The sequence below is a fragment of the Chaetodon trifascialis genome, chromosome 22 (genome assembly GCF_039877785.1).
Source record: "Chaetodon trifascialis isolate fChaTrf1 chromosome 22, fChaTrf1.hap1, whole genome shotgun sequence".
Taxonomy (NCBI): domain Eukaryota; kingdom Metazoa; phylum Chordata; class Actinopteri; order Chaetodontiformes; family Chaetodontidae; genus Chaetodon; species Chaetodon trifascialis.
The window spans coordinates 6,344,290-6,603,568 of record NC_092077.1 but is presented as its reverse complement, the minus strand read 5'-3'; the positions used below and the strand labels follow the sequence as shown (position 1 = coordinate 6,603,568).

General features: G+C 42.6%; 8 protein-coding genes across 12 annotated transcripts; 3 read left to right on the top strand and 5 right to left on the bottom strand.

Annotated features, from left to right (window-relative positions):
• Positions 1 to 28,108: 28,108 nt before the first annotated feature.
• On the bottom strand, positions 28,109 to 83,064 carry ano2b (anoctamin 2b). Its single transcript, XM_070992117.1, has 24 exons — positions 82,740 to 83,064; positions 79,631 to 80,002; positions 71,712 to 71,810; positions 71,169 to 71,320; positions 70,638 to 70,692; positions 70,497 to 70,548; positions 68,460 to 68,515; positions 67,985 to 68,032; positions 67,181 to 67,245; positions 66,066 to 66,200; positions 65,423 to 65,583; positions 65,037 to 65,119; positions 64,841 to 64,927; positions 56,189 to 56,263; positions 55,737 to 55,938; positions 53,776 to 53,887; positions 53,440 to 53,497; positions 53,234 to 53,334; positions 48,852 to 48,994; positions 43,520 to 43,672; positions 42,695 to 42,747; positions 41,405 to 41,583; positions 32,643 to 32,748; positions 28,109 to 32,191 (listed from the first exon to the last, which is right to left on the bottom strand). Exons 1-24 carry the CDS (start codon positions 82,770 to 82,772, stop codon positions 31,799 to 31,801), a joined length of 2,973 nt encoding a protein of 990 aa, XP_070848218.1. The 5' UTR covers positions 82,773 to 83,064; the 3' UTR covers positions 28,109 to 31,798.
• Positions 83,065 to 93,802: 10,738 nt separating this feature from the next.
• pik3cg (phosphatidylinositol-4,5-bisphosphate 3-kinase, catalytic subunit gamma) lies at positions 93,803 to 104,805 on the bottom strand. Of its 2 annotated transcripts, none has more exons than XM_070992548.1 (24): positions 104,671 to 104,805; positions 103,767 to 103,986; positions 103,472 to 103,643; positions 103,129 to 103,391; positions 102,773 to 102,859; positions 102,596 to 102,696; positions 102,309 to 102,478; positions 101,998 to 102,185; positions 101,253 to 101,360; positions 101,062 to 101,149; positions 100,547 to 100,976; positions 100,371 to 100,469; positions 100,146 to 100,281; positions 98,160 to 98,225; positions 97,838 to 97,981; positions 97,547 to 97,628; positions 97,244 to 97,347; positions 96,998 to 97,144; positions 96,824 to 96,914; positions 96,611 to 96,741; positions 96,157 to 96,268; positions 95,900 to 96,057; positions 95,642 to 95,723; positions 93,803 to 95,489 (listed from the first exon to the last, which is right to left on the bottom strand). In XM_070992548.1, the coding sequence occupies exons 2-24, from the start codon at positions 103,977 to 103,979 to the stop codon at positions 95,290 to 95,292; spliced, it is 3,372 nt and encodes a 1,123-aa protein (XP_070848649.1). In that variant the 5' UTR covers positions 103,980 to 103,986; positions 104,671 to 104,805; the 3' UTR covers positions 93,803 to 95,289. The 2 variants fall into 2 exon arrangements, with proteins under 2 accessions (XP_070848649.1, XP_070848650.1); XM_070992549.1 differs by having other exon boundaries at positions 103,767 to 103,982.
• A 1,326-nt stretch (positions 104,806 to 106,131) lies between these two features.
• Positions 106,132 to 112,410, top strand: LOC139350938 (HMG box-containing protein 1-like). Its single transcript, XM_070992614.1, has 13 exons — positions 106,132 to 106,174; positions 107,247 to 107,351; positions 107,597 to 107,704; positions 107,824 to 108,019; positions 108,308 to 108,434; positions 108,592 to 108,703; positions 108,939 to 109,048; positions 109,207 to 109,363; positions 109,448 to 109,592; positions 109,742 to 109,860; positions 110,025 to 110,208; positions 110,310 to 110,451; positions 110,629 to 112,410. The coding sequence occupies exons 2-13, from the start codon at positions 107,261 to 107,263 to the stop codon at positions 110,644 to 110,646; spliced, it is 1,509 nt and encodes a 502-aa protein (XP_070848715.1). The 5' UTR covers positions 106,132 to 106,174; positions 107,247 to 107,260; the 3' UTR covers positions 110,647 to 112,410.
• A 416-nt stretch (positions 112,411 to 112,826) lies between these two features.
• ptprz1b (protein tyrosine phosphatase receptor type Z1b) lies at positions 112,827 to 164,515 on the bottom strand. Of its 2 annotated transcripts, XM_070991873.1 has the most exons (32): positions 164,226 to 164,515; positions 144,793 to 144,861; positions 132,583 to 132,762; positions 130,745 to 130,896; positions 130,550 to 130,645; positions 130,405 to 130,471; positions 130,157 to 130,314; positions 128,969 to 129,116; positions 126,976 to 127,160; positions 126,424 to 126,550; positions 126,290 to 126,336; positions 125,328 to 125,813; positions 125,035 to 125,215; positions 124,316 to 124,543; positions 121,417 to 121,561; positions 121,203 to 121,294; positions 121,001 to 121,086; positions 120,001 to 120,021; positions 119,102 to 119,198; positions 118,942 to 119,024; positions 118,705 to 118,839; positions 117,975 to 118,106; positions 117,685 to 117,842; positions 117,472 to 117,607; positions 117,240 to 117,386; positions 117,018 to 117,111; positions 116,589 to 116,662; positions 116,344 to 116,472; positions 116,092 to 116,238; positions 115,845 to 115,987; positions 115,583 to 115,718; positions 112,827 to 115,360 (listed from the first exon to the last, which is right to left on the bottom strand). In XM_070991873.1, the coding sequence occupies exons 1-32, from the start codon at positions 164,287 to 164,289 to the stop codon at positions 115,217 to 115,219; spliced, it is 4,287 nt and encodes a 1,428-aa protein (XP_070847974.1). In that variant the 5' UTR covers positions 164,290 to 164,515; the 3' UTR covers positions 112,827 to 115,216. The 2 variants fall into 2 exon arrangements, with proteins under 2 accessions (XP_070847974.1, XP_070847975.1); XM_070991874.1 differs by lacking the exon at positions 120,001 to 120,021.
• An 8,639-nt stretch (positions 164,516 to 173,154) lies between these two features.
• coa6 (cytochrome c oxidase assembly factor 6) lies at positions 173,155 to 174,883 on the top strand. Of its 2 annotated transcripts, XR_011603544.1 has the most exons (4): positions 173,155 to 173,333; positions 173,819 to 173,974; positions 174,217 to 174,505; positions 174,542 to 174,561. XR_011603544.1 is itself a non-coding variant. In XM_070992432.1 (3 exons), exons 2-3 carry the CDS (start codon positions 173,831 to 173,833, stop codon positions 174,313 to 174,315), a joined length of 243 nt encoding a protein of 80 aa, XP_070848533.1. In that variant the 5' UTR covers positions 173,155 to 173,333; positions 173,819 to 173,830; the 3' UTR covers positions 174,316 to 174,883. The 2 variants fall into 2 exon arrangements, 1 of the variants encoding a protein (XP_070848533.1); XM_070992432.1 differs by having other exon boundaries at positions 174,217 to 174,883.
• Positions 174,884 to 174,910: 27 nt separating this feature from the next.
• On the bottom strand, positions 174,911 to 198,528 carry slc13a4 (solute carrier family 13 member 4). The gene is made up of 16 exons (XM_070992427.1): positions 198,092 to 198,528; positions 187,694 to 187,822; positions 185,265 to 185,401; positions 184,919 to 185,094; positions 184,770 to 184,833; positions 184,426 to 184,465; positions 184,229 to 184,315; positions 183,953 to 184,137; positions 181,106 to 181,225; positions 180,753 to 180,854; positions 180,188 to 180,289; positions 179,662 to 179,774; positions 178,629 to 178,741; positions 178,115 to 178,276; positions 177,605 to 177,742; positions 174,911 to 177,384 (listed from the first exon to the last, which is right to left on the bottom strand). Exons 1-16 carry the CDS (start codon positions 198,212 to 198,214, stop codon positions 177,247 to 177,249), a joined length of 1,929 nt encoding a protein of 642 aa, XP_070848528.1. The 5' UTR covers positions 198,215 to 198,528; the 3' UTR covers positions 174,911 to 177,246.
• LOC139350820 (sushi domain-containing protein 3) lies at positions 197,560 to 228,666 on the top strand. The gene is made up of 8 exons (XM_070992431.1): positions 197,560 to 197,629; positions 198,173 to 198,408; positions 209,940 to 210,065; positions 211,011 to 211,581; positions 224,948 to 225,139; positions 226,091 to 226,244; positions 226,350 to 226,535; positions 226,673 to 228,666. The coding sequence occupies exons 4-8, from the start codon at positions 211,317 to 211,319 to the stop codon at positions 227,007 to 227,009; spliced, it is 1,134 nt and encodes a 377-aa protein (XP_070848532.1). The 5' UTR covers positions 197,560 to 197,629; positions 198,173 to 198,408; positions 209,940 to 210,065; positions 211,011 to 211,316; the 3' UTR covers positions 227,010 to 228,666.
• A 4,482-nt stretch (positions 228,667 to 233,148) lies between these two features.
• Positions 233,149 to 254,893, bottom strand: LOC139350818 (basic helix-loop-helix ARNT-like protein 2). Of its 2 annotated transcripts, none has more exons than XM_070992428.1 (17): positions 254,783 to 254,893; positions 245,159 to 245,252; positions 244,947 to 244,985; positions 244,818 to 244,859; positions 244,520 to 244,677; positions 244,353 to 244,435; positions 244,093 to 244,185; positions 241,831 to 241,948; positions 241,564 to 241,713; positions 239,112 to 239,346; positions 238,539 to 238,645; positions 238,249 to 238,399; positions 238,043 to 238,098; positions 237,838 to 237,949; positions 237,476 to 237,566; positions 236,254 to 236,350; positions 233,149 to 236,025 (listed from the first exon to the last, which is right to left on the bottom strand). In XM_070992428.1, exons 1-17 carry the CDS (start codon positions 254,829 to 254,831, stop codon positions 235,868 to 235,870), a joined length of 1,833 nt encoding a protein of 610 aa, XP_070848529.1. In that variant the 5' UTR covers positions 254,832 to 254,893; the 3' UTR covers positions 233,149 to 235,867. The 2 variants fall into 2 exon arrangements, with proteins under 2 accessions (XP_070848529.1, XP_070848530.1); XM_070992429.1 differs by having other exon boundaries at positions 238,043 to 238,095.
• Positions 254,894 to 259,279: the final 4,386 nt, after the last annotated feature.

Genomic DNA, 259,279 nt, shown 5'->3' with positions numbered 1-259,279 from the left:
AACACTGACTTGACAGACATAGCCGTAAAGAGGACTTGAGGAACTTCCAAGAGGTTTTTCCTCTCAATCCTGCATTGATACCTGTAGGGGGGATTTGCAGAGAAGGGTATTCTGTATCCTGGACTGGGCTGTTCGTGCTGACTGGTGCGTGAGATCCTTGTCTTGAACTAAGACACTGAAAGCTATTTGGGGGTTTTGGTACAGTCCAAGAGGCTGCTGAAAGCCTGAAGGTCACAGGTCATGAGTGTTTACAGATAGCAGGATCACAACAGGGATAAGAGGAGTCGACAAGGTTTGGCACCTGTCACGCTGATTGCTGTTACAGTATTTCTGACCAGAGTTCTACCATCAGATCTGAATAAGGGCAAACTGCTTCTTCTTCAAACTTTGAAGACCTCTGCCATCAAAGTTCAAGAGAAGGTTTGTTTGCGCTCACATGTATCTGTTCTCAACATTTTTCAAACATTTCTGAAGTGACTGAGCTGGAGTTTGGTGTATCACCTGTGGCCTGAAGATTAGGGGATAATGAGTTTGTTGGCATTTTCCACCATAAAAACACATTTTTCTGCTTGGCTTGAGTATGGCATGAGTTGGTCCATTGATGACTGCCACAAAGCTGAGATGATATCTTGATCTGGAACTGCTTTGGTTAAAGTTGGGTTAGTTTTAGACACAAACAAGATTGAGAGACAATCGTAATCATGGTTACAAGAATTCTATCGGCTGGGTAGGAAAGAGAGTACAACGATCTCCATCATCGCTCCTGGTCTGCCGTGGAGGAAGGACTGACCACGGATGGGTCAAAAAGTGGGAAAGAATTTCACAATTGCATGGCATGTACAGTTTCCCTCCTCAACTTTGCATGTTGCATGTTTAATCTTAATCTAAGTCCAACATTCGGATAGTAGTTTGGAGTTTGGAGTCAAAATTCTTGCAGCCATTAGAAAGATTTTTCAGATGAATGTAAACATACAGTATGTCATTTTTGGGTTTTTGCTGATATGTTGGACATGGTAGTTTCTTGCCATGTTAGTGATAAGAGATGTCATCCAGAGATGGCAATGTTGTGATGCTGGGAGAGTCAGTCCTGTACTTTGGTCCAGATGAAAATAGCTAAACAACTATTGGATGGAATTTCCATATGTACATATATTTATGTTCCCCTCAGGGTGAATCCTTTTGACGTTGGTGATCCCCTGACTTTTTCTATAACAGCACCATAATGTTGGTACTCTGGTTTAGAGTAAAAAGTCTCTCATCTACATGAATGGCATGGTAGAGACATTTATTTTCTCCCTCAGAATGAATCCTACTGATTGTGGTGATCTCAGCCTTTATTGTGACTGCTGACTCTGCGCATTTTTCTTGGGATGACAGATTTGAAGCTTAGTATTATGTTTTGTGTGCCAAATTCACCCATGCTGAATATTCATAAATGGAGTGCTACATCATAATGGTACTGTGTGGACCTTATGGTGGGTCCTGCATTATTGCCTATCTTGTAGACTGTTCCTATGTCAACAATTACATATATATACTAGTGCTGTCAGTCGATTAAAATATTTAATTGCGATTAATCTCATGAATGTCATAGTTAACTCGCGATTAATTGCAAATTAATCGCACATTTTTATCTATTCTAAATGTCCCATTAATTATCATTTTAATACTCTTATTAATATGGAAAAGTGGATAGACTTGCTTTATGCAAATGTTTTTTTATTGAAAACAACAACATGTAGTGTTATATTTCACACTAACATTCTCACTTTGAGCAGAAATTCACATTTGAATGAATAAAATCTCACAATTTAACACTGTCAATAAACAGATGACAAAAAAAATTAATACTTGGTTACAAAAAAGCTCCTTCAACAACCCTTTCTAAGGGATCAAAACAGGTTGATCCAAAATAAAGTTACAAAGTCCACATCATTGTAAACTAGGACTCAGCCTATAGTGCAGTTAAACCATGGCTTAAACTTTCATTTCTTAAGTTTCCTTTGAACATAATAGCATCCATATGTCTCTGTGGAAAGCCATCCATTGTCACCTGGTTTTGACAAGGAGGCCGCAGAGAATTCGCATTACCCGTGCATTTGGGCATCAAGCGGTATTTCAGACTGGATGTGCTACGGTGATAATTAGGTTCACACCAACAATACACACAGATAACTTTGGTCTTGTCAGTCGACCCATCGGGCAACTTTATCAAACTAAACTTTCTATTCAGAATCTTGTTCGCATCCATTTCGTCATTTTGCACTTGACATCCACACAAACCGCTCGCCTACTCCTTTACAGGCAAAAAGGGGGCCAAAAGCCAAACCTTTCTCAAACCATACCCTCATTCCAAGGGGGGGCCACATTGAAGATATGACAGCTTATGTGATTAATGAATTTGTGTTATAAAATAACAAAAAAGAGGCCATTTGTTAATGTTCAAACACTTGTGACATCTTACGGTTCTCAAGCCTACAAACACTCAAGGGTTTTCATTGCGTGTGGGAGCCTTGTCAAACATATATTTCGCCCTGCACACATGCCAAAAGCTCTGACTTTCTGAGGATTAAACTGTGCTTTAGAGGGCCAGGTCGTACCCAGAGCAAGTGCTTCATTCACCACCAGACATTCCACAAAACGGCTTTGAGGGATCCACTAATACCATGTATTTAAACTCCCAGTATTTCAAGACATGAGTCCTAATATGGCTGTTGGGAAAGCCAACTCACGTTGTTGCCCAAAATAGGCATGTTCTGCAATAAATTTTAAATCTATGTATGCTGAGCCGTTCTTCGTGCTTATTAATGGTGAGATAAGTCACCCATTATGCTGCAAAATAGAAACAAGCTTATTAAATTTGGTTTAAGGTAATTTCAAAGCTGCAGACATTATATTTAGCCAGGGATACTATTAAATTTGCGAATTAAGCTTACAAAGCTATACAGAAAGATTTACAGAAATTTTATGCAGGATTTTATTCATTCCTGCTGATTTGCTTCCTCCCATATCTGGAAAAGATCATTTTTGAACTACTGTAGCAAGAACTTGCTAGTGTTCAATATCTGATGACGTCCCAGAACCAGAAAACTAAAGCTACCATATACCAGCATTTATTGTGTCAATCCAAACTTGAACGACGTTTTCATACGCTGAGTTGCCTGTAATGCGTTTTCCTCTCTATCGGCATGTCGCACAGCTTTAGTGCTGACAGAGGTCCTCGACACTGGAAGGCAAAAGAAAAACTGAAGAATGGCCAAATGCTTGAATTAAAAGAAATAAGACCACTCTCAAGGAATGTTTAAGCAACAGTACAGTCAGTATTGACACTGGCAGCAATTGAGAGAAGCCCACATGGAGACATTCAATTGGGTGACAATGGGAGGCCTGTGTACACAGCACACACACACATACATCAGAGGGTAAGAAAAGAGGAAATGGAGGAAATGAGGTGATTTTCACTGAGATGATTGACAGTTGAAATTTTTAGAGATGTGAGGCCGTCCCTGAGCTGTTCTGCACATCTGGAGTTAAACGCAGCATTGACCACCCACTGGGTTTATGTATGTATGTGCAAGTTTGCTTGTATGTGTGTGTGTGTGTGTGTGTGTGTGTGTGTGTGTGTGTGTGTGTGTGTGTGTGTGTGTGTGTGTGTGTGTGTGTGTGTGTGTGTGTGTGTGTGTGTGTGTGTGTGTGTGTGTGTGTGAGAGAGTGAAAGAGAGAGAGAGAGAGAGACCACTGGGGCGAAAAGTTTTTCTCTGTATGGGGATTTTTAGAGCACACGGAGTCTATACGAAGTGTTGTTTCCTCTATAATGGATAATAATATCTCTTCTATTGGAGAAGAGGTGAACACACACACGCATGCACGCACACACAGAAGTTTGTGCAGCTATCCTTCTGAGGCTCCTTCACAAAATCAGCCTTAATATTTCAATTTTCAACTGTCAAGTTCAAGTGGAGAAACTGGCAATCAACAGCTTGACACTAAAACAACAGAACTGAACAATGTACTTGATCCCCCCCCCCCAACTCATCTACACCAACACACCCAACACTGAACGGTGCTGCTTAAAAATCACATTGCACAAAATTGATGATGTGACATTCAGAATAAACCAAGTACGACCCTTGAATGATCATATACCTAAAGCCAAAAAGATTAAGACCCAACACAAAACTCATTTTCATCCAAGCATTGCTCATGCAGATTTGATGGCTGATTTACAGACCATACATAGCAGCTAACTGTGCGTAGCAAGGGTGAGTGTGTGTCTGTGGCTGATCTCAGAGCTCACCAGGAACTTCCTTCTGTTATCTTACTCCAGTTTTGCAGTCGTACTGCTTTTAAAAATTACTTTGTGCTCAGTCTGAACTCAACTTCAGGGAGTGTGTCCGGTGGAATTTAATCAACCAGCTGCAGCCAGTTCTCAGTCAAATGGATGTCAGTTTAATGCAGCAGTTCACCAGGATCATCACAATTTGTTATTTCCCCTGTTCTCCATCTTGAATTTGTAATGAACATTTCGCTACACTCTGAAGCTTAGCGGTTACTGTTTTGCTCCAAACCAGTGATTAGTCATGCTACCAGATCTGATTCCCGTCCAATGAATAGATGTCTACTGCTCCATCCAGCCAAACGTGTTTCCAAGGCCATCAAAATTGGAGGAATGTGCCAAAAGTAAAATACTAATCAAAGGAGTCTTTGTGTGTTCCCCTCTTCACCCCTCTCTTACCTCCCCTGAGCCATTTAGATTTTCCTGAGAATCAAATTAATGTGACAGGTTTCTATTTCAGTAAAGGATGTTCAAGCTGACCCTTGTCTGTGTGTGTAGTCTGCTGGCTGGTGACTCACACCCGTCCAAATCCTTGTATGCGTTGAATGTCCTGGGTCACATTGTGGTTTGAAATCCTTGGAGCATACAAATTGTAAACTTTTGTTTTTTCCTCTGGCAGAGAGTTCAAGGCAGGCACAGTTTACACAGCTGGGCCTGAACGGGATAAAAAGTGGTTGAATCCATGTTTCAAAATGACTGTATGCATGGCAGAGCGTTTGAAAATGACTGATTATATCCGATATCATAAACTTCAAAGAAAGGATAATATTAGTAGAGAACGAATACCAGAAAAATATATATTCTTACTGAAAACATGCAGCAGCAAACTGTGCTCTCAGACAAGCATGAGCACTCTTTCCCACGCAACATTCAGTTTCTGTCAAACATGTTACCTAAATATGTCACTGAGTTTTCTACAAATAGGTTCCAAAATGCTTGATTTTAATTGTGTATGACTCAACCTAATTGCTCTTCATTGTGAGCTTTTATGATGTGGTTATAGGTTTTTATTGCATGCAACTATCTAGCTGAAAATTGTTTCTTTTCTGGATATACATACTTTCATTCAATGATAAACAGTTCAGGCACAAGCCAGGGTACTTAAAACATAATGAAGATCATTTCATTAGCTGTGGAAATTATAAGCAGAATTTAATTTCCGGACATCAGACAATTGACTTTTTATGGCAAAAAATACCGTTTTCCAATATTTTTAGAATTTGGAGTTGATTAACTCCATTGTCCCAAAGTGATTCAGCCAACACATGACACATCCAATAGTGGTGACAGCTCACATGATACCAAACCATGCGCCCAGTAGAAAACAACACAGTAATTCTATGCTGCACCAATCTGCAGGGCTTCTACAAGTCCAAGATAGAATAAGTCATTTTAGCAGGAAACAATAATGCAGCAATAAAAAATGAGTACAAAGGGATGATGTGGGAGTAGTCATTATTTTTCAAGAGCAAGTCATGAGTACCACTGTGGCTCCAAAGACAGCAACATCTGATATGTCTCAACAACTATTGGATGGATTGCCATGAAATGTTATACAGACTGCCCCTGAGGAAAAACTCAGTTCAAATTTGAATTTGTCCAAACACAAAATACCACTAATGCTGACATTCCCATCATCCTCAGCTGTGTTTTGTTTTAGTGCTAATTAGCAAATGTTAGCACGCTGATGAAATGCTGAATTACAATGTTGAATATGGTAAACATTGTACCTGCTAAATATCAGCATCTTAGCATAGCCATTGTGAGCATGTACAACAAAAGCCACAGAAACATCGCAATGACAACTTGTAGTTAGTGTAGGTTAGTTAGGTGTAGTCTTTTCTATAAAGTATTGAATGTATTGTAATTGTAATTCATCAGAAAAGTGGACAAAAAGGATGGATGATGTCAAACTAGACAATGTTGATACTTTGCATGAGTGGAAGTGAAGTGGATGAGGCTTCTGGCAGGATGCATGCAGGCAAATGGTATTCACTTTGAGCCAGATGGAGAGAGAAGTAAAAAAAAGTATTTTAAAAAATAATTTTATTTCTGAATGAGAAATGAGCAACACCAAAGAGGATCCTGTCTAACTCACAGCACTAATACAGGATAAATGAAGGCAAATCATCAAGTTTGACCACTGTAATAGCTGCTACTTCATGGTGCAAAGGGAATTCAATGGCTGTGACTCTTGTTTTATAAAAGCCAAAGCAATGACCCCTCTTACATCTCCAATTGCCTTGAAAAATGACATTACATACTGGAAATTGTTTTTACAGGGGTCTTTCCTTCAGTTTCTTAATCGTGTTATTATATTGTCTAACCTCTGTGGAAACAGTCTCTTTTGTATGCTTGTTATTTTAAACTTTTTACAGCTCAAGACTAACATTTGACAAAGAAAAACCTTGAGGTGTTTTTGGAGTTTGTCATGAAAGGTCTGTTTCCCAAGTCTAACAAAGGTGTAAGATGGAAATGTGAGTCCTCAGCTTCAACAGAGACAGAGATCCTCTCCACAGCACTGCTGTTCCCATAACTCTCTGACATAATGTTATTTTAGTTCCTGTTGAAGTGGAGTCATAACCCGGTCACTCTAAATAATACCTTGTCTGTTTGTCTCACAGCTTAAGTGCCCCAGTTTTGGTCATAAAACCTCATGTTTATCTTTCTAAGTAACAAAAAATGGCATCTCCGGTCTCTAAGGTAGATGGATAACCACAAGAAATATCATTAATTTTTGTGCGGTTCACACAGGCATAGTGTCATTAATCACTGAGAAGCCGGCTACCAGGCAAACTTCACTTAAATATATATATGTATTCCCCCTCTAACATGCACCAAGTGAAGATTTAGTATATCTGGCCTTTTCATCGAGAACGTCGTTGTCTGTGTCCTGTGTCAAACCAAAAGTTAACTTTCATCCATTTTAAGTTATGATATGTACTTATGTTAAATCACGTGTGTAGTGTTTTTTTTGTTTTTTTAAACTGCTGATCTTAAACCTAACCAAGTCGTTTTTGTACCTAAACCTAAGAAAACTGCAATCATCAATGTTGAAGAGGTGAGGATGAATGGTACAACAAAGGTCCACCTTTTGTCTCATACACCACCTTAAACTGTAGAGATCATCGTGGAGAGCAAGGACCGTGATCTGACTGTAAGTTAACCACACACACCCCTCAGATGGGAAAGTTTCTATTCACTCACGGAAGTTTAAGCCACAGTTTCACATGTAGTGTCACATGCAGGGAGAGGCTCTCAGTTACAGGCTTGTTAGCCTCAAAATAGTTTAGCAGTGTAATACTACTAAAGACTATACCTGCAAAACACCAGCATGTTTTCCTTGTTACTGTGAGCATGTTAGCATGCTGATGTTAGCGCTCAGGTCCAAGCACTGCCCTGTGTAGGCACAGCCTCACAGAGCAGCCAGCATGTCTCCAGTTTCTTTGCTCTGTTAGAATGTCATTTCTCAATCCTGTGAAGACCACAAACCAAATTCTGTTTAATCAGCAGTTTCATTTTCTGTAATTGTACTGGGGTGGGTAACAGAAGTATTCCTCTGAAAACTGTGCCAAATTACTTTACTGGCAGCTGTATTAGACATGTTCAGGTGGGTATAGTCTTGTGTTCCACCTCATAGCTTAAAGATGAATGTTGGTATTTTTTAGTAACAAGGCACTCTGGGGGCCCAAATAATACTTTCTGAATGTAATGAAACACCTTCAACAGAAAATAAGCCCACATACACTCACACAGACACACGCAGTGTGTGAAACCCACTGTTTCTGCAGGGATTTGGATGATACTCAACACAGCTTTATGCATTTAGCATGCGTACAATCACATCCAAACACTAATACACACTCCTGACCTGAGAGAGATTGAGGTCAGGAGACTGTCCAAACTCTCCCTCATTTAACATAACAGGATCTGCACCCACAAACACACACATATACACACATTTATGCACGTGCTTTAAAAAGACAAAGAAGGAAGTTGCACACCCTGCAGTCCTCCTGAGGTTCAGGCTAACACACCCCAACGCAAATGTACACTTGCACTATGATGAGTGTCCCACAGGTGGAGCTGAGGGCCCTGAGGCCAAGAACCCAGCTGGACAATGGGTACTGAAGAGGAGTTAAGCTTCTTGCTGTCCACGACTTAGTGGCAGAGGGATCAGGCATTAAGACACCAAGCGTGTCAGGAGTCCTACATGACAAGAGCTTCCACAGAGTCACTCCAGGTCACCGCGCTGCCCACTCACATCTGATTCCAGGCAACAAATGAAATCTTTGGAATGAGACAGGATATGATGTCACCCAGGCATCGTGCCATAGCAGTGATGCACTTTGCTCCTCAGTTGAAGAGTTGACCTCTGCACTCAGCGAGGCTCTACAGCACTCTTTGTCTGATCTATGACACAGCTGTCAAAGTTGCAGCTGCAGCTGTCTGTATCAGGACATGTCTCACGTTGTTTCAAGGCATTCATAGTGAACAAAATCGTCAATCATGAACTGGATTCAGTGGCTCAAAACTATAATTGCTTCCTTATTGAAGGAGTTCCAAGTAACTCTGGGTCTTGTTCATGAGTAATGACAACTTGTGTAAGATCAGCAGTTCGTCAGGAGTAACACCAGTAGTAGACTGTGTAGTAGTAGACTAGACTGTTGTGATGAAGAGGGAGCTGAGCCTTAAAGCTAAACTCTCAATTTACCAGTCAGTCTTATCTGGAATGCCTTCTAGATGCATCTTTTCAGAGTTTAAAAGACTCACTCCTGCAGGGATTATATATCCTGTCTGGTCTAGGAGTGTCTCAACAAGGCCTCCAAATTAAGTTACAAAACACATAATTTGCAACTGCCTTTTAGAATGACAGGTTTTTCTGATCCCCTTTGCACAACAGACAAGAGTCCTAATTACTATGGCTGCAAGTGGCCTTTGTTGGTTAAACGTAAACATATGTTTCATGACATTTGCTGAAACGACTTGATTCATTTTTCTCCAGAGGCCAGCCTTGAACATCTTGGGGTCCCCCATGAGAAGCTGGGCTACCTCGCTTTGGCTGCTGCCACTGTGACATGGACAGTCAAACAAGGATGGATGGAAACTGGAACTCGAAGCCCAGTGGGACTTTGAGGTTGTGACTTGAACTTAATGTGATTTGTCTTCCAAAATACACAACTAATCTTATGGCTGTGAAGGTAACGATGAGAACTTTTCACACTCTGTTACTCAAACATGTGTCACAAGTCAGTGAATTCAGGAGGTTGTCCAGTGGCAAGGAATTTAACAGTTTGCCAAAACAGAAGTCCCACAGTTCTCTGCATTTTGTCCCATCCAAATAAGACCATGTGAAGAGCAGTTTCATTAAAAATGGATTACAGTGGCAGTCCAAGAGGATGGTAATGACAGTGACTGAATACAAAGGCCATATATGGAGTTCAAAACTACATTTTGTGCAATGTGAAGCTTTTTTGTTTTGTTTTTTGGTGATAGGCTAGGATGAAAATGGTTTGCTAAAGGGTTATTTCATAGAATTTGCTGAAGGAAGAATTTGAAGGCCGGAGCTGTTTCCTGTTATGAGCAGGCTGATGATGATGGCAGGGCGCCGGGGATGTTCGGGTCAAGGGTCACAGCTTGTTAGTCATTCTGAGGGTGCTGGACGTACAGAGGCTGTGTGAAGTGAGGTGGGACAGCAGATCAATGTGTGAGAGTATGTTTTCTGGTGTGTTTTCGAGGACATATGGACGCCATAAGTGCTCTTTGCGGTTTCAGGCTTCAAGTTAGAAGGTAGCTGGAAGTAAAACTCAGATGTACTGCGACATTTATGGTTTCCTGCTTATTGCAACCTCATGTTGTGATCAAACTTAATGCAGTTAGAATGTATGGAGGGACTGTTTGCACATTTCTACTTAATGATCTGTTTGATCTAAGTCAGATAATCAGGCTGTGAATGCTCTACAACATCATTACATCTTTGACTTCCTAACCAAATGTGTTTTCAATGGCATGGCTTTAATTTAGGCATCTTCTGTGTAGGGCTCACATGTATACACATTCGTGGGGTATGCAGGCCTTCCAGAGGTCTGTGACATCTCATTATGAGTAAGTTCAGGGGTTCACAGCCTATAAAAAACAGTTTAAAATTATGGTCACATAAACGTACATAATTCTGCAGTGGGAGGATGCAAATGTTGGCCTCATAAAGAACAAATAACATACATTAAATCAACTTCTTTTAATCCTTTGCATGCACACTTTGATTAATTGACAGTGACGCTTTATACTGTGTTTTCTCATTCACACTCAGCAACGCCAGTCATTAACCTCTCATTGGAACGTTTTGGCTCATAAACTACCTCATTTTAATATTTTGTCTCAGCAGGATGCATAATGCAATATGCCAGTATTTTTTCCATGTTTGGTTTGATGAAAAACATGAGCAGTTTTTTTCACTCCACAGGGAGCGACAGTGGTTTGTTTTTTCCCAAACCACTGTGAGATAATACAGCTTCAGATCTGTGATTGTACTATTGTACTAATTGTCTGAAATAAAGATTTTATTGAACTGTTACAACTTTGCTGCCTTTTTGTCCAGTCATTGTCATTACTTTTTCCATTTTTTTTGTTTTTTGGCCATTAATTATGACATATCAGACTGCATGTAAGATGATATACTGTAAATAACTGTGCAAGAAAAGTGCAATCTATAGTAAGTAACACGATGTCACTGGTGTACACAGCACTATATTTAATATGACCAAAGAAAAGTATTCTATTACTAGTACTATTTTTATTATGGAAATAAATTATGTTGAGGTTTAATCTTGCACCATGATTAATCTAATGCACAGTATGTGTTGTGGTTCAGTTTTTACATGTATTTTGTGTTATCCCACTGTGTCAAATTAAATCTGTATTTTTGTGTATTGTTGAGCAGTATAACTCCTCAAGTATGTATGTGTATGTTGTTTCATGTCCGAATAATTGACTGGGTCTCCCTGTCATCAGGACTGTGCTGTCATTCTGTATGGAATCTGAAACTAAACAAAGTTTTAACAGAACTGCTCCCAGACCTGTTTCCAATGTGTCAACACTATGACAGAGTGAGTTCAGTGGAAACACTCTGAACATCTACTGTCTATCCATCTCACCAGCAGCTGCCGTGGCTGCTGAGGCTTCTTACTGGCAGCCTGCTGAAAGAGCTATTAATTAAGATAAGAGGACCTGATGAACTTTATTGACTCCAGAGGGGAAATGCAGCAGCAGAAAGTGGGCTGTCAATAATACTGAGGCTGCATGTTTACAAAGCTAACAAGGATGGGTGCAACTCTGCACGTGCAGCGGTGCTGACATGCCTTTAAAACAGGAAAACCAATAAAATAACCAAAATGAGGGTTTTAAAACAAAACCCAAATATAGTATATCAGTCTCATTACCTGAGCATTAGATGCGAAGATTGACACCACACACGTCTTTGCACTATATGCAGTATGAAGCTAGCAGTTGGCTAACTTAGATTACCATACAGTCAGGACACATGTGGAAACAGCTGGCATCGCTTTGTCAAAAGCTGACAAAATCTGCCAATCAGCACCTTTAAAGTTCACTAATAAACATGTGCATTTAATATATATATATTAATATATATATATATAATATTTACTCTTTTCTAAAAAGTTTTTTTTTTTTTCTGGATGAAAAACAGCTTCTAGAATTTAACATTAAACAACCAAACTAATACTGATCACCAGAATTATTTTAGGCTCAGCTTAGCTGCTCAGTATCGATGTGACACACAACAGCTATGTGGCCTTTTGGTATTGGTAAACACTGAGATAAAGTATCCAGAGGCCTCAGGCTGATCTCATCAAATTAAAAAAGCTTCAGATCTATCCATTATGCTCTTCTGGCTTCTCGACTGTTTATTAGTGGGATGGTGGCACTTCTGTCACCGTGCTGTGGAAATAACTAGCATGTAGGCTGCGTGCCGTCACTGTATAAGAGCCTGTATAGTTCTGATCTGAAACTTTGTGCTGGGACTCTCAGTCAAAGACAGAGGCAGGACGCATCGTGGTTATAAAAAATTAAACAGAGAGGAAACTATTAGAGTGAAGCAGCAGGTGCTGATCAACATCTGGCAGACCCTGAGCAGCGTGTGATACAGTCAGTTTGACCTACCGGTGAGTAAATAACTGACTTTTTGATCAGTTTGACTGAGCTTATTTTGCTCCAAATACAGATTTGATTGCACTTTCAACTGTTACAAAGCAAATAATTTCCTCTTAATGTAGTTGTAGAACATGTAACAGAAAGGGCGCAAAATCGGTGAGACTTTCTGAATAAAACTGGATATCTCTGTGTTATGAGCAGCAGACACGTCCTGGATTAAGATGACTCACGTGAAAAGGTTTCAAGGGATTCCCATGTCAAAGGTACGTTTTGAGCCGCTGGAATCAAGGTAGAAACGTGACTTTAAAGACAACAACATGGAGAGAAATGAATGACGTTATTATAACTGCTAAAGCACACTGTTGCAGAGAGTTCCTTCATGTATTCATTTGTTATCGATCGCACACGAACCCAGCAGACGATTCTTCCTCGAACATTGTTTAGTGGAACCAAAGTGTTTTCCCAGATCAGCCAAAAGAAGAACAGTAAAAAAACAAGAAAACCTCTATTTTCCACAGTGGATTTGTTCCACATCTGTAGTTTGTTGTTTGGGTGGAGATTTGGTGACTGCAAAAACATTTGCAGCATGATTTGTACCATTTTCAAACTATTCAGTGCCCCCCTTGTGCAGGGCAACAAAACAGACAACAGACAACCCCCATCAGGTTTTTTTTTCTTTCCCCCTAATTTGTCACCCCTCATCAGTCATAAAGACTGATTGAACTGTACTCTGTGGGGTGTTCAGTGATCTCGTAATGTTGGTGTATCCATCCCTTGACTTCTACTTTTTAGTCACCTTCTCACTAAGTAGCTTGGAGAGTTCACCTGTCTTCATGTTGGAGGTTTTGCCGCAAAAGACTCACCCAAAGTTGGACCATCCCGATGCTGGTGTATTTACTCCATGATCACTTGAAGCCCCACACAGCTGAACTCCATGTAACTCACCATGTGACTTCTAAAACCACTATATGACAGAGGTGTGTCTGAGAGGTGTATGCTTATGCAAACATGTGTTTGTATTTTAGAGTTTATAGAGATCTGAGATCACTTGTTTTGTTGATCAGAGTGAAAGAAACCACATTAAATCTAATTTACTTCAATGCTGTAAAAGACTGAAATATAATAACTTCTAAGGGGGGTGAATACTTTTTATTAGGCACTGCAGCTTCATTAACATCAGAATAGTCACGATGGAGATGGTTGATACATGCAGTGGAGACAAAGGCTCAAGGCAGTTTCAATTAAGGAAGAGTAAACATGTTTCATGAATGTCATCGTTTGATGAATGGCTGTTTTTCTGGTTCTAGTCAATGAGAGGTTTGTGTAAAGAGGAGGACTATGAGTTCCTGGGAATGTCAGAAACGATGACAAAAGAAATGACAGAAGGAGCTACAGCTTTGCAGGACGACTGGAGAGCCAAGAAGGAGGAGAGGGTAAGAAACGAGGAGGAGCCAAAGGCATTACGCTCCGCTGAGCCGAAAAAATACACATGATGTGTGTAAGTATGAGCATGTGTGTGTGTTTCAGGTCCGCTGGCGACTTGAGCGAGAGAAGCAGGAAAAAGAGAGACTCCGAGAATTAGAGGAGTGCAAGAAGGTGAACACACATACGCAGATGCACGCACCTGGATGATACACACTATACAAGTCTGTGCATCTGTCAAACCAAACAGCCTCTTAACTCAGCTTTTGGCACAGCATGAAGGCTTCCGCTAAATGACACCAGCTCAGCCTCAACGGCTCTCATTCGATTTTCCTGAGGACACGCTCTTGCCAATGCATGCACGCCTTTTTTTTCCTCTCACCCAAACACAAGCACAGACACACAGGTTGCACCCCACAACCAAGCGGTAGTTATCGGAGCCGACTGGTGTAACTGATTTTCCTGGCTGTCAGCACCATTTATTGGAAGCCAAAGTCTGGAGGGAATTGAAGGAGTTCAGCCTTCAATTTCTCATTGTCATATTTTTGTTTTTCACCGTGAGGCAGATTTGAATGAAGCATCCATAATTGTTAATTATCAGCAATTTTTCCCTATGGTTAATCCTTTATGTGAATGGAGCTCCTCATTCACATTTTAAGACATTGTGCTTAACGTTTCATGAGAGCGGGCGGTTATAATCAGCCTAATGGAAACAGTGGGCTGAACAATCAGGCAGCAGACTGACGCCGATCGATGAGTGTTAATTTACCGGCGAGGTTCACTTCATCGCTCATGGCAAAATCAGATTCACTTCCATGGAAACGATAGACTGGGAAACACAACGATGGCATTCTGACAAAGCTGCCAAGCTTATCAGAACATCACTCGCACTTCACGCTGCTTAACATAGCCAAACACACACACACGTCGGAGCACACTTAATAGCTATGGAAACACATTTGGCATTTGAAAAGGTGTGTTCCTACTGTAGATTTAGTCAAACACACACACACTCTGAGCAGTCGCCCTGCTCCTGACAAGAGCGTGCGAGGTCAACAGGGGACGTGGGCTGTTGCTGTCAGTGTTTCCGATGCAGCACACACACATACACAAGGGCAGGAAGCTGACGACAACATTTTCCCTGATAGAGAGGACATTCACTCTCACCTCAGGATGGAATGTACTTTCCACTGAACCCTAACTAAACACACAGGACTCGTGAATCTGACCCTTGATATATGTACTCACAGGCCCAAATACACATATACATACAGAGTAGATCGCACACAAGCAGCCTAACCTTCACACACAGAGTCCATTACACAAACAACGTTTCTAACTTAACATTCAGGTTTAATTAGAACTAGAACAAGTTAAACCAAACAACCCAGAAAAATACAGTACATTTCCAATGTAGTTATCTGGAAGAAAGTCAGTATGATATCCTCCAAGCCAATTATTATTTTTTTTCCATAATGTGCAGGGTGTGTGTTTGTGTGTGTATTTATTTGGTTTCCACTCAACCAGAGTTTTGGCAGTTTTATACCACAACTTCCAACAGACATCATTGAGCTGACCTGCAAAGAATGCTCAGAACCATTTGGGCATCCTGACTTCTACACCAGTCTCCATGCACGTTTAAAGCATCCCTTGTCGTTACTTTGAGTGACTTGAGTTACATGCAATTCCATTGTTAGACGAGTAAGGACAACTTACCAGCTATCGAAGATCCCAATTTAAAGCTGCGGACTGAAACCTGCTGGCAGCTTCAAACTTCGCACCGCAAAGTTAGAGTTTTGATTTGTCAGGACTCATGCTGTATAAACACATGGCGATATGGCTAAAATGAAAGAAATGCAGTGCTACTAGAATTTGCATGTTTGGGCTCATGCTGTATGTATTGTAAAGTTTTCATATTTTGCACTGCGCCTGACTCTTTGCATTATTTTATTAGTTTCTCAAGCCTCCTGCTTGAGAATGTCTTTTTCCTGACGTTCATCTGCCTCACTGCATGTCATGAAGAGTGCAATGTGATTGAAGCGGCCAATTAAATGCTTACAGTAAACTGACCTGGAAGATTTTTAGCCATGCAAGCAGTGTGTCTCTGGGGATTGAAATGTTGGTCAGTCAATATGTCCACCACTTTGGTCCAGACTGAAATATTCAAGCAACTTTTGGATTGCCATTAAATTTGAGACAGAGATCCATGCCGGCCAGGGAATGAACTGCAGTGACTTTGCAGATCTCCAATCTCTTCATTTAGCTCCATCAATAAAACTAAGTTTTCATTTATTCGATGAACTCTCTCAAAATCGCTCGGATTGGTTTGGCACAAACTTTTCTACAGACGTTCATGGTTCCGAGATGATAAACCCTAATTACTTTGGCCATCAAATCTTAGAGCTATAATCTCAATAAATTATCTACTGTATCAAACTAGAAACCGCTTCATGGTTGTATTCCTTCACTCATCCAGTGTGTGTAGTGAAGACATTGAAGGAATTTACTTAAAAGGTATTAAGTGTATTTTTGGCACAGTGACCTTTGGCCACCAAAATCTAATCAGTTCATGCTTGAGTCGAAATTGATGTTTGTGCCAAATTTGAAAAAATTCCCAGAGGGCGTTCTGGAGACTTTGCGTTCATTAGAAAGGGACACATAGATGTCCATGCCTATTAATGCCAGCATATTCACCAGCATGGAGGCGTGAAAATTGCAGTAGGCTAGTAAACATCCCCCAAAGCGTTAGTCTAAAAGTTTATTGCAGCATAGCACTCCACACACCACTGACCAGGTGGCAAATTGCCACCATGATGTTGCAATTGGATCAGAGACAGAAAACAAGTGTTAAAGTAATTTGCCAATTGGTCAGTGATCGCCAGTCTAAGGCAATTTGTTCAACGTGTGCTACTCCTCCTTCACACACATGAAGACACACATGAAGTGTGTACAGAACGCAAATGAAGTAATCATTCAAACACTCATTTTCAACTCAAGGCCTTTTAGGAAAGAATGTCCTGATTGTTCAGATGAAAGTGTGTGTGTGTGTGTGTGTGTGTGTGTGTGTGTGTGTGTGTGTGTGTGTGTGTGTGTGTGTGTGTGTGTGTGTGTGTGTGTGTGTGTAATTGGGGGAAGTAATGGTCTAACTGCTTTCACCTTCACTCCATATGTGTCAGCTTTGTTTCCTCTTTAAACCGACTGCCCCCTTTGCTCACATCAACCTCCTCCACATGTTACTGCTCCCCTAACACACACACACACACACACACGCACACACGCGCACACACGCACACACACTCGGCATGACAGCAGTGTTAATTGATGACAGGCACTGTCTGTTGAAAGCAACTTGCTGTAGCCATCTCACATGGATCCCATCTGAAGTGCTGAAAGCCTTTCATGCACACACCTATTGCAGCTTTTCTCTGACACACACATGGAAATTATACATAGAGACACACACAAACACACAGCAGGAAACTGGATCCAACAGAGTGATACAGAGACTAATTTGAGGTCAGGGATAAACATCCAGCAGGCCCAGCACTTTTCATCACACACACACACACACACACACACACACACACACACACACACACACACACACACACACACACACACACACACACACACACACACACACACACACACACACACACACACACACACACACACACACACACACACACACACACACACACACACACACACACACAGGCTCAGAGGTGCAGCTCCAGCAGAACACATGTAGTCAATGATACACAGTGATAAGATATTAGGGAGGATTTAGAGTGATGGATTGTGGGTGTCTGCAGCAGGAGTTTTAAAACTGCATTTTGATCTTTGATCTTGTAGTGGACAATTGAGTTGCCCTTAATTGTGCATATCTGCTATGTGTCAGGAGAAAGAGCAGCAGTGGCGAACTCATGTTGCAAAGCTGACGTCCAGCCAGGAGAAACCTCTGCAAGACCGGCTGGCAAGACTCAGGCAATTCAGGGTGAGAATGCCATAATGTGAAATATGGCTTCAGACCAAATACACAGATGACAAACCAACCAGCTGCTGGTGTTTGACATGTGTGACGTGTTTACAGTAACAGTCTGAGTCAACCCCCACAGTGTGATGGCTTCTGCAGCCATGAGGGCTCGAATGTTTCAAAGCTTCTGCAGAATACAAAAGGCAGAAGATCAAAAGATCAAAAGATCAGAGACGAGCAATTTATCAGATACTGAGAGTTCCCCTCAATCCTCAATTTATTGAGTGGCCGCAGTTTAATATCAGTGATCTGGCACTGTTAGAGATGCTTGTCACTAGCTCATCACATAAATAAAGGCTTGGTAAAGGGAATAGTTCAAGGCTTCATTAATCATTGCTTTGTGTTTTGTTTGGAACTGGACTCAACTGAAACCAACTGCCAATCAAATGCTGTGGGAGAGACAAAAGATGACTGATGAGTTTTTTCTGTTGATCAATGTTTGCATTTCAATAAGAGCCTTTCAATCAGTCGTCCTGTTTTCCTAATAATGTTTTAGGCTCTGGTGAAAATATTGATACACACTGAGAGCTTGTTAATGGAGGTTCGTTAGGAGGTAAACGGCTCAGTCTCTCAATTTTTCTATTCTTTTCTTGTCCTGCAGGAATTCCAGAGGAAGGTGCTGGTAGAGGAGTCAGGGATGGAGGGTGGAGCGGCAAGCCTCACAGTCAACCAGCTTCTCACCAGGATGTAGGTGCACTATATGAGAGACTGACCTATGATAAAAATGTGCTTTCTGTTGCACTTTCATATCAATAAATGTGTGTCAACTGAGACATTAGTGTGATCACTGGAAATGAGGTGATCTTGGAATACAGGATTATCTGACGAGCCAGCAGCAATACGATTAACTCTGCTGCTGAGGCTGCTGCTTGCTTTGGAGTTATCAAAACTGAAAATGCCACAGATGTGGACCAGCTAATAGCGCTAGTAATTGTGCTTTCAGGGACGGCATTGCTTTTCCATTTAAGCAGCAGATAAATTTACCCAGACCTGAAATAACCGAAATAGCTTCCCCATGACATGGTACCATACTTCCACTGAAGCACCATCGCTCTTGGAAAACTGGGAACAATCTTCCATTTTTGTTCTTAAGCACCAAAAAACATGTAAATTCCTTAAGAGCAGCTAAACCTTTTTAATACTTCTTGCCAAGAGTCCAACTATATCTGTGCAGTAACTATATGCAAGTGGAGCTGGGAGCTGATAAGCTTAGCAAAAGGTTGAGGAAGTCATTGAGGCCAAATAGATACAGATCCAGCACATAATCAATGTGCTGTGCAAAAAGTTGGAACCTATGATATAACGGAGATGTGCTCAATTTCCCAGATCTAAAGCACGGCTTCCAAAGGTGGGGCCCCTTAGTCAATTTGCCCGGCTTAATTATTTCAAGTGGATAAAAAAGTTGTTTGTGGAGTAAAAATGTTCTTTAAATAAGCAGGATCCCTAAGTATTAGCTGTTTTTCATAATCTGGAAGTCAGTCAGTGAAGGCGATTTGGGATTCCAGAATCATTTTGCATCTTAACAATACAATACATGTATTTGTTTGCTTTTGACCCGTGGCCCACCCTTAGGTTTCAGTTTTTGCCCTTCATGGGAAAAAGTCTGAGCACCCGTGAGCTGAAAGTAAAAAAAAAACAAAAAAAAACAACTCAGGTTATGATATCTCCTCATTCCCTTTTTATGATCATCTCAGCTTGGTGGATGAAAAATCACCTATGATTCAGATGGTAAACTGATGCCATAATAATTCTTTCTCTGTTGTAAAGTTTCCGTTGTGTGTGTGTTCTGCTTTCATGCAGTGTCCAATGAGGAAAGGATGAGGGCTGCAAGGCATTTTTGAGCCATAAAACATCATTTAAACAACATTTTCTGTGGAATGAATTTTTCTCTAAATGTTTCATGCCTAAAGAGTGGATAATTAGTTATGATGCATGGGCTAAGGCTCTGAGTGATTTATCTCACCAACGTGCGAGTGTGAACTGTGGTGCATCACACGCTCAGATGTGGTCCAGCGGTAAAGACTTGCGTCTTTGGACCGACATTTATCCTCACTGGTCAAACATCAGATCCAATCAGAGAATTATATTACCTCTCTAGCGTAATGAATCTTTAACTATTTGGAAAAATCTGAGTAAATAACTGTTTAATCCTGTTTCCTGTAAGCAAGTTTAGACACGACAATGGCAAAGGTGTTTTGGAGAAAATGAATTGCTGCTTTGAAGACATTCTTATATCAGAGCTAAGACATATGTAGGTCAGGTTGAGCAAACAAAACCTAACTGACACCCGAGACAGGCCTGCGTCCCATGTCTCAGGTGTAGCTTAGGTTACGAAAACTCATGGATAACAGTTTAAGAGTTTGAAAATATACTTATTTGCTTACTTTGCCGAGGGCTGGATGAGAAGATCGATGCTCATGCCTTTACCGTAAATTAGAAGTTACATCCAGCAAACAGGTAGCTTAACTATAATGTGACATTTTTACACTTTCTTGTTTTCGTTTAAACAAAAGGGATATTCATGAGTGAGTTTTAGAAGCACTGGTAGACATGTTTTGTTACCTTTGAGCAGAGCCATGCTGTTTCCAGTCTTTGTCCTAAGCTTGTTCTCCCTTCAGGAGAAAATAAAGCTGTGAAGAATGTGAATATTGGACCCAATGCAGGTGAGATACATCACTTCAAATTAATGGTAATGTTGCTCCATGTGAACAGTTTGTGTAAGCTGGCAGCTGTTCGCGAACATGTTAGCCGTAAACACTCAAAAGGTGGCTTCACTGCTTGTTTTGGAATTCCTCCTCTGTACAGCGGCCAGAGTCTACTCTTGCAGCTTGAACTAAGTGCTTTTACTGGCCTTAATGTAGTAAATATCTCAATCATGTTTTAGTTGTCAGAAATGGATATGTTAAAGAACATATGGTGGCTGTGAACATTTCTGAACAAAGTGAACATAATCCATGACGACACCACGTTTCCTCCAAAATGTGCCAGTGCAAATATAATATATGAGAACGGCACTTTAAGGAGACGGGGCTGAAATAAGTGTTTAAGAGTGAAGTGAGAGCTCTGGAAAGACTTGCAGTAACACACAAGCATGCACACGCACACCTGTCTCGCACTTCAAAGTTAATGTATTTACACAGATGGACAGAGAACAGGGTGCGTCCTGGCTGACATCTCTATGTATGTGAGTATGTGTGCATGTGCGTGGGTGTTGAAGTTCCTGCATGTCTCTATGTGCACACCTGTTCACATGCGAGTGTGTGTGTGCAAATATGCACTTGCAGTTCAATGTTTTGCACATGTATAATTACACTCTTTTATGTTTTAGTTGTGTGGGTCTGCGCGGGCTGCCACGCTATTCTACATGCAGTGTGTGAATGAGGCTGGTTTTTGTGTGTGTGTGTGTGTGTGTGTGTGTGTGTGTGTGTGTGTGTGTGTGTGTGTGTGTGTGTGTGTGTGTGTGTGTGTGTGTGTGTGTGTGTGTGTGTGCATATAAGGTGTGGCCTGCGGCAGTTTTCAGGGTGACATTTGAAAGAATTCACATCATCATTCTATAGAACCTTTTCATCCGTATATTAAAGGGGCAAAAAGACAAAAGCTGTTGACAGAGATGGAGAGAGAGGAGGAGAGGAAGGTGAGATGACGAGGAACTGGAGTTTCCAGTGTGTCAGATGGAGAAAAATGGGAAGAAAAAAGAGGAGTATATGACTTACAATGCAAAGTATAGTATTGCCTGAGGACACAGACATACAGGAACATGAACTCCCTCCTCGCTTGTCATCCACCCTCCCTCCTGCTGTCGCTCTTTGATAGTACTTTTCCGATGGTCTTTTCAGCGTTTACATCCACAAGAGCCTCATTCTGAGCAGGTTCCAACAAAGCATGCCGACTATTATTTTACCACTGTTCATTTTCCACGCACGGAATTTCTTTTAAAAAAATACCACCTGCACAGCAAATGGTCTCTGGTTAATTAGTGTTTTTTTAGTATTGTTTTTTTTGCTCTTCTCCAACTAAAAGGACCATATTCTACTGTATGTCCAGTGGCTGCTGGCATGTGCAATCAGGTCAGAAAAGGTTTGTACTAGTTCTCTGGCTTCTGCATGTTTGGTTTTTTGTTTCTAATTGGTCATTAATCAGTTCAAGCTCCCACAGCTCCCCGTAGTTCATCCACACAGATGTTTTCACTTTGCCTGATTCGACTTCCCCTCAGACCTTGTGTGTGTCGATTAACTGCTTGACTGACATTTCACATAAGAAGCATTAATGTACAGACCAACCCGGGTCCTGAACATGAGCTGATGATGCAGGAATACAGTCACCAAAACAAACACCAAATCAAGGAGTCACCCGTCAGTCTGTGCAACATCATGTTTGTTTGTAAAAAGTCATTGTGAACACAAACTGGACAAATGCTAAATTGCAACAATACATCATTTTTCACGAATTAACCTAATGAGCATGTTTTTGGTCTGTGGGAGTAAGCCGGAGAGAACCCACGCATGAACGGGAAGAACATGCAAACTTCACACAGAAAGGTCCTGCCCGACCCAGGGATCGAACCAGTGACCTTCTTGCTATGAGGCACACGCATTACCTGCTGCGTCCCCGTGCCGCTCGGCACTTCTTGCATACCATATGTATATTGTGAGTTATTCAACACCTTCCTGGCACATGGGGTTGCAGTTATACGGGTAATGTGTTGTTATTGTACCATGTAGTGTTAATATTTATGCACATACAATAGAAAGTGTACTGATTTCATTAGAGTTACTTAAATATCTTGGTGCCCATGTGTCCTTAATACTGAAAATTGCTAACTGTAGCCACCTAAAGCTGAATAGAGCTTTAAATTGAGTGAACATTGTTTACAGTGATAACGCCGTCTTGCAGAAAGACAGCTTAAATCTAATAAGCAGTTCTTGCACAGTTTATCACACAGTGAGTGTTTTTATGTCTGCATCTTTTCTGAAAGTTGGAAATAATCATGTTTATAATAGATGGATGTAGACTATACCAAAGCATATTTTGTAAAACTGGTATTTGTTGTTTTACCTGATATGGCATTTCTGATATGCTAATAATCATGTCAAAATGTCTGTGCACCAACCTGGAAGAGTGGAATAAGCAGAAGGAGGTACGTAAATGAAGACTTCAGACAAATCAGGACAGGCCAGGAATTAGCCAGAGGCAGGAAACTCACACAAAGACATGTAAATGATAGAAATGCACCACATGACGCCATGTGAAACAGCGCTATCTACAGTGTATCTGCTTTAGCCAAAGGCAACTACAGTTTCAGTTTATTTGATTTAAGTCGCCCTTAAAACAGCAAACTGATTTGCCTCACTAACGCATACACATACAAGCATTAAGATATACTGTATATTTGCATAGCAGATGCAGACACAAATCAAGATTAAAATAGAAACAAGTTCAACAAACTTAAATACCAAGGAATCAGATAAACATAAAAAAAAAACAGCTCAAACACAATTAAAGAGAATAAAAGCAGAAGGATTTTGTCAGTGATCAGCTGCAACAGTGGCAGTGAGCAAAAATCTTAGGTATGAGTCTGCCTCTTTTGTGTGTGTGTGTGTGTGTGTGTGTGTGTGTGTGTGTGTGTGTGTGTGTGTGTGTGTGTGTGTGTGTGTGTGTGTTTGTGTGCATAAGCGTGTACTGTAGTCAGTAATGACTTCAGCTCAGCACCGTGTTGCATGAATTAAACATCCATCGACTGATGAGTCGAGCACTGACATCATCTGTGAAGTCACTCTGCTGCTGGATGATTCAGCTGTAAGACTACAGACTACTTGTTTTTTTAACCCTACATCCTATTTTGCATGTAATTTTTTTCTTTTCTTTTTTTTGTTACAGTTGTCTTCATCATATCACAACAAATGTTACATCCTGCTGTTGGCACCTCTGCTCTCCTTTCCTCCTCAGCTCTTCACTCCTTTCATTTCAACACATTTTCATCACTTGGCCTTCTTTCTCTTCCTTTCTGCTTTTCACATCTCATTTCCTCAATTCTCTCCTTCATTCTTTTCCTGCCTTTCTTCTCTCTTCTTCTCTCCAGACTTCCATGTCTCTCCTCCTTTCACCAGTTCTCCACTCCCCTCCTCCTCTCTCCTCCTCTTAACCTCTGCGTTTCATTCCTTTCTCACTCCCCTCATCAGCTGTCTTCCTCGAGTCCTGCATCTTCTTCTGGAAGCTGCATGTCGCCAAGTTTTATGTGGTTTTACTGTGCATTTTGTAGGTTAGCCTGTTGAACTTGGTGTTTTATTTTGCACACCTAATGCAGCTAACGGTTGTTTTCCCACGGGCTGAGCTGATGTTGAGCTAATGCAATACTGAGTGACAGTCAAGAGAATCTGTGCGAGAGTTAAGCGTCATTTGAGGCAAACTGAATAATGAGAGTAGTGCTGAGGATGCTTTTTATACTTCATACTGCAGCGCTGGGCTGTTCTGCTTCTCTCCAGTATGTATCCATGACCTTTGGGATCCAGTCAAAGCTCTGCTAGCTGAAGACAGTCTACACAGTGGTAATGTTTTCCAAACTTCTGCATACCTGAAGAACAACACCAGTAACTGCAGTCGGAAAGTTTGGACTTGGGAAAAGCAGTTCAGTACAAGATGGCAGCCCCTCAAACTCAAAGATTTGATGATTTCATAGTGGAATCAGCCTGTCGGTCAACCTCCAATCTGACTCCCTCAGATGATCTCAGACATCAGCAGCTTTACCTGCGCATGGACAGGATGGTAGAGGAGCTCACCCATTGTTTTCAGGTGTGGGAGAAGAGTTTATGACATGTATTCAAATCAACAGCCCAACCATAGAGACCCTTCCCTCTGAAGAAGCCCCCAAAAGCCTTGCTTTAGAGAATTCAATTAACATGCAGGAAGAGACCATCTCTGACACAGCCACTATGTTCCAAATGCTTGATGAAGACTTATTTCCCACCCTGACTGTCTTCCAAGTGGCCCTCACATTTCCAGTCAGCAGCTGTGAAAGCTCCTTCACACATTATTGAGGAGCACCGTGGCTCAATGACCTCGCCACCACGTTGCCTGAAAAGTACAATCTGGATGCCATAAACCCCCGACAATGATACAGACAGATTTGCTCAACTGAAACCATGTCGGTACAGCCGCATGTTGCCACCACAAAAATGGAAAAGGAGAAAAAACTCAGACAACAATAGGAAGGCAAAAACAATGAGGGGATGGGAGAGAAGAAAAGGAGAGTTGGCAGCAGGAAAGGAGTGATGAGTGAGGAAAGAAGAATGGGCTGGAGGTTACTTGAGAGGTTAGAACAGATTTTGCAGCAGGAGGATTCTCGCATCAGTGTCACACACCGATGAATTTATTGCCTCAGTTGACTCCATTTACCATCAAGAACTTCATTTAATCTCTGCTTAGTTCATATTGAGCTAGTGCAGTTCAGTTTGCTGTATATTTATCACTCCTTTTTCAAAGCAGACGTAGTGAGCTTTCAAAGCCGGAAAAGCACAGGTGGCGTTAATCACATGAACGATGCCATCGTTAGTTTTATTTACACCTGTACTGGTCCTGTTTTGTTGAGCCAAAATGTCTGCGTGAGTGTTCACGTATGCTTTCCATCTTTGCAAACCATCTTATCTTCAAAGCTCATGGTTAGAATAAAATGTGAAATGAAAAAGCATGCAAGGGCGTTTCAGTGTCTTCTCACGGGCCATCCTCTCTCTATAAAAACATGTCAGACTGTACTTGTTCTCTCCATCTCTCCAGCCTTTCTCCCTCTTTTCCCAGCTTTTGTCCAGGTCTACCCTAGTTAGGAGAAAACCAGTGGGACTCCACAAAACAGGCTTCACCCCATCCTCCTCAGCTGCTTCATCCTTAAAATATCCATTCTATCACCTCTGCGTCTGTACTCAATTTTATCATCTGTTTCTACTTGCATGTACTATACATATTTTTTTTCCCTCAATCTGACAGGTCTGTGTGATTCCAAACAATCATTTTATGTTCGGATTGTGAAAACAGAAGAATTTATGTGCATCTGGTCCCTGACAGCAGGGTTTGTCATACGATCAGACAATATAGACAACAGTGAAGCATGCAACTTACGTAATCCTCTCTGGAAATGCACACAGATATATGCACACACTCAGGTCAGACAGACAGATCAGATTGATGACTATAGGATATCTGATGCACGTCTGGATTTGGCTAAGCTGTGGCTTATTACATCATCATCAGAGCACAGCTTGGAGAACAGCTCACTGAATTAAGGCCTGTTCTCAGTGTGCATTCAGCTCAAAAGGTCCAGCAGAAGGCTGCTTTGTGGTTCCACATTGAGGCTAACACATTTCAACAAAAGCTGTTGTAAGACTAATGAGACGGGCAGATCAGTCAGCTCAATCCCAGTTAAATGCCAGGAATGTGAATCCCATTGCTGACTGGCATGACCCCCACCCACAACAGAACAGCTGATGTCAATCCGCATCTTAATGCTGCTATCATGCCCGGATAGCTCAGTGTTTCTCAATTCCGGTTGTCGGGCCCCCCTGCCCTGCATGTTTTAGATGTCTCCTGCTCCAACACACCTGATTCAAATAAGCAGCTCGTTATCCGGACACTGCAGAGCTTGATGACAAGCTGATCATTTGAATCAGGTCTGTTGGAGGAGGGAAACATCTAAAACATGCAGGGCCGTAGGGCCCGACAACCGGAATTGAGAAACACTGGGATAGCTTGAGATTGGAAACAGTTTTTCCTGATTACATAGGTTGTATTTTTGCAGCGCTATTATTAAATGAAACACTTAAAGAAGTACATGCACCGATGCCATTTTACCTGTCTGACAGGGCGTGAAAGATGGAAACAGAGACAGAGACAGTCTCCAACCCTCACTGGGTGTGTGCAAACAACAGCTCATTTTTCTGCAGTGAGGTTTGAACCCACTTATGCTGTGGTTGCATGCCAATTTGGCCTGGTACTGCAAAAAGGAAAACTACCTGACGTTCCATTAGAACATATAAAACACACACCTAAAGGCAGAAGGTCACAAACACTGGTGCACATTGATTGGTGTGGATCAGTGATTTCCAACCTGGGGTATCTGTAACCCAGAGGGTACATCTTTGATTTAAAGGACAAAAAACACTGCATGTTGCAATAGAGAGCATGTGGAAGCCAGTTTAGGAGGTGAGCAGAGAATTTCAAACATCTAAAAGTGATGGTTAATGACTGCTTTGTCAAATTAGTTTTGTTGGAAAATCTTGCCTCAGGCGCTCCGTTGTTGAGAGTTGGCCTTGCTAAAAGTAATTGCTAAACAGTTGAAGCAGTAAGCTGAAAGCAATGGACGAATGGGTCAAACATCTCCATCTGCCCTAAGAATGCAAAGTGACCACAACAACCAAACCACTGACACTTTGATTATTAAAAAATATTAGCAAGAATATCATTTTTTATGTAATTAGTGTAAGATATCATTCAGTTTAAAATCAATTCAAATGAACACATTTGGAATATGACTGTGGTGTTGATGAAGGTGTACTACCCTAAAAGCTGCTTGCATTAGATGCCAGATGCCAGCAGTAGGCCTTATTTGAATTTCTGAAAGCTTGAACACCATGCATGAAAGTCAAAAGTAGGCCCTCTTTCCTCTGCTCCCTGCCACCTTTTCAAAAACTGTCCCATATATGGGGCCTTTCTTCTTTTTCTAATAGTATAAAACATGAAAACATGGTTCACCTGCTGGGTACGATCTGTACTACTGAAAATGAATCAAAATCATTCTAACATTTTCTGTTCAAAGCATGAGGAAACAAGCCAGAATTCACTAAAACCAGCGTTGCTTACCAACAAACATTCACCACATACCTGTACAAAATGATGCAAATGGTGTGTTGGATGAATTGTTTCACTGTTGTCCGATGAACAAACATTTCCTACAAACACATCGATCCCAAGACAAAACATGACACAGCTCCAAAATTTGAATCCACAAACAGGAAATGATGTCAGTGTTGCATTCAGGGACATTAGCAAACTTCCAAGAGCTCCTGCATGGCCAGGCCGCAGAAAACTCTGCACAAATTCATGCAATGACATAATTTAAAAACTTAAAAGGAAAAAATACACTGCTCCATAGTATACAATGTGACATACACTCATTTACTTTAAGAGATTAGGGATTTTCACAGTACATCATATGACAAATAAACATATCCAGTGTGTTACATATTGCTTTTTCTATAGCTTCTACCTTCACTAAAGCACTGCTATTTTACCAGTTACTCTAAATCTGTAAGTAGTGCCTTCAAACTCTTGATTCAAGAAATCTGGGAGACACCTGAAGGGGTTCTGTCCAGAACAATGAATATAAATGCTTTCAGCATCTGTCAGCTACTCACTCATTAAGGTACTCATTAAGGTTCTTATTCATATTCTCCATCAGGCTAAAACTCCCAGCTGACTGTATGGCTGTTCAGAGATCACAGTGCATAAAAATGACAACTTTGATTGTGATATCACTCATTTCATGGTGTATTAAAGACTTTTGTGGACACAGAAAATGGGACCAAACTTTGCTGCTATATGTTTTGTAGCAGAGAGCAAGGAGTGGAAATTAAAAACTACAAAAAAGAAAGAAAGAAAGAAAGAAAGAAAGAAAGAAAGAAAGAAAGAAAGAAAGAAAGAAAGAAAGAAAGAAAGAAAGAAAGAAAGAAAGAATTGCAAAACTGATTACGGGTTTAAAGCTGTAAATGCTGGTGAGAGGTAGATGTTTTAAAACTGTGTGCTCATGAAGTCCTGATTCATCATTTCATGGGAGAAAAGGTACCTCAACCCACTTGAAGTTGAATTCTGACCTACCGTGAACAGACCTGGTATAGTGACAGATATGTATGAGGGAATGGCTTTTGCAGAGTATCATCATAAACCCATTGTCATAAATGTTGAAACTCTTTGTGTGACGGAGTGGTCGGAGGACAGAAAGGCAAGGGGAACAAGATTTTGGCAGGATTCATGTCTTGACCAGCTGCCATTTTTATGCACCTGATCTACTGGTTGCCAAAAACTTCTAGGCAAAACGTACCAAGCTCAGACATAGTTTCCCTTTATCCACATCTGGTGCCAAAAGATGAAGTGGGTGAAGCCTGCAAGAAGAGGTGGGCACCTGAGATAATGCCGAATAAGATGTTCATTATCAAAAGCATTTCAGTGTCCGTACATGTGGGGTTATCCTAATAGTCAAACTGGTTGCAATGCCACATTCTAGCAAGTGCAGAAACCTGCTTCAGCCTTGGATGTTTATTGTTTTCTGAGGATTTTTCTTTCGGCCAGGTAATCTCACAAGGTCTACTTGGTCAAAACAAAACAAAGAAAAGAACAGACCAATGAGATAAAAGCAAACAGATCACACAGCATGTAAAATAATTTCATAATCCATCTAACAATCATGTATTGAGAACTTCTACACCAAGTACACATTGTGTACTTATCTGTTCAAAATTGTAAATACCAAAAAGAAGAAATGTACGTTTTCAGTTGTTGCACCCTCGACATCAGAGAAGAGACGGGGGCATGGATTTTCAGTTCTGACTAACAATGTCATCATTGGTAATTTGAGCAGACCAGCATCTACTGTAGGCACAAAACATGGTTTGTAATACCACTTAAGTTCCATCGGATACACAAGCAGTTAAGTTGGTAAGCTGAAGTTGGTTAGCCATGGTTCAGTCCCATCTGTGATTATGCTCCGATGCTCCATTGTTCCGTATGCTAGTTATTCCAGGTTGTGATATGAATCATGGACTAACATATAAAGGTATGCTGAGGTTTACAGACCATCTGTTTCTGTAAGTCTGACAGTCTAGTTATTTACCATAACCTAATCTGGACCCATGAGAGCAAGACAGCTAACAGCTAGCTCGACCTGCTGCCTTTTAAAGCCTAATGCAGGACAAATAACAGCACAGCGTGCAGTGAACTACAGGCGTGAAAACCCCCGAACGGCAAAATGGGTCCTCTAACATTGTAAAGCACAGCTGCCCACCAGATGTTCCTGGTGAAAAAAATGTTTTAATTAATTCATTATTTTAATAATCTGAGCAAACCAGGCCAGTCAGTTAAGGGAACTTGGGATCCCAGTACCATTCTTCATCTTGGCAACACAAGAGGTGTTTGCTTTTGGCCCACAATTAAGGGTCAGACCACAAATCACTAAATCTGATCACTAATAGTAGTTGATCAACACGATATGGGGATGTTGAAAAAGTGGGGAAAAGCATCTTGATTAATGTTCATAGGCTACTGGGCTGTGATGTATAACGCATCATGAAAGTTGACCTGTCTCCAAGCAACACTGGCCCCCAAGTATCGGTGAACCTAGTGTCCACTAACATGTCCAAAAAACTATTTTGTCAGTATCAGTACAGCTATATTTCCTTCCACAAAAAGTGAGGAGAATTCAAAGTTCGGTTTGACTGTAACATTACAAAAGCTAATTTAATTCATATGCTAATTTGTTGTTAACAACTACAGTATACAATGATAGCTAGACCAAATAGTATGTTAGCGAGCTAACAAGCTGAAATTAGCTAAACACGAAATCAATCATATAGCAGTGATGAACTGACTGGCTCACAGTAAACAAACATATGGCCCAGTTGTACAAAATAAAATCTGTTGACAGTCAATAGCTGAAGATTTCCAACATGGCTGGCAGAGGTTGTGTGACACCAGTAAATTCTTTTATGCGAGATACAGCTCTTCTATTTGGGAAGTAGGAATTCAGATTTATTACGTACCTCCAGGGATGTCAGAGTTACATTCTGGTATTTCATAATGAATGAAGGCTGATCAGGTTTATTCCTTTGACCCTTAAAGGTGTGAGATCATTTCTAGCTCACTCCCATTCACAGTTTGCAAAAGAGTTGACTTTCTCTTTGCTCTGAGAAGATATTAAGTGTGGTTTGCTGCAGCTGTAGAAGTCCATATGGCTAACAGGAAAGACATTTGGTTCACAGATGATCTATATCTAATGATAGTGTGGAGTGGGCTCTACGAGTGGCATGCAGCAGTGTGCCACATTGGCATGGAGTACATAGCGCAGGCCATAGGGGAACACCAGCAGCCGCGTGCTGACTGACGCATCAGTTGTAGTAAAGTCCGACAACGAGTCAACATGATTCCTGAATTCTACGGAGACAAACGAGCTGGAACACAGTAAATGGTGTAAAGAAAATGAGTCGCTCCTCTGGCAGGCTCATGTGTGCTTTCAGTACCATGTATTGAAAAGTAAAGAAAACGTGGAATGTTGTGTCTGCTACAAATTCTGTTAAAAAAAAATACATAAAGAGCATAAGCGCATAAAGCCGAATATTCTGTCAGTGCCCTGCCTGAGCAATGAGCCACGATGTCCATCAGTCTGTTTGTGTTGAATCTGCCCATTTGTTAAAAGTCCTTCTCCTTCTTTAATATTCATTTGTTCAGCCTAATACAGTAATTATTGCTTGTCTACGCTATGAAGCAAGTGTGCCTCGCTAAATAATTCCTTTTTACCAAAAAGTAAAAATTATAACACTTTATCATGTGAACAGTCAGTGCAAGGAGGAACGACACACAGACAGCCATTCAACCAGTGTGGACAGCGCACAATCCACCACACCGAGACCGATGAATTCAAATTTGTTTAAAATCACGCTGTGGTTTTTTCTTCATCACAGCATTACTGCATCACACACACCAGGACACAAAAGACACAGGCAGAGATATTTATGGACCAAATCACCCGAGCAACATGTTCTCCAGTCCCGAGGCGCGGCTGGTGTGTGTTGTACATGTCACACCGCCGTGTGTCTCGAGTTCTCATTTTCGTTTCTGGGTGACGGGGGAATCTTCCTGGTGAACTGGCTGAAACTGGCGGCCCTACACCTCGCCCTCGGCCCTTCTCCTCCTCCTCCTCTGTCACTCGTCATGGCTTGCATTGGACATGGGGGTAGAGTGCTGTAGCGGCCTGGGATGGGGGGCGCCTGGCTGGGGTGGAGCATGTGGCTGCCCGGGTGGAGGGTGGCGTCCTTGGAGAAGAGGCTCTGGATGAGCTGGAATTTTTCCTTCTCCTCCCGTAAGAAGACGTCGACCAGGAGCTTCTTCTCCCGTTTGAGCTGCTCCACGATGGTTTTGGGAACATCGGGGATCACCCAGGCGACCACGAGGCTGAGGAACATCACCAGATTCTGGAGGATGGAGACAAAAGGAGAAGTTTTATTCATTTATTTCTGCAGAACGCCGGCACACACCTGTCCCTTTCACCTCACGAAGTATCTTTGCCTCACATCTCAACACCATGCCTCCCTGTGCCTCTCTGTGGAGACCTGCCACAGTTGCAAAGACTCTGATCTAGAAACTTGAGAGACACTGACTATGTTTATATGAACTCTAATATTCCATTATTATTCCAAATATGACAAAGTACGAATTTTATTCCCATTAGCCATGTAAACATAGTTACTATAAGAAATTTCTTGAATTGTGAAGGACATTTTGTAGACATATGTCAGTGGACATGCAGGCAGACAGAAAGAGCTGTTTATCAAATGAGCTGGTCGTTAACTGGTTGCGGCATCTGGTAATGTTCTTGATCATGATGAGAGTACATGACCAATTGAAATTAGCATCAGCTCATACCTGGAACAGAATGACGAAGGCCAGTCTTGCAGCCAGGACACACCAGTACTGTTTGGAGAAAGTGTACGCATCTGGAGACCAGGGGGGTTCCCTGTAGTCTTTATACCTAGAACAAAACGCACATGAATGTAGTGTGGATGTCAAAAATTTGCATGCTTGATTTTGTTAACTTGGACAGATTTTGCTCATTTTTTTTCTTAATATTTGAGCTTCTACCATCAGGTTACACAGTTTTTGTCTGTTTTAATTGTGTTTATTGTTGATATACAATCAGGAGTCTGCACAGGATGCTTTATTTTGAAAATTTACTGGATTCTGTATGCTGTTCCTGTGTCTGACTTCCTGCCTGGCTCGATCTGCTCTGTGTAGATGATGTTGTGTCTGTCGATATTAGACCCGGCGAGTATTCTCTGTGGAGCTGAGTGGAGAGCTGCTTCTGGGCTGCTTCTGAAATTTAGGGGTAAGAATCCATCAACCACCAACTTTCCACCTCCACTATCATTTATCATCTTGTGACCCACCCTGATTTATCCTTACCTGGCTGAGACCAAGTGTTATTAAAACACACACTCAGCTTGCACTCTGACTCGAAGTGCAAAAAACTTTATTAGGATTCCTTTCTTTTGTTTCCTTTGTAGTAAACAGTTTTAATTGTCCTTGCAAAACAAACGGCAAAAAATTCAAACCACATGTTGAGCTAACAGAGGACGGTTTAAAATGAGAGCAAGGAATCGACGAGAGGGACGAGAGGACAATCAGAGAGTAAGAAAGAGGAAAAGGACAGAGGCAGATGCATGAAAGGAAAAATTAGAGGTAACGGGAAAAGAAATGGAGGAGAGAAAGACTGGAATGTCTTCTATTTCTAGCAAATTTAACACAACCACAATAGAAGTTATGTGACTGGACATGTTGAGGATGTGGCCTCATCCAGTACAACACACACACACACACACACACACACACACACACACACACACAGATGGCATGAAACGGTCACCAACTGGTGTTTTGGTCACCAGATCTAATGCATATAAATAAAAATATTCTTGAGCCAGTGTTTGATTTGTAAAATTAGCTCATTGTATAGATTCAGTCATATTTAGCTTTTGCTCTCTTTAAAAAAATTGTTCACTTCAAAAGATTTCCCTTATTTGTCGCTGATTCTTGTGTTGATGTATTAAGTGTTTCACAGACCGGCGCAGATCTGGCGCAAGTGCTGCATTAGCAGACTGTAACAGGCCATAAAAAGAAAACAAGGCGCAGTAATGTAACCTGTGGCAGTCGGACAATTCAGACACCATGGCTGCTGCTGCCGCTGAATGTGCTGGCTGCAGCACAACAAGAAAAGATCAGACAGCAAAGTAAAATGATGCCAAGTAGGAGCAGGGCTGCTTGAGATGCAGACACATCGAGGAGGCGAAGGAGTTTCTCGGTTTGAAGGAGAAACCCTTCGATGTTTTGTCATTTTCTGTCACTGACCACTCTCTCATTAAGCTATTGTGGACGTCTGACAATGCGGTTTCCTGTCGGATGCAATCCCTCCTAAACAACATAACGAATCCCTCATAAAGTGTAAAACATAAGGAAGGTTTCACCGTTTTTATGCTCAACTTCATGTATTTTGTAACTATTTGGCCGCACTAACTCATTCAAAATCAAAATCAGCCCTTCAGCAAAACAGTTTGGATATTACAGTCAGTGCTGGTCAAGTGACTGTGAATTATGTATGTGTTTTAACCAAAATGGGATTTGAGTAGGGGTATTCAAATTATGAAATGCTATTTTTAATCAACCGTACACATTTGCAAACTGTCAGGGACCACAGTACAGACATTTCAGGACCAACCCCTGGCAGATATTTTATAGTTCGGAAAATACTTTCATCTGCATTCATGTCTTTAAGCTGAAGAGAGGAGAGGAATGAAGGATAGCTTTATGTGACTGTACTGTTGGGCCCCATCTTCACAAACACTCAGCCATTTCCTGTGGGATGCAAAGTACAACATATAGCATTCCTTTCAAGGCAAAAGCTGGGAGACAATCCATCTCTTTGTTATTCCAGAGAACATCTTGAGGCAGAAGAATGCATTCTCCCAAACCACTGAAAGTACAGATATAGATACGGATAAAAGCCAATGAGATTTATAGTAAAAGATCAACATTATGTGGAGCTATGGCTAAAGATAGGAGTTTTATTACCTTAAATCTGGGCATTAAGATAGACATCAGACAGAGTCAAGTAAAATAATAAGAGGAAACTGCATGGTCCAACAAAAAGACAGAAGATCAACAGGATCAAGATGAAACATTCTGTGGAAGAAGAGGTAATTAAGCGATGACATATTGATGAGCCACTGAATGCACGGATCATAGGAACATGAGCAACATCAGCAAACACAGCATGCATAAATCTATTTCCTCTGTAGCTGCCTGCTTATTGTCTTTACTGCACGTCTTTACATAAAGAAAAACCATGAAGGGATGTAACCCAGTGCCAGAGTACTACTGATCCCAACAAAGCACTTGTCTGGGAGCATGGAAGCAGGATGGCAACCATCTATGTCAAATGGTTTAGATCTCTCAACCTGCTGCCTTAAAGGACACTTTCAGAGTGAGCTGACTTTTGCTTCTCATTCCTTCCCGCTCAATCAAAATAAGCTGATCAACATAATCTATTACTATCAGAGTCTGACAATCATAATCAAAACTGTTATATTGTGATTTTCATGTCTCAACCAATAGCTAAGATCCGCCTCCTATCAATCAAAATCCTGTCAAGCGATAGGCTCTGTCACTAAAGACATTGTGACATGTCACAGCAGGAAAAGCACAGGTGTAAAAGAAAATAGTTATGGCTGAATTCCATTTAGCTTCAGTTTCAGGGTGCTGGCTCGCTGTCACGCTGTCATGGCTGACTGGGACACTTGAACAGAGCAGAGCCATTGTTAAAGGTGTACTATGCAGGATTTCCCCCCCAAAAAAGACAACCTCAGTGTCTCTAAATCATCACTCATGACCCGGTAGAAGTGTGAGGTGGTCTATTTGCCCTCTGCCTTTTCTTTTTTCTTCTTATTTTTCTGTGTTTGGGACGTTGCAACCTTTGGGCAGTGAGTTTGTAGCCCCCGGCCAATAACGCGCAGGTGAGGTTGCTAAAGATAGCAAATTTGTACCAGACCGTAAGCAGCACACATCCAAGAGGAAGCTGTGAAAATGGCGGCCACAGCGGCGAATGACTCTTAGTTTACGAACAGTAACCGACAATTCCTGCATAGTATGCTCCTTTTCCTGCTACAATGAGGAAAAAAGTCTGCTGTGAAAAAGACCTGCCAGACAAACCAAAGCAGGACTCTTCCACCTGTTTGTGCAGCTAAAATTACAGTTGTATATTCAAGAGTTTTAGATATTTCTTAACGCCCTATAAGAGAAAAGGAATGCAGGACACTGTCTTTACCATGAACACACAGTGGTTTAACATGTGATGCCTCAGATCAAAGCCTTCTATTGAGACAGCTGACACCTACACACACTCGTGAAAAAACTTCCTCTGACACCAAAATAGATAAAATGGCTTAATTGAGCTGTCTCACCGACTACTTGACTAGCAGTATAGAAATAACAGAGGAGGGCGAGGTGTGTGTGTGTGTGTGTGTGTGTGTGTGTGTGTGTGTGTGTGTGTGTGTGCGCGTTAGCAGGGTCTTATGGTGTCTGATTCCTTCTCCTTATACAGTCATGAGTGAGGAATGCTGCCGGTGAGAGTCCACTCTTCTCTCCCTCTCTTTTTTCTTTCATCTATTCATCTTTCTCTCACTCGCTCGCCAGCGTTTTACCGTATTTTGTTGTGGAACAATTTCAAATGTGTGAAACAAGACCTCCCGTCACACCACGCTCAATTCAACTTAACTTGCCTTAAAATATCATTCTCAAAGAACATTTTTTCCCACTCTTTCTCTCTTCCTGTGTGTGTGTGAGTGTGTATTTTCTAGACGCTCCATGTTTGGTTATAATAGTGCAGCTCGGCAGCAACTGGAGCATCTAACTCAATATTAGGTCCGTAAGACCTCTCAATGAGATTATGGCGAGTACGTGAGAGAGTGTGTGTGTGTGTGTGTGTGTGTGTGTGTGTGTGTGTGTGTGTGTGTGTGTGTGTGTGTGTGTGTGTGTGTGTGTGTGTGTATTCCTGAGAGTTCCTGCTGCCAATACAGTGCCTCCTGGGATCCAGGAATAAATTTACAGACAAACAAGGGTCAGCCCATTCCCATCCTTAAAACACACACACCACACACACTAACCCCTCATTGTAGAGCGTGGCTGCAGTCAGGTAATGCCATAGTGGAGACCAGTGACCTAAAACAAGAGTATCTGTCATGTGGAGGAACATGTGTGCTGCATGCTGTATGTTTGAGCATGTGTCTTTCAGTTTTCTGTTATTATTCCAGACACTCTGTTTGTTCTTTCCCACTGTTTTGTTCCTCTTTTCCCAGAATCGTTAAGAGCAGAGAACGGACAACAGGTCCGGCACCCTTCTTACTCTGATCCAAAAACACTTCCATGCCTCTGCAGTTTATGACTCCCCCCTGGCTGGGTACAGAGAGAGGAACAAGATCAGAAAAACACTGAGCTCCAAAATTCCCGCTCAGTGTGTGAAAGATTAGCTTCTGACAGATAAAGGCTCACTGACCACGCAGCTCCAGCTGTCACTTCATAGTTGCAGTTTGGGAGAAATTAAATTAAAGATCCCTTAGATTGGGCCTCCTCCTCAGCACGTATCAATACAGTAATCTTCATGCTCCACATTTAAGACAGTTCTGGTGCTCATGTGCAGCCAAAGACCACAGCTGTCCCACAGATGCTTGTGTTTTTAGACCTTGTCAGCTCAATTGTGGCATTTGGGAATGAGATGTTTTCTGACTATGATGTCTCACAGCTGACCATGAAAACACCCGCACAGTTAGTCATGAACAATGTATTGTACACCACTGATGCCACTGTCACTAAACTCTGAGTGTTGTTGTGTCTCAATGCTCCCTTCTGGCAAGTGAGTGTTAATCTGCAGTGACCAGATGTCCCAGTTTGTCCAGAAGTGTCCCGGTTTAAAGCTGGGTGTCCTTGGTCCTGACAAATATCTGTTAAACACTAAAATGAATGTCTTCATTCACCACCAAATTGTCCTGGTTTTCACCACAGTTAAAATAAGAATTCAAATAACTGTTTTCTGCTCTTTCACAGACTTTTATTACGTTCTGTGCCACTCATTAATACCTAATCCAACACAAAAATATCATCAATGTACCACGAGTCTGAATTCAACACTGCTTTGTCTGCATGTGTATCAATCAATCAATGTGTCGTTGTAGCTAGCCTATGAGTCTCAGGCTCATGCTTTCTTACAGAACCTGTCAGCACACTAATGATCAGCTGCCATGCTGAAGAGATGATTTCCATTGTGTTGAAAGGTGTGCTTGGTAGATGTGCTGAAATAATAGCGCCCCATCCTGATGAAAACACCTGTGTTATGTGCATAAGCACATACACCCCACGTCAACCTGCTTTTTTCTGATTTTTAGCCACGATTGCAGCAGGAAAGCAGGCAAAATCAGTCGAGAGTGAAACATCTCAACAATTGTGAAATGGATTGTTATGAAATGTAGTAGAGATATTCTCATGTCGACCGCCATCATGGGGTTGACATTTTTGGTTTTAAATTAAATTTCTTGACATATACTCAGTGGATTTCCTTTAATCAGAAGCAGATATGGCACCCAGACAATCTATCCCAGTGCGGGATAATGTAACTCCTTGGCCCTCACTTGACTTCCTGGTGATAAGAGCATAACTACAGCCAACTTCCCATCAGCCCAGGGAACAAGCTCTGTCTTGACATAAAGCAGTAGGAATTCTTTTCAAAGTCTTGTCACAATCATTTGTGACATATAAAGCTGACAAAGCTGAGAGCTCATGGTTAACTTGTTCTGTCTCTTGTTTTTATTATCCTTCATTTATCTGTTCATGTTGTAAAAAGTGTTCTTGTTTCTTTTATTTTTAAATAACTGTAAAACCTACCAGCTGAATATGTGATTTAAATGTAACAGTCAGGAATGCTAAAAAAAGGCCAACTAAATGACAGTCGGGGCTGGTAAGGGTTTAATATGTATTCAATGCCTGCAGTTCATTTGGAAAGTATTGTATTCTGTCCTAGCTTTTTTGTAATTGAAGTTGTGCATATAACAATTCTGACCACAAAAATCATTAAAATCGTTGCTTAGAACTGGTTCGTGCGACAAAAGCAGGGTGAAGTCCTTCCAGCTGTCTACTGGAGCAACGATTTAAACCTGAATGCATTTGTTCTTAAATTCAGGACCAAATTTTCCACAATCTCTTAATAATGTGCTCCTTGTCTGCTGATTACACGCATCATTAAAGATGTTTTTTTGCAACAGCGGGATTAAGATAGTGGATAACAGACCATGTGTTGGATATTTGGTGCAACTGGTCTTCAGGGCATTCTGACACGTAAATTAATGTGAAGCTGATATAAAGTTTTTTTCATCACATCATAGTTTCCTGTGCTTTCTATTTGCAATTTCCAGATTCACAATATGTTTATATACCCAACATCTTCATCGCTGTCAATCAAACTCTGAAGAAATGGTTAATTTTTGGCTGAAATGAATCAAGTGTAAAACTGTTTTATTTGCAGATCATTCTTCTCTGGAGGAAGCCTGAAAGTTTTCCTGACAGTGGCAACTCTTAGAAATCTTAACCATCAGGAGAATTCATACTTGACCCACGTTTTATTTAGCACTCATTTAGCACTGGGAATACAGTAGAGAAAGCATGACTGCAGAGATGTACAGTGATGCTCTGCCCACTGATGCAGAAACTGTCTTCAAGTTCCTCACATTGCTGTTTTTAAATGTCATTAAATATTTAATCCCTCAGTGGTTGGCTTCTATCACACCATCCATCTATTTATCCATTCATCCATCCATCATCAACTACAGTGCCTCTCCCCTTCCTTCCTCTCCTCTGTTATTTCTACATTGTTCCATGCTTCCCTGTCTCCGGCTTTATCTTATCATCTGTTCAATGACATTGTCCTTCCTCTCGCCACTCACTCTTTGACTCCCTCATCCGTCCATTTATTCATTCTTGACCGATTTTTCCTCCCTCCTGCATACAGTACATTCACACATACAACAAGAGGCCCCAAATTAACTGGGTCAAAAAGACAGAAAGAAAGAAATGAACTGTCTGGAGCATCTGACATGCTCTGAATTACAGAGTTGAATCATTTGCCGAGAGCCCAGAGGCGCTGCCCACAACATAGGCGGCTAACACACTGCCTAGACACAGTCTGTGCATAGACGATACAGCACTTCACACATTTTTAGACACACACCCCCTTCTTGGAACATCTTCCCGCCTAATTCATGCCTATAAGCATTCAAAGCCTACAATATCTCGACGTGTTTGAGACGTGACGTACCACACCACATTGGCACAAAGACTGTATTCTTGCACTGTCATTCTTTGCTGTCTTATGTAACAGCAGGTTGGCCTCTGTGGGCGCCGGCCTGTGACCTTTTCATCTACAGTGCTTTATATTGATATTATGAAAGAGACGCTTGCCACTGGCATGCGTGAAAATGCATAATAGATACAATAGTGCACTGTCTTTTGAGGCTTCTAACATCAAGCTTAATTTGTGTCATGACAATATCCCATTCGTCCTTGTTGTCTCAGGACCTAAACTGCCTTAATACTGTTTGCATTAACTGCATCTGCATCTCCAACCCAAAACTGTTACTTCCTCGCCATTTGCCACATTGGTGACTAAGAGAAAAAGTTCACTTTGTATCATTTGGTGGTTGTGGTGGGGACCAAGATGGTGGCAGAAAATGCCTGCAAAACTTAATGACAGCAGAGTGCTCAACAATCATTATTGAAGAAAAAAAATAAATTTCTAAGAACTAACTGATCTTTGGAGACTCAAGCAATGTAACATCACTTATGTAATGCTTTATGCAGATGATATATTATTATATGTATCAAATGCTGATATCTCAATTCTAACTACAGTCACTTTAATTGAACATTCTGGATACAGGGCCAGCTATGCCTTTAATTCTGCAGCCTTGCCTGATTTTCTGCTTTTTCTGCTATCACAAACGCAGATGCTTGTTTTGTTGCACAAAACAGAAAGATTGTGCTTCATGTGCAAAAGTTTTCTGAGTTTCTGATGACTGCAAACGGTAAACAGTAAAGGGCTGTGTTCTTCCGGTGTGAATGTAAGAAAATGCAGATGTTATTCAAAAGGTTTCTCGATATGGATGAATGTTTGAAAGGAAAAAGTTGAGCTGGAGATGGACATCAGCTCCATGAACCTCAGATCAAAGAAAGGCATCCTTCTCTCAAATTACACAAATACTAGCAATGAAATAAGCATATCATTGGTAGTTACTTGTCATTGATGCAGAGACTGAAGGAGAGTCTTAATGTATTTGGTAAGGTCAAAGCTATAAGCTATGACAAGACAGAAAAATGGGGTGCATGTGCATGTACAAGTATGTATTTTTATTGGTGGCTATTTTTGCTGTATTCTGAATTAAATAAGTATTATTTTCATAAAACTCATTGATTTGTTCTTTCTACGTACAAGTTACAAGTACTGCTTCCAAAATCTCAAACTGTTATGCGTGTGTGTGTGTGTGTGTGTGTGTGTGTGTGTGTGTGTGTGTGTGTGTGTGTGTGTGTGTTTTTACCGGCAGAAGGTGATGTCCCCGAGCTCGGAGTTCTGCGGTGCCGTGCCCGGTTTAAAATTGGACACGTTGAAGTAGGAGAGCGTGTGGTCAATGAAGCCATGCATGGTACCGGTCTGACTGAACATGTATTGGTAGACGAGCCGAGGGATGAAGTCCGACGTGAAGGAGATCACAAAGGCCTCCACAGGGAAAGAGACAGGGTGAAAAAGTGAACCACCTTACTGCCACAACAAAAAATACACCGTGAGACAAGAAGTTTTGTCCAGGAAATCTGGTGATTCATCAAAGTGAAAGAGGTACTGTTTATTTTTGATATGTTTAAAAGCTCCTGCAAACTATGCATTTTAGATATATTTGAGTAATGCATTGACATCTATTCATTTTGTAGCATTAAATAAAGTGTGTAGTACTGATAGATGCATGATTAGGTTCATGCACAAAAAGGGGAACTCTGCTGTCAGTTTCATTGCCTTGTGTGTGTGCGTGTGTGTGTGTGTGTGTGTGTGTGTGTGTGTGTGTGTGTGTGTGTGTGTGTGTGTGTGTGTGTGTGTGTGTGTGTGTGTGTGTGTGTGTGTGTGTGTGTGTGTGTCCAATGCCCCAAAGCTCTAAAATAAATAAAAACTCCTGCTGCTTGGTTTTCTGAATCCTCCTCAAATCTGTTTAGTATTAAAAGTAAACGGAGTAGGATTTTGTTTGCTGGCCAAGGACAAATCCCAAGAAGAACTTTCCTGATTCCACAAACACACACACACCTTGACCTTCACAGATCACCATGTTAAGGTGTTTCAGGCATAATTCTGGGATCTCGCAAGGTCGTGACAGATGACCTCTCAGAGTGAGCGGAGAGGTTAGAGCTCTGTTCAACATCAACTGTTATCATTGTGAGCGATGGATCCATTAAAATATTTGCAGACATTCACACAACAGAACTGATGAAAGCTGGATTACATGTCGAAATGTCCCAGCAGAGAAGTTCAAGGTCAGTGGCAAAGCACTGTTATGCAATCCTTGTTAACCTTTGACATCTATTCCTGTCCATCTATGATGTCTTTGAGGTTAACTATCCAAGTCCTTCCTATTTGTTCACACTAATTACACTGATGCCTAAATGTTAAGTTAGTCCTGACTTATTGAAGTGTTAAAGTGCTTTCTGTGGGACCTTAAAACAGCCACGTTATATAGGGGACACACGGCAGAATACCCGCCTTCATGCATTTATTGTGCACATATCTGCCTTCATCACTAATTCAATGCAGATAGGAAGAAGCAGGACATTACATTAACACTTACATTTATGATGACTGAGAATTTTCCCATTCCACTCAGTATGTTGTACCATATACCTATAGAAAGAAGAGCAAGAGAGAGAGACAAAGAGAGAGGATGGTTCAAGTGATGAGGATGAAGAGAGCGGATGTGTATTAAGCACAGTGACAAAACTTTAAATGGGTTCTGAGAATGAGTCTGTACCAGTTTCCCATAGCTGATGATACATTTCCTTTAAAAGCAGAAATGTCGCCCTAATGGTGGCATAAGAGGAAAAATCAGGGGATTACCAATGTCATTAGGATTTATTCTCTGGGGACCATGAGTATGAAAATTTATGGCAATCCATCCAGCAGTCACTGAGTTATTTCAGTCTGGACCAGTGGTGGACAGGCTGACAGACGGACATCACCATGTTTGACATTACCCAGATGAGTTTTAAACAGATGGTCAGAATCTTTTTTAATTCATACAGGAACATGTTATCCATCATGTTATCCATATGACTTACTGTACAACCTCCGGGCCTAGTATAGCTCTTCAAAAGTCAAAGATGCACAGAGATCAAGCTGACATGAGGGCTGACTCGTTGAAGAAATATGAGCTTTCAGCTGATAGCAACAACATGAATGTACCCCTGCTGCTTGTAGAATCAGCTATGAAACCTGCCTGGCTGCCTGAAAGTGCTGTTAACCCCAAAAGAATTTAATCAGTGTGGCTTCAGTGGCGAGTATTTGTGTCCCATGGTGTTTGTTACAATCCTGGTTGTATGGGAGGGTGCGGTACTTCTGAGTAACTTATGCTCTGTGTGTTTAGCTTTTCCTTTTTCCATGGGTCACATCAGCTTACCAATATCTTTAGCACGTACGGCGACCGGCCTGCGTAGCTCTGTGACAAACTTCTTGGCATCCAGTCTGATCTCGATGACGTTGTTGAGCAGAGCGAAGAGAGGAGCGAGTGGGAATGAAGCCACGAACAGAGAGACGAAACCAAACTGGATGACTGGAGAAGAGAGATGGATCATCAGGCATGCTGCAGGAGGTGTAGTGTGACGAAACATCAATATACTGGAGGAGGTAAATATGCATGATACTGTAGGCCTGTCATAAGGTGGACGTGGTCTATCCTAACATTGTTTCTAATCATGATTACGCCGACATTCAAATGAACGTATCCATATTAAAAGAGTGTGGTCCCATAGCTTCCAGCTATTACTGGACTCCTCACAAAGACGAGGAAAGGTGAGCACATCACTTATGGAAATTCCATTGCTGGACTGTACATAATTGGTTTTACGATGTCTTTAGGACATAAACATAACCCAAGTCACACTTTTCTGCCACGAGCTGCAGTTTAAACAAAGACTTCCTTAAAGAATTTACTGCATTTTGAAGAAAACAAAATCATATGCTTGTGAGATTCGTGTTTACCATCATGTTGGTATCATGGTTGTCAAAACGTGTAAAATGCTACTGTCCCGCTGCAAATATTCTTATTCATTTTCCCTATTTCCATTACTGCCTTGCAGCAGAGTTCACAGACAGTAGCAGCGGGTGGTTATGACTTCAGTCTTTGTCCATCTTAACCTCAAAGCATGTGCCATTTTCTCAACTTAAGCCAACTGAAAAGATTGCTGAGCACTTTTTTTTAAAGAGACAGAGATGCTTTCCAGCCTCGACACAGTCCTGAAAAGCATCTCGGATCCACCTGAAAATGGTGGTCTGAAGTTCAGTTAATCAAACTCCAGATATACCTGAGAGGCATTTACTGGGAGTTGGATAATGCTGCCACATTTATGTTATATCTCATTCTCTCCGGTCTGTTCTGATAATTGTATAATGATGAGAGGACAGTATATTACTCTCCATGTTTACAAAATGGTAGAAAGAAGGAGATCAATGGATGATTTACACAGTGCTACAAGCGAACTTCCTGAGTTTCAAGTGGTGCAACAGTTCAAGTCAGTGGGATTTTGCATGTTGAAGTTGATGTAAACAGAACCACTTAAATGAGTCTTTTCTGCCCTTTGACAGCATAAGAGACATGAGACAGGAATCAAACCAACATCGGAAGCACACATTTCAAACCGCCACTGAGACACCGTCGTCAGATTGACAGTCGTGAATGGTCATTTGTCTGGTCCGGAGTCAGTCTGTCTGTCCAGGCCCTCTCTGTGATTCAGATGATGCCTTTTAAGGTTAAACACTCCACTGCACCGGCTGAACCGGGACTTTTTTTGATTAAGCAGAGTGGGGAACTATGTGTGTGTATCTGTACTGCATGTTTGCGTGCATGCGTGTGTATTGTTATGCAAGTCAGTCTAATTCAATAACCCAGAAACACAACATCCGTGACTAATAATTAAAACTACAGCTGATGGGGGTTTATTGTAGAGCACATCACATCACATTTCTAGTTCTTTGGCTGAAAATGGTTAGCTTCCAGAGGAAGGCTTTAGGTTTGACCACTGATTTTGCAACTGACTGAGACGTCTTTCTTTTGGGTTGCTCAGTAAATGCTCAAAACAACATGCACCTGCTTCCTAAGAATGTGGAGAGGAAACATGAGAAAGACAAGGTGGTTTGCATGACTTTGGCTGATATACGGCTCTGATCGGAGCTGTGGAACTTTAGCAGTGTGGGAACGGGGAATTCCAGCGAGCCGGAGACGGACTGCTTCACCTCGGGACGCCACGCTGAGACAAAGAGCGGGGAGGAAGAAAATACGACGGCGGAGCGGCAAGCGCTAGAGGGCAAGCTTAGAATAACCTCATCATCCACCTGAGCCGAGGTTGACGGGTTCGAGGCTGGCCGCATACACACAAAAAGAGGACACGCACACCTTAAAGACACAGAAATACATAATAACAGAGCTAACGCAAACCCAAAACTACCCGTTCACACACTCACAGCTAGGTGTGAGTGTGTGTTTGCCCATAGAGCTCAGACATTTCTGACATTCCTCCCTGTGCCCTGCAGCGACATCAGCCCAGGCTTCTATCTGTCTTACTCCCCTCCTGCCTCTGTCCTCTGTCCTCTGTCCATATCACATGAAATCTCCACATTATCATATCGCAGCTCCATCAACACTCTAAACAAACCTTGTCTTCAAGACTGTTCTAAACTTATAGGTGTTGATTCCATCAAATGACAGATAACCACTGTGATACATGTAAACCCAATTTCATCATTTCTACATAGAAAGTATCAAAAATCTGCCAGTGTTTCCAGCTGTGAAGAGTTCTTGCGTCTGTCCCTATAGTGCAGATATTTCTAATACGTTCAGTCTGGTCCATCCTCTGGAGGCTTAGTGTTGTTGTTTTAGGTTTTAAATAGTTTAAACCTCAGAGCACAATATTCCTGCTTCACAATCCTTCACATACAGATGTTGGCAGGTTCTAAAGTCAAGCTTGTTGCTGCATGTGTGCTGACTCCATCAAGCAGGAGGAAAATGTTCAGATATATCGAGCTGTGTCTGTATCTGTTTTTCTTTAGAAATGCGTCTCTTTGCGGGCGTGTCCTCCACCATGCCTTCGATGTCTGCTGCCCCTTATCTCGAGGAAAGGGTGGTGGCTTTCTGTGTGGAGTTTGCATGTTCTCCCCGTGTTCACCTAGGGGATCCTCCGTGAAATGAAACCCCCCTCTAAAAACATGCATGAAGATCACCACCTGACCAATGGTAATGGAAAAGAAACTGAGTCCCCGGGCACCAGTCAGATGGCAGCCCACCGCTCCTGGTCTGCTGCGGAGGAAGGACTACCAGGATGGGTCAAACATGGAGAAGAATTTCACTAAGCATGGCATGTGTGTGCATGTACTATGTGGTGTGATGAATAAAGGGATGTCTTTCTTTCTTTCTTTCTTTCTTTCTTTCTTTCTTTCTTTCTTTCTTTCTTTCTTTCTTTTACGTTTGTCTATACGTTTAGTCATTCATTTTCAGTCAGATTCTGTCCTTTCTGGGTGATCTTTGTCATTGACTCTGTCATCGTTAAAATTTTTCCCTTTCTGGGCATCAGTGTGGTTGTGCAAACTGTTTGTGGAAGCACATAGAGGGCAACTTTAAAATCATATCAGAGTGTAGAAACTTAAAGATCTAGAGACGTGCTGATAGCAGTCAAGGCTGGACGTGTGAGTGTGAGCCGTCACATATTCGTACATGTTGTGGGAGCGATCTATGGGTGCAGTATCTGAGGTACTGGGGAATTGGGTAGGCTCCATTCTGCCTTTACATCCACAGTTTTGTCTCCTCGGCAACAAGACAATTAAATCTAATATAATAAATAACAAATTCAATATTTTAGAAGTTGCCCTGCAATCGGCTGGCAACCGGTCCAGGGTGTACCCCGCCTCCCGCCCATTGACAGCCAAGATAGGCTCTGTCCCCCCCCACGACCCCGAAAGGGATAAGCTGCATAGAAAATGGATGGATGGATGGATATTTTAGAAGTTGGACTTATCGCAGCGTCCCACTGTGAAGGAACTGATTGATGAAAGGATGAAGATTTCATCGTGCTTGTGTTGGGAAGGATCACTCAGTGTGGACTGTGGCTCCTAATATGTCTGACTGTCTTTTATTTAATCCAGTGTTTCTCAATTCCGGTCCTCGGGCCCCCCCTGCCCTGCATGTTTTAGATGTTTCCGTCCTCCACCACACCTGATTCAAATGATCAGCTCGTCATCAAGTTCTGCAGTGGCCTGATAATGAGCCATTCATTTGAATCAGGTGTGTTGGAGCATGAAACATCTAGAACATGCAGGGCAGGGGGGGCCCGAGGACTGGAATTGAGAAACACTGATTTAATCCAAGCTGTTGCATCATAAAGTAAATAGAAGAAATTTCATGGGAAAGATGGATTCTCCCATACTTCAAGTGTTTAAATCAGCAAATTGAAAGTCTCTCTCTCCTGAAAAATATTTGTTGTTTATTGTTGCTTTCCTCAGATGTTTGACCTTCACGATGTAGGGTGACACTAGAAAACCATATCAGACACAAATTATTATTATTATTATTATTATTATTATTATTATTATTATTATTATTACATGAAGTTTTTTCATAGGACTTCCATGAACTGCTCACTGTCATCAGCAGTCTGTGACAGAGCACAAAGAGATATACAGTACATATGACAAATCCACTCATGACTGTCACAAAAAAGAAAAATTTCAGTCTTCCACGTTGATTCCTTTAAATAAGTATTCCATCTTTCAGTCCAGTCTATCTCTTCAAAACTTAAGGCTTTATTTTGTCCCTAAAAAAGTTTTGACTGAGCAGGTGTTACTTTGTTATGACTGCATTTGGTTGTAATTGCACAGGAGATGTACCCACAGCTGTGCGTGTGTGTGTGTGTGTGTGTGTGTGTGTGTGTACTCTCAGACATAACAGCCCAACACCTGTAGCTGTTTACCAGCTCCATAAGGTAATTTTCCCCTGACAGACAGTGAAACAGTCCAGTTTACTATTAGAGCTATTTAACCTCTGAATGACCTTAATGATGAAATTTTACAGAATAACGTGCTGTACATTAAAACGTGTGAAAACTAAGAATAATCTTAATTTTATTCAGATTTTGCATGAACACCTCACCTTATCTCTGTTTCCTCTCTACCTGCCAGTCTTTGTCAGGATGAAATGTAATGAGCCTCTGGATTATGTCTGATTTACAGATTTTTTTTTTTACCCCATCGTGTTTTATTTGTGCCAGCCACAGTAAAGACAGACTGGTGGTTCCAAACCATGACACTGCCAAGCTTCCCGCGGAGTCCGAGTTGACTAATGTAAAAATGATGTGGACATTTACTGGTTTCTTGCATTGGACCAGCCATCGAATGCAACAAATGTATTAAAACATGTCAAAATTGAGTACAGTAAAAGTCCACACTGCTCACTTAACTTAGGTTCCATAGGGTCAAGAGTCATGACTAAAGTCTTTGTCAGATCAACGTAACTCAGGTCGTTTAAGGAATTTTAACAACTGGCAAATGCTGTTCATAAAGGACACATCCTACAGGTATGCACTTTTACCTGAGTATGTCATGTCGGTCTTCGCAGACACAGATCACATAACACCTCTCAGTATGTTCAAGGGTGCTCATTTAAACTTACATTGGTGCCTAAATGGCTGCTCTTCATCCCTGAGGCTAGTTTTCTGTGTGTGTGGTGTTTGTGCGTGCAGACTCACTCATCTCCATGTATTCAGGCGTGAGGCCCTCAAAGGGAGCCAGGGCGTAGTCCAGGTTCCACTGCTGCGGAGGCCTCTCCTCGTCCATCTCCTTCTCTGCTGATCCCTTATCCTTTATCGCACGCACAAGCTTCTTCAGCTTCCTGAAATGTACATAAAATATGAACTGCACATATAATCAAATTTTAAAAAAAAAGGTTCATTTGTACTCAGCACTGAATTTGATAATTATTCATCAAAGTTAAAAAGCTGCACTTGGCACCTTCACTGCAGCTGGAAGAATACATTTCAAATCCTGATTCCAATGGAAAAAAGAAGTGCGTCTCCCAAACAAATAAACAATTTACTTTACAAGGCACTGAACCTAAATGCTCTTCATCTGTGAATGTGAAGCAGGGTGGTGCTGGTGTAAGCGAGGTGCGCACAGTAAACCTTCCCTGGAACAACAACACAGTCTCTGCTTGTGAAACATGATACACAAGCATGTATTTATATAAGTTAATTTAGTGATTCTATACATTTCATCGTGGACCGACTGGTCCAACAAGCAGAAGCTGACTGTTTTCAAAGAAAGAAACCAGCAGATTAGCATTCAAGTGAAAAGTGAAATTGTGTGATGCTAACAAACTGCTGGGAACGCAGCGAGGGGGGGAGAGAGAGTTTTATGTGTGTGTTTCTGAGAGTACATGCCTGTAAATAACGACCACTCATGGTGCATGTGTAGGTGTGTGTCTGTGTACAGTGTGTGTCCGTGTGAAGTGATGCATGTATGAACTCTGTGGACAAACATGCTGGACTTTTGTGTAACAGTGTGTGTTCTGTGGACGTATTGTTGTGTATACATGCGGGAGTGCATGTGACTGTGTGTGCTGCTTGTAAAAGAATTCTAATAAAAGCAGCTAAATGCTTGACTGCATTATTTATGTGGTTATCACACACACACACACACACACACACACACAACACAGGAGTTACAGATGGCATGGCGCATTCAAGGAGCCGCTGAACATATAAATGTTTACTGTCCATTAAACACACACAGTTGCATACAGTGTGTCCACACTCATGGACAAACACACACATTTTAAAGTCTGTTTGAGCACACACACACACACACATACACTCCAGTCATGTTACTGGTGCTGGTCTGAAAGGAGATTAGAGGATTCTGATGTAGGTCAAGACTCTCTTACTCTCTGTTCACCTCCTTCACGCCTGGTTCCTTTTGTTTACTATTGATGATTGGTGATTCCATAACTGCTCATACATCTTGTGAAAAATGCGTCAAAAGGCATCGATTATTTTATTCAACCTGCACAAAGTAATATATTTGACATTTTGACATCAGTGATGCAGTCGTCCATAGCTGTGGCCGTAAAGTCGGCGGTGCCTGTCGTGGCGGCAACCCCCGAACCCGGTGGTGGACACCGGAAGTAAGGGATGCCGTCAAGCTGAAGAAGGAGTCCTATCGGGCCTGGTTGGCTCATAGGACTCCTGAGGCAGCTGATGGGTACCGGCAGACCAAGCGTGCGGCAGCTCGGGCGGTTGTAGAAGCAAAAACTCGGGTCTGGGAGGAGTTCGGGGAGGCCATGGAGGAGGACTACCGGTTGGCCTCGAGGAAATTCTGGCAAACCGTTCGGCGCCTCAGGAGGGGGAAGCAGCTTTCTGTCAACACTGTTTACAGTGGAGGTGGGGAGCTGTTGACCTCGACTGGGGATATTGTCGGGCGGTGGAAGGAATACTTCGAGGATCTCCTCAATCCCTCTGTCATGTCTTCCGTAGAGGAAGCAGAGACTGGGGACTTGGAGGTCGATTCATTCATCACCGGGGCTGAAGTCACTGAGGCAGTTCGCAAGCTCCTCGGTGGCAAAGCGCCGGGGGTGGATGAGATCCGCCCTGAGTACCTCAAGTCTCTGGATGTTGTAGGACTGTCTTGGTTGACACGCCTCTGCAGCATCGCGTGGCAGACGGGGACAGTGCCTCTGGACTGGCAGACTGGGGTGGTGGTCCCTCTTTTTAAAAAGGGGGACCGGAGGGTGTGTTCCAACTATCGGGGGATCACACTCCTCAGCCTCCCTGGTAAAGTCTATTCCAGGGTACTGGAGAGGAGAATCCGGCCGATAGTCGAACCCCGGATTCAAGAGGAACAATGCGGTTTTCGTCCTGGCCGTGGAACACTGGACCAGCTCTATACCCTCCGCAGGGTGCTTGAGGGTTCATGGGAGTTTGCCCAAACAGTCCACATGTGCTTCGTGGACTTGGAGAAGGCATTCGACCGTGTCCCTCGCGTCATTCTGTGGGAGGTGCTCCAGGAGTATGGGGTTGGAGGCCCTCTGTTGAGGGCTGTACAGTCCCTGTACAACCGGAGCAGGAGCTTGGTCCGCATTGCCGGCAGTAAGTCGGACCTGTTCCCAGTGCATGTTGGACTCCGGCAGGGCTGCCCTATGTCACCGGTTCTGTTCATCATTTTTATGGACAGGATTTCTAGGCGCAGCCAGGGGCCGGAGGGGGTTCGGTTCGGGGGCCGGCAGATTTCGTCTCTGCTTTTCGCGGATGATGTTGTCTTGTTGGCTTCCTCGAGCCAGGACCTTCAGCATGCGCTGGGGCGGTTCGCAGCCGAGTGTGAAGCAGCTGGGATGAGAGTTAGCACCTCCAAGTCCGAGGCCATGGTTCTCGACCGGAAAAAGGTGGCTTGCTCCCTTCAGGTTGGAGGAGAGTTCCTGCCTCAAGTGGAGGAGTTTAAGTATCTTGGGATCCTGTTCACGAGTGAGGGAAGGATGGAACGTGAGATTGACAGGCGGATCGGTGCAGCGGCTGCAGTAATGCGGTCGCTGTATCGGTCTGTCGTGGTAAAGAAGGAGCTGAGCCGAAAGGCGAAGCTCTCGATTTACCGGTCAATCTACGTTCCTACCCTCACCTATGGTCATGAACTTTGGGTCATGACCGAAAGAACGAGGTCCCGGATACAAGCGGCTGAAATGAGTTTCCTCCGCAGGGTGGCGGAGCGCTCCCTTAGAGATAGGGTGAGGAGCTCTGTCACCCGGGAGGAGCTCAGAGTAGAGTCGCTGCTCCTCCGCATCGAGAGGAGTCAGCTGAGGTGGCTCGGGCATCTCTATCGGATGCCCCCTGGACGCCTCCCTAGGGAGGTGTTCCAGGCATGTCCCACCGGGAGGAGGCCCCGGGGAAGACCCAGGACACGCTGGGGTGACTACGTCGCTCGGCTGGCCTGGGAACGCCTCGGGATCCCCCCGGAAGAGTTGGAGGAAGTGTCCGGGGAGAGGGAAGTCTGGGCGTCCCTGCTCAGACTGCTCCCCCCGCAACCCGGCCCCGGATAAGCGGAAGATAATGGATGGATGGATGGATTTTGACATCAGTGTGAAAAGTGTCACTTGTACAGATAATTATCAACTAACTCTACAACCCTATGCAGCTCTTCACTGCGTGTTAACCTGAGCATCAAGCTAAAGATTCTCCCAGCAGTGTTTTTAAAGGACAGATCAACATTGGACTGACAGCCATCAGTGGTGAGAAACATGAATCTACATGGGGCGATAATGTTGCACCCAGTACCAGCTTGCATGTAAGCAGAAAAAAAACATAATTACTATTAATTGGACAGCATTTCGGGGCTGTTTTTGCTGCCCTCTAGTGGTCCAAATTTAAACTTAAACATACAAATGTCTAAACATTTTAAATACTCAGTTTTGGAAGTGAGTTTTGCTGTGGGCTACAATATAAGACTCGCTATTTTAGTCCACATTTGTTCATATTTTGTCAAATTGTCACCATTAAATTATGCTAAATTAGCGATTAGCATTCCTGTTTGCAGTACTAATCACTGGAGTTCCCCATGAAGCTGCACACTAGCCCACAGCACAAGACTGTGGTTTTACTGGTCAACTCCCAGTCGTGAAAGCTTTTCGAGTGGATGAGTGTGAGGCAGATGAGTAGATGGTATGTAGATGATATGGTGGTATGCGCCATGGCTCGCTGATCCCTCAGGATGTCCTGAAGAAAGCTCAGCGTTTGATGAGACTCACCAACAGGTTAGGAGGTCAAACTGTGCTTACAGCAAAAGGCAGTCAAAAGGCACCTCTGCTGTGTGATGGGTGTTATAAACAGAGCTGACCTCTGATCTGTGGTATTTGCTCGTAAAAGCAGAGCTGTTACACAGGATGAAGCACCATTGCACAGACATGAGAGGAATGTCATCAGAACAACACGGGAGAGGGAATCTCTTAAGCGCTTGTGAGTAAGCATGTGTGAATGTAAGTATGCATGTTAGCTGTCACCAGACTAAATATCCCCCCCCTTGAGCTCATCATTTGACCGCTATGTGACTTGGTCGGCACATGCAGAAAAAAAGAATACATTATACTCACGGGATGCCGATCTCAAAGATGTTGTTCTGGATCAGCTGCTTCCCCAGCATGATGATGCTGAGCTGGATGCACAGCTCAATGAGGCAGCCTCCTGGCGCACACTGAGGGAGACACACACTTCATTTGTACACTGAGTCTTTATCATTTTGGGTTTTGCTGATTCGGCCCAGTGAAAGGAAACACAGATGCGCAGTTGGGTGACAAACCTCTTCCATCCGATAATCATTAAAGACATACACGTAGTTTCCAGGTCGACCAGCAAACCTGCGAAAACACACAAATTCACAGTAAGAGATTTCACCCTGTAGTGATGTGTATTATTGGCATCAGGTGTAATCCAGCTTAAATGCAAGGCTTGTTAATGCACATCATCACTGTCAGAAGAAAACCACGTATCTCCAAACATGGAGATTTTGACGTTTTCACATAAACAGATGGACTGACTATACTCTGATGTGAGCTGAATGCATTGACACAAAGCTGAAGACGTCTTGCAGATACATGTTTTCCACCCCTCCCACACACTCGAGTGCAGGACTTACCGTCCCTTGAAGAAAGCCACGTAAAAGATGGGTGCGTACGCGTTCATAAACTTGAGCAAGAAGGCTTTCAGGATGAGGCGCTCCTCAAAGTTGGTTTCTGTTTTAGGAATCTCTGAAAAACAAGTGACACAGGGGAAAGTGTAAGAAAGACTTGGCAGGGTAGTGTTTCCTGTGGTCAAGGGGGCGAGAGAGAAGCAGGGCAGGTTAAATGACACATGAAGTGGAATGTATGTCCAGTATACTAGGAGTGGTTTTTATCAGGTGATTGCATGAGAACTCTGAGTCTGACAAAAGTGGTGATTCAGTCTGACTCTTGAATTGGAGTTATAATCACTGTGGTGGAAGTAGGTTAAAATACTGGCACTTTTTTTCATGGCCTACACTCCCTCTCTCTCTATCTCTCTCTCTCACACACCCTCTTTCTCACACCCCCTCCAATTCTTTTCCTCTGTTTCAGAGGTTTTGAATATGAATGTGCATGTGGTAGAAACCTCCCGGGATGACTGATGGGATGACTGGAGCATGAAAGCATCAAAGTTTCATCAAACAGTCCACCAAGAGGCAGAAAGCCTCTCCCAGTCTCTCACAGATGCAGAGTGATTACGTGTGAAAATCTTGATTTTGTTCATTGAGTTGCTTCGGCAACATTTGTGAAATATGCCATCATGGATATTGAAAGTGGCCGAGCTAAACTCTGACTCCCATTAGTAATAAGTAAGGAGCAGGGGTGGATTCAGCTGGACACTGAGCACATTTCATTTCTAAAAATATTCTTTGATTGAGGGCACATTCCTAAATTGCTGTTTATTTTAAGGAAGTGAAATGAAAGTGAAGCACAACTGCTCACTTTTCTGTTGGAGAAATATAATAACGACTTAATGCACACAAAACTTGGAAATCTTGCAAAAGCCAAAATTAACACACTTTATTTGGGAAAGATTTGTTTAGATGTTTACATTTGTGATGCTGTGTGCACATACAGTATGTGTTTAACTGTCACTGTTGGATATCTACTGGGACATTATTCTCTATGTAGGCCATGAGGTCAATATATTGTACTACTGTGGGTATAAATACTGGAGTGTTTGCTTTGTTCTGTATTTATTCATTTGAATTATTCCACAAGGGATTGTCCTGTATAAATGACATGCATGAACAATGAAAATGAATTCATTTACTCATTCACAAGTGCTACAACCTTTTTGCCGCATCTGGAAAACAATACGTCGGCTGGATTTGCACAAGCCTTTATGCTGAAAGGAATAGTTTGATATTTTGGGAAGCATACTTGCTTTTTTGTTTAGAGTTAAGATCGATGCCACTTTAGCTTAGTTTAGCCCAGAGACAGAAGCCGGAGAAGGGGATATCCAGTCTCACAGACCATGTGACACATCCACTTTACTCAGCTGGTCCTCACCAGAAAAACTGCCCTGTAGGTCTTTTGAGCAAGTAGGTTATCACAACCTATATTTATGTTTATTGTTAGGCTGCGACCTCTAGTGGTCAGAGTAATTATGACGGGGAAGGAGGAAGTCAGGTGAAGTAGTATTAACGGCAAGAAAGTCCACAGGGTCGATGGATGGCTCAAACAAACACCCAGGAGGCTTCTGTTTGCATCCTGTCTCAAACCGTAAGTTTATATCAACTTTTTTCAATCATGTGACGGCGAAGGTGTGGTACACCTGTTACTGGTACTCTCCAGTGATGATATGTCATTTTGGTAGCCACTGACAATCAACCTATTTAGCCATAAGTATGAGGATGTGGTGACTTTACGCAGCCACTTCACTACACAACCCCTGAGGTCTTTTCCTAAACCTAACCGAGTAGTTTCGGTTTCAGTAGTTTCAGTAGTTTGTTATGTGCTCCATTTTTTTATGCATGTTGCCTCAAAGCTGTACTGCACGGGGTTTCCAAAGCCACCATGCACTTACTAAGAGGAAATGTATGTATTTCTGTACCTAGTTCAGTCAGCCACAATGCCACAGCACCGTAGATTTCATCAAGGATCAGAATAACCACCAGGTTGATGATGACCGCAGTGGCCGTCACCGTTACCCGAACGTTGGACTTGGTCTCCGGGTCGGGGCTCATCGCCATCAGGGCTGACACTGTGATGCGGTAGACGATGACGCCGAAAACTGCTGAAAACGTCAAGCCAAACTGGGAACAGAACGGAAGAAAGAATAAATTATATACAATAAAAATAAATTAGTCATATTTGTCCAATATTCGCAGCGCAGAGGCTGGAATTAATATTTCAAAGAATACATCGATGTAGGTCACTCATATACTCACTTATGTACATTAGCTGTGTCGTATATATGTTTATTTTCCTATTTAAAGTCATTCATACATACTGAGAAAATGCATGAATCTAAGTAAAGCATTAACCTGATTTTTATGTACTGACCATAAAGAGGATAGAGGAAACATTGATGAAGTATCCAGGAAGACGGTCTTTCCAGGTCAGCTTCTCTATGGCAGCCTGACAAGACGGGGGAGGGGGGAGGACAGAGGGGGGAAAGGGAGGAAAAGTTGGCAGTCACTCACACAATGTCCAATGCTTCATCAACTTCTGTTGGGAAATCTGTGATGCAGAACAGAGCCGCCTTCTGCGACACGACAAAAGAAAACAAAGGAAGCAAAAAGCTGCTTCATATGGTTGCATTGATTAAAAAACAAATGTCCTAATGTGAAAAGCATTGTCACAGTTCTCTTTCCGCCTTTCAAATGGTGTCTGAAAGCTGAATGGAGAGTTGAAGCAACAGCAGGATTTGTACTTCACCGCCTCCGCAGGAAGTGCTACTACGTCTCAACAGAGAGACATAAAGGAGCACAATAGCCCATTTTACAGTCTGCATCCTACATTTACAGACCAGCCGGGAACAAATGTTTTCACTCAACTGTCCCTATAATACTCAGACAACTCCCAGTGCATGTGATTCAACCATTTTCCAAGGCAATGGTATGGTATGGGAACATTTTGTGTTGTTTTAGTATTGAAACAAAATTATACAAAAGAAGACGTTTAACAGCCATTTTTGTTAAGGCATGTAGATAAGTAAGTATATGAAGCCAGGGAAGTGACATCAGAAATAAAACTGGGCCTGAAAACGATACATTGGCACTGAAAGACTTGCATTGGGAAAGCGTGAGCCAAACATTCAATAAGAGCCATGAAGGACACAGTTTTAAGCATCCACACAGGACAAAGTCATCAAGAACAGTTGGACTCAATCATGAAAGTGGTAAAAAAAAAAAAAAAAAGAGGTAAAAAATCAGGAAGGGGAAGGATGAAAAAACATTTCAGACTTTGCTAATGCCCTCTAACCTGCTGACTCCACCCTCACAACCACTCAAATTAGTGTGTATGGTGTGATTCCCTGCACTTAAAACCAGCGGGAGAAGCTGACCTACTTGCATGAAAATGGAAAGCCGCTTCACTGGCCTGGCTGTGGTTAAATATGGTTTGATCTCTGCAAAGGCAAATGCTGCCTCTCCATCCCCAAGTATGTGACCCCCTTTACCCACATACACACATACACCAACATGGCCAGACTCAGGAATCTCTCTCTCTCACACACACACACACACACACACACGCACAGATGTCAGAGTGACAGAGTCTGTACATTGAATGCCTTTAATAGGGCAATTAGCAAGACAGCAGCACCATCTAGTGAACACTTTGGCACAGTGCAACCTGCTATGCACACAATTCACACTGACAGAAAACTTGATGCTAAAACTGGTTTTATAAGAGACCGTGGAGCATTAATGTTTATTCTTGAGCTTCAGTTTATGGTGTAAGTCCATTTCAGAGCATTCAACGTGTCCACAGCTCCTCATTTAGGTCATGTGATGACACCTGAGTCAGCTCGCGAAATGAAGACCATGAAATGTGGCTGAAACCTATGACACCAAGTGGACCTTTGAGACTACAATACACCTTATCATCAATAATAAAAATGCTGCAGTGTGTGTTGACTATGGCAGTGATCAGTGAGGTGAATATTACGAAAGATGCCAGAGAGGAGTCTTAAAATTAAAGCGTGTTTCAAAGCCATCGCACTTCTTCTGGGCCGGAGCTGCGTGTGTGTTTGTGCTGCTTGCTTGTGTTCCCTGTTCAGGCCGTTCCATCTTCTTGTTCAGTCTTTGTTCTCCTCTCCTGTCTGGACTGAGGCTATCTGGCGCTCTGCAGACAGACGAGAGGTTGTTTGAATCTCCAGCATGTGAACACCAACAGTTAACCATCAGTACAGTGAAGTGATAGAACAGTTTCCTTCTAATACAAGCTGAAGCTAAACAAGAAATAAAGTGGCATCTTCCTTAATTTAGTTACACTCCTGATCACATTGCTGCATATCAAGCAACTTGAAGCCACTGTACATCATTTATTTTTCATCAGACTGTGAAGCACTAGATTGATACCTTTGATAGCCATGTGGAAATGGCTGATGGGAGGCAACTATCTATCTCTGCATTAGATGTGAGGAAATAAATGAACTCAAGTATTAAAATTGTGTTATATCTACATTGTGAGCAGCAGCAGTTTATAATTACTTTTACCTTTCAGAAAAGACTTAAATGAACACATTGAATCAACTTACCATGAGGTCACGTGGTTTCTGCAAAGTGTCCAAGATTCTTCCAAACATCTGGATTTCTCTCTGCGTCGTGTCATTTAAACTTCAACGTATTATCATTTATATGTTTTACAACTTTGCGAGCTTGTCTGACTCCTGATATTCAGTTGAGAGGAAATACACATCTACATACAGCCTTCAAAGACATTAGGTATTTGTCCTTATATCCTTTATTAGAAATGTTTTGTTGTATGGAAATGTGCTAAAAAACATTGTTTACACACCTCACGGTGGCATCCTGCCATAATCTCCTGCCAATATGACCCATAATTGTACCTCCCAGTCAGGCTGAGAGAAAATGAATCAGCCTCTCAGCAGGATTCTTTTAATAAATGTGTAAAATAAATAAAAAATAAAGTTTATTTTTCCGCCTAGCAGCGAATACGTCGAGCCACTTTTCTGTTTCATCTCTATATTCAGTATTTTTTAAGAAGTGCCTTTTGGGCCCAAGCCTTAATTTCAAGCAAGATGCTTTTCAGGTCATGTTTTAAACCCACACACACACACACACACACACACACACACACACACACACACACACACACACACACACACACACACACACACACACACACAGGCTGTTGAACCTGGGGGATCGACTTATTCAAGGACAAAGACACCTTCAGAGTAGAGGTGTGTGTGTGTGTGTGTGTGTGTGTGTGTGTGTGTGTGTGTGTGTGTGTGTGTGTGTGTGTGTGTGTGTGTGTGTGTGTGTGTGTGATGGTTGGTGGGGACAGCCGTCAGACAGTAGGGTAGTAGGAAATGGGACAGGTGTTAAATTTGGCTCGTAACCTCCGTTGAGGAAAGCCCACCAAAGCCTTGACTTGACAAAGACTCAGTCGTTACTTCGCGGTGTCACTCGCTCCCTCTGTTCACCCTCCTCCCTCTTGCTATCTCTTTCTCTCTTTTCCTCCTTGTGTCCAAATCCCGGATGTCCTGCAGCGTACCCAGTTTTGAGAAAATGACATATCCTAATGTCACATTAGTTTGGCTGGTGCACTGTCAATGACGTGAGGGCTGAATATGTCTGTTCTTGTTAAATATGTATAATAATATAATACATGTGGCCTGATGGCTAACACTGCACGGGGCAGATGTAGCCCAGTCATTGACAGTGTCTAATGTTGGTACCAAATCCACACAAAGCTGCACAGAACAATATGAAAGCATCGCAAAATTCCCACAATTGAATCCAATGCATCACACTGCAGTGATGCAAAGTTGACTTTTGTGTGGCTCTGCAGCTGTCAGTGATGATACAAAATGATTTACAGACATCAGAGGTCACATTTTACTGCTCACTACAGAGTAAACTACTGAGTGTCTATTACACACACGCACTCACAGAGAGAGAGACACACACACACACAGACTTCACTGTTTTTATAATAGTTGCCAGAAGCTTAAACTGAACATACCACAGATGGTGCATTGAAGAAATCCATATCAGTATCAGATTTCATGCCCTCATGTGGTTCCTTCCTATTATGATGGTAATTGTGATTTATTACGATAAAGAACACAAACCTACATCTAACGCTGCCTCTGTAATAACCACTAATGAATGGTGTAAGCCAGATGGAAGACTCTGCAAGTGCCTGTGCTGGTTTTCCAGTGGTAAGATATTTCAAATCATCCCCTACATATCTTTTTTTTAGCCCTCTGGACATGTCTCACATTATTAGCACTGACAGCTCCTCATCTAAGAAATGATTTGAAAGGTCCTGACAGAGGACTGTCTGCCGCTGAGGAACAGACGTGGCTTCAGTTAATAAATATACCAGAAGGTAAGAAAAAAAGAACATGTTGAATGATGTATGTCCATCATATTATGTCAGGACACATTCAAAGTGCCAAATGAATGTTACTTGTTGAGTATGCATGAGTATTTGATTACTGTACATTAGCAGTGCTTGGTACAGATTGGAGAATGTGTTGTAGTAACAGGTACAAAACACACTGATAAATGAATAAAAGGTAGTAACAATAAACATGTAACATCTGGTTAGCAACATCTGGTACACTTTCATGATAAAGCTTGCTGAGAAGGCTGACAAACAGGTGATTAATGTTATCAAACTCTCAAATTTGGGTACTTAGCAAAATTACTTTTTTTGGGTTCGGAAAAGATTATGGTTTGGCTTAAAATATGTGTGTTATTTACGTACATTAAGTTACGTATGAAAATAAATCAACATTAACTTTTGGTTTCACACAGGACAAGGTCCTGTGCTCCACCCATCTTTCCACCCCACCTTCCTCTGAATGCGAACTTTTCTTGCTCTTTATACTGAACCGTTTGTTGCATCAGGAGGAGATATGGCTGTTCTCCCGGTGAACTGGACTACCCTTCACACGGAAAAATGACACTGAAATAGTACCCAGCAGTGTTGGTAATGCTTGCTAACAAAATTGCAGTAATATTATAATTAATTAATTAATATAATTAGTATTATAATTAATTAATACCTAATTGAGCATTACTGACAGCTATTAAACATTTAGCGGCTAACAACAATGTCAGTAACAAAAGACAGTCTGATGATGTCACGACAGAGCGTGGGATCATTGGAGTTGTTGTCTTTGTCATTTTCAAACCACCTCATTGTCAGTGACAATGAATAATCGCACTCCATCACGAGTGAGCAATAGGCTGCAAACAATAGTAAACTTTCTCTTGGCTAGCTAGCTAGTTTGACTAGTTTGCCTCCCTTGCTCTCTGATGGGGTTATAGCAGCTAAAGGCAGTAAAGGGGATATGAGGCCATTGATGGGCGACCAAATGAAACACATTTACCTCAACTAAGATTACGTATTTCTCTTCGTCTGAACATTGTTGGAATTATTTGGGATAAACAGCTCAACCTGTAACATAGGTCTGGTCGATTTCAGACGTTTTAATGCAGAAATATTAGACGTTTCAGTCGTACTTAAGCTTACAGCCTGTTTCACAGTCTCAGGTAAAGAATCAGAGGGTTCAAGTGTGTGTGTGTGTGTGTGTTTGAGAGAGAGGGAGAGAGCGAGAGATTTCTGTGTCGCCATAGTGACGTTCACTAATCTTACCCCTGGCTTCCTGCCCAGCATGCCTCACTCCCACTCAGCCGCCCTCCCTCCGTCTCTCTCCATCCCTCTCCTCTAAGTCTCCCTCCGTTCATTTGAACATCTCATTGCCTTTTTCTCTTTGTCTCTTCTCATGTGTCGAGCTCTTTGTCTTTTTTAATTTAGTTCCACTGACGATTGATTCGAAAGTCGCTGCCAAATGCTGTGCTGCCAGAGCAGCAGGTGCACAAGTACGGCAACATCATTCAGAAGAGCGCTTTGACAGCAGACGCGTCGACCTGTCATTGGAGGAAAAGCACAGGTGTAACTAATGATATTAATTCATGATGCTTCATGATTCGTGATCCGTCCCATTTAGGTGTTCCACTTGAGTTTATCAGCTTTTATTAATGTTATTTGTTACACTAGTGTCTGGCACTACAAATTGTAGTTTTTGGCAGACGTCACTCCAACAGGGCTAAGTAGTGTATGTGTTGGGGACTATGTTCAGTCACAGATTAATACGCGTTTGGTTACTAAAGACTAATTAAGGCTCAAAATAAACTACAGAGTGTGCATGCAAGGTACTGAGGGAACATGCCACCCTGAGCGACTGTGTGGCTCACTGATACGTTTGTGTAATAGTTTCTGCACAGTAATGGAGCTCTGTGGCACAGAGGAAGTGAATATATCAGGCTGTCACCACGCACATAATACCAAAATGCAATGCATTACTGTGATAAGTAACTTCAACTAAAATCTAACATCCTCATTTCAAGCCCAGATGATGACACTCATCACGACACAGCACATTCTCCGTTAATTTAGTGAACACTCTAGAGAAAATGACCACATGGAAAGGCTTATTTCTTCTCACATACTCCACAAAAAAAAGGCATTCACTCATACTTGATTATTTTTCACCTTTTCTTTCTGTGCAAATGTTAAATTATGCATGAAACAAGATATAAAGTATTAATGGGGAAGGATATAAAAAAGTCAGACGGGTTCTTTTCCCCTCTGTTAAATATAACAATTCGACTATCACTATTATACTGTTGTAGTATACTAGGTTGCGTTTGCATGTTTGCATGCATTATTTAATTTGCAAAGTAATTACTTACATTTCTAGTTGTGGCCAAAAACAGTGGAATTACAGCAGCGCCTGTTAGTTGGATCCAGTCATTGTTGTCATTCAAGTGTTTGAGATAAGTCGTAAGTCGTAAGTGTATGTCGTAAGTTTTGTTTGTGTGTATGTACTCTGTGAAACCTCCCACACACACGCTAACACACTGTCCAGAAAAGGGAACTACACAGACTGATAATCCCTGATTAGCATCAGCTGTCTGTCTCAGGTCCTCCTTAAACATGTCATTAACTACAGCCAGGGCTTGAAAACGTTCAGCAGCTAAACTTGACTTTAGTGAAAGTTGTAGTTTTTCTAACTCACTTCTTGACTTTTTCCGGCTGCTTTAGAACAAAAACACTCTCGATCCTGGATTTTCCATCACGCTGCCTCTGTTTTCATTAATACAGGCTATTGTTCCCTCACCGCTAGTAAATATACTGATTATTTTTGCACAAATGGAGCAAAAATGCCTAAACTAAACAACTGCCATCATTATTCAGTCACTGGAAATATTCAATTCAGGAAGCAAAATACTTTGTGACATCCCCGAGACAGAAAATGTGGCTACTGATATTTAAGTCAACTTCAACTAAGCAAGAAACTAAAAAAACAAACAAAAAAAAAAACCTTTAATCCCTCAAAGAGACCTGTTGTGACCATCAGATATGTGGATTAACATAAAGAATGAAAGGCACACAAACAAATACCTGAGGAGTTGAGACTGTAGAAGCCAGAGGATGGGACAGGAAGAGCAGAACAGAGAGACTGCAGCCTGCAGGAGAGGAGAGGAGAGGAGAGGAGAGGAGAGGAGAGGAGAGGAGAGGAGAGGAGAGGAGAGGAGAGGAGAGGAGAGGAGGAAAGGAAGAGAAAAAAAGGGAAGAGGAAAGGAGGAAGAGGAGGCAAAAGAGGAAAAAGAAGGTGAGAGGAAGAGGAGGAGGAGGAGGAGGAGGAAGGCAAGGGGAGAGGAGGGGTTACCGGTATTCCTGCAGCCATGGCAGACAGTAGTTTTTGTCTCCATCTGTCCTTCCCTGTCACTGTCCCGTCCTCCGGCTTCTCTGGCTGCAAGACAGAAGGACAGGTTACACACACACACACACACACACACACACACACACACACACACACACACACACACACACACACACACACACACACACACACACACACACACACACACACACATACATGCATGGAAAAACATCAGAGTGTCTGCCCTGTGTACAGACCACAGCCCATGTTTACCTCTATTATGAATCTAGTCATATAACTATGAGTAAGTATTACACCAGGCGGCTCACTTTTGTCAGCAGCTGAGCCATGAGTAGCTACAATCTACTGTACTAAATATATTAACTATATATTTATCTCTGTATCTATCATTACACTGCAGCAGCTTGTTGAAACAAATAGATTTAAATGTAAAAAACTGTATATGCGGGTGTGAATGTATTGTACTGTAAAATGTATGCGAGGGATAAAAGCCGACAGGTGATACGCTCCATGACTGCAGGCATTAACAAAGAGGCAAAGAACCACTCGACAGATAGAGAGAGAGATTTTTGATGTTGTTCATATCTTTGTCTTGACACACAACAAGCAACTGTTGACACACCCAGCAACTACAAGAAACACAAGTCACATCCGTCAGGCTTCCTACTTTCATCTCCAGGTCGGGTATTTGGGAAGGCATGGCCGTGATCCTGTGTCATGTCAATTAGAGTTCTTTCCTCACTCGGGCAGGAAGCCATCTGTTGCTGCAGCAGAGTGTATGTGGGCCAACGGGACTCAATGTGATTGACCCAATTTAAAGATGGAATCTAGACCGTTCCCAATCACTGGATTATCACACTAATGTCTGCTGGACACTCTGGAAACCATACTATCAGGATCTATCTGGATCATCAGGATCCATGTGATTCCAAATGAAGACTGAGCCACATGGAAGAGCGTCACGACCAGATGATTACGTTGTTATCTCTGCAGACTGCAGCACGTACAGCACGCATCAGTGTTTTTAAGATGACATTGCTTTTATTATATATCCATATGTCATCAAATGAACGTCATCATTTTCTGTACAAATGAATGAATGAGTTTACTGTGTGATATCGTTTCATTAGTACGGCTGGCAGCCGGGTCCAGCTAAAAGAATGGAATTCATATTTCATAATGCGAACACTCATGACGTGGATGGTAAATATACTCTTACGTACTTACTGTAAATGACAGAGGTTTTTTTTCATCCCTACCTCATTCTTTTTCTTCTTTTTCTTAACTTTCTGCTTCCTTTGTCTCTTCTGAAGCAGAATGGTCTCGTATTTTGGCCTGGGATGTTCCTGAGAGAAAAACAGAGATGAGATGTCTTACATTCACACTGATGATGTTTCTATCTGTGTGTTTTCTGTGTGCATTCATGTGTCTACATATTTGAGCGTACGTGTATACCTCGTCTTCCTCGATGCCTGTCAGATCCCAGCTGAAGCTCAAACTGATCTGACGGCGTTTCCAGTGCTCCAGGAACAGCACAGCTACACAAACACAAAAAAAAGCCGAATCATTCTGATGAAACTCTTTTCAATTATCTGCATCCACACTGACAAGCTGATGCAGTTGTAGGCTTTAAGGTTTGGCAATGATCAGCTGATCACTGACCTCACAGCAGGTGAAGCGTTGAACTACATCCAGAGAGGAATTTTCATATATCACCTGTCCAGTTTCACAAACACTGCTTACTACTAGAAGTTACTGGGCTAGCTTTCTGTAACCTATAATCTTACAACAACATGCACATTCAGGCCATCCTGTTCACACACGCACACACGTAACCTCACCCCACAGAGACATGAAGATGGCGAAGAAGACGGTGGCGGGGTTGTCGAAGAGGTGTGAGGCCCTGGCGGTGCCGCAGGCCGTGCTGAGGTGCCAGAAGTCACAGGCTCCGTCACACAGAGGACACATGGTGAAATTGAGACTCTCGTCGCACATCTCCTGACTGAAGGGTGAGAAAAACAAGATTTAGGCCACACAGCACCTAGACGTTGCAACCTTTATACAGGAACCTTAAAAAGGATGAAAAGTGAATGAAGTTCTGCATTGCCGTTATGGCTTCAGTACCATGAGAAATGAATGGAACTTTTAACACACAAGCGCGATACAATCCCTGTTTTCTCTGCTGTGACCCTATTCATAGTCAGTGTAGGCTGAATTATCAACCTTTTACTTCATGACACACTCACGCTCACACACACGCTGCCAGCCGTACCTTCTGTGATCCTCCCACACACCCCTGACTAAAGCCAGATACAGCAGGTATCTGGGCAATCCCTGTCTAGTGTGTGTATGTCAGGGCATGTGTGCATACATTTAAATTGTAAGAGGAGGAAATCCTAATCTTCTGCATATTAATTGAACTGAAATGCAGGATTTTATAATTGTTTTCTTTCACGAATGAAGCTGCGGTGGACTTTGCAGTACCTGGGTATATTAGTATCCACTGTCGCCACCCCGTAGCCAAAAACAATGATCCCCACGATGGAGGCTGGTATCAGCAGCTGGGTGTAAACACCGAGCCATGCGAAGTACAGACCGATCTTTTCCCCGAAGTACTTCCTGTGGGGTAAGAGGTCAGGTATTAGGAGGTGAAAGTGACAGCGGCGTTCAGGGTCATGGCAGAGCAGACAGTGGAGAATTAAGCAGCACGCAACACAGGAGTGAGACTCCTAAAGCTGTGTTAAAAATAAAACACTAGAACAGAGTAAGAGGTGTTAATGTTTATTTATTTCATTCACTATGCTGAGCTTTTACGATGCTCAGATTTGAGCAAACTCTGCCTCCTATGCTACGACTGGCAGACCTAAACCCCAAACATGAACTCAGTTTGAACCTAGAAGCCCTCTGAAGACATGATTTTAAATCTTTAGTGTTTCTCTGTATCATTAAAGTGTGCAACAATCAAGGTTTTAGTGTTGAAAACAGCATTCTAAGGTATTATTTATTATAGTTTAACACCGCTGATCTGCGTCAGGGGTGGTTTGATGAGATTGATTGACAGTGATCGAGCAACATTAAGAAACAACCCCATAAAAGTCATCCCATTTTGATTTGAATGTCTCTTCTTCCTGATTGGTGCACCATCATATTTTTCCAGCTTTAAGTCAGCGGGAACAGCTCACAGATAAACAAGAAATACAGAAAATCTCTCACAAGGGAATCCAAACCGTTCGAACTCTGGCTGAAAGATTTGTGTGCATGACTCATTGTAAGAGGCTGATTGAGAAAATATGATTTCAGGGCCTTTAATAATTCCTACACATGAGCATGTGATTGGTGTCACTCGCTGGGGTAGTACAAAAAGGCGCTCAAACGTCTGTCTTAGTAATTTGTGATTTAAACTTTTGTGCTCTAGTTTTTATTTAGTTAGTGACTGTATTTCAAAGGTAAAATCGGCAAAGTAACAAAGTTAATGAACTTTCCTTTTGCTGATCAGCTGTAAGACGTCTATGATTTCTGTCATGCTGAGTTGATGAAACAAAAACAGTTAGGCCTGAAGAGGAACTGATGTGATTTCCACGTGTCGGTGCTGGGGTCACCTGATGAGATCGACGGGCTGGTACTTGTAAAAGGCTGAGTATCTGGCCCACTCGTCATGCAGGACCTGATGATGGACAGGAGAGAGAGACAGAGATGGAGTCAGAGTGGGTGGATGCCGTCATGTGCGTTTACCAGGTGCGGCAGGTTGAAAATCAACAAACAGTCCTCAGAGGCAGAGCTGATCTCAGTGGATGAAGCCAGACAACTGCAGTTTGAGGAACGTTATCCCAAAGCAAAGAGAGGAAAAGGTAAAGGAGGAGGAAGATAATAAGAATATCATCATCCCGCCACAGCAGACTTTCTGGTTGAACAGTTGAATGAAGAGGTTGCTATTGATATTTCTCACTTACATTCTGACCGGAGTTCACTGCTTTTTTGCCGTTTCATTTTTTTCACGGTGCTAACCTTCACTCCAAAAGCACTTTCTGTTTTGCTCCGTCCTTTGAAATTCAAGTCAGTCAGTGAACGCTGCTTCTCTGCCCCGAGCGCAGCTCTGCCTCTCAGAAATGTTTACTGAACTTAAACTCCAATCTGTGACAGTGTTAGACAGATGGGAAGGAGGAACAAACTCAGAGAAGATGAAACCATTGTTTAGAGAAGTGCAGGTTGCCTGGCTTGTCAGCTGTTGGAAGTTTAAAAGGTCCAGACTTTGAGATGACAGGTGTTTTTGTCTTGTAGCATACTAAACAGCCCCAGCGCTGTAGCACATTAGCAAGGTCACCTTCTGAAGTGCCGGAGCAGTGGTAGTCTACAGTAGTGAACTTTTAGGAATTTTTCATTCATCAGAGAAAGATAATGTCTACCTGTCTGTCGTTCCTCTCCTCAAGCTGTCCGATCACCTTGTAGTCACCCTGAGGAGTAAGAAAAGAGGAAATCCAGCAGCACATTCTCACACGCACAGATTTTAAAACAATGTTCCCTTTTTGGGGTTGTTAAAATCTACTTCAGGGGGAAATGAAGCTGCAGATACTTAAAACTTGCTTCGGACAGGAAATATATCACAGTGGTGTCTCTAGCTCAGTCGCTATTATCAAATTAATGAAGTGCAGATCAGGGATTGTTCTGAGGACCCTCTCCTGTGGATAGCTTCCACATTAGTGTTAGCTGATGAAAATCTGAATTTGTCCTTATTTTCTGGCCACAAAGCCACAACATTAAATGCCACTCTACCTCAGCACCTGTATTCCAGAAGTATAGGTATTCTCTGCTAACTGCATACTGTAGGGAAATAAACTGAAACTAAAGGCCGACAAGTGGGAATTCAAAGCTGACACTTACATCATGGAGAGGGAAGGCAGCGTCGTACACGCCTTTAGCTATCAATGTGCTGATGCCTGGAAGAGAGAGACACAGAGAGCAGAGATATGACACAACTCTGAAGGTGCTTCTCTCCCTCTGCCCCGTCATACAAATCACTCAATCCTTAATGTACATTTTACGTCAATCATGTGCTGTATCCACTGGAGAGACCTCATAATATTTTAACCTTTATATGTCTTGAAACTTCAGGAGCACAAGACTTTTTGTCCTCCAAAACAGTTTGGACTGAAGATAGATTTTTTTTACCAGAAATCCAAGCAGCTGGTGAAGTAATAGTTGAGTCAGCGGCCGTCAGTTTACGCCAAATGGCTCCAAGATGTGGCGTGAAATAAAGTGGTAGACATTGGAAAAGAGCACCTTCTGTTATCTATCTTACATCTAGTACTGCAAGCTGCCCTGTCCTGATATTTTATTGGTTCCTGAGCATGAAATTCCTCTTGTCACTAGTTCAGATTCAGCGCCGTGTTCAAGGACACTTCATTACGCCGTTGAAGTGGTTGTGAATTCAGCCCTTGACATTATGCTCCAAACTTCCTCAATTACATAACTATTTCTTATCATCTCAAGCTAAAAACAGAATTATTTTTCCTGTATTCACACTGGCCACGGAGGCTAATTTAGCCACCATGTGTCTGTATCTGCGGCACTCGGTGGAGACGTCAGGCCTCACCCTGCACTGCTTTAATTCAGTTTTTCAGTGTCAGGCAGACTGGGATTGGGTTACGTAGGTACCACTTTTAGTCTTTGGAAAATTTCATGTGGAAAGTTACAGCCTGACCTGTGGATCTGACATGTCGGATGACCTGGCACACGCAGCTGGCTCTTTCATCAAAGTAATTAATCAATTAAATATCGGTGCCTCAAAGGGAAACTGGGAACTATGCAGTGATTAGCTGTGCTATTAATGAAGCTCACCACCAGCACTCTCCCTCACACACACACACACACACACACACATACAAATGCATAAGTTCTCACTCAACCAGCTAGAAACAACCACAACTCCCAGAGGCCCTTGCTTCAATCTCAGCCTGACCCAGGAAGTCTGACCCACTTGTGGAGGAGATGGAGGAGGGCAGCAGAGACACAGGGAGAGGGCTCTGCCTGTGAGACAAAATTCATACACCAATAATGAAGAGGAAGGAAAAAATAGAGGTTAAAGAGATGCAACTCTATTTTCGCTTCCTTTCTTCCCCTGCAGCTCCATCGGTACCCGCTGGCTGAGACCTTCTGCTGTGATGGGGAAGCCAACCAGACATATGGTTGAGCACTGGAAGTGAAACGGGTGTCAGCGTTCTATATGGGACTGATGGCTCTCATGAATGCCTAGGCAGGCGTTATGTTCACATCATTAAAATCTACAAAGATGTCAACACTAAGGCAAGGCTAACGTTGATCCGAATGCTGAACGTCTGAAGGATTTATATGTCTCAGACAGTGTTCGACCAATACTTTAACTCATATAGTCATCTTTAATGTGTCTTCATATTTAGACTCTTTTGTTGCCACCTTCATAGACTTTGAGCGAAGCCGCTTTCTGGCATCTGCCTGGTGATGGGCAGGGTGTTGCCACAAAGCCCACATGAAACAAATCGCCAACAAATTAGGCTTCCAAAGATGTAGGCCTCATTATCCAATCACTGTACTCCTTCTTTGTGTCAACTGCACCTCACCTCCCCACTGAACTCCCAGCGGGCATATCAGTATCACCTCCCACTTCACCTGCAGTCTATCAAACAGTCTCGTTGGATCTGAGAGCGTCAGCACAACCTCATAATGTAACCGACAGCCAGAGATGTTACATAAGTGTTCTGCTACACCTGCTTTCCCTTTTTAATCTCACCCTTAAAGGGACAATACAAACACTTGGTCTGCTTGGGGCTGATCGAGATGTTGCTCATTTCCTGTGACTCAGCTATTACCTCACCTGTTATTGGCGTTTACTCCAGCTTCATATTAACTGCCATTTGCCCATGAACCGTTTTTTAACCTCACCTATGGTTTGACAGGTTCGTACACACACCGTCCGTCTCAGGATCTCGTACACCTAAGAAAGATGAAGGAATATTAGACTGGCAGTACAAGCTATTCCTGGACAAAGGTACCACATGAAAGACACACAGATTAAGCACTTACTATTCTGCCCCTTGTGGCGTTGTCAAAGAATGTGTCTTTAGATGTGATGTTGTACCTGAAAGCAACACAAGCAATTAATTAAAAAAAAAAAAAAAAAGGCTGCATATGTTAATTATCTATGTGTGCATCTCTAATTACATAGTGTATGCACAGACTTCAGTCAAATACCATATATGATCTTATCAATTTGAAGAGCTGTTATTGGATGTTATTTTCTCAAATAATACAAGGTTAGCATGGCCACCTATGCTAAGGTTTTAGCACTGCACAGTGTGTTTTAAAGAGGGTAATCTGTCAATCATTCAGTCAATAATGTCAGTTACAGAACAATGTCTATCTCAAGTTTGCTAATGTTAGCCATCTATGCTAAAAAAAAAACAAAAAAACACAGCTCTGTGCTTTCTAACAGCAAAGGAAGTCATGATAGCCTCTGTGTGTGTGTGTGTGTGTGTGTGTGTGTGTGTGTGTGTGTGTGTGTGTGTGTGTGTGTGTGTGTGTGTGTGTGTGTGTGTGTGTGTGTGTGTGTCTCACAGGTGGAGTTTGTCCCTGGAGAAGCAGTGCGACAGAAACTTGGTGCGTTCGTGGTCCTGGTGAGGTACTTTGGGCTGGAAAGGCTGGTTCATTTTCCTCCACAATGTGCTCACACTGGACCCGAAACCACTTTCTTCTTTCAGCTCATAACTCTGATGAAACACACGACACAGAATTTTGTTACACTCTCATGTCCAAGTGCCATAAAGTTCTGAAGAAAAAACACTTTTCTACACATTGAGCGGTGTATTATTAGTTTAAATATCAGTATAAGGATGATTAACTGAGCCACGTACAGGAAGACATCACTCAACTCTCTGCTTCTTCTTCACCTTCTGGCTTTCTGGCTTTTTGAGGGACTGACACCAAAATCTCATATTCACTAGTGGCATTTTAGATTGATCAAATGTTTTCTCCAGCAATCTGTTGTTATTGCATTGATACAACGCTCCCTCTCGTCAACCACAGAAACAGCTAGAATGCACCAACAAGCAAGTGCTGGACATGGTCCCCGAAACATCAGAGCTGATTCTGAGATCTCACCGTCTTCGTGGGGACTTTGATCTTGAGAAACTCAGCCTCTCGACACAGCACCGGCCAGGGAGCATGGATTCGAGTGAAGCTGGGGCCGTGGGTCTTTAACTGAAAAACAAACAAAACACCATGTGAACATATGATCTAATGTTTGTCTAAATGACTCAGGAACCTTCAACAGAAAAAAATGTGTCTACCCAGTCAAGTGGTCACACCCAGAGGGTACAATGCTACATGTATATTAAGTGTGTCTATGTCCTTGTATCTTCAGATTGATCTCAGACAAGGTACTCAGTCACATTCTTGTATGTGTTCTTGCACATGCACTTTAAAGTGTCTGAACCAAAGTTTGCCACGATAAAGTACTTTTTTTTTAACCTTAAACTTTCATTTTATTGGGAAATATATTACCAGATTGCTTGGCTGGAACTACCTGTTTACCAGACCATCTGTCAGTACTGTTCTGCAATCCAATATAGCCGACAGACTTTAGCAGGAAAGACCTCAGTATGCGCTGCGCTTCCCTGCAGTCAGTTGCTTCTCAGCTGCTTTTGCCTTCAGACCTCAAAAGTGGCATCTGGAGCTGCAGCTCCACATTTCAGAGTACCCAGCACTCCTCAATCCAAATTATACTTGACATCTAAACCAGGCACAGCCAATGCCTGCCATCAGCCTGACCCACTGAAACACGTTGGCTAACCAGCAGCATTACTGGTGTTTATGAAAGATAAATGTAGCCTCTGTTCCTAAAGCAAAGCCTGGAGCTCTTCTTCCTCACTGCGTTGCTGTTGCAGCCTGTTCCTGACACATTGGATGCCTTTCTGTTCCAACATCATCTCCACCAAACACAAATGATGTATTTGCTGTATGTGAAATGAAATCCTCATCGAGCTTGTTCTGTTAATGAATCATGGTCCAGTGCCCACACTTGAATTATTATATAGCATTAAGATGCATTAGCAAAATGTGATAATTGGCAGCTCCAAATAGCATCAGAAGGTGTGTGACTGAGTTCTCAACATCAGTGAATTGACAAACCTCCTTCTGACCTTCTGTAGTTGAAAATTTAAATTAAAAAAAACTATGCAGCGGCCATGATGGAGCTTGTTTGCAGCTTAAGGGGGAGAAATGAAAGAGAGCAGAGGCAGCAGGGGACGACAGCCAGGTAACCTTACCCTCCTCAGACCCCCATCAGCTTCTGTGAGAGGGGGGAGTGACAAGAGAAAGGTGGCATGGCAAATGACGGAAACCTGAAACGATTCCCTTTCTCCTCTCTCGACTCCTACTCTCCTGAGATCGTTCACTCCCTCGCAGCACCACCACCCCTCCTCACATATATATTACTGTACCTTCTGCTACCCGCTAGACACTGTTTCACTGACTGATTGACTGACTGGCTGACTCACTAACTGTCACTCTTGCTCTTCTTATATTTCATTATCTTCTGCCTCACTCACGTCCACAGTCCTTAATCATACAAAGACATGCAGTGGAGCGTAAAGCCACCTGACCTTGTATGTATTGTAATGTGTAAAGACAACTGTGTGTATGTAACTCATAGGTTTGTTTTAGTGTTTTATCTTGCAATGAGGCCATCCATATAAGATGGAAAACAACTTTCAAAATGAACTCAATTCATGTCTGCCCAAACCAATCAGTGTTAGACCAGAATAATAATATTGGTGCTGAGGATTTTAAGTCGACATGAAGACAAGTGGAAGAAATATGCTGATCAACAATCCATTTTTCTTGTTCTGTGAAGAAACGTGACATCCTAATGTTAAAACTGTCGACATAACTCGAGTTAGCTTGATTGTTTCTCCAAGAAGCTGCTAATGATCAGCACGGCAGATGTTTTTAAACCAGAGTGATTAAGGTTGATCAAAATGCTGCAAGATCTATTAAAAGTGGAAATATTAAAGAGCGTGAGAGCGCGCGCGTGTGTGTGTGTGTGTGTGTGTGTGTGTGTGTGTGTGTGTGTGTGTGTGTGTGTGTGTGTGTGTGTGTGTTATTATATGTTCTGTGTATCTCATTCAAGTGGTGTTGCCAAAGCAAATGTTACACCTCATTAGACTACATTACCCATAAGCCCTGTTGCTTGCCTGTCCTCTTCCCTCTTCCTGAAGAACATAAACATGTTGGGAGTTCTTTTTCCACTGGTCTCTCACACCCACACCCTCTCTCTGACATCTGACTGCCTGTAAATGTGTAGAGTGGAGGTCTGATAGCTCCTCAGTGATGCTCTTGTCTGTTCCTGTTCCTGCTGCTTCTTGCTCCGTCACAACACTCAGAAACTAGCAACGATTCAAGGCGTTAAACTGCTCCAGCTGCCTCATTCTTTACTTTGGCATCTCTACCTCGCTCTCCTCCCTCACTTATCTGTGCCCAACGTCTAACAACATCCATGACATTCACCCGCTTGCTCACACTCATTTTTCAGCACTCTCACCCCTTTTTTCCCTCCTCCTCCTCCCCTTCCCTCCTCTTCTATCTCTCCATCAAAAAGAAGAGGTTATAAATACCTTTCAGCCTAGAGAAGGTTAATTAGTAGAGGGATTTCCAATTAGCTCTTTATCTCTGTAGGGGGGGAAGTAGGACGCAGCTGGGGGCGTCTTTGGATTGGGGGGGGCATCGAATATGAGAGGGTGATCGGTTGGGCGATGGGATGGCTGGGTAGAGAGTGAACCATAAAGTGATGAAGACTGAGAGGGAGGCAAGATGGATCACACAGAGAAAGACAAACGAACACAAAGACGCAAAGACAAACCAGCATGAAAGGTGGTTATTAGCGAGGTCTTTGAACTGAGGTAACAGCTGCAGGGGGGCTGACATTACAGGCTCTCCTTCAGACCTGCAGGTGGGCGGATGCTGGCATCAACCTGCACACACTGGCTGCTGTATTCTACAAGTACACGCGACCTGTTGAATGGCACAAACACGAACGCATCTTAACTGATCATTTCTGCGACAACGATCATGAAAACCTGCTGCTTTTTGTTCATTTTGTTCATTTACAGGATGAAACGCTTCAGGTTTCTGCCGCACAGCTGAAACATCAGAGGCAGAACATGCTGGAAAAAAAGCCAATAAGACTCTTTTAATCTAGCATAAAGTGCGAAATTAAAATTAAAAGGTATTTTCGCTTTGTGCTCATCCCTGATATACAGAGTTTGGAGTTGCCACAGTAACAGTTGTGTTTACGCCTCATGTCCGAGTCTTTATACTCCTAATTGCTGCGCTCAGATAATCACCTCTTTTAAAAGCAGCCTCAAAACCTTTTTTTTCTGCTGCCTTTCAGTGACTGAATAGTTTGCTATGAATGGGTAAAATGTAGAGTACCCCTGTCTCCACGCAAAGCCAAACACATGTGGGTAAGGTGAATTGGTAAATGTGTTAGCCGGTATCCAGCCTCCCTCCCAGTGCATTCTGGGATAGACTCCAGCCATTTGCTCCCTACATGTTTAAGGATCTTTGTTGTTCAAACATTATTTGTGATATTCACCGTCATGGGTACACACTTAAGCTTCAACCCAAACCTTCCCCTCCAAGAGAACAATGTGTACATTCAGTCGTCAATGACTTTAATATTTTGTGTGATTATTGCCATTTCTCTACAACACGGTGGTGCAAACATGGAGGTGTAGTACAGACGAGCGTGCTGGTCTGCTACCTGTTAAGCAATCTGTGTGGAGAGAGTGATTCTCTACCAAAGGGGAGTCTTGCCAAAAACAGTTAATCCTGCTCATTCTGTTTCCCAAGCCCCCACAGACTGAACTCGTCAGAAGTCCCAGCTCCACTTCTTAAATTAACATCGAGCGCTGATTTAATTAAAAGTGTTCTGTAAGAGGATGTCCCTGAGAGATCAAAGGTGAGCTCAATAATCCTCAGACACAGTCAACAAGTTGGACATTTAAGACATTTTTTTTCGAGCGTCCAGTTTATGTGAAGTCACGCAGGTTGGTGATAAACACGAGAATTTGGTTCAGTACAATGCACAGATTAATAAAAAATACTTTTTTTTTTCTTTTTAATCTAAACACAACGTGGAAGCGCTTACAAAGATTAACCTACTTTATGTGTTTAATGGGGCTCCACTTACGTTTTATGAAATTAGTCATGTCATGATGCAGTTGAACCACATTGTGCACTTAATGGAATAACTTAACACTGCACTGGTACTGCTATGCTAAACACTGGTTAAATAATAAGTGCTGGCTCCAGTCATTTCAGACTTGGCCAAACCCCAGTAAAGTCATATTACATCTATTAAACCGCCTGCTGCGACAAGACTGAGTGAGACAGGGCCAACTCTTATAACAATAAAAACAGTGTAACAGCACCTCATTGACATTTTTCAACCTGCAGCAAGAAACAGAGCCAGACTGAGGAGTCCTACTCAAATATGCTAGCAGCCGAAGAATGCTAAACAGCAGATATGGAGTAAAGTGAAATTTGAGGTTAATCATTAAATACCAAACTTTCATATTAACCCTAATCCCTCACAAAGCACTACAATGCAAATTAAAACTTGTTGCCACGCATATATTGCCCCTGTTAGGCAGCAGGTTAGCAGTTTATTCAGTGTTATTCAATGCATGATTCTGGTGCAGATACAGGCCGTTTTGATGCAGGCACAGCATGAACTTCATGAATTATAATGTGTCAAACATGTAAAAAAAACTGATTTGCTGCATTATTTTATCATCTGCACAGACTACAGTGACAAAATGTGTTCCGGATTGTCACTTTTCTGATTGTATCTATATGATGCTCTTATTGCCAGCACCTACTAAAACTCTGATGGAAGAAGTGTAACTGTGTTTGTTGGTCGTTTTGCACCCATCACTACATTCATGTGAGGGATACTGAAGTGCAAGTCTTCCTCTTCATACTGGCTGCTCGCAGCAGCAGATTTGATCTACCCCTCTATCAATGAGATGAGATAAGGAGCTATCACTCAGTCAGATAATCTCATCCCGGCTTAGGCACCATGGCCACACTGTCAACAATCTGATTAATACTAGCCTGCAGACCTCACACGCTGCCAACTGGCAGCCAGCCAGCACACACACACGTCCTCACAGTCACATGTATTTAGTGGAATAGGTATCACACAAACACACACTGAACCTGAACACAAGTCCTACTATGCTGCATTTAAAGAGCAGATAATTCATCCCTGAACGCTGAAGAGCCTGTTGGTAAGCGCATCGTATCACTGTTGTAATGTGACAGTTCACAAAACTGCAGGGCCGTTCCTTGCGGCATCCAACAGCTGAAGCGAGCCACACTTCACTGTCCCAAATAAGTCCTCAAAGTGTCAGAGCCAAAGAGCAGCGGCAGTTCATCTGGTAACAAGTGGAACTTTAACAATAACTACATTTGTACATTTCTGTGGCAGTGGGCCTGCAGCACACAGACTGTGTGTTCTGCCAAGCCACTACACACACACAATCCAAAGGCAAGACTGAACTACACACTCTCACACACGACTACTGGTTGCTACGTAACACACAATCACAGCGAAGCGACATGTACATGAGGAAACAAAATTACCCGTTTCAGGCTAAATTAGTAAATCGATACAAAGAGGTCAGCGCAGCAGCTGTGTTGGCTGCAGCGAGTAGAGTTAAAGTCTGCCGGCTCACATGAAACCATCAGGCCCTCGTGTGGATTCAGACTCCAAAATAAACAGTAATATATCGAGGTGATAGACACAAAACGGCATAAACATCACATGAAAAAGAAAGTGTGGAGTGTAAGTAACTGAATCATAGGTAGAAAACAGTAGTGAATGTGAGCAGCGTGGGTCGAAGACTCAATGAAAATTTTCAGAAAACATGAACAGACCTCAGTGTATCTCTATATGTAACAGGAAGTAGCTACATCTTGTCTGAAGATACAATTAAAATGCTTATCTGAGCTCAGTTCAAATGTTTGGAGATCCACAACGTTGGTCTAATTTGCTTCCATAAAGGGCAAAACAGAGTGTTTGATATAATTTGACGACGTGGAACAATCATCAGTCTTTACAGTTTCCATAGGATCGACACACATCCACACCATTGGCAGTACATATTGTTGGTTCAAGGTTCCTTGTGTCTTCCAGCAAGTGTTTCTTGAAGAAGGAACAAGGCTGAATGACTCATCAGACTTGATTTTTTTTTTCTTTTTTTTCTTCATTTCTCAGGTTTGCAGGTTTGGTGCAGCTTGCATCGAGTTACGCATTTGTGTGTTGCCCTGGATACAAGCTGTTCTGACACAGAACTTCTTTAAATACCACTTTGTCAAGGATTTTCTATCAAGGCTTCTGTGACAGAGGTTTTTGATTGAATTGTTCTTTGGTCCCCCTTTTTATTTCCTTCAAGAAAGAAGGAACCATCGGAAGGTTTCGCCCCTTTAGAGTTTCTATAGGATGCTGGCCATGTAAGATGGGCTAACTCTGCTAAAAGAAGCCAAAAAAGAAGCCAAAAAAGTCTATTTTCTACTCATTTGAATAAACAGTTGTCTTGTGTCATCAAGCAGCAAAGCCCAGAATTTTGAGTGTAGAATGGATCTTTCCATTATTGAACCAGAAATTAGACTTTGATGATGTTGTGGATGCCCAAATTAAAAATTATCAGCAAAGACATATTTTGTATTTTTGAGTGCAAATTACCTGTGTCGCCCTATAGGTACACAAGATACAGGTGGATCTCTCAGCATGCCTTCTATTATTGTGTCTGTGCTTTGTTTGTTCTTAAGTTGACACATATTGATCAGCATAAACGTAACAACTCCTCTGGATCCTCTCTTCTTCATGTAGTGCTTCTGTTATTTGATCCAACAGCAGCTAGATGATTGAGGCAGCACAACATGATGCTTAACACAGAAAATACAAATTTCAAAGGTTTGTCGAAACCTCCTGACACTAGGTTCTTGCTGGTCTAATAGCCGCGTTGCATCCCTCACAACACCTCGAGTCTCACCCACCTCTTTCCTCTACCATCTGAACCAGGCTCCTATGTAGGCGCCCACCTTAAATAGCTCATGAAGGAGTTACATCAGATCCTGTGTTGAGATTTATCTTAAAAAATCCTGTGAAGTCAGCAAAAACGAGCTGGAAATCAAACCACAGCAGCAAACAGCAGGCAGACAGAGTTAGCGAGTAGCTGGTCAACACAGAGAAACATTAACCAGTATAAAGAGTCAAATATTTCCCTCAGGATATGGTGGAGACCAAAACAGAGTTCAAAAGGAAAGTGAATAATAGACTTGCATTTGTCAGATGGTAAGAAACATGACTTCAAATGAATGCTAATGTTGGTTTGTGTCTGCTGGAGTCTTAATTATATCACCATACCATATCAACCAAGGTGATAATTCCTTAATCCTATGTGAACAGCTTGTTATGTTGGCCCCAAAACACCAGAAATGAGCAAAGCGAAGTTGACTGTTGACTATTAACTCATGTCCCTGATACAGTGGCCTGGTGACATTTGGTTTCAGATCAGAAAAGGATAGCATTAAAAACACCTGAAGCACCTATTGTTGCATGCTAATGCAGATGAGAGCAAGGGCTGTGTTTCTTGAAACTTTTCCCAGAATATGTGTCCAAGGGTGATTTAAGAGCTGGCTGACAAACAGCTCTTTAAATTCCAAAATTTGGCTTATGTTGTCTGAAAAACTCTCAGGACGACGAACAATGAGCAAATACGTTGTGATGGTGGCAGTGTGAAGTAGTTTCTTTGTTTCTTGTCTTAAAAGGTTGCTGATCAGGAATTTTCCAAGTCTTTGAATCCACAAGCAAGGAAGAGTTTTCACCAAACTCATTACTCACAACTGCATTACCAAAGGTGTGCAGCAAGTTAAGTGTCAATACAGTGTCTTGGAGAGGAAAGGAGGGAGAGAACACATACATTAGCATACAGCCATTCATGCACACTCACCTCTCTGTCTCTCTCAATCTCCAGGCCGGCCTCCAGCAGGTTGGCTTCAAATTCCTGTCTGATTAGACGCATCTCATGATCAGCCGGCTCCGTTGGCTCGCTTCCTCCTGCACCTCCAAGCTCCACGAACACCTCGCCGACACTCGCGGCCTCTCCTCCTCTTCCTGTCGCCGCGTCAGAACCCACTGAAGGGGGAAAGTTGCCATTGGAAACAATGGATAACCTGTCATGTGAAACTGAGGTGCTGGCAGGAGATCGTATGGAGCTGTGCCGTCGCTGATGGAAGACCAAAACGTAATCGACTTTCCGCCGGCCATCAGAAAAGCAAAGGCCTTCACCGCTGCCTTGAGGGCTTGAAGTTGAACCCACAACCTGTAGGGAGCAAAGAGAAATGATGAGGGAATGTAGAATATACAGCAAGTACTCTATGAAAACAGGAGTGCCAACCATTGAAACTGCTGAGACAGAAGAAATGGACAGGAAATCTCCATCATCCTCTCATTTGTTTAAAATAATCATAACAAGGTATCACAATCTAACAATACAAACTGTTTAAAGACAGCATACACAGACCCTTTAAGCAGCAGTGGAGTTATGTAATAAGTGTTTGAATGAACTTAAACATCTACTGCACTGTCAGCATACGCAAGCAGAAGTGGCTTTTGGCAGGTTCTCAAAAACACTGAAGTGAGAACCTTCAGCAGCAGAGTGGGCAGTCAGCTCACCTTTGGCAGCTTTATTCTTTATTTAGACAAAGGGAAAGTAGAGAGGGAGACTAAACATGGAGGGCACAAGAGGGAACATTCTGTAGGCTCTGGCCATGATGGGATTTTGTTTTGAACTTCCTGAGAGGTTTCTTACTTAGCAGGACAGATTGCTAAAATATGTGCAGTCTATTTATGACAGTCTGTGTGTGTCATAACACACAAACAACAATCACAGTCTGAATGTATTTGTTGGAATTGGACTAATAAATTGGCTATCAATAACTTAAGGGTAACCTGCTTGTGTTTTTGTAACTGTAACCTAATGATCTTGCTCAAACTCTGGCCACCAGACGGCTCATAAAAGTGCAATATTTAACCAGCAAAACAAGTTAGCTTGTTTAGCTATATCGCATGGAAGTCATTATGTTTTTATTTGTTGGAACAATAATTTTCTAAGTATAAAGAGATGGGCACGTGGTACAAATGCACAGTCAAGCTCAAGTTTCTCATGGAGTAGAAAGTATTAGCTCAATTTTTCACATTTTTTTGGTCTCAAACTGCTGTCACTGCAGCTCTGCTGTTAGTTGCATCTTGCTAAAACTAGCGAGATGAACGCTAGCAGAGGTGGCTTAATCTATGCCTGTCTCTTTTTTAACAGGTGTATAAAAAATATCTTCAGCAATTGTCAAGAAATGCTTTAATCCTGCAATAAGGGAACACAGAATTGGTTGTGAAGTTGTGACTGCAGTACTTTAATACCATCTTTTCTACTTTGCGTAAAAAGTTAGCATGTTTTTGTATTCAGCAGTTCCAGAGCAACATTAGCATTCACTTAGAGTTTTGGCCACCTAGTCCAATATTCCCTCTCTTTTAACTATGTTTTTAATCTCTACTGCTTTCTCTCCCAATGTCTGGGGGAATTCTTTAGCTAAATGCTCCACCATGTTGACCAGCTAGCTGTTAGCTACATCTGTCTGCTGTTTGGTGTTTTTTGGCTGCCCCATGAGGCTGAAAATGACACAATGAGAGCAGTGAGACTGAATTAAAACATTCAATTCACAGACCGGAGAGCTAAAAAATGAGCTGAAACTCACTACAGAGCTCCATAAAGCTGAGGGGAGCTGCAGATTCAGGTGATAACTCTTTGTAGGTCTATCACTACAAGTGACCCGCCTCATACCGTAACATTGTTTTCACACGGTCATTTGATACACTGTTAGTGTGAAATATTGGTTATAGGCACTTTAATGATGTGTTTCACCATCCATACATATATACAGAAACACCAGAAAATGCTGCTCAAGGGACTCACTTACTGGTCCTGGCTGTCAGTCAACATGAAGTTTAGCTTGGATCTGGATGGTAATAAAATATGGCCTCGTGCTTTGTTTGTTCCACTGCCAGATTAGGTCAAATGTTTAAAAGCCCCTGACATCTATAGTCCTCTAACACAGGCGCCTTCTATTTATGTTGATTGTACTCTTAATGATGGTGTGGGAATGCACTGTAGTTCATTGATACAGTCCTCCCGGAACAATTTACACCTTCATCATTAATTTACATTGGCTGTGTCCAAAACCACATTGTGTTTGCTATAGTGCATTTTATTTACTGCCTGTCACTTTATTTGCATAATTCTTAGAGTTGAATGCATGCACAAACATGTCCAGAATGGAATGAAAACATATCTAGAGACCTTGGAAACATAGCATCAGTCTGCTGTCGAGTAAAATAATAATACCCATTGGAAGTTTTAGGAAGTTTTCCTGCATACATTCATTCTATACAGAACATACAACGGCTGCTACCTTCAAACTCCTGGAGCGTTCCCTGAGGATTTTTTGTTCGATGATGTTTTATATATATATATATATATATATATATATATATATATATATATATATATATACACACACACACACACACACACACACACACACACATTTATACATATATGTGTGTGTGTGTGTGTGTGTGTGTACATACACTGGGAAGATTCCCATTTGGTTCAGCCTAGTTAGTGCCAAGAAGGTGTAAATGTCAGTAAAAGCTGAAGGAAACCTCTGGAGGACATTCCCTAGAGGTTCCCAGAAGATTGTAAAATCTTTACAGAGCCTCATCAGTTTGGTGATACCATATTTTCACATGGTTAACAGTTTACCTAATAATAGTGTCACACTGAAGAAATAAACAATAATAACAATATTTTGCTCATCATTATTACTGTATATTACGGTGTCTGCATATCAAATAGTCTCTGTACAACAATAATAGTTGCGGGATCACTTCGTGAACAGTGGTTTGCAATGAGGATTCCTCATAATTAAAACTACTACAGTGGGTGGTAAAAAAGACACAGATTGGTCCACAGGTGTGAAGCGGATGGATACTGATGTACTTACTGGGATCTTGTCTTCGTTCGGGGAGATCTGCATGCTGTTGCGCTTTAAAGACACAGAGAGAAGTAGAGGAAGAAGAAGAAAAGAGGGAGTGAAAGTTGGCGGTTTTCGCAGAAAAAAACAGCCGAATTCATCACCACCACCTTCATCCCCATCATCCCCAAATGACACCCGAGGTCACTCCAGTTAGTCCACAGCCCAGGAGGAGCGACGGCTCATCTGCACCGGATCACATTGTTGTGTTAAAGACGGATCTGTCAGATCGAACAGGCTGCGCATCTACACTCAGCAGCCGGATCACATGCTGGTGATACCCATCTATCCAACTGTGTGATCTGGAGGCTTCCTGCGCACCGCCGGCGCTTTTTGGCACAGAGCGTGCCACACTGTAAGAAATGTCCGTCTTCAACGTGTGTTTTTTTTTAATCTTGATGCTGAGCCTCAGAATTCCCTTTAGGCAAAGAAAATCCAAATATTTTTGCCAAATGCATGAAAACTCCAATGATTCTCTGTGTGGTTTCAACGGCTTTTATAAGTCTCTGAAATAGGCGACGTCTCCAATTTCACCTGACAGTAGAAAAATCTCCATTCATAAGTTGATTTGCGATAAAACGTGATCTGTTTCAATATCCCATGATTTTGTTTTCAATCTCTTAAATGTCTTTTGTTCTGATTTCGATGTTAAGTTGTTAAGATGGATATTTTTTGCAGTGTGGAGAGAGAGAGCCGCCTTTGTTGCTTAGACAGCGTGCTGGTGTAAATTGCAGAGACCTGTGTTACTACATAATCACAGAGGCAACAGTATAGAAAATGTGTTTGCTTCTGCCCCAACATTATATTTCTATACATATTAGATGAAATCATTAACACAGCCTGCACAGTAGACACCTCAGTGACACACACACAGAGAGGGAGGGGGTACCTTCTGAGACGCCATTCACCTCAGGCTTTACCATTAACCTATTTCTAATATCAGCCTTAATCCTCAACTGAAGTCTTTTCCTCAAACTAACATTAACCTTGAACTCAGGTGTTCACACTTTTCACTCAGCTTGAAGTCTAATTCCCCCAAATATCTCAGTTGCAACTCTTATTTTGAAAAACTACAAAAATAAACCTCTCGAAAACCAAATTTTAGTGAACAGCTCCCTCCATAATCATCACAGATTGTAATATCCGAAGTCAATTTTAATGAGGTTTTTTTTTTTTTTTTTTAAATTTTATGCTAACTCATAAAATGATGCAATGCTGTGAAATGCACACACTTTACCCACACAGGAAATATTACATGATTAGCTAAGTTTTACAAGTTCCTCCAAGTGTGGATGAGCCAGAACCCCAAGAGGGGGAAGTTTTCTACAGACACACACACTTTCTGAGGGCCTTTAATCACCTGTAATAGACTTTGTGATTCCTCAGTCTCCTGTTCATCTTTATAAGGATCAGGCTCCAGGATGCTGTAGGTCATGGGGTCCAGGCCCATCCCAGACATGTCCTTGGTCAGATGGTAGAGGGCGTCGCTGTGGATGGAGGAAGACTCACTGAGTGCTGTGGCCACTTGGATGAAGCCCGCACCGTTGGTCCATGTGCCTAAAAGACATTTATTTTAGAAATTAAGAGGAATATTAATGATTATAACTCAAGAATGAGCATCGTAATTGAAAATGTGGTCATTTAAGACTGCCCAAGGCAACTTCAGGCTGAGATGTACCTGGAAAATGCTGAAGGAATTTGCTAGCCAGAAGTTATATATTACTATGTCAGTCACTACAAGTCAACATTTTAGACATGGAGGTGGTGAAGAGGTACTTCTACAGGCAGTGGATTCAGTTTACTGTCGGGAAATATTTCACACAAGGGACCAAACACAAAACTGAAACAGGGTGAATCTAGATCTTCTTGGATGATTCAGCTGTATTGATTCAGGTGTATTTTCACATCTTGTCCTGTGCAGCTGTCTGTTATGTATCCAGGCAAAGTCAACCACACTTAAACTTTCAAAGCTCACTTCAAATCTCTGCACTTCAGAACAGTCATAAAATCAACATGACAAGACACGGCTCTTCCACCATAAAATGAGATGAGAGGACAGCAGGACGATAAACTTTATCATCAGACGTTTGTCTGGAAAGATTTGCACTTTCTGAAACAAGGTCACTTTATGAAAATTGTCCCTGGAGAAACTTGAGATTCTGGGGAATAAGCTGTTTTCCAATGTTTCCAGTTTCTATGCTAAGCTAAGCTAATGGCTGCTGCAATGATGCAGTAGAAGGAACAGTGGCGTGTGCAGACTTTTTTGACTGGGGTTGCCCAAGTGGAGCACTGATTTATGCAGGGATGGCATGAAGTACATGTGTATGTACACATTAATTTATCATTTCTCAAAACTACTTGAATTACATTACAGTATCTTAGTTTCTTACATTCCTGAGTTTGGAATGTTTATTCAAAGGATAAATAGCACTACTAATCCTAAAATAGAAATCGAATATAAAGCTTTCATACTATATTCTTTAGATCCTCAAAAAGAAATTGTACCTCAACCAAACATACAACAGAAAACGACGCACATTCAAAAATACTCTCAGTGGGCAGATGAATCAGTCACACGAGGGTGGTACTTGGGGTGGCCAATCAGGTTTCAGGAGAGGCCAGTGCCATGCAGGCCAGCCCTGGTGGAGCACTGAGGGATTTTTTTGTTATCACGGTACGATTTCACCGTTTCAGGCTTTTGAGGAGCAGCATCTTCAATCGCTGCTCATTGTTACCGGAGCCACAAATATGCAAAGTGGCCTCGTGAAGCTTTGTTTCACACTGTGCAAATTGATGCGCGCGTCAGTCAATCACAAACCCTGTCTCAAAGCACTCGACAAGGGACGAGCCTACGTAGAGCCTCAACAATCCATCTCAAAACACAAAGGACACAATGTAACGCGAGGAAACAATGATGTTAAAGTCTGAATTTATTTAACACGCAGCACAGGGAGCCTGGAGGAAACACCAGCAGATTACTTGTTGCTCAGCTACTGGACTGTTGATTTTTCAAACACTTCCTGTGTGGAGTTCAAGTGCAGCGCTGACAGAACAGACATTTCTTCATCTTCATCAGCCTGTGGTCCATCAGGAGCTGCAACAGATTGACTTTTTTATGTGATAAGGTTACTATGTGTGTGTATGGTTATTTTAGGGATACAGACAGCTGTAGTCATAGTAACGCAGCAGGCCACGTGCTGTGCTCTCATTTCAGTACCATGGACAGCTCTCTCTCTCTCTCTCTCTCTCTCTCTCATCCACACATCCAACACTTGAACATACTGAGCGACCTGTCAGCCGGGTCAACGCGGTAAAATAGTTTGAGTGTGTCGACTGAAGCATTTAAGAGCTATAAGCGAAGCTGTTTTATGGCAACAGTCGTGTTCCTGTTTCTCACAGCCCACTTGACAGCAGCACAGTAGCCTGGAGGTTAGAGAGGCAGGCCTGGAACTGGAAGGTCGCCAGTCTGAATCTGGTAGGAGAGCAAAGGGATGAGAAAATCCCGCTTGTATAAATATAAAGCCGAGCATCACAGGGAGATAAATTGAGGCTCTGTTGAACGTTTCTGGATTTTGAGATAAAATACAGTTTGTCCAACTGAAAACCGTCAGTTATCCACTCCAAAGTAGATATTACTAAAGAAGGTTTCTGGGTGTTTCATAGCCTGAATTTGGAAATATTACTCACTGTGTCTTTAGGTGATCTGTCTCATTTTAATGATATCATGGAAGCTGTCATAATGTTTAATTTAGTGTCATTTGTAGGGAAATATGTGAAGATTAATATCTATTTTTGCTCAGGCATCACATTTTGTCACACTTACTTTGTAAGGCTATCATATCAAATAACACATTTCCTCTCACAAGGCGCTAATGGAGACAAATTATTCTAAATTGGGGTTTCACTTTTAACTTTGCGTCCACTGATTCAGCGTGATGCACAGTGAAAAAGCATCCTCATCTTCCTCAGAATGCTGCTTTAAATCAAAACCTTTTGGAGTTTCACACAGCCTCTGTTCCTCAGACTGATTGTGTAAGATAAACACTCTGGATTTTCACAGTAATTTCTAATGACAGAGACAAAGGGCATCTTTCGGGGGAACAGCTAATGGGCAGCAGCAGAGCACAGCACAAAGACTTAATGCTGATGCTTTTATCACATGTTGTCTCAGCTCTGGCTCACTGATTGTATGGAAGCCTCTGCCAGGACGCAGCTGAATGCATTTTTAACCCTGTCTTATTTGCTATCATGTCATTACCGTCTTGATTAAGTACTTGTGTATTACAGCTGCAAAGATTTGCAGCATTTTGAAGTGATGCACAAGCTCTCCAACACCTGTTTTCGAAGCATTAACGGAGCATTTTACTGTGCTGGAATTCACAAGAATTTTGTCTGAATTATTAAGTGCCCCTCCATTCAGAAATGACTTTTACTTATAGTCACTTGGATGTCTGAGCTTCATCATGCAGAATGTTTCTACATTTATCCACTGAAAGTCTCTCTGTGCTCACCTTAAAGGGACAGTTCACCACAAAATTAAAAATCTATTTACTCCCTCTTACTTGTAGTGTTGTTTATCCACCCCCTATCCTCACCTAACCCTGGTCTGACATTGCTATCTTATGGAGATTAGTTTATAGCTAACTAACACTGCTAGCTAACATTACAGCTCAGCTGTCAAGAGCAGGAGTCTCTCATCCATGAGTAGACGCATGATGCAAGAAAACTGCGAGAAAGTCAACAATGCAGGATTTAAAATACTTGATATTAATATTTTATGAGGAAAGAAATGCATTTGACATATTTGTGAAGCATAATAGATCCAAGAATTGCATTTTGTTTGTTTACAACTTTTGTTTGTTTATAAGAAAAGTCCACAGGGCACCTTTAATTTTGAGTTTGGAAGAAGAATCATGGCCCAATATGCAGCTCATACAAGTGTGATGTGGAAACCTGAAGCCCCAAGTGCCTCAAGTGAAAATGGTTTTTTCAGTGAAGTTGGAGACATTTTCTGTCTAGAAGTTAAACTTTGGTATGAAAAATATGTGCATATTCATAAATTCTGGATTTTGTTTTTTACAAGGGAGAAGGAGTAGATGACATTTTAATAATTCTTAACCAGGAAATTAAAGTTTATAGAGGAAAACCCACATCAGATACCAATTGTTATTCCAAGCATAGTATTTTTTTTTTCTTTTTTTTTTTAAACATGTCTGGAGGGGGTCTTTAATTTTCCACATGACAGCACTGATGTAACTTTCCACATGCACTATTCTGGGGAAACTAACTACGTAGAAGCCTGGCTTGGATGCCAAAGTTTGGCTGTGTGTGCAACAGCTGGGGCGTCATTATTGGCTATCAATCAGCCATCCCCAATCAAAGATAGTGTATTATAATGACTTTGGAACATAAAACCTCCAGGAGGCTCGATAGTAAATCCTGACATCCCAGAGCTTCCCAGTAATTCCCCTGCCACAGTCAATAAGGCCTGTCTGCATCATTTCAGAATGTTTCCCCTGGAGCAGCCCAATGAAATGCACTACAATGCACAAGTTGCTTCTGAATTCAGCTTCTCAACCCTCGGGGCAGTTTCTGCACAGCGAGGGAAGTTTTCATCTAGTCTTTGCCTTTCGGGGCTCATAAGAATGTTATCACTGTCCTGCTGTTTCACTTACACCAAAGGATCATTTGAATTCAGCAGTGAGGCACAGCAGCAGTCAGCCATGTAAACTAAACGGGATTACCGCCCTGCTCCAGCTTTAGGGAGCACGTGTCTGAGATGTGTCATCCTTAAAAACTGATTATTTCTGTTCAAATGTAGCCAAATCGTTCCTCCAGGAGACAAGCTGAGAACCGCAAGGACGCATCAGCACAGAGGGGTCTGAATGAATGATCGAATTAAACTACAACAGCCTCACGTGCAACTGTATACCCTGCCTGCCGTAAAGAGCTGTCTGTTGATGGCTGCCCCACACGGCCTGCTGACACACACTAACACACACACACACGGGGGAAATGGGAAGGGACAATAGGAGGGTTACTCTACAGTGGTCCTGTCTAATGTGTCCTTTTTGTTGGGTGAGGATACAGGAGGGACAGGTAGGACAGGCCACACAAAGGAGGGTCCTGCTGGGTTTCCTATACGTTACCGCGGCACTCACCTGCACAGGTAGAGGAGGGGGATCTGCGGAGAGCCATTTCACCTCAACTCTGAGTGACTCCAGCCGAGAGGCGGGCCTTGTTTCCTTTTAGTTCCCAGTCAGTCAGTCAGCCATGCTGGTTTGCTGTCAGCAGCAGGTAAGAGGAACAACAGCAACACTCTGACTCAGTAGTGCAATCCTCGGCTCAGCGGAAGCTTAGCTCTGCTGGGATAATACTCTTCTCCAAATGGCTGGCAGGCTAGCAGAAACTCCACAACTCAGCTTATTGTGTACACTCTCCTAATACACTGCACACCGGGCTTGTGGGTAACAGACCGGCTGGCTGATTGGGTGTTTCGCAAAAAGGAATTACAGCCACACACTGACAAGCAGAGATTATTGGGCCCTCTAATGTGCATTAATTACCGTGCCTTCTGTTGGGGTTTAACTGCAAACCTGTGGGGTCTTAAGGGTCCTCTTCATAGAGCTTAAGACCCAGGGAAGAAGCATCCTTGTGCAAATTAAAGTTATACAATGAGGAAATGGAGATAATGACAATTCACATGAGGCACATGTGACGTTAGACTTTAGGCCTTCAGTGACACGTTCAACAGCCGCATGAAGACAACACCAAAGTCAGGTTAAAGGTACCCTGCGGGGTTTTGACCACTGGTTGCACTGTGGAGCAATTGATAATCAGGTCCATCTTTTATTTGAATCTCATACTCTGCTGGCAGAAGCATGAGGATGCAGATTTACACAGGAAAGCACACAGACGACGCCGTCCACATATCTGCTGTCCCATATTAGTTTACTGATAGACAATGGTGGCAGTAATGAACCAGGAAACATAGCAACTGGAGTTGTAATATTGTCTGCAGTAAAAGAATATTTTTCCCATAGACCGTGGGTACCTACATGGATGTAAACCACCGAGGATTCAAATAAGAAGGGAAATGCATGAAACATGTTTTCAGCTGCAAGGATCCACACAATGCATTCTGGTGCGAAAGACTGGATGTAAACATTGTGATCTTTGTAACTTCACAGAGCACCTTTAAATCCAAGCACAGTGGAGCTGCTCTGCATACGCTGCTGCACAGATCTGGTACAAACAATGACTGAAATAAATGATCAATTTGCGGCATGGTTGTGTGTTGCACTGCGTGTTCTACTTCCTCCCAGCCTAATTGCTTGGCCAACCTCCTCAGTGACTAATTGTTCTACCTGATGGTAACTGATGCTAAATACAGATAGAGTGTGAGAGGCAGTGTCGGGTTGCACATGCACAAGCACGCACACACGCCAACGCGCACTCCCCTGCACCCTCGTGTTCTGTCAGTAAGGGTATCTGATGTGGCACACTGACCAGCGGCGCCCACACACACATGCACACGCACCCAAACACACCTCCGCGTTCGGTCTCCAGTTACAGTGGGCACAGATATGGTCAGGGTGTTAAATATTAAAGGCTGTAATATTAACAGCTAGGTGTTGTAATCGAGGAAACTGCTAAAAGGTCAAGTTCAAAATGCAGGCTGCTCTGGTTGACTATCATATTATGGAGCTTTACCAGCTAGCACTTCTCAAATGTTGACTTGCGGGAGTCACCCAAGTTCAATGTTACTCCTGCTGGATTTAAGTTTTAATGTCTCAACATATAACGACAGGGGCCACGTTTCACTCTTTGATTGATATTTAGCTTAAGGGTTCAGTTAATGTCTTTCAAATTGATCACTGTGTCACCTCGTTCTGCACTGTTTCTGCACAATTTTTCTCATGCATTGCATTGATCGCATTTGTACGTCAGTTGTTTCTCCCCAGAGCTTGATTGAATCCACATGTGACATTGTATAAAAATCAAACGGCGAACTGAGAAGTGACATATCCAGGTTTCATTTAACATTTGCTCTCTTAAAGCAATAGTTCATATTGTAAAATACTACTCCAATAACACGCTAACCACAGTTCACAGCAGATTATCTATGGAAATCATGCTCAAACTGGGCGACAACCAATCTGGGAGAAATGTGGCCAATTGGAAAATTAACCCTAACCCCTAACCTAATTATAGGTGCCTGATTCAGGGTTAAAATTGAGCTTACAGCTGAGGCATCTGTACAGCTGTCAGCCCAGTCTTAAAATAAAAAAAACGGCCAATGACATTTAAGCAATGTCTGATTGAATGCAAAGCAAATTGTAGAGTTGACGATTATATTAGCACATGTAAATTCACTCTGTGCAGCACAAATTCACATCCCAAATTACATTAGCTTAGCTATGCTAGAAACGGACTTCACCCAAATACTCCAGAGGAGAAATTTGAATGAATAAAGTAAGCTGTAAAACATCACCTGGGATCCCCGAGCACGTACATCTTTTACAATACAACGATTTAATTTCACAGCTAACATTAAAACCTCCCCAAAAATAAGACCACAAGTAAATGCACCAATGGAGACAGCTTCAACAGCTATACGGGTCACAGAAACATCCTGTGAATTCAAAGGAAAAGCATTAAATCTGTGTTTATATTCTTCAAGCCACTTAAAGGCAGCTGCCACAAATAGACTGAAGTGCATCACACCCACACATCATAATCACACACATGCACATACAGTATATCAGCATTTAGATTTACATTGAAGTGCATGCACACATCTCACACATACAAGTATTTCAGTACTAGTGAAGACCCTCATTGCCTTCCCTTGCTCTTAACCTTTAGCTCTACACATCACCTGGACCCCCAGCTTAATATGTGCTGATTAACTCTGATGAACCTCAAGTTCTGACCCTAAAATAACCCTTTGCAGAAGGGAGGACGGGCTAAATGTCCTCACCGTGGAGATCTAAAAGTCAGATTGTTCCTCGCTATGAAAGGAAAGGAACATATTAGAGAACATGTGAACACACACACACACACACACGCACAGGCAGAGTGATTTCCCCAGTCGGCTGATCTGGTTCATGTCTTCCTGGAGAGGAACCAGAGATAATAGAGAAAGAGAGCGAATCGATTCTCGATGCTCCAGTTTCTTCCAGTTTCCTCCCACACCAACCTCGCACACCTGTCAGAGCCGAGGACGTTATTCCATAAAAGCTCCAGCGCACCTGAAAAAAAAAAAAAAAAAAACATCAGCCAAAAGCAGAAGCATGTCGTGCAGAAATATTTTTCTCCCAAGGATCGTGGAGTGATTTTCAACCAGTTTCAAACCCATGGCAGCATGTGGATCGGGTTCATGTTACAAACAATTCTGTGCCTCTGCCAAACAGTTCAGATGCATTCACATCCATGTCTGTCAGACTCATGTGACACATAGTGAGGACTTTGCAGGAATTCAGTAAAAGGTATTGTCTTTTTTTTGTTATCACTATTGACATGCATGATTCCAGTAAATAATGTCCAGTGAGACTATTTTTACTGAAGAGTTCAGAGGACTGACAGAGAACTTCATCACATGGTGCAACAACAATCACCTGAAGTTTAATATCAGCACAGCCAATGAGCTTCTGGTGCAATACGATGCTTCAAACATGGATGCTGCTGCAAAGAAACTTGTAAAACGTGGACGTTTCACTCACATTTTGGCCCCGACACCAAGATTAGTGTCGCTAATTCATCTCACCAAACGTGAAATATGATCACAATCTCTTCTTCTGTTCCTGAGTTATGGTGCTGAATAAAGGCCAGAAAAGTGTTTTTCTAGACCATCATGATGTCAAAGTGAAGTTGACCTTTGGCCTTTTGGGTATAAAATGTCATCATTTATTCCTATATACATTTGTGTGAAATTTTGTCATGATAAGCAAATTAATTTTTGAGTTATGGCCAAAAATGTGTTGTCTGTGGTCACAGTAACCTTTGATCACCAAGATCTAATCAGCTCACCCCGCAGCCACAGCTGTTACCGATGCCGAGGCACTGAACACTGAAAACATTGATCCACAGCACTACAAGTGGTCAAAAACAGGGTCGCTTTAAGCTAATTAGATGCGACGCTCCCATCTGATTGTCGTTCACTGAAAATGTGCAGCTTCCAGTAAGATGGAGGCTACAATTCAGGACAGAACTTCATCATGTAAAACACAAAAAACACCGGCCATGGCTGAAAACCAGGTCCAGTCGAAATCTCTCAATGGACTACATCTTATCCATATTTTAATGTTTACCATGGTTCAGTGGAAGCAAATTCAAATCCAGCCATGTAATTTAATCAGTGGACTTGTGCCAGTTTGAAAATAAGGCTGCCTGTCTTCATTTTTCACATAATCTGATTCCTTGAAGTAACATGTTTTTTTATGTTCATTTGGCACTCAGAGCACGATGCCTAAAAAGGTAAAAGAAACGCATCAAGAACGATCGTGAAGCTTAAGAGAAACAGAAAACAAAGGGAAGAAAGGTTCTGCAATCCGTTCACTCTATTCACTGCCATCACGTCCTGGATAAGCCTCCACACGGCTGACATTTAGCAGAGTAACAGCATATAGGAAGAGGCCGTGGGGAATGAGGAGGCTTATCATTTTAATCCATTCAGACCCTCCTGTACATCAACAGATATACGGCACTTTAGGGCCATAAAACAGAGAAAGATTTCATACATTCTCACCCACTCATACCCACTTTCCTGTTACAGTAGTGCTGGAAAAGGAGGAAAATGTGGAAAGAGATAGGCAAGGGAGGGAAGAGGGAGCAGAATGGTCAATGTGGTGTCAGTGGTGAGACTTGTAGTGTTGCTCCATCTTGTGGCCAAAGTCAATTATTACAGTTGATACAGTTTCAATTTTGATCTGACTCAGGGTCAGAATCAGGCCACGCATGTGAAAGATGGAAGATAAGAGAGAGAGGAATGTCAATTACTGCAATATAAAATAAAACACAGTAAAATATTTACAGCACATCATTTTAATCTGATATCAAAAACAGAAAAGCTAAAACATTTCAGTTATTCTGTTTCCACTGAAAGCGTTTACAGCAAAAAAAAAAAAAAAAAAGCTTGAATGTAAAGTATTATCTCTGAAGGGGCAACTGAACGTTTGGATCTTTCCAGCAGTTTCTTAATGACACTTAAAAAAAAATAAAAATACTGATTTTCAACCCGCTGATGCTTCTTGTAGCTTTTAACTCCAGCTGGGAAGTAACTTGTGCTCATGTGACAAAAATCCAGAATTGAATAATCGGATGTTGATTATGAGCGTGTTGCTTTTCAAAGTTGGTTTGTGTGGTTACGTAATATCTACTTTCCATTTCCTTCTCAGTGTTTTGATGGTGTAATAGAAATATTGCAAATCATTCAACTTCAGACAAAACTTACATGCTCCTGGGTGACCACAGCACTGGCCAGCATGTGCAGAATGTCACCCGCAGGCCACCGTAGCATCACAATGCCATACATGTGCAGCTAGTTATAATCTAACCAAATTAACTTTGACTTTTAATCCATATGTTTGGAACTTAAATTTCATGAGCATCAAGTTATTCAAGTCACCTGAGAAGTGTTTGTCAACAATCAGTGCAAATAAACAGATTTATGTTAAAAACATAAATAATAAAACTTCCGCCTTAATATTACATTATTTTCAAACTCTGAGCAGGAGATTCATAAAAAAAACAAAAGTATTTCACAGACTGATCCTTCAATCTTCAGCTCCTCTGGGTCTGGAGGGACAGTGCAGCACTACTTCAACAACCAGTGTGACATGTACCACCTTAAAATGCAAACAGTGTGAGAAACGTGCTTCCTCAGCAGGAAAGGACTCTGAATGAGACGGCTAGAAACAGGAAGCCGTTTGACTTTGTAAAAGGATGAAAACGGAGGGTGTACAGATCCACTTCCTCTCTCAAGTGTGGCTTCTTATTTAACCAGAATCTACCATTAACTTCTTTAGGTAGTGAAGCAGAGAGAGAACCTGGATGTCAGACTTGGTCCAAGCCGTGAAAACAGTTGCTGCAGTGCAACTGATTTTCACTCCTCGCAACAGAATTAAATTTTTACGCATGCCAGTGCAAAGTCTGCACACATGCAGAGTCACAGGTTATAATCCTCATGGTTTTTAATCACTTTTCAGTCACTCTTGCATACTCTTGTGCAGTTTTGCTTGCAAAGTTCCAGCCTTTTTTAATATTTTCTGAAAAGATCGGTGTTTACACTCTTCTGCTCTCATTATTCTTCATAAAAATGTCTTTATATCAAAGCCATACTGTGGTCTAAAATACAAAATCTGCATCTGAGGGTATACTGGGACTTTAAAAAATTATTTTCATCACTTTCAAGACTTTTCTGTCCTCTGCTGGACGCTCTTGTAAGACTCTTATTTACATGAAATAAAAAGCAGAAATGCATTGAGGAAAAATTGTAAGACATTTTCTGTACAGAGCGCTAAGTGGACCGTTTCTCCACACCCTGCTTGATCCCCAGCACCAGATGAACAAACCAGTTGATCTGCACCATCCAGCCTTTTTCCCTGCAGATCTCGATCTGGTCCAGCAGATGGCGCTGTGCCTCTTCCTCGCTGCGGCCGACCGTCAGCGCCTCACGGATGTACTCTATATCCTCCTTGCTCGTCAGCTGGGGCATGCCTGTCGACGGCCGAACGATAAAAGTCTCACTTTTCACACACAACTATTAGTCCTGAGGCAACAAATCGAAATCTAACAACTAAAACCACATTTCAACATGATTTGGAAAAGAAATGATAACACATGGGTTTTGTTGGGGAAGGAAATCGTACCGGTCATCAGCATCATGGAGAAGAGGATGATGAGCAGGTTGGTGTGGTGGCGAAGGGCGAGGTACGCCTTCACACACACGTCCTGAGATGGAGACAAAGGATGCACACACACACAAATGAATGCAGAGGACACAGAACACGTCCTCCTCTCACATCCATGCCCTGTGACGACCTTTCTGACCTATCTGACGTTTGAAAAGATGGTGGATGGATGTTTGTGCTCTGTGTGTAAATTTAGCGCGTTCACACGATCTGCACCTGGAATTTCTGGAAGTGGGCGCTGCTTTTCTTTCCTGATGTTCCCATGACGTACAGGAAGTCTGGCGTGAGCACGAAGGGAACCCACTCCTTGCTGATTCCCATGAAACTCTTGTAATTGCCCAGGATGTGGCCAAAGTCGATGTGGAAGAGGTTCCCTACAGAAACACACCAGAGAGTCATTCCTAATTTTTCCTAATCCTAATTTTCCTTTTTTCTCAACTCCATGCTGCATCGACACACACGGATGTCTTTACCAGATTCGGTGATCATGATGTTGTCGTTGTGACGATCCCCGATACCCAGGACGTAGGTAGCCACGCAGTAGCCACCACAGGAGTACAGAAACCTCACCACAGCCTGCTGGAACTACAAACAGACAGAGAAAATCACACATTAAAACACCTTTCTCGCTCATTTTCCATCACTTCATTGGCTTTGAAGAATCAGATTATTGAATAAGAAACACTGATACATCTTTCACTGTATCAGTAATACAAAGCCTGAAAAAGATACAGAATCTAGAGATGCAAGTGTCATAGCTAAAAGCGTGTGCGTGAGTGAGCGTATGTGTGATGACAGGAAAAACCTCCTTCCCGTCTGTCACGCTGCTACTTCCTGTAACGTCGGATAAAACAGAGCAGCTGCCAGAGACAAAACAATCACATCGTGCATTTTCTGTGCTGACTGTCACGAGGCTGCCATGTGCACCTTGTCCTCGCTGACACACTTGTCCCGGAGCCACTGATAGAGGATTTCATCTTTGAAAGCGCCGGTGCTTCCCACGACGCTCTGCTGGATGTTGGCGATGGTGGTGGCGTCCTTCACAATCTCAATCATACCTGTAACACAGCGGTAGAGACAGAGGGAGGGGGTAACTATCACACGATCGCTGCGATGTTCAACCCGTGACTCACAACCGACCGATTCTGTTCCCGGTGGAGATGCAGCCATACGGTAACAGGCACAGATCCAGTGATTCAGTCTCCCAGATGGACTCCATGATCAGCAGGATCTGCGGGGACACGGCGGGAAACAATGTAATCTTTCTCCAGTCATTTGCCGCCGTCTGTGCTACGAGGCTGTGCCGCCGCTCACCTGCAGGATGAGCATATCCTGTCTGAGGTCATCGCCGTCTTTGAAGATGATGCCGATGGGGTCTTTGGACAGAGTGGTGGGATCGGCCCTTTTGAACTGCAGCCACAGAGGCTTCTTCTTGGATGCCATCACTTTACACTGCTCGATCTGAATGCACGGGCACAGTATTTACCTTCATGTGCTTTATGCTGTACAGGTGTGCACGGTTATTTCCACTGCCTGTGTATGTGTGTATTTGTCTCTCACCAGCAGGGCTCCAGCTCTGAGTCCAGGATCGTAGGGGACTCTGAAACTGTCCGGCAGACCTGACGACTGCAGAGTCTCCAGCTTCTGACGCAGCTGAAACACCACTGATGAGCACACACAAACACACACACACACTCTCAGCTGTAGTTTCTTGACTTGGAGGAATGTCTCATCTTTAAACCGCGGTAAACTGACGCACTGCGACTCCTGAGTGTCAAATCTTTAATCTTAGTGGGTTGCTTTTGGCAAAACAGGCAAAACAGAGCTGCAGGATGGCCTGAAAGTTTGATTTCCCCGCCTCACCTTGTGCGGTAACGTCGTACTTGTCGGCGGACATGGCCTTGATCTCACGGGTGACTTTCTGCAGAGCATCAGTCATCTCCACCTGGAGAGCATCAGTTCACTGTGTGAGTTGCTGGCTAGCAGAGAGACTGCAAGTCTGATCTAAAGGGTCGCCACATGTCACGTGGCTCCCTCTCCACGGGGGCCTGAGGGTAGAGGTTTCCTGTACAGTCCCTTGAGGTACATTTGTGATGTTGGGTATATAAAGATTGGGAACCACTGGTGTACCAGACATGCAGACTTATTGCTCACCTGCTTCCTGAAGTCCTGCAGCATGTCCTCGCCACAGCCTCTCAGGTAGGCCTCCAGCAGGACGGCATACCTCTGCTGGTAATGCATGGACTGGGCGATCTCACTGCGCAGGAACCAGAAGAGAAAATGACCGATACGCTTGCTCTGTGGAAGGAAATCACAGTCTGTCAGCGTCAATCACAATGCACGCAGGAAGCATCAGCTGGAGGCCAGAGACGCTAATACTGTCTGAATATTATTATTATTATTATTATTATTATTATTATTATTATTATTATTATTATTATTATTATTATTATATCCAGATGTTGGTCCTGCTCACCCTCAGAGCTCTCTTCAGCAGGAACCTGACCAGGGCACTGTCATGATAAGGCTCAAACTTGACCGCCTGCAGGACACACATGGACACACATGGACACACACACACACACACACACACACACACACACACACACACACACACACACACAAACCAGGCAATTTAGCTGCTTATTAAAGCATCTAGTCAGACAGGATTTTCAGGTTTCAGTGAACATGCATGCATACACACGAAAACACATTTTTTATATATTTTGTTACTGTTGACATGAGAAACTCTATCAAAACCTGTCTGGATATCATCCAGACCACGTGGTTTTCTTTCAAAAAGGGTAGCCTGGGGAGTTTTTTACACGTGTGCAAAGGGAATAGAGGAAGAGGACTTCAAGCCGTCGTAAAGAAAGCCACATTCAAGACACTGCAAAACAACAGGCTTTGTAAATGTCTCATGAGGTAGGAAGTGCCATAAAGGCTGTGAGGCTCCTCAGGGACACGCACAAAAAAGGTGTAGCATAACCTTCACATGGGATCTTCGGTTCAGAGATTACAGTGTGAGGAGGCAGAAAGTGGACTGCGGCGGTGAAGGAAGTGCAGTGAAAACACAGAGCTCACTGTGCTTACTGAAGGAAGTAGAGAGCGGTTCAGCGGGTCAGAGGCGTGAACAGACGCCAGCCTTGTTTGAGAGGAGTTGCAGCTCGCAGCTGGAAAGAGGACGAGAGCAGCCGATAGTCAGGGGAGGCCTCGGAAGGCGTGCTTGAGGTAGAATGGCGTGGAGTTGAGCTGAGCTGAACACTGACCTGCTGCGTTGTCAGTCGTCAGAACACAATTCTTCAGCAGCCACTTTATTATAAGCTATGCGATGTCTATAACAGGGGTGTTTATGTAATTATGTCCTGCAATTGCAGTGCAAGCACTAGTTACATTTCCCAGGCAGCAGCATTTCTCTGTGTTCACAGTATGCAGCGTATCTTAGAACGCATTCTGAGTTGAAACCCTCCACATGCCACTGATGTTCACAGGACACAAAGACAACAGTATCTGTGACGGGGAGAGTCATTTTCCTATCAGACCAAAGGGCCCTTTGCTGGCCTCGGTCGTTAATTCATAGCGCACATGCAAAGCTGACCACAGGGTCACCATGGAAACACATCAGAAGACAAACACGCAGTGTGTGTCCGCCGAGCTGCCTCCCCTCACGAGCTTGTGAGATCAGGTGGAACAGGAGAGTTAGAGAGAAGTGCTGTGTGAGCCACATGTGCTGTGTTTCAATCATCAGTGTGTTCAAATAAAAATGATCCTGTGCTTTAATGACTGTAACTATTGTGAACAATGACAGTTAGAGGTGCCAGAGCTTACCACAAAGACTGGAAACAGGTGGACACTCCTCTGTGTTTAACTCTCTGACATGTTATATGCCATTTCTTTAATCTGTCCAACAATCAAATCAAAGTCTTTGCGCTATGCTAAGCTAAGCTAAGTTAAGCTAACCAGCTGCTCACGGTAGCCTCAGAGTACAGACAAGCTTTCATATTAACTCTCTGTAGCAAAGCAGATGTGTCTGAATTTTAGACACTTTTTACAGTGTTATATTAATGACTTATTATTAATGCATCAACATATACTCAGTATTTTAACACTACAGTTGGTCTGGGTGAGGCAATTTCAACTCCTATATAGAATAAACTTGCGCAGCACCTTTAATACGAGACATGCAGCTCAAAGTGCTTAACAACAAAGCTGATGCCTTGCAGGTAAAATCTTGATTTGCAAAGTAACTACAGCTTTCAAAGAAATGCAGATGCAGTAAAAAGTGCATTTTCTTCATCTGAAATGTGGTGAAGAAGTGTTAAAAGGCAGAAAATGGAAACACAAGTTCCTCAAAATTGAAGTTTGGTATGGCACTTGAATAAATGTAGTGAGTCACTGATGCTTTCAGCTGTTTCAGCTTAAACAGGTACGCATAAAAAAAAGTCAAAGAGAAAAGACACACCTGCACAAGCTGCAGAAGGTACCTGAGCACATCATCATCTTCCAGAGTCTCCAGCTTCCTGACGGCCATTGAGCGAACCTGAGCGTCCGAGTAGTGACAGTCCAGCAGCTGCATGGCCAGGCCGACGTCCAGACCGCTGAACGGGAATGACATGGCGACAGGTGATGGGACACAGAACCTTATTGAGGACAGTTTCATGTGGTGGCAGTGTGAAAGGCCTTTTACCTGCTGTCCCACGCGCTGCTGCGCTCCAACAGGCGGTGTGCTGCCAAAACATCTTCCTGTTTCCCCCACCTGACTGAACCCAGGAGCTTTGGGTAGGCCCTGGTGACAAGGGGGCGGTGATAAATATGCAGCAATGACAGCAAAAGCAGAAATGAAAAACAATGATCCGTAAGTACCTGGGGTCGCGCATGCACTCATGCCTGAAGTGCCACAGCAGCTCTTTGTCCTCAGGACTGAGCGGATGCAGAGGGTCGGTCGCCACGATGGCCGCAAACTGTTTCTTCAGGTGGTTCGGCATCTCCCTCTGACCCCGCTCCCCGCCCTCGGCCTCCTCGCTCCCCGCCCCAACGTCCCGGCCCACGTCGCGACTCTTGGGCAGCACCACGGGGTAGCAGTACTTGTCCAGTAAAATGGCGATGGCCATGGTGGAGGCCTTGTCCGGGTTGGTGGCCGAGGTGAGCTTGTCCGCGTTGATGCTGCTGCTGCTCTCCTCGCTCTTCTCCGGCATCTTCCACATGTGGAGGATGAACTCACCCTGGCGGAGCAGAGAGCGGTGGTCGATCAGCAGCAGGTTGACGTAGTACAGAAGGCGACTCTTGGTCTTTCCTGAAAGGAGGACAGACAGACAGAATAAAGCCTCGCTCTGACGACTGTCAACACGACGCAGCAGGCAAACGTTAGCGGACTTCACCATCATGGCTGCCTGTTCCCACTGTGCTATCCTGGTAGGCTGAGCTTCCCTTGGAGGTCGGCGTCTGGGGCTGCTTCCCGCACACCACCTGAGTGGAAAAAAATAGTCATAATACATAAAAATATATATCTGGAGATTCACTACAATGATTACTACTAATCAATGAAAAATAGCCCTGTCTGTCTGTTTACCTGGAGGTTGAGGCGCGCTCCTTTCGGCAGGTCCTTGATCTTAATGTTAAACTCCAGCCAGCAGTTCCACAGCACTTCTTCACTGAAGGTTTTAGAGGATGTCCTCTCCTGGGAAAGTAAAGGCAGGGTGAAAGCTCTGCTGTCTCTGTGCTTCCTGAAAACTCACAGCTGAGACAGCGGTCGATCTCAGGTCTGATTTGCTCAATCCAGTTTAAAGCTGCAATCCTTAAGATTTCCATAAAATCAAAACCCTGCATTTGATAGAATTGCTGGTCATCATTTTTCAGGAATGTCTATCAAATATATCTACAAACACCCTTTAAAGTAGTTTTCATTGTCAGTGGCGGAGTCCGCCATTCTCCTGCAGGAAGTCAAACTGTCGTCATGCACAAAAGTTTTCACAGAGTGTAAATCCAGCGTTACTGTTTTTAATTTGATCTCACTGATATCAGCTTCACTCTTACAGTCAAGTCAGAGGCCACATTAAGGCATCCAGCTGGTGAAACACTGGGAGGTTTTTAATGTAATGTCATGGATCTGTCACTGAGGTTAGCGCCGACCGTGACCATTTGTCAAAAATGCGCCTATAAAATAAGACATGCTTATTTTCAGCATTATTTTTGACAGCAGTTTGAAATGCTGCGTCATAGCTAACGATTTTAGCCGCCGTGAAATCCACATAGATCACAGCTGTCAGTCAGCCATCATCAGGTCTTCTTCTCTTGCGTGCCGCGGTCTGAGTTACCTGAGCTAAAAGCTGCTGGCCATGGAAGATACTGGCCTCGATGAAGACAATGAGCTCCGGGATTTTGGGGAGGGACGGGATGTCAATACCCAGCACCTTCACTCTGAACTTCCTGTTGCAGTCCCACATAGAGATGGTGAACACTCGCTCGTGGTCCTTCTCGTCGATGGTCAGCTGCTCATGGGTGCCTAGCAGAGGAAAACAAGGAGGAGAATTAAGACCACCGAAAGACGGACCGGCCAAACCTCAATGAACTGGATTTCATACATCGAATACACCCAAACAAACACAGTACATGTGTCTTAATTTACCTGCGACTCCGGTGCAGTCATCCACCTGCGCCCAATCCTCCTTCTGGACCAGATCCAGGCTGGGATCAGGTGCTGTCTCCAGAACCAGGTGGATTTCCTCCCCGTTCTTCAGACACTGACGGATCCAGTTGAAGTTCTGCAGCGGTTTATCTCCATACAGGTACTCCTCCCTGCGTGAACAGACGCTGTTACTTTGAACTGGAAAACGCAACATGTGAATGACATAGCATATATCCAGTGTATTGCTTTTACTTTGCAGATGTGTTTCAGCATCTGGCACACTGTACCTTCCACACACACGCAGCACAAAGTCAGTCTCACACATGTGGTCAGGAATGCCCAGCAAACCTCTCTTATTGGCTGTCTTGGTGAAGAAACTCGCCAACACCTGAACAACATGGAACACTGTCAGAACACATCACGGCGACAGAAGAAAAAGCCGTCAACATAATGACATCATCTACCTGTGCTGGCGGGTCATCGATGGAGACCTTGATGGTCTGGCTGGCCGTGCTGATGTGGATCACCACCAGGATGTGATTGTTGCTGACCTGAAAGGAGGAAGGAATCCAATTTTCTTGTAAGATTCTAAGAAACTTTCCCACCAGATTCTTGAGTTTCCTCATGACACTTTAGTTTCTTGTTTCAGGAAACTTATATCAGCTTGCATGTGAATTTTGATTAAATGCGTTACTTTCAGACAATATTGCTGATTCATCCTGCTGCTTTGGCACCACCACACTTTTGAGTGTACTAGTACACTCAAAAGGCAATTCATGAGTTCACCGTTTAAATAATAAAATCAAACAACCACACACACCTTGCTGAGCAGGTGCTCAGGCAGCAGCTTGCAGGTCACCCAGGGGTCCATGGAGTAGAGCTTTGGGTCGCGGTCACACAGCTCGATGCGCCTCGGGGTCAGCAGCTTCCTGCGGGTGAACTCCAGCTCGTCGTCATGCACGTTGCTGACATCAGTCACGTCGTAGCCAATCAGGTAGTTGAGATAGCGCTGGTACTGCAGGGACTCGTCTGACGGCTGCGGGCGAGGAACCAGCTGGATCCGCCCGACGTCTTTCTTCAGGGCTTTTGAAACACAACAGACGTGTTTGACAACATCGTTGCGACTGAGTAAAACAGCTCCTCGGCTAGTCGCTGGTTAGTACCTCTCCAGTAACGAATGCAGTCCAGCGTCTGGAAGACCTGGTGCTTGTCGTAGATCTCACACACGTTGCCTTTCTTCTGGTAGAGCAGGATGCAGTGGTCGGGAGAAAAGCGCTGGTAGAAGTCAGGACAAAGGTTTAAAGTCACCGCCTTCAGCCACACCTGAGCTTTCACCTGCGAGACAAGAGATGAGTACACAGCAAATCAATACGAGGCATACTGAAAGCTGCTGAGAGGGCCACTTTACCGTCCATAACAAATAATGCCAAGAGTTGACCATGAATGAGTGCGTCAGACCTGTTCCACCGTCCAGTTTCCAGCCACCTCCAGCAGCAGAGTGTCAGGGCTGTTTCCGCCCCGCGCCGCGGTGGGCAGGACGAACTCCACGGCGATCTGATCCATGGAGGCGCAGGATGACGAGGTGATGGCCTTCTTTCTCCTCCTCCTCCGGTTCTCTTCTCGCAGGACTTTGGGCTCTTCGTCACTCAGCTGGATCTGCTTCCCGTCCATCGCCTAGCTTGAGGGGGACGACAGACGAACAGAAAAATATGCTTAATACTGAAAGATATTCAGTTTAATACAGGATAAAACAAAGAAAAGCGGCATTTACTGGCACTGTCAGCCTCCATACCCAAAGCAGAGCACTGAGGTCTCATCTTTTTCTGTCTAAAACAGCTGTGACAATCAAACAGAACTCATTTGACAGGAAATTTAAACCACTGAAAACTCCTACAAAAAGCAGACCGCCATGATGACAGCCACATTAAAGCATTTAAACAAAAACAAACCAAAAAAAAAACAAAACCCCAAAACATACTCATGATCTTGATGGACTGAAGTGTCCTCAGTCACAGGATGAACTGGCTTCAGTTTCCCTTCTGCTTCTTTCACATCAGCAGAGGAAGTTTTGAAGCAGGAAGCAAAAGCTCGAGCCAGTATGGATGAAAGTATGAGTGAACGGAGAAACACTCTGCCGCTTTCAACGACTGTGTGTCATTTACATTATTATTACTGTTATTATTATCTATGTCTGCAGTGTAAATGGACAGTGACAACCCCGCGAGAAGTGAATCAAACTTTACACAGCAGCCATAGCGGAACTGCGTGAGTCTGTGCTGTATGTAACGGGACAGCTGCCATAATTATCGGAAGGAGAAGCGTCAATTTTGTCAAAAAACACAGAGTCTTTGTTGGGACTCACCAATGAACGCAGACGGCAACGACACCCGGGGCTTCGGCTGAAAGTTTCGGCATTTATGCTACATGAAAAGACCACAAACCAGAGTGAAAACAGAGTTTTTAAGTTTGTACCAATTCTCTACTGAGGAACCGCTGCGCCTCTCCTCGGGAAGAATGTCAAGCTCGAGCGGCTAACTTCTTCTAACCAGGACAGGATTTCCGGCATGTCTCTTCAAAATAAACGTACGACAGCTCTAGAAAAATAGTATTTAGAAGGGTAGCCATGAAACCCTGAAGCCATATTTTAATTGTCTGATTGTTAGCTGATCTTCAGAAATGATGTAAAAGAGGCAAAGGGACTATCAAGCTATGGAAGAAGTGAATATGGTCTCACTTTCAAACAAAAGCAAAGGGTGACCAGTCAAGTTTTTTTCTCACCCAAACATGAGTGTGCACTTGTTAATACACACGAATAAATAATAATAATTATTCCAGATTGCCGGAGTTTGAAATGTAATATTATTTACTTGTTATGATTTATTTCGAAAGTATTGACCGGAAACGTTGATATGTAATCATGTCTAACTGATGTACACTGCCTTGATATGCAGTTCCAGACCGTGAGCACAAGAGGGCAGTGAACAATCACTATATATATATATATATATATATATATATATATATACACACACACACTGTATGTATACACAAATATGTGTGTACATATATCTGGTCTCTTCACCAGAAAACTGTTCTTAAAAAACTAACTGTGCTCTTTTGGCTGCTCCACCTCTGACTGACTGGATGTTGCGCTTTCTGATGATGGCTTCACCATCTCCTCCTTGCAGCAGTGAAACATCTTTGATTACACTAAAGAATGTACTGAGGGATAAAAGGGCTACAAACTCAGCAGTGGGCCACTGTCTTTGACTAGGTCACCTGGCCGAAACTACCTGTTGTTCTGGCTGTACGAGATGTATTACAGTCCAGCTGGAGGCTATTTGTCTACTGCTGAAATGATCAACAACATTCATACGGTTTTAATGTGTTTGTTGTTCATGTTTATAGTCTGGTTTATCGCCACACATCAGCACTCATCAAGTGCTGCATTACTCGTTGCTCAATCTTTGCATTTTCAGGCTCAAGTGTGAATACTGTGCTATAAGCATGTCATCCTTTTGAATTGCTATTATATGCTCTTGCCACATTAGGAGATTGAGAGATAATGCCTCCTATTTATCCTAATTGACTCACAGTCTGCTTCCGGTGTTATGTCACTGTGTTGAACCAAAGTTACATGTTTAGTAACTTGCCACTTGTTGTACCTTCCGTTCAGCCATCTTTCATCATTCTAACCCACCCGATGTTTTATTGTTGTGGCGATGATAATGAAGAGAGCGAGTCCGCTCTGAACTGACCAATGAGGATGAGAGAAGCTGTACAGTGACATCAGGTACGGCCAATAGGATTGCAGGGGGAAATGTGTTTGTACCAGCCCCTTCACCCGTACAAGGCGACTGTTTTTGGTGAGTTAAGGAAAGTTCATTGAAATCATTTATGGGTTTTTAAGCGTTGAATTTGAGACACGTTTAGACCATTTGAATGGTTTCTCCCTGAAGTTGGCACACGAGTAATAATGTCAAACTGTCAACGTGTATTTTTCGTCGTAAATGCAGTTTCGCTGCTCCCCGTAAAGCTTCATTGTTGACGTTAGTTGTTTTGTTGTAACCGTCTTTGCGCAACAGGATGGCTCGTCCATTTTAACTACTTTAATGATATTTTCTCGCTCCGAATCTCATGACGGTCGTTAATTTGCCCGTTAAAACACAGTCGCTGGGGCTTTTTCGCGTTTTCGTCGACGCTCTTTTAACTTCAGTGTTTCTACGGCACTTTTGTTTGGCGACAACAAACAACTCTGCCTCGTCTGAAGTGTTTGGAGGTGTAAACACGTTGACACCAGCATCATTTAACAATACTCGTTAATTTCCCAATACCCAGTTCACACTGTGTGTTTCATTTCGTGCTTTTTACTAAATATGAACTTCTTACTTCAAATGTAACGTTGTTGCCATTCTCAGCACTGAATGAATGGGCCTCTTGTGCGCATGCGCGGACGAGCTGAAAGTTTATAAACAAGAGGGAGTCACATGACGGGAATATTGCGAAATAGAGAAAGCAGCAAACACGCTCTTATCACGTCTGCGCGTCTGAAAATTGGTATTGCAACACGTTGTTCACGTTGTATCCATAATATCCAATTAATTAATGAGGTGGTAAATATACTCTGTCTTTGAGAATGTGTCTAAACGGGTGTGTTATTAGGTAATGGCAGCCAGCCAAGTGTTGCCCTGTTATGTCACCCTGTGTCTCCTTATGTCACCCCAACCATTAATAGCCTATACATTACAGCAGTAAAGGCTTAAGTTTCTCTTTTTGCTACTGAGTTCCTGGAATATGGCTAATGTTGACCCTGATGGCAGTAATATTTAATTTAGCATTATCTTCAAGTTATAATTGCTACCTATATTTGACTGATCACATAAAGTGAGGCTTGTTGGCGATAGCGTATGCAGTTATTCATCTGTCTGCATGTTTCAGTGCCCGTGGACACCATGGTTTGGGAGATGTTGACCCCGGCTGTGCTGTCCAGCGACCCCAAACATCAGAGCGTGCAGGATTCAGAGGCTCAGGGTGAACACACAGGTAGCCTCAGAGCAGCAGACTGCAGAGCTCACCTGCATCTGGACTGAGTGGTTACTGGCACTAAACTCTGAAAGGGGCGCTGCAGTGATTTACTTACACCTCCACTTTGTCAGATTAAGAAAACACATCACTATTTACAAAATACACTGAGACTTACAATAGCTTTTGCTGTTTTGGTGCCGTCCATACTATAATACTTCACAATTCTGCATGACAACCTGTCGTTTGTCTGGTCTTACCTTCAGGAGGGATGATGGATGCCGATGGAGACCCGTCACATGACCTGCTCTGCTGTGAGGAACGCCTCGCCTCCTCACCTGGCTTCCCCACCAGTGACAGCTACATGGAATATGGTACGTGAATCAGCAGCATGCACCAGCTTTATCACATGGATGGATGAAGAGTGAAATGCATCTGAGCTTCAGGTTTTTGTTAAATCCACCATCTCTGCTGCCTTCTCTTCTCCTTCTAGACGACCTCCCAGACCTGCAGGAGGTGCGGGAGGAGGTGGAGACAGCAGCACCACCTGTCTACCAGGTGGACTTGGGCGTGTCACACCAGGAGCGGCACGCACACACACACCCTCCCGACACACACTGGCTGACGCAGCTGGCTCACATCGCCACAGGACCCCAGAGCCCACTGCTCCAGGAGTCTCCTCACAGCAGGTATATTCTCTTCGGACTTCAAAGTATGATCTTTACTTCATGTATATGGTTGTAATATGTCTCCACCATCATGTTACACGTTCTGTAAATGTTATATCTACACAATTCTCTTCCATGGTTTAAATCCTGCCCCTTAGTCAACAACATGGAGTATTAAAAGATGTTCTATAAGCTTCTATATGATAAGAACACTTCTCCTAAACATGCCATATTGCATCAGCCATACAAATGACAGAGTCTCTGTGCTGTTAGCATTGGGTGCCACTCATGAGCCTGTGTCATTTTCAGCTCCTCTTCAGTCTGCCTCTCCAGCACCAGCAGTAATCTACATTCCTACGCCCGGCCTCCTCCGCTGCTCCCCAGCAGCACCATGTCGCCCCCCAGAGGTCACGGCAGGGAGCGTCGTCGCAGCAGGGTACCGCTCATGTTTACCTGCTTCCTCCAAAAGTGTCTTTTGTTATCTTCTACTCACCTCTGACCACGTGCCATCGAAAGCTGTGTGTGAGCAGGTCTACAGCTGTTGGCTCTATCGCAGCGGTGCCTGACAATGCTGCCGCTTCGTGTTTCCACAGAAGAGCAGTGAATGTGGTTCTGCAGTGTCAACCAGATCCTCCCTGTCTGACGATGAAGACATGGGCTGGAGCTTCTCCTGGCCACCCACCGCCTGGCACTGCTTTCTCAAAGGTAGGTGCGCACACACACACACACACACACACACACACACACACACACACAAAAATGTCTTAACTTGGCAGCTAGATGAGACTAGAAGACAGTGTAAGTGTCTCTGTTGAGACTTTATCTTCTCGTGTCTTTTACTTTGCCTTCTTGTTCCGACTCGTCATACATACACATACATGATTGAATGTGGGATTTTATTTGAGGCTGTTATCTCAGAGCAGATTTTTTCTGTCACCAGGCACTCATCTGCGCTTCCACAGCGGCTCTAAGGTGCAGTGGCAGGATGTTGAGGACCTGGACTCTGCTGAGGAAGACTCTGGTGATGAGGAGCAATCCACATCACTGAAGGTACATAATGCAGGAAGCTTGTGGCTGCTCTTAGACTGACAGGCCTCTGGGTTTGCAGTGTACTTTGTCAACAGAAAAGAATGAGAATGAACTGAAAAATATGAATGCAAAAATAAATACTTACATACGGAGTAAAACCACTGCTGGCTCTTTTGCAGGGTTATGGCTCTGAGGGTCTGCAGCTGGTGCAGCATTCAGAGATTGTGTTGTCTGGTCAGGCTGTCCTACAGCTGACCTTTGACCCCGGGGCATTCGGACATGCCCCCATGACCGCCCGCTGCCAACTTGATCACCCCTTTTACGTCAAAAATAAAGGTAGGAGCGATGATGAGGAAACAGCAGAACTGTGCAAATCAACATGATATCGACCTCTTTACACTCTGTCTTGCTTTCTGTTAGGGTGGTCGTCGTTTTACCCGAGCTTGACCGTGGTGCGTCATGGGATACCGTGCTATGAAATGGAGGTGGGAGGTGTGTGCCTTCCTCCAGGACACAGAGACGCCAAACATACCGACGACTCTCCGGTCTTTGACACATTCAGGAGGTAAATGTTTTGAACTGAAAAGCAGCAACAGGCTGATCAGCAGATTAGTTTGTGTGTGTGTGTGTGTGTGTGTGTGTGTGTGTGTGTGTGTGTGTGTGTGTGTGTGTGTGTGTGTGGAACACCTGTGTTTATCTGTGCGTCTTCCTCAGTTATGATTTCACTCCTCTGGACTCCTCTGCGGTTTACGTGCTGAGCAGTATGGCCAGACGGCGGCGCGCCTCCCAGTCCAGCGCCGAGGCCGTTTCTCCCGACAGAGACAAATCACAAGGTACTGCACTCCAAATCTCCCACATCTGACAGTTAACTGTGTGAATGATGAGCAGAAGCATGAAGAACAGGCGTTGCTCAGCTTCCTGAATACAAAAATGCTCAGTTGAGGATGTATTTGATTAAAGAAAGCCTTTCAATGGTGGATGTGCTTAAAACCTGCAGACGACCACAGTCCCGGTCACTCCCACCATCTTCATCAAAAGCCAACCAAAAGCCAGCATGCCAGCACTGCAGGAAGCAACAATGCCCCGCCCGCTAAGTGCAAGCGGCCAATGAATGCCTTCATGCTGTTTGCCAAAAAGTTCAGGGTGGAGTACACACAGATGTACCCAGGCAAGGACAACAGGTGGGTGTGCTCTGTGTCTGCATGTGTGGTGAAGCCAGCAACATGACATGTATTGATGTACTGTAAGGCAGTGTGTGTGTGTGTGTGTGTGTGTGTTTCAGAGCTATCAGCGTCCTCCTTGGTGAGAGGTGGAAGAAGATGCGAAGTGAGGACCGGCGGGCGTTCACCGTACAGGCCAAAGCCCTCGCAGACGAACAGAAAAGACTCAACCCAGACTGCTGGAAACGCAAACGAACCAGCTCGGTAAGGGGACACACACACACACACACACACACACACACACACACACACACACACACACACACACACACACACACACACACACACACACACACACACACACACACACACACACACACACACACAGAGCTTAATCCAGTGCTTTGTACTGCTGTCTAAATCATCGTCTGTGTCCAACAGGGTTGTCAGGGAAATTAAGGCTGCAGACGTGAAGAGAGGACGATCAGCACGGCCTGTAGGCGTACAAACACACACTCACACACATTCAGAAGTGACAAGGAAAAGGATCGATGTGGATTCTGATGCTATGCTTGAAAATTATATTTTGTTAACAGACTTGCCTTGATCTCCCAAAGAGAGAGTTTGATTCAGTCTTTTTAAAGATTCTCACAAATGTTGTCACAGTAAAAAGAGCAGCAGAATCTACTTTATATAGACATTTTAAGCAGCTCTCAAAAAACTTCTGTTTCTATTGGTTTTAAAAGGTGCTAAATGTAACATTTAAAGTGGTAGAAATCATAATCTGATGATAGTGCTTATAACAAGCTATAAAACATCACATTCTAATGCTACCGAGCACCGTAGTATCTCCCTACAGAGGATATTTTTCCCAAACAAAATTAGGAATTAGATCATCTGTATATGACTGGAGTTCATCTCCTCAAGTGATTTTACATCAATGTGACAATAAAAAAAAGAGAGATTCTGATTGTTTTCAGGCTCTCGCCATATGCTTGAAACAGGTGGAAGTTGTGGTGCTATAGCAATTTAAGTAGAGAATGTAGCTATTTTCCCAAAATTGTATATTATATATAAAGATATATACAGTACAAAGTATTTTATTGCCTGTATTACTTGGATTTGCACGCAGTGTATTGCACAAGACTATGTATTTTAACCTTGCTTTCGTATCATTTATCATGTAATATTTAATTCTTAAACAAATGTACGCCATAAATTCTCAAATAGTGGCCCGGGGGATTTAATTACTTTGACTTCAGAGAGAACCAGGCCCTCATTAGAAACAGGCCATTTGGTCTAATTTCTCAGATTTATAGCTGCTTTTTCAATCATGTTTTAGGATGCCTCCCTGTTTTCCAAAATCTGTGCTGTCAAACTGACTTTTCTGTGGCAGCCATTGTCGTACAGAAACAAGATTTTTCCCCTGGCCTTTTATTTATTTTATGGCTCTAATTTAAGATGTTTCAGTAATTAATATGTATTCACACAGGATACAAGACCACATGAGTCCTGTCACAAACAATTTCCATTATTATTTGGGGCAAAGATACCCACAATGTAGGAAGTCACGTGATATGTTATCACTTTTGATTCAAACATCTGTATGTGCCATAATATGTTTGTGTATAATCAAAGAAGCATGACTACAGGCGAGAGCTTCATGTTACTCACAGGTTGCTCACAAAGAGTGAGATGGAGATCATTATTTTCAGTCTTGTTCCCTCATAAAACCTTCAACTGGAAAAAACAAAACAAAAAACACAACATATTTGTTTGGCCCAACCGCTTGAGGTTTGTCTCCCCCACTGAGATCTGATGGGTTTATTTGATGCCATTTCTAGCCTCTGTCAGACAGGTAGTGTGCACACTGAACATTTTGTAACTGGTAGGATGGGAAGAGACAGGTGAATGGCAAAATGACAAACGGTCCGGCTGAGCAAACCACTAGTCAGCAAACAGGACTCCCCCAGGGCTGATGGAGCACAAGATAGAGAAAAAATCTCCATACATCCCAAATAAAAGCCCAGCTTCTGTAACGTGATAGTATCTCATATACTGCGTGCATGTAAACACATCATTTGGAAGTTGACAAGCAGGTGGGAGCCCAGATGTGTGAGGCTTTAGAAACGTCATGTGATCAGATGAAAGTGCTTCATATAGTGCAGAGTGTGAAGGCAGGATTTGGATCTGTTTGAGGTGTAAGTGCTTGAGAAAGTGACATTTTTACAGAAACAGAAAAAACAAAACATTGAAATATTCATATTCTCATTGTGTAACGAGGTTTATTGTTAATGCACTATATACACTTTATCTTATGTGACTGCTGCAGTATAATGTGTAACGGCAAATATTAATATGTTAATATAGAAATATCTGTTTTTGGTTTTGACTTAATCTTTGTTAACCTCTCATGGTTGCGCATCGATTATTTAACTCGTTTGTCTTTACTTTACTGTTGTGTGCACAGGTCGATCAGGGGAGACAATGCAATACAGTGTATTATGATATAAATAAAAACATGAAATCTGTAATCCTATTCGTCCTGGGTGTGTGTGTGTGTGTGTGTGTGTGTGTGTGTGTGTGTGTGTGTGTGTGTGTGTGTGTGTGTGTTCAAGAAAACTAAAGGGATGAGGTTTGGGTCTAAACAAGAACGTTTTATTTTTTTCCCTCCCAGAAAAAGAAACAAGTTTAAATCATGAACGAGGTTTGCTTCAACCTGTTGTTATATACATACTGCACCAGTTCATGGCTGGAGATAAAGCTAGAGACATTAAGCTGCTACTGTAATCATGAAGATAAAAAGAGATAACATTCCATTAAAACTATAAACATGATCAATATTTCAGGCTAAAATTATCAAATAGAATCAACACAGTTATATATATGTGTGAATGACTAGAAAATCACTTTTTATAGTAAAATAGAAAATATATAGAGGTACAGTATAAACATACAGTAATTTGGCCTTTTGATATATTCAGGGATATTTACACAGAAAGAGTTCAGACATATTACAGTTAGTCTGCTTTGAATCACTGTTTGCGCCATTTTGCATCCCCACATGAGCTGAACAAATGACACAAAACAGGGCACAGAGAGAAGCCGCGGTGCTGTTTGAAAGTGATTCAGAGGTCGATTGATCGTGTCTGACGCAACGGAAACATTTGGACTCCTTCAAAATGAAAAGTCACAAAACAGTGGCACAGGGATGCAGAGGAGCTGCGGGGATCCAAAGTGAGTTCAGCTTCTCATCTCAAGTGTTTGCAACAGCACGGCGACTGTGTCTGCTGGCTTTCTTACAGCTGATCGTATTGATTGATTATTGTATTGCAGTGGTGGTGATAGAGGCTTGGATATTTTCCGCCCGTGGTGAAAGCTGGTTATCATTAAAATCTGTTGTTAACTGACACAAATTCAACAGGGACTGTTGGGTTTGAATATCACTTAAAAGTCCCGGTTTACATAAGAAAGGAACGAGCGCAACGAGACTTTAAGAAAATAGAAAACAAATCACAGATCATTATTTTGGCATATTAGTCACATGGTTGTTGTATCAAAACAGGTTTATAGTACAAGAACATGAATTACAAAAAGGCACGGAGTACCAGAGACCATGGAGCCAGACAAGAACAGAGAAGCTCAACAGCAGTGAATACCAGCAGTCTGTCACTAGTGAGGCCTTTAGAGATTTTGGCTCTTCAAACCACGACTCAAAATAAGGGTGTGTGGTAGTTTGAGCCCCGAAATCTGCTGCTTAATGTGCAGTGCATAAAATATGATGAAGGACAACAAGGAGAAAATCCTTTCCTGCATCTTTTTTTTTCTTAATTTTCAGAGATCTTGCTTTTTTTTTTGTTTGTTGAACTTGGGTTTGTTATTGGAGTTAAAAAGCCGCCTCCTTCCATCATTAAGAAAAATCACGTGCGATGAAATTTCAAGAAACTCAGTTGAGAAGTCTGAAGATTCTTGTTCGAAAGGCAGTGAAGCTTCTTTGGTCCCACTTTCTAATAATGAGCCCGTTATAAAGAGCCGCTGAATTTATCAATGATGAATAAATGATTTCCAGATGTTTTATACATCAGTTACTGGGCTGGTGTTTGGCCTTTCTACTCTAAATGTCCAAACATGGTTATAGATCCTTGTAATTGATTGATAAAGGCTCATTTGGTCTTCACTTTCTAAGAAGCCATCACATCTCTAGTTATATATGATAACAGAGCTTTAATGAGCAAGTCTACAGTTTTTAATAAGATACTACTACATGGACTCTGGTCCATATCGTCTGCAGCCCTTTTCCAGAAATACTTGTCTAAGCAGTCAAAAGGAGGATTGTTTATTTATTGACTAACCATTAATAAAGGCATTACTTAACAAAATATAAACCCTGTATAAAGGGTGCCTTATTAGACAGCGGTACCTTGTCAGTCATAGAATGGCTGCTTGGTCACTTTACATCAGAAATGAGCTGTGTGTGTCTGGTGGATTCTGTAGCCTTGTCTGCTGTGCATGCTAACGCTGACAGCATGTAAGTAAAGGTTCTGCCTTTTAATGACCCGTCTGCACCTGCCAGTCTTGTTCAGCGGACAGAAAGCGTCTGTCTGCAGGCACGACGGCAGACAGCTAAAGGAGCCGGAGCTCCTGGTAATGGCTCATCATGAAATATGGGATTTTGTTTAGGTAGGATATGACCAAATTGGAGAAGCCTCGACACCTACGCTGATTTGGATTACTGGTTTATTTTTCTGTTTTGAATAATGATCTCTGATTGTTGAACACAGTGCATGAAAGCGTTAGCATGCTCGGTGGACACAGCTATGAACCACAGACGCAGAAATGATGGTGTTCCTCCTCTCATCACATGTTGGGCTGATCCTCAGTCACCACAGTGGTGTGTGTGTGTGTGTGTGTGTGTGTGTGTGTGTGTGTGTGTGTGTGTGTGTGTGTGTGTGTGTGTGTGTGTGTGTGTGTGTGTGTCCTCATATGCCGCGTTTTCTGTGTCTGCGACATGTTTGCGTGTTACACGTGTCTACATGAGGGACTCCAGGCTCTCAGCCACGTTGGTCTGTCCCAGTGGCACAGATCCGTTGGTTTCAGGACTCTGCAGGGCTCTCTGGTCTTCCTGGCTGCTCACCAGACTCAGCACGGCTCGGTACAGATATTGGTACTGCTCCTGTGGGGGCGAAACACAACTTGAGGGCTGAGCCGTGGTTCATTATGAAAATATCTCTCGCCAGCTACTTTTGTCAACATCGCGATTGTCTGAGGTGAAACTGCTCGGATAACTGTCATTTTAAAGTTGTGGTGACAGAGAGTGTCACTTTGAGAGTATTACGTGTGTGTGTGTGTGTGTGTGTGTGTGTGTGTGTGTGCGCGTGTGTGTGCCAATACTTACTATATCGTTAAAAACCCCAGGCCTCATGAGGTTGGTCATCCGTGCCACCTGGTAGACGTCTACTGCTCCCTCCTCCTCCAGCTGACTGGACAGGGTGGTGAGGGCACAGAACAGCCCTGATGTAGCACCTCCCAAGCTATACACACACACACACACACACACACACACACATACACACACACACACACACACATACATTTACCCTTACAAAGTAAGAACAACATGTGAAATGAAGGAGTGAGGCTGTCTGCGCTGTACTCACGGATCATGTACGACTGTAGGTGCCTCTGAATGTCTGCTGTGCTCTCTGACTGACTTGACCAGATCGAAACTGTTCCTGATGGGGCTGTCTGGGTTGGGCCAGCAGGTGGCGCTGTACTGACGCACCTCCAACACATAATTGTTCTGGACGGAGGCAGAGAAAATGAGGGATTGAGATGTGTGAGTGTGTATGTGCATGTACATTTGCTAAACACAGTGGACTTGATGTGTGTGCGTGTGTGCGTTACCTGTGGAGACTCCACTGTAAAGTCCTGCACCAAAAGTCTCTCGTCACTGGACAAACACACATGCTCCTCCCCCATGTAGGACACAGTGAAACCCTCAAAGCTCATTGGCTGGTCTTTACCGGGCCAGTAAACACACGAGTCTTCACTCTGCCACAAACAGGAAAACGTGGAAGAGTGTGTGTCAGATTGACTGCGTATTAGTACTACACAGTGTACACACAGATTATGTGAGGGTGTGTGAGCATGTTGTACCCGACAGTGTGTGTCAGGCAGACGGACGACAGTGTGTGCGTTGTGCTCCCAGATCATTCTCCAGAAATCTGCCACCGTGCTGCTCAGAGGCGTCTGGCTCACGATGAACTCCTTACTGTGTTGATGTCCCTGCGGAAACACCACCAAAAATTTTGTTCATGTATTCAAAAGGATCCGGGTTGAAAAATACCAGTGTCACCCTTTCATAAGACGGTGACAAATCCAACAATTTCCAGCCGTCTCACCGTGACGTAGGAGGCGTTGATGTACCCTGTGGAGTTTGTTTCTGAAGTGGTCAGACACACTCTTGATCTTTCCACTATAGAGAAACACAAACACAGGAGCCAATGATCCAGCTTCACCACTCTGACGAGCCAGCCAATCACAACAAGGCTCATACTCATACTGTCGTGCACTTTAATCTGCCACTGATTCAAGGTGTGATCATGTGTCATTTTTCAACAGGGTGGAGATAAATTGATAACACATTCTAATATCTCCTAATAGGACATTGGGTTTGATTAAACACAGTTTAGGAATATGTATAATGTAAACTCTGTATCAGCTGCTCTCAAAAGTAGATACTGCTGGCCTCTCTCTCTCATCATGTCAGTATGTGCTTCACATATTCCCAAAATCCCACAGCAGCTGGTTAGTAAACCAGCCCTGCTTACCAGGCATCAGCGCTCTGGCTCGGTTCCTCTCAGCGTTGCCGTCCCTCAGGGCAGTGCTGTAGTCTGCATGCTTTGCCTGACGTTGACTGATCAACTGAAACACAGCAGAAAACATGTTTATAGTGCAGCATTCAGTGTGTGATAATAATATGATCGAAGACCAGAATGTGTAAGTGTAAAGGCCAAGCCAGAGAACAACACAGGTTTCGAGTCATGCTGTACCTTGAACTGTTTGTCCATGCGCGTCCTGCCTGAAGCCCCGGGGGTCAGGAGGTCAGACACATAACTGTGCAGGAGGTCAGAGGTCACTGAGGTGTCACGGCTCAAGATGGCCTCCACCAGAGCATCGTGGATGAACACGTACTGCTCCTACAGGTGAGCAACAGAGGGAGGATGAACATTAAAAGCATCGTGTGCGTGTGTGTGAGTGTGTGTTTTGGATGAGTACACTTACCTCTGTCTGAACCAGGAAGTTCCTCTGCGTGCGGACATGCTTTAGGAAACCAAGAACGTTGACCGTGCCCTGATCCTGGATCTGCTGCAGCATGCTGTCTATCACTATGTAGGTTCCTGTCCTTCCCACACCAGCACTGTGACACACACCACATGTCAAACACACCCCCCCACTACATGGAAAATGTGAAACAGTAACACACGCATGGTGTACCTGCAGTGTACCAGCACAGGTCCCATCTCCTGTGTCCGTGCCCGAGAGGATGCTCTGATGAAGGACAGGACAGGCAGAGTGTATTCTGGGACGCCCATGTCCGGCCACTGGGTGTAGTGGTAATGGAGGACTGTGTGTTCAGCTCTCCTCTGAGAAGCCTGGAGGATCAGAAAGGGACTTCTTATGTGTGTGATTTTGCATTCGTCTGAGGAGCTTTACAAAGCCTGTGTGTTTTAGGTTGAACAGACCTAGTTTGAGTGCCTGTGTGTGCATGTGTGTGTGTGGATTACCTTATTTGTGGTATCTCTGACAGTGAACGTCCGCAGTGTGTAGTAAGCGAGGGTCTTGCTGCTTTTCAGGGTCACTTGGTATGGGCCATATTCCTCCTGGTTCTCCTCCGGCCAGTACTGGTCACATTTTGTCTGGAGAGCGATGACAAAGATAAAACACATTTACCTTAGGAGCTAAAATGAGAAAGACTCTTAGACTTAGATGTGCCAGGTGGCCGGATGCACAACTCTGTCTGATGGATGTCTAAATAAGCTGTCCATGTTGTTTACAGTTTGCTCTGTTGCATCAAGTGGCCAAAGAATCAATTAAGGCTGTTTTAAAACTACTTAGCAATTTAGCAGCTAAATTTTAGGAAATTGAAAGCTAATGCGTATCTAATATCAGCTAAAACCATTTCAAAACCTGTCTAATACTTGACCACGCATGAGAAACATCATGATAAAATATTGTACCTGTGTTGGCTGTCAGTTGATAATCACATTGCCTGTTCTGTGTCACTTTGTTCATACTATCTGAATCGTTTAACAAGACGTGGCAGTGATTCAGAGAACCTGAAACTAGGACTATTAGAATGCATGCTGCTTGCAGGTATTTTACAAAATGTTCTGTTACACATTACTTCAATATTAAGGTACATGTTCTAATGTAGAGTAGATACACAATTGAATCTCATCCCAGATGACATTTTCACCAATCTCTGTGGAGAAGCAGCTGATTGTGACTTCCTACCCGTCCTTTCTCCTTGAGGTTGGTGATCATGACAATAACGGCGACATTCTGCTGCCAGATCATCCTCCAGAAGTCTTCCCTGCCCGCTCTCAGGGGCCCCTGAGCTGCGATGTACGCCCTTGTTCGCTCGTAACCCTGCAGAGGAACCCACTATTCAGCCATGCAAACACTGGATGTGATGTACGGCACATTTTGGAGCTACAATCACTCCAGCAAAGCTCACAAAAGCACTCTTACATCCACAAAGTTAGCGTTGATGTAGTCGCCACATCTCCCATCTCTGTCCAAACTGCTGGAGAGCTTGACTCTGCTGTGGTCGTCTGGGAGAGGGAAAGGATCATCAGTGTCATCGCTTCTGGCTTTTACAAATAAACAGACATGTTGAGCAGTAACGTACAGGCCAGTATGTTGATGTATCGGTTCTTGCTTTTGTTGTCTGGGTGATTGGAGCTGTCGGCGGTGATGCCCATGTCCACTGTGCACGCCTGCACCTCCTGAAAAATAACACAAAACACAAATAAGATTTGGATGAGCCGCTCAGCGCTGGAGCCACTTGAGTGAAAATGAATCATGGCTGTGTTCTTGCCGGACAAGCAGCTTTTATGGGTTTTTTTTTTTAATCTTTTGTTGGTTTGTAGTGGTCTATAATACTAAAACATGATGGAGACATAAGCACATGAAAGATGTTATAACTACAGTTAAGGTTTGTGTATGGAGGAAAAAATAAGGTTTTATGGCAGACAGAGAAACAACAGCCCATTTTAGGGTTATCTTAATGTCCACTCAGTAAAGTGCACACATACTGAGGCCAGCTTCATACACAGGAAATAAAGGTACAATTCATGATCGATGCAGGAGAATGAACCTTTTGTATGTGACTATTACATGATAGAAAACAGAGAACTATGACAAAGACAATTGTACGGCTGTCAGACTTTAATTTGTACTTCATTACAATAAAGTTAGATGCATAAAATATGGAAACTGACACTAAGAAGTGACCATGGTTCAATCTCCATCTGAAAATATGTCTGTACATCAACTTGTAATGCAGACTGAAATCTGAAAGGCAGACGCAGCAGATTAAAGCAGGCCTTCCTCAGATAATTCTTCACTATCACACTAAAAATAAAGCTTTATTAATCACCAGGTTTGCAATCAGTATCACATCTGACCTACAGATGATGCAGCGTACAAGCAGACGACTGGTTTGTCAACAGGGGGGGGTCATACACGAAAGAATTCATTGAAACAAAACTCTGCTACAGGAGAGGGGTGATACTGTAGGTGTCTTACCTCATAGGATTCTCTGACAATCTAATGGAGGGTGGTGAGGATGCAGAAAGCACGACGATGGTGGTGGAGATGGTGAAAGGAGAGTGGGAGGGGGTGGGGGACAAGATGACAGACAGACAGACAGACAGACAGACAGACAGACAGGGAGTCAGTGCAGGTACAGGAATATGGGGTTCAGATACACACAGAGAGGCGGTGCTAAGTGGGAAATACATGGATTCCCGACTGAGCTGTGGACTGAGATTGAAACCATGTTAGCCATGTCCTCTTAGTCTACACTGAAGTATTAATGCGTCATCTGGATGTGCATAAACTTAAAAGACTTGTGTCTATCTACAGGTGGATGCTAACATGCTACTTTAATTTTTAGGTTTGTTATATATAAAAAGCAAAAAAAAGAAAAAACTGCAAGAAAATACACAAAAACACAAATCTACTGGCTTTTACATGGAAGAGGTATGCTAGAATTAATCCTGTCTGTGTGTGTTACTCAGGAGGTTCATGCTCGGAAACAGATGTGACTAATGTCATGCAGATGTACTTATTGTTGAAACTAACCCACAAGAAGCTCTAAAATACATAACGACAGAGAGATATGTCAGTCCTCCACATGCAGCATTTCTGAAACACAGATGGAGATTTTACCACCCTGGAAGCTCCTGACAGGGCGTTTTTCTGGGTCAAACCCCGGCGATCAAATTTTTAGTTCTACCTTTAGTTTGATGTCTTTGCATATTTGAATTCGGAGTCTGGGTTGAGAACCAAGAAGCACTGCCAATGTTTCACAACATGTTGTACATGAACGTTACACATTACCACTGTGCTGAATGATATTCCTAAAGAACATGATGTTAATAGAGATATGGAAGAGCATTAAGGAGCTATGACAAATGAAGTATTTCTTTTCAATATATCTTCTGGCTGTTAACGTTCCCGTGGTGAAAAATGTCCACAGACACTTTGTTCTGTACAACGAGACAATCATGAACATTCCACGCACCTCAAACTCCTTGGAGAAAGTGTTGGTGGTGTGCAGCTCCATGACGTGCTTCACAAACTGCTTCACCGTCAGCGGCTCGTGACCGTCTGCAACCGGAGAGTGAACATTTGTGTGCTTAATGCTGCAGCTTAGTAGTGTTAAGAATAAAGTCCAATGAGCGTGTGTGTGTGTGTGTGTGTGTGTGTGTGTGTGTGTGTGTTACCTGTAGCCAGCAGCATGGGTGTAGATGGAGCAGAGATGACTTTAGGAGATGCACTGTCATCTGGGTAGAAATTAGCAGCCTGGAAACAGTTTCTGTGACACAAAGAAAGCAGAGTCTCACTGAAGTACACAGCTGAAATTGATCCAGGCAGGTATTGACCCTGTGTGTGTGTGTGTGTGTGTGTGTGTGTGTGTGTGTGTGTGTGTGTGTGTACCTCCAGTAGATGAGTATGCCCACCAGCACCAGCAGACAGAGGATGGTCAGAGTAGAAACGACAGCCAGAGGAACGACTGTCCTCTTCTCCCTCTCCACACCTTCGACCAGCCCAACCCGAGACTCGTGGCTGCTGTTGCTGCCCTCTGAGAGAGAGAGAGAGAGAGAGAGAGAGAGAGAGAGAGAGAGAGAGAGAGAGAGAGAGAGAGAGAGAGAGAGAGCAATAATGAGGGGAAAAGTGTGTGAGTGTGAGAAAGCACAGAGGCAGAGGGAGGGGGAAGCAGAGATCATGTCAGGATAATGATCTATCATCAACCCCTCTCACATTACACAGTCACTTTCCTCTGTTATTACTATACAAATATTGATTATTGGAGCCTTATGTGTTTAAGTTTCCACCAGCAATAACCGTGTTGTCATGGCTCAACAGTCAAAACAAAGAGTGCCACCTAAGTCAGACTGTGTGGCTTAGTGTTAGCTTATGTGTATGAAAAGATGTATGTGAGAGGAAAAAAAACCAAACGGCTCTGTTGCATTCTGTCACGGAGCAGCAGAGCTGAGGGAAAGCTGAGCATTGAGGTACATTTACCTTCCGTTTGCTCCTCCGTGGCCCTGCTGCCATCTGTCAGCCTGAGCAGAGGGACGAGGGGCCCGAACACGGGGCTTCTGGCAGCGTCAAACAACAATGCGTCCACACTTGAGAACGGCTGCAAACTCTCTCCAATGAGAGCTGCATCGCTGTCCTCTCTACCACCTGTTTCCACGTGTTCCTCACTCTCCTGATCTCCATATCTCTTACCAACACCAGAGTCCTCCACAGAAGAGTCACCCCAAACAATGTGACTGTCAAGACCTTTGTTTCCACCCCCTTCATCATCGCCATATCCATCCTCTTCACTGCTGTCAAACAGTGGGAACTCTGCTGTAGGCTTAGAGAAGAGACCATCTCTTCTTCCAGATACAGTTTCTTTGTTGCTGTCTTCTCTTTCATCACCTTTGTCACTCCTTGCCTTTCCACCTGCAGGTTTGATACCTTCTTCGTCATCGCTGACTTGATTTCCTCTTCCACTGCCCGCTCCATCTCCACCACCCTCTCCAGAACCAGGGGCGTCCTCATGCCAGCTAAAACCTCTAAAATTGGACTCAATTTCATCCCCGCTGCCAGTCTCAGTGGAAATTGTCTTTCTGAGTTCAGCCTCACCTTCAGCTTCTCTTTCTTTGAGCACATCATAACCTGCTGTGCTATTGAACTGTCTGGCACTCTCATTTGTTTCACCCTCCACTTTCCTCACTCTCTGACTCCCAGTGTCATGTACTCCTTCTCTTGCCATCTCTTCTCCTTCCTCACCACTTAGCTCACTTTCACTCTCCTCCATTTCTTTGACTGCCACTGTTTCACACCCTTTCTTGTCACTCATCCCTGCGTCATCTGTCTCATTAACTGTTTCACTGTCCATCTTTACACCTGTTGATCTACTCTTCTTTCCAGTGTTATCTGCCTTGAAGCTAGTAGCTGAACGTGGAGTAGTCGACTGGTGAGTCTTGATTGTGCTAACTCCATCAAATTCCTGATTGAGCCTGTTGCCATAAAGGCCAGAACCTAGTCCACTTCCCTCTGAAGACATGTCTGTGAAATACGATTTGGGGCCTTTGTTGTGTTTGTCCGTCCTGCCTTGCTCTTCATTGTTGGGACGTGGCAGGATGTTCAGACCATCTTGAATGTGACCATCAGTTTGATTAGGAGAAGCATTTGGGGTACTTCCTTCTGTTTTTGATAAGTTGATGGTGCTCAAGTCATCACCGTGCAGCAGAGAAAGGGAGTATGCAGTGTTTAAGTGCTCCTGTGAACTCAGACTGGTAGAGGTCTGAGGGTGCTCCTCAGAGGACTTGCCATGATGATGAAAGATAACGCCCCTCCTCTTATCTCCAAGGAGGGCAGGAGAAGGACGGAACCTGCTGGTGTATTCATTAAAAGTGCTGAGTGATTGAGGCGTGACACTGAATAAATCTCCTTTGGCAGAGAATCCTCCTTCTGGGACAGAGACAGCAGGGTCGATGATCGCTCCGCGAGGAGTGTTAGCAGAGTTTGTTAAGCCAGAGGACTGAGCAATGGCTGAGTCCTCACCCTTTGATGTGGGTGTATTTGCTGCAAGAAAAGTCACAGTAAAAGTTTGAGAAAAAACTTTTCCGGGACAGCCACACTGAAACAGGTCCTTTCAAGTAGAAGAGGTGAGAACTGAACTTCCCAGATATGGTGCTCATGACAGGTTGACTGAAGCTGATGTCATTAAGCAACTCGGTGAACACACACACCACACCACCAAGATGAAGTGAACGGTGCATTTTCTGAGAAGGACAGAAGACAAAAACCAGCCACCAGAGCGCGCCACCGAGACACAGAAAAGAATGCAGACCCAGGAGAGGAATCCCAAAAGTAGATGCTAGTCACTGAGCCTGAGTTCAGTCAAGTAGATTATACAGAGCTGGGGAAAATATGACCTCACGTGGAGTCGCAACATGCTGCAAGAATTGAGGAAGAGTCGAAGCATAGTTCATTTCTGAAACAGTTCGGAGAGAGAAGCAGCAGCTGATTGTCACGCTAACCATCATCAATGCCAGTTTATTCTTTTCAGCCAGCACCATTACCACTACCACCAGCGTTATCTACATCATGCCACTTTACAAAATGCCACAGAGAAGGCAGAGTACAGCCCAGGGACTGTTACGGAGAGTCAACCCACCATAATTAAGTCAGCTGTCTTCCCACCACAAAAGCATTTATTCACACCATGCTGCTGCTGTGTTAAATCCCTCATATTAGAAATCCATAGCCACTTTCAACAGGAAGTAGAAGTTATATTCTTATATATGATATATGTTTCTTAGGTGTTTCATCTTACCATTAAACATGGGCTGGGTTGTGTGCATCAGCACCCTGAGCAGCGAGGAGGAGGTGAATGATTTATAGACCGACTCAGCCAGCGTGTTGCTGGCGGTTGCCGCCCTTGCCGTGATCCAGAGGGAGGAGGGGCTGGAGGGAACTGAGGTGATGCTTTCTGGTGGAGGTCTGTTCACAGGGGCATCGCTGTCTTTAGAGGACAGCGGGGAAACTTTGTCCACTTCATTACCTGTGAGACAGAATGTACACAGTGACACGACGCAACATGCAACGTGATCTGATGGGACACCTGTTGAGCCACAGCACGACATGGTGTGGTATGATGATCTGACATCATCGTCATGATGTAATGTAGGAAGTCGTGTGATGTAGTGACACATTGCATCATGTGATACATTATATTAATGAAGTCATGAAGTTTTATTATTATATATAAATTTGATTAAATAGGTTTCAACTTAAAATTAAGATATGAAGGGTCAACACATAATCTAATCATATATATAATATAATCTAAACATGTCAGTGCTGGCGTTAATTTAAGCAGAATCCTGGTAAGCGTCCAGTGAAAGAAACATCTTCTGGTACCTATTCAAATATTTATGAGCTTAAATTCCTTCCTGGCACAGCATGAAGAGCAGCAGCAGCAGAACCAGCCCAAGATGTTTTTGGTAAACAAGAGCGCAGACGAAAGAAAAAGCTCCCCCGAACAGATCTGACCTGGCAACACAGTGGCGGCGGCAGGCACCGTCGCGGCAAACGTGGTGGTTTCGAGCGGAGCGTTGCTGCCTGTGTCTTCATAGAAGACGTCTGTGACTTGGATGTCCTCCACGGGAGGGGTGTAGAGGTCTGACCGGGGAGAAGGGAAGCCGCTTTCATCGCTTTGGTCTGGATCCATTGGCTGCAAGTAGAAGAGGCACAGAAAGAGCGGGTTTCCTGAATGAGGAAACTTCCAGTATTACATTTAATCAGCCTTCAGGATGAAGGAAATATTGTTTTGTTTTGTGAACTACCTCGTGTGGCAACACTGACAACGAGGCTTCTTCTGTGATCTGTCGGCGTATCGTCGGCGGGGCGGTTGTCCGAGCAACTGGAAACAGGAAGCCTGGCTGCTCAGTTAAGTCATTTACCCATATTGCACTATTGCTGTCAAAACCTGCTTTGGTGGGTGGCCTTTGTGTCAGGATGCTCCGGTCCTCGTCAATCCAGTTCTGATCCATTTCCTCTGGCTTGGACCTGTCGCGGCTCTCCGGTTTCTTCTTCGCACTCTGGCTGAGTCGTGTTTTCTGTAGAACGGCAGAGTCAGAGGGAGTCTTTGGGGTTGAACGGGTGCTGACCTGGACCGGGGGGTTCTGGTTTGCTTGGGTCTGGCTTCCGGGTTGGTTCTGGTAAACTCTGGTCTGCTCAACTGGGACCTCCTCCACGGGGCTGTGGTCCTCGGAAGACAAATCCACCTGATTCTGGTTCTCTGGTGTCTCCCATCTGGCTTTGGATGAGACCTACCGCAGAGGAAAAAACGCCACTGAGTCACAACATGTTTGGTCATACGCTGCATATGATTACACAACATCACAAACAAAAACATGGAAGGATTTTAATGCTAACACTGCTTCCTGCTACAGTGCGGTTGTTCTGTCTTCTTCAACATGCACATGAACTGATAATGAGACATAATGTAATCTCCATTAATGCAGTGTGGAGGAGCACAGGCTGTGCTGCTTCTCTCAGGGAGAAAAACATGGTAGCATTACAGGCTTATTTCAGTTTTTTTAATCTCTCCTAAACATGCTGGAAAGTCCATTATAACCTTTTGTACGGCTCTCCAAACACTCAACTACAAGCCTCTACTGACATAATTACAATTATTTGCATAATAATTGCATTCACTGACACGACTGAATGCAGGGAAAACTTCCTCACTGCAAAACAATTCAGCAAAATGAATGCCAGCGTGCGGAGTGATGTCAGGTCCTACCTCCCTGTTGCCCTGTTTTGTGACGGCGTCAGAATCTGAATCACTTTCTGCAGAGGGAAGAAAGAAAGGCTGTTAATTGCAGATGAGTTGTAAACTATGAGCTCTTATTTTGTCGAAGTTGTGCGTGTTTGTACCGGGGTCTTCTAACGGCATGTCCACGATAATCTGGTCGCTCCATCGTCCTCTGAGACCGTTGGTGCAAACGGCAACCACCTGAACTACGTAGCTGCTGTTGGCCAGCAGGCTGGGGATGATGGCACCCTGCAAAGTTACATTGTTAACTATATTAAATGCATAAGAAAAACAAATAATGCACTTGCACGTATAATGTAGGTCTGTAAACACGGTGGGGTTTAGGTTTCATTTGTGTTGTACTATGTCAGTCTGAATATTGACCGCTCCTCTACAAACAAGCAAAGGATTGAATACACATACACCAATATTGCTGGTCACAACAAGGCATGCTCAGTGAGCTGTTAAGAGGCCAAGATTGATCGTTACCATCGATCAGCCGATCACTTTGATTAATCCCAACAGCAGTTGTAACGTGACCGTGACAGATAGAGTGAGAGCGGCCGACAGAATTCTTACAACTGATTTTCTAGTGTCTTGAATGACTGTAATTTCAGCGCCTTATCCATTTAGAAGTCAGATGTATGTAATGATGTGAGGAGATTCTTTCGTACCACATCCTGGTCTCCATCAGTCCTGTACTCCTGCTTGCTCTGGTCTTGGCCCTGCAGCCTCTGGTAGGTGACGGTGTACCAGTCAATGGTGGTGTCATAAACCACGCGGGGACGCTCCCATGTCACCACGATGGTCGTGTCGTTCTGGGCGTCAGCCTGAACGTTTTCCGGCTCTGAGCTGCAGGCTACAGACAGCAAAAAGAGATAGAAAGTGAGCAAGATTTGGTAAAAATGGAAGATATTCATGAGTGCGGATGTAGCAGAAAATGCAATAAAAAGCCTGAAAGACAGAGATGAAAAGGCAGGAAAGGTATAACTGGACATCTAAACATGAACCGCACAGTGCAACGTCTCACATCGAGTTCAGTGTTGCTGGAGGTAACTTGATGTTAATCAACTGTGCCGAAAATGGAACAAAATCAGAAATACATTTTAAACAGCTCAGTTCAGGAGGTGAGCGAGGCAATGAGTGGGAGGTGTACGTGCATGTGTGTGCGGCTGCATGAATTTGTTACAGGCAAAAAGACCCTTTTCTGAATTTCTGAATACTTTATTTCAATTTCAAAAAGAGCTGCAAAATAAATTGCCTGCGCTGAGAGCAGCCGAGGCACCCAACTACAAAGTCAAGCTCCCTGGCAACTCAAAAGACCTGCTTCACTTGAGGGTCGACTTTATGAAGATGGAGAGCGCCGTGAATTATATCTTTTGATGATCATGACTCGGCTGACCTTGGAGGACAGAGTTACAGCTGCAGAGGAAGCCGAGGACGGGCGATATTTTCAGTCATGGCAACAAAATAAGACTAATAATCTAATATTTATATTGATCCCTGAGGGGGGATTTGGTCCAAAATTTGGTGAAGATCAGCCAAAGGATTTAAAGCTTTAGAGCAGTGGAGACTCTGGGTTTAAGTCTTTAGAGCCTAATAAGGAAGAATTTTTAATGTACAAAATTATAACATGCTGGATCTGCTGGGAGTCAATAGCACGTTGATCAATACAGCCTCTCCGCCAACACTCTGCCAGTCCAAACTCACTTTCTGGCTTCATTCAGAAGTGATGGCACATGACTTTTCAGCTCCATCAGCTAAAAAGCACAGCGTCAAATTAAGCTCAGTGGGATGGCGATGTAAAAAAAAAAAAAAAAGGGAGCCCAAAACAGTAATCAGGAAAAAAAATGACAGAGGAAAGTTGTAGCCAAAGCTGCAGTCATGTAGCACAGCTCTCTGTTCTCCACCTAGCAAGCTGCTGGATGGCCTACGGGCACTGAGCCCACTCCCATGTCAAAACAAGCTCAGCGCAGAGAGCGAGAAGACTGAAAGAAAAACAGAAATGAGAACTCAGAGCAGAGGTGGAGAAGACGGCGAAAAGGGTCAGAGAATGGAAATCAGTTCTTTCATCTAATCCAAAAGATATTCGGCAGCAAAGTCTCTGATTTGAGCAGCTGGAACCAGAAAAGCATTTTTCAGCTATCTTTGCTTCAAAATATAACTGAGGCACTTGAAAATAAGAGTCATTTTTCTGACATGTATCAACTAACTGCTTCAGCTCTTTATTCTTCATGCTTGTGGTTTTATGTTCATACTTATATTAAATATTCAGCTAATTTCAATGCTTTTTTCCCTTTAAATTTCACTGAACTTCATTTTACTTGATAAAAAAAATCATCATTCTCAAGCCAAAAAAAAACTTTACATGGTGATATATTATTGCTAAAGAGTCTTGCTTGTGTCAAAATGAGCCTGGTTGATGTGGTTGATGAGGACAGATCTTGGGGTTTAGCTGAAAAAGACTTAATGAATAGATTGATGGAAGAACCTAAATATCATTTTAAGACAATTTGTTTTAAAAACTGACTAAACTTGGTGAAATGGAAACACAATAGGAAGTATATAGCTATGTTTGTCAGTTCACAAGATGAACAGAAGAGTAGAAATAAAAGCTACTGAAACAAACAAGCGTCAAGCTTTTGGTTGCGGCGTGCGGTGACGTACTGGGTGTGAGCACGTCCTCCACTCCTGTGTACGACGCAAACACCTGACCCATGAACTGCTGCTGCTCCCTGAAGTTGTTCTGCAGGTAATCCGTCAGCATCACATATCCGGCCTGCTCCATCGTCATCACCTCGCAAAACACCTCCAGCTGAGAGCGGAGACAGGAGACAGAGAGGGTGGGTGAACAGGGAGGAAGTGGCCGCTGGAACAGAGAAACTAAACATGCGTCCGTTGCATCTTCCCCGTTTCTGTGCAGTTGCTAAAATAAAGCCAACGCTGCTTCCTGGGAGTGTGTGTTTGTTTAAGAGGTTTGTGTTGGTGCCAGGCGGAGGCAGAGAGACGGTGCTGCTCTATTTTTGGTTCGCAACAATGTGCCCATGTCATGCCTTGCCACCCCTGTTTCAATCACGCGAACACAGACAAACCCCAGCTCACAAACACACACATATTTATGCACATAGAGCGCGCGTACACAATCGCTTTCATGACCTCATTCTCTCCATTATTCTGTTACATAATTGATAATTATTACACAGATGATTTCATCCAAAGCCTTCGCTCCTCGGAGGTCCTTAAAGGTCGTCAGTCTGGATGGGAGCTGCAGTAACATTACAGTGGCAGCTCGTGTTGTTGTTGCTTGACAGGCTTTTTCTTACCAGATGCCAAGACAAAAACCCTGCTCTGTAAGCTCCCATTTTGACTAAACCTGTCACACTGCATCACTTGAATGTAGCGTTTTTTGGTTGTATTTGTGCACAGATGTCAAAGACGGCTGACCTGAAACCAGCCACTGCAGGCAGCTGATGTTGACTTTACAGAAACTTGAAAAATGTCATCTTTCTAAAATCAAAGTAGGTTGATTTTTCTGACTTTTACTGATCTAAACTTTTCTTTTTTAATTATTCTGACACTACACGACTCTGACTGGATGCATATAATATTAAGAACTGACCTTTTGCATCATTACACTTTCATCTGACACAATGCTGCATCAATTTAGTGATTAAAGCCGCTGGAAGGGATTTGAAAAGAAGCTTTCTTCACAACAGTCAGCTGTGCTGGAGGATGATGCTGATGCTTTCGAGTGCATTCAGGTTAAAATACTGGATGTGGATGCGCATTAAAACATCAGTCTATGTGTTGAGATACTGAAAAAGAAATGAGCATTCGTTATTTGTGTGACCTGACCTGTATTTCTGACATGGCCACTGTTTGCTTAAAGACGATCCATTCCACCGTCTCAGAGCAGGGGGGTGCAGTTAGTGAGCCGTTGTAGATGTAATATTTATCTGTGTTATTGGGCAGCAGGGACCTCAAGGTGAAAGCTTCCATCGACCCGCTCTTACCTGGCAGAGAAAAAAAAAAGTCCCATCAGTAACAAAATGTCACAACAAGTGACAGCGATGGCGCAGAGGCAGTGCGTGGAAGCCACCTACCAAACCTGCTGACAGTGTCGACGGCCTCTACGACAGGAGTGAAGTTCTCGTTTTCTTCTTGGCTGATCTGTGGAAAAGAACTTGAGCTTTCACAGACTGGCAAAAAATATACCCTTTTGGGGCGCAAATCAACAGGTCGACCTACTTCAAAGAGCACGGCCAAGGCGGCGATCCTCCCTCCTTCCTTGATAGCATCATCCAGACTGTGGAAGTCATCTGGATCATAACAGTAGATCTGCATCTGAACGAGAAACGGGTAGGTTAGCTGAGCTCAGGCTTCGCTGGCAGTCAAAATGTGTGATGTGATGGATAGAAGAACCGATGCTGTGTATTTCTGTACCTCCAGAGGATATTTCATCCCATTCAGGCTGTGTTCAGACCCATCTGACGTTGCGTTGCAGCGCCCCCAGTGGAAGGTGATTCGACCAACACGGAACCTGGAGCTCAGCCCTCCTCCGCTCACAAAGAACTCCCCTTCCACACTGATGGCCACTAAAACACACACATGCACTCAAGCTTAACCTTAATGTAAACCACCCTGCTGTTACAGAGCAACAATGAGACCCTAAAACTAATTTACACGTACATTAAGATGCAGTTAGTTCACGTTTTAAGAACTAGACTAACAGAGTCAAACTTTTCCTACAACAAGCTTAATCAGGCGTATGTTTGAGGGCTCTGCTTGACTGACAAGGCTCTCAGTCCCCAATACTCAGCTGTGACAGTTGCTGCTCGGCCACCAGACTAAAGCTTTGTCCAAATTTGGATCTTCTGGCTCTCAGCAACTGCCAACCTGCTGTTTTTTTCCATGGTGAAAAGGACACAACAGTTTCTGGCTGCAACAACTTGAATATTTTAATGTGTATATGCATTAAATGTGGCCACTGTCGTCCCTTAGCAATGTATTCTGGCCTTCGACATTTGTCAGCTCAGTGATAATTAACATAAACAATACTTACCTACATCGACTGATTATTTTGGATACTTGGAAGCAGCTGAACCAAGCTCTAAACATAACATTTGCATATTATTACCATATAAAGGCAATAAGAAGGCTATGTAAGGAAAAAAACAGAATCAGATTCACTGTCTTTTTAGCTCTGTTTTGTCTCCACCAACTCCTCCAATATTTGGCTCTTGAGCTCCCCAATGTATACCAGCTTTACCTCTTTATAGTCACCACTGGGAGACACCTGCAAATTTCAAGTGAGCAACCTTTTATAAGAAATCTCTGAGGCTCTTTGTTGAATATAACATTGTGTTTAGTGAGACTGTGGAGGCCATATGTTTCTCTCATGAAATCATGACAGCTACGCAATATCTGCTTTAATATGCAATTTCCTCTCTGACTTCACGGAGAATAAAATGATTAATTTAGGACCATTAATGTATAGAAAGCACACACACGCAAACACACAGTCCGGGCTGTGTTGCAAAGATGGTGAAGATAGCTCAGACAGCTTTCATTTGTTTATCAGGCCAGACATCTTTCCTCTGACTGTCTCCTCACGTCGTCCTCATTTCTCCCCTCTCCTATATACATCTTCTCCTCTTGCTCTTTTGTCGCCTCTTTTCTGCCACTCAGTTTCATCTCTGCCTCTTGACATCGATCTTCCTTCTTTCTCCACATGATCTCTCGGTACTGCCGTCCCTCCGGTTGCCTCTCTCTCAATTACTCGGTCTGTCCCTCCTTCGCTCTCATTATCTGACTCTCCTTTAAATCCTCGCTGCTTCTGTCTCTCATTAACCTCGGAGTTGTGAATCATTTTCTCTCTGCGTCTGGAAAGTTAAGCTTCTTTCCACATCTAGGGATTCGCATGTCATGTTTTACAGCTCCGGAGTAATGTCGAAATCATTTCCATAGATTGAATCTACTGCATACTGTCTCTTCTTCCTCTGGTTGCTGCTTCAATATGCGCTTGTCTGGGGTTGAAAGGAAACAGAAAAACCCTACATGTCACTCATCTTTCAAAGAAACAGCTTGTGGTTTTGATTTCCTGCACGATGGCATCGCAAACATGGCTTCCACAGTTACACATGTGTAAGAAAGTTACACTTGGGAAAAGCTTTTGATCATTGCCAGATTATGCATGGGATTCCTATGGATTTATTTCTCAAATAAGCAAACCAGGTCTGCAGGAGAGGTAGACAAAGAGGAGTGGAAGTACATCAACATACCAGTCTTCCCATTGTTGTGGACGGTGCTGGACTCTGCCGTCAGTCTGTCCCAGCCGTCCAGCTGCAGATTCTGGTACTGCAGCCTGACTTGGGTAAACGTCTCGTCGATGTCCACAGGAGACTGCCTGGCGCTGTTACAGGATGGGTACTTCTTACCCCAGTTGCGCTGGTTCAGGGTGCCTGCATGTGAGAGCGGCAGATAAATGAAGACACAATGTTCAAGGACTGATCTGAAAATGTCAAACTCCCTGAAAGCTCGTTATGAAATCCCCTCGCTGCTTCGTGACAAAAAGCAATCGAGCAGATTTCCCTCCAAATGTAAAATTCGGCGACGGATATTCAAACACAGAGAGCCAGCCAATTACCCAGGTGCCTCAAAATGGCTTCAGTGCAGCCATGAATTTATGGATGTCGAGACCATTCACATTGAATTTATCTGTACAATACATTTAGAGAAGTGGGTTTCGGTGCACAGACAGTACAGCAAGTGTTAAAAGAGTGCAGCTCTAATGATGGCAGATGGTCAAACTGTAGGTGAAACATTACTGGTTGGCCTCAGGTCACACTTTAGTCCAGCACTATAGTGTGTGTGTGTACTGTTAATGCATTAGTGCATGCCTTGTACATTTCTCCTGTGAATTGTGTGTGTTGCACAGCATGAATTCTGTTTACACTTATTGATATGGTGTGGCTGTGTGTGGGTGCCTATTTGTGTGTTTTGAACAAGGCTTTTCACATGAATAATGTAAGAGAATATGAACAGCATCAGGACAAGGCAGGAAAATTTGCAGTAACACGCAGCACAAAAACCCCCAATCAAAACAGCAGAGAGGGAAGAGCAAAGGGGACGGTCTTCTATTTCAGTGCTCATCAGATTTTTTTTTTTTTTTTTATGAGCACATATGAATTTACAATTTCATCTTGACTGCATGTCACAGTATCTACTGACATCATGTGTGTATGCTAATTTATTCTGAATTTTTGGGAGCACGTCGTGTATGTACAGTACTTTCACGTTTGCTGACATGCGTGTTAAATATTAATTCACGTGTCCGAGTTACCTGCGTACACACTGCTGTGTGTATCTGTTTGCAAGCATGAGCAGCTTCTTGTCTTTGCATGAGTGAATGTGTTAATTTACTGCGCACGCACTCATCCGCTCTTAACATTCAGCCATTTCCTCCGGGCACAGTCAGGGAAATCTCACAGTCCTTACTGCATTTATTATGCTGACTAAAATTTCTGAGTTAAAGACGCAGCGGACAACATTGGAACACTGAAAAAATATGTAACGCAAAAAAAAGCTCATTGCTCAATATTTGAAGAAGCAGTTATTACATATCGTCAAAGAAAATCACAGTTTTTATGAGTTACAGGAGGGCGAGTTTCTTATCTACTCTATCTGTGCAGAGCAAAGACTTACTGGATAATGGAAATGCATCATTGGACACTTCTTATCCAGTGCTTTGTTTGGTGTGTGCGTGTGTGTCTGTGTGTGTGTAACTAAAGTCCCAGTAAAGACAATGGGTATAATGAGGTCAGAGCAGATGGTTTAACTGTAACTGGTCACACATGACTTAACAGGTATTGGCTTTACATTCCTTGTTGCGTGGGTTTTGTGTGTGTGTGTGTGTGTGTGTGTGTGTGTGTGTGTGTGTGTGTGTGTGTGTGTTTGTCAGAGAGAGAGAGAGGGATATTGTTTAACCCAAGTTCAACTAAATCAATTTCATCTTTGCTGTATTTCTGCCTGGTTTGTCAGCCACAGTTGAACCTGTGGAAACAGACTGAGGATAATGGCAAAAATGTCTTCTAAGTTCACCGGTTCAGCAACATCCAGCCGTATTTTATTTACAGCCGTTGTTTACTCGTCAAATACACAGCGTCTCAGAGTAACAGTTGTCTACTATCCTCCTGTAACACTTCGGCTTCTGGACACAACTGGAGTGACTGTTTGTGTGATGAGAAATAAAATGACATAGCAGTCACAGAACAGTGTTAGGGCCATGTTTCCTGCAGCCTCCTCGATAACACTGAGCACACCTGTCAGCCGTCAGTGCTGCATCATTACAAGCATTAGAATGTATTCACACTGCTATTAAAGATGTTTGATTTTGTAGGAACGGCAAAATGAGAAATGTGTTTCTCACATACAGCAGTGCACTTTGTTGCCCAGAGTTAGATAAGAGGATTGATGCCTTTCAACATGTCACACTGAAGGTGGAGGTGCAGGTGCATTGAGTGGTCTGGAACCAGGACTTAGAGGAAACAGCTCGCTGTAACTCAAATCAGCTATTTCCCTGACTTTATGCTAAGATAAGCTAAGTGACTTGTATAACTGAGCATCTCGAGTTCTGTACATGTGTGCATCACTGTGCTGAGGAAAATACAGGGCTTTGTCAGCGTGTCAGTGACCACATATGGCCCCTGCAGCCGCATCCGTCAGCATCTGTCTGTCTCACACACACACAGAGTTACTCTTCTGACATAATGCTACCATGGCAACAAGTAGCTGACAGGTTGGAGAAAGGCATTAAAAAAAAAAATCCCCTGAAGCTAGACTTTCCTGTCTTCATTTAAATCCATAAACACACACATGCACGCACACCCACTCGCGTTCAGTCAAGAAGTAAAATTTAGATGATTAAATATGGAAATTACATTTCATATCTCTGAGTTCCACCTGCTTTTTCTCAGTAGTCCCAGAATAAAGTGGGCTGATCCTGCCAGAGTTCCTATTGTTGTCAAATCCATATGGGAGACTTTTAAAGCAGAAAGTCTGCAATTCTGCAAAGAAATTACAGAAGAATCAGTGTTTTTCCCTTTTCCCGCTCCCTCCATCTCTCTCTTAAAACAATCTTAAATACTATCACAAATGATAAAATGCAGATTTCAGGTTCCATAGAAAGAACTGGAAGACATTTGCTCAGCATCGGCATTCCTATGCTCACTAAATTTATGCTCATTTTTAAAATATTCAAGTATCCAATTTATTTTAACATGTACATATCATTCATTTTGAAAGCTGCAATGTTGCAAAAGATGGGAGAAAAAGAGTAAAGATGTCTGAAAACTCTGCTTCCCAGCAGCTCAAAGTGCAGTCAGCTGTTAAAGTGGTCAAGGCAGAAACCATTTACACCTGATGCGGCTGCTGCTGCTCTTTTTACCCCGACGCCCCAATCATTTCGGCTCACCCCTCACTCTCGAGGGAGGAGAGGTGAGACGAGAGAGGAGAGGACAAAGAGGAGAGGGGAGATATAGCAGCACAGGACACAAAGGTAAGAGTGCAAAGAGGAGCAGAGAGGAGGTTAGACAGGAAAGACTGAGGAGAACAACAACAAAAAGAGGAGGTATAGGGGAGAAGAGGTGGAGGACAGGAAGGAGGAGAGGAAGGACACATGTGCATGTACTGTCTGCCTGCCTATGCTTACACCAATTAAGATCCTCTGGAGAAAAAGACACACATACATACAGATATATATATACACACAGAGCTGATTTCACCCTCTGTGAAAAGGTTCTGCACTGCTGAGCGAGCTAACTGTTCAGACAACATGCAGGATTATCAAATTGAATAATGTAGGGCTTGACTTTTGGGGGGACTGTCGGCTCCTGTTCGCATCACTGCTGGCAAAAATAGCTGAATATGTATCAAATATTGAAAGCAAAAAACGGCTGCTGGTTTAGTCTCACCCACGATGGTGCTTTTGAATCTCCATCATTGTCATGCTGGAAGGATAAAAGCACATGCAGTTGAAGTGTTTAACCTCTTGCGACACACAGTGGGCTCCAATCAAGACCTGAAAGCTTCTGGATGTAGTATGTTGTGGATGTGGGCACATTAGTTTAGGACTACTGATTTTGTCCATTGTTCATTCATCTGTTGATTGTTTTTCAATTAACTGATTAGCATATCACATAAACAAGGCCATAAAACCACATCACCCAACATTTTAGTAGGTAGAACCAATGAATAAATGATCTTTTTCTTAATAAATGACAAATCAATTAATCAACATATCATTACAGCACTGATTAGGTTAATTATTGTAAACACAGAGAAGGAAGCCTCGAGCAGCCTCTATAATAGACAGTTCAGTTCAGAGCAGACATACTGACACACGACAGCAGGAAAAGAACAGGTGTAATTAGTAATCCACTTCATTGTCCCTCTGACAGGGCTCTGGTATTGTGTCGGCCGGCTCAGTGGTACAGCTACTGGTGCACCCAAATGAATGGAGCCATTGTTAATGTTATTAATAACCTGTGTTTTTCCTGCTAAGTCAAACTGTCTGCTGTGAGAAAGGTCTTTTGTGAGTCACCTGGGCACATTTGGACAGACCATTGTGACCTGCAATGCAAGGGTCACGTGACCAAGAGGGCGCTCTCGGCCACTTTTCTGTATCATAGCTTAGCTTGTTACTTGTGCTGTAACTCTATTATCAATTTCCCCTCAGATTCTTTAGTGTGTGGGTCTGTTGCAGAGCAAAAGACTTCCACCAACACTGTATGGAGAAATTTCAGATTTAAAAAAACTGTAAGAAAAAGACAACAAACATCTTTTCCAATAATTACTCTCTACTGAAACGCAGCATTGTTTAGCCCACAGCCAGTTTGGGCAATGAAATTTCCCTGTACAAGAGTAATACTCATAACAGCTCACACAGCCAATAGTGGGTGGTTAGCAGTTAACATGCTAGCAGTTCAGCTTGCTAGAGGCAGTGCTAGCTTCTGGCTCTCGTTTTCCAAACCCGCTTTTGACAAAACCGTGCCCACTTTGGTCTGACGAAGCCTTGAAGGCTATGTTCCCATTAAATCCCTTCAGTTGTTGTCTCGCCAACGCTGCCTAGTAAATTCTTGTCTCATTTGTGGTCTGATAAACAGTAAATTCATAAATTTATAGTCAGAACCTAATCCCATTACTCGGCACTAGGCACCCTCTGAACACACAGTTAGGAAACAGCATGCTAGCTTGCATGCTATTTAGCTAATTCTTGTCTCATTTGTGGTCTGATAAACAGTAAATTAGCCAAATTCAGTGGACCTAAGTGGGTCAGAAAAAAAAAAAAAGATGGGCCCTGAGGCCCATCATATGTCAGATGTCATAGTGGTTCCTGAAGAGCTTCCTGGTCAGATTTGGAAGGAAAGCCTTCAGAGTTTCAGGTGATTGCAGATGATAGAATGAGTACAAGGCTGATTGAAAAATCACTTTCGAGTGAAGGGGGGGGGCGATGGGAAGCTACAAAGCTTATGATGAAAACACCAAAATTACACTGGTATGAGCTACAGCTTGTTTCTTAGCACAAAAAAAATAAATCTCCCTATTCTCTGAAACCAATTCAATGGTGGATTTACTATTAGAGAGCAATTGTTCTGTCATAGCTGGTGTCATGCGTTTCAATCAGTTTCTCAGTGTGCAGTGAAACTCTGATTATAACGCAGCAGACGCCCGAGCAGAGAAATAAGAACTGTTCCTTTGTGTGAAAGGAGACTTCAGTCATTTTTATTCTGCAGAATCAATGTCTATGAATGCATTCATGGGTGCGCGCGCACACAATGAAAAAAAAGGACTCGGCCTGAGGCTGACAAGATCTAAGCTATTAAATGAATCTATTATGAATGGCAGAGAAAGGACTACACACACACACACACACACACACACACACACACACACACACACACACACACACACACACACACACACACACACACACACACACACACACACACACACACACACACACACACACACACACACACACACACACACACACACACACACACACACACACACACACACACATCACTCATCCAGTGAGATCCACTATGTTAATGATGGACTGTCACACACATCAGCAGCCAGCGTATCTGACAATCAGACCTGTCAGCTTATTCGAGAAGAAAAGAAGGCTGTGAATCAGAGTACCCGTATGCTCTTCAAGTGATCTCTGCTCCGTCTAGACGTGTGAGTATGAAAAAGTGTCTGGAGCGAGAGGCGGCCTGGAGAAGGCTCTCTGTGCGGAGTTACTTAGTTAAATATTAAACAATGGCAGACTGGCTCTCTGAACAGATTTACCGTATAGCTGAACGTATACAGTCAAAATAAAGTGGCACAAAAGTTACTTAAAGAAAAGAACTATGCTCCTTCGGCTCCATCCTCTGATGTTTACATTAACCAATGAGGTTGCTCCTGCCTATGAGGAAATGTTTGTATAATTTACAGCCCAATCTGCCCACCTGTGACTGTCAAGGAAAGCAGATTAGACTGGCCAGGTTGGTAAACAGGAGCGTGCTGTGTGACTATTGGTTCTGGAGTCATCCCAGTTCACAGTTAGCTCTCACTGCTGTGTGAACCCATTAACCCAGTTACATAGTGGTGCAAGCGAGGAGCAAGGAAGGAAAATGGGTGACAGAGAGTGTGTGCTTTTCAAATAAAAGAACACACATACATACACAACTCTGCATCATTACCTCATGTCTCCCACAAGGCTCCAGAAGCAGCCACACAGACAACTGAGCAACAACTGGAGCAGAAGAGAAGCCAGCCTGAAGTATTTGGTGACTAAGAGAGCAGTTGAGAACATGGTGGTGGTGACCACACACATGTCTACAGAAAAAGAGACAAGAGACGCACAAGACGGATGGAAGAAAAAACACAACCCAGCGGTTTCCTGGTTGAGAGATATTTAGAAAGCTGGCATCAAAGCTTCAGAGTTCTCCTTTCGTCACACTGGGAGAGCCTCGACAACAGCTTTTAGACCCTCGTGGGATTAAAACCGTCTGATTAAAATTGTACATACAACAATAAACTGAAGAGGCCCCTTGGATTAGAGGCTAAAACGTCTTAAAGTTTTTACAATCAAGTCCAGTTGGCACAGATTCAAGCATCCTTGGATGGCCGTGACCTGGATGACTGAGAGTCTTCACAGAAACAATTAAAAAAAACAACTCCTCAATCCTGAATGGATTCAAATCAGTTTAGGTTAAGGGCTTCCAACAAATAACCAGTGATAAACTCGACAATAATTATGCAATCATACCCACAAATCACACCCAGCAGGTAGCTTTTTTCCTAAAAACAGCTGCCAGCTGTAAAGATGCAGGCAGTGGACCCTAAAACCAAGCAAAACCAAAATGCTCTGTAGAGCTGCATGACTGTCAAATGTGCACAAAGCCTGGCACGTTTAGTCACATCTCTAAAATGAGGTTATTTACTCACTTTATTCTATCGCATTTTAATCACATCTCAAACTGCATGAATGTGTCAGAATATATGTGACAAACCTTGTTACCACATGCAAAGACAGTGTTTGTTGTCAGACCTTTTGTCACAAAGATGACAGACAGACAGCTACAATATCTTGAAATGGTTCTTTTGATGATAACTTTTCATCATTTTTAAAAACACTGCTGACAGTTACACTTAATGTTTACACACCAGTGAAGGAATCAATGTAAGAATGCATAGCGTTCACACCTGTACACTGATCCATTAGCATTTTAGGATTGCCATGATTAGCGTACATTTTACATCAAGAATTCATCTGGGGATTAATTAGATGGATCTATCACACAGCCCCTCATGCTGCCTGTGTAGTCTAGTCCTAATGATTCTGCTGTACTAATGAAGGGTCCACACATGATTTTTTTCTTGGAAACTATTGCACTATTCAACCAAGAGTGTGATCTGACTCTAAACGCCAACATCCAAATCATTTGGTGCCTGCCACAGTCCAGTTCTCCTCCAATCAAATAGCTCAGAACATAAAGAAATGGTTTGAACTGATGTGGACGGGCAGAACATGTATTCATGTTTAAAATCTGTACGTGTGAACGTTCCCCAGACAAAGCACCAGGGGAGGACTTAAGCCTGCTTCGCCCCTGGGTAAAACCTAGCTGGATCAAGAAGAGAGAGGAGACACACAGAAGGAAGAAGAGACATAAATACAGAGGTGCAGAAAAGAGACAACGGACAAAAAGAAGTCAATCAGTAACCAATTTAACACTTTGATTCTGTGACATTCTTTTCATCTCTCTTACATCTGAGTCCTCTTAGCTGCTGCTTCAATGATAAACAATAAAACGTCATCTTATCTAATTGTATGCTAATCTTATACGATATTTCAATGGCTTATAATTCCGTTTCAATGCAATTTAAAAAAGAAGCAGTATCAGTCTCACAACAGTATTCCTGTAAGGACTTGTAGTTTTGTTGTGATATTTTGAACAGTATCCTTTGAAAAATGTATTGCGTCCCATTGCATTTGCCTGGAAGACGAAACTCCGGTTTGTCACAAACACAAACGCATGCACACATACACACACAGCAGATGGGGCCCTGGGGGTGTCTTCCAGGCAGAAACATCCCGGGGACCCCCTGGAGACAAAGCAGAGAGTAACGATGAGGACAACATGGAGGACGAGGAGCAGGGATTCCTTCACACACGAACATGCATGGTGTACCTGCAGGCTTCATGTTAATACTGTTAAATACTGAACACCAAGCTTCTGAGATTTCAATTTAGACAGAGATGAAAACCAAAAGCTGGCGCTGCTGTAAACCATAGAATCACTAACTGATCACATACATGATCTCTGCCTCAACTAGGGCTTATCAGCCGGTGTGAACATTCAGAGTGATGTGATGAATCTAATATGATTTACAATCTGCATGGAAAGCAAACTTTAAGATTTAGATTGTTTAATATCAAGATTTGATGAAACAACTCTGAATAATGTGAAAGGGGTTCCCGATGCCTGGATCAGACTACACGAATCTCGCCTGATTTTGAGACGATTTAGTCGTGGCCGACCAATTCCCAGCATCATGGCCGATCATGAACGACAATGAGGCGTCGACGTTTCCTTGAGGGAGTACCATGAAAAGACATGGCAGACAGCAAAAAAGACAAATGTTGGCGAGAAATAGCAGAAGCTCTTCATCAGCCCGGTGAGTAGCTGCTGTGCTGTCATAATATTATCACCGGTCCTAATTCCAGATCTCATGTTAAAGTAGTCTGATTAATGTGGCTAAGTCTGCTCCTTGTACAATAAATAACTATGGAAATAAAATCACTATATGTGAAACTCGTCCTTGTCCTAATTGTTATCCGGATGCTACCCAGAAGATGTAGAAATAATGACCGAATGGGCTGAAGTTTAAACCGAAGTTTCTGGTACACAAGACTGCGGCATCGCACACAACACTTCTGTCAGCTTGATTGACAGTTGCTTCACTCGCCTCGTTGATGTCTGAACTTGTGTGTGATGGTGAGATAAGACGTGCTGTGATTGGTCGGGGTCATACATGTAGTCTTGCTGGTCACCTGACCAAGACACGGCAAGAGTTTATGGCACTGTGATTGTTAGATCCGACACGGTGACCATCGTCAAAGACAAAAATAATCGTGTAGTCTGACCCAGGCATTAGCTGTACAGAGCAGTTTAGCATCTTTCAGCTCACTGTTTTGGTTTTACAGCGAACAACTTGGCTGATTTGGCTCACTGCCGTTAATTTGAAGAACAGCAGGCAGCCATTTTCAGCAACCTGTCCAGCGCTAAGCAGTAAGCAGACAGTCACTGCAATGCTAACACTTTCACTGAACACTTTTTACATTGTGGAAATAGACTTCATGCACTACCAGACTCACTGCACATGAGAGTAACTGATCTGAGTGGAGGCTGGAAGCTGTGCAACTGAATATGGACATGTGTACATTTGGGAAATGAAACATTAAGAGGAGAGACTGGATAAATATTTAGTGTTTTTTCTTCTCCAGCATTCATAGTATGATTCTTTTAAGACATGCTGAAGGACAGAGCTGCTCATGTTCACCCACATTCATTTGGGATTCATCTTTGCTAGCTCATGCCAATTGTCTCATACAGAGAAAATGGAATTCTACCTCTGTAATCTCGTGCAAGTTCACAAACACAAATGTTTGCCTGTAATAATCTCCAAATTATTTTTTAACCCAGCGTGGATGGGAAAACACAACTGACTGGTTTGTTGTGGAGAAGTCCCAATTAAGAAAAAAAAAAAAAAAAAAAAAACTGTCACTGCATTTTAGTTACTTACAAATCAAAGGTTCTTGATCAAAATCAAACAATCCCGGTTTGTTTGATGCAAAGCTGTGTGATTTTGATGTCGCCTAATTTTAAATCTTCCTTTTCTGCCTCTCTCTTACATTCAGCTGAGTTCTTCTTTTTCAACTCCTATTCTCTCTGTCACTCACACTCCTGCCCCCTTCTTTCATTTATTTCCCTTTGTCCACCCCCCCACTTCTGACCCACCTAAAAAGCTGTGCACAGTGCCTCACAATGAAGTGTGTTTCTTTCACATGTTAATGCTTTTACTCACAGCTCAGTGGGCAGCACAAGGCAAGAAACAGAGCTGCTGGGAAAAACAACATTGTACACACACACACACACAGACAGACACACACACACACACACACACACACACACACACACACACACACACACACACACGAGGCAGGAATGGCTACAGTTACAATGAATCCAAATGAACTGCCACTGAGTTGCCTTCAGTTGTGATGATGAACTTCCAGGGCGGACAGAAAGGGAAATGTAAAGTCTGTAGTATAGAAAGAAAGAAAGAAAGAAAGAAAGAAAGAAAGAAAGAAAGAAAGAAAGAAAGAAAGCTCTAGAGACACAAATGGAAGTGAAGAAGACATGGAGGGAAAGGAAAGGGCGTGTCTGCTTCATTTCTATCGCAGACGGGCTTTTCATCATTCATGACCACTTCGGCGTATCACACTAAAAAAACCCGATTACGCTTTGCCAGGCAGGGTGTGTGTGCCTGGGAATCGATTGTTAAGATTTGACAGAGGGAAAGAAAACAATCTGCAAGATGAAAATAGATGCGCGTCTATTGATATTCATGCTGCTTTGACTAATATGAGAAGGAACAAGTCGAACAAACAACATCTCACAGCTGCACTGTGGCGTGTGAGTGCATCTGGCTTGAGTCACTGCATTAATATGAGCCCATTACAGCGGGGCTCCGAACCAGGTTTCATATTAACGCCGTGGAAATTTAACTGGATGTTCAGACCCATGAAATTGAATGAATAACTTCATGTGGTTACATTTGTTGGAACGGGTTTCGTCATGGTTTTACGGGGATCTTCACACACTCTCTGGTAAATAAAACACAGCGCTCATCATGGAGCTAACGCTGTGCTGCAACAGCATCTACTTTTTTTCCACTCTGGCTCTTGAACGCAACGTCAAGTTTTTGAGTGAAAGAGTGACACTAACTGTGTGTCTTCACAAGGCTTAGCTTCCCTTTAAAGCAGCTGAGTGGCAGGGCTTCAAAGACCAGATCCAAACACTGGACGCAGCACACCGGAGAGCTGCACTGCTAACTCTCATCTTGTTACTGGCTGCTCAAAATGTCCCTTCGAGTCATCAATACTTATTCCTGATGAAAAGTTATGGCAGAAAAATAAAGCAGTTACTTTTATGAGAAACATCAATAGTGTTTTTTTTCCTCACTGTTCCTGTAATTACTATAATTACCTGAGACCTCTATCAGTGAACTCCCATTTGATTTTTTTTAATTGTAAGTTTATTGTGCCTGTTTCAGCACAGCAAACAAATCAACATTAAGCTGCTGGTTTGATTTATAGTCATGAAGAAGATGAAGTTCAATGTGACCTTTACACCTTTTGCCTGCTTCCGATGGTATTATGAGCTTCAAATGACATGTGTCAATTATTGCCAACAATCCACTCAGGGTGCAGGTTAATAAGTTTAATAGCTCTGTATTTAGCCCACCGATGACCTCCGGATCCCCCCGACCATTAAGAGGTTAATCTCTCCCCGCAGGACCATTACGGTTTGTCTGTGTCCACTCTTTGTTTCTGTCGGACTGCAGCTTAGCCCAGCGGAGGCTTTGTGGCGAGTTAGTTGACATCCCGGAGCCATATGGTGCGAGGCAGATCAAGGCTCTCTCACGGGAGATGCTATCCGATAATTCCTTCGATTCGTGTGATATTCAGGGTGTTCGGGCTGACATTTGCCAGTCTGGTGGGACTGTTTCCCAGAACTGTTTGCTTTTACAGGTGTCTGCGTGATCGAGAGGGCAACTTGATCTTTGGGGCTTCCCAGTTGAAACTTGCAGCCACTGACTGATGCTTGAACAATCAAGTCTGAGGCATCTAAGAACAGCAAACGGCTCATACAGACCTGAGTACGACCAGTCGATGTCATCAGGGAGCTTCCTCAGGCCTCGGACCAGCGGCTCCGCTGCCACAACTACAGCAGAGAGAATGACAGAAGGTTTATTAGTATCGTTTTGCATTTCCATAAACGCGCACAAATGCACAGACTGACAGGTGAAACCACGACCACTTGCTGTGTGACTCTGCCACGTGGTGAGGCGCAGGCTTCTCCTGTCATTCAGAGGATACATTTCACAACTTGACAGCCTGCCTGGAAATAGACCGACTGTAGTTTTCTCTGCAGCCAATCTTGAGATAATTTAGGTGACAACAGCAATACTTACAACAGACAAAAAGCAACGACCATCTTATTCCGAATCATCAGTTTGATTTTAATTGGACAGTTTGGGGCATTCTTTCCGCTGCTGCTGCACGTGTGGTGATTAGATTCCCTCTACAGCCGCATAGCACCTAAGCATTTCCTTTGAAGGTAGAAAATGATTTGTGACAGAAGTGTCTGGGTCCGCCCCCGATCCACACACACACACACACACACACACACACACACACACACACACACACACACACACACACACACACACACACACACACACACACAAACAGGGGTACCAGCATAGAGCACTTTAAAGGGTGCAGGAGGGAACTGCATTGCCATTAACATCATTTTTCTCAATACACACACATACGCAGACACAGCGATCTATTTCTTGGTGGTAATTTTCACTCGGGGACAGTTGAAGATAAAATGATGTATGAAGTCACAGCTGGAGGATTCAGTGTGTGTGCTACTAGCCTGACTGATTCTTATGCTAGTTGTACATTTGCTAATAGCTTTGTGTCCCCCTCTTGCCACATGAAACATAAGAACATTGAATAACACACACATACACACAGATTCACTTTCTTTATATTCACGTCTGCCTCTCATCTCATCTTTCTCCTCCTGCTAACAGGAATGAGTTCATTCTCTTTGTGATGCTCAAAATCAATCGCACCCAAAAATCCCAACATTAAGACATGAACTGAGCCAACATTCCATTCCCATTAAGGTGACACATGTAAAACATTTGCACCCTGTGCATGGGTTTTGAGAATGACACCATAAAGCACTTAAGACACAACCAGGTGGCATATTTTACGTGATCAAAACTTGTACAGATGGGCACTTAGAGAGCACATAAAGTCTGACAAAGCCTGCTGCCAAGCTACGGAGGTAGGAGCAGGGGTCACGCGCTAATACAGATTACAATATATGTGGCACACAAACAGCATGAATAAATAAAAGTAAGGGAAATAAAACAATAGAGCCTCTCTGTTTTGATCTTTCTGTGCACAGAAAAACTAAAAACCTCTCCTCCAAGAAGATGAAAGCCATGTGTCGAGTCAGATTTGGGTCACGGGCAGCTACCGCCGCACCCACTGCATAAGGTCTGTCCATGCGGCACAGAGCAACACAGTGCAATCCCATTGTTTACTGTGTACAGCAGACACATCAAAACACTGGGTAAATTCCTGCACGTGTGTGACAACATGCACCCATTCACATAGCAAACTATCTGCCGTCGAACAAAACCCTTCTCTATCATCTGTAAGATCTTCTGCGTCAATGAATATTCAACAAATCCTGATATAGTTGCAGCCACAGCGGGTTTTAATGCTGTACTTCGCACTTGTTTGACTGACTTTTGCTTTTTTCTCAGCTTTTCCCCGCAGAGGCTGATGCTTAAAGGCACTCACACTCTGTAGGCACGAATGAGCATCATCCTGAGCATCAGCCAAAACAGTGACTTGACATACAGGAGACTGAAGCCTGACACGAACACTGGAAAATAAACTGCAATCATAGAGAGAATAGCATTACTATCTGTAACGCGTAAATATTATTGATTGGCTCCATTATATTAACCCGTTTCCCTTTTGCAAATTACTTTGTCAGCTCATGTTTAGGAAGCAATTCACAAGCCAGATCAACTTCGGGAGTCTTTGTGAATTAGCTTATGCACTCAAAACAGTACTTTGCTGCGTTAGCTTTGTTTTGGACCCCATTTTAGTCATTTCTTGAAGTTAGCGGACTCCAATTCTAGCTCATTTTAGTTGTGTTGCACACTGTAGGTCTCATTTTTGAACTTACTTACAACCTGTTCACATTGGCCACACAAAGCACCTGAAAAATCTTTTCTTTCGTTCTGCTTGTGGAGGTTACAAGCAGACTTGCTAGATGAAGAGTGCAAACCAGACTACCTATGAATCAAAAGTCTGAGCACTCTTATTCCATGTAATCACAGCTTTCTTCGTGATATCTCTTCACTGTTAGATGAAGCTCAATCTTGACCTCAGGATTGAGTTGATAGAAAATACATGTGGACATAAGAAATGAATTGGAATATGTAAGTAATAGAGATGTGAAATGAAAAGGTTAAGTGGAGGGCATTTGTGTCCTATAGTGAGCCATACTGTTCTTACAGAAATGACAAATACAAGACCAATACACTACAGAGTTAAGACAACAGTGGGCTGACAAGACTGACCTGACCACGTGAAGCTCGCTATCACCTTTAATGTCTGTGTGATCTACAGTATGTGGATGTTGAAAAGAGAGAAGGGCTTAAGAATGAATAAGAAAGGAGGGAAGAAAAAGCAAAAGAGACAAGAAACTTTTTCCAAAAATAAAAAGTAAAGGGAGAAAAAACAGAAAGATTTCATTGAGCCATAGTTTACAATTACAAAATCATGTCTACATTGACAGTACTTCTCTTAAAATAACACTTAATTCAGTTTCTTTATAGCCTCGTTTCCCAGTGCGATGTGTGTGTGTGTGTGTGTGTGTGTGTGTGTGTGTGTGTGTGTGTGTGTGTGTGTGTGTGAGGCTACGCTGTCATTCTGACTGCCATCTGTAACTTCAGTGTATTTGATGATGACATTCATGTTCGCGCACAGGAGGAAAGACTGATGAGGCGAGTGAATGAAAGCAAGCAAAAGAGGAAAAGAGAGAAGAATGGAGTTGACTGTGGGGTTGTAGCGTTAATAATGGCTTCATTAGCATCACACTGTGAGGGATTTTAATCTAGTTTGCCTTTGGCATACTGCACACCCACACATACACACACAAGCACACAAATAGACCCTAAGGATCACTTGTTGTTTCAGTGTGATTTTTGAGAGCTTATCAGACAGAATTTCCATTTGAAAAGGGAATGTAGTTAGAATATTTTGACCTAAAATAGGAAAACTGTACAACTGAAATAAAATTTACATATGAGAGCTGCATAATCAGATAGTGGCAATGCATTAAAAAAATATTACAATACTACTGTTACTGTAGCCACACTTGACTTGGCCTTAGTCCAGATCCACAAAAGTGAAACCACAAGACCAGATGGACCAACTTTGACATTAGTCGCCCTTTATTCAGGTCAGTCAGCTGATGCTTCCTGATGTCACTGCTGAGTAAAAGTTTCTTTCAAACATCTTAGTGAAGCTGCACTCACACCTCTTAGCTCACCACTGTGTCTGAGAGGCTTGATTCAATAAAGTCATACAAAGGCTGTTGGAGGAAGAGGATATGAAAGCGGGAAAACTCTCTTAAGTGTTCTTAGCATCTATGCGGTGCTCAAATAAAGCTCTAAATTGTAGATAGCATTTAGCTCCTTATAACAGTCACTACGTTTACATGCAGTCAAGTAACCCTTTCATAACCGGAATATCAGCAATAACCCGGTTGCGCACGGCCATGTAAACACCAATAACCCTTTTGAAAAGGGTTTTTAAAAACCCAAACATGACCCCTGGGTTACTCCTTTTCTAACCTGAATTTTTGGTCATGTATATGCCTATCAGAATATCCCCATCAAATGTAACATTAATTTGTGTTCTGCGCATGTTCTATTCGCAAGGAATCTTGGTCTTTTGAGTGCAGGTAGCATGGATATGGACGGCACAGCTCCGGCTCCATTTCCTATTTCTTCACGTTCTCGCCTTCCATTAATGGGTTAGGGTTAGGGTGAGACAGAATAGTGTCAAGTACTGGTGGTGGGTCAGCACCGGCCCCAGGCTGTTCATTATCCACCGTGCTGCTGTTGTTGTTGTTGTTGTTGTTGTTGGATACAGGAAGAAGAAGCTGAAATGACGCGCATTGCTTCATGACGTTCTCTGTGCATCGACACGTTGTCCGTGCGTCGCTGTTTTGATCGGGATATCCCAATTGATTACCCCTGTTTGCTCACGCATGTAAACAGGTTATTCCAAATGTTTCAGAAACCGAAAAATTGACCATAACCCGAATACTGACTGCATGTAAACGTAGTGACTTATAAACAAGAGTCAGAGGTCCCAAAGACATAGTATTAATTCTGCAACTGCAAGACCTTCATGCAACACTGTAAAAAGTAATCAAAAATATAGCTGCCAGGTGTCCCCATGGCTTAGGGCTTAAGACGCCGACCATGAACTGCAACGTCCTGACTTTGAGTCTAGCCGGGGACCTTTTCATTCCTTATCATCCGTATGACTTTATACGTTGGGCCGCAAGACTAGTTGTGAACTGGCTGTACTGTAAGCGGTGAAGAGACACAGAGATGCAGTGGCTGCCAGTCATTGCAGAGGACTGAAGTGATGAGTGCTGTGCAGGTGAACAGCCAGGAGGGAAGAGACACCGGTGCTCGGCTTTAAGAGCACAGCGGATGGTGATGGGACTTCAATGCTGCAGGCTGGCCATGCATGAAGCTCACAGCTGAATCACTGTATTCTTCCGCCCATCTGCACGTCTATCTGCTTTATTGGATTTCCCAAGAGGCTGCAGAGACCTGACATTAAAGGTTTAGGCGAGTGGCAACAAGATACTTCCATGGATGGTGTTTTATTCATACAGGAAAGGTCAGCAGACATGCAGTTTCCAAATGCTCTGTTTCATCGTCACGCATTCATACACCTTGTTTTCAATGCCTGAATCGAGCGAAGTGGAAGCCAAATGAATGAACCAAGAACTGATTTCCACTTAGAAATCTGCAACAAAAATAGAGCCCAATTTGAACTCTGCCCTGTGCGTTGGCATGAGTGAGAGCGACTCCACAGCTGTCAGCGCAAGGCAGAATAATGGAGCGAAATGAAAATGTGTGTCAGCCAGACACCTGATACTCTGACTGCAAGCTCCTCATGCTAAAGTGTCAGTCACTGAGGGTCATTTACTACAAGCAGCACTCATAAACAGGTTATGTGATCAAAGCATGTCGAGGCAACGCACGGGGGAAGATCATTAGCTTTCACTTGTCGACCAGGTGAATGTTAAAATTCCCATCATGACAAAGGACTTTGAGTCTGATCTTATAAGCATGTATATTAGATTGAGAAGTGGGTTGTTTGAGTGCTTGACTGACAAAATACACACAGATGAATTTACATCCTATAATTTCTTCCCTACATGTATACTCTTGTCATGTTCATTGTCAGTGGCAGAGCCCGCCATTCCCACAAAATTGCCTACCACAAGGGAACCACTTGAACTGCTGCATGCTGGTATTCCAGTGTTACTGTTCGTAATGTCTCAGTTATATCAGCCTCATGGTTCGCTGTTGACTCTCTAAACGCTGTATTAAGCTCATTTAAACCTAACCTTTCCTACCGCTGCATTCAACAGGCAAAGCACACGGCGGCTTTCATTGTGAAGCAGTAGGACAATGTGATTGTCACCAAAAAGCTTTCTCTTTTTTTGTCATTTGTAGTCATTTTGTGCATTTTTTGGACGGCAGATCAACAGAGAAAAGATACACCAGTTGTTCTTTTAATGTACTTCAAACAAAATAGCTGCTCAAGGAATGTCTGCTGTGGTATTAAACTACACTGACTGTTATCACGGTAACCCAGTGTTACCAAAGCAATCACAAAGGCAAGGGTCATGAAACTGAACTCTGTCCCAATGGGATAGTGTGTCCCCTCAGATCCTCTTGCATCAATCCATCACGTTCCGCTCATTCCAGGAGTGATTTTGTGATGAAGTGTTGAAATTTACTGGTCTGGCGCACCGGCCTTGACCTGCACACTTCTTCAATTACCGATTTCTTATGTTTCCTGGAACACCTTTCAACGACCCAGAAAAGAGGGGGCGTGAACTTGTTGCTTTCAATCAAACATCCAGTAGATTGATGGGCAGAGAAACAAAGATATCTGGTCTAGAGCAGTTTGTGAACCTTGCAGATTGTATTTGATAATTGCTATCTAACTGCACTGAATTCAAGTCTAACAATGACTTGCTCTAAACCGATTTTTCCATTAAGCACATGCAGCAACAGCCCGAGACTGCAATGTTTTGGGGGGGATGGAGTTGCTGCAGGGAGGATTCACTGAAGCTGGCTTCATGTTGTTAGTGTTGGAATAAGTGAGCCGGTCCCAGCTGAACACTAATGAATATACCGTGTTGGATTACAGGACTCCAGGGGCTGATTTAGCCTGAATCCCTGCGATGAGGGAATCTTTCATCTGCTACATTTACACCGACCTAAACTGATTTTTAACGGCAGATGTGATTACTGTTGTCCCATTAAATGCGGCCCCGTGTTCCTCCAGGGAAAGGAAGTCTGTGTGTTCAACCCACAAGAGTGAAAGTGTCTGTACGGTTCAGTGAATTCATCTATGAAGGGTTTAGTTTGAAGGCTGATAAATGAGACCGTGTGAGCTCTCCTGTTTTGAACAAACTATGCTTTCAGCTGATTCAGTACCAAAGCATGAGCGGAGAAATACTGTGCAGCAGAAAACTATGGTTGTGGAGGTCATAGTGGATGAATGGGGCATACAAAGGACTTGATTTGGACACAAAATACAGCAAACCACTAACAGCTCTGAGGCTGGTGATTAAGTTTGTGCAATTCAAAATAAGTTTTCTTAAAAAGTAACAGCGTGCTTCTTCCTCCTCAGCATCAAGTATGTAACCAAAAATTTACAGAACTACTGCTAAATATCTTTTCCCAAGTGAACGGACGAGGCGACAACTGCCATAACTGATCAGTGATGTGCGCGTAACATCCGCGTCACATAAAACGTGACACCTGTTGACCTCGGCGTCACAAGCGCACACACCCGTCCACGCACATTCACACAGGCCACATACCTCCAGGGCCCAGACTATAACTTATATAGCATTCAGCTGTGTTGAGTGGCAGCTGGTTTAATGAGCACGCTCGACTTTCGTTCGCCGTCTCACTGTTTATGTCTCCTTATCTTCCTTCGTCAGCTTCTGTCTGATCTGCTGCAGCTTATATTGGAAAGCAAGCACGGATCATTAACAATATGGCTACACGAAGACAGGGCAGAGAAAACAGAGAGGATCTATAACCTGGTTTCTAGAAAGTGAACATTTTAACTTAAGTGCTGATAGGACAGTGCGCATAATCATTATTTACTCATCTACTTAAATGGCCATTTAATGGCTGGAACAATATTGGATATTTAATTACCTGTTTAATTAAATCCCAACTATTTAATTAGCTGTGGAGGAGATGCATTTTTGTTTTGTGGATAAGGAATAAAAAGAAATGCATCTTCTCTAATTAGTAACAGAGGTGTACAGTATAATGACATTAGAAATTTTGGCTGGTGCAGCTTTAAAGCCACAAATTTGTCCACATGCTGAATGCATGAGCACAGGTATTTTGGACCCTTTATGGTCCATTTGTGCCCTGCCACTAATAAGCATGGGAGACGTCTCCCGTTCCTCTCCTCTGTCCGGCTGAATGAACGAAGCCTCACAGTAAAGTCCAGCAGCACAGGTTATGACTGAGTGAGATTAAGCTCCTTATTAAATGGAGGATATTGTTTCGGAGTGCGAAACAAACCGCGCATTGTTCCACAGGGACATGACAGCATTAAAGCTGCAATATAAAACCTTATCACACAAGCCTATCACTGCGATCTCTGTGTGTGCGCGTGTGCATGTGAGTGTGTAATAAAGTGTGTGGAGTGTCTTGCACTCCAGTTGTTCTGGTGGGGACAAGTGAGTCAGATTTGAGGTGACCATGGGAATTTGGGGCCCTGTGCTGGAGGTGGTAATACAGTTGAACAGCTGGGGGGGGGGGGGGGGGGGGGGTAAAAAACACACATGCACGCATGCACACACGCACACACACACTTATACAGTGTCAGATAACACCCCACCATGTCCAGCCGGATGGGATATCACACATTCTTTCACAGCCCTTTGGTTCCACAAAAGTCTAATAAAACCAAACTGTTCTGTTATTTAAAACTCTGCGCAGCTTCAACCAACACACACACACACACACACACACACACACACACACACACACACACACACACACACACACACACACACACACACACACACACACACACTGCTGACAACTGAAAAGTGATCGCTGGTTAGATTCTGCTGGTTCTCTACGTGACGAAAGCTTTAGTATATTTCAGAGGAACATTTTTCAGAGGTAGAGCTGCAGACAGCTACTGGATTGGTGTATTAGTGACATTTATTCAGCCTAACCCATTTCTGATTCTTTGTCTATTGTAACTAGGGCTGGGCCGATAAAACAATAACGATATGTCTCGCGATAGACACGTCATCAATATCAATAAAAAATGCGTTCGATAAAACATTTGATAATTTTTTTTTTCTTCGTCAGAAGAAACCTGAAGTTGCGAAGCGAGGTTGGTTGCATGAACAAAGGCACTCGCTCTCAGCTAACCGAGCAACGTAGGGAGCGATCGCTGATCAGTGAGAGAGACACGATAACACGTCAATCATGTAACATTATCAAGTTCAGTTGCGCCATGTCGTTGTCTCGTGTTTGATGCTCCGCGAGGAGTGAGATGAGAAATAGAAAGTGAGCGCTGCAGCGAGAGAAGAAATTGTCGATAAAACAGGGAAAGTCAGCTCGCCAGTACGGAGTTTTTTGGATTTTATAAGTTGGACCGTAGTCAGACCAATGTGGTCTGTAACTTATACAAGACCGGTAACACCACAAATTTATTTAACCACCTCAGCCGCGCTCACTCTTTGGAGCGCAGCCGTATTCGCCAACGTCCGCCAACTGCAGCACCACCGCACAAGCAGCTGACCACCATGGAGAGGTATCTGCTTCAGTGCCTGATGACAAATCATCTAAAAGGCACGAAGACATAACGGAGGCAGCAGCATATTGTATAGCTAAAGACATGCTTCACTGAGCACTGAGGAGAAGCCAGGTTATAAACATCTCTTACATGTACTTTTTTTTTTTCTAAACACACTTGCAATAAAAATATAATTGAATAGTTCATGTATGTTTAGAGTAAGAAGAGTGACTGAAGTTGTTCATATGTCGAGGCTGGTTTTATAGTTCAATCAATCTTATTGTACTGTCTATCATGTTTGTTTGTTTGTATGTTACAGATGTCAAGTCTACCTCAGTTTCTGCTATGTTTCCAAAACACTGCACATATCTGAAAACATTTTATTCAGCAGAAGGTGAATCAGCTTGTGAACTTTCTGCACTAAACCTGCAGAAAAAAAGTTCTCAGGTTTCTCTCCGTTTACATTTTAACACTTTTATTTACATTTATTATTTGAGTGCTTTCCATGGTTGTGTTGACATTTCCTTTCCTTTCTGCCTTGATAGCTGAGGGGATTATAATCAGAGGAAGGTTCAATTTAAAATAAAAATGTTTAAATTGAATGTATTTTTCTCCCGGTCCTTAATTTAAATAGGTAATAAAAAATATCAATAATTATCGATATCGACCAATATAAAACACTTATATCGCAATAGAGTTTTCAGCCATATCGCCCAGCCCTAATTGTAACTAATAACACTACAACGACAGCAGTTACAAAATAAAAAAAAAAAATCCAATGTGCTCCAGCCTCATAGACAGCTGCAATCATACGAATTAAAAACAGCCAGCAATTGAAATGAATAATACCCACACTGACAGCATGAGCCAATGGGTTCAAAATGTGTCTTTCTGCCTCTTCGAGCTTCAGTTTAGAAGCGTAGTACATCTTTAAGTGCTACACTTGAACTTCCGTATTGCGTCCATGCTGAGCCGTTTTTGCTTGATAAGTCTGGTTCTTTGCTTCATTCCAGCTGCATTTTCTTTATTTTGATATCTTGAGCAAACTGTTACGGGGGTGGATGAACATGTTTCTCCCACATTTTATCCTGGAGCGGAGATATTTTTGATGAGCTCTGAGTGGCAGAGACCCTGCAGGGGACTGACCTCAAATCTTTGCTTCGGGCTAAAAATCAAACCAGGAAGGCAGGACTTATCTTATCAAGAGGCTATGAATAAATGACCCGCATACACACACACGACACATGTACTCACATACACACTCAGGGATTCAGACATACACAGATCTCTGAAAATACAAGTATCAAAGAATATAATTTAAAGCATATTACATATGTAAACAGCAAAGGGAGTGTGATGTAAGATGACATTTAGGACACACACACACATACAGTGCAAGAGGGAGAAAGCATGGGGCGGTGTAGGAAGGAAGCCAGTTGGCGGATGTATGTGTGTCTCAGTGTGTGTGTTTAATGTTACAACCCAAATGCTCACCCGCCCCAAGTGTGTTTTCTGTGCATGCAGGCAGCGAATTCTGGTTTATCCAGTGAGCATGTATGATTGCACATGTCTACCTCGGTTGTGAGGGAACTGTGTGTGTGTGTGTGTGTGTGTGTGTGTGTGTGTGTGTGTGTGTGTGGGGCACACTAATCTGCATGCCTAGTTAGCGCAGCGAGATGCACCATTTCCATCTGCTCGGCACAAATTGAGAAATACTGCGTCGTGTGTATGTAAGTGTGGGGAAATTAATCTGTTTCCACGCTGCAGGGGTTCACCTCACTTCTGGGGACAAAATGTAAGTTTTCATAATGTAAATCATTAAATTTTAGGGTGAAGACTTGGGGTAAGGTGAGGTTTAGGCCAAGGTTAGAGTTAGGCAAGTACTGGTCAAGGTTTGAGTAAGTCTCCTGAAAATCAATGTAATGCTCTATGAGGTAATGGAAACAAGCACGACTATGTGTGTGTGTGTGTGTGTGTGTGTGTGTGTGTGTGAGATTAATAATCCTGCAGCTTTTCACAAGTGCAGGGCTGCAAACTACATCAGCTACTGGTAAAATAATAATAAAAAAGACTTAAAGATCGTCTGGTGTCTGAAAGCACTGATCACCATTTCACAAGGAGAGCAGAGCCTGAAGTTTGCTGCTGTTTTAATCATGAGAAGAACATAAAAAATGTGTGGAAGTGCTGCTTGTGCTGACTACACACACCAACACCTCCGTTTAGAAGTAGAACTTTAAAAATCATTCAACTCGCTTATCAACAAGTGCCGAGGCCGTGGACAATGTGCTTTCATTGAGGAATCTAGTCGACATGTGTTTTCATCAGCATTCAGCCTGAATCAGCGGAGTTTCCATGACAACAGTTCACAGCGTCATGACAACGGAAGAGCCCCCGATGGCGCGTGGAACACCCTGACTTCCTGTCGGCTTCCTGCTCCGACTCTCTCTATCTCCATGGATACAAAACCATCCCTTCTCCTCTCTATCTTTCAGTGTGGGGTCGCGCCCCCAATTCCTCACTTGTCTGGCATGCATATGCACACGCACACGCACACACACAGACACACGCACAGACACACACACACACACACACACACACACACACACACACACACACACACACACACGTGTATTCAGAGAAACGTATATGCCCTCACAGACCTGCAAATATAACGCTTGCACAAATAAAAACATGCATGTATATTTATAAACTTATATAGCATTACAGTGCTGTTTTACAGTGTGTGTGTGTGTGTGTGTGTGTGTGTGTGTGTGTGTGTGTGTGTGTGTGTGTGTGTGTGTGTGTGTGTGTGTGTGTGTGTGTGTGTGATTAAGGGGGGTGGTTGGCTGGTGGGGGTGGAGGTTAATCAACTTTCAACCAACAGACCAGCAGCAGCTCCCCAATGAAGATCCCCACAGGGAAAAGAAGTTAACTTTCTTAGTTAACTTCCACTCCATAGACAAGCCTCCGTTAGCTTTCAGCTAACTGATCGGTTTCAGTTTCCACTGCACATCACAGCCAAAAAGAAGAAAACTATCTACAGCTTATCAGATAAGAGCCTTGTGATAAAAGCCTACTGTGAGAAATTACTTTTGAATTTCAACTGTGATTCCTGTCTTTGTGTCTCTCTTTGAACTCTGAGCAACGCTCCGAACAATAAAAGGGAATATTTGTCAGCACTTCAAGAAAAGCAGCTTCTGGTGCCAACTTTGCATCTTCGCTTTCTAACTTTCAATCACAGCCTACTGTTTTTCACGGCGGGTTCTCGCAAGTAACAAAGCTCAAAGGAAAAAGAGAATCTTTAATTTGAGAAGTTCCATAAAACCAAAGGACGCTCCTGTTTTCTGTCTGACTGCCTCACTTGGTGTAATGTAACCTTGTGGATTCAGATTACATGACAAAGTTGAGTTACACAAGGAAAAACAAACCCATTCCCACTAATAAAATGTAAATGTAAGGCGTAAAATAAGTAAAACTTTAGTTACAATTCAAAATGAGTTACAAGGACACAACTATTGAAGAAAAACTATAAAGTTTAAAGAGGAATTAATACAAAAAAACATTAAAGACTAAACAGAAGGCAAGCACACGTTACAGGAGTGTTAGACACAGTACCAACACGACAGAAAGGACAATACTGTTCAACAGAGAAACCCCAGGGCTGTGACTGCAGACTGTACAATCGATAGTGGACGTAGCCACTGTGACGTCACCCGCTGGTTTGGGGACTGCTGTTTGCAAGTCTGAGTTTGGCATCATGGCCGACGCCATCTCCATTTTTTGGAGTCAGATGCAACCATATTTCAACAAGAGAGGAGCTGCCATGGATATACACTGCTGCTCTTCTGTGCTGTTTGGATCAGACTGAGATCTGGCGAACACGCTGTGGTAAAGACTCATCAATCGCAAACAGGACCAGAATTTAGAGCATGAGCATCAGTCTGCACTGAAGAACACTTGAAACTAGCTGCTGAGACCACAAACTTGGGCCATTTTCTCATATATTTACATAAATTCTTTTTGCAACCAGATTTAAGGCATTTCGGCATTGGCTTCACTTTTCACACCCCCAAGCTATGTCCGCTTATTAAACTTCCTGTGGAGGGACACCTTCAATCCTGAATCAAGCTCTGCTCTACAGTAGGGAAACAGGAATATGAATATGAATGCAAAAGTTCTATAGCAGAGCAGGTAACCATATTAGACCAGTTCTTATTTAGATTGAGGTTAATAGTCTGATTACTTTAGCACTTCATCAACTTCACACAAGCATCCAGTGAGGAATTCCCATTAAGTATGTGTGTGTGCTTGCACGCGTTATCATGTTTGTACATGTTAAAGCCATCAGCTGGCCAGGCGAGCAGTAGTGAGGCTCTTTCCCTCTCCTGTAGCCTCAGCTCTTGGTGCCAGCCTTTTAAAAAACAACAGTGGCTTTTGTAAGTGGGTACCGACAGAGACAGACGGCCATTGTCAGCGGCTGTAACTTCAGACAGACCTCCTCAACTGGAGAGACCACAGAGAGAGCATTGGCATTTTGTGGTTTCAGTGACTTAGTTTCACTCTTCTTCTCCTTTCCACCTTTTGTCCTGCGTGTTCCTGCCATCCTCCTTTTCTACCTCACACTCCTCGGCTGATATTCCCTCTCTGCTTGGTTTCCAAGAACACATGCGTTTCTGTAGCAGACAATCTAACATTGATGCCCACCTGGCACAGCGATTGGCCAGCTGTGCCGAGCCACACAACACATCTTATGCACTAGTTCTTGTCTAGTATACTCCCCCGCCCCCTTAACAACATGTCCAGGTCTTATATTGGGATGACAACCTGATCATACAACTCATTTTATACACATATAGTACTGTACTGGACAAAAATAAAAAAAAGTCATCCAGATTTCGGTGGACAGAAGAACTGTAACCTGAGCCTTCTGCTGGAAATATGCCACTAAAAATCTCTCTTTAACAACAAAAACTATCTTGCTGTACAGCCTTGAACAGTGGGTCTGCACAGCTTTTAGCTGGCTCCCTTGTAGAGGACCGCAGCTGTGGTTAGAATGGATTCAGAGCAGTTACAATGGATTACAATGGAGTTCTCAAACACTTCTCAAAACCACTCCTGCAGCATAATCCACTTCTCCGCTGTTAGTCCTCATGTTCCGTATGTTCGTAGCACTCAAAGTCATTCCACATCATAGCTAAATACACTACCCCCTCGCCTCCTTGTAACTCACAAGCTCCACCAGGATGTGTTGATTTACAGCAGCAGTTCAACAGCAGAGGATGGACTGTGCTGCAGGAGCAGGTCGAGAAGCTCCGATGAACGTTTGATACTTTTGCACGTGGCTCTGGGTCACCACTGGTCTGTTGTTGCTTTTACCCGCAAAAGAGCAAGCTCTAAACTTTTCAGAAAGATACTGCAAGTCTACAGGTGGGGTGAGGATTTGATACTGAAATGCTAGATTTAGAGTCAAGCGCTGCTTTAAGGGTCAAATCGGGTGAAAGCGAAGAAGGGAAAGTTTTCTCAAGGTCCTACTTGAATCAGTACCCTTTGAACACAAGTCATCTGTGCAAACAACTCATAGTGCATTAGAACACTTGAGGTGACAAACTCCCTAATGTAATATTTAAAAGTATTAGGTTTACATGTGCGTCTGCTCTGTACAAGAATCCAGTGCAAGAACTTTAAACCACTGAAATTCGCTTTCAGCTTCGAAACTTTGTACTTCTCCCAATCACTGCCGACGAGAGCGACTGCCGCAGAAACTTTTGAGTGACATAAGTGTTTCACTGAGCTGAGGTTCCTGTCCAGGCTGCTCAGCATCAAAGAGATTCAGCTGTCCTTGTGGCACAGACCGGCTTTAAAATAACTGTACGCTGCCACAGTGAGAGCAGACTGCAGCTAAGTGGATTAAAGAATAAGAGCACTTATGAATAAAATGCTTGAGATGGAGAGACCAGATGAAAAAGCAGCAGAGAGAGGGGGAGAGACAGAGGGACGGAAGACAAAATACCACAGTAGAAAGCAGCCAATCAATTATTCAATGTAACATCTGTGGTTTTGAGCGATGCCACCACCGTGATGACTATAACAGTGAAACACACTTCAATTAGCACACTCGGGAAAACCAAAATGAGATTTGTGATAGTACCCAAAGAAGGACAAAGTGCTCAAATCTATGAAATCACACAACATTTCGCTCCATTCTGAGGATTTAATGATGTGTGTTAGGAAATGACATATTTCTGTTCTATTTTATAATTAAACTTTTCTCTACAATATCATAATCTCTGAAATTTCTACGCCAAAAAAAGAAAGAAAATCTGATTATACTTTTTTCTGCTAAAAACCAGACAGTTAAGGCGGCTTTGGAAAATCTTTCTAACAAGATTTATTTCCCTCAGTGAAGATTTCTATTTGGCTGGTTTACAGAGCCTGACTCCATCGGGCTGTGTGTGAGTGTGTGCGAGTGTATGTTTGGAAGTCAGCACGCACATAATCGCATCTTAAGCATTGAGTTAAAGCTAGAAGGAGGAAGACACAATTATACCTCGTGTGCAGCAGCAAAAAGAAGAGCAGAAAGTAGAAAGAATGAAAACATAGTGGCGGCTCATATAGTGTGAGTCAACACTTTGGCACGGACTGTGTTGAGTGTGCGCTTGAGGGTCAACATGAAGTGGAAGTGAGACATGATGCTGGAGCCAATGTCCCTATTTAAGGTAACAGATCTGTCTCCTAAGTGTGAGGAAGTGGAAGATTTCACGATTTGTCAGCCTAAAATGCAGCACGAGATAATCAGCAAGGGCCTAATTACTGTGGTGTTTAACTCACATGTAAAGTTAACCGAAACAACATTTCAGTCTGGGATGCACCAATCGAATCCATCAGACCAACACCGGCCCACCAAATCCTGACCGTATCAACCGGATGACATATCAGCAGCATGAGACTGATCCTCATTAAAGGTACCCTGTGGCGTTTTCTTGTAAACAAACAAAAAACATGTTCAAATTGTTACTCACCAAAACACACACCGTGTGTCCGTAAGGTCTAACACGTTGAATGCATTTCCTTAGGATATTTAAAGTATTTTGAACCCTGCATTGTTTGTATTTTATGGTTACTAGCTTGCCGTCCTCTTTTTCCCTGTCTTTGCTTGCACATTGCTACACCTACAGATCAGTGAAATAGTGTTAAACATTACTGCATCACCCCATACATGTACTTCTGTAAGAGCAGCAGTAAGACAGTTTAAAGATAAGCATCATACCCAGTTTCATCCCTGCTGTAATTCACTATGCATCTGCCTATCCATCATTAGCGCTCTCTACATATTATTTATGAATTCTACACATTCAGTATGCTGTGTGCCAGTATTTTGTAGGCAATTACTATTACACCATCAGGCATCCTATTATGCCACCGGATGCAACCCCCCTGGTTTGCATGCTATGTGTGCACCGGGCGGCCAGATGGTATCTCCCAAGGAGACCATATGATTACTGAACTCACATTAAGCAAAACGCACTGTGACATGCTGTATGGTGGTATGTTGGGGACATTTCTTCAGTGCCAATGTATAGGGGACCTGTGGTATTTGCTGTATTTGATAGTGGAGGATTTTTTTAGTTAGGATTTGCAGGTACCAACTGTTCACACACCCACAGAGAGAGACACACACACAAACACACACACTTATTGAGCCGTTGAATCAATGTCATGCAGGCTGTGGTTGTGTCATTCCATCTAACCAACACCATGCAACAACAATCTATTCGCCCAGCAATGCATTTGTCAACGCTTCCAATTCAAACACAGCGACTAAACAACTGACTAAAAGTATGTCTAAATAGGAATACTGACTGTAACAAGGCAACACACAATTTACCATGAGGTGGTCCTCTCATGGTACCACGCTATTGCACCAAAACTTCTGAAAATGTGAGAGTGAGTCATCCAGCGAGGGAGCTGCCTGTTGGGAGTGATTAAGGGTAGAAGGAGTCAGATGAAGAGCGGAAAACAAAAGAACAAAATGAGGCCTACAGAGAGAGGAGCTATGAGAGAAGAAGGGATGAGCACAGATACAACCATCACGCTGAGCTCAATCAGATTAGTTTTAAATCTCTAACCAGGGGGATCACAGGATACAAAAACTCAAAGCTACAGGGGCTTCCAACACTTGTATCGACATATATTCACTGTCAAAATGATGCATCAAAACAGGAACACAGGCTAAAATCCCTTTCCTGCTGAACTGCACGTATGGAACCAGGAGGTGTGATAACCACTGAGAAGTCAGATGTATAGAGGCGACTGTGCTGTTGAAAAACCATATGGCACCGTGAAGGACTCCAGCTAGAAGATCGTGTTCTCACTGGCAGGTCTGCTTGGACAAACCAGGCCAAAATGAGATCACCCACGACATCACAGTCACTTGTATGTGTGTGTTAGCGCGGGAGAGGCTGAGCAAGAACATGTGTTTGTGTGTGATTTTGAGTGGTGTCCAGGCATATTGTGGGACAGATGGCTGGAGGATGCTCTATTTCCTTTCCCTAAAGGAAATAATCTTCCTCTCTCCACATATCTTTAGCATCTTTAACACTAACATTTTAAAAGAAATGAACCAACTCGCGGCAGATGGTTGCTTACAGCACATGTAAACATGCAGCTACAGCAAGGGGAATCAACAAGCTTAAATTCGCAATCATCTGCTGAAACTGACGTGACTGCTGCAGCTTCAGAGCTTAAACAAACTTTGAATGTGCAGAGACGTTTCTGAAATCCACCAGAAAAAGATTCCAGTCTATCCCAGGATGACTTGATTCTAACGATCTCATGTTAATTCAGGAACTGCTTTCACGTCTGGCGACAGCAGATGGAGCAAGAAGTTAAAGGCCACGAGTATTTCTGGGAGCTTTTATCTACACTTTGTGAAAGAGCAGTCGCAATAAGGCTGCCGTCATTAGAGACAACCAATCAGACGTGAGGGAAGGCTTGAGGAAGGACAGAGCTCACTCATCCCGTGTATCAGCGTTTGTCTCTTTCTGCACCAATTTCCATTAAATAAAAAAATGCCACATGGGCTCATCTGAGTTAATCTGATCATGCAAAATCTCATCAAAAGGGAACATGCAGGTTTGTGTTCAGGACATGAAAACGCTTGGAAGCCTCTGATCTCGGTTTCCTGAATTGAATGTCATGAAATTTATCTCCTGCACTTTCCTAGAACAGATGACGGAATAAGAAGAATTAGACAACCTTGTTAAGGATCAGCGTTGAACATTTCAGCATGCATTTCCATTTCCACTTAGAAAAGGTCAAATCAAAATGTCACGCAAAGCAATGGCGTTCATGGGGTTCAAGTAGCTCCTCAGCAAATCTGGGAACTTTTTCAGCTTCATTATCAACTGTTATCAACTATTGGCCAAAACCAATATCAACACTGAAGTATTAAGAATGTCACTGGCATCACTGTTTCAAAACTGGCTCACACATATCTTTGTTATTTCTATGCTGCAATTTCTGATCACTCATTAATTGACATATCCACTGATACACCTGTAATAAACTAACACTGGCCAATGTATCAGCCCTGCTCTACCCTGCTTCTACTGTATGTCTTATGGTTCATGACGGGGATTAAACTCATGCTGCATCTCTCAAAAGTGAACTTCTCTTACACAAGGAGAGCCATGGAGCTGCTCAGCATCCATACTGGAAAAATCTATTTCTCTAAGTCTAACTTACATATAGATCTACAGTATAGAAAAGATCATTTAAGCTCAATAAGGTCTTAACATTCACAAGAAAGCAACATTTACTCTCGGAATGTCTCTCCCTATGAGAAAAACGTAGATGGACTTTGGAACCACGGTTGAGTTTCTGAAGTCACTCTGAGGGACATTTGGACTGAACGCCTCCATCAAATCAAAGTCCATGTGGGAGCAGTTGGAGCACCTCCGTCAAATCCAGACAACAGAAAACGAGCGTCGTCACACTGCACAATTTCATTCATACTTCAACATGTGTTTGGAGGAGCCGCTCAACCTGTTCAAAGCATGACGAGGAAAAGCCCTGCAAGGACTGCACACCGTTCACTTCAACTAAATCTGAGTGGATTTTGCAGCGGTGGTCCATACTGTGGGAACACATTTGCACGCACGTTGTAACAAATGCCATCTACACGCAACATTCATCTCTCTTTGCCGCCGATTGCAGATTTGGAAACACTGACTCAAGTCTGCAGGGTGTTAAATATCCGAGGGAATAAAAAAAGACGCACCGCTCAATTTTTGACAGCGTTCAAAACGTCCACACATCACGTCAGCCACCACAGTCAGTTAAATCCGGGTGTTCTTTTTTTAATCCTTCCCAGTTTCTTACCTATTTGGCTGAAAAGGAGCAGCTGAGAGATGAGAACATCGGTCCGGGGAACTGCCATCTCCATGGTGAGAAAATGAGCCGTGAAGAGGCAGAGTGTCGGGTTTAAAGGGGGCGGACGGCGGGTCGGGCGCGTAAAGATGCGCTACCAGCTCATCTTTCCTCCTCTGCTGCCTCAGCGGAGCGGCAGGGCTGGATGCTCGGATCGGTCTGGCTCGAGTCGGTGCTGCTCGGCTGTTGGCTTGGAGGAGTGCTGGCTCGCTGGCTGCTTGGTTGGTGACGGACGCGCACTCACGTATATCGCAATAGGAGACAGGCTGTGTGCGCGCCGCCCACTGCCCTTAATGGAAATCACTGTATCACTCCTGTAATATTCTTATGATATTACTCCAGGGACGCGCTGGGCGCCTGCAGCATGCAGCGGCGATTTAAAGGCTTTTATCTGCTCGGGCAGCAGCGTGGGATTCATATGATATTCAGCCTGACGGCATCTGTGAACGAAACAATGTGGTCACAGAGAACTTAACACACTTTGTGGTATTACAACAATATAGAGCAATATTGTATAAAAATGCTGCGGTGATGAAGATAAAGTGTATCCACACTGTATCTCTTACAGTGTCACAGTAATGTCAATACAATATTTCTATACCACACTGTAGTATTAGGTGTTTGCCACTTTGGCTTGTCATTACACACCTTTATGATATTTTTATCCCATATCACTGTTAGGTGCTCCACAGTGAGTGACAGCGATGTCCTCAATGATCATGCAGCAGTTGTAAGGAATGATGGGCAGTTTTGTTGTACTTGCACAGTATACATGTGATTTAATTATTTTAACAAGTGCTTGATCAGAAACAAGGACAACAATTAACATATGGGGCCCCTCCAGGTGATTAAGACATCAGTGGCATCATCAGTCTGGCTACTTTCTATGTCAATACTACTGTTGAGTCTCTGTTTTGGAATATCATGGCAACTTAAGCAAAAAGTTTCATCTGAGTGCCTCACAAAGCTTTGAGGCGACTCGAGGAGACACTTGAAAAGTTTTTTAGGTTTTGTATAAAGCGGTGCAAAGAAGCAAGAATGTGGATCCAACCAGCAGGACTGTCCCACAGCGGAATCAGCGTGTGTGTATTGGCAATGGTGGGGAGATTTGGCATGAAGTATGCAATGTCAAAGCTGTGTGTGTGTGTGAGTGTGTGTGTGAGTGTGTGCACACGTCATGTGAAAAAGAATTTGTGTAGCTTCACAAGCAACAGGCTTCAACGGTGCAACAACATACGGTTGTGGGAGCTCGTAAATGTTTGTGAGAGTGAGTGTTACACACACACTCATTCTCAGGCTTCGGTCACACAATAACATGCTGCTCTCATTACTCTGTGTGCATTAATTAGCATAAATTAAGAGAGATAATCCTCTTTAATTCAGGCGGGAGCCTTGTCTCACTTGTTGGACCAACATTTTTTCGGATGCTTGTTACAATATCCTCTCTGCCTCTGTGCTTCCGGTATATAAGCCTGTGTGTTCGTGTGCGCGTGTGTGCGTCTGCGCATGTTTGTGGGAGAAAGGGAGTGTGGCTTGTGGAATAACAACATGTTGGTTGTATCATCAGCCCGTGTGATTACTGACAAAAATAGACAGAACAGAGCACAGAAAATTAATGGTACTGGTAAAAAATGACCCCTTATCGAGCCTTAAACACAGAGACACATACACACACACACACACACACACACACACACGCACACACGTTTTTTTTTTTTCAGCTGAAGCCAGATGAAAAAATGCCAAACTAAAGCAACATCACCTCAACAAAACACGCACGCACGCGCACACACGCGCGCGCACGCACACGCACACGCACACGCACACGCACACACACACACACACACACACACACACACACACACACACACACACACACACACACACACACACACACAGACTTCCTGTCTGCTCTGACAGGTGTAAAGACACAAGCTGTGTGGCGAATGATCACAGCGCGCTGTCGCCTCCTGCAAAATACCCTGAGCTTTTTCAGATCCTGTTGCTGCGGAAAGCTGATTCGGTGTTCACTGCACACAGGCAGCTATGGATTATGGATTATGTGTTTGCCCTCCCTTTCCTCTCTCCGACTGTGTGTTCATACCATGAGTGGAGCAAGGTCAACAGCTCAACAGGAGTTCATTTAGGTCACCCACTGTCGAGAATCTGGTCCTGCTCTGTTTATCATGCAAGATGTCCACTGATCACATTTTCATGAAGCTTTGGCAAAAGACACAAACTATAGCTTCTTTCCATCATTTCTGATTTCACATTGGTTCCTCTCAGGATGGCATGGGGACTGGTTGAAATAGTCTCTATAAAATATTGACTAAAGTAGGTGTTTCTACTTTGAGTCTGGCAAAGGATCATTAAAAACATAAAGGACACAAGACGACAAGCATAATAAAAACAATATAGATCACCTAATAGTGCTCTGGTTACTACATGATACAGACAAATTAAGTTTCTTGGAAGACACATGAACTGAACATGTCATCAGTAGACATTTACAGAAAGCGACAAAAGGATTTCCATTAAAACGTTCCGCTCCTAAACCGCAACATCCATGTCATGTTTTGATTACGTGTATGCGTGGTGTGAGTGTCCTAACCCCCTGTTGCCATGACAGTGGATGGTGACTTAACAGTGATATTGTCTTCCAGCGGTGGCAAGTGGAGGTCAGCATTGTGGCATTGTGGACAGCAGCGGCCTCACAAGTATTGGTCAATGTGTGTGTGTGTGTTTGTGAGTGAGTGAGAGGGAGGCCACTGGTCGCTGCATGCTACACAGCAACAAAGCTCCATGTGTGTTCCCCTGCAGATTTATCAGTGATGCTTTATTTTTTTTAAAAAAAGGCTTCTACAAATGGTTCTGTGGAGCTTTTTTAACTTGCTGAGCCACACAGATCCGGCATGTACAGTAAGGCAGGACTCTATGAGCAGACTGATAGTGTTAGTACCTGCAGGGAGAAACACAGGTCCTCTGCTGCACACTGACCAGAGCTCAGCATCTTATGAGAGACTTCCTGTGGAAGAGAAAAGAGAGAAGAACCATTGGGTCCATGACTCAAGAGAGTGATGAAGTCACAGACATTCCTTTAACTGTATACGGCAGCTCCACATAGTGACTCCCTCTGACAGCACGGACATGAGCGAAGCAGTGTCAAAATATCAGTCGTAAAACAAACATGAAGTACACAACACGTTCCACAGCAGTCCAGTGAAGATTCCACTCACTTTTTGGCCATCTGCTCAATGTTGTAGCCTGGACTGGGGTCATTGGAAATGTGAGTGGAGAAACAGATCCACACAAGTTTTCACACACATCGATCACATCCAGTGAAAGGCGAACAGTCGCTCTAATGAGGACCATAACGGCACACACCTTTAGAACTCGAGCAAACCTGTCCAAACAGTTGCCGACAGCGATGTCGATGGTCTCCCCAAATATTCTGTACCGCCGCTCTGAGTATGCAATAACCTGCACAGGACGACAAGAGTCCAACTGTTACATTTGTACCACATCAGCTTATAACTCAGTGTATGTTACAGCTCTGTCAACACTGTTTCACAGACAGCTGATGAACAGGAAGTGCTGTCCAGAAGCTCTGTGCCAAAGGAAATACTGAGGCCACCAACCTGTGTGTTCCCTCCACTGACATAAAGCACGGTGGGGTTCGCGGCTTTTGTGATGAGTCGGCCCATCTCAATGTGTCCAATGCAGTGGTTGACACCGAGGAGCGGCTTCCCCCAAAGCTGTGCGACTGTACGAGCCACCAGAGCCACCGTCACCAAGGGAGCACCCATACCAGGACCTGAAAGAGAAGAAGAAGAAAGAGAGAGAAAGAGAGACTGAAATAACAACGCGTACATCAGAATGCTGTTTGATTGTGTGATCATTAGCGAGCTAGCTGTTGCTAGCTTGTTCACTTGTTAGCGAACACTAGTGTTAAATGCCAAATGACTAACTCAAAAAAACACAAACGAAAGCAGTGAAGGTCAGAAATGACAACCAGTGTGTAAATGCAGGTTCAACAGTTCAAATATTTCTGGGAGGTACAACTGTTGGTCATCAGCACAAGAATATAGAGATGCTACAGTGATAAATGTAAATGGACTGTTTCTAGGAGTAAAACTTTTTTGTTTATAAGTGAAATTCCAGTTTAGATGCTTTAAACTATTTGATATTAAGTGAAATCATGTTCAAGTTCAATAAGGGCAAATAACCGGTGTCTGAAGATTGTATGTAATTGGGAGTTTGTGCTTGTGTTTCTTTTCTACTGAATATCAGGAATCAGACAAGTTTACAAAGTTGTAAAACATAAGAATGATAACACATTGAAACCAGCCTTTAGACTCACTTAGTGATTTCAGTGTATTTCACAAATACGGACAGATAACAGATAACGATGGTGTGATCTTTTTGAATCCTCTGTTGTACATACATCCTTGTATGACTGATGAACTTGTAAACTGGCAGCTCTAAAAAAAGAAAACCTCGTTCTCTCACACTTTCCTCACAATATTTACTGTTGATATTTCCAGTTCCATGAGGAGCCAAGGATATACCAGCATTATTTTTATTTCACTCTGTGTCTTCTAATTAGTTAGCAGGCAGGTTGACCTATGAGCCAGCGTTGAAAGACAATGTTCCTTTAGGGAGACTCTGCTCTAATTAGTAATCAATAAACTCTTATTGTAGTAGAATCATTATTTTTAAAGATCATCTCTCTTAAAGGCAAGAAACAAACAAGAAATCAGAGACTTGGACGCATTGTGGGAAGTAATGTCATGGTTGTCATTTATCATCACGTCAGAAAACACTAAGAGCGACCTGCCTGCATCTTTGTGTGTGTGTGTTTCTGAAGCTGAAAGTGTGCAAGAGTGTGTGTATTCAAGTGTGTGTTTTGGGCTTTTTACCGACTGTGTGTGTCTGACTGTGATCTGACATTTACCTCCCTGGCATACCAAAGGTTCCACCACACATCTCTCATCTCACACTTACACACTCTCTACCTGCCATGTGAGAATTGAGGATAACAACCTATTAAGACAGTTTTTATCCACATATAAAACCACAATTTCTGTAATTATTGGACTCTCAGATTTCCCCAAGAAAAAAAAAAAGATGCTGCATCGCACAGCATAAATTTACACATGTAAGTAAGACATAACTGTTAGCACATGGTGAATAAATTTAGGGACTGAGCAGAAATCAAGGCGTCATGCTGTGCTCATTATCATTATCATCTCATTAACCTAAGTCCCATGAATGAGACCAAAGTGTTTTTTAACAGTTTCTATGAGTCCCCAAAAATGAGATAGATAGCTTTGGTAAATGGGTGTCAACAGCCACAGATACTTAAAAAAAAAACAAAAAAAACAAAAACTCTGCATCCCATATGGATAGTAATGCACTTAATGTAGTTTTGTTTTGTCTATGCATCTCACTGAGCAGTGGAGAGGTGTGTGATGGACAGAAAGCAGCTGTACTGACTGGAAACCAAAACCTGCAATGACCAAAAAGCACAATGAGGACTGCAGTTAAAGTGAGGTCAACACAGCCGAGGCAAACTGTGAGGCGCTTTCATTTCTAATAAGAGATAAAGACAATTCACCAGACTGACGGGTGTGGCTTAAAATGAACTAGTTTGGCATCGAGTCTGCAGTAAATAGACCTTCCGATCTCAACCTCCTCTGGGGATTCTGGCTATGCCTCACAACCCCTTGCAACTACTGTAAATCCATCTTGATAAGTGTCCTGTGTCAAGTACTGTCAGCCTTCCTCTGACATCCTGGCTGAGCTGACACTGACTGACAGGTAACAGCTGGCTCATGGCCACCGCAGCTTCTCTTTTGTCGATGAAGTAAGCGGTGCTCAGTTGTCAGATTTCTTTTGTGATGTGTGAATTTAGATGAACAATCCATTCTATGACAAGGCCACAGGATTCATTCATTTTGTTTTATTTCTTCTGAGCCACAACAGGTATGGATTGATAGCTTGTTATCTATTATGGGACAGGTACTCGTACTGGCAATACTCATTAAAAAATTAAGACATACTAATCATGATGACAATGGATAATACATCATACTGCTGCCATCTAATTGCCCTCTTCATGTTTCCAGTCCTCTCCACGTACAGTATAATCCAGTGCCACCTCACGTGGCAGCTGCAGACATTGCTGCTGAGAGAGAAAAAGGAAATGCTTTTGTGCTTTTAATAGTCTGAAAATGGCACTGTGGATCAGCTACCTCACTAGTTTCTTTATAAAAAATTGAGTTTCAAAAAGAATGAGAACGTAATGTCTCTCACACAGCATCTAAAACCACAAACCTGTGACAGCAGGGGAGAGTCTGCAATACCCAACAGAGTGAGCCGCTAAGGGTGCCAGGATTCAAGCTTTTAGCTTCAAACCCCACTGATGGCATCTGTGTTGAACATGTACAAACTTATATAAAATTGATTGCACTGGTACACAACCCTGACTCCCTTAACCACAAAACTGAATATTAACTGGCAAGAACAAATCTTCCCACTATAATCAGCTTTTTTTTAATTTTAATAAGGCATACTCTTACATATTCTAATGCACTCACACCTCTGAAAATTATGAGAGATGTATTTCAGCTGGAGGTACTGGCTCTGCAAAGAAAAGCCATTTCAGGCATCAAAGGTCACTGTGAGTGATGTTCAATTGTTAACAGAACATCCTGAGCATGATCTCAAGACTCAAGAGAACTGTACTGTCAACCCATCCATATAAAAGGACAGAACAGGGATGAAATTCGTTCCTCTTAGGCCAGTGGTACCACATGTAACATTAAGCAAGACAGTCAACAAGTGCGAAACAGTGCAAAAGACAGGACAAAGAATGAGAAAATGTAGAATGCAGTCTATTGTACCACTGAAGCTGTTATGAGAGGTTGTCGTGAAGTGGGTGTGTACACAGAAAATAAAACGTAAATTTGTGTGCCACATACGATGGCATGAGGGAGGTGCCCATTCTTCATTAGAGACTTACAACACAACTTTAAATCTTTGCCACCTGCCTGAGAGCTTCATGTTTTTTTCTTTTATGCTCAGCAACCAATGGCAAGGCAGCTATCTGACAGGCACCTCCTTCTCTCATAATGCACATTTACCTGAAGGTCTTTCAATCACTCGATTGCACAGGGTTGATGTAATGTGAAAAAAAGCTTCTCTCTGAATATTTGTGATTTTCTTTTAGTTTCTAAAACAACATTCTACCTGATACAATGTAAATCTTGACAGATAAAGCTCAAAATGTGTCTTCTACACCCTTCAAGAGAAATTGTGATTTATTAATTCTTCCCACTGGGGCAGTGACATGCAACCACAACTGCAGCTGACAATTTCACAATTGCAGCCACTTCAAAATTGACTGACTTCAAAGTTTCCAAGTTATCTTGTTGTGCTTTTTCTGCAAAAACTAATGACATATGTTAACCTATGCTCATATATGTTAACATCATCTTGCATAATGTTCTTGGACAGGAACTTTTTGGCCTCAAATCTCCATGCTGGAGCAGACTAAAGTAAAAACACTCACTATCAGTAGAGGAAACAAACTTGAAGTGAGGTCAGTAAATGGTGTGTGATATGAATAGTGAATGAAGTTCTGTCTCTGAAGCAGCTAAAGAGACACACTCAAGTCGCAGGCACACAGGGCGACAAACACTTACTTTCCCTAAGAAGAGGGCGAGCACCTCACCACTGCATCGGAGTACTTGTTTTGTCACTCCCTTAAGTCCGCTCAAGCACACAACTGAGATGGATTGCTGCTGGGCACCATGGCAACCAATGGGGCTATTCTCCGTCACTGTGGCTGAGGGAGGGTGAAAAAGAGAGGGAGAGTTCATCAGCAACACACAGTTTCATTCCCCTTTTACTCACTGCCAAGCTGTACACGTACACAAACCAGCGTTATTGTACATTCATGCAGCTCAGTGACAAACTCTCGTGCTGTGGAGGAAACAAGTTTTTCAGGGAAGAAACAAACATTCACAAAGTTTCCCCTGCTTGAGTGGGACATGAATGCACACACATACTGTACGTCCACACATGTAACTCTTGGCATCCCAATACTTGGGGGAAAACATGTGGGAAAAGGTCCATTACAGGTCCTGAGAGGCTTAGCTGATGTCTTCAGATGTCCTGTTCTGCTTGACCAACAGTGCCAAACCACAAAATATTCTGTTTATATGGTATGAAACAGAGACAAGAAGCAAATCCTTACATATGCTGGGACCAGCTTTCTTTTTCAATACAAAATGTTGCTGGTTACTTTTCTGTTAATTAACTAATTGATTAATAGACTTACTGTTTCAGCACTATTCCAGGATATGCAGCTAATTGTAACATTTTTCTGGACCTGATTCTGGTGTTTGTTCAGTACACATTACTATGCTCAACATTTTCTTTAAGAACTAAGGCATTTTAACCACTAAAGATGTTGAGCACAGTAACATAGCTGCATGTTACAGTGTCAAAACGCTGAATAGTGGTCTAAATTGAACAAATGACACCCACAAGTGAAAGCTAGTAAGCTACAGAAGGATGCTAACGTTACCTTAGCTAATGGATGACTTTCTCTCACCTGTGGCATCCTCTCAGCCGGATTTATCATGGCAATAGTTAAAGTTAAATAAGTTACACGAGACGTCATATTGTGTTAAATGACGTCGTCTGGATAAATTGTGGTTAGTTTACCTTTACTCATCTAACGCCGGCTGTTAATATTCACAGGTAATGTGAAAAAACGCTCAAACGCGTCACTTGAGTTTGATTTCTTAACGAACTGCGCCATCACCTGGTACGATTCGCCAATCACGCGTTGACGTCATCACCAAGCGACAAGGAAGTGGTGCTGTGCGCGTCCTTCACTTTACTCTGCCTAAACACGTTACAAAAGTCTTGTGTTTGTTGTTGAGTAATGGTGTTTCTCGTTGGTTTCATGGGGTTTATGCAGTGACAGAAGCAAACAGCAGCGGTGTTTGGGCTAAAGAAATCCTTCTGGAGGTTTTAGCGTTTGATTCGGTGAGTGACAGGTACACACAAGCCAACGTAGTTATTGGCAGCTTACTTTCTTGGGATTTGCTGAGTGATAATTGAAAACAATTGAAAATGAATTAGTGGGTTTAATTACGACGTTGGGTCTTTTGAGGCTCACGTTTGTATGTAAATTCACAGCATAAACGTATGTTACAGCAAAGAGTTCAAACCTGAGGGACATTTATGAGCATCAACAGCTCATAGCATAAAGTTGCAGAAGTACTACACTAATGACTAATGTTTATCAGACCATACGTTAATTTGGTTTTTAGGGTGCCCAATTGTTCATTATTGTGTTTTTCAGCAATTTTACCCCATTTGCTCCCCTTTTTCTACAACAACTGCTGGTTGATTGAGAATTTTATAAACATGTGAACAGAGACAACATTAGCATACAACACTAGCATATCCACAATATAAAGGACACTTTAAAGGAAGGAGGAAACTTAATATTTTACAACGTCTCCCAGGATCACGCGGCGATGACGGCTCCAAACTCTGCAGAAAGGAAGGCCTGCTGGGAAGCCAGAGACCACCTGTGGAAATGCCTTGATGACAACGATGAGAAAGCTGCATCCTGCCAGAAGTTCCAGAGCGAATTTGAGGCAAATTGCCCCGCTCAGTGGGTAAGCTCTCCCATCTTTTTATCCCTGTGGTCAGTGAGGTGTGGGATCTGTATTTAGTGCAGACCATGGTGTCTGAAAGGTTGAACCGTCAGCAGTGTATCAAAATCTCGGAAGGTTTTTGGGAAAGTGAATCAACAATCTTGGAAGGTATTATTTCTTTAAATAAGAATTCAAACAAGCACACTGGACTCAGGTAAGTACTGTATACATCCAAAATCAGTCTTTTGTGTTTTCCCTGACAGGTGAAATATTTCACCAAGAGGAGACACTTCCTGAAATACAAAGACAAAATGAAGAGAGAAAACTTCATACCTGCGGCAGGCCCCGAGCAGCCTTCCTAACCACCGGACAGCAGACCCTCAACATCTCCAAGACTTTTAGCCTTATTCAGACCAGGGTGAGAGATGCAGCACCTGGAGAGGAGTTTTCCTCACTTTATTGTCGGCAGAGTACCTGAACTTCACCTTTATCATCGTTCATTTGGACAGATGTTGAGATTTGTCAAGAAACCATACATATTAGCAGCTTCAAGTGGCAGCATGAGTGACCTGTTCTGAATTACTTGAGCTCCCTTCCTCAGAAATATGTGGCGTCAGTTCGCGTTAGCCTACCCAGCCTGTCTGAGACCAGAGGGAAGAGGGAAAAGATCCAGGGTCAGAGAAGATTGCAGAGTGGTTTTCTACCTCTGCTTGGAGTTGAGTTGAATGACGTTTTTGTATATTAAAAACAGTCACAAGTCTCAATCAATTAAATTGTACTAGTGTGATTTATCTGTGTATCTGTGTTTTACAGATAAATGCTGATCTTGTTTGATTGCTGCTACTTCCCTTTTAATTCCAGGACAGTGCCTCATTAGGCAAAATCTCTCAAGTGTGATTGGCTTGTGGTGTTGTATGTAAATGTAAATGTAAATAAATAAAATAATACATACACTCAGTGGTTTTAGTTGTTTTATTGTTGTGCATGTATAATGTATCATCCTAGCTCTAGTTTTTGTCTGAGTAGGATATGAAGGAAACATCCAAGTATAACACATAATTTAGGAATATTACAGCTCATTTGGAAACAAAAGCACATTATATTACAAATCTGTATGTATTTACAAAGGAGTGTGGCCCCTGGGTCAAAGGTCACTGCTGTAACACCATCATGATGTAAGAGACCTTCAGCGGAACTGAATAAATTACAAAAGAAAAGCATAGGCTTTTGATTCTGCCTACACTTGGACCTAAACTTACAATGCAATGATATAAAAAAGCCACAAATTACACTTCAAATTTGTGTAAAAATATAAGGCATATCTTGTATAGTTTTTGCACAGTACAGTGAATGTTATGTGCAAACCTTCTCACCACCAGACAACAGTTATTTGTGTGTATACTGTGATTTGACAGCTGATTGAACAAACTACTGTACCATACGACCCTGTGCTACCTCACTCTGTCTCTCTTCCTTAAAGGCTTTGGATGCTGCGTTCAACAGTGACTCAGGACTTGGAGGGACTCTGCAGTCTTTCTGCATTCACATGCAAGGAGAGAACAAATAATGACCAAACGTGGTCATCCTGTTGCTTAACACACTGATGTGACAAAATTAATAAAAATAAAATGTCTGCGATAATAACTGTAGCTGTTGATAAAGGCTTGTTTAAGTGTTTTCTAGATGCTGGCTAACACAGACCTTCATTTTCATGGTCAACAATCATAATATTGGCAAAATGAGGGCCTCAGCTGGTACAATTTTCTCAGATTTTTCACCAGGCTGAAGTCAGTGATTAAGGAGAACACAGTTAGGGGTCTTGTTTGTAGAATACAAAGCCCTCGGCTGAATACACAGAGTAATGGCGGGAACGTGTCTAACCTCTCAAGTCTACAAGCCTTCCAAACTGCACAAAACCATCATGAAAAGCTACAACAGAAATGGAGTCAGCATGAATTCCACAATGGTATGACTTTCTATACCTTAAATACAGTACAGGTTACATTCTTAATATTGTAATGAGTTTCTCAGGCTGTGAAAGCACTTAGACTACAGTGCTCCATCATTTAAGGACAGTGGCGGTGAACCGAGATCCTGCACTGCTCTGAGATCACAGCAAGTAACACTGTCAGGATTAGAGGCTGGATTCCCACAAGACACAGTGACGCTCTAAGTGTAATCTGACCGGCAACAATGTGGTGAAGGCACAAGTGGTGCTGGAAGGCGCTTTGGGTAAACGTGGCCAACAAAACACCAAATGTTCACAGTATGATTGGGCACAAAAATCAGCTTCAGAAACTTTGGTAAAGACATCAAACAGATATTAAGAAGCCTAGATTTACAATGCAGATAGCAGCTAAGAACATCTATGGACACTGTATATCAATTTGTTGCTAAATGTACACAAGCTTTAGAAACAGATCATAAAGACTCTTCTGAAAAGATACTGGCCGCATATGAAAGTTGCTCTATGTATACAGTACATTATCAGCCACAGCAGAAGCCTCTTTTCATGCATTTTATCCTGCATCAATACAACAGTCTGCTCTTTCTTTGACACCGGGCAAAGTGATATTAAAGCTAAATTTCAGATTCACTCAGAAAACCTGTCACCAGCCCACCATGTTGCAATGGATGTGATCTGGTTGCAGAGCAATACATTTAAGTGCAGCAGAAGCTTGCAGAAAAAGAGGCTTCCAGCGAGACCATATCTCTTATTTCTATCGCAATGTGAAATAATCCACAGAATGTGGCATGATGTGGCTCTGGAAAGACTTTCCAGGCAGCTTCTAAAAAACCTAACTTATCATTGTTTCTAACAGGAATCAAAAAACAAAATCTGTTCTTGATCACCACAAATAGGTTTGTAGCTTTTTAGTAATATCTTCAGTGATTCGGTGAAAAGATAATCTCCATCAAACTTCGGTCATGGAGGTAAAAAAAATATGTTTTTGCTGGAGTTAGTGCTCCATTCAGAGGCCACTTTGACAGAGGCATTCTGTATTCCACACAGCACCCCTTTATGCCCAAAAAGTATAGGGTTCTTATTATTCTATCGAAGCAACAGGTCATAGTTTGTTGCTCTCCTCCTCTCCTCTTCCCTCCATCCTTCTTCTTGATTCAGGTCCAGTTTAATCAGTCTAAGAAACAGCTTAACTCTGAGCAAGACAGTCCTCTTGGCACGGATTTTTCTTGTTGTCTTTCCTCACAGAAACACTGCCCCATGTCGTTCTCTCTTTCTGTCTTTCAGTGATTCATCCCCTCTTCTTCCCGCTGACCCCACCCTGCGGTGGTTATAAGCTCCCGGTGACGTTCCTGGCCACTGCCCAGGCTGGGAACTCAGTCAGGTTGAAGAGGGGAACCCCCCACGTGGTGATAGCCAACATCACCACCGCCACGCCGATCAGGTTCACCCCAAAGCCTGCTTTCACCTGAAGAGGAGGAGTAGGAAAATGAAAAAAACAATTGGCTACATGTATGCATTCATTCATTTGAAAATTAAATATCAGAACTTGGTGTTTGGGTTCGCCAAGTGTTAAGACAAAAATCTGATTACATAAAACAAATTGGACACGTTGTACTGTTGAGCCTGATGCTGCAGCTGCAGAAAGAACATGTGACTTTGTGTGTGTGAGTGTGTGTGTGTCGTACCATGTCGCTGATCTGCACGTGGCCGTAACTGAAGACAATGGCGTTGGGGGGGTTCCCCACTGGAAGCATGACCCCGAATGACACACACATGGTGGACGGGATCAAAGTGTGGAGGGGGTTGATGTGCAGCGTCTCTGACTGGATGGAGGGAGGTGGGTGAAGAAGAACAAAGGGGGTAAAGAGAAAGAAAGGGAAAAGAAAGGAGGGATAGTGAGAGGGATGGTTTAAAACGGGGAAGGAAAGGAAGGAGACGAGAGAGAAATGACGGGGGATAAGGAAAGGTAGACGAAGGACGAGGGGAGGGAGGAAAATTGTGTGATGTTGCAGCAGACATCAGCATTGTTTTTACAGATTTTGGACTCTATATTTTTCTAAGCACCACCTGCCTTTCCGTTTGCATTGCTGTATGCACTCTTCACATCAAGTCCCTGCTTTATTAATGCTTCATCTCAACATAAAAGTACTTTTTTTCTCCTCTTTGGTGCCTCTGTGTGAGGGAGTATGTCGTACCAGCGCTGACAGGATGGGCAGGAAGACGGTGAGAGTTGCCGGGTTGGAGGCAAACTCTGTGACCGCCGACACCAGCAGGCAGGCCAGCAGGGTGACAGCCCAGGGAGGAAGACCACTCATGGGCTCCAGCTGTCTGCCGATCCACACTGACAGGCCTGACACCTGCACACACACACAAACATATATAAAACACGTGAGCATCCTCAAATAGTCTGTCACCCTCAAGCTGCACTCTGCCATCAACTGAGAAATTAGCTATATCTACAAATATACTGTTGTCTCTACATAGCTTTCATGTTTCATGTTCATGTATAATGTACTTTCTTTACCACTGAAACTACGACTACAGGCTCTTTTAAATACCAAATCCCATCACATTATCACTTTGAATCTGCACTGACCTTCACGAGATGAGCCTGAGGATAAATCTTGAAGATAAAAATGGCGTGTAACCTTTAACTTACAATGGTACGGTACTGTAATACAACAGCACACTCAAACGCATGTGCTGTACCTTGCAACCTGCAGCCAATGCATAGCCTCCTCCCACCAGGATGACGATCTCCCATGGCATCAGTCTCTGGAAGTCCTTCCAGGTGATCATGGGAGCCAGCGGGTCGTCCTCATCTGATGGGTTAAAACCAGAGAAAATATTTTAATGCAGCTAGAATGTTTTATTTAATAAGCATCAAACCGATGAATCATTTTGTCATTTATAAAAACACAGTTTTGTACTGTTTTGTTTGTAAGTTTCTGCTGAAAGGGAACTTACTTCATTGTATTGTAGTGTATATACAGTACATGATAAAGATATTTTTAGTAACGCTTTATGTTACAGGTAATTTCCACTAATGTAATGGTAGGGAAAATAGAAATTTCCTTGAAAGAAGAAGTCCATTTAAACTCAAGTCAATAGTGTTTTATCATTTATATGTGTATATGTTTACCTCTCTGTGTCTTAAAAAACACCATAAATTGTAAAAGGAGATAAATGCCTTGCAGCTGTTTGCATGCCTACATCTGTGTTTCTCATAGGTTACGGTGTTTAGAGGTGACTGGACTGAAGGGTGTCAGCACTATATCATGTGTTGAGCAGCGCAGCAAAATACAATAAATGTCAGACTTTTTCAGTGTTTTTCAAAGTGTTGCTCAACCGTGGAGAACAGCAGTGTCTGAAGGTGAACTATTTTTCTGTTAAAGCAGAGGTTTCTCTGACCTGGTGAACCTGCAGCATACAAGCAATAAATCAACGTGCACAGGCTGGTAACACAGACAGGAGCGTGTTGGAACAACAGCTGTTTGCAGCAGGGCAAGGAGACTGTGCATGTAATATATATGTGTTATTCATATATTAAGTGTTTTTTGTGCCTTACTTTTTAATTAACCCAAATTAACTTCAGTGTTTCCATTCTATATTTCTATTGCAGTGCTGAACAACTTCACTGACCCCCATATGTTAAAAACTCCACAACTGGTCCCGGAAAGATAAAGCAAAGGTAGAAGAGCCATATTAAAAACAGCCAGCTGGACGAGTGCATGGTCCTGACCTGTGCTTCTATAGCTGGAGGAGGGGGTGGAGGAGAAGGGTCTCCTGGCAGGGATGAGGAAGAGCAGGAAACCCAAAAGGACGGACACTGTCGCATCAGTCCTGTAGCCTTTCCTGAGAAGGAAAACGCCCACATAAACATATAACATGCACTGCAAATATAAAAGATGCAGAAGAAGGAGAAAGGAAACCTCCAAGTTCCAGGTAAAGTGTTCTTATGGTGCAGACTCTATGTGCGTGCTTACAGTGTTATGGAGAGGTTCAGCCATTCAGCCAGCTTCTCAGCTCTCTGCTTTCATATGTGAAATCACTTAGAGTGAATTTAAGAGAAGCAGTTCCAGCCATTGCAGAGGTGAGTGTGATCTATGTGTGAATGCTGCAATGGTCGTAAAAAGGTTCCTCACCCCTGTGTGATGGTGAGTCTGTGTGTATTTTTGACTGACAAACTGCACGACCTATCTGAAGCCACTCACACCTGTTTGATCACTAACACTCTTTAGGGTGTGTGCAACATTATGGGTACTCACTTCTCAAAGAGAGAGGTCCAGCCGGGCACAAAACCAGGCTCTCTGGTGAACCATAGCAGAGTCATCAGGATGAAGAAAACGCCAGTCACCACCTCCGGGTAGCTGACACACACACACAAACACACGCACACAGAAACCACAAAAGCATGTGAGCAACAATTACATGAGTGATGGTTTTGTTCCAATGTCATGTCTGGGTGTGTGAGTAAGATACACACACACACATGCAGGTTACTGCCAAAAATCTTGATGTTTATTGGGACTTTGGGAAAAAGTATAATTGTATGCATTTCCAAGCAGATTTTATCAGAGACAAGAAACAAACACCATGACACTGATGTAAAAACACAACATTTTCCTATGAGTTCTGTAGGTGTGTTCATGATGCTTTTCAGTCTGGTTCCCACCACTTTTGGACTGAATACATTTCCATTATATTACCTCAGATTTCTCACAGGAATTAACCATATTTGCATGAACACAACCTCCAAACTTCCCACTATATTTAAACAGGAAAGCTGGGACAAAAACACACACATACACACACAGAAGCATGCATGCACACCTGATAGGTCCCAGTTTTGCGTACTCCTCATGGATCCTCCTCTCTGACAGCATCTCTCGACTGGTTTTGCGTTTCTTACTCAATGAGCATGTTTCCCTGAAGCTGAACACACAACAACAACAACAACAACAACAACAACAACAATAACGTCAACCACACGGTGACCTGACACACACAGGAGGCGCCATGGCTCAACAGTGCACAGACAGAGGGATTATCATTTGAGTCTATAATGATAAGATGCAACACTCCTGTCCTGCAGATAAGAAGTGCCAAGTAGGACACACACACCACCATAATCACACAGTAGGCTATAATCTGTAAAATACACACCAAAGCATGCACACACTCACTTGCAGCCGAGGAAGAGGAAGTGCAGCCAGAGCCAGGTGAGGACCAGCATGATGATGGCGATGGGAAAGCTGAAGATGAACCAGGTGCCGAAGTTTATCACCTTCGCATCTGGATAACGGCTGGAAAGACGAAGAGAGAGACACAGAGAGTTCATTGGGATGCTTGCACATGTGTGTGTGAGAGTGTGTGCAGGTTGTTGTACGTGAGCACTTATTTTAAACAGTAAATCTCTTTAAAGACTGAAACTTGTGACCACTGACAGCAACTGCAGTAAAACCTTATCAGAGTTTGATCCCCCATCAGCTGCCCACCTTGACCCTGCCTTGCTCTCGTGTTTGCTTTGACTGACAGCTGTTGTCATTCTCATCTCCACACTGATAAGAGCTGAGTCAGTGTGAGCTCTGTACTGTGACAGTAAAACCGACAGGAACAACGGCGGTCTGAGCTGGTTTATTACTGTAACTACAGGGCAGCAGGCAGAGCAGAGGGAGAAAAAAATCACATAAGAACAACTTGTTAACCTTTCCATCTTAAAGTCTAAAGGTATACTATGCAGATGGAAGTATTTGACAAAACTGAAGATGACCAATGTGCTGTAGTTGCAGATCTGGATGCTGTCTTTTTAACGGCTTGTTAGGCTGCATGTTTCAGAGCTAATCTTTGAAGTAGCACAACCATGGGTACAAAAGTCAAGACAATATCTGATGGAGGAACATTTCCAAAGAAGGTCCAGACGTGCGTTGTCCTTTGCGTAGGTATGCTGCAGAATGAGTAAAAATGTGACTCTCATCAAGTCATCACTCAAATCCCACTAGAAGTGTGTGGCGGTGTATTTATCTGCAGAAATCTCTATGTGCAGTAACTTCAATCCCTCATTTTCACTGTTAATCTATTTTTCCAGACTACTCTTTTGAGGGATGAAGCAGAAGAGAAGCAGTAGCAGAAGTCGTAATCGTGGCATCCACTAAATCCACTAATTGCACGTTGGCATCTCCCAGCGATTTAATGCGACCGCCACCGACTCCAATTCATGTATTTCCTCGAAAGCTCCGCATCATAGACAGCAGAGGCCACAAGGGTCACTGACTTGTTGACACACACCATGAAAGTCAGTGCCAGTGTGAGGCCCTGTGAGAAACGTTTGCCCAGGTGACAATCAAGCCTGTTATTTTCAGCTGTATAAAGAAAAGAAGCCCATCATAGGGGTCAGTGCCAGACAGACGGCTGTGTAGCGGTGCAGTAGTCATTCGTTTTCAGCGCACTGTACGGGTGATAAAGTGTGTTTGCTCAGACGTGCTTCAATGAGCTCTCTGCTGTACAGACACTGAGTAGGGTACAGGTGACATTCAGAAGATCACGTATGTGCTGCAGAAACAGCTCTGCCATCCCTTCAGTCATCCTCAGTGATCAAGCACCATCAATGACTTGGTTTCAAGTACAAAGTTAAATGAACTCTGATGTATAAGTGACAAAAATAAATTTCTAAAATATTAATTTCTTAATTACTTTGATCACTTTAATCATGATATTCACTGTAAATATTTATCAATGAGCAGGGACACACCCTTGTTTCCCTCCGCCCTACTTAAAATCTTCATTAACAGATTGACAGAGCAGCACAGTGCAAACACTACATTTACATATCATCACCCTATAAAGATGCTATTATGACCGTGCTAACAAGCGGATGTCTGTTTGCTAACATGCAGCAACATTAGCATGAAGTTGAAGTAGCTTTTTTCTGGTCACCTGATGAATGAAAGCCTAATATCCACTCTCTGTTTAGCTCTGGTTTGGTCTCCGCTGAGTCCAATGAAAAATATGTGAGGGTTTGTCATTATGAGCAAGCCCTTTCACATTAAGAGTAGTCATTTCCTCCATTAGAGCATAAATACACTGATAAGACAGCCTTAAATACATCTAATTATTAAGAACTGACAAGCAAACACCTTCACAAAGGTTGCACAATCATCTAAATTTGTTATCTTGATGACATTTTGATGACTGTTTCTCGTCTGCAGTCTTTTTTTTATCATATCCTGTTAACTAAATGAAAACTACCAAAACCACAAAAAACCCATTGCATTTACACACACACGCACACAGAGAGACACACACACACACACCAATCATGCCAACAATTCTGAAATCCTTGGAGCACAAAAACATCAGCTGCAGACTGAAAGACAAGCTGAATGCTTGGCCTTGTTTTACCAGCATGGACTTGTTGCAGACAAGGACTTGGACTGACTGACCTGAACACACACACACACGCACACACAGACACACACTTACAGAAGTCGACCTCGGGCCGTTTGACTGAAATTTGAGTAAAATTCAAAAATTCGAACGGAAAGGTATAATTCGAGGGGATTTTCCTATTCGCTTCTCGGATTGGTTGCTGGTCCTCATAACATCACTTTGGGATTACAACTACAACTGCACACAAATACACACACACACACACACACACACAAAATCAAAACCTGACCTTTGTCCAACAAGCTGCGACATGAAGGAGGCCATTCTGCCGGGCTTAGTGCTGCGGCTGGAGGAAATCGGCTCTGTCAGGGCTGTAGAGGCTGATTAGTTTGATCTCAGACCCTGCCTGCTCTCCAGACACTGAGTTAACATGAACTTCTTCAGCGCGGCAGCCAAGAAATCAATCAAGCTGTAAATGTGTTGAAAGTTGTGATGGTGTGTACAGGCATCCTGAGCTAATACCAAACCAAAATATCTGTCTGATACCAGTTTGTAAAGCTGCTTTAACAGTTTTCTGTCAGCAGATTTTTTTTTTTTTTTTTAAGTCATTACACAAGTTAATGTGTGTGCCAGTGTGTACCTACGTGTTAAACTGCTCAGCAAAGATGAGGTTGGTTGATGTGCCGGTGATGGTTATGAGACCGCCGATTGTGGCGGCGTAGGTGATGCTGAGCGAAAGGCATTTACAGATCATGTGATCCCTCTTGGTGGGATACTGGGAGTCTCTCCTGGCCTTCACCCGCTTCACATTTGGGATTTCAATGGCAACCTGAGAGAGTGAGGGGAATACTGTGTGAATGGAAAACATTACTGACATTAATTGAACTTCCTCTAATAACCTGTGTGTGTGTGTTCCTAACCTGAGGAAGGTGTCCATTGGTGTGTTTCATGAACTCTTGGTTCGAGACTGGCCTTAGACCCAAACCATTTGCCTCCCCGGTCTGAACCTGAGAATAAGAGCAAGAGACGTCACTTGTAGCATGAAGATCTTTCTGTTGCTCTGCTCCTAATGATTTGACTTCTGCCTACTCGGTTAAAAAGCCTTTCCAGCTCTCACCTCACTTAGTGTAGAGAGCTCCTGTTTAGTGCAGTCACTGCTGGAGGAAGAAGAACTGGGGTTACAGCTAATACTGATAATCGAATGCATGAGACGCTATCGCTGAAAAGTTGTGTACAAACATCATTTCTAAAACTTCATATTCAAACTTCATATTGTACGAAGAGGTGAAGTAACTAAAGAAATAATACAAAGCAGAAATAGCCTTCAAAAATAATTTAACCGATGATAATTAAAAGTTGGCAATGACTATGGTACATGCTGGGAGTCACTGGGTATTGCAATTGGGAGGAAGAAAATGAGGTAGAATCCACACAAAAATGTGCTTGCAAAAACAAACATACCTGTCGTTGCGATAGAGCAGCTCTAACTGGTTTTTGTCCAGGTTCTCTTCTTTGTCTGAAACAGCTGCACACAACAACATTCATCAGAAATGGAAAAGGGTTGGATGCACAATCCTTTTGGATTTGCTGAACTACTGCTGCTGACGTACCGCGGTCATCCTCAGGGGCCTCAGCGGTTTCAGAGTCGTTGTGGCTGTCGGCCAGGCCGGTGCAGATTAGCTGCTGCAGGACAGCCTCGGCTATGGGCATCACCATGGCTGTGGTGGACGTGTTGCTGAGCCACATGGACAGAAACACTGTGCAGCACATGAATCCCAGCACCAACCTGAATTAGAAAGAGAGACAGTGACTGATCTGTGTCTGTGCCTATGTGTGTGTGTTTTTGGAGTGGGACATTTTGATCAGACCTCAGTCTCAGTGTTGGATTTAGTGTGTGTGCATTTGTATGTATGAACAGCTTTACTGAATGTTTGATTGTGTGTGTGTGCTGCTCACATGCCAGGCTTGGCCCCAGCAATCATCACCATGCGCAGAGCGATGCGTTTGTGCAGGTTCCACTTCTCTATAGAGGCTGCCAGGCAGATGACTCCCATCAGCAGCAGAGTGGTGTCCTTACAATATTCTGCTGCCACCTGAACACACACAAACACACACACACACCAACCTCACTTACAGAAGCCGACTTCAGGCTATCTGACAAAAATGATTAAATTCAAGAAAGATAAAAAGCACAAGATCTGAGAGGACAGGAAGGGCCTTTTGCTTTTTCCTTCCTTCACCCATTTCCCTACTTCCCCCTCCTTCATTTGGATCAACATTTACAGTTTGCCATTTGTTCTTCTTAATCTGCTCTACTTCACACCCACAGGGTTCATGGCCTTGCAGCATTATATAAACCTGTGTCTCCTCACCTCTCACCTAAAACCTGCTGCACTTCCTCCTGCTGGACATTTTTACACATGGCTCCTTCTCATTCTCTTTCTCTGTCATTTCTATGTATTGAAAGGAGGATGAATGCTTTGAACTCTCCTCTTCCCGCCATAATAATTGTAAAATAGTTAAAGCACTTAAATTAGCAATTTTCTAGACTGGTCTGATGAATGTGAGCTCCACTTGAAAATTGACAACTATAACATGGTAAAAGGACTGCATTTATATGGAGCTTTACAATGCTGCCCCTCACACACACTGATGCAGGTTGCTGCCATCGGGAGCAATTCGGTCCAGTGTCTTAGATACTATGACACATGGAGAGGATGAGCCAGGGATTGAACCACCAACCCTGGGGGTGAAGGATCCGCTCAACCTCCTGAGCCTCAGCCACCCTATGAATATGAAATGCATTACCAACTGAATCTGAATATAATGTGGCCATACCAATGCAATTTGTTTGTTTAGGAAGATAGTTAGTGGAGAAAGAAACTGACACTTTGACGCTGGCTTTACTAACATCTCTATATTTGAAATTAGGAAAGTTTCCGAGCACTACCTGTTGCTTGATCATGTTGAAGGAGCTACAGACTGGATCAAGTATTAGTCAAGAAAGGAATTAAATATTCAAATCCTCACTGATGAATTACACAAGTTGGCAGATACAGAATAAATGCTACTTATACTGTACAATTTACAGTCTGGTTATCTGTCCTCTGTAACTTCCTTGGCTCATTTGTATCACTAATACATTTAGAAACCAACATTATGACTTTGGTCATTACAGAAATTTAGGGGACTTGATTCTTTAGAAAATGACAAACCAGAATAAAAAGACATTTGTACTGATGTCATTCAACACCATGTACCATATATAGCAATGTGCTATGCAGGCATTCGGCCATTCCTCACTCGTGGGTTCATTTGGGAAATTGGGTGTGGGTGTTAGGAGAAACTGGGAGCACGATAATAGACTGAAAATGTTGCATAAAGCTCTGCTGGCAATTAACTGAACACCATCACAAGAGGCTTACAGCAGTGTTAACAGGCAGCTTTGTCACTGTTTGTCAATGCGATTTGGTCACGAGGCGTACAGCTCACTTTTTATGTAACACTGATAAGAAAGATGAAGAAGAGGGGGGAGAGTTTAATGGAGAGGAAACTTGTGTTATTAGTATGAAAAAAGAGGTGCCGCTGTCACCATCAGTCAAACCAATCAAATCTTACCTAGGCCGAGCAACAGACATGGCGGTGGTGATGACGGCTGAGAAAGTGTTTGAGTGGCTGATTGTAGGTATGTTTGAATGCATGTACTCGGAGATGAAACCACACTAAGAAACATCAGTGGGATAATGACGATGAGCGCCAGGTTAATGGGGTTTTCTACACGCTCCACAGAGTCATGGCTGATAAAACCTTTACAGCTGAGCGATGACGCCTGAAGTGACACGTAATACGATAAGTAAAACTGCATCATAAAACCCTAATGGAAAGTTATATGTACCTGAGAAACCTCCCACATACTTAAAAGCATACAGAAAGATGCAAATGGCTCATAGTTCATGAAGTTCAGAGAGCAGAAAGACCTTTCACCCATTTTCTTTCTGATCTGGACTTACTGTACATCAGCATATACAGCAATCTTGTCAGCTGATTCTTACTACCAGCACAGTAACACGCCGTCACGACCTTGCACCCCAGCAATCCTGCTGGCTCCCTGCATTGCTGTTAAGCTCTTTCCCCCATTAGAGTGACAAAGTTTTCCATCCCTTACAGAAAAACTGAGCTTCACAATGGCTCTTCAGAAACCTCAATCATAAGATAAAAAATAAACGTGATGTTTAGTTAGCTCTATTACATGAACTACTTGGCTTCCTATCATTTGCTTCTTACTGCCGTCTGAGATCCATCTACTTGAGAATAAGTCATTATTGACTTATTATGTCACGCTAAGCACCAAACAGACAGACAGCCAATGATACACAGAGACTCACCTCGCTGGACTTCAGTACCCCAAAGAGCGGATAGAGGAAGGCAGGAACCAGAGCAGCAGCACCGAGAGGAACGGCCTCAGACACCCAGTAGACTGCCGTCACCATCAGCACGTACGCACAGCATGCCTCCTGTAAGGGTGAAAACACGTCATTGACCAGATGAGACACAGGTTCAGGCTTCTTTGTTATACTAACCACACCACAACACAGAGCATTTACCAACCAAAGCAAACTTTTAAAAGAACCTTATCTACATCACGGGTGTGGAACTAACTGTATATGACCAGTGAAACTCAAGACACCAATCACCTCTTTTCAAGAATAAACAAAATAACATGCTCTTCGGAGTGGTCCCTGAAGGCAACATGCATGTAGCAGTCGATATCACATCAATGCATTATTACGATTGTCAAGAAAGACAAATGATTATTTGTTTGTTGAAGTAAAAGGCAAGCCAGTGTGTCCTAAGTTATTTTATGTGGACAAACTCGTGATGAAAAAGGCTAATTTTGGATCTGAATTCTGGAACTGAAAACATGCTAAACTGGGTGAGCTGCAAGGATAAATGCACTTCGGTGGAGTTCGGGTGTCCAACAAACAGCTTTCACAAGGCCACATTCTGACAGAGACGGCGTTCTGCAGCATGTTTTGTGGTGAGTGAGCTCATAGCTGAGAGGCTGAAACCTCATTCAGATGGAGTATTTGAGAAGGAGAGCCTTGATGCTGCTGCAGAGCTGCTAGCACCAGACAAAGTAAAACTGTCCCAAAACCCAGATTCCAGTCATTATACTAAACTATGTTCAGCAGATATGAGAGAGGGATCATCAAACATATTGAGCCATATTGAGAAAGACTTTGAAAGGCTTTTGAAGTGTTATCAGAAACATTTCTGGTCCTGCCTCAATATGGAGGAAGGATGACTCACTAATGAGCCAGACACTAATACAACAGACATTGATACTAGCATCTAGTCAATCTCACATATACATACTGTACACGCACAGAAAGCTGCACATATCCACACCTGCTCTCTTACAATATATTAATTCATTATTGCAAGCTTTTTGTCGGATTAGTATGGTGTGCATGTTGTGAGGTGTTACTGGGACAGTGGGTCTCTTTCACACACACATTCACACACAAACACATACACCGATGTTGCATTAATCTAGTTATGGTTATATAATATTGCCACACGAGCCTCTCATACCGCTCTTTCGCAACACCAGCAGGCTTAGTGACAGGCTCTCCAACCTTAAAAACTAAACTCGTGACATTCGCTAAGACCTTATGAAAATGAACCAAGAATTTCATTAACTAACTGTTTACATGCCTGAGATGACAATAAAGCATGAAATAGGTGTGCGCTGTCATGGACTTGCACAGCACTGAACTGCTCTGCACATGTTTTTAACTGTGGTTTTTAATGTTACATCTGGACTCAGCGTTTGATTTGTTAACTTGAGCATTCCCTCTTCTGCCACATGCTGTGTGAGCTTGTAGTACTTTTATGTAAGAGGAACATTCAGTGTAACATTATGCCAGTAACAGGTCAGTTAATCTCAAATTAATAACCCCAGAGCGGGGAGAATTAGCCGCAGGGCTCCAGGATGAAGCATGTCCAGACCTGTTCAGACCTCACAGCTGTTCAAAGCCACTGACTGTACAGAAATCACTTACTCTAATACGATAAATCACCTACCAAGTGTGTTACAGTTACACACTTTACAAAGTCTGTTACACTCTGCATCTCTGTTTAAATTAGAGCTAGTTGTCAAGATGTAGCTCTAACAGTGTAGAAGTACAAACACACTTCATCTAGATCAGGGGTGGGCAACCTGTTCCACAGGGCCGCTCTGGCTGCAGGTCTTCTTTCCAACCAAGCAAGAGCTCACAGTTTGACCAATCAGCTGTCTGAAGAGTGAGATCAGTTGATTGAATGAGTCAAGTCTGGTGTGCTGCTGCTTGGTTGGAAAGAAGACCTGCAGCCACAGCGGCCCTGTGGAACAGGTTACCCACCCCTGATCTAGATCAAGGGTGGGGAAACCTTTTCCTATCAGAGGTCATTTAAATTTTTATGACATCCTTCGAGAGTAATATCAAATTATTGAACACATAGGTCAGACTAACCACAAATGTGATGGCTGCTTCTCATTGGTGAGGCGTCTGATGCCACAGTGTAGTGATGATGATGCAAGTGTCAGTTTTGATGAGAAGCAGTAGGTTGTCCCAAACAGAGACGGAAACTTCAGTGCATGTCTCCACAGAAAGGAACAATCCTCAGGATGGACACACAGTTTCTAGAACTCGAGCAGAGGAACGTTTGTGTACCTAGCTCTGAGATCAGTGTTGCTTTGCAGCTCAGTGATTGTGTGTTGTGGGTTGTCAGGTTCATCAGCTGGCTCCACATTAAACCGCGGATCAAATATGTTCAGTTCCTTTTGTTTACTTTTCATGTCCTGAAACCTCTTGCCAAATGCCTGAAGGAGTTTTCACACTCACACTTGCTCTTGCAGAGTAGGAAAATACAGTCTTTCCTCTTTCTAGTTGCAGTTGCCACAGCTTTAATTTCACTTTGAATGATTTCACATTTGAAAGCAGAGATCTGAGAAGCTGCTCGAGCTTGAGGTTCAGCTCTTAAAGGTTCTTGATAATGTCCACCATGAAGGCTGAATCACACAGACACTTGAAATCACTGAGTTTCCACATCAGGTTTTCATCTTCATCTGTATGAATTATTCCAGACAAACAGGCACTTTGGAGCAATTTTCCTTTGTCTGGTGTTAGGCTGTCCCTCACAAATTCTCCTTCTGAGTGAGGTTTCAGCTTCTTAGCTATTAGCTCACTCACCACAAAACTACCCGCAGAACAACCGCCTCTTTTTAGCATGCTTCAAGCTGTAATGAGTTTTTTCCATCACTGAGAGTGCATCCAACTGAGGCACACTGGGTTGCCTTATATTTCAACAAAAAAAATAGTAAACATGTCCGTGACTGTCCACGTCTACTTTGTTTTCTTGACAGTCGCCACGATGCACGTCATCAACATTTGACATGTCCCTTGATGTTCACTTGTCTTTGTATGCATGGAAACTAATACTTATGCAGCCAATCCACTGAAACATATCCAGATATGCAACATCCCTCTGTGCCTAATGAGGAGACAGTCAGGGATAATGATCCAAAACATCTTCATCATCCAGAGGTCCTATAAACCAACAGTGCTAAACTATGCAGAGCCTGAACAGACTGTGACAGAACCGAAGAGACGGTGGAAGTTGAAATTTCATTTATCACTTTCTGTGAGCATGGATTTGTTTATAGCTAATGGTGAAAATAAGCTAATGTCATGCAGGCTGACACTTGCTTCATCCCCAGGCTGCACAATACTGTACATCCAACTCATCAGCTCATGTCAGATAGACAGGATCGACCACAAAATGAAACAAAGGACACATGAAAGTGACTTTTATCAGCTGCAGCTTGGTATTGGACTGGCTTTCATGCCACAGGTTGTCACTCTAAAGCCACCACCTCTGCTGCTTTTGGATGCTTTCCTGCGGATTTCACTTGGCAAGAGGAAAGAGGCATTTCCAGGCACTAGGCACAGCTGTTGGATTAGGCTGAGAACAGAACAAGGTGTTTGGGATCATAATCAAGGAGGCCCTCGCCAAAGAAAATGTTACAACAATTTAAATCCTCTCAGAACACGCTTCATAAAGGGAGAGCATGTTGTTAAAAGAGACATTTAAACAAAAGACAAACTGTTCACGATCTGTACAAACTGCAGTTTAGTCAAAAGCTGTTTCTGCTCATTAGCCTGTTGGTGTCTCTCTCCATTCGGTTAACAGCTGTTTCCATCTGTACGTCTGTCTTAACATTCAGGAAACATGAGGTAAGTGAGGGGCCTGATAACGAGATCAAGTGTGTGACTGTTGATCTGTCACTCATACCGAGAAGACTGCAAACAGGAAAAGAGAGGAGGCATGAGGGAACTAAAAAAAGGACAGATAAAGCAAGGCAAACATGTACGATTAAATAAACACAGGGTGAGGGAGATACACACCAGTGATGCTCTGATTCAGCAGTCACTGATCATTGACTATTGGTCTCTGTCTATCAGGAGATAGCATCCACACAAGGACTGCAGCTTCAATCAGATGCTCAAACATTCGTGTGTGCTTCTTTTTCTTTGTTTCAGGTTTGCAAGTTAAAGCCAAAGTGCTCGGTAAGCAGAGGGGCAGGAATCACTGAGTGGCTTATGCAACCTCCAGACTTTATCCTGAGACGTGTCAAGGAGAAGACGTCAATACATGCTGCTATTCTGATGGGGAAGTTTGCTTTGAGGTTTCCGTGTAAGAAACGTTAGCAAGCGAGCCAGTAAACGTTCTTTAAGTGGCACGATGACTGATGCGAATGTAGAGTTTTCAGCTTCTTTGAAGAGACGACATTCAGAGCCGGTTTGTTTTTCCACCCTACCTGCAGATTACGTGCAGATTTCCTCACATTTTTGGGGAATCAGTAGACGACGGAGAGGCAACAGCTGCTGCGACAAGCATGAAAATTCAGATTTTTTTTCTTTAAATCTAGGCAAAAGTTCACCTGATTTTCAGAGGCTGTAAAAGAATGTGATGCTGGAGGTGCCTGAGGTGAAATGGACAGTGTGTGCGCGCGCGTCTGTCTGTGTGTGTGTGTCTCAGCAGGCTGCCTGACATCAACACTACTAAGGCTGAGAGGTTTGAGCACTAATGGAGCTTTCTGTAACAATCACATCATTCTTCTTTTTTCAGCTTTTTTGTTTTTACACACTGAAAAATGCATAATCAAAGTTCTCCATTATTCCGCAGTCTTGGGCATTTGGTTGCAGATTTAATTATTCCTTTAATAACCATTATGCAGATACTGTATAACTCTATGCCCCTAGGTGTGAGTGTGAGTGTGAATGCTTGTGTGTATGTGCCCTGCGATCGACTGGCGACCAGTTCAGGGTGTACCCCGCCTCTCGCCCGTTGACAGCTGAGATAGGCTCCGGCCCCCCCGCGACCCCGAAAGGGATAGGCGGCATAGAAAATGGATGGATGGATGTATAACTCTATATATGAAGAATGAGGAAGTGGAACACCGATGCTGTACCATGGCCATGCAGAATTCTGTCTGGCCTGCACATCATTTTCAGATAAACACATGATTCTGACACAACAGCTGCATTAGCATTCAAAGCTAATACTAACAGCTAGAAGGCTACTTTTTTCTACTAATACACTAGTTTTGTTAACAACTTTTATTCCATGGTTGACTTCCAAGATAGTGCCAACACAGAATTTCTTTTTAAAGCTTTTTTTTTTTTTTTTGACATACAATTATTCTTGTATGATGAAGATGAGGATGAATTCTAGGTGACATTTTTGTCTTTATTGACTGTTGGACAGTGTACATACAGTCCTTGGCTGATTCTGATGAGATGCGTCTCCACCACAGAACGCTGTCAAAATAAATTTATATCAACACATTTCATTTGTTGTTGACGTGATCTTTACACGCAAACTTCCAATGCTACAATTTTCCTATATGCTAATACCCCAATTCTGACAATACCCTATTTGGAAAATACAGACCCCAGAGGACGATAAGGCACCACACCCTATACATTCATAAAAACATATTTTCAAAAAGCAGAAAATGTTGGCGAAACAACTCTGAATAATGGAATTGCGGCTGCTGATGAACAGATGTTTGAATGCCTGCAGTAGACATCAATATTATCAATATGTACAAATTGAACTGCCCCTACCAGCCAGTGAGACTTTTTTTTTTTTTTCATGGCCGTGATATAATTATCAATTGAGGTTTTGAACTAAGTATTTCATCATTGAACCATTTAGCTGTTTTATGTTGACACAATGTAAGCTTGTTGGCCAAGCGACTGGAAAATCAGCTCAGCTAACCATCAGTGGTTGAATCAAGTGTAATCAACGTCTCAGTGTGCCTCTGGTTGGAAGATGGTTAACAGTATTAAACAATCACACAGTTCTACAGTGTTCCTCTCTGACGGAAACAAATATGGTATCGGGGTTTTTTGTGTCTACATGACCTACAAACGTCAATCAGATGAGACGTTTTTCCTCAAACCCTGCGAGTTCTGCAGCTGACAGGCGGGTTTGTGTCTCAACATGTAGCAGAAACCCAATGATTGTCTCATCAACTCCCTGCTATCTGTGGACAGTGTCGGAGGTGACAGTAGCTTAAGGTCTTTTTAGAGGCAGATTAGGTCACGGCTGAAATCTGTATTTACTGCATCAATCAGCAGAGGGCTAAATGGGCATTTAAACTGACAGATAACAGACACACACACGCACACACACACACACACACACGCACACACACACAGTCGTGTTTCCATCACTTTTGGGGACATTGCATAGATTTACATTCATTTCCTGGAGACTTACCCTGACCATAACCAAAACCACTAGTTGCCTAACCCTAACCCTAACCCTGCACCCTTATCTAAACCTAACCCTAACACGTGTTATAAAGCTTGCTCTTTTTTAAGTAATGACAGCCTTAAATGTTACAGCAGAGACCCTGCAAAGAGGGGGGACTTTGATAAACATACAAGTTCCCGCGGCTGGCCTGCACCGTGGCCCAATCCACCAAGCACATTTTAACATCACACTCAGCCAGGCTTCTAAGTATTTTTAAGGATCAAAGATCCTTTGAGCCCCCGAGAGCCTGTGCCCCTCGGAGTGTTCCCCCAAGAGCACTGCGCCCTTACCCAAACCTAACCTAACCTTAACCCTTAGTCTTCTCACTGAAATTTAATGATTTACATTTTGGGGACTTCTTCATTTTGGCCCCTTAAGGAAGGCGATGTGACAGTGTACAGATTTAAATCTGTGTTTTATACACATAGGCAGACGCACAGATACCAACAAACAGACAACACAAAACAAATGTCACTAATAAAAGTGAACACATGTATTTAAATTTAAGAGAGATCTTATCTGAGATAAAGTGAGAGGTGAGACAACCATCCTGCAGAACAGCTTTTGTTGGAATAATCTGCGTTACTCTGCCAGATATTGCCACTTATTTCCAAAGAAATCTACTGATTTTTCTTTGCAAAAGAAGGGAGACTATCTTGAGTTGGAATACAGCATTAAAATAAGGTTTCTTCTATCATTTAACTTGTGAAAACCTTGACAATATTTCTGTCAGACAATCTAAAATGGTTTTCACTTTCAACCAGTTACTTTTGCAATGAACATCTGTACAAGAGCGGTGCAGTGAGGAGATGGATGTGGATGCACCACAGACGTAGCTGTGGTTCATCAGGTCGCGCTTCGTCAGGTCGAGTGTGAAGGGTCGGATGCACCAGAGTAACTTTGCAGCCATGCCAGCAGCACAGAGGTGTTCGGAGCTAAATGCTACCTTTAGCTGGATGACATGCTCACAGTGACAATGCTACCATGCTGTGTTCAACATTCAACATTCAGCAGCGTGTTTGCATGCTAACATTTGCTAATGAGCACTATGCACAAAGTGCAGCTGTGGGCGACAAGAACACCGTTAGTTTTTAAGTTATTTAGCTACAAACTAAATTATGGCATACATAGAAATGTTGACCTGATGGTGGCGCTCGATAAAAGTTAAGTGATTATCAAAGAAATTAGAATCCATCCTGAGGGGAACTTGGATGTCTGTACTAAATTTCAAGACAATCCAATAAATATAGAGTCATTTAGCTCACAAATACCGACCTCATGGTGGTCCACAGTTCTCAGTTTGCATGGGGATGCAAAATGGCACAAGCATGACTCGTGCACGCCTGTGTCATCTCTCTCTAGTCTGACCTGGCCTGACTGCATCCAACAGATGTTCTGTCCTGCTGCAGCTGGACACAGTACCACTCCAAAAACACACACTCACACACACACACACTCTCCGAACCCCCGCCAAATTCTCGACACAGTCTGGGGTCCCTGATGTCGTAAGGAAGCCACGTGGGGGTCAGAATCCAGCGTGGTGGTTGCTTGATTATATAACTTAATTGCTTGGATTGTTTCTTTCTTTTTCTTTGTAGTGAAGTTTTTGTTCTTTTGTTCTTTCTTGGCCTCATCCTGCGCCACCTACTCGTGCCAAACATCCACCAGTCCTGACATAACAGCAAGGCTCCTGGGCGACAACGTGATTGGCTGACGGACGACTTGCGAGCACGTAACAACTCCTTTGAATATTAATGATTTTACAAGAAACGCAAATAACCGGAGCTCATTTATAACACATAAACACACACCTGTCACCACTCATAATATTACTGCTGAGATGGTGGTTGTTTAGCAACTACCTGAAATTTCATATTAATGACATGTTAATGAACATGTGACCACACTATTATTCATTAGAATATCAGCTACAAGCAAACACAGCTGTCACATGTTAAAGATTATTTAAATACATTTAAACTTCAGACATGTATAATAGGCTACCAAAGCAATAGCACCATGTGCTAAGATAATAGTTCATAATGACAAAGACATCAATGATTGGCTGAATATCTGTATGCCTACATATTGTTTTAAAGGGCATTTCTTGGTATATTTCCAAATGCTACAATTTTTAATCCTTTCTCAAGTTGCATTTTCTCATCCAGGAGCCAAAAATAATACATACATGTCCTTATTATTGATATTTTTTATTGACAAGAAATGTTATATACCAATATAACTGATAATAAAACCTAATTTTGTAGAAGGTTGGATGGTTAAAAGAGTCTTTCTGGGTTCTACAAATATGTTCAGACACCACCGTCTCAGTCTTTCAAAGACCGAGGAGGTATTTATCTTTCAGGGAAGCAGACGTTTAGCAGCGTGAATTGAACTGAACTGGGGTTGAAGTGGATCATTTAGACTACAGAAAAACATTCTGAAGCTTGAATTTTTACTGCTCGTCACCATCTCTGTCAGTGACTGGAGCCAGAAAACCTGCTGAAATCCCAGCCAAGCTTTTCTCAGGATATGATACAGCAGTAAATGCTCCTCACAGCATATCATTTAATCTGGCATGAGAGCTTGCTGACAAGTGAGGAAGATTTAGTTTCCTCCTGACACTTAACCATACTAATCACACAGGTCTGAGCCTCACTAAATGTGATCCTGTCTTAATTCCTAAATCCTACGCAAAACTCCACTGAATCTCTGAGAGCCACATTTCATCTGGAGGCGAAATGATGGTAGTTTAGTTTAGAGGCGATAAGAAATATGATAATGAATGACACAACATGTTTTTGGCATCATACATCTCATGTGTCATTTCTATGCATTATCACCCAGAATCACACCTCAACAAATCTTTAACTCAATGTGTCACTGAGTCTTCCGGGCAGCCCCTGTGTGTCTTGGAAACCCAGATCAACACATTTTATTCAAACAGGTGAATTCTTGTAAAGATTGGACTTATGCAGATTGAGATAATCCGATTGTTTCCACATGAGCTACGAGGCAGAATAAGGCCGATTTCTCCTCCTTTCCAGTGGCTCTCACAGCGAACAGTCAGACTGAACATGAGCCTAAATGCGTATCAAGTTGTTCACTCTGGTGTCCCTCCACCCCCCCTCACTGATCTCCATCTCATCAGCATGTTGCGATGTCTCCTGTCCACACAGACAGCTCAGCTGATGATCAGGACAGCTCAGGACAAGCGTTCATCAGACAGAAGACAGTGTGCCTTTTGATTGATTCTCTCCCTCTCTCTCTCTTTCTCTCTCTCTCACACACACCAACACACACATACACACACACACACACACACACACACACATACACACACAGACACACACTAAAATCCCATCAGGACACTTCAGCCATTATCAGCAACCAGAAGGAGCGTCAACAGATCAACTGGATCTATGTTTATTGCTGTATCTGATGTTTTCAAGGTATTTATATAGTTTATTTATTCAATAATGACTAACTGAATAACTGATTTTGAATAAAAAAAAACAACAACATTGTCATAAGCAGCATGTATTGTACTTTCATGTATGTTGTAGTCATTGCTATTTTTGTGGTATTTCACCTATAATATTATTATGAGAAGGTGGCATTCAGCAAAGAAAGAGACAATTTTACCTCCTTTTTCTTGTGTAGCTGTGTATAATGTCGTGTAGCATCAATAATTTACTGGCATTTTTCACACTTAAATGTGCTCAATTTCTGATATAATACTCCTAAAGTCCTCTTATAGTGAGTAGTTTAACAGATGCAGTAATCTCCTTTAAATTCAACCATACGTTTGTATGTGCTCTTATTTTGAAAATTCTGACTTTCTGGCAGAAGTTAACTTTCTGTTTCTATACTTCCAATGAAAATATACACATATTTATTTTGCTTGTACTCACGCTGGTGGGGTGGATGAGCGGTAAGGGAAGCAGGGACAGCGGGATGAACACCACGACGATCAGCTTCCTCGCCTTCCACAGCTTCCTGAACAGATCCATCCTGGCTGCGGCCTCTAGCCTCATGGGTGACCCGGGGCTCTGGGTCGGACCGGCAACAACTCAGCAGAACCGGGTGTGAATGTCACAAACCGGCCGCGGAGGGCTGGAGGCAGGAGAAGGAGGGAAGCAGTCTCCTGGGAGCGCGCAAAGTTCTGTTTTGGCTGTGCGCTTTTACGCACAGTCGGTGGCCGGTGACCGGATCTGTGGGTGTCTCTGAGGTGAGTGAACTTCCTTGAATTTGCTATTTCGAATCTGAATTTTATTCCCACCGTCTTTGACTCACGTGCCATGCACCACACCGAAGCCCCTCTCCCCCTTTGTGCGTTTGATGCCGTGTGAAGGATCAGGTGAGGCTGCCGGCAGTTTTATCAGCCTGGATAGGTATGCTAATTAACCACGAGTTTTCCACACCCTCTCTGGCTGCGCAACCAATCAGAGATGAGTAAAGTTTGCACAAGTGCGTGGGTGTGTGCGTGTGCATGTAGAGGTGTTTGCTGCAAAACTGTCTGTTTGCAGGATTATAATGGGGCCAAAAGGGAGACACTGTGAGACATAGTAATATTAGAATAGCAGGGATGCTCGATAAAATGAAATTCTCCAGGAGATGAAATATAAGGATACTATAAAACATGTAAATAGAATATTACAGAAACCTTTAATAGATGAAGAGGAAGCAGTGGATACCACAGCACATAAAAATGACCATGCATTCAACATGCTATGTAGTGTTTTAGTGTGTATGTGTGGCCTTATATTAATTTGCTAGCCATATAACTGATTAATGGTTTAAATCAATAAAAAATATTTGAATTACATATTCTAAATCATATAATACTCACCAAGTTTACACAGTGAATTAAATAAGGCTGCAGTCACACACTGCCCCCTAGAGGACACGCTGAGTCAGTGCGAACAGGTGCATTTTCCAGACAGCAGCCTGGTGGAGAACCATTCATAACATAAATGTCACAGTTTATTCTCTATCATTGATCCAACTGTTTTAAGAGGAAAACAATCTAATTTTATATTTTTGCTAAATGTTCTGTCTCTACATAGTTTTTATCAAGGCCAGGTTCAACACACTTTCACTGGCGGCACAGAGGAAATGCAGTCCTGTATGTTTTCAGTATAAGTAGTTAATTTCCTTTAATTCATCTAAGAATAAGTTTGATTTCCAAAACTGAGAATCGATGTCACTTTTCCCATTAGTAAGTGATGACTAACAGAATTAGACCAGTTTACATATGTAGACTCATTTGGCAAGAAATGACTCACACATGAGTCATTCCATGCTGTAGAGCAAGACTTCAGATATAACACACAATTAATGGTGACTTACTTGATTTATGGTTGACTTCAACCACTGTTGACTGAGAAAAACAAACACTTTCTGCCTCCTTTCTGTGTTTGTAAGAAACAAATCTGCCCTGGAATGAAAACTGTTTGATATCACTGGGTACTTGTTTCATTTAAACTAAGTGGATTATATTTTGTTCTTTGTTATTTATCTACAGTCGCAGGTTCATTAGACTTTATTTCAGCACCACGTGCTGCTCAGCCTGGTGCAGTTTGCATGCCTGTCTGCATGTGGGGGCAGTATTAGATGTTGCGAGGTCATGATTATTGGGATTTTTGGGAACCAAAAAAGTTGGGATACTGCATAAAACATAAATAAAACAGAACATGATGACCTGACAAACCTTTTTGATATTTGATGCTCATTTTAAAACAGTACAAAGACAATATATTTAATGTTTTACCTCATGAACTTCGTTTAGACTCGGAAAATGCTCTAAGAACACCTGATTCTAATCACTAAGTGTAGCTTACATCTTTCCTCACCATCCAGGTTTGAACTAGTTGAAGCAGCCAGGAGCAGACCTCAGTCATAAGTTACAAAACACCTTGCACACATCAAGTGTTACATGAAAGCGGTGCATTTAAGACCATGTGCGGGGTCCTCATATGACAAAACATACTGTAAGCAGCATAAACTCACCAAACAACCAAACTGTTTTTCCTCCATTGTGTAATGAGGATTAAAACTTAGCTTCTCATCCAGCAAACCAAAACCGTGGCTGCCTGGTAAAAGCGAGGAGACGATTCAAGAGCTTATCCACTCAACATAGGGCCATGTGTGAAAACGGAGGTGAAAAAGTGACTTTTATTTTTCAATTATAATGAGGAGGGAATGAAGGAAATGTACAATTTATATCTGAAATATTGTTTAAATTTAAGGCTTCTGACTGGTGGGGAGAGAGTGAACCTGCACAAAGTTTGCTTTTGTGTGTGTGTGTGCACGCATTTGTGTGTGTTTGTCTCCTCTCCTCACCTCTGTGCTTACATAACCCAAATCACTCTTGGCTAATTCTCACTAAACCTCTTTTAGTCTTAAACTGTGTGAAAATTTGTCAATGGCTTCACACCACTCAAGCGGAGCTCCCAGCGTGTGTGCATGTGTGTGTGATAGTGACGTTGTTACTCAGTCTCATTATTTGAGAAGTCACAGATACATGGAGGGTTACAAGTGACAAAATATACCATCTAAGCTCAATGTCAGTGTTCAGTTACGTGCTCCTGTCTGTGAGTGACATCTCTGGACTGACAGCTACCCGCAGAACCTGTTCCCTCTGCTCCACCCTCTGCTTTTGATTGGTTTAGAGTCAGGCTGTGGTGCAGTCTGCAGGCTTACAGCTGCTGCCAGGTATTCATGAGACCGTTTTGCCAGGATTTTCAGAAACGCAGAGGTCATGAGTACAAATTGTCCCAGACTCCAACTACAGCCAACAAAGACAAACATTTCTTTAATTATATCTATCCTAAGTTATGGCCTCAATGCTGCTTCAACAGGTCTCCACACTGTAAGAAATATACTATGATTCTGGTGGAGATTAACCTTCATTTTAAAGAAAGCCTTAAAGCTTCTATAATCAATATTTTTGCAGAAACAATGTATGAAATGCCCATCAAAGTGACAATTGATGAAAGCAGTTATACAAGTCTTACAAATACTAAATGTTCATATGAAAAGAGGCTGACACAAAGAAGAAAACATGGGGAGAGATCTATCAATTTACATCAGTCACCCAACTCTGCGGAGCATTTTCACATCTTTCAGCTCATTGTTTAGGGTTTATCACTGTAAAGTACATCCGTTCACTCTAACCGCTCTCATCATCAGCTGAATTCAGTGGAAAAACTCTGATAAACTCACTACACACCACCTGCTCAGCACCAAGTGACCAACTGCTTATTTCTGCTGCCCCCTACTGGCCAAAAGACTTAGATTAAGTCTTTCTGGGCGCTGAGTGACTTGTGAATGGATTAATTAAAGTACTGCTTAAGTTTTTAACCATCAGCTCCTACAGAACAGAGAAGATCCTTACACCAGTGCCACTGAAGAGGATGGAGGAATATTAGGGACTAACAGAACAGCAGTAACAACAGAGTCTCCAAAAAGCCACAATGCTTTTTCAGAATAACCATTTTTTCCCATCTCAGCAGTTTTTGCATCCTCTCCCCTGAAGCTCCTTTGCTTCCATTCTGCTGCAGCTGCAACACTGAGGTTCTCTGATGGCCTCACGGTGCGTTGAGCTGGTCGCCGGTTCGATTCCCGGGTCGGGCCTTTCTGTGTGAAGTTTGCATGTTCTTCCCGTGCATGCGTGGGTTCTCTCCGGGTGACTAAATTGCCCCTAGGTGTGAGTGTGAGCGTGAATGGTTGTTTGTGTGTATATGTTGCCCTGTGATCGGCTGGCGACCGGTCCAGGGTGTACCCTGCCTCCCGCCTGTTGACAGCTGAGATAGGCTCCAGCCCCCCCGTGACCCTGAAAGGGATAAGTGGCATAGAAAATGGATGGATGGATGGATGGATGGATGGATGGATGGATGGATGGATGGATGGATGGATGGATGGATGGATCATGATCATAAATCCAACCCCCCACAGTTCATCTACAGTTAACTTGTATAAACTGTCAGACCGTATCTGTTGAGCCTGAGGCGGAGCTGTCCAGTCTGCTGTGGTGCTGAATGCTGCTCATGAGCCCCAGCTTGTTTTGCTTTTGCCTCCATGTTGACATGACATGCTCATATTTTTAGAAAGGGGGTTTTGTAAAGGAACACAAATGTTTTTAAGTGAGAACAGCTCAATTTGTGTGACTGAAGATGGTTTTGGGGGCAGTGCAGGGAGCAGTGAGAAGCTCAAACTGCAATGGCAGCAAAATCCACTAGATGGTGCTGTGCACTTCCCCAGGGCGTATGATACATTACTGCTTGGTGTTTCATATCCAAAGTGAACACACTTAAGTTCATGAGCCCAACAGTCTGCAGTTAAACACCAACAGTATGCATCATGAAGGAGAGCAGACACAGAATATACCTTAAAAGTAAAAAAACTGCCTGCCGCCACATTAATCACTGCTGATCATTTCATTTGAGACACCAGCGATTCTTTCATAATGCTGCTTTCTACCCATGTTTTATCTCTTGTTTTTTTTTTTTTTTACATTTTATTAAAAACTTCATTGTCATGTTTGTTTGTTTTTTCTTTCATTTTTTTAGCATTCTGCCAGGCGTCTTTGGTGCTGCTGATGGAAAAGAGGAGGCGGTTTCCCTCTGGATTAGAGCTTAGTGAAAGACCTGTAATGTAAATAGAAAATGTACTGCCAGATTGCAGCGAACTCTGACCTCAGATTAGGAATCACATCCAATACGCATGAGACGCACACACACACACACACACACACACGCACAAGCTTCAGATTGGGAACCAAATCTAAATCCATATGAGTCTGTTTTTCACCAGCTCTGCAGCACTTCCAATCTTTTAACCTTCATCTCTCACAGATGTAAAATCAGATTTTATTTTGTATGTATTCCAAATGTTTATTTTTTTGAAATGCTGAAATTTCACTGGTTTCATTTTCATGAATTTATGCTTGTAAAGCCACATCCTCCCTTAGTTTCAACATATAAAGTGGTTGATATGCACCATGTCACGTCACCACGCCGCTGCCTTCTCATTGACCTTTTGCACAATCCTGACTAATCACTGCCTCACTACATTAGTTATTGACTCTTACTGCAGCCAGGTCCCGCAGCGTACACCAATTGGACGATCAGACAAGCTACAGGGGGTCCCAAAGTCTCCTCACAGTGTCACTACACGCTTGTCTCTCCGACTGCTTATTTCTAATCTGCCAATGCTGCTCGCCTCCCAAATTAACGTCAAAGCTGCAGGGAGTCACCCAAAGCTCGGATCTCCACTTAAATCCTTAGAGTACAGATTTACAAGTAGTTCAGTGTTTCAGTCTTGAGAGCTGAGCAGTAATCTGCACATGTGGGAACCAGAGAGCAGTGGAAGTGGAAGCAGAAACTCTCCTTTCCTTTCCTTTCCTTTCCTTTCCTTTCCTTTCCTTTCCTTTCCTTTCCTTTCCTTTCCTTTCCTTTCCTTTCCTTTCCTTTCCTCATGTCTCACCAGTCTTACACTCCTCTCTTCAGCTGCTGCGATGGCCCAGTTTCCTCACACAGATCAATAACTTCATCTTATCTCATCTTTCATACTTAATCTCAGTGATGGAAGAGCTACACTCCAAGACAGTGAACCAGTGTGAGTGTTTTTTCCTTAAGAATGTGTCATTGTTCTACATAAAACATGTGTGTATTTATGTGTACAACACACCGGCAAAATACCTCTAGAGGATACTTCAAGGACACTCTAGCAGAGGTTTCTCTGAAGGATTACTGACCAGCTGCTCCAGGGATTTGAACCAGCCGCCTTCCAGTCGTGACCCCTGCCCTTCAAATCCCCTTCCTCTTGTTTGACCCCTGCTTCGCATCTCTGGGGCCAGACGTACATTGTCGCAGCAGGAATCAGAGTCCTAAAAACACTTAAAAGCAGGAGAAACATGGATCCAACCAGTGAAGATCCTTCAATCTACAGTCCCCCACTGTGCTGCTGTAAGACTCAGAGTTGTTTACTGTTGGTATGATGATGCTGTGAGAGAGTTTTATGTGGTGAAGATGTACTGTAAGTAATGAGTCGACTGAGTCTGGGAGCAGACAGGTCCAGAGAAGAAAGAGGCATGGGCCCAGCTGGAAGTGAGCAAAAGATTCTCACTAAAAATAAAACATCAAGCCTGGAATATGAAATCAGTCGTAATAGCTTGGAAAGAAAAAAAAAACTTCTTTTGTAATACCTGAAAACTCTTTGAAAGCAATAGATATAACTTGAACTATATAAAGTCACGCTAAAATGACTAAACTGCTAACTTTAGATCCCACTGGTTGATTAATGTGTGATTTAAGTGCTTATTAATAAATGATTTGGACATTTTTCCTCACTCTGAAGCCTTTAGTGAGACATCTGTCCAGGATTGTGTAGCTACAACAGCTGGCTCCTAATCTTACCGTCACAAAATTAATTGAACCCACTGGATGTAGCAGCTCTGTCATGGCACGTGAATACAAGCAACAAAGGAAGGAGCCGAACACAGGCGAGAGCTCCGTTCAGTGATTTAATGGTGAAGTTGTGCATGCAGGTAATGCTCTAAACTAGGAGAGCAATCCAAGGGTCAGGCAGAAGGTCAGGGTGGCAGGCAGGTTAATGGTGGAAGTAAGAGGACACAGGGTCCAAAACCACAAAGAGAACTTCAGCAGCCTGGCGGAGGAGCGGTGGATCTGACCCAGTGTTTGTGGGTAATTGCTGATGAGGGAATGAGGTGCAGCTAAGGAGATGGGAGTGCTGGGATCTGGAGTGAAAGGGTGAAAGTCTGCGGGTGTCTGGTTGTTGGAAGGAGACGAAATGCATGAGCGTGTTGAAGAGAGAGGTGACTGAAGGCAGGGACAGAGTAGAAGAATGGGCAAAAACAGGACTGAGTGACCGCTGTGAGAAGCTCCAAGGACGCTTACTGGTTAGTTGTTGAGTCGTGCTCTTTTTGACAGCCATGTCATAAACCTGTCACACGTATAAGACCCTGTGAAAACAACACTGACACATTGGACACAGAGCAACGTAAGCATTCGCTTGGAGGAGTTTCTGTCCACTCAGTGAATAAAAGTCCAATATTCCCCCTGCTTTTAGCTCTGCTTGAGAAGAATATGTAGCCTTTCCTCCGCTAAATGCCACACAATGTTCACCGGCTAGTTGCTAACTGTGGGAAGATAAAACAGTAAATTTACAGGCCATAAAACCACAACGATGAGCTGAAAGATGCTAAAAGACTCATCACCTATGGTCAGTTTATCCCCCTGTTAATATAAATATATTGATTAGAGCAGCTTTGAGCTTGAAGGGATGGAAATGAAGGCCCAAACCTGCAAATTAGAGTTAGCTGACAGGAAACAGAAAAAATGTTCAGACTTAAAGCTTTCATATGTCAAACTTTAGTAAAATATAAACAAAGCGGAGTCAGTGGAGTACACAGAGGTTTCCGGGCATTGCAGAGAATCCTGTTCCAAACCGCGGCCCAATCAGAGATGCTTTTGGCTCCATGCAGCCTCATTATCCCCTGATTCCTCACGTGAATGTCTCCAGATCTCCATCATTTGAGCAGCTGCCACAGATTTCTTGAACCCCAGTGAGAAGGGCCCGCCTTGTCCTTCGTCAACCTCTCATTGGAGGAAAGCCCCTCTGTCCTGTGTGACCCTGCACTTCCATACTTAGCACTGATTATTGGCTTTATGCACTGCTGTGCTCCACACACGCAATGAACAAACATGTACACATACATAAACAAACTGTGTCCAGAATAGGGCCACACTGACAGAATATGACCCATGAGAATATGCATGGGTGCACGTTTGCAAACACACAATGTGTGCATGTGTTCATGTTTGTTTGAACCTATAGAGAGACAGAAATGCAAACCGATGGTGGACTGAGTCAAGACTGAGCTAAAGTGCATGTGTGCATGTTATTGCACCTGCATGTGTGTGTCAGTGCGCTGTGTTTTGGAATTATGTAACAGTATTTAATGTGCTCTAAGATGTCGAATTAAGGGATTAGGTTGATAGTGACAGAGCTGCAGATTGACAGTCTGAGTGTGTGTGTGTTCATGTGAACAGAGACAGATACTGAGCCTGTGTTTCTGTCTGGCTGATAAGCTCTGAAGCGAGCACTGTCTGTCTTTTTCCAGACATCAGAACCTTCTGTCAGGATCATTTGAACTTTTTCTGGACTGCAGTGGACAAAATTAGCTCTTAATTGCTCCCATGCCCATCAGACCTCACCTTTTATCTAAAAGGAGAAGCAGGTATTTGATGAGAGCTGTGCCTGTGCACCAAAAAAGGTGGTTTCAGGTGTCAGGTTTTAATTGATGCTGGGAAATGCTCCTAATAGACAGGAAGTTGAATCTGAAACGTTGTTCCTCTATGTCATCACATATTCTATACTACACACATGCTGAGTATGATCTTGGAAAGACTTCTTTGTTGGATAATCAATAAAAAAAACCCCCTCTGTTTCACATTGACAAAGAATGGAGAGTGACGCGTGCGAATGTGAGTTTCATCCGTCTCATCCATATCTGCCTGACTGCTTCCTTAATCCTCATAATCCTTCTCCCAAGTGCTATCCACTCAAACTGCACTGTTGGTAGCACACATCCCTGCAAGCAAACACTGTTCACACTAAAAGTGTGAACATGCGCCGGACATCCGTCAGCACCACTCGCTTCCTGCTTCGCCCTCCCATGTCTGACTTTCACCCTTTCAACCCTCCGACCATCAGTTCTCTTCTGCGCCCTCTTCCTGCTTCGTGCCATGAAGCGACTCATCAGATTAACGTGATGATTCAATGTAAAATGCAGAGTAGATGCTGATAGTCTGCTCAGTAACAGCCACATTTGTTTGCACTAGTTATACATACAGTACGTTTCATAATTAATGTGGTGATGATTTATTCATGGGAAAAAATGCTGCAAGTAGCATATTAAGAACACTATATATTATTGATGGTTCATTTTCACACAAACCCTATAGTCAATACTTGTAATTGTCCTGTGATCAAACTGTGCTTCACTGCTTGAGATGATAAAACAGACAATTACAACAACACATGTTGAAAACATAAATATACTGGAGAGTATTTATACATTGCATTTATCACACTGCATTGTGATTAATTTCCCTTTATTCTGGCACTTTTCCTCAGTATTGCATTGTGCCATATTCTTGCTAAGCAATAGTCTAAAATCAAATTAATAGAAAAAGCCCATGATGAGTGCATAAAGAGGGTTTTAGATTTGGGGCTCCAGCCGGCTCAGCTCATACTGTATATATGGTACAAGTACTGTAGGCTTGTTACGTGGGAAATCTAATGAGCTGTGCGTCATTGAGCCGCAGCATCATCTTCATAGATACAGCAAGGAGCATCCTCGTGAGCTTCTACATAATATATACATCTGTGCTGCCGAGGCAGTGAATGTCGCAATACATGAAATTCATTTCAGAAAGGAAAAACATGGAGTATCACTCAGAGCAGAGCAGGAGTCACTCGTGGTTTTATGGGACCAATCAGGTTTTTTTTGTTTGTTTGTTTGTTTGTTTTTCAACTAATGAATTGAATCTGGGATGTGACAAATAAAGGGGATGAAAAGGGTTCAGTGTTACGCAGTTTTTAATAATTATCCTGTAACCTATATATAAAAACTTTACATTTCCAAATAATACGGATGAGGGCCAATTTATGGATTTCTCCTTCGTCTTCCTTCACACGGTCTAACAACTTGGGTGAGGGAGGTGTGGGTGAAAACAAGCAAGTGCATCACCAAACAACTGGCTACATTCACATCCAGCAGACACAGCAGCATGTAGCATTTACAGTACATGACAGCAGTCCAGAGCTCGTCATCTACACGTTCCACTTCCACTAACTTTGTCTGCTGTCTGGTGTGATCAGGTAGCATACAAAAGGGTTTATCGCAGCTTTTTCAATGAAAACATTTGCCTGCTGCGACTCAGAACAAGTTTGATAACAGTGGAGCTGCATGCCGGAAAACCAAACTCAAACCAAAAGGCCTTGTGGAGCCGAGGGAAACTGCAGAGTTGGCTCTGTGTGTTTATCACTTTGAGGAAACTCTTTCGAGTTACACATAAAATATTGATAAGCTTTAAAATAAATGTTAAAAATTCTTCTACTCAGGTATCATATAACAACAGTCCCTCTTAATAGTGGGTGGACTGGGTGTTAAAAGAGGTCTTAGTCATTGCTGTGTGGTATTTTGCTCTAGTTCACACGTCCTGTGCGTTCAGACCTTTTTCCTGCCACAATTAAAACGTGACACCTGAAAGCACCTCGTCTGTTCAAACACCATTTTCTGATTTATACTGATAGGATGGGTATTTTTTACCATAAAAACCCTGCCTAGAGCAGCTATAATTTGATGGCTTAAAATAAAATCTTGGATCCATCCTTTCAGGCCTTTCCTGTGTCCACTTTGGCAAAGCCGTGGTTGTAAATAATGTAGTTTGCAGCTGCAGAGCCCACCGCGTCCCCATTTCCTGGCCGAACATTTGATAGAGGGCAGTTTTCTCAGGCTAAAAGCGCTGGATCTCACTTCATCTGTCTTTCTCTTCCAATCTCTTGCTGTCTTCTCCTCTCTCTGATTGTTTTCCGACCGCACTTATGTCATCGCTCACTCTGCCTGCTCCTCTCTCACTCTTTAAATGCTCTCCACCTCTCTGTCTTTTCTTTTTATCTCTATCTTTTCCCTATTTTTGGTCCCAGATGCATCAATTATTCATGTCTTTGCATGGACTTTCTGACTCGAGAGCTATCAACAAGAGCTAGCAGGGTCATCATATCACACCTTAGTGTCCGCCTATGACACATGCAGTCCCACTTGAGGACACATGCACATGCACACACTCCCCTGCCAACATGGGAAGGTAGGCAGGTACTGAAGTCACGTTTTTCACCACATGGTTGCAAGTGAAAGATTTTCAAAAATAGCAATGTTGAACTTATTGAGCACCACTGGTTCATTGACCTCTTCTGCTTCTCCACCTGAATTTAATTAAATTTTGTATAAGCCATGGTGTCAGACATATGACTAAGGCCGTGGTCTCTATATCAGCTCATATTCAGGACAAGATTGTATGATAATGGTGACACACTGCAAGAAAACATTTGTGTGACCTGAGAGGTGTGTCTATGAAAGTACTTGCTAACAGAGATAACGGCAAAGGAGCACTGTGGCGCAGTCTGACATTAGCCCATAAGTGCTACAAGGCTTTAGCATGGAAAAGATTCACTGAGAATAAGCTCTGCCCTGCAACTGGAAGCTGAGCTCACTCACCAGACTGAAATATGAGGAGTAAAACTTTCAGGTTAGCTGACTTCATGGATACAAAAATGATGTGAGGTTAGATCTGTTATATGATGTGCATAATATGATTATTGCCCTTGGTGGTTGGTCCAGTGCTGAGAAGCTACATCATGTGTTTAACATAGCTTACAGCTGCGGTAGCTACAGTATGTGCATGTGCTGCATTGCTGTGCTGTAACCTCTGAAGACAAAACTATAAATTCTGCCTCAGCTTTCAGTCCACGTTGCAACCAATCGTATTCTCTGTTCAAACTGTATACTATGCCTTCCTCAAAGAAGTACTGACTTGAGATGTCGCCCATCCTGTGTTGGGCCATCAACTAACTTAGGCCATTTTCACACCAGTAGTTTGTTCTAGTCAGAATCATTTGAGTTAGTGAACTTGATGTGTTTTCCCATTTGTTTGGTTTCTTTTCACACAGAGAAAAAACAGAGAAGAAGAAGAAGAAGAAGAAGAAGAAGAAGAAGAAGAAGAAGAAGAAGAAGAAGAAGAAGAAGTGGGTCCTAATGAAGATCCACTGGCCAAATACGACATTGCACTAGTCCAGGTCCAACCTTGATTAATTCACCAGCTAGTTGCTAGCAGCTGTTACATTCGCTCATCCACATCCCACTAGGCAAAGCACACCTGGCTACGGGAGCTATTTGGCTCAAACTTGCAGAGCAGCCTAGTAGTTGGATCGGATTGAGGTTGGATCATCTTCCCACCACAAACAAGCCCCTCCAGAGGTCCTTCGGGACCAGAGTTTCATTTACAGGTTTCTCACCAGCCCAGACAAACCGCACTAACAGGGCAAACGCATCAGGGTTAATTCTAAAACAGTTCAGGTGTAAACGCTCCCTTGGTGATTGTTTCGTCACCTGAGTGTATCAGTCTATCTGCTGCTCAGTGTACCGCACTGCCTCTGCTACAGTACACTGGGCTTCTGCTGGAGGAGCTTGTGCCTTATGTTGCAGCCACACACTGATGGCAATGTTTGTGTTCTGTTTCCTCTCCTGCTTGTTACTGTGGTGAACTGGAGGTCAAAAGCTAACCCGCAGTTTGTGGTCTATCCAAAAGCAAGTACTGATCACTGCAAATGGTTTTCCAGTAAAAAGAGAAACCTTCAGCTGTGTATACAGTCAATATACTGAAAAACTGCAGAGTGAGAGAGAAACGCGGTGAGAGGGGCAGAGCTGCAACCAGGAATATCAGGACTTAAGGCTGCATGAGTTACAGCTCAGCACAGCTCAGCGAATGAGTTACTGTTATGCAAGAGCTCAGTCAGCCCAGCTGGAGATCAGAGAGAGAGAGAGAGAGAGAGAGAGAGAGAGCAGTGTGAGCTCGAGTGAACGAGCTGAGGGACAGAGAGGAGAGGGCTGGAGAGGAAACAGCAGCAAGTGAGCCGAGAGCAAGCAGATTACAGCTGGATCTACCACATATACACACACATGCATACATGAGCACACACACTCCCTCACTTCCCCTCTTTCTCTGTCGTACCTCTTCACAGCTCGGCAGCATCATGAGCAGAAACACAGAGGGGGTTTTCCTCTCTCCACCCAGGGAGTGAAGAGAGAAGAAGAGGAGGACAGACGAGAAGGAAAAATAAGAGGACTAAGGAGGAAGTAAGAGAAGAGGAGGGAAGTGGAGAGGAGGGGGAGAGCAGAGGAGGGAGACAGAAAAGAAGGAAAGGGAAGAGTCAAACTTTCCTCCAAGGAGTCTTTCTACCTCAAACTGGTCCAATCAGAGAGCCTAACCATGAGGCTGTGAGTCTTCCTTCCACTCACAGAGTTCCTCTTCATCGCTGCCTGACCTCATGTCTCCAGAAGTGGGACACACTCAAAGCACAGGCACCCGCCTCTGGATGCTGCTGTGCCCCCTGCTCTGTGCTCTGGTCCTGGCCAGAGGCTCCACGCTGAGCCCGAAGGACTTGCAGAGCACTGCTGCCACGTCGCTGCCAGAGAACTGGACCAGCACAGCGATCCAGCTGCAGCCAGACCTGCAGACTGAAGCGCAGACACAGGCGGAAGCACAGACTCTGACGGACACGCCGACTCAGAGCACCACCAGCAACTACACAGGTGAGCCCGTCTGTCACTCACCTTTGATTCCCATCAAGTCATTTTTAAGCAAACAGTGACATAAATTCATTGGTTTCAACTTCTCAAATGTGAATATTATAAGTTTTCTTTGTTGTCTGTGATTGTAAGCTGAATCTCTGGATTTTGAACTGTTGTTTGGACCAGAAAGCTTTTCTTAGGAAATTCTGGCAAAATCGCCAATGCAAGAGTTCACGTCATGGTCACAGAGTACACTTTGATTGCCAGTACCAAAACTTCCATAGCATCTAGATTTAGATTTATAAATATAAATATAGCTATGGTTAACTGCCAGCAGTTGTCTTGTTATCTGACTTCCCATTGGCAGTAAAACTTGCAGAAACTGGGTTTTATGGAAATCTGGAAATAATCCAAAGAAGACCTGAAAAGTTCTTGAAACTGTATCTGCTGTACTGAAGTCTATTTCTCAACTGATGTCTGTTTCTCATTACCTTAATCTGAACCTGACCTTGGCCTTAACCCCAAATATCCTCTGTGATACTACTAACTGAGCCTCGCCATAATCCTAACCACAGGAAGCAGTGTGCATACAGCTATATACAGTCCATACTGTGCTGTCAACACTTCAACAAAAAACGTGACATTTTATCCAAAAACAAGTCTACAAAAGTCGCTGAAGTGCCTGGAATTCAGTGTTTGCATGGACTGGCTGGAAGCTGCTTTGCAGTTTTTTGTTTGAGCTCTCATCCAAGAGGAGACTTATTCGCTCCAAGAAACCTCCACTCTGTTTTTTTTTTATCCACACGCATGAAAAAGTATTCACAAGACTAGAAAAGACTTGTTGATCTTCCTTGTGTCCTGCAATGTGTGTGTGTGTGTGTGTGCGTGTGTGTGTGTGTGTGTGTGTGTGTGTGTGTGTGTGTGTGTGTGTGTGTGTGTGTGTGTGTGTGCGTGTGTGTGTGTGTGTGTGCATGAGTGTGTGTGTTCTCTATGAGAGTGGACATTTTTGGAAGAGCTCGTCTGTGGGAATGTATTCTTATGTATTTTGTTCATATATCACGCATTTATACAAGCACACAAGCAAAAGCCTGAGTGTCACTACATGTGTGACTCTTCTTCTGTGCTCTTGTCTGCAAGTACAGAAGTGTGAGTGCATACGAGCAAATGAGCACTTCTAGTCTGTTTGTGTGTGGCTTCGCGCGCGCGCGCGTGTATGTGTGTGTGTGTGTGTGTGTGTGTGTGTGTGTGTGTGTGTGTGTGTGTGTGTGTGTGTGAGGCAGCAGGTGATGCAGTTAAAGACAGTTCGTTATGTCCAGGCTGGAGCAGCTCAGCCTAAAGAGAAAACTGCAGCGCCGCTCGCATGACTTCACCTCCACTGGAGCATGAGCTGCCTTTCTCTTCTCCTCCACTCGCTCTGTCCATTCTCTCTCTCCTCTCTCTCTCTCTCCTCTCCTCTCTGTCTATATGTCCCTCTCCTGTTTATTTTCTGCAGCCACTTTGTTCCTCTCTCCTTGTTATTCCATTTTTATTCCCTCTGAGGGTCCTTCACTTCTTTCCTCTTTTATTCCCTTTCACTCTCTCTCCTTCTCTCTTTCATTTTCCACCATTTATTCTTCTGTCCCTCGCCCGCCCCTTCTTCTCACTCACGTGTATGCATAAATAGCCGACAGCCGATGACAAAATGCAAACCTCACGTGCCTAATACACTCATAATACACACACACACACACACACACACACACACACACACACACACACACACACAGGCATTGGAAATGGACGCACTCGGCCCAAACTACACCAATCTTCTTAAGGGTTTAGAGAATAAACAACACAGTTGCTCGTTTCATAACGGCAGCTCTGTCTCACAGAGCAGGAATAAGCACTTTATACTTTAATAACACACACACATGCACACAAAAGCACACACAGGTGATCAGCTGGCCTGCCACATCGCACCACATGCATGAATTACGCCACACCAGAGCTTTTATGTGAGAGAGCTTCCAAAAACTGCAAATCCTGGAGGTGTGATTAATATCAGTGTGTGTGTGTGTGTGTGTGTGTGTGTGTGTGTGTGTGTGTGTGTGTGTGTGTGTGTGTGTGTGTGTGTATGACAGTATAAACCACTTATTCCCTCTAGCATTAACAGATAAAAGCCCCTCATTTTGTTTACTGTTTCGCACCACAGCCTATTTGACTCTTTCCTGCAGGTCTGGATTACAGCAGCAATACTGTTTGGACATTTAAGCCATTTTAGTTTGAGCTTTTCGAGCATAAAACCGGCCTCAGTTGTCATTTATTGGACAAAAAATAAATCCAGTTAAATATAGAAGGCTTTTGTACCATCACACTCACAAAGAAGACAGGAAGATGAAGCTGGAAGACGTTTTTATAGCAGTTTTTTTCACAGGTCTATCAGATGAACCCAAACACAGCTTCATCGCACCACCCGCCAGGTTCCAAATGTGCTCATTTGAAATGATTTGAATAACACCAGAAGTCTAATTTCACACTGTTACGTATCTAAAAGTAGATATTGTTAGCACACTTTATTTATACTCTATTGGATTGTCATTGTTTAGGTTGTTTCAGTTCACATTTGAACGACTTCACCATTACTTTTCAACCATTTCTCTCTTTAAGCTGTCTGTTTCAGATTCATTTCTTTTAGGTATGTCAACCATGAATCAACTGGCTGACCAACTGGTTAATTTCCACATATGTGAAAACATGCAGTGTCTGGGTGTCCAGCTGTATATTTCGCTGCATTGTAGTGGTACTTTGCAGCACGTGTGTTGGGTATGTATTAATGTAGAGAGCAAACAGCACAAAATGTGTAAAACCTCAAAAAGGCCACATCTACTGCTGTTTAAACCAATGCCTGAATCCGTTTTTTGGATTAATTCATTGAAGTTTGCAAAGCTTGTATATCACAGAGAGGTCAGAGGTCAACTGGAAGTGATCTATTCGACAGGGGAAACACGATCTGAAAGTCTTCTCCTTCCCTACATCTGCTCACTGAGTCTGCTTTTGAAATCAATGATACTGGTGAAGCAGACGTGTGCAGGTTTAGCGCACAGAGCCTCGGAGCGCTGGATCAAACCAGAGCTTTCAGGCTCCGTCAATACAAGCCGTGACTCATTATACAGCTCATCCAGGAATCCTTGCTGCTGGCTCTTCCCGGAAATAAATCGATCAGAGTCCTGCTATTGATTAAGTCATCCTCAGGTACTCTACCTTATACATTAGACTGCATTTACACATTTGTAACCTGTGTTTGGATCGCCTCTGAAACTCCAGTTTTGTGTTAAGCTCATGTAACTGGATCGCCATACAAACGGATATAGTGACCCATTGTGATCGCACATTAGTATAGTATATCTTGCTCTGCCATATCTTACATTATTCAAAGCTTTCATGCAGTATGCAATACAATACATTCACAACCAAAGTACACTACTCCTGGAAACATAAGGTCTGTAAAGAATTTCACTGCAATCCACCCAATAGTTGTTGAAACATTTATTCAAAACCGTAAATGTTAACCTCATGGTAGCAGTAGATTAAAAGTCAGGGGCTGCCAAAGTCATTAGGATTTATTATCTGGGGCCCATTAATCCATCCAGTAGTTGTCAGCTCATTTCAGCCCGGTCCAAAGCGGTGGACTGACCCACAGGCCGACAGCGCCATCCCTAGAGCCAACTCACACGGCTAAAAAGTAGGGGTTATTTAAAATGATAGACATAGAAACAAAAAAATAACAACTTGATGCAACAAGCTCGCAAGTGATATCTCTTGAGGTCCAATTTTAGGAAATGTATGAATCAGGAACAAGAAGTAAATGAGGCAGGTAAGGAAGGCAACAAATGAACTCTTGTTGTGTATCGAACATCACAGACTAATGAACAAAGCAAGGTCAGAATGAGCAATGGAGAAAAATCTGTGTTATTAAAAAAGCGCTGTTGTCTGCTATTTTTTGCAGTATTTTTTTCACGTTAAGTCAAAGTCAGACCAGCTGGTTGCAGACGGAGTCGGTGGCAAGAACGAGAAGCTGCAGTGGTGTGGTTGACCTCCCATTAGGAGGATCTGGCAGGCTGCTGATGAGCAGCGCTTATTTCAGCCTTAGAAAAGCAGTAAGCCTTCACATTAACACGATAACACAACCTATTAACCTGAACAGAGTGTGTGAGAGTTAATGTTAGTGTTAATCCCGCATTGAGGCCTATATCAGTTACTTAGCAGGTAGTCTGGCTCTTAATCTGGCCAAGCAGGAGTTGACAGTCAATCCTTACCGTCTGTGCTATTATTTTCTGTGATGACATTCAGTCTTTCAACCTTTCTGTTGAAATGCTCAATATACAGACTTTATGCACAGGTCTCTGAGATGTGTCTGAAGGTACAAGCTCACCTCTTCCCATTTCTTATATTCCAACCAAAAGGAAGCACAGGAGGATTATGGTGAGTAACTAAAAAGTCAGAGACCACAGCCAAGACCTTGGAGCTGCAAGTGGCAAATTTTTTGAAAAGAATCCAGCGTCTTGAACAAAAGCAAACACTAATATTCAGTTATAGATGCAGCAACTACCTCACGATGACAATAAGCTGCTTATTAAGTGTCTTTAAATACGATCGTTGGCTAAATGCCCACAACGTAAATGTGAAATGTTACAATGCCTTTAATCTGATTGACTGACGAGCAAAGCCAATTACCTTTGTCTATTCCAGGCTATTTCTAACGCAAGAAATCCTGTTAATGACACGCTGAACACCCAGGAATACAGATGCACACACTTACCGGTGGCAGGGAGAGTCCAGTGTATTTTGAATCCAATTACTTCTGTCTATTTAAGGTTTTTGGGTTTTTTTGGGATTGCACTGGGAGCCATACTAGAAATCTGCCTTCACTCATGTATCTCATTAGCGCTGCAAAACAATTTGATCCTGTCCTCATTTACAAAAGAGCCAGATTATTATGTTGTAAGACTTTTGAATTCTAATCATTTTAATTCTCAAAGGTTTCTTTTGGGAAAGCCGCAGCACCTTCACAAACAGCTTAAGCACAGGCGGGATGTGGACGTCTGCAAACACACATGACCCATAAGAGGAACTTCTGTGGGGGCACATACTGTACATGTACAGTCAAGAGCACACACATACGTATACACACTCTCAGCGCCAGGGGTATTTCTGTCATCGACACACACTATCGTCACTCCTGAGCCCTACTGGCTTCAGACAAAGAGTTCTTTCTGTCTTCTGCCTGTCAATCCAATATGGCTGCTGGCAGTGACTCAACTTCATTATTACCTTCCCACGGCTTAAAACTAGCACCGCTTACTGAACAAAGTCCCTGTCTGAAATGAGCCTTCCCTGTCCGGCCTGACGGTTGAAGCTGAATGGCAACGACTAAATGGCTGCAGGAATGAAAGTGACGCAGGCAGCAAAGACAAACACCTCCAAAAATCTCTTCGAAACTGTTTTTGGCACAGTGTGAAGCTTAGCCTCATCAATGAAAGCAATATACAGGTGTTCTCTGTCTCACCGATACACCTCTCATGTCTCACATCATTCTGTCACTTCTGTACAGTAGAAATGTAGCCGAAGCCAGCAGCCACTTAGCTTAGCTTAGCTTAGCACAAAGACTGGAAATGGGGAAACAGCTAGCCTGCTATGTGCACGAAATGCTACGAAATGTCCCCCCCAAAAAAAGAAATCCCCATCAGATGCTCTTGCTCTGTCATTTCCAATTTCCTCTAGTAATAATGGGGTTTTGGAGATGATACTTCGCGGCATATTTCTCATGTCACTTCCTACATTTCCAGAATGTCAGAGTGAGTTTTCGTTGCCTTTTCCCATTTGGAACAAAGTGACATCCACTGTGGCTGAACACGCAAGAAAAGAAAGTGGAATTTAAGAGCTTGTGTGCCTTTGACATGTAACTTTGATGAAGGCTTTCAGTTCAAATGTGCTAGTTTTTCTGTGCCAAGAATTTATTTTTTGATTTTCATGGCATCCATTGAACATCTGGCCTCAGCCAAGTCTATTCTCTGAAGATTTTGAGAGCAGCATTAGTCCCTTCTGGCATGTCAGTGAGGTTAACCAGTCAATCAGTGATGTCTGTAGCTCTAAATTAGGCCTATTGTTCCTGCTCTTTTTACCTGGACAGATTATCCTCAGTCAGATTCTGTCAAAGCTGCCAAAGGAGGCCTCGCTTATCTTTCAGCTTCTACCTCTGGGTTCTGCATGTTGTCATCATAAAGTCTCAACCAAAAAATAAACCCTCAAAATGGGACTATACATATGTCACTTCATTTCAGTCTGCTAAGCATTTGGGACTCACTGGATACAAGCATAAATGCATGGCTGAAGCAAAGATGCATGTCTTTATGTGTTTGCACAGGAACACACACACACACACACACACACACACTATGCAAGCGGAACGAGAGCCGGGGGGGATTAGGTAATCTGTTCTGATACCATGCATCAGTGAGGTGCCACAGAAATAGATACACCGATGGAGAGAACAGAGAGGCATGATGTTTGTTTGAGGGCAGATGACATACAGCTGGAGCAGCTGGAGCAAAGGGACCAAAAAACACTCGGGAAGGAGAAGAATCAGACAGGAACACAAGGGGGAACAAGATGAAGCTAGTCAGCCATCAGCCAAGAATGCCATCTTTCATTAACTTCAACTGAGACTTTTAGCATCTGGTAAAGTCTGACTCAGATGGAATTTATTTTTAACCATTGTTTATCCAGGGAAAACTGACCAAGCATGGAGGAGGGAGAGACTTTCCCTCAGTCTGCTGAGCTGACGTCTAACTTACAGTTGCAGGGTTTGTCTTTTTCTAATTTCTTTCTGTTTCTGACTTTGCTGTGTTTCTTTCTTTACTGAAAGAGAGCAGACAGTCTAGTGCTGTTACATAAAACATCCTCAAGTTAATAAATTGATGTTAAAACAGATCACTCATATCAACTAAAAATAGACTTTGTGTGTATACAGAAAACGCATAGATAGCGGCTCATTTAGCACATCCAATCCAGAGATGCGAGCATTAAAGCTGCACTAATCAAGACTTTTATTTTAACAATGGATCAAATGATGCGTAGCGTGGAACAGGATGATTTTAGAGGGGAACCTGCAGAGAATTACCGTTTCAGCATCTTTCAGTTCATTGTTTTGGTTTGATACATGCAATGCTAATGCTCTGGTTCAGTCTTATCGCTCTCATCATGGCAGGCAGTTGTTTTAAATTTACTCTACTGTACCTGCTCAGCACCAAACAGGCAAAGTTAGCCAACAGGTTTGATCAGGAGAATTTTGCAGCTAAAAAATCTGATACTTCCATCAGGAGTTGGTGGGGACCCAAACAGAGCTAAAAGGAGAGTGACATAAAGTAGGACTGAGATTTGTTGGATGGCCAGAAACACAGAGAGATTATTATTATTCATTTAGACAAACTCTGAATGATTATGTTGTTCTGTGCCTACTGGATGTGCAAATAAGCAACTGTTTGCTAACATGTTTGCTAAATCAACTGTGTGTTACTATGTGATAATATGGCAATGTTGCTTTTAGAGTCTGTTTTGCTGCCCCCAAGTGGCCGGAAAAATTAACTGACACTGCTTCAAAATACTGAGATCTGTTCATCCTTTCCAGTGTGCAGCAAAAACTTAAAAAAAAAAAATATGATCAACACTGTACTTAAAGGGGCGCTGCACTGATTTCGCACATCAAAATCAGCCTAATTGTGGTGGGTAGTTAATTATATGGCCATGGACTGAGGCAGACAGGGAGAGTCTAACACAAAGATGCAGTTACAGTAAGCTGCATTATGGGAAATGTGATCCAGTGGAGCTTGACTGACATAAGGCTACAGGTCTGGATACCGGTATCTCAGTTTCTTCTTCTTCTTCTTCTTCTTCTTCTTCTTCTTCTTCTTCTTCTTCTTCTTCTTCTTCTTCACATTTTTGGACCATTTCTTTTCTAATCTGTCCTCTGACTTAATGAAAATCCAACACTAAAGAATTACCACTTTGACTATTCACTGCAGAAACACATTTGGACTGATAAATATTCCTCCGCTCCCCCCACCAATAATAGCATTTAGAGGATATATAACTTAAACAAGGCAAGGAAACTGAAATATACAAATAATGTAAAATAATCTTAATTGTGAGCACTAACACATATGAAAGACACTCCTGGGTACATACAGAGACAGTACAGCAAAGATTTGCCTCAACCATAAATTTATCAGAGCCTTGCACATCAACAGCACAAGAAACGGTTGCCATATCAATGTGGGCTTGTCAGCTTACCCCCTAACAGTGTACCTAATCTTCTCCAATTTAATAAAATACAGCATGTCCCTAATCCATTGTTCAAATGTTGGAGGATTACAATCTTTCCATCTAATCAAGATGTGTCATCTGGCCACCAGCGTGGCAAAAGACACAAGATTTTAATGTTATTTAAATTGAGATTTTGTGTCACCACACCAGCTAAAGCGAGGGAGGCTGATGCTTCAGCTTTCTTTAAAGGAATATTAGGGTGCAAAGCATTTCTTCATCAATGATCACTTTATAGGGTGAGGTCTTACATTTGGGGTTTATGTAGCAAACAAATAAATAGAGAGACTAAAGGTCCTAACAAATATGTGTGTTTGTGCAGGGAATGCTGGCATTATGTCATGTATGTGTCTGACATGGGTGCATCTCGCGAGTGTGTATTTGTTCTGTTCACTCATTCTGTGCATGTGAACGTGTATGTGTGTGAATCTTTAATGCACAGAGCCTAATCTTTATTTAATCACAAACTATTCCGAGTGCTTCCCTGACAGAGGCAAGCAGGGAAGGTTTTAGAGAAGAATGCAGCAGAGTGGATGCTTGGTCGGCGGCATCGGGTTGCCAGGTTTGGGTGTCCAGAAGTGTATGACAACCCAGCTGGCAGCTGGACACTTTGACTGGCAACCCACAGTTTCCACAATGACAGAGAGGCTTTCTGAATGGCACCGAACCAACATGAAAGAGCAAACAGAGCACAGAGTCAACACACACACACACACACACACACACACACACACACACACACACACACACACACACACACATACACACACAGAGCTGATGTAGTGTCCTCTCTGTGTGTGAAACACACGACCTGGGCATCAGTACAGAACACGCTTTACTTGCATCCAAACTGAAGTCAAGAAAAATGAACAACACAGCAAAGTGAACACGTTTTGTATGGATGCTGGGCTGTACTGGAGGGGGTCATTGTTCCTCTCCTCTGTTCGCTGCATGTCGACTCACGGGGAGGCGGGTGTTACCTCTGCGTCTTGGGGTTTGTAGGGATGGGGACAAGTTTCCTGCTGTGGCGTGGCAACAGCCAGCGAAAAAAGCACCTCAGCCAGAATCTTAAAGCACAGACTGTCACGTAATATGTTCAATATTTTATCTGCCTTTATTGAGTTAAAGGCTTCTGTTTGGCAGGTGTGTGTGTGTGTGTGTGTGTGAGTGTGTGTGTGAGAGAGAGAGAGAGAGAGAGAGAGAGAGAGAGAGAGAGAGAGAGAGAGAGAGAGAGAGGAAGCTTAGGAGGTGCATTCAAGAATCAAATCCTATGACTTTGTGTAAGTTTCCAGAATAAGTATTGTATATACCTTAGATAATGAGCTATAACGCCTGTTAATGGCTAATAACGATGTCATACACCGATATTACTATAAAATTATTTATAACGATGGTCGTGATGAAACCACAGTGAGTTACATGCACCTCTTTTCAGTGCAAAATTTCAAATAACCCATAGGACACTACAGCACCAAACATCAAAGTTATGACAAACAGCTACAGAGCAAGTTTGTGTCTATTATTATCTTGGCAGCAAATAACAGATTTGCTCTTATTAGGACACTGTTTACTAATTCTCCTGTAGATATAACAAGCAATGCTATAAAACCCAATGAAGTCCTACTGAAAATGACACTGAAAGTTTATTAACCTTCCCTTGAACTTGATCATGATCAATATCTCCATGCGGTCAGTAAATAGATAACTGTGTTGCTCTGTGCCGCGTGTGAGTCTCAGTGACAGATCATTGTACCCCAGCTCCTGCTACTGTAATGAGGTCTGATAAACTCACCAGATGAATCTCAGATGATAATTAAAAGCACCTCAGTTTAATTAAAAAATATCATATTGGATTCATTGAAATGCTAATTTTAGTCCTTAGTATTCTTTCACCGAGAGATTTACATCTCTCAAGTGATGTTTCATTTTCAAGCAGCAACAGTCTTCTCACACTGAAAGCAAAGAAAGGAGACTGGCATCGGCAAATAAGATCAATTCACACCTCTACGTCCGGTTTTCATGCACAGTTTTCCAAATCTAGCTATTTTATTCCCCAGTTAACTTCATACATTCTGTTCAAACAAATGAAATAACATTCAGACCTGTTTGAGTTTGAGGCTTGGATTTGGGTTTTTCAGCATCTTTGCTTGAGCAAAAGCCAAACGTAGGGGAAAAAAATCATTGATGTGTATCAAGAGAGATGTTTTGAACAGAATCTTGTAGGTATCGGACACTTTCTGAGCTTTTGACTAAGCTGGAAGCCACCAAATACACACACACACACACTCACAGTGGTAGCATCGGTAAAAGGTCTCTTAAGGGAAACAGGATGGCTTTTAGTTTCCCCTTTAAAAAGTCAGCTTGTCCTTGTTTCACTGCACTGTACCCATTGCGCACGTGTTTGGTGTGTGTGCCTTGATGTGCGTGCGTGTTTATGTGTGTGTGTGTTTGTAACGGAGGGGATGCTGTCATCTTCGCACAGGATCACAGGATCCTCTCCCTCTCTGTGTCTACTGCTGCAGAAATCCTCCCATCTGTCGCTCCTAATCAGCAGAGAGCAGCTTGCATGTTCACAGGGTCTTACAGTGGGATGACATCTCTCTCTCTCTCTCTCTCTCTCTCCACACACACACACACACACACACACACACACACACACACACACACACACACACACACAAAGGGAGAGAGAGCTTACACTAATACTGACACAGCAAAGCAAACTGCAGCCTCACGTGCCCCTCTGGCTGCTACTCATTAAAACATCATATTGGCAAACACCATGCTTATTTTTTTTCTCTCTCTGTTTCTTTTAAAATCAAAAGCTCTTTTTAAGCTGCGCTAATCATGATTTTTATTTCAACAATGGGAAAAAATGGCTTTGTGTCATGTATAAGGTGGCTCTTAGTGACAGACCCACAGAGAATTATCATCCAGCTGTGGTAAACAACTGATTTTCACACACAGTAGCATGATGTTTATATCCTCCTGAGAACCAAGGAAAAAAAGTATCTTTCAATTCAAATTTTTTTTGTGATTTCTCTTTCCTCTTTGGAGCTAAAACAAATCACAATTTAGAATTTTGTGAAAAATATTTTTTGTTTAGATTTTACAGCATGCCCACTGTAGTGGACTAACAGAAGGATTTTACCATCACACAACAAAATCATAAAAGGCTGACAAGAAAACAAAAATGTCAATCCATTTTTGAAATGACACTGAACATTTGGCCTGTATCTTTTGTTGAACTACTGAACAAAATTGACATTATTAAACATTCATAACATTGCTATTCCTAACAAAAAGTTTAATTAAACTCTGAATCCAATTTATGATTCCTGACATGTTCATAAACAAGAAAATATATGATTACTGTAGTTTAAAAAACAAACAAACAATAGCTTAACAATATTTGACTTATCTTTTCTCTTCTCCTGGCATTGGCATTTTGCTGCAGTCTCCACTTTGTCTCAGCATGAAAACATGAAAAGTTCCCCTCATCCCACCAAAACACATGAGATTGGAAAGGCCAGGGTGTTTTCTACTGAGCACATCAGGACTTAGTATGGTAGCTCAAATGAGTCAAAAGATATAGACCAAAACCAAATGTCCACTACAGAGGACACAAATGAATAGGCTGGGTCTCAGGAGGATATGGTGTAACTTGATTTGGTGAGTGTTTGCTTCTGTCGCTGATTCAAGCGAAAATGCACCTCACCAAATCAGTCAATACATGCATTGCACCTCCTCCTATAATAAAGACAGATGGGGTTTGTGTAGTTCTTATTGGGCAGCTATCCTTTGTCATCACAAGTAATTGCTGAGTCATCAGCATTGATCAATAAGCCCGTGGACCCACTGCAGATATCATGTGGCCATCATGTGCTATGGTGCAGAAGTAAATCACACTTATTTTCTCTTTGAGTAAGATCCTTTGAGGGATGTTTGGAGCAACCAGCGACGCTGTAGGTTTACATGAGATTTCCTGTGAGGCTCAAAAATCCCTGCAGCACAGTCTTACAATAGCCGCTGCATCACGAGACCTCAGATGTATTTGCGTATTGTAGCATGAGGAAGATAAAAATAGTACTCTGTCTCTCTCGCTCTCCATCTTTCTCTCTGTCTGTCTATCCAGTGTAACTGCTAATCTCAGGCTCTCAGCATTGAACAGACTAAGCTGTGTCTGTGTTTGACAAGAAACAGGAGGGAGACAGAGAGAAGACAGAGAAACAAGTGTGGGAGAGAGAAGTAGAAAGAGGCAAACGGAGACAATGGAACAGGGGCTTTTAGAGTTGATAAAGTTTACATTTTCAACACAGATAAAAAAATTCCAATAGCTACAATGGAGTGTGTTAGAAGTAAATGTTATCAGTGGTTCACGTTCAACATTAGGCCTGTTTACAGTCAATTTAGAGTCCAGGATGTGACAAAAAATTGAATGAAGCAAGAAGAAAGGCAGGTTTTTGACAAAGGAAACAAATTTTTGCTTTTTCTAGAGTGATAAAATTCAAATAACTCCACTCATGTTGCGTTCACTCAAAAACAAAACCCACAGATTATAAGCAAACATGCAGAGATCCCGGAAAATGCTGAAAAAACTATTGGCACCGTTTTCTGACAAAGTCTTGCAAAGAAATGGTTCAACATTGTGAGATTTTCACTGATTTTTCTTTCCCACTGAGAGTTAGCTGAGAAGATCGATACCACACTCATACCTGTATGCTAAATATGAAGCTAGAGCCAGCAACCCGTTAGCTTAGCTTAGCTTAGCTTAGCACAAAGACTGAGTGAAGTAGCTAGGCTGGTTCTGTCCAAAAGTAAAAGTCACTAAGACAGTCACTACTTCCTAAAAATAGATAGTAGTATGAATCTTAACATCTGAGTCTTGGCAAGAAAGTGAAAATGTATTTTCCAAAATGTTAAACTATATAATTTCAGGAACTAGCTCTCGTGAATCTTCGATATTTATGTGTCTCTCAATCTCTTTGATCAGTGAAGTGACTTTCTGTTGCGTCTCCTCTCTCCTCAGGTCTGTCCTGCGTCCCTGTCCTACCACCACGTCGCGGTTCCTTCTATGTCGAGAGTGGGACAGGCGTGTCCATTGGCAGCGTGTTGGCCTTCTGGTGCAGAGAGGGATACCAGCTGGTTGGCAGCGACAAAATCTACTGCAATGTCAGGAACGGCAAGCCGCAGTGGAGCAACTACCTGCCTGTCTGTGAGGGTAAGGAGGTTTAAGCAGGTTTATTTGGAAAATCAAGCAGATTTTCAGCTTCACTTTGCAATTACTCATGTTCCAAATGAGCGGTTTTCTTAAGTGAGTTTTTTAGTTCACAGCAGCGGCTATTTTCTCCTGCATTCAGTATGAGCTGCTCCATTCCAATGGTTGGTCTAGTTCTCATTGCTCACATCTTGCTATGCATGAAACGTGGTTGCAGGTTGCATGTAAAGCACTGCTGGTGCACGGCAGCTTATCGTGCTCAGGGAACATGTCTCACTTTTCCTCTCAAAATGCTAACATATTGTGGGAAATGAACCTCTTGCTGACCAGAGAGAGAAAATAGAACAGAAGTTTTACTGCATTCAAAAAGCAGAGAAAAGGTCAAATGTACTGCACAGGGAAAACTATTTTTATCTATCCCAGAATTTATTAGAGCGATAAATGGAATGTACACAAATGGTTGTTTTTTAAGATGTTGGAATTTTCTTTGTATTGCTAAAATTTGTAAATTGTTCAGTCAGGAGGAGAGACATGATGTTACACCTTTTTAAGCAATCTCAGTTTTCCATTTTGCCCTCTTTGGCGCCACCTATGGTGATAAGCAGTAATTACAGGTGTTTTTTTTTAAACTTCATTTCTAGAGATCCAAACCTGTGTTTCATTATCTGCAGTACCTGATCTTTCCTTGGTCAGCCATAGTAACCATTTACTTGCTATGCTAGCTGACTAAGAAAGTACACTTTTTCACACACAAATGAGAAGGAGTCTGTTGCAATAGCACCACCCATCCTCTCTGGCGGACCAACAACTACTGATGGAAAATGTGTCACCACCCTGTTGTTGGTACAGGCATCCAGGTCAAAATACTGCAAACACAAGGGCCACCGCTGACCACTTGACAGTCACTTCCTGCAGATCTGCTGATAAAATAAATCTTTTTATTCTCCCCCACAGCCATCCCCAGACCTGAGGACCGCGGTCTGAGAGTGGCTGTGTTGGCTTCAGTGGTAAGTGGCATCGTCATCCTTGCCATGTCCCTGTCCTTCCTCATCTGCTGCCTGCAGGAACGATCCAGTCGGGACCGAGCCAAGAAGGAGGGACGGAGCAGGTAGGGCTTGAGAAAGGGGTCCCTCGATGTGCTGTAACCCCCTGTTCTCTGACTTTCCCCTGCTTTATGAGGACTACCAACATGAAACAATTCTCCCCTCCTCAGGCGCAGAGAGAAGCGCTCGGCCCGTCGCAGCGAGTGTTGGTTGGAGCGAGAAGAGGGTGAGTGGGAAGCTTTCCCTCCTCCCAAGATCTTCCATCTCTCCCAGAGGATGAACCCCCGCCTGGCTCCCGACAGCCCCCTCTATCTGACTGGAGGACTCAGTGGATATGAGAACAGAGGATACCAGAGGTAAACTGGCAGCACCAAATATTATCATGCAAGAGCATATCATACCAAAGTATATGACATTGCCCCATGTGACCATAAAACAGCCAATCAGGAAACGAATAGGATAAATAATTCTGTTTACTCGCTCTGTCTTTCAGGAGTCAGGAGAGTTTGCTGAAGGCCTCCATGCCAGGACTCTACCGCTCTGAGTCTCAGCTTTACCCGCACGTCGTCCTGCAGAGGGTCCCGACTCCGACAGCGCCCTCTGCCCCTTCTGCTCCATCTGCCCCCCTCTACCTCCACCTCCCCTCCTCCTCCTCCGCTGCATCCTCACCCGCCCACACAACCGCCCACAGCCAACCTCACCTAATGGCGCAGTATCCTACCCCGACATACCCGCCCAACCCCAACACAGCCGTGCCCGCCTACCCCCACCCAACACCGGCGCCTATCTACCCCAACCCTAACCCAACACCGCAGCGGCCATGGCAGTAGCTGTGTCTTCCACTTTCCATGTCCTGAAGCAGACATGAAAAGAGGGTGTACTAATGGAGATGCAGCCAGTGTTGAAGCACCCCCAGTTACTGCATGCTCGCTGAACTTCTCCTGCATTCTGGACTCAACAACAACTGAACACTGGAACTTTTCCTTCACTCTTACTGAACCTCTGCTGCTGTACTCTCTACAGGAGGAACTCTTTGGAGAGAGTCTTGCTTTCTTTTAGCCGTCAGAAATTACAAGAAAACTTCAAGTAGCTGGTCAACAAGGGAACACAGGAAGTTTATGAAGACAAGACATTTTTGAAAGAATAACCTGCGATGAAGGTTCATGAAGGAGTGCTGCCGCCACTGTTTAGGCAGCTCAAATCTTTCAGCAGTGTTAATTTTTTAAATAGTTTATTGTTAGGAAAAGGATCCTTATCAGCCTTCCTGAGGTCCACATAAAGTTATCTAGACAGATATATACAGCATATGTATATATATATATATATATTTGCTTTAAAACTAAAGGCTTAACATGAACTTCTGAAATCTCACATGTGATGTAATGAAAGGTTTTGGGTCACTTTACAGCTCTTGTTAATATGTCCTGGAATTTCCCTGCACTGTGTGGAGAAAATAGAGCGGCGATAGGGATTTATGTGTAGCAAACACACTGTGATTAAAGGCTGCAGCTACTGAATGCAGCCCATTTTCTGCTGTTTGTATGGATTTAATAATGCAGCAATCGCATTCAATTGATCCTTTCTCACGAAACTTGTTAACTAAACGTAATATTTTTGTCTGTGTTTGTTTCTTTTTCTCTGTCTGTTCCGAAGCAACTCATTCTGTCACGTAATTATTGATGACAAAAGCTTGTTTTATGATGATGGCAGTTTGGCTGGTTTTCTGTCAAAATCATTCAGGGCCCCTGATGGATTTAGGAAAACGTGGAACGTACAGAACTGGAATGCAGACTGGAAATTAGACCTGGGTCAAATAATAATTATCACAACTTGAATTCCTTCATGTCTGGTTTGAGCCCCAGGTTGAAACAATAAGTTGTTAATCGCAGACAGCCGTGCAAAATTGATTGTCAATATCAAGAAAAGCTCATGTGTGATTCTGTATGTAAGTTACAGCAAGCAGGTCGTCAGACACACTGTGAGGCTGCTGTTTTGTCCTCGCTGCACTGCAAACTGCACAGAAATGCACTGATATGTAAAAGTTCAAACAGGGAGGGAGAGAAACTTCGGGACCATGTCGACCTATGAATTCTGAATCACTTGAATTCTCTTAGCTTTGGCTGCAGTTGTGAAGCCAATGTGGATTTTGCTCCAAATATTATTGTTTTTAAATGGATAATTAACCTTTATTATTTGCTTGTTGTATGTACATGCATTTTTAATCATCATCTATCCAAGGGCCCCTTTAATGTTGTAGTCAGTTTACTCTCATGCTGTGGGGGTTTTCTTTATTTTTAATAGGAGGACTTGAGTAGACACACTAACAAATCTGCACTTTACATTTTTGAAAAGGCAGGGGGGGCATAAACAGTTTGGACTGTACAGTCCTAAATGTGTTTCTCTTACTGTTATTATTAAACTATCTGTTGTATAATAATAAGACTGCCATAAAAGCTGAATAAAGAGACTTTTGTTTAGTTGAAGAGATCACAGTGGGTGTTTTCAGTGTGTGCTATTCTGGCAGAAAAGAGGAAAAAGAGAAAAATAGATGAAGGAAGGAAAGAAATAGATGAAGGAAGGAGAGAAAAGAGACCTAATTCATCATAGTGTCATGACAGTTGAAAATGAGGAGATGACCTCATTTGCCTGCAGAGCGACAATGACGCAGGAGGAAGATGGAGTGGTTTGTCTGTTCACACTGGACTTGAATAACACCTAAATAAAAGATGGCTTCCTCTCAGTTTCTGCAGCAACAGTATGGTTTTTAAATAATATGGTAAATTGAAATACAGTATGTGATAAAGTTGCAGTGTTGCAATATGGTGGAAGGGAATCATTTAAAATTTTAACATTTGGTCCAGTGTCATTCATGGGAAAGTAGCATTTTCTATCAAATGAAAAGACAGATGAAAAAGAAAAGTTTTCATTAAATCCAGGCTGAAGTCAATCTGAGCATCATGCATTCATGCATAATCAATTTTGCAATGATTTCTCTTGAATAAACATACAAATATACACAAATAAATGCATGAAATTCAACAGATAAAGTTTTACAGCTAAAAGTTACAGCCTTTGATTAAATAAGAGGGATGGACATCATAGGTGAGCGCTCATTCCACTGGGTGACCACGAGCACGATCTGCATGCAAAGGAAAACTGGCAGTAAAATTAGGCAGCATACAGACTGCAAGCAATGGAAATCACCCGTACTGCAAAGATGACATCTTTGCACTCAAGGGTGGAAAATCAAGACCTGCTCATTTGTTTGGTCTGCTCTACTGATTGTTGTGATGTGTATTTGCATGCAAGCAAGAAGCGACTTAAAGTGGCTGCAAATGAGATGAGAGGAGAAAGAAGACCTGCAATGAGGTACGTTTGAGTTTTGTGCTTAGCTTAAGCTTTTCACACCTTAACAGCTTAAAGTAAAAACTTTCAAAACTCGATTAGGAAAAAACAATGCATAAGACGCTGCTACAGAGAGGCCAATTTGAGATGAGTGGACTTGTTTAACGAAGATAAATTAAAGGGTCAATTCAACCAAATAACAACAAAACATGTTAGCTAGTTGTATTTTCCCAGGTTTTGAGATTTATGCCTCCTTTTCAAAACATCTGTAGTGCTGAAAAATGTATGAAAAATTTAAAGAACTGAATAGCAGCATCTCTTTCCACAAAAGAACACTCTAATTACTGCACTTATAGCACCTTTGTGGTGCAAATGAGCCACTGAGAGCATCTGCTGAAAGTCTGAAAATACCCTCAAAACTCAGCAGGGATGCACCACAATATTGATAGTTCTAAATGTGCACAAAGCCTCTTCTACTTCCATGAATAAGCCTCTCAGTGTGTTCAAGGGCCTAATGCAAGACAGGAAGAAACAGCAGCATGAGTAAGATTTAAAGACGTACAATTTTCCACATTTTCAGACAGGACTGTGTCAGTGATATAGAGCTTAGTGTACCTCCTCTTACATTCCAAAAGTGTCTGACACAGGATGAAGCTAATGATCATCACTCTCTTTGACTTGGCAGGATTTGTTTTGGTGTGACACTGCATGAGAAATTTCCAGCAAGCCAGCCTCTCCTCTTGAGATTTTCAGCAACATGTCCAAGGAAACCACCAAGCCAATTGAAGATATCTTGAACGCTTGTGAAGTAGCGTGGAATGGCATCCGGTTTGTCAATGACATTTTTATCCTGATCGTAGGGGTGGTGGCTAACACTGCCCTGCTTTGGCTTTTTCTGCGAGAGAGGAAATCACTGTCGGCCTCACAGGTAGGTACAGTGCTCCCAACCTGCTCCCAGGTGTTTTATTCAATGTCATGCAGCTGTTGGTTTCAGCTGGGCTATCCGTAAATTAAGACATTTTATGGGGTCAAGGGGCATCACAGAGTGCGATGAATGTCTGTTAATTTTTTTTTTTTTTTTTTTTTTTTTTTTTTTTTTACAACACTGCAAAAAACACAATACACATACGCCATTATTTTCAGAAACTTGAACCTGACCTAACCCTGTGTCTGAACCTTGTGTGTCTTTCAGGTTCTAGGGCTGAATGTTGTTGCGATGGATTTTATCTACTTGTGTATGGTGCCTGTCAGCTTGTTTTATCACACTTGTGAACAAGGCAGTCATTCAGGTAAACACTACTGGAGACTGGTTTTGATTCCAGTGGCAGACAGGACCCTCACTATAACCCCAAGAGCCTAGTCAGACCAGACGGTGGACAGGCAAAGCTAGTGAAGAACTAGAGAATGAGTAGAGTAGATGCAAACTAGAGAATGTGGTGGAGTAGTAGCGGAACTGCACCAGTATATAGACTATCAGACTGATTAGGGGAAATGGGAAGCAGGTGAGTGAGTGGGTGGGGAGGATCAGGTGGTGGAAGTAGTGGGAAAGGGGTTACTATAGGACACAAGGAAGTAAACAGAATGAAAGGTATGATGGTCCTGTAATTGTCTGTTCACCTGACTTTTCAGACATTGCCTGGCAAGGTTCCAACATAACAAATCCAATGATTCAGGTAAGAGACATCTTCAGTATGTTCAACCTGATTGGCTGCCCCCTGCTGCTGGCATGTATGTGTTTTGAGCGCTACCTGGCGGTGATTAGGCCTGTGCTGTACCTGAGACTGAGGAAATGGGAGTACCGAATGGCTGTTTCTGCTGTGGTGTGGTGTGTCACTTTGTCCTTCTGTGTGGCTGCAGGTAAGTGTCGGGTAAAGAGTTCAGCATAGAAACTCTGTTTTTATCTCCCAGCAGCAGCAGCAGCAGCCAACACAGCAATATACAACACAACACCAAAAAAATATAAGGAAAAAGAGCTAAAAGAGCATGTTCACTGAGCATGCTCATGTTTTTGGTGGAATGGTGAACTGAATGTGTGTTTGCAATTAATGAACGTGAAGGCAAAATTTAACGAGGTTCACAGACTGTGTTTTAAGGCACGACCCGCCCTACTTTGCCTCTGATTGGCTTGCCCTGATAATCGTACCCTAACCCTAACCAATCTCGCTCCTCATACCTCATGGAGTACTAGTCAATGAGGGGTAATTGGGCAAGTCATGACTTCACCATCCTGAGGAAAGAATGCCATGATGTCATTGCAAGTACAACTGGCAAATCAGACTGCTGCAAAGTTCCCCCACTCAAGTCAAACTCACGGTATTTTGTAAAGGACAAGTTACCTTCATTTTCCAACATGCAGACAGACTTGTAACTAAAACTGGCTGAAGAATTTCAGAAATCAACTTCCCTCCAAAGTGGAATTAATGTTTTGAAACTGCCATTTTCATGTCCTTGTTTTTTACAGGTTTAACTGATGATATGATAGCCATTTTGACACCTCTTTCCATCGTCATCTCCTGTCTCTTCCTCATAATGGTCGCCTGCCTTGGGGGTGTGGTCCGGTCCCTGCGGCAACAAAGCCCTGCACACACCACCAAGGGGAACCAAGCCTGCTCTGAGTCACCCCTGAAGAGACGGGCAGTGTGTAATGTGCTGGTTGTGGTGGTACCTGCAGTGATTTCTTACTCCCCAGTCCTGATGACGGTTCCTATATTATTATACATATACTATAGGAATAACTCTGTATATCAGGTCATGTGTCAAATTTTTGAAATATCCGTGTTATTCCCCAGGTTTGGCGTGCTCATTGGTCCTCTGTTCTATCTCTCCAAGGCAAGACAATTGACATGTGCTAAACTCAGATTGTGATATCAGCACCAATATCAGAAAAGAGTCAATGCCCAAAACTTTGGTCGACCCATCCATTGTCTTTGTGGCTCTTCATACTACGTCACCTGACTTCCTCCTTTGCTCCCATCATAATTACTACAGCAACTACTAGATTTGGTTTAATAGTTAATATCAGAAAAATTTCTACATGTGTTATAATATTATATTGTATATTAGGTATGGAGCATTTGAAATCTTGGGAAAACAGTACAATATCATCTGCAAAATGTAAAATTTTAGTCTCATAAATATGTATCCTGACACCTACTACATTCTGATTAGTTGTAATTTCTATCGCCAACTTTCTGTTGTTTGCAATTTGAGAAGAAAAATTTAGTTTGTTTGTAATTATTCCAGTTTCTCTCTGATCTTTTGTTGCCTTCATTTTCTGTGTTTGTTTTATGAGAACTATATTAATTATAATTGTTATTAAGGTATGAGTCTTTAAGTATGAGTATATCTGGGATGTAACGCACATGTAATATCATTATAGACGACAGCCATTTTTTTCAAAAATAATATTTTATAAGTGATCACGACATCCCATTGTCCTGCATGTTTGATCTGTGCTGCATCTCTCTTCAACTCTCTTCTTTGTGCACTTTGTAGAAAGGGCAGCAATTACTCTGCATAGTAAATTAGTAAATGAGGAGCTATGCATGAGATCCCTGCCTCTTGCAAAAATAGCCACTACTCGCAAATTGAACTTAAGGTGAAGACAAAATAGAATTCAGAGCATTTCTGAAAAAACTGTTTTACTTTCAAAGACTCCACCCTCCATTCCTCATTACAGCAGATACATCAACGACAATTCGCACATACAAATATTTGACATTTTGTCTTTTGATAGCAGGGCATGTTCAGTCTGCTTTAGTGCCCATTTCAAATGGCACTGATGGCAACAGAAAACATTATCCAGTACCAACACTTCTGCTTTGAAAGCAAACGAGAGTGCATAATGATTTACAACTGAACCTTGTCAGAAACAACATGCGTTCAAGGCAACACAATCACATTATACTTTCAAGATTTTAGGAACCAGTGATATAACCAGAGTTTATGTGTGCTGTATGAAGGCCAGTCACTGAGTTTAAAAATGAAATCCACCCTCGCATACTCTCACACCATTAATACCAGGCAACAGTAGCCTTTTCAGGAGTTATGCTGTGGCAGTATTCTGTGATAAAACAGGGAAATCTTTAGGTGAACTCACTTTCCTTCAGCTCCAAATGATAAACCGGTTGATTTTGGAGTTAGGTAAGAAAATAAATAGCTTGATAATGTGATCGTTCATGAATGTGGCCTTGCTCAAACTTCAACCGGTCTTGAGGCTGCAGTGCATTCTCGCATTTCTTGCGAATGAGGATGTTAAAATTGGTCTCTGCTCTGCCTCTCCACTGATGATACAATTACTGTAAATACTTTAAAGCACCACATCATGTGTTGCTATCAAACCCCGTTGTAGTTTCAAGGATTAGTTTCTCCTGGTCCAAAAATGAAAAAGCCACCAAAACAAATAAATTAATCCAGCAGAGGAGGTTTAAAAAACAATACTGAAATGCTTCAAGGTGGAATTTTCTTATAAAAGATACAGTTGTGGTCATGGGACATTCAGAAATAGATAAACTGTGACATCACTTTCTCCCTCGCAACACAAATACTATGGCTAAGTTCTCTGCAGTGCCACTGCACAGAGAGGTTACAGAGGAGGGACCTACAAGACATGACACAATAGTATTAAGATCAGTTCTAAAAACAAGTTGGTTTGTCCCTTGTTAACACTGGAAAACATTCTCCCATCCATGGTGGACCTTCAGTATTTTCCCAGGAGTTCAGTGTTCAGTAGATTACCTTCACAGAACTGTCTGGAGCACAGTAAATATGTGATATGTGAACACAGAGTATAGGCATACAAGGGCTCAGTCCTTTAGTGCACATTCAGTATAAACAGACACAACTCTGTGGAGGAACACTCCCTGTAAAGACCCCCTACACTCAATAACGTGATTTTTATCAATGGATGCTTTTGGGGATTTTACTCCAGAGGTGTGGTTTTCACCTAGTGGGCTGTCGTCACATTCCTCTGCTTAAGCAGTACATTTTTCTCAATTTGATACATCTGCATTGAATTTGTAGCTGTGGTCCAACATGCAAATCAAAAAAGTGCAAAGTGGGAACGAGAAACCTTCAGCATACACCCCAAAAACAGACTTTTTGGTAAAGGTTGCATTGAGTGGTTACACTTTTGAAACCAAAGATGTGTTGCTGTTTTTCAGCTTGCTTCTCCTAACAGAGGAACATCAGATCAACCTGAGTTTTGCAAACAAGTGGACTGTGTCCATGCAAGCTATTAATCCTGGGATCAAAACTGTAAACAGGAGTCAAAATTCAAGTATTTCTTTTATCAAAAACAGTCCCAAAGTAAAGCTTTCTCCATGTAACGTACTTCCTCTGTTGTTTTTGATAGTGTTAATAGCTAGCTGGTAGAATCCGACATTGTGTTCTCGCCTCATATAATTTAGGTGTAAAGACTTTTGGGCATAATTTTCTTTTATCATCACTCAACTGGGTGTACGATAATTGTACACCAGTCAAAGTGTATGAGAGCTGCTTGGCCAGTTCAGTCTACATGACAGCTGCAGGGTGCATCGTTTGTTAGCATGAAGACATGATTAGAATCATCTGGTCTAAATGATACAGTACATGTGGTCTGCTTGGCCGTGCTAGCTAAAATCTTCCTAACGGAGTGTAATTGGCCAGTGGTGGTGGTGGGTTTGGTGTGAGGCCTGAGGCATGTCTATGTTTGCATATTCAGTGAGTCTGCAATTCTCAGTAAATCAGAGAAGGGGTACACTTTCTTTTCAGTCTTCTTCAGTACTTACTGTACACAATATCAGACAAACGCTACTCAGCAGAGTGTTTTTACATGATTTCAAATGTCTGGAGGGGACCTTAAAAAAAACTGTAAAAAAAAAGAAATTAAACAATCACGTGATTAAAAACGTGTAAGTCATCACTGGGTTCCGAAAGGTTTCGCAGATGTTTGAGGAGTTTCTCTAGCAGCACTGCACACATGGCAGGAGTCTGATTATCTCCAGACCATGGTCAGTCATTGGGGCCAAGCAGAGCCACTAGATGCATCGCAGAAAGACTTTAGCGCTTGAAGTGTCATTGAGGAAGACACTGAATCACCACAGACTCCGGGGATACTAATCGCATTTTCCGTCAGGTAGGAGCCAGGGGACCAACAAGGTAATCACAGTCATAATAATTCCTATTGACTTTTATCTATTAGGCTTCCTCAAGTGCGACATGTTACGGCTTTTGGTACAAGTCCAGTGGGGTCAGTTGTGCAAGGCCAGATCAGTCGATCACAGAATGAACAGCTAAACACCCAAGCTGTCGGCAAATGACAAGAGAACGGCACAAGAGCATGTGAGAGGAGCAGAACGTCTTTTCAGAAAGGCCAGTGTAAATCCTCAAAGACCCCCGATTGACCCATGTTTACGTCCGTCTCCAGCAAGCTCATGATGACTGCCATGGCTGCCTCGTCGCTGCTGAAGTTGTTCAGCCCTGGCACCACCATGTTGTCCAAGTCCAGCTGGGACGACTCCCCTGGGTGGACAGAGCAAAGAAAATCCCCAAACTATATTAGATATAAATATTTTTAAGTCCTGAAGTCCTAAAAGTCCTGAGTGCCTAAAGGGTAAATGTGACTTTATCTGATGGCTTTTCTGAAGACATTTATGGACAATGTTAGTATTTTAACATTAGCAAGGTGTGAAGAGAACACAGGAGGATTCCACTGAAAGAAAGCAGTTAAAAAATACTTCCTGACAGTACCTGTGCTTTCAGAAGTTCCACTGCTGGCGCCTGCTGCTGTCCCTGAGTCCGACTGGGACTGTGATGAACTGCCTGCTGCCTCCTCTCTGCTGGACACCTGGAACAAGTCGTGTCATGTTAAAACACTGCACAGGGTCTCATGTTTCACCTTTCTCCGCTGAAGTGTGTAATTAAACCCAGGAAATCAATTTGTTGAAGCAGCCGCCTGTTAATCGGTTGGGATGGCAGGCAAACTGTAGTGGATCCAGTGTGCTGGGTACTAAGGAGTGTTAATGTTCAACACACTTCAGGTGTGATGTGGTGAGTCATTAAGGCGGCTGGTCTTGTTTTCTTGTGCACAGAAGTGATGGTGGACTTCTTGAAGCACCTGGTGAATGACTGACTGAGCAGGACAGGACAGGAGGGACAGTTTGAGGACCAACCCAGTGATGCAGTCTGGTTCTGCTGCTTTCTTGGTGTTCACACACTTGAAAGTCGCCCTGACGTCATGTTCAGAAAGGGCGATAGGTGTGAAAGGTGCACCCACCCATTCATCAGGATCAGAATCAGAATCAGAAATCCTTTATTTATCCCCGAGGGGAAATTGTTTTTGTTGCAGTGCTCCTTACAAGAATAGAATTAGAATAAAATTAGAACAGAAAGAAAAGAGAGAGAACTATATATATAAAAAGACTTCTGCTTCAGCTGCTTTTGCTTGCTGTTAGTATGTAAGGTGAAATCTATCATAGTCTGCCTGGAACTGTAGTTCCACTTTTTATCTCTTTTACTGCTCTTCTTAAATCGTAGGCTGTTGCTTTATAATTGTCCATGTTTCCAGACTGCAGCCCTTTCACAAATTAAATCCACCGCAGACTCTTTGAACTGGTTCTCAAGTACAGCTAATACTTGTAACATAAATGTAAAGAGCATAAATTTGCATAGATTTAGCGGCACCGATGGAAAGGAGACTGGATAGGTCTGTGCCTTCTTCATGTCTGTATATATTTGCAGAAACAAATCTACCAGAATGTCAAAACACATTCCCATGTCGACTCCCTCCCCTTTGCTTTAAAACCAACTTTTACCAACTTACAGTGAAACAAGATAAACAAGAAGAAATATTTGTACTATTTTAAATAGTAAACTGGTCAGGGGGCCAAGAAGCACATTTATGAAGGCATGGCTTCATAAATGTGAACAAAGTGTGGGTAATTTGTGCTGTAATGACAAAGCAGTCACTCACACTCCTGCTGGTTTGCGGGGAAACCAGTAGACATTTCTCCTGGGCCGGACCGAACGGACTGGGAGCTCCGCTTGATGGAGAGGAGTTCATCCTGCTCAAAACCGGGAAGAAACACAGAAGGAGATAAAGTTAATTTATTAGAAATATTCGACTAGGCTATTATAGATGTTCATGTAGATACAGTGTAAACCTTAGTAAAATCTTTTCCTCTTTTATGCACGCTACATCTTGTGCTCTTGCACTTACTCATGTCCATGGCAACTTTGAACCTATTTCACCATATTTTTCAATCTAATACAGTGAGACATTGCAGCTATTTCTGTTTAGTTTTAACATTTAGTACATATATAGACTAAAAGCACCTGTAAGAGTCAATGAGCTCATTTGCGATTTGGGTCCCGATGCTGCCTGCGTAGATCATTGTGCCAACACCGCTAGAAAGTCCAGGAATCACGGGTATTTGCTTTGTGTCTTCTGTAGAAGGAAACAGTGAAATCAACATTTAGATTAAAAAAAACAGACACCAGTGACAAATGGCCACATGAATATAGAGTATATATCTCTCACCCAAAAGTGCTTTTGAGCTGCCCGCCTCCTCATCTTTTGCATGACCAGGCCCCCTGCTGGTGCAAAGCAGTATTCATGTTGTTATAGCCATGAATGAACTGTCACTTAAATGATTAGAAGCACAATAAGTGCCTGAAATCAACACAGAAACAAAAGTGTTGGACAAACATTGCATCTGAACACTTCACAAGTGTATCAATACTTACGAGATAACCCTGTTTAAAGACACGATAAACTCAACTTCTTTGGTCCATGGGTTTGTGAAACTAAACCACTGACTTTGGAGCGAAACATAGGAGCCGTATTTTGTTTTGAACCTGTAGCACGGTGTCTCAATCTTCTCTTTGCTTCGAAGAGCTGCCAAGAGATTGGACACAAATGTCATCGCAAAGCACAATGTGACCTTTTCTAAAGAACTTGTCCCTTTCTTGAACTTCTCCAAGATCTAAATTCAATCAAATTCAGGTTGGCAGCTGTGGTTGCTTTGCTCCATCACCTTGCCTGTGTTTCTCTGCGAGGTGCTGAAGGTCATCCTGGTGGAAGTACTCATAACACGACGTGCCAAGAACTTCCTGAGGCAAATAACCAATAACTGCCGTGGCTCTGGGGAAAAAAAGAGAGGATAGCGAGGGAGTTGAGCTTTTTTCTGCCATGCTCAGTCTCCTTCGTTGTCTCTCAGAATTGTGCTGGGTCAAAAACGGTGTTGAGCGAAAATGGAATAACAGCACGGTATACATGAGCCTCTCCACATGAAACAGCCAGCATTCACACAGGGAAATTTGATAAAATGATTCACTATACTTGTGGTATGAAATTACTTCCCAAAAATGAGAAGAGTTTCATGTGATGCCATCAAGATGCTCAGCGCCTTCTGAGAAACAACAGCAAAGAGAAAGGATTTTATCCACTGACAGGCGAACTGATCGGCTCAGAAGCCTCGTCACCACAACACACCTCTCCCATTTCCTTGTCAGTGGAACTGTGAGTTCAGAACAAAAAGCCATGACTCACAAGCGGGACATAAACAGATACTTGTTCAGCTATGTAGGGTTAAAATCTGGAAACTCACCGCTGGTCTACAAATGTGAACTTGCCGTCAATCGCACAGCGGGTGACAAACTCGGCGGGCTTGACGTTAACGTCTTTGGAAGGCTGGTGGGACACGTGAGAGATGAGGCGGCACACCATCACCAGGCAGGTCAGGCTTGAGGTTTCCTTCTCAGTGTCACCCTCTGAGTCCAGCTGGCTGCTCGGCCAACTCCGCATGTATCCAGTGCAGTGGAGGGTGCAGTATCTGTAAGTCTCTGTGGCCACAAAACAAGCAATGTGTCAAATTTGGTAATTCTAGAAAAGGACAACACGTTGCTTTGCCCATTCATTCCTACTGGTGATGGAAATCTTTAACGATGAGTCACAAATATTAAATTTAATTTTTTTAAAGAGGCTAAAACATTTCCTCAAACTTCTACGCACTGTAGTGCTTCCCAAATATGACTCAAGCAACCCAATTCAAATGTGTTCATTTGAATTGATTTTAAACTACACTATTAATTACAGAAGTGTGACATTGTTAGCATTCTTTATTCAGCAATGTTTTTCTCAGATTCAGTGGTTCAGTCTTGGTTTCTTTCCTTCTTTTTTCTTAAGTTTGGTCAAGCTTGCGTTCGTAACTGCTGGATGTGTAAATACTGTAATCAGCTGATTGCTAACAAGGTTGTCATATTGACTTAAAAGGTGATGATTTGTCAATGTTGTGTTCATAACTTGTTTGCACTGTCCCAATTTGCCAAAATAAAATAAAATAAAAAGTTCTTGTAGGCCCAACCTTTACTAAAACAAATAAAGGCTCCATTAACTGATTTACTTTTATGGGATTTGCATAATTCATTAGACTTATATTATTATTATTAGTACTTTTATTATTAATATGCAGGGTATGATAGTAAAGGTTGCTTAAAGTGAATATTATGGAACCTATGAGTCTAAAAGTCATTGCTTCTCTTCTTTACATACTGCAGTGCAGTTGTTGAGATTGGCCACTAGGCGGCGACACAGCTCCTTTTTTCTGTCACTACAACTTGGTTTACAGTGAGCGGGGTCTGGACTGTCTGCTGTCTGCAGTTATACAAGGCTGTAACACTGACCTACTTCCTGTGCAGAACCAGGCATCTATTTTGGAAAAAGTCTTGATCAAAGTCTTAATTTTTTTTCACTGAGAAATGGCATTAGGAAAAGACACATCTGTGTGTGTTTTAACAACAGGCTGGGGCCATTCTTTGGTATGTCATCACATCTTTGTTTCTTTACAACATTAAAGTATTAATGAGACATTTAATTTGTTTGGTTTAGAGTTGCGCATAAAATTGTCATGTAGTAGTTTTTGTTCATTATTTCCATGGGAATTGAGGTCACACAGGCTCACACACTTGCACTCAACCTCAGCAAACGCTTGCCAACAGGTGGAGGGAGTGGGCAGGGGGGTCACAATCCACCCACAGCCACCTTTGTCTGCCCCTCCAAATCAGATCATTTCTTTATTCCCTCAGGTGAGGCAGGGCATATATTTTCCACTGTACTTGTTTGTTTTCCACTGGTTGCCTAAACGCTGACCTCATTGCCTAGAAACACATTTAAATATCTTATTATCTTTTGATACGCATCATCCTCCTCCTCACCTATTTGGGCCAAAGAGCCAAGCATGGCCAAGACTGAAACATGAGTGGTTGTATAAAGCTGAATCACTCCAATCTTTTGAATACATAAACCGGCCAAGCAGTTCCTCTCAGCTGATTCACCTCAAGTGCTCTAAAGACACCGAGGTAACAGAAATAAAATGATCCAAAATAGCACTGATCTATGAGAGCGGTGGATTTGAGGGGGTTAGCGTGTTTCTCTGTTCTGTTCCCTTCCACATAACTGTGTTGAAATACAACAAACAATGAAAAACCTTCTGCATTAAAGTCTATTTCATAAAGAGAGAGGTACCAAATAGACTTGAGTTTAATTTTCCTGGCACTTGTTTCATTGCCCTCTGCAACACATCCCCTCCATCTGGTATTTCAAATGGAGAATCATTTGGAAGTACTTAGAGTGCTTGAAAATAGGACACTGCATGGAGCAACAGGACTAGATCAGTGCAACCAGTGGTCATGTGAACTGAAGGCAAACTGTGCATATTTCTCTAAAATAGAGCTTCATTTTGTAATTGAATCACTCAACTTGATTATTAGGAGCCCTGCAACCTCTCAGAGTAGCATCGCATTGGTTCAGAGGGAAAACACAGAACTGAGCTTGTATTAAGTGATTACCATCAGCTGTTTTGTTCATGCTTCACAGTCCTTGGCTCATTTGTCACTTGGGTGGCCATCAGCTGACTACTCACAACCAATCGTATTCATGTGTTTCTGACTAAATTGAGTTGGATATTGAGCTAAAACCAACATTTCCCCCATGAATTTATTGTTGTAACATCAGAATACCAGTGTGCGACTCTCATAGCCTGGACTCCTGTCTGAACCCACCTTTCTTTTTGGAAGTAGTGGGCAGCGAGGATTTGTCCTCTTGCTTCCCTGCCACCCGATTCTGCTTCATCCGGCAGAAGAAGGCTCTCCGGCCTCCAGTGGTCAAGTGGGAGGGCCTGATGGGTGCATCCGCCTGGACCTGAACCCCAGCTGCACACAAAGAGACAGCATTTGTGGCAATGACAAAACTGTTCCTTGATGTTAATGTTGATTGGTTACAGTGTCCATTTTAGTTGTTATTCCAACTTGACAAGGCAACAGACTTACTTGCAGCATCGATGAGGCGTTGGCGAGGGTTTAGCTCTGAAGACGCCAGCTGTTCCTTCACCTTGTTGATATCTTTGGGGTGGATGAAGTCAAACAAGCTCTGCCCAGTCAGTTCCAACTGTGAACCGAGATGGCATACATCCATTTATTCAACTTTTTTTGTGTGTGTGTATCATCCTACAGCTCATTACATCATTTTTTCTATTTTGTATTTTTTATTCCCTTCCTGCTGTTATTGCTTGCTGTCTGTAACACCCTAATTTCCCTGGTGGGGGATTGATTAAGTTCTAGTTTATCTTACCAAAACTGAATCTAAAAGATAACAAGACAACTCGCTGTTAATCGCATACATACAGTAATTGTAAGTTGACTCTCAGTGAAATCTCTGAATAAAGCCAAAAGGAGTACTGCTGCAGCACATATCCTGTCATGGTTTAATGGTAAGTCCCAAATAGCACATGCTGCACTGCAGACATGGAGTCAAATTTCTTTAGAAGCTTTTCTCTTGCATCCCTCCTAATCTCCATTCCTCTGTTTGCCTACAGTCAAAGCTGAAATATGTGTTCAAGAATGTAGAGCAGGTGTGGTTATCATTCTGGCTGCCAAACACTATAAACTGGCTTTCCAAAAATGTATTAAAGCTCATTCTGATGGCACTGCTAAAATATATAAAAGCAAGATTTGGCCTTGCCTATCAAGTTTTATTTGCAGTATTATCAGGCCTTCGTCAGAGCCAAAATAAAATGTTTCATGTGTTTTTGTTTTCTCAGAAAATCTGCAGACTCACACAATTTATGTGAAGCCTGAGTTATAAAGATCTGGTCCCTCAGCCATAAATGTATGGCGACAGCACAGCCTGATGCACATGCTGAGAGCAGATGAAGTTTATTGAACAAAAATGCAAAAACAAAATACAGTACAAGGTTATTAGACGAGTCAAAAATGGAGTGAAACTTTTCCCCTAACCAAAAACTAGTTAGCAAAAATATACAAAAAGCTTTTAACTTTTTCTGTTGGCACCAATTATTTGATACATTAATGCAATTTTATTTGTTTATTTGCCACTTTAGAGCAACAGAAACAAGCTTTAAACACTGCACTGAACATGTTAGCAAACTGTAGCATCTTTACACATCCAGCAGATAAATGCCATCATTAGTATTCATTTGAAGTGGTGTTTCTCTCCACCTGATAGCCTTTAGCTCTGTTGTAATCTGTCCAACTCCTGAGGGAAATATGTGGCTTTTCAGCTGATAAATGCTCCACTATCTTCACCAACTTATCACTAATATTAACTTTCTCTGCTGTTTGATGCTGAACAGGCACTGTACAGCTAGCTTAGACAATGCAGGTACTTTTATTCCATAAACTGCTTCAGCATTTTAGCTAGCAAGCTAACGCTAACCACATTTGTGAGCTAATGCAACTTGAAAGTTTTTTCTTCTATAATTAGAAAAAATACATTTAATTAGAGACTTCTACAGAACAAATACTTACTGGTATTATTATTTGCATATTATTATTTTTCCCCTTTGTGGTCTTTGAAGAAAATGAGACACGCACTTGAAGAGAAAGTTGAAGATAGCTTGTGTCTGTGAATTTTTGATTAGCATTAGCATAGTTTAGTTATTGTTTGCTAGGTGGCTAAAATGCTTTCACTACTGACACAAGAGGTTAGACAGTGGTGCTACAGCAGTACACGGGTGCATAGCATATTTTGTTAGCTACTGCAGGTTATAAAGAAAGTTAGCTTCAGCTAGGTAGCTAGCTGAAACAGCTGGCGCTCAGCATGTTGAGCTACTTGTGTTTTCATTTAAGCTAACTGACCACAGAGATGTGGATACACTGGACCAGCCATTGTCCTGGACATACAGGGCCAACCCGTGAAAGATGAATTCCATAAAATTAGTCAAGTTTTAATTGATTTTACCAAATGATTGGCAGTAAAACTTTTTTTACATATTACATGTAAACCTTTTAAATGTAAAGCTTTTGATTATTTTACACTCCATTTGAATTACATGGCTAACTGTATTATTTATTGATGTTTTCAATTTTGGCTCGTCTGATAACATTTTCCTACATTTTGTGGCTCCATACATTGATGCCATTTTTGCTTCTTTTTGATAACATTCAAAATGAAAGGGAAAAAACAAAACAAAGTACCCTTATATTAAATGTTGTGCATTTAACCAGCAGCATACTGATAGCTGATGACAACAGTGAGTTGTCATCAGTGTGTCATGTAGAAGTGCAACACACCCGGCTGAAGTTGAGGGTCTTGGAAACAGACTCAGAGATGAAGAGGATTTTCCCCCGGTCACAAGTTACAACTAACAGGAAACCATCTACAGCCTGATAGATAGATAGATAGATAGATAGATAGATAGATAGATAGATAGATAGATAGATAGATAGATAGATAGATAGATAGATAGATAGATAGATAGATAGATAGATAGATTAATAGACAGACAGATGTAATCAAACAAGACTAGCTGGGGTCATACATGAGTCCCTACCCTGAGCAAGAGGTGCCTGAGGTCATCGTGAGGCAGGATGGAAGGCTTGTAGGTGGTGTTTGTAAAGGCGCTGCTTGTTCCAGCTGATACACAGTACACACAAGCTGTGAGATGGAACAGAAATGACAATACTGACGTTTGAAATGAGCAGGTGGGTCAAGAGCTACCTTTGAGGGCTTTCAGGTGTTGCACAGCCTTCCGTAGCACAGTGAGTTTGTCGAGTTTTCGAGCCATGGGCTGACAGGCAGGGATCATGGCAGACAGCTCGTCAATGAGATTGTTCATTTTGTCCCTCCGTCTCTTCTCAATCTGGCTATGAGGCTCCCTGTAGGCACAGTCAGAAATTAGACAGTCAATACCACAACTTCCTACTTCTATTTTGGGGGCGGGGGCAGATGTTCATAATGTAACTATTGAAAGAGTTTTCAAGCAGATGGCACAGTAATTTGATGGAAAAAGCAGCACCTGAAGCATTTCATTTTGACTTGCTGATCCTCTCCTTCAGACCTGCAAATTAAGAGATGGACATGAGAAAAATTAGCACCAGCACTCTTTCACGAGGCAGTGTGTGAACAAAGCCAAGAGGTCAGTCACCTGCTGAGGTCATCATCCATTTGGACGTCAAGGCTTTGCCTGTAAGATTGAATGAACATGTTGAGGGTCATTTGATATTCAGTATGTAATAAGAAGAATATGAATTGCACAGTGCAGTGAGCATATTTACACCAGAGAACAAAGGCGAAAATGACAGTGAGTGGGCTTTTCACAACAACATAGCACTGCACTCCTGCAGACGGGTGCCTGACCTCTCCTCCACATCTCCCTTTCGTTTCCTTGGCAGCTCGACAGCTGGCAGCGAGGAGCCTGCTTGGCTTGGGACTTCTTCCTCTGCGGCGGGATCTGATACATGAAAACAACCATCACAGTGATGTGAGATACTGCTAATAAATATGTCAACCTTGAGATCTCTGTGGTGCTGCCTTGTCACAGGGTTCTATTTATAATTCATAATGAAGGAATTAATGAGTTTGTTGGGTTTGTTGCACGTATTGAACAGCGAATAAAAGAGACACATCAAGAAGAGGAGTCTGGTTCTATTAACTACAAACGCAAAAGCCTTGAACCAAATTCAGAGAAACAGGTGAGTTTTCATTGGTTGACCCTAAATCAATGCACCTTCAGGCTAAGTAAGATATAATAGGCTAATTACTGACAATGACCAAGGCTGCACCTGCATCTGTGTGCAAAAACTGCCAAACAGTTCATTAGCATATTTGAACCACTGTAAGTGATGCACAGTGGTGATCATTTACAGATCACTGCAGCATGCTCAACCGCGGCATTCAGCAAGAAATACATTATCTGTTATCACAATCCAGCATATTGTTGCAGGCTGATTGTTTGAAATAACCATTAATATGTATACCCAATCAGAGAACTGATGCACCAAAGCTGTTTGATGTCTGTATTAATATTCATAAGTAATCATTGAATTGTTGCAGCCAATTTATGTATGCATTTATGTATTCAGTCAATGCTATTTCAATTAACAGAAAAAAAGGTAACTGCAAGTAGTAAAAACAATTTAATAAAAAACTTCTGTTGGAATGGAAGCCAATGAAGGATATGATCATTTCACAGTTTTGAAAATACCATTCAACCTTGATTATCGTCTGTAGAATTAATGTTCAGCTTTGATGTTTTTCATCTTTAATTTTGATGTCTGAGTGTTTGGTTAGTTAAGAAGAGGAAACAGAGGAGGGAGGGGAGGGAGGGTAGCGGCGTAGCAGGCAGGCCGGGACCCCGAGGCACAGGAGACTCACAAGCATTAATTCAAGTAGCAAGAACACAGACAACTGGAATTACAAAGATTCCAAATGCCGGTTGAGCCGGAGAGTAGCTATCAAGGTGGCAGAAACAACAATCTGCTGATGAGTGAATCATCACAATGCTGTTTGTTGATTTAGCTCAGCATTCAACACAGTCATCCCTGTCAATCACAGCACTCTGGGCTTAGGTACCACACTCTGCAACTGGATATTGGACTTCCCCCAGAACAGATTGGTGGTCACACTTTCTCCACTCTAGAGCTCAGTACTGGAGCCCCCCTGGGCTGTGTGCTCAGACCCTTCCTGTTCACGCCGCACACTCATCACTGCAGATCCAGACATGGAGAGAATCTGTTGTGAGGTTTGTGGAAGATACTGTGCTTGGCTGGATTTCAAACTACGATGACACTTCATATTGTGAGGAATTCACACAATTCCCACTTCATCAACAGCCTGCTCACCCTGCTGCTGTCTGGCAAGCAATACAGAAGCATCTGCTGCCATACCACCAGACTACAGAGCAGCCTCTTTCCTCAGGCTGAGAGACTCCTCAACTCATCCTCAGTACTTCACCATAAATAAATGACATGGAACTTTGTTTTTGTTTTACTCTATTCGATTCAAATTTAAATATTCCTATATAAGCTCTGTCTATGTATGAAGGGGATACAAACCATTTACAGTTAACTTATTTTCTATTTATTAAAGCAGCATTGAGCATACTACTACTAATCATTGTGACCTTTCTTTGCTTCCATAAAATTCATATAAAGCAGACATGGGCACACATTCAAAGCTCTGCAGCTCCGCTGTTCACTATAACCAAGAGGAGAGAGCACATTAGTCCAGTTTTAGCTCCATTTAAAATTGATTTTTCAGGTCCTCCTCCTTGTATAGAAATCCCCTAATGGGCTTGAACCAAGCTACAATACTTAATCCCTTGTTCAGTGTTTGCCTTCAAGAAGACTGCAATCATCTGCTGCTGGTTTATTGGAGGTTTTCAGCAACAGTCGAAAGAAAAGAAGGATGCAGCCTTTGTCCATTAGGGCCCAAAGCTCTGAACACACTTTCCACAGATATCAGGGAAACAGCTCACTGGATATTGTGAAAAGAAAGGCAAAAACTTATCTGTTCACTTAGCCTTTAACTAAGTAGCTATGACTTCCTGATACAGAACTGAAACTTTTGTGCTTCACCTCACACTTATGCACTCATGTACTTCTTACAAAATGTTGTATTTTACTGGATTTTATGCATTCTATGTACTCTATTTCTAACTTTATTTTCTAACTATTATTTTCATCCTTATTCTGCCTTATTTTTATTAGTATTATCAAGTGGAATTTATCCTCCATGTTATTCTACATTAGTTTTCTATGTTCATGTGTTTGTATGTCTTTTATATGTGAATATAGATTTATATATAGGTGAAAAGAATCCATCTGTCTTTCAAAACAATTTTTGTCCTCAAAAGCCCGACTTTTTTGTGAGCAAACAATCGGCATGACTCATAAATGTGTTTGCAGGAGTGGGTGTTTAAAGGCTTATATCTCTCTCAGGAACGTCCATCTAGCTGTGGAAAAAGGCGTTTATGCCACTTTAAGCCCTGACCCATGCCTGCCAAAAACATTTCTGAGTGCGGGACTGCGAGAATTCCTCTATTTCGTCTATTTAGTGTCTCGCCAGCCCCACAACCCCATCCCACACACACACACACACACACACACACACACACACACACACACACACACACACACACACACACACACACACACAAACACACACACACACACACACACACACACACACACACACACACACACACACACACACACACACACACACACACACACCCTTAAAATGCCTTGGCTCAGTCCTCGTCTGTCTCTGGGCGGACTTTGGGTGCAGTGGCGGAAGGCCGCCATGTGGTGGCGCCAAACTGCCAGCTTTGCTCGCAGTTGGTCTGTTCAACAGGCACGTGAGAGTAAATGAGGTTTGTGCTATCGTCTTACCTAACGCTTATATAATGCGGTAACACTGACCTACTTCCCACTCCCACTCTTTAAACTGTGACATCCATTTAGGTACAGAAAAAAAGAAGTGTTGATAAAAGTGAACAAAGCCTTTCAACGTGACAACTGACCGTGACTGACCCATATTCTCCTGCTTCTCCTCCCTAAAGGGGAAAGTGATGGATCATAACTTTTCAGCCCATAGTTTTGTCTGAAGTTTTGCCATATAAGCTGTGACACTTGAAAATGTTCTTCGCTACTAATGAATAATATATTTTGTCTTTTACTGATAGTGGCAGAGAAAAAAGTGAACGACGTGCACCTAGTGGCCACAAGTTGGATTCGAACCCGTGTCGCTGCCGCCCGACACAAGTGGGACACTTCGAAATCAGACATCAGATCGCTCACGGTGACCCTCTACACAGGCAGAAAAGTATAAATTTAACCACGCACAGCCAGCTTTCACAAATAGACCTAACTTCTTCTATCCCATCAGCAGTGAGTGTAGTGAATTTTACTAATATTGACACAGTTTCCTTAAATCCCTTCAGAGGAGTTTAGTGGGTCATCACTGACGCAAGCATGGAATGTGGGAGCGAGCCCGGCTCTCTCTTCCACCCACCGCGGCTGATGCAGCACAACACGCCGCCTCCAAACGTCACACAGTTTTTTTCTGTTTCCATATCGGTCAGGAAATGCCCCCCCTCCCTCCTCCCTCCTCCTCCCTGGGCACCTGTGTGAGCCCTGCATGCTCACTGGCTGAAACCTTCTAGGAAGCGACCGTGTCGGAGCTGAGAGCACGCACACTCACGGTCACGTTCTGAGTCACAGCCGAGCCAAAGGGCTGCGGTCGTGACGGGAGTGTCGACGAGAGGCCAAGCCTGCAGGGCAGCAGATGACAGACCATATTACTGCAGCGCAGAAACACAGACCACCAGCAGCAGCAGCCAGGCCGGAGATGCACAGGGCCCTAACAAAGTGTGAGCAGGACCACAAGAGCTCCATCTGACCTACACACACTTCTTATGCACTTTTATATAGTGTACATTTTATCCCCCTTGAATGGCTTCAATATACTTGAGAGTGGAAAGGAGAGCATGGATGGGCTGATCTGAATTATAGACACTGAAAAGTCCACAAGAACCATTATTTGATACAATACAAATAAGTCGATTCAGGAGTAAAAACAGAAAAGGTCCAGCCAAAAATTAAGGCAAGCAAAATGGCCAATCTTTAAGTGGCTGATGACACACTGTTGGCGTATTAAACAATAGCAGTGGATGTTAAGCATAAGTTAGAGTGAGAGTCTGTGTAAAACAGCCAGCAAAGATCAGGGGCCAGATTCAAGGTTTGGCTATTTATGTGTAAATGTATGACTACTTTGAAATTCAATAAAGTGAAGCAAACCGGCAAAAGAGTTTCTGCCTGGAAAGTCAGGCACTGTTACATATTCATGGGAGTATGAGAGTTACATCTGTATTTATTTAATTCTGCAACTAAACACCAGAGTATGGTTTTCAGAATATTCAGCAGACACGGCTAAAATCCTAATATTTAAAGAAAAGAAAAGCACCATAACTCCTGGACAATGAACACATTCATGAAAAAGAAATGAACCAAAATGAGGAGAATTTATTGGGATTTGTATAAATACACACGAGGGGTTAGTTTCTAGAATAAGATACGTACTTTTTTTTTTGTAATTTTACAAAATTAAGAAAACATTTATGTAAATTTATGTACATCCTTTAAGTTGTTTAACATTTATGTTAAACATAGTGAATGGGTTTTGGTTAAATGAACTCTCAGACATCATAAGTATCTGTGAGTTCATTCAAGTGTTTTTCTCTGTAGTTTCTGACAGAGAGTTAAAATGAAGGCGGTCAATGGTTTCTCAATACTGTGGAGCATTTCAGCTGGTGTTTCTATTTGTCTTAATTCGTGTCATGTAGAAATTGAGCAGCTTCTAATCTGAAGCTGACTGTCTCATATTTAAGCAAGCGAGCCTAAACAGTCATATGAAGGGTGTATAGGCTGCAGTTATTCCAAAACTGATGAGATTAAAAAAAAATTAAAACAATCCATGCGTTACACACATCTCTATGAGCTGTGACTTCTCCAAAGATGGCCCTATGGCGTCGTCCATTTCTCCCTCCCTAAGATGCAAAAGTGTGGTTTCCACAACAGGATGCCATTCATTAGTTCAGAACTGTGGCCAGTATAGACACAGAGCACATCAGCTATCCACACATAGTAATTAGGACAAATATAGAGTTGCAGATTTAAGCATAAAACCGTATCATCCTCCTCCTCCAAACATCCTTTCAGACTACAGATATGGAGCAGTCATCACTCTCGGACGTGCTGCTTTTTTGAAAGGATGGATGGTCTGTATTCCCACAGCTATGTTGCAAAGACATACCAGAGCGCTTCCTTTTGTTGATGTTCAACTGCTGCGTCAAGGACACGGCTTCAAGATCCATCAGCATCGCCGGGATCATTGCCCTTTGGGGTTTCATTAATCCATTAGTGCTCCATGTTCCCTAATGTGCACCTATGGAGGTGAACAGCTTGTTGGCTCTGTCGTCGCTGCACCTTCATTCGTTTCTCTTCCAAAATGCAGTATCACATTACCTCTGTCTAGACTGCTGTTTTCCCCACATATTTTGTGAGGAAAAACTAGGACTGTCCAGCTCTTTTATTCTTTCTGTTTCCCTTCTGTTGTTGCTTATTAGTAATACTGCAACTATGGCTGCAATAAACAACATTTTCATTATTGATCCATCAATTATTTTCTGGATTAATTAGTCCCTAAAGTGTCAGAAAATAGTGAAAAATCACATTTAGGTTTGACTTTTTAAATAACTTGTATGATTAATTGATTGTGAAGCAGATTCATTTTTGTCAGTGGGAAGATCCCCTGTTTCCAAAGACGACGTTACGTGACTCACAGTTGGAGCTTTTCTGAAGGGCTTGGAGTCATCAGACCATAACAAAAACAAAAGAGACTCAAAACTGCCATAAAGAGACACAGCGTGACTGCAATGAGCCATAAAATGATCACAGACAGACACAAAAACTGCAAAGAGACACAAAATGGTCACAAAGAGGCAGAATCTCCACTGTCATCTACAGTAAATACAGCTGCTGGATGCCGCTGGTGCTACTTCTAACACAAGTACCTCTGCCGCTGCTATTATTACTCCTGTGTGCCTGCTACTGTTACACGTCTGTGCACCGTCTCATAATCTATCCATGGCTCTGGGTTATTTGGGGCTACAAATAACAGCTACTTTGTTCAAAGTTGAAGACACTCCTAAACCTGCCCCTGTGTTATTTATGGAAGTAGTAGCATTTGTTGCAGCAATACAGTAGGTTACAGTACTGCAGTGGTAGTATAAGAAGTAAATGCAGCTGCAGTTGTAGTAAAGTGATGAGAGTAGAATCAGAACTCGTAGGTGTAGTAGTAACATTAGCAGCGATAGCAGTAACAGTCGTGGTTTTATAACTGTGTCTGTGTCGTGCAGACCGGGTGATTTTTGCGGTTGACTCTCGGTCACATTGAACAGTCGTGTGACATATATTTGCACAAACATACAGGAGCAGAGAAAAGATTCCACAGTGACGACATTCACATAGTCTATAGGTGACCTTTGTGTAAGTGGGCCACCTACAGACCTACAACAGTTTGGACGCTGTGTAAAACATCCATACAACGGTTGGGGATCACTTGAGGATCATTTTTGATATATACTCAAGTGAAAACAGTACAAAGACTATTTTTACAGTTTGACTTCATCATTGATTTTCCTGAATTTGATGCAGCAACAGCTTTCAAACAAGTTGAGACGTGAGCAACAGAAGACTGGGAAAGTTGTGGAATGCTCCAAAAACACCGGGTTTGACTCTGTTCAGCAGCTCAGTCATTCACAAGCGAGGATGGAGTGAGGTTCACCACTTTGTGAACACATGATTGTAGGAAGGATATTACTAGATGGACTCAGGAATACTGTTCATTTACAAATGTTTGCATTGTGTCTGTTTTACACAGAGTCCCAAATTGTTTACCATTTACTTCAAATGCAGAAATGGTCAACCAACACTTTTTAAAGAGGCATGGGGGTATGAGTTGGTAGCTCAATCATGTATTTTAGAACATTTTTCTAAATAATGAAACTTGAATATTTTCATTTAGTGAGCCTTTTTTTTTAAAAAACTTTTTATTATCATTATTATTTATTATATTGTTTTTATTATTACACATTACTGGTAGGTGTAATTACCTGAGGTTTAGGCTAAACTTGAAAAGCAGAATAAAAAATGTTCCAGCTTGACTTTAATATAAATAACTTGACACATTTGGCTTATAATGTAGTGAAATCTTCCCCAAGCCCAAACCCAATATGAATAAAAGTCGTCCATTTACCTACTCAGTAGTTCTGACAAACTATCATTTGTTCCGTGCAGGAGGGCGTTGAAAAGTGCTCACCGACTGTCTGGCAGCTTTTTACTTCCTTGTTCGGTTGAAGAGTGTTTCAACACTTTACGTGTTGGTATGATATGAGCATCCAGGATCTGTCAGTCTAAATCTCATCTTTAGAAATGAAAAGCAATTGGTAAAATGCAAGTGGGAGTGTGGAAGACAAAGGAAGAGAAAGGCTGAAGGGAAATAAACAGAATAAACTGGAATAGGTGGCATGCTTTGTGTTAAGGGTTAATTTACAAGACTTCATGTTCAAATTAACCCATACTTATACTTATCCAACATGACGCAGGGTTAAAGCTTAAACAACCAACAGCTGCTGGATTAAACAGACCAGCTACAATATTGATATATTACACACTGATGCAACAATAATTAAGTTAACACTATGCAATGGGAATTATTTTTACATACTAAGGGACACTGTATTGATACAGTTTTACTGCTAATAGTTCAATTCAAATTTGTACTTTTGATTCTTATTTTTCCAGTGTAATTTATTCATTTAAATTAATTAAGTTTAAACTAATTGTGAAAATATACTGTCATTATAGTATTGACCAGGTACTAAACTTGTAAACTTCCACCCTACCAAAAAAAATCTGTCAGCTATGGAACAAGTTTACATTTAGTAGCTTGAAGAAAGAAATTCAATGTCCTTTCAAGATTTCTATGCAACAGTATTTCTCAAGCGCAAAACGACATATGACATGAACAGTTTTTCTCATTGGAATATTGGCAATGGTACTTTTAGGAGCAGTAGGATTTTTTAGTATTTTTAGGTCTGTACATAATGTACATACACATCTTTGTTTTTCTATTCTGTATCCTGTATACTTTTTCTTATCTTGACCCTTCTGTGCCACTAATTTTGCTTTCTGTACAACTAGCGACTAATTTCGCTGGTGTGTGATCAATAAAGTCTGATCTTATTTTATTTTATCTTATCTTAATCTATTAGTGTTTTCTGTGGGAACTAGAGGCAATGACTGATTCATACTGACCCCAGTGCACCTGTACTATAATTTAATAGTTCGATGAAAATAATCTATTAGTGTTAATGTAATATGCCACCATGGTTTTATTGTATGTCGCTGGAAGTGCAGCATTATTTTATTTCATTATCGCACCTCGTCATGATCCTGAAGTTCCTTAAATAGCCATAAAGGATATAAATGAGACTTCGTTATTTTTAAAGCTCCTTTTGGTATATCACAAAGTTTAGTTTAGATTTTTGAACGCTGTGCTGCCGGTTTCACAAAGTTTGAGAGCTGACATTACTGTAGTGCTCTTCTGGAAGCGGCGGGGAGCGACTACCTCCCTCTGGCGCACAGCGCAGGCAGCGCTGCTCCACTGATCCACTGACCCACTTTCCGAAGAAGCTGAACGAGAGCAAATACGCGGACGAACCGCTCGCGGACCCACGTGACCAACTAAGCTCTCCGAGACCCGTTCGGGGACGGTTCGGCAGATAAAAAATACCTTGGGAGGTTACAGGTAAAGATGGCGGGCGTGATTAACGAACTATACGGCAATGTTGTCATGTTAAAAAAATATTTGTGTTAAGGTTTGGGGAGGCAACAGTCGCTATGGTTACAGTCACGTGGTTCCGCGAGGTTCGTCCGAGCGTTCCCTCCAGTCGGAACAAAGCGGCCCCTCCGCGCGCGTCCCGCCGGAGACGAGCACGTAGCGACGGAATGCTGAATGGACCCAGTGAGGCTGTTTGCCGGTCGGTAGGTTAGTAGGCAGGTGCCTGGCTGCTCCAGGGCTGCGTATAGTAACGCGTTACTTTAACCATTAGACCACTTCCTGCTGGGTGGTGTCGTTACAGTCGCTGCTGACTAAGGGGTCACTTGTGTTGTCACCCCTTCACGTCATCTTAAAGTTGAACAAAAGCCTCGGAGTCGCTCACTCTTTGCCACCTGTCTGCCATAAAGCGACAGCCTAATTAGTCGCATGAAGGCATTAAAGAAGTTGAGTCTGGAAGTCTGCCGATTGCCTTGGCTAGAAAAAAGCTCCAAAAAACGGGTACTGATAATAAAAGTAGCGAGCTGAATTACCCACAGTCACCACAGAAACGACTGTCTTCTCCAGTCATGAGCCTACCTGCTGGCCTGTCCGCCGTCCTTTCGCCGTCAGAGCCACCGGCCGACATGCCTGAAGACTGGAGCCGGTGTCCCCGGTGAAGGCTACGGAGCGCCGCCGCGCATGTGGAGCCGCCAGCTGTAGTAGTAGTAGTACAGGGGAGATGAGGATAGGAGGGAGCCGGGATGTTGTATAATTGACTTCATTTTTCTCCCTCACCCTCCTCCTCCCGAATTTTTTTTTAACAGAGGAGGCGGAGTGTGGGGCGGGGGGGGGGGGGGGGGGGGGGGGGGGGTGCAGAAACGTGAGCAATGGGTGAGACCGAAACACCCATGTCCTTCAGGAAACACGGGAAAGACTGAAGAGTTTTCACTCATCTCCTCTTGCGTCGCTTTACGGTTCATTCATGCCAGCCGGAGCAAATGGAGTTTAGAAAAGAAAAAAAAAGCTGTACTTCATTCATTTCAGCTGGTCTCACTCATGATTCAGCATCCCTAAAATCTGAAAATAAAGCAAATAATAATAATAATAATAATAATAAAGTACGTCACGTATTATAAGAATTGTGTTTCAAGAGTGTCATCCGCCCTGGAAAATTGGGATAATAAATGTCGTATTTTTCACTTTGATGTCATGGAACAAAAAATGTGTCTCGCATTTTGCCTAGAGCGAACAGCCGCGGATGTGCATTTCCCATCACACCTTTCGTAAACCGTCACTCACACATTTTTTTTAACTGTCTAAAAGTGGGTGGTCTAACAGGAGACGTACAACGCTGATATCATAATTTCGACATCAAACGCTTGCAGCCGAGCCGCGACACATAGATTGTTTCCTCCGTTGCTAGGCTCGTTTTGGTGACCTCAAAAAATGCCTTGAGCTCGTCACCGATCTGACTTCGCTACTCTCTCGGTTTTCCCCAAACACAGCGGAAACAGGGAGGAGGTCTCACTCTGTCCTGATTTCCTGGCACTGTGTATAACTAGCACAGTCACACTCCGTAACCCCGGGGTATAAAGACAATCATATGGAAACAAACACATGACGCATACAGGATCAATATGAGGATATTATTAGAATTTGCTTCTGGCTGAACATCCTCCGGATATGGTTTTAGACACATTCTCCGAATAAGTCTTATTTCCATCAAACAGGTATATTATATACTGAACAAAAGCTTAAATTTACACGTTCCTACCGCGTTACAAACTATGAATATGAATGTTCGTTTCAAAAGTGTGACAGCGGGACACACGATGTCTTCTTCGGTACAGTCCGTCCTCTGTGTACAGGGGAGGTTTCAAGTCACACGACCTCATACATTTGCTTTACATTCAGTGCATTAACTTATTTCCGTATTTTGTAGTTGTAGAAACATTGTTGCCGTGTTTTACCTAAATATGGATCACACATCGTGACATCCTATGATTTTTGACTCGATTTAACGTTGTCAGAACCCCAATGTTGGAAAATGAAAGCGGAGCCAACTTCCAAACTGTTTTACATGTGGTCCGGATTCTGTGAGGATGCAGGGTTCAAAATATTGTAAGCAGTTCGGTTTTCATCTTCAAAACGCAACAACAATGTGTGTGAAAAACGACAAAACGAACAAACAAAACCTCAATGCAACTGATATAGTCTAACGATGCCCTCGTTTACTTCAGCTCGAAAAAAAAATCACAGTGACGATGCCCTCGTTTACTTCAGCTCGAAAAAAAAATCACAGTGATACATTATCTCCAACGTCGACGATCTTCGTCCTTCACCTACATAGTGTAATTTGAGACCTTTGCACGAGACTTTACGTAAGACGGAGGGCTGCACGTGCCAGCGAGAAACGTGTTGACCTAAATATTATATAACTCGACGGTCACGTGGCGACAGTTGGCTCGTTAACCCATTTAAAGCCCGTCTGTGGAGAAAGTAGTGGTCGCGTGCACTTCACCGACCCGGAAACGCAGCGAGTGGGCAGGAAACACGAATAACACCCATTGTTCGAAACTTTTTTGGGAAAATCTTTCATTCTCTAATTCTTTATATAATTTTCACATTTAAAGCAACATGGTGACAGCGAAGCAGGTCATTTGGGGGGCAGGGGGCAGTGGGTTCAATGGGTCTCGCCTCCAGGTGTGACTTCTTCGTGGCTTTGGGTCTTGCCTGGTCTCTGGCCCGGTTTGTGAGCGCCGTGCGTCAGTCAGCTCCTCCTCTGGCTCCCCTGAAGTCCATCTCTCCGCCACGACAAAGGAATGCCAGTTCCTCTCTCCAGGACACCGTGTTCCCGGTTGGAACTCGGCCTGCAGTTGCATTGCATGAAAATATTCCACGATGTCCTCATTTCATCACCGAAATGAAAGAATTAAGGGTCATTAAAAAATGAACCACCCATTCTCTTTTAATTTAGGTCAGTTTGACGCCACTTGGGAATCATGTCACCTACTGACTCTAAATGTTTTATTATTTTAGGCTCCATTTTCTGTTAATTAAAGTTGACCTCACCCTCCATTCCAATACAGTATAACCAGATAATGCAATGCATGATGAGTTCAGGGGCACCTTCAGTCCCTGTGTTTATTCCTCCTCGGGTTGATACAGTATGTCATGGGGGGCATCAGGGGCCAGAAAAATCAATACAAAGTGGAGAAAGTAACATTTATTGTAAACTTCCAGATGGAAAATAGACTGAAAATGTACAAACAGTACAAAAAAAACTAATGCCTAATATTTATTGAGATATTAAGAAAGTATTACTCTGTTTCTGGTATTAATGGGGTCATGACATGGCATGGTCACCTGTGCTTTTACAAGCACGTAAGTAACCTGGTTGTAGGCTTTCTGCAGTAACCTGATTTCTTAATGGAAACCAGAAACCCGGTTTCCTTAATCGGGGTAAGGGATTAAAAGAAACCCGGTTAACAATGGACTTTGGCTGAGAGGAGGAAGACCAAGAGAAAAAAAAATGGATTTCTTGACCGTTCACTCACGTAACCATGTTTTTTAAGGGTGACACACGTGAGAGCGAGCAAACGTGCAGGACTTCGGACAGAGAGAAGAGGCGCAGAGGCGGATGACGAGAAGCGGTTTCTCATGCAGGTGAGTCCTTATTCTTCAAATAAATGAATCAAGAGGAATCGATCTAAAAATAATAAGACTGAATCAAAGGAAGATTCACAAATATTCGCGCACAGTAGCCGAGCTGAATGTGTCGTTCAGATGAGGGCAGATTACAGGGAGAAATATCATGTGCGATTAACCTAAATGTGGTGTGATTAAAGAATATGTTGAGGGAGGGCGGTTTAATTATTGACCAGCTGTTCGATGCAGGTTATTGAAGGGTGTGCAAACTTCCTCCACGACGTCTGCGTCATACACATTTTTATGTAGAAACACTCCCTGCGACGCCCCTGAAAGCATTTTTAACGACGCTTTAAACCAGTTCGTGAGACAAAAACATCTAGAAACAGATCTCTCTTTTTTTTGCACCTCCCAAATTTTGAACGATTATTCATACAATTATTAAATAATTGTTGTTAATGGTATTTGTTGTTATTGGTGTCAAATACTAGTTTGGGTTTAGTTTTAGGGATGAAGGAAATGTTTTCACTTTTTACAGTTGATTTTAAAGGTGGGGTAATTATTAATCAGAAAGCTCCGTGTCGGTCCATGGACGAGCATTTGATCTTGCATTATGAATTATTAACCAACTATAAAGGAGAAAAAATGATTTCACGTGCCAATTGTGTCGGTGTGAGCCAAAGCGCCCATTCATAAGATCCCGGTCAGCTGAAAATGGAGTGCGCCTAATGTGTATCAAGCGCTCCCTCTAGCGGTCACAGTGAATCACTGCAACAAGCTGTGCCATTTTTACTTTACTTTTTACTACATTTGTCTTTTCCTTGATGATCAGCAGTGTGGAGATAAAGAAAACAGAGAGGAAATAAAGGCATCACGTTAGGACAGATCACCACATCATTGTACATGTTTGTCACTGAATCACTGTTGCATTTTGAAATAAAATGGTCAAACAATGCTGTCAAATACAAAGTCATAACTCACAATGAAGCACTCTGCAAGTCATTTCCTCAAGATTATAAAACATGCTGTGAGGACAACAGTGCAATTTAGATACAGAATGATGCTTTAATATGTTTGTATGTTTTTACTGTCAATATACTGCAGATAATGAAGAGTCTGACTTTACACTCCAGTAGATCCCACATTCATACAAGGTAAAATGATGCATAACTGTACGTCATTGCACCAGTTTACTTCTGTTTTGTATCTTTCACAAATCTTAGATATAACAAAGCTGCAAGTATTATCATTTGCAAATGCAGGAAGCTACAGTAATACTATAATGCTGGAAAACATATAATTAAGCCACATTTTACACTCCTGTAATGGGCACTCGTGTGTTTCTTTTTCCATTTATTCTGAGGTAATTAGCAATTACGTTTCAGCACTCCTCACTGAGTCATGATGACAGGAAACATGGTGAAATCCAAAATGTGTTTGCTCCAG

What these genes read in the sequence shown, in the direction of transcription:
- ano2b (XM_070992117.1), bottom strand. Translation starts at nt 82,772, where the DNA reads ATGCAGATCTCCCCGAACGAAGACAAGATCCCA. An exon ending in ACGCCACAAGGGGCAGAATA is followed by an intron (nt 70,549 to 70,637) that starts GTAAGTGCTTAA and finishes CATCTTTCTTAG; the next exon opens with GTGTACGAGATCCTGAGACG. An exon ending in CAGGCATCGAGGAAGACGAG is followed by an intron (nt 64,928 to 65,036) that starts GTATACACGTAC and finishes TTTTTCTCTCAG; the next exon opens with GAACATCCCAGGCCAAAATA.
- pik3cg (XM_070992548.1), bottom strand. Translation starts at nt 103,979, where the DNA reads ATGGACGGGAAGCAGATCCAGCTGAGTGACGAAGAGCCCAAAGTCCTG. An exon ending in GAAACTGGACGGTGGAACAG is followed by an intron (nt 103,644 to 103,766) that starts GTCTGACGCACT and finishes CTTGTCTCGCAG; the next exon opens with GTGAAAGCTCAGGTGTGGCT. An exon ending in GCCAGCAGCTTTTAGCTCAG is followed by an intron (nt 101,361 to 101,997) that starts GTAACTCAGACC and finishes TTACTTTCCCAG; the next exon opens with GAGAGGACATCCTCTAAAAC.
- LOC139350938 (XM_070992614.1), top strand. Translation starts at nt 107,261, where the DNA reads ATGGTTTGGGAGATGTTGACCCCGGCTGTGCTGTCCAGCGACCCCAAA. An exon ending in GTCTTTGACACATTCAGGAG is followed by an intron (nt 109,593 to 109,741) that starts GTAAATGTTTTG and finishes CGTCTTCCTCAG; the next exon opens with TTATGATTTCACTCCTCTGG. An exon ending in TACCCAGGCAAGGACAACAG is followed by an intron (nt 110,209 to 110,309) that starts GTGGGTGTGCTC and finishes TGTGTGTTTCAG; the next exon opens with AGCTATCAGCGTCCTCCTTG.
- ptprz1b (XM_070991873.1), bottom strand. Translation starts at nt 164,289, where the DNA reads ATGGAGATGGCAGTTCCCCGGACCGATGTTCTCATCTCTCAGCTGCTC. An exon ending in ACCCATGCTGCTGGCTACAG is followed by an intron (nt 121,087 to 121,202) that starts GTAACACACACA and finishes CTCCGGTTGCAG; the next exon opens with ACGGTCACGAGCCGCTGACG. An exon ending in TCAACGCTAACTTTGTGGAT is followed by an intron (nt 118,840 to 118,941) that starts GTAAGAGTGCTT and finishes GTTCCTCTGCAG; the next exon opens with GGTTACGAGCGAACAAGGGC.
- coa6 (XM_070992432.1), top strand. Translation starts at nt 173,831, where the DNA reads ATGACGGCTCCAAACTCTGCAGAAAGGAAGGCCTGCTGGGAAGCCAGA. An exon ending in CAAATTGCCCCGCTCAGTGG is followed by an intron (nt 173,975 to 174,216) that starts GTAAGCTCTCCC and finishes TTTCCCTGACAG; the next exon opens with GTGAAATATTTCACCAAGAG.
- slc13a4 (XM_070992427.1), bottom strand. Translation starts at nt 198,214, where the DNA reads ATGAGGCTAGAGGCCGCAGCCAGGATGGATCTGTTCAGGAAGCTGTGG. An exon ending in CTGCTCTATCGCAACGACAG is followed by an intron (nt 184,466 to 184,769) that starts GTATGTTTGTTT and finishes TTCTTCCTCCAG; the next exon opens with CAGTGACTGCACTAAACAGG. An exon ending in CTCCAGCTATAGAAGCACAG is followed by an intron (nt 178,742 to 179,661) that starts GTCAGGACCATG and finishes TTAACCCATCAG; the next exon opens with ATGAGGACGACCCGCTGGCT.
- LOC139350820 (XM_070992431.1), top strand. Translation starts at nt 211,317, where the DNA reads ATGTCTCCAGAAGTGGGACACACTCAAAGCACAGGCACCCGCCTCTGG. An exon ending in AAGAAGGAGGGACGGAGCAG is followed by an intron (nt 226,245 to 226,349) that starts GTAGGGCTTGAG and finishes TCCCCTCCTCAG; the next exon opens with GCGCAGAGAGAAGCGCTCGG. An exon ending in GAGAACAGAGGATACCAGAG is followed by an intron (nt 226,536 to 226,672) that starts GTAAACTGGCAG and finishes TCTGTCTTTCAG; the next exon opens with GAGTCAGGAGAGTTTGCTGA.
- LOC139350818 (XM_070992428.1), bottom strand. Translation starts at nt 254,831, where the DNA reads ATGTCGGCCGGTGGCTCTGACGGCGAAAGGACGGCGGACAGGCCAGCA. An exon ending in CGCAGAGAAACACAGGCAAG is followed by an intron (nt 238,400 to 238,538) that starts GTGATGGAGCAA and finishes ATCTCTTGGCAG; the next exon opens with CTCTTCGAAGCAAAGAGAAG. An exon ending in CCCCGCAAACCAGCAGGAGT is followed by an intron (nt 236,351 to 237,475) that starts GTGAGTGACTGC and finishes GACTTGTTCCAG; the next exon opens with GTGTCCAGCAGAGAGGAGGC.